The sequence below is a fragment of the Ochotona curzoniae genome, unplaced genomic scaffold (assembly GCF_017591425.1).
Source record: "Ochotona curzoniae isolate NIBS_2020 unplaced genomic scaffold, NIBS_Ocur_1.0 contig_1, whole genome shotgun sequence".
In the NCBI taxonomy this organism is placed as follows: domain Eukaryota; kingdom Metazoa; phylum Chordata; class Mammalia; order Lagomorpha; family Ochotonidae; genus Ochotona; species Ochotona curzoniae.
The window spans coordinates 44,337,323-44,619,753 of NW_024464918.1; the positions used below are offsets into that span (position 1 = coordinate 44,337,323).

Below are 282,431 nucleotides of genomic sequence, written 5' to 3' on the forward strand. Positions count from 1 at the left end.
CCAGCTTAGGTGTCACACTGGGTCAGTGGGACACACTGACCCCTGAAGGCCGGGTTGGGAGGGGCTGTGTCACCCCACATATGCACGAGTGGGTGAGCTCAGGGAGCGCCCTGGGGCAGGCACAGTCAGTACTTGGAGAGTTGAGCTGCTGCCAGGCTGTGGAATTCGGGGCCTCACCCTTTGGAGCACACGTGAGCTCCCAGGTCACCTTGCTGTTTGGCTGGTTCTTGGCCCAGACCTGCACATATGAACTGCCACTCAGCATTGGGAGGCTTCCCCATGCCAGCTCAGCAACTGGTCCTAGCTTTGCCCTGGCTTCTAGGAGGGATGCCTTGGCACCAGGCACTCTCCATCAGTCTTGAGGGATGCTGGAGACATGGCTAACCCCACAGGCAGCGAGCCACCGCACTGGGCTCAGCCGAGGGCATGCCTGCCTGCTGTGGCTGGGCTCACAGGAAGGAAGCAGTCGTGCTGCACCTAGGACCTCCCTCCCTGACCCTGTCCCCTCTCCCCGTCCGTGGTTCAGCTGATTCAGAAAGGCCTGAGTGGGGCTGCAGGAAGCCTGGCTGTCTGCACAGGATCACTTTGTGCCAGGAAGGGACAGGTGTGGGAGGGACCTGTCATCCTCACAGGGTTCCTGGAGCAATGAAAACAAGATGGCAACTTTGTCCTGCCCGGCTTCGCTGAGCTGCCCCCACTGGGCAGTTTGAGTCATAGCTCAGCTTGCCCTGGGCACCTGGCAGGAGCGCACCGGGCCTCCATGGCTTCTAGACCCCTGCAGGTGCAGCCAGAAGTGCAAGCAAGCAGGTGCTGAGTGCAGCACCCACACATACGTGCTCCATGTGCCCTTCATCTCACCCCCAGGCCGTGAGGGTTTTTTCCTTTGCCCACATGAGGGAAGAGTCCGCTTTACTCTGTCTCACTTCTGGGGAAATGCCTCGGGGTCAAAGGCAGAGGCCACGCCCACTGGTGGTCTGTGTCTGAGTCCATCAGACTGTGGGCCTTGGTGCCTGCCCAGGGCTGGACGGTGTCCCCTGTGTCCTGTACAGACAGGACGTTGGGGCAACCAAGGAGTTGGCTCTTCCTGACGGGTATTCTCCCCCAACCCTTCCTGCAGTACTGTCACAGCATTGCCTGAGATACGGGTCAGACAAGATGTGATGGGGTGGAGGTGAGCAGCGGGTGCCTGGCCTCGGGGCTTGTAAGGAGGTGCCCAGGCTCAGGTCCTGGAAGGTGACAGGCACGTGTACCCAGGCATGGGAGGTGAGGGAACCGTGGCCAGGTGAATGGGTACCTGTGTCCAGGCATGGGAGGTGAGGGAACCGTGGCCAGGTGAATGGATACCTGTGTCCAGGCGTGGGAGGTGAGGGAATCGTGGCCAGGTGGACAGGCACGTGTACCCAGGCGTGGGAGGTGAGGGAACCGTGGCCAGATGAATGGGTACCTGTGTCCAGGTGTGGGAGGTGAGGGAGTCATGGCCAGTTGGACAGGCACCTGTGTCCAGGCGTGGGAGGTGAGGGAGCCACAGCTGGGTAGACAAGCACCTGTGGCCAGCAATGGGTGAGGGAGCTGTGGCCAGGTGGATAGGCACCTGTGTCCAGGAGTGAGGGGTATGGGAACCCTGGTCAGGTAGACAAGCACCTGTGGCCAGCAATGGGTGAGGGCGCTGCACTGGCCCGCGGTGCAGACTTAGAGGTCTGAAGTGGCACCTTCGGGGTAAAGAAGATCAGACAGTTTGCCAGCTGCCCCAACCCTTGTGACCCTAGGCTCCTGGGACCGGAGTGGCACAGAGAGGCAGGAAGGCAGTTAGCGGAGGGAGAGCTGAGGCCAAGCTCACCCCTTGGGAAGATGATGCTCCTCCTGGCCGCTCACCTGCCCCTGCAGCAGGGGCTGGACCCAGAGAACTGGGCCTTGCCATGCCTCTGATTCGCTTTTATCATCACTCCTGTCACCAGGTAACCGTTCGCAGGAGCGGGGTTAGGATGGTCAGCGGGAGCCAGCCGGGTCCCTGAGAGCCGCTCGGCTCTTCTCCCATGCTGTGGCCCCTGGGCAGCCTGCTGCGCTCCAGGGACACCTGTCTAGTGCGCCTCTCTCCCTGCCCCCATGGAACGTGTGATGCTCCAGGAGCAGTCAGACTTAGAAGATGTTTTTTTGTGAGACCTGGGGTGCTTCCAACGGGAACAGCATCCTGCCGCCTGCTCATAGCAAACAGGCCCTGACACACCAGGTTGAGCTTCTCACAAGTTCCTGAAGGAAGCACAGTCATGGCTTTAGTCACACATGTGTGATCACAATACTTCGTTCAGAGTTCTCTCTCTGGGGAAAGACTGACAGTGACAGCCGAGGGCTTCCTCGGCACCTGGACGGAATGGCTCTGCCCCCACCCCCCAGCCCATGCCACATCCGTAGGTCGTGATGGGCTTCCTGCTGCGTTGAGGGCCAAGGGCAGGTCCTGCCCCTCAGAGGCTGAGTGTGCAGTATCCAACTAACTGGAGAGTTATCAGGGAACCCCCTCAACTTGACCATGTACCTGCTTTGTAAATAGACTCTCCGTTGAGGCGGGCAGTGCTGAGCTGTCCACAGGGGCACCCATGACAGCACCAGCAGTTTGCTGTCTTCACCTGTGAGTTGCAGCCCCTCGCCTGTGAAAGCTGTTTCCTGAGACTGGAAGTCCAGCCAGCTCCTCGGGCTCCTCTTGCAGCTCCCTTTCCTTTGCTGTTCGGAAGGTGTTGCACTCAGCTTCCTCCCGAGTCCCTCAGAGTCGTTTGTGGGGGCAGAGCTGACTTCTTCCCCGCCTCCATGCATCATGGAACTTCCCAGTGGTGTCCTGAACTGTGTGGCCTCTGCTGACCCTGCCACTTTCTTATGTCCAGATCCAGTACAGTGACCACCATGACAGCTGAAGACTTGCAAGATCTATTTCCTAAGTGACGAGACCTGAGAGTCTAAAGCACTGTTGGGACACAGAATAGACCCTGTATCAACAGGCATCACAATTCTATCAGTTGGGGCAGTGCTGTGGTTCAGCAGGTTAGGACCCTGCGTGCGATACTTCCTCCCAGACAGCACTTCCCATTGAGTGCCTCATAACCTCAGCACACACAGAATCACATACATGAACACAGGCGGGAATAGGCACACAGAATCACATACATGAACACAGGCGGGAACCCTACACAGATGCATGCACATCTTCACACATGTGTACACACATAGAAAACCACACACATACACACGTACGTTATGGGAGGCGAGGGGACATTCCGGAGTGTTCCGTGTGCAGGTGGTGGAGAGGGAGGAGAGGCTCAGGCGGCAGGAGTGGAGAAGAGATCCCACGGGGAGAGGAGTGTCAGGTGAGGATCACCCCACGGCTGAGACACGCGAGAGCCGCTGAGGGGTCCCGCTGGCATGGACCCTGCAGGGAGTTCCCGGCGTGCAGCTCAGTTACATGGCCAGGGACAAGATGCACAGTGAGTGCGGGGACGAGGAGACGGGGAGGGACAGAGCTAGATGTCTGCTGCTCGGAGAACTGTGATCTTGGCAGGAAAGGGCTGAGCGGGGAAGCCGTGGTGGGCGCTGGGGGGATGTGAGTCTGCACTTGCTCTTCTTCAAGCTGCACTTGGCGTCCTGCGCGCCTAGGGCGTGAGAGAGGGGCGAAGGGGGGCTCCCTTTCTCCATTGATTTCACTTGTGCCTCGATGCCTTTGCAGGGGGTGTTTTTAGCAGCCACGTCTTGCTGCGTCTTGCGGAGCGTGTGTGAGCTCCCCAGGCAGAGATGGAAGCAGCGAGCAGCACGGGCGCGCAGCAAGGCGTGGCGTGACAGGGCGCCGTGGGAAGGTGGGGTTTTGTGGCAGGATCCAGGTACACAGAGCACCTGATTCAATGAGGCAGCCAAGCCGTCAGTGAGAGCGAGGCAGGGCCGCTTTGTGTTGTTGAGCATAGGTTCAACTGTTTTTATTTTAACAGCTAATTGTGAGGATGCATTTCCTCTGTTTTTCTATGCATTCTGATGTTAGAATGGATTTGATGACTCATGTAATTGAACAAAAATATGTGTTCTTATGTAAGAGGAGGGGGTGATTACGCTGTCACTCAGGCCTTGTTTTCTGGTGTCCTGATTGTGGAAAAATGCCCTTTGAAAGGTATTGTTCTATGCCAGGCACGTGCCAGTGCTTGGGCCCCATCAACATAAATGGCACGATTTGTTCGGGCTGTGGGCTGGATGTGCAGGTTATATTTACAGCTCACGTGTCTGCCCTCTCTCCCTTCTCTTCTGAAAAACAATCACAGAAGTAGCCGCAGAGCTTCTGTGTCTAATCCATTCCCACATGCCCAGTGAGCCACAGCCAGGACTGGGCCAGGGTGGGAGCCCAGTGAGCCACAGCCAGGACTGGGCCAGGGTGGGAGCCGGGGGCACACCCGAGGTTTCTCATGTGGTGGCAGGAATCCAACGACGTGGGTTCACACCACTGCTTCCAGTGTCTGCATCAGCATGGAGCTGGAGCCGAGACTGACCCCAGGGCGCCGAATGTAGGCAGCTTAACTGCTGGGTTCAGGCCGACCCTCTCATGTTGCTGCTAGCGTGCAGCCAAGGCTGGGAGCTGGTACGCTGTGGGCCATGGAGGAGAGCACAGCCGTGCTTGAGGAGTCCTGCTGCCTGGCCTTGGAGCTGGATGGGTGCTGTGCAGACAGAGCAAGGAGCACTGTTGCCCAGTGCTGTCTAGCCTCCATTCACTGTTTGTATACGGCCACTTAGCGATATTGGCCTGGGTAGCTAGGTGTCCCATTGTACACACCGAGTCATTTTCCCAAGCCATTCACCTCGGCGCTTCCTTGTTTGAACTCAGTAAGCTTTCTGACAGATGGCCCCCCACCCCTGCATGGTCTCTATGGTAACCTTTGCGGATGAGCATTGCCCTCTGGTGTTGTTCTCTGTCTACACCACAGAACATCTGGGCATGGTGTCCACTCTAGGGAAACCACTGAGTTCTGAGTGCTCCTGAGATCCCAGCCAAGAACCTGCAGCAACAGATTGGAATGGGCAGCAGGCCTAGCCCAACAAGGGCAGTGCCACGGCTACCAGGGCTGAGGAGAGGAGGCTCCGGTCTCATGAGGGGGCTCTGGTGCCATGATCGCAGCACCAAGGCTCAGAGGTGGAGTGGAGCAGCCCTGAATCCAGCCTTGTCTCAACTCTCAGGACTCCTCTGGGGACCCTGGCCCGGCCAGGTACGCTGGCCTTTACCCTGGAAGCGCTGTGAGCTGGGTTTCTCCCTGTGTCCAGCCACAAAGCCCAAGGCCTGCATGGTGGTAACTGGTCAGCTGCCTGTCATCTCTGAGTGCCCTGTCCAGCTGAGGACTGGCACGCTGGCAGTGTGGCCAGACTTTCCTGTGGTTCTTGTAGGCTCATTTTGTCTGCAGGAGCAGGTGCAGACACTGCTGGGGACATCGGTTTGGTGGCATGTCCGTTCATTTCATTGTCACTGGTCACAGTAGCCCTTCTGCTGGATCTGGCTGAGAAGCTGTGTGGACACACTGGCCAGACAGCCGAGTTTGAGGAAGCTGCCTGTTCTTTAGTTCTCACACGTCTCCATGCAGTGTGGGATGCGGAGCGTGCGGGCTACATGCCGTGGGACTCCGCTTAGTGCTCCAGCTCCTCCTGTATCCTTCTGCTGGTGAAGGTGATGGGGCTGCAGCCCCGGAGACTCCACTTCACTCAGAATCATGGGAGGACTCCCATGGGGGCTGTGCGGGGGTTGGGCGCAGAGGGCTTGTGCCCTGCGGGCCTGGCATCAGCTCTTGTGCCTTCCATGCAACAGCGCATGCGGTGGCTCGTGGTCGAGCCCGCGTTGGGCAGCAGGGGAACAGTGGCCCCCACCCCGTTGTGCACCTTCCAGGGACAGCTTTTCCATGAGTGCTTTTGTTTGGGTCTGTCCAGCCCTGCAGGCGAGGGCATACAGCACTTCACACGCAGGACACCCACACGGTCAGCCACAGTGGCTATTTTTAGGTGCCTGGGAAACCTACATCTGTGGTGAGAAATTGCATGGCAAGGCTTCAGAAGGAGCATGGCAGATAGGTGAAAGGTCAGTTTATTTTGGGGCCAAAAATTCCTAAGACCTATGTGTAGTTTTTTGTCCGATCTGGGAGGTTTTGGTGACCGCTCGTGTGTATTTACGCCAGCAGGCGAGCAGTTTTCTTGGTGATGTTGTAAGAATGGACTTCTGTGGGGTGTCTGGAGGTAGAACATCCAGGGCACCTCTGGGGTCTTCGGGACACAACGGCAAGAGAAGCACAAGTGGATTAGCAGAGTACCTCTCGGACATAATAAGGGGCCATTAGCATGGTTTTGGAATTTTGAGTGATGCTAGGATATGCTACGTGGTCACTAAATGAAAAAATTGGGCTATGTCAGCAAACTATTTTTCAATGACGAAAAGAAGCAGGAGAACTACGCCAATATGCCCGTGGTGCCAACCTCTGGGGTGGCATGCTGAACCACCCTACAGCCCTTCTGGCTTCGTCTCCCAAATACACTTTATTGAAGATGAACAAGCCTGTTTTTATATGTGGAGATGTTTTGGGTTTCCTCTGAGTGGGCAGTTGAATGGAAAGCTTGCTAGGCCCACAGGTGGCCTGGCGCATGCTGGCCTGGCACGGTGGCACCCCTGGGGTGGCTCAATGCTCTAGAGCTGGGGGAACCAGGGATTTGAATATGGTAGGCTGGCTGTGCCCCAGCCAGATCTGCTGCTCCAGGATCAGCTGTCCATCAAGCAAGGACTCTTTAACCACGCTTCTCACAAGGCAGTTCCCAGGTCAGGGTCTGCCCGGCAGGTGGCACACAGCCTACAGGCATGAAAGGCTGGGGGCCTGAAGAAGGCGTGATCCTGCCAAGGGCAGAGGGTATCACCCGACATGACATGCAGTGAGGCATGTGCCAGGGGCTGGGCGGGCACAGGACAAGCTCTCTGGGGAGGAGGTCTGTAGGCTGGCATGACCGGAAAGGGTCTTTCAGAGGAGGGCAGGCTTGGGATAATGAGTCAAGCACAGAATGACACAACTCGCACTCCAAGCTTGCATGGCATGCACCCCGAGTGCCACTGTGTGAGGTGTGTTCCACAGCCCACAAGATGCCAGGTGCCAACAACCACCTGCCCTGCAGGTGTACTGCGATGAGTCAGTGACAGTCAACACTCTGGGTGAACTCACCAGCCAAGGCTACTGCCCAAGGCTGGCACTGGTGGGCAGCTAAAAGCAGCCAGGCACCTGAGGCAGAAAGCCATTGAGGGTAGAAAGCAAGCCCAGGGCATCCGCCGAGGAGATCCAGGGTGGTCTCCCTCCTGGAGTGGACTGCACGGGGAACTGGGCCTCGCCGTCCTCAGTGTGGCCAGCACTGAACCAGGCAGTTTCTGCACATTAGCCAGGGTGCCATGGGGCAGACAGGTAGATGCTTGGCCATTAGGCTCAGCTGGAACCCTGGCACGTTCCTACCAACGTTTGCCTTCCTCACTAGATCAGCTTGGCGTGTGTTTAAGCACAAGACTCTAATGGACTTGCTTGTTCCGTTCATGAAAAGTGGACTCAATTCAGCCAGGAGGCCGTGCAAGATGGCCAATCAGCAAAACAAGCCGCAGGGTCCTGCACTTTCCTGTGTGTGGGACTCGGCCGGACCACCCACAAGGCCCGCGCTCCTGCCCCTTCCCCGCTGCCCAGGGCGAGATCGGGCGCCCCTGCTGTCAGAGGGCACAGAGGGCAGTCTAGGCTTATGTGGTTGGTTCTGGAGGCCGAGAGGAGCCACGTGGCTATTTTTAAACAGCAGTTCACTGTGTACCAGGCTGAAAATGCCCTGCCACGAGCCCTGGTCCTAAAGCTAGAGGAGGACTGAAAGCAAACAGTCAAAGCCAGACTGTGGGAACACGGTCCGGACATTTGCATTAGCTGATATTTTGTAGCACATGGGCAAATATTGACTCACTGGGTAGGAAGTGGAACAGTGGGCCTGGCCAAAATTCAGGCCTGCTGTGGCACTGGCCGGGGCGCTACCTCTGGCACCTTGGGATCCTGGCTGGAAAGAAGCGTGCCTGAACCTGCACCCTATGTCTTTGGCCAGGCCACTTCTGGCCCCCATCTGTGCTTTTGTGCTGCAATGCTACAGCCTCTGACCGCCCCCTCAGGCCCCGCCCGGGAGCAGACAGCTTGCAAAACTGACCACAGCCCTTCTGTGTCTGTGTGACGTTCTGCACAAGGTCACTTGAGAAAGTTCCTGGAAAACAGAACAAAAGAGAAATTTATTTTGCTACAAAAATTTTTGAAATCCAAATTTCAAAATTTGTCATTCATTCCGTTCCCCAAGTCATGGGCCCCATGGAGGGAGTTGGCATAAGAGAGAAGACTTCCTTTTCCCTACATGGAAGTCTTACCTGAACCTGGGTGCCTGGAAGCCCTAAAGTGGTCTGCTTGCTTGCTTACTTAATTGACTGAACGATTGATTTGAAAGGCCGAGTTCTGGGATGGTAGAGCAAAGAAAAATGGGGAGAGGGAGGTTTTCTCTGCTGATTTCCCCCCAGTGGCTGCAACAAGCTGGGGCTGCGCCAGGTGCAAGCCAGGAGCCAGGAACTTTACCTGACTCTCCTGCGTGGGCGTGTGTGCTAAAGCACTGGGGCCGCCCTCCGCTGCTTTCCCAGGCAGGACACTGGATGGGACAGGAATAGCTGAGACTAGATGCAGTGGCACCTTAGCCCTCTGCGTCACAATATTGGCGCCCGAGTCACTTCCTAAGCTCCCGTGCTCAGAGCTGGCATGGGAGGGTAGACCCGGCAAAGGCCCCCAGGGCTTTGTGTTCTGGAAGCCGGCTGGGGGTGGGTTAGCTGCCCTTCTCTTCCTTGACCCTCCAGCACCAAGTACAACGCGGACAGGAGGAGCCAAGCCCTGAGCTCAGTGGAGTCTGGAGGCCGAGTCCAAGTCCCAGCAGCAGCTCTGCAGTTGTGTGCCCCACCGGGCCAGCCTGAGGGAGAGAAACCAAGAGAATAGCACCATGGGATGCTCACGTCACTTCTGGCCTCGCTGTGAGAGTTTGCTGTGAAGGGCATGTGTGTGTGTCGCTACCCTGGCCTTCCTGCAGGGGAGAGGTACCGATGGCCTTGCGCCCAGGTCCCTTTCTCTGAGGTTAGTGGTAGTAGCCCAGTCACCCTCTCGGGCTGGAGTCCCGTCCAGTGCAAGGCTCTGGGTAAGCAGGCAGCTTGTGCACGGCCCTAAACATGCCTTTCTCTGCAGGCCTGGCTTTCCATCTCAGTCCCCTGGCCTGTCTTCGGCTGCTTGTGTTCCTGGTCTGGATTTAACAGGTGGAGGGATGCCTCTCTTGGGTTCCCCAGGAGAGTTGCAGCTGGGGACTGGTAAAAATAGCCAGGGATTAAGCTGCCCATGGCTCCCAGGGCCCTGCTGCTGCTGGCCCGGCCCTGCCCGTGGCTGGGGTAGGGGAATCTTACAGCACCCGCTCCTCCCTGCCCACCAGCTCCTGGGATGCAGGATTAGCAGGCTAAGCCCGGTGCTATTTCTGGAAGGCACAAAGGTCAGCTGTGGGCTAGCACTGCAAACACGTGTGTGGACTCTGTGGCCCCTGGACTCCCCCGCCCTCAGGAGAACTGTTTGTGCACACCAGTGGACTCACCAGAGATCAGAGAGGAGGAGAGAGTGGATGCGACAGGCCAGGAGGGGGCTCTGTGCTTCCTTCCTACGGTCAGACCTGGGCTCTGGGGTGAGGACAGAAAACCAGCTGTCCTGCACCCTGGGAGGCGTAGGGAGGGACACTGTGGTCACTGAATGGGACTAATTGGGCAAATGGCCCAAATGCAGATAGTTCCTTGTGGGGAGGGTAGTATGCATGCATGTGTATGCCTGTGCCTATGCTGTGTACACGTGTGTGCTGGCAGCGTGAGCGGGCTTAGCCAGAAATGCCCGTTCTTAGACGGAGATGCCTAAAGCTGGGGAGGACTGCCAGCTTGGACTCCCCTGGAAACAAAAGGCACAGGGTAGCCTACAGGGGTGTGAAATCAGAGGTACTAGGGGCAGGGGGAGGGCTGAGGAGAGCCAGGGCTGGTCCAGAAGGCAGGCTCCTTGTTAGGAAAGGGCTGTCCACTGGGACAGGAGAAGCAGGATGTGGACCGGGAGACTGGGCTCTGGCATGACCCACGCTATTCTGGAAGCCCAGTATGAGCACAGAGAATGGAGCCCCAGGCCCAGAGGGACCCTGTATGCATGCGTGGGTTTGTAAAAGTCATGCTTGGAGACTCCCTGCAGGAATCACCCTGAGGTCTTTGCTGGAGGCGTGCTTGGCTTAGTGCTTGCCGGCTGAACATACGGTGGAAGGTCCAGTTGAAGCCAGGTGCAGGGTGGAGTTGGCGCATGGGGTCAGGGCAGGCCTCTGCAGTGGTGTCAGGGGTGGTGGTGGCAGGGGTGGTGGTGGTCCCATACAGGGCTGGGACAGGAAGCTGGGGACGTGCAGAGGATGCAGGCTGGAGAACCAGGTGGACCAGCAAATGGCAAATCCACACGCCCACAGGCTTCTGTCTAGGGGTAGGATTTCCCACAGTAGTTTTTTAGTTGTGAGAAAAGCAGAGCTGCCTGCTGCTCACCATGGACAGATGCCCGTGGGCATCCTTGGACCAAGCACAGCACTCACAACCTGGTCGGGAAGTTGAGCACTGGCCTCTCATGCTGCGGTTAGTGTGTCATTTGTGCCCTTGGCTGTGAGCGGTCTGTTGTAAGACACTCATAGACGAAGTTGAGTGACAGGTTCCCTGCAGGAAGGGTGGAGGAGAGGGAAGGGGCTGGCAGAAACACGGCTGGTTCTTCATTCATTTGTTCAGGCTGATGATGGGCTGGTTTCTGAGCTGGAACCCAGGGCTTGCTTTGTGACACATTCCAGAAGCTTCTGTTCACTCCACTGTGCCCATCTGCACCTGTTATGCCTGCATCTGAATGTCCAAGAAAGTTGGGCATGATCATGAACCCTGAACGCAGCCACAGGGAGATGGGGCCGTGGGGGAGGCCTTCGGCTTGCTTGTTTGGAATGCGTCTGTCCTGTACTGTTCTGCTCAGGATTGCAAAGTGGACACCTTTGGGCGATGATGTTGCAGGAGATGCTGGTTGCGTCTCCCTTGGGAGACAGGCTTAGCTGTCTTCAGGCGCATTTTCCCAGCTCTGCGTGACGAGGCTGTGGCTGCAGACTTGGTGCGGGCCAGTGAATTGCCAGCAGGAAAGCTGTGGAGCGCTGCTTGGCAGGTCTTTGAAGGGAGCTGACTCAGCCAGACGACGCGTGCCCATCGCCATGTCCTGCCGCCTGGGGAGTGGGCGTGAGGTGTGGAGCTCAGGGAGCCATTCTGGGCCAGGAGGTGGCCTTGAGGACAGAAGCCCAGCTCACACTGCAAATTGAGCACTCTTTCTCATGACCCTGAGCTGCCCATCTCAACTTGTTCCCCTAAACAAGAGTAAGCCTTGATGTGGCTGAGCCACGATTTCTGTGGGGTTTTCAATTAGACAAAGTTCACAGAAAGTATACATTATGTGGAAGAATGCATGAATTTCAAAAATTTCTGCACTAAAATTCATGTGCCTCTCACTCTCACTTTTTGTGAACTTTCGGAAACTCCTTCACATGTGAACAGGTGGTCATGCCACCTGTTGGTCTGCGATCAGGAAGCTACTAGTTGGTACCCTGGAGCAAAAATGAAAGTGTGTAGCACCATGGACCCAGTAGTCTCAGGGTCAGCGACACCCCCAGACACGAGAGAAAGGGCAGCATCTACAGCAACAAGCCAGCCAGGGGCCCACTGCTGTACGTGATCTGGCTCCTGGGAGTCACTCAGAGGGTGTGTTGTGACAAGGGAGCCTCAGGTCTTGCTGGTCATTGAACTATAGTTTGTCATGGAGGAGTGCATGCTGCTTGACATGTGTAAGTTGATGTGTGTGAGTGCACTCAGCCCTGGGCTCCCCATCCATGAATGTAACCAACCACAGTCTAAAACACTCAAGAAAAAATAGCATGTGTCTCACCCTCAGAACCCTGAGCTGTCCCTGTCTGCCTGCAGTGCCCGGTGTGTCAGGCCTCCAGGTCACCTAGAGGTGACCGACAGTGTGGGCCGAGCATGTCTGTGTCCCGTGCCAGTTCCATGCCAATTTGCAGAAGAGACTCAAGCAGCTATAAGTTAGGGTACCTGTCGGGGTGCCTGTGGGGCCCAGGAACCAATCCCCCTGTGTGCATGAGGGCACTTCGGACAGTGCATGGGAAAGATGTTTATTTTGAGGGACTGCTGCTGCAGTGTGTCAGGTTAAGCTGCCACCTGCACACCAGCATCCCTTATGGGCATGTCCTGGCAGCTCCACTTCTGATCCAGCTTCCTGCGAATGGCCTGGACAGCCAGCTCAGGTGAAGCTCCTGGCTTTGACCTGGCCCATCTGGGCAGTTGTGGCCGTTTGGGAGGTGAACCAGTGAGTAGAAGATCTCTCTCTGCCTCTCTGAACCTTTGAGATAAATAGAAACACATTGTTTTTTGAAAGAAAAAAGAAAATTATTGTGCAAGGAAGTTTTGAAATCTGTACGGTTTCTTTCAATACACATTTTCCACAACATCTTGAAGACACCTCCCTCCCACCCCAGTAAGCACAGATATCAAGCTTTTTGGCACCAAAACAAACTTATCTCTGCATTTCAAACGCTGTGTGAATTGCTCCCAAGCAGCTTTTTCTGGAAGAACAAAAACAGTGTCATCCAGTGGCACAGAAGTGCTAGAGTTTGGTGCCATGTTTTGTGTTTTTGAATGAGTTAAAATGATCTTCCTCTGTAACCACACACACACTCTCTCACACACACACACACATTATTTTCAGTGCCACACACTGCCTCAAGGTCTAATTTCATGATTTTTAAAAAAGACATATTTATTGTTTTTGGACAGGCAGATTTATAGAAAGAAGAGACAGAAAGATCTTCCATGTGCTGGTTCTCTCCCCAAGTGGCTACACCTGCTGGAGCAGAGCTGATCCGAAGCCAGGAAAGTGTCCAAAGCCTTGTCCAAGTGGACCCAGAGTGGCTGCTGTCCTGGCAGGCTGAGCATGCGGGCCCACAGCACTGCCTGGCTCAGCTCAGTCCTGGTTATTCACCGACAGGCTGTCTGCACGGAGCCAGAGCCAGCGTGGGTCAGCAGGTACCAGCCAGCACACAGGCAGTCAGGTGTACCCTAGGCCGGCTTGCGAGTGAACTGCTTCAGCAGGTGCTCAGCCAAGTGCGTGTGTGCTCTCTCATAGTTCAGGAGGGAGGCCCTTGGACCGTGCGCACACACACACACACACACACACACACACACGCTGATGTCAATAAATCTTCTCTCATGGTGTTCACAGGAACATCTGCCCAAGGGCCCACGCTGACTGTGTGGCCAGTAACCGGATCCCAAGGCTGGGGCGTGGCATGCTCTGCAGGGTGAGTGTGTGGTTTTACATCACCAAAGGGCCCTGGCATGACTTCCAGGAAGTGTAGGTGGACCGAGCTCTGATGTCAAAGCAGGGCAGTGATGAGCAAAGACCCTGAGACCTGCCATTGGATCAGCTCAAGTCTGAAACATGGCAGCCACCTAGCGTAAGAAAGAGGAGGGCTTGTTGGTTGCACAGTGCCGGAACCAGCGCAGTCTAGCAGGCTCCAAGCATGACATGGCAAGTGCTTGCGGTGTCACAGGAAGCTTTAGCAATCTCGAGTGGGCGGGAGGGGCTGACATGTGGCAGCAAGTTACCTCAACCTCCGTCAGGGACAGTTTGCCTGAGCGCCCTCCTCGTCTTCCCCTCCTTGCCTCGCTAGGTCCACGCTGCACGCAGCTGTCACTCTGCCCGAGCCCATCCCTGTGTTTTTCCCTCTCTATCTTTATGTTTTTTTTTTTTTTTTTAAGATTTGTTTAGTTTTGCTTGAAAGGCAGTCAGAGAAGGAAGGAGAGACAGACCGAGAGAGATCCTCCATCCACTGGCTCACTCCCGAAACACTGCCACAGCAGGGGCTGGACCTGTCAGAAGCCAGGCACTCCTTCCGGGTCTCCCACGTGGGTGCAGCGGCCTAAGCATGTGAGCCGTGCTCCACTGCCGTCCAAGACACATCAGCAGGGAGTCGAACTGGAAGTGAAGCATCCAGGACACGAGCTGGAGCCCACATGGGACACATTTGTCGCAGGCGGCGGCACAGCTCACTACACCGGCCCTGTCTTTCCTGCCTTTTAAAACATGGGATCCCCGTGACAGCTGTTTGTGTGCTCTGCTGGGCGGAGCAGTGTCCTGGGCCTATTGACCCTACCGGGAAATCAGGACCCCTTTCTTCCCCCGGCACATGGAGCCAGCCAGCCCCTCTCCAGAGTTTTGTCTGGGTTGATTATCCACTGCCTGTACGATGCCACTGAAGTTTGCTGTTGACTGTGAGTGAAAGACGTGCTCTCCCTCCTATGCTGTCTTCAGAGAGGCGGCCCTGGCCAGCAAAAGGGCTTTGCTAACCCTGGATACCACACGGGATGGTTGCAGGTCAGCTCCAATTAAGAGAAGGGGGAAATTGGGGCAGTACGGTGGCTTAGCGCACTGATCCTCTGCCTGTAGGGATCAGCATCCCTTGCGGACTATAGTTTGAGTCACAGAGGCTCCACTTCCCATCCAGCTCTCTGCTTGTGGCCTGGGAGAGTGGCAGAAGATGGCCCAGGTCCTTGGGACCCTGCACCCACGTGGGAGATCTGGAAGAAGCTCCTGGTTCCTGACTTTGGACTAAGCTGGCCATTTGGAAAGTGAACGAGCAGATCAATTAACTCCCTCGGTGTCTTTCCTTCTTTGCAAATCTACCTTTCAAATAAAAACAAATAAATTTTTTAAAAGATAAAAGGGAAGTTGAGCCAGCAGGCAGGTCCATGAGGCTACTTGTCATCAAACAAGGGCAAGTGTCCCTCAAAGGGGCTCTGGCCATTCCCGTGCATGGCTGCTCTTCTGTTACTGTTGGGGTTGTTGTTCTATTGGGTTTTGATTAATTTATTTTAATTGGTGTGATTGGTTTGAATGGCAGAGAAACACACACACAGATCTTGTATCTTGCCCCTAAAGGCAACAGCCAGCAATGGGCCAGGCCAGAGCTACAAGCTTGGAACTCAGTGCTGGTCACCCACACGCGTGACGGGGACCCAGGACCCAAGCCATTGCCTGCTGCCTCCTGAGGTGCGTACTAGTGGGCAGTTAGGACTGGAGCAGAGCCAGGCCTCGAACCCGGCACTGACAGGGCCTCAGGCTCTCCCGTGCCTCTGACCCCCTGCCTTAACACCTGCTCCCTGTTTTGTTTTATTTTATGTGTCTGTGTTTTTTTTTTTTTTTAAGATTTATTTACTTTTATTGGAAAGACAGATATACAGAGAGGAGAGACAGAGAGGAAGATCTTCCGTCCGATGATTTACTCCCCAAGCGGCCACAACGGCCTGCGCTGTGCTGATCCGAAGCCAGGAGCCGGCAATGTTTTTCCGAGTCTCCCATATGGATGCGGGGTCCCAAGGCTCTGTGCTGTCCTTGACTGCTTTCCCAGGCCACAGGCAGGGAGCTGGATGGGAAGTGGAGCTGGATGGGAAGTGGAGCTGCTGGGATTAGAACCAGCGCCCATATGGGATCCGGGGCATGTTGAAGGCGGGAATTTTAGCCGCTAGGCCACACCGCCAGGCCCTATGTGTCTGTTTTGAGAACTTGCTGTTTCCCCACCCTTGGGCACCTACAAAGGCAGAAACAGCACATACCAGTGCCTGCTTGGTGTCTTGGACACCCAACTGTAACCACAGGTCCTGGTGTGACTTTAGTGCCCGACAGCCCATGCCTGTGCCGTCTTGTGAGGAGGTTTTAGCTGAAGGTATGGTTTGACTGAGAGGTTCAGCTCCCTCAACAGGGATAGAAGCTACACAGAACCTTCCCAGGCAGCCCCTGCCATCGGACCTGCAGCCTCCAGAGCTGTGGGAAATGGCGTGGTCCTGTGGCTGTCGCACCATGCCAACGGGACGCCAGGGCACAACAGCCTAGAAAGACAGCGGTGGGGCGGGGTGCCTGATGGGTTCCCACAGCCTCGTGGCCTGCCTGTGGACTGGGCCTGCCCCATGTGGCCGGCTGTCCCCTTCCTGCAGCACGCCCTGGTGGCCCATGGCCAGGCTTGGTGCCCTGGTGTCCTTCATCAGCCTCAGTTTCCTGACATTGCTGTTCTGGAGGCAGCAGGTCCTGACCGCCAGTCCACTAGGCATTGTCCAGTTCCTTCTCCTCTTGCCACTGCCTGCTCTCCAGCTGCACCCTGTCCTGCAGGAGAACCCCAGCATTTTCCTGCCTCCTCACTGGAGGTTGTCAGTGCCAGCTGCCCACAGCGTGTCTCAGTGTTTGCGTTGCATTCACCATCTCTCAGTAATCGAGATATGGCAGGTGCAGGTTCTAGGCAAGTACCATTCTGCTGTAGATGGGTGCCCTATGAGTTCATGGGCATAGTTGGGATCCAAGGGTGGGGTCCCGGAGGCAGAGCACTGTGGCTGCTGACCATCGGCAGCCCTCTGTGATGTCGTTGCAGGTCGGTTTCACAGCTTGCACATGTGAGCAGCGCGACACTAGCTAAGGTTGGATATAAGGACATCAGGGAATGTTACTGGTGAGGTCAGGCCTGGCCAGTGGGGCAAGCTGCTTATTTAAGGCACGTTCCAGAGGTGTGTTGCCTCGATGGCATTTGGTGAGCCGCAGGGATCTCACAAAAAATGTTAATTGTCTGTGATGATGATGAGTGATAAAACGACTCACTGTTTACATAGCCGTGTGTGGGAGGAGAGCCAGGAGCAGAAGGGTGGAGCGTCTTGTGGTGAACGTGGCAGCTGGTGAGGTGCCGGAGTTCTGAGTCTGTGCTGGACACTGCGGGGGTCCTTTCTGGAGGTGATCGGCCCTGGGGCTTTTAAACAGAGGGGCCTTTAAAACACCCCAGCACCACAGTCGGCACACATCCCCAAGAATGGTGGGAAGACAGAATGTCTTGTGTAAAATGGGGCAGAGAAACATGAAGATGGCTGCACCCCAAGGTGGCAGCAGCAGATGCAAGGACCATTGATTGGACAGGGTGACTGTTGTCCTTCTCCCAGGCCCTTGGGAGCATCAGCTTCCAGGTGGACAGGCAAGAGTCCACATATCTAGAAGCTGGCTGCAGTCAGCGGCCATGCAGCTTGAACACCCCAGGGAGACCCCACCATGTGGCTCCTGCTCCTCCCACCAGGAGCAGCCTGTACAGGCAACGCCGGGGATGGGGCAGGGTGTGGGGGGGAATCTCGGGTATGAGGAGTCAGACCAGCACACGTTTGAGGGTGACCCACCCCCAAAAAGATGCAAAACTCAGTAAACACCCATTCAGAGTCAACAGCAAGCTGAGAGGAAGCCTCCGTGCGTCTCTCTGCCGGGTGTGGGAGCACTTGGCTGCCAAGGCTGCGCCCTCTGCACTAGGGACTGGTTTCATGCGTCACGTCTTAGAATCTGTAGGATGCTAATACTCAAGTAAGACACCATGGAACATGGTTTTGATTTATTTGACAGGCAGACAGAGAGATCCTCTGTCCACTGGTTCGCCCTCCAAATGACCATGACATCCTGAACTGGCCAGGTAGAAGCCAAGAGCCCACCAGTCTGGATCTCCCTCACGGGTCATGGGGGACCCAAGAACTTGAGTCAGCACCTACACCCCCAGGGTGCACATCAGCAGGGAGCTAGAACAGGCAGCAGAGCTGGACTTGAACCCAGAGCATCTGGCAGTGGGTATGGATGTCCTCAGCTATGTCTCAACTATGGCACCTGCTACCCACAGAAAGTATTTTCTTTAAAAAAAAAAATGAAATGCTTTCTGTGATTCTTTTTAGAAGAGTTTGTGTGTGTTTTGGGAAAAAACTCAGCAATGTTAGGAATCGCTTGCAAGCCTTGGCAGTGCCTGGGATGAGCCAGGCTCTCCAAGGCAATGAACAGCAGCTTGTGCAAGGATTGTGTCATTGGATGTAGTGCCCTTTGCAGTACAAATGACTGTGATGTTTAAGGTAAAGATGGCTTTCTCGTCTACCTCCCAAAGTGCCTCACTCTGCCTACCAGGCTGTGGTACATGGCTTGTGTCTTGGTGATTGCATTAAGCAACCTTGAATGATGTGCAGGTGGCTGCCGGAGCTGGGCGGGTGAAGTGCAGCAGCTTAGACACCTCGGGTCAGTGGCATCTCGTGTCAGAGCGCCGAGCTCCAAGTGCCAGTTCTGCCTGGGACTCTAGCTTCCTGCTAATGCCAAGGCCAGGTCCAGCTGAGTTCGGAGCTCGAGAAGGGTTGTGGAGTCGGTGGAAAGAGACACTGACACAATTGCTTGGTGCCCTCTGCTAACAGCTCAAGAAATTGTCCTTTTTTACTCAGACACACCACAAACTTCTGCACACATGTTTGATTGTTCTGTTTTAAACTTCATAACCAAGCCGGCATGCACAGATGTTCAATTAATTTTTTTCTTCATGGTAAACAGGTGCTCTTAAAGATAATTCTGTAAGATACTATAATAATTTTTCTTCAGAGCAAACCATTATTCATTCTTCAGTAGTAGCCACTGGGCGACAGCCAGGACTCTGAGGCCAAGGCTTGGTTACCTACTAGTCAGTAATACACTCCTACCGCATTTCTGCTTTACAACTTACCTGTCACTTACTGGGAGAAATACATCAAAAGGGAAAAAACATAAAGATCTAAGACAAAAGTTTCGAATATTAAATCCCCCTAAAACTATAGGCTCTAGAACCCCATAAACAGTCAAGCAATAATTAATAACGTATCTCTATGATATTAATAAAAGCACTCTGTAATTCCTCTAGCCAAACAATTATCAAAGAAGCTAAAGCAGCTGCATCTTCTATGCTCTAAAGAGTTGCAAGGACAGGCTAACCTTTAGGGTCGCAGTAACTATTTTTTGCTATAGCAGTTTCAGCTCATACTCCCATCACTTCCATTAGTTTGTGGGGTTCTTATCAAGCCATTTTCCAGAAGGCATGCTACATGTCTGGGCCAGATTCTGGGACAATGGGTAGGCACACAATCAGGTGTCCAGAAACGGCATGGGCTTAATTGTACTCCTCTGTGTGTAAATTGTCAAAGGCCCACTCACAGAGACATGATCAGCAACATTAACTCCCAAGTTCACATCCGTGGCAAAAACCATCTCACAGGGGCAAACAACAATGCCTCAATGGATCATAGCATTCTTTGCAGGGTGGTGGAGTGTCCACGCAGAGGGGGTAAGACTGCGTCTAGGTGGTTGGGAAGACATTCACCAGACCCTGCCATACAGCTGGAAGCTCCTCACGGCCTTGCCAACAGGGGAGCTGTTCTCTTCACACCTCATGTTGTCCACACCCACTGCATGGACCCCAGCATGCTATGGGCAGCCCCGGAGGCAGCAGGTGGTCCCTCAAGGACTTGATCCTGCCATGCTTGTGGCAGACCAGGTGCAGTTTCAGACTCTTGGCTCTGACCAGGAAGTGTCTCCCTCTGCCTTTCAAATGAAATGAAACTTTAGCAGTTCTGAATCGCACGCGCTGCTGAGATGTGCGCTGCCAGTTGTTTCCCCACAGATAGCAGTGAAGCCAGCAGGTGTCAATCTCTTTAACCTGGAATAACGAACTGTGTCTTCAGTGGCCCCACTTCTTCCCCAGAGCTTGCTGCTCTCCAAACTGTCACATGCAGATGTTGTGCTCTGGTTACACCTGTTCACTGCTTCTTGATGCTTCTCCACGGACTGAGACTGTAATCTCAGTGCGAATGTACCTCTGTATTCTTTAACACACCTCTATTTCCTGGAGAAAGCAAGTCCTTTCAAAGTGATTTTTTCCGCAATGCTATTTGATACATTGTTGTCATAAGTGGAGAACTATGATCATGAAATCTGAAGGTGAGATTGACAACACAATAAATGGCGGGCTTCAGGAAGTTCATAGAATCAAAAGGTAAGTACATTCCCATAAACTGTTGAGGCTGTTGGAGGGGCTCAGCAGAGCCAGCATAGAAGTTTTTGAGCTTAAAAAGACAGCAAAGGGAACAAAATGATGTTAGCGCCTGGGCCAGTGTTCTGTACTCACAGCTAATTGCTCTGTGGCTGTGTCTGAGAGCAACTAACCACACACACACACACACACACACACACACACACACACACACGCAGGGACCCTGCCAGGGCTAACCTGCCCTCCATGTAGACTTCATGTGTATTCATCTTCTTGTGGAGATTCCCTAATTTGGAGCCCAGAGCTTGATCCTAGAATGGTCTTGATCCACAGAATAGTCTGTGCAGAGTTGGTTGTGGTTGAGCTGCATGTGTTTTGGGGGGCGTGCTCTGGAAAGCTGGCCTGTGAGCATGTTAGGGTCATCGCTGGCTCCTGGGGCTGCCTTGCCCGCTTCCCCTCGTCCAGACCACATGTGCTGGCCAAGACACACGGCCGCCTGGCTGGTTTTTGATGGCGTCTGGTAAGAGATTCTTTGTCCGTGTCTGTGACATTGTGTAACATGCCTAGCAGTCAGAGCAAACCAGGTATGATGTGGCACCTGTCAAACCTGCCAGGTGTGGTCCTCGTGGTGCCGGAAGTCAGGACCCCAGCAGTGACCCCCTCATGGCAGGAGCTGGCCAGAGTGACCTGCTCGGCTGCTCACTGCACTGTGGTGGACGTGACCTGGGTGCTCACTGCCCACTGCCCAAAGGACGGTGAGCAGGGGCCGGGGAGCATCTGGGGAGACTGTGTTCAAGTCACAGCATTTGTTGTCTCAGCACTTGTAGTCACAGCATTCCTTGTCTCAGCATTTGTTTTTGTGGTTGCTTGGTCTGCAGTTTCACGCTGGTATCCGCAGGCCGGGACCCATAGGCACATGGGCTGTCCCACTTCTGGGACTGAAAGGCTCATTCTGTGTGTGCAGTGAGGGTGTGTTGCGTAGGCCAGGTATCCTCTTCTTGGCCCGTGTTTAAAGTGAACTCTCCCTTCCTCCTCCAGGGATCCCCCAGTGTTGTTCTCCATCTGCTCAGTCTCACCAATGTGAACCCCCATTGCCTGGGAACTTAAAACCAGGAACTAGAAGTGGAAAATAGAAAACTTGGTTCAGTATTTTTTTTTTCTTTTTACAGATTCATTTCATTGTTATTGGAAAGTCAGATATACAGAGAGGAACATCTTCCATCCATTGATTCACTCCCCAAGAGGCCACAACGGCCAGAGCTGCGCTGATCCTAAGCCAGGAGCCTGGAGCCTCTTCTGGGTCTCCCAGGTGGGTGCAGGGTTCTAAGGCTTTGGGCCATCCTTGACTGCTTTTTTAGGCCACAGACAGGGAGCTGGATGGGAAGCAGGGTGCCTGGGATTAGAACTGGCACCCGTATCAAATCCCAGCATGCGCAAGGCAAGGACTTAAGCCACTAGGCTTCCGCACCGGGCCCTTGGTTCATTCTTTACTGGTTGACTTATTCAGTTGGTTGTCTTTGTTGTTGAGAGAGCAGAAGTATTCAAGACATCTTTTTGGAACCAGCAGCTTATCACTTCCAGCATGTTCCATCAGCTGCTTGGCACGGAACAGGGAGTCAGGATGTCGTCCTTGTAGTCAGCGTCTACTGACAGCCAAGGGAAGCTGGGTCCACACGGGAGGGAGAGAGAGAGAGAGAGAGAGAGAGAGAGAGAGAGGACACAAGCACTGCCGTCTCCCGGATCTCTTCCCAAACGTTCCCGGTGACAGAGAGTGGACCTAACCAAGACTGGGAACCAAAACTTCAGTCTAGTTCTCCAGCTCTGCAGGCGGAAACCCAACTGCTCCACCATCCGCTGTCCCCTAACGTCTGCGTTAGCGCTGATCGGGTCTTCAGTGCCTTTCTGGGCCAGCACTGAGGCCCAATGGGCTACACTGCTGCTGCTGCAACGCCAGCATCCCATATCAGAACACTCGTTGGATTCCTGGGTGCTCTGCTTCCCACCCAGCTCCCTGTTCATGTCCTGCAGAAAGCCGGGCAGCTGAGGATGACTCAGATGCCTGACCCCTGCAGGCCACCTGGGAGACCTGGACGGAGCTGCTGGGTTCCACCTGACCTAGTCTGGCCATTGTGGCCATTTGAGCAGTGAAACCCAGATGGACAGTCCCTCTCTTCATCACTGTCACTGTCCTTTCCAAATAAACAACTAATATTTTTAAAAATTAAAAGGAGTGGTCAGCGTTGAGGGAAGGCCAGGCTTTGCAGGTGGGCAGGCCTGGACCAGATCCTGAAGCTTGCTTGGACAGGGCAGTTCACCGCCATAGCCTCAGTTTGCTCCACCGTGTCCTGGGACACTGAGGCTGCTCCCCTAGAACTGCTGTAAGGATTCAGGGAAATGGACCTACTGGGGACCTGGCACAGGCCCTGAGGACCAGGAGCTCAGGATGGGGGTTGACAGTTACAAAGAGCTGGCCTAGATCAAAACCAGGAGCCAGGAGCTTCGTCTGGGCCTCCCCATCTGGTGCAGGGTCCTAGCACCTGGGCCAGCTGCTTTCCCAGGCATTGGTAGGAAGCTGGGTCAGCGATGAAGCAGCTAGCACTTGCACCGGCACCCCGTAGGATGTCGGTGCTGCAGGTGGCAGCTTGGCTAGGTACGCCTCAGCACCAGCCCTTGGTTAATTGAGAACTTGAGAATGCTGGTAGCAAGGCCCAGGTTTTAGCTTCAGCGGTATTGTCGAGTTGCCTCTGAAATAGTTCAATTGATGCTTTTTAACAGTTGATGAGGACTTTATTTTATGTCATCTACAGCCTCAAATGTTAACGCTTTTTCTTTTTTTTACCATTTTTGCTTATTTGAAGTATTGAAAAGACTACATAGTCTGGGATAGTGACTGTTGAGTTTCTTGTGTATTTTTCACAGCATTCTGCATAGGATGTATACACATTCGCTTTTAACGTAATTGGCTACACACTATACCAAGTGTCCTTTTCCTCCATTAATAATAACATTCTAGCAAAGTCTGCAGCACACATCCATCTTTACAGCACGGAGGTGTCCCAGCGCTGGATGTGCTCTGTATGTTTAAGTGGCCTGGGTTACCGCTGTGCCCGGTGACCTTGCTCAGCTGTGTGCACATGTGGGTCCAGTCGGTTCCTACAAATGAAATGTCTGCTGGAAACAAATGTGCATTTTTCTATTTCAAATAAGATTTATTTGAAATGCAGAGCTGGAAAGAGAGAGCGGGATTTTCATTGGATATTTCACTCTTTCATGAGCACAAGGGCTAAGGTTAGACTCAAGTCAGGAGCCTAGAACTTTATCAGAGTCTGTCCATGGCCGTGGCAGGGGTGCAGGTACTTGGCTCATTGTCTGCTGCTCTCCCAGGTACAGTAGCAGGGAGCTGGATTGGAAGCAGAGCAGCCGGGACTCGCACCACTGCCCACATGCGTGGGTGGCACTGCAGGCAGCGGCGTGCTCCGCTGATGCTCCGAGCAGCACCGTGCAAACAGAGCTGCTTGCAGCTCCAGTGTGCGCACTCATGGCGTCAGCTCAGACTGTCCGAGGCGCTGCTCGTCGGGGGGTGGAAGATGATACCGTGGTTAATTTTAACATCCACCTGTCAGATTGGGGCTGACAACTGACGGTCTCTTAGGAGTCTTCGGGGCCTATGTTTTTCCCTATGACCTTTCTCTTGACGTTGATTGCTCGTTTTTCTGTAGCGTTTTTGGTAGCTGTGAGATTTTTATTTATGTCGGGCAAGCTGGCCTTGGCCGTGTTCTCTCGATTCTAGTGCTTCCCTGAGGGTTTTTGGTCATGAATAGGCTTTGCTTCTGCTTTTGCATAGAGTGCGTCAACGGCGTGCGTTCGTTTCTGACATGTTGGGCCTCAGGAGGGAATGAGAAGGGATTTCTCACTTCTTCAGGCACCTGACACACCTGCTACCTATTTTGGAGCCAGCTGGAGTCCAGTTTCTTTTCTGTCCAACTGGCAGTCTATCAATGATCAAACCTGCCCTCTTGTCCCCTGCCCGGGACAGCTGCTCAGCAGACCACACGCAGCACAGCAAGAGTTCCCCACGAGGGGCTGCGTGGTGAGCTGCGTGGCCTCAGACCCGAATCCTGATTGTTTAAAAGACCAGCTTGTTATTCCACTGCTCCTTCTTTGAGACGCACAGGAACCAAGAGCGCCAGTGGATATTTGCAAGCTCAGCTTGCATCAGACCCGATTTACACTTAAGATTAGCGGCTAGCATGGTTGCATAGCAAATTTATTCATCCAAGGGGGAGGGTTCCTACAGATTTAGGTAAAATGCCTGGACTTTTAAAAATATTTTTGCACCAGCCATACTTAATTCAGGTTCTCCATGAGCTTTCTGGAGTCCTCTCGTAGAGGCCATTCTACTCAGTAGAACACGATTGCGGAGCAGGCGTGGGCTGCGAGTCTGTAACGGGGGAGAGCAGACCTTCCACGGTCATAAGCTGCTCAATGAGGGTGTGTTTCAACAAGTCTCGCTGCGGTTGGAAGTCATGGCTGTGTGGTCGACAGAGATATGGGAGTGGTCAGCCTAGTCTGTGGGAAGGCTCAGGACTGGATCCCCCTGTATTTGCTGTCTGAGATCTCAACACATTCTGTCCTTCACAAGCACAGAGCCACAAGGAGGCAGCCCACCTTGTGGGCTTCGGGAAGAAACAAGCAGTGGGACCTCCCAAATCGGAAGGTGAAAGACCCCTGCCTGCTTCCCACCGCCTCCCCTTGCCACTGGCAGGGAGGTTCTCAACTCTGTGCCAGCCCAGCATGGCTGTGTGGTCAGCTGCGGCCTCAGGCCCGGCCTGGCCCGGCGGTGTGGTCAGCTGCGGCCTCAGGCCCAGCCTGGCCCGGCGGTGTGGTCAGCTGTGGCCTCAGGCCCGGCCTGGCCTGGCAGCGGCTGCAGAGTCTCCACGTGGCAGGGAGAAGGGACAGCCAGATGGCCGTGGGGATACACCCCCACAGCTCCCACCCACTACCACAGCCACTGCCAGGGAGAGCCGGGAGAACACTGTCTCAGTGTGACAGGAATGGGGCTTTCCTGATGTGGGGGGCACAGAAGCAGGTGACAGAGCGAGCTTGTGGGAGAACAGTGGCCTCCCGCCTGGCCACACTACTGTATCTATCAGCCTATCACTGTCCTCCCATCTCACAGGCCGTTGGCAAAGCGCCTGGCCCATTGATGGCAGCCATTCCAGTTTCCAGCATTGCTGTACTTGATTTATGCAAGCATATGCATCCTGGTCCTTAGAAGGGGTTGGAGGTGGGTGTGTGTGCCCAGCCTGACAGCTTACTCTTTTCTCTTTCTGCTCTAGAAGGGAAGTGGGGCCACCCAGTGTCCTGAGCCAGAGGCTGCCAAGAATTCTACACACAGGAGGTTCCTCTTTGGGGTGCCTGGCTCCTGCCCCCGGGAAGCTTCGTTTGCAGGGGACGTCTCCCGTAGCAGGCTGCAGGGCAGAGCAGAGACGTTTTGATCTCTAACAGCTGCATGCCAAGTCCTGGCAGAGGAGCAAAGACGCACGGGAGGGCAAGGCCAAGGCTGCCCTTCCTGAACACGCAGGCCTCTAGATTCGCTTTTTAAAATGTTGAAGATGATCGTCCTATTCTTGGAATCTGAGAAACAGAAGAAAACCACAGGGTGCCCAAGTAGGAAAGAAAGTCTTCTAGAAGCCCGGGTTGGGCTTAGAAGCAGCAGCTTTGAAAGGCTTGCCTGCTGTCAGAAGCAGCAGGGTTGGCTTCTGGTCCCATATCACCCCCTCAAATCTGAGGATCCCAGCCCAGCGCCAGGGTTCAGTCAGGTGCCGCGTCCAGCTGGCTTGTGCCTCGAGCTACCCTGGCCGTGACGTATGCGTGGTCCCCTGCTTGGAGCTTTAGCTTTCTGTTCCAGCCTGGTTTGGGCAAGCTTTCTCTTCTTTCTTCCAGCTGTTGACATCTTTCAGATTCTTAAACTTTAGGTGCAAATAGTTCACAACAGCTTGAACCTTCCCTCCTTTCAATTTACCGTCAGCAGCCGGAGCTGGAGTCCCGGTGTGGGGAGCTGGGACGCAGCAGGTGAGAGGGCTCTGGTAGCCCCTCTGACCCCACTGTGGGTAATGGTCTTGAGTTTCAAGAAGACTCAAGTGTCTGCAGCGTTCCTTGGGCTGCTGGATCTGAATCCTGCAGGCCTTCATGGGGGAGGGCGGGGAGGGCGGGGAGGCTGATCCTACCTCCAACCTGTGCTTGAATCCAAACAGTTCGTTGTCTCACTTCCACTGTCCTCCCAGCCCCCAGCAGTGCCGAATGTTTGAAAAAGGGGATTCTGTGGCCTGAACAGATGGCCAGCAGGGTAGATGAGATATGGTCGTGGAATGGGAACGATATTGGTTCAAATCTCAGTTCCCACCCACCAGAGGGGAACGGGGACCCCAGGCAAGAGGGATAATGCAAGTGGAGACATTGCTCAGTGGACTTGGTGAATCAGGCTGCTGTAAGGAACATGAAGCCGGTGAGTGGAAGGGGACTGCTGTGTCCCCGGGCTGCTGTGGGGTTAGTGCCTGTGCAAAGCTCTTTGTCCAGCATTTCAGGATTGATGGATTGATTTTCTACTTACTGCTTTGTTGGGAAGGCAGAGTGACGGAAGTGGACCTTCATCCACTGGCTCATGGCTGGCCCCAGCTGACAGGACCAGGAGTCTGACCCTAGTCTCCCAGGTGGACCATCTTCCACTGCATTTGCAGGTGCCTCGGCAGGGAGCTGGATCGGGAGTGGAGCAGATGCATGGTGTCAGGGATGCAGGGAGTGGAGCAGATGCAGGGTGTCAGGGATGCAGGGGTGGCTCGGCCAGCCCCTGACTCCGCCAGATGCAGTGTGGCCGTCCTCCGCAGGCATTTGCTTTCCCTGGGGTCTTCCTGCTCCATGCACTCGCCTCGCAGCTGGACAGGAAGTATGCGTGCGCCATGTCTGTCTCATCCTGAGCTGCTGGACTCTTGTGGGCCCGCAGCAGCCAGCCCAGCACCTGCCCCATGGCGAGGCCCAGCAGGTGCTTGAGGTAGAATCAGGGTGATCACAGATGATGCTGGGCGCTTTGTCCTGCAGTCCCTGGAACTGTGTCACCCGATGTCCCCATTTCTGTGGGCTCTTTAAAGATAGAATGCTGTGCTGACTTCTATGCCTTTGTGATTAAAAAAAAAAAAAAAGCTTCTGGGATTTGATATTTTTATCTACCTACATAAAAATGTAAAGAAAGGGAAGAGACAAAGGTCAGGTTCTTTTGTGGTTTTTAAGTACACTTTTGAACCAACTCAATAACAGCTTATATTATCTGCTGTTAAACTATAGGCTGCAGGAGACTGCTTTGTCCCACGCAGCCTTCCCTCTCTGTGGGAAGGGGAGAGAGTCCAGCTGGGTCCCCGGGAGGCGCAGTGGAGATGGTTACATCCATTAGCAGCAAGCACAGAAAGTTGGTTTATTTTCAAAGACTTCTTTGTTTATTTGAAAACTAGGAAAAGAAAGAGAGAGCAAGAGAGAAATACAGGCAGATCATCTGCTGGTTCAGTCCCCGAATGGCTATATCCAGGACTGGCCCAGGCCAAAGCCGGGGGCCAGGAGTTTCATTGAGGTTGGCAGAGGCCCCAGTGCTAGGGCCACCTCCTGCTGCTTTCCTAGGTGTGGTAGCAGGAAGCTGGATATGCGGTAGCACAGCCAGGACTTGGGATGATGCCCAGATGGCATGCTGGTGTCACATTTATGAAACTAGGAAACACCTCCGCACTGGGCTCCCCTGCTGTAGCGAAGAGGGAATCATTTCAGAATGCGTGCTTCTATGTGTTACGTTTAGGGCAGAGTTCTCTGGCCTGTGAAGAGCAGTCTCACCAGCTAGCTGATGCAACAGACGAAGTGAGAGTGCACATGTAAGAGCCATCTCTTGCTCATGGTGGGTGGGCCAGGCTTGCAGCTTCATCTAGGCGCCCAGGTGGGTGGCAGGCGCCCATGCCCTTGAGCTGTTGTCTCCCAGGTAACACGTGCATTCCTGTGGGTCAGCAGGCAGCTGGGTCAGAAGCAGAGCGGCAGGAAAAGTCAGACTGGAAGTCCTCTGAGACTTTATAACTTTTCTGATTTGGGGGAAAATCAGGCCGAATCAAAGAAAAGTTTCACCATGGTCCTTCGAGTGCGCTAAAGAGACGTGGCATTGCAAGTCTAGCAGCTTGTGATGCTGGTGTGATGCACCTGTGACTAGATTGGAACTAAGTGGACGCTTTGTGGAGCTGTACCTCCCAGGGTGCATGTGGGTCCTGATCTGCATGTCTGCCTTTCCCCACAGTGTGCTCCTCAGCCTCAGCAAAGGGAAATTCACGCCACAGCTCAATGCCAAGCGGCCAGAGGACAGCGTGAGGCCTGGAAATGGTGACCTGGTTTCAACGCACTGGTTTGTAGGTCACACATTTCTGGACTCGCGACATCTGACTGAATTAGGTTGCAGCCTGCAGGCACTTCACCTAGCTCTGCCGTAAATGAAACATCCCAAGGGTGCCTTCCACTCCCTGCGCAGTGACTTGCACAAAGGCATTTTAGCTGCCGTTGGTTACCTTGGTTTTTGGTTTCAGGAGAAACGGGCGCCCTCCAGTGGTTGTTATACGGAAGTATGCTCAAAAGTGAGCGATAAAGTGAACCAGGCTATAGTTTGCTTCCACATCTGAGACTCCAAATTCTGCAGCTCTAACATGCGAGGGTAGAAATACCCTCCGTTCCCCCCCAGAGGGCAGATCTCGGATCAGAAGTGCACCAGAGCTTCGAGGAGGCATGAGCACGCCAGTGCGGGCAGAGAGCTGACCAGGAACGGCCAGTGTCCCTTGGGTATGGACAACTAAGCCTTCAACCTCAGTGCTGGCCACCAGAGTCAGAGCTGTGACCTTCACCTCGCCCTGAAGCTGTTAGTGCGTGTTCTGCCAGGTGTGCCTTGCACTGCTGCTGCGTGGGGGCGCCAGCTCCAGTGGGTGTCAGAGGCAGGACCTGGGCCCAGATGCTCAAACCTAAGGTGTTAAGAGCGATTTCTGACTTTTTCTCTGGAGGACCAACTCTCAGAAATTAGGACGGTCTCGAAATATCAAAGGCGCCATGGTCACAGGTGACCAGCAGACGTAGCAGCTGTCTGCTTCGGTGAAGCTATGTAGCCTCAGCTTGTCCTGGGCACCCGAAGAGGAGAGTTGGTGTCCCAAGAGAGTCCTTACCAGGGGACACAGGGAGGAGGGGCAGCTGGCAGGCAGGTGCTGGTTTCTGCATGGCCCCTCTTGGGCTGTCCCGAGGGGCAGCTGTTTTTCTCCCCGGACTGAACCCACGCATGAGCCACGTCAACCCAAGCCTGGCTCAGGTCTCCTGCCCCTTGCCTCTGCCTCGCCCCGGCTTTCCTGGGATTACACCTTCCTTACAAATGGTGCCCATGAGCTCTTCGCTTCACCTGTGTTTCCAGGGAACCCAAGGTGCCAGCTGCCTCGCCTGCGGGTGGGAGACTCCTCGCCCGGGACCGGCTGCAGCTGGGCTCCCCAGAAAACGGCTCAGAGACACACAGGCTAAGCTGTGGGCACGCACCAGCTGTCGCTGTCACTCACGCTGACGGCTTCTTTGGCTGCTGCCTCTTCGTTTATTTTTGCCTACGTGCAGGAGAGGGCTTGCTCACCGGGGCCTGGGCTGTCAGAGTGAGGGTGGATGGGTGATTCACTGAGAAGCTGCCGGCTTCTGCTTCCAGTGGCTTCGTGCTTTTGGGCTTCTTCTTGCTGCCCCAATCAGCTGCTGTCTCATTCCTCCATGTTCCTCTTCAGGTTGCTTTGTCTTTTGGTCACCTGTAACACAGCTTGTGCTTCAGGATCCTGAAAAACTAAGCTTAGGGTCCCCTTGCAAGGAGGCATCCTGAACAGCCCTCACAGCCTAGCTCATGGAGGGGCTGAGTGTTCCCATAATGCCTCATGTGCCCAATACATATTCCCACAATGCCCTGTGAGTCACGTGCATTCCCACAATGCCCTGTGTGTCACTTGCATTCCCACAATGCCTTGTGCGTCACATGTATTCCCACAATGCCTTGTGTGTCACGTGCATTCCCACAATGCCCTGTGTGTCACGTGCATTCCCACAATGCCCAGTGCATCACGTGCATATTCCCACAATGCCTTGTGTGTCACATGCATTCCCACAATGCCCCGTGCATCACATGCATTCCCACAATGTCCCATGCATCACATGCATTCCCACAATGTCCCATGTGTCATGTGCATTCCCACAATGCCTTGTGCGTCATGTGCATTCCCACAATGCCTTGTGCATCACGTGCATTCCCACAATGCCCCGTGCATCACGTGCATATTCCCATGATGCTCTGTGCATCCTGTTGACATGTGCCACACTGGATCCCAGGTGTGCACGTATGGGTCTTCATCCCTAACCTTCAGATCCTCGAGGACGTGACCAGGCCCTTTCCGGTGAGTGTGGTGACGCGGCACACCATGAGCTGTGAGTGGGTGAGCAGTGTCAGTGCAGTGACTGACAGGCTCGTTGCAGCCGGGCAACCTGTGCCATATGTAGTACTTGGTTTTCCCACGGACCCATCTGACGAGTGGGGCTGAGGCCTGCAGTGGGCGTCTCGGGCAGAGGGGTGTGGTTGCTGGTGTGCACAGGGTGATGAGGGGCAGTCACCCATGTGCAGGAATTGCTTGCCTCAGCAAACACGTATGAAGCAGTGTCATGGATTCGTGTGGACAGTGGAGACCCAAGTGTCCTGTAGCTGATTCTAGAGAGCAAAGGACACTCATTAATTGCCACACAGGCAGGTGATCAGTGGCGACAGCTGCTAAGGAAGGAAACGCACGTTAGGGAGCGCCTCGTCTCCGTGGAGTAGAAGTGAAGGAAGGGGCTGCTGGGAGTTGATGTCGGAACTGTGGAGTAGAGGAGGTGAGGGAAGGGGCTGCTGGGAGTTGATGTTGGAACTGCACCCAGAAGGGTTACGATGAAGGTTAAGGACCATTCGAGACACGTGGAGATGCCCGCGATTCTGGCGGCTGGTCTGGGACCAGTGGTCTCTCAGAGTTGTTGATTGCAGAAGAGTGAAAGAAGCTGTTGGCAAAAATGAGTTGGTGAACTTCAGAGTTGTTGTTTTCCATCTTTCATGTTGTATTTTATGTAGCAGATTCCTGCTTTTCTTGCGTGTTGTATAGAAACCGACCAGGATGAAGAGCTATTGTACCAGTTTTCACCAGAAAGGACTGTTGGGTCAGTGCCAGGGAAACCGACCCCGCCGACTGGTGTCAGCTCTGCCTGTGAGAGACCACGGTGCTGCCCACCTGCCAGGCTTCTGCGGGCCCTGCGCCCCCGCACCTGTGACACCTGTGCCAGAGGAAGTGTAGTCGCAGCTCCAGGCCCCAAGAGGAAACTGCGCATTTGGTTTCCTTTTTCAATGGCCGAGAAGCTGCTTCGCAGGTGGCGTCTGGTGGATAGACTGAGAGGCAGCTTTCTGTCCTTGACGAGTTTGCGGGAGCTCCGGGGAGAGCTGGGCTGCGTGGGTTGGACGCGGTGCTTGATTCTCTGGCTCCATCTTCTTTGTAAAATTTTTAAATTTTAATTATTTCTTTTTATTGGAAAGTCAGATTTACAGAAAGAAGAAGAGACAGAGAGGAAGATCTCCCATGTGCTGGTTCACTCCCCAAGTGGCCACAATGGCCAGAGCTGAGCCAATCTGATGCCAGGAGCTACAGCCTCTTCCGGGCCTCCCACATGGGTGCAGGGTCCCAAGGCTTTGGGCCATCCTCAGCTGCTTTCCCAGGCTACAACCAGGGAGCTGGAAGGGAAGTGGAACAGCTGGGATATGAACTAGTGCCCATATGGGATCCCTGCGCATGCTAGGTGAGGACTTTAGCAATAGGCTACCGCACCAGACCCACTTTGGCTCCATCCCGTCCACAGTGAGCAGCATGGTCCTGGGAGCAGGTGGCATGGAGTTCAGCAGGGACCTCAGGATCTAAAGTGATGAGCTGCAAATGGCGCAAATCATGTCAGACTTCTCAGCAGCAATGTTGGTGGAAAACGGGAGAGGGAGGGCACTGTCCTTGGCTGCGAGTCCTCGCTGGAAGAGCTGCTCTTCAAAGTGCTGCCTTGTGGTGATTGTCGGCACGGTGCCTGGGATGCCACTGGGATGCCTACGTTTCCTTCTGAGTCCTAGTGCTGGCTCCAACCCCGGGAGGAAGTGTGATTCAGGTACTGAGTCCCCCCACCCCTGTGGGGGACCCAGGTCGAGTTCCTGGCTCCTGTCCTAGTCCTGCCATGGGTAAGGCGAGCAGTAAAGCAGTGAGTGGAAGCCCGTGAGCCCCGTCTCTGTGAGACTGTGGGGTGGAACAAGTTGAGGCTGAAGTTGCTGGTGCTAGATTTCCCCTGGGCAGTCAGAAGAGGTGGAGCCATTGTACACGCTGCCGGCTGTAAACTTTCGGAAGAGGGTCGGCGAGCATTAGTTACAAACAGTTGTACCTGGAGAACGGAGAACTTGCACAACTACACTGCAAGTTCCACCTGCCCCGTGTCCCAGGCAGGGAGGCCTGCTGCCCTCGGAGAGTCCCAAGGCCTGCCCCTGTGCCTCGTCCAGGAGCACACCTTCCTCTCTGTCAGCTCTGAATCTAGACAGAGGTACAAGGACCCCACCTGCAGAGCCTCGTCCTGTCTGCTCAAAGCTACCCCGACAGAAAGCAAGCTCGAACGCTGATCGTAATGCTTTCTGACCAACTATCACGCCAGTGTGCATGTCCGAACGGCAAGCCAGGCTCCCATGGGAGAACCCAGCAGCAGGGAGCTGGGAAAACAGCTTTCGAGCCCCCACTGTCCACGTGGGTGTCACGCTGTGTAGCCTGGGATTGCCGCTGATGCGCCTCTGTTTGTACCATTGTTAGCATGGTGGATAATTTTGCATCATTCTTGATATCCTGGGAGAAGGAAATGTTTTTTTCTCTTGATTTTCTTAAGGCCCTGCTGGGAGTCGGTTTGCTCAAACTTTGGCAGATTTCCCCCCCATCAGTATGCAGAAGTGGTTTTTGTCAGTAGCTTTTTTTTTCTGTGTCATTGCTGTAAGTTTTCTGTTAGCAAGTGTATGCTGCTTTTAGCATTAGAATTTGAAAGCTTTCCTCTTTTGTCTCTGCTCCAAAACAAGTTGGAAATCACTGGAGCCTTTTTATTCTGCAAAAATTTCAACCCTTTGGGCCTACACTCTTGGAGAATCAGTCTCTCTTTTTAAACAATATAGACACGATTCAGTTCAAGTTCAAACATGTAATACCGTTATGAAGAAGCAGAATATTTCCTAATTGTATTTATTTGCATATATTTTAAAGACAGGAAGACAGAGAAGAGGCAGACGGAGAGATTTTCCATTCGGTAGTTTATTCTGCAAAGGCCTGCAGTAGCTGAACTGTGCCAGGCCAGAGCCAGGAGCCACAGAGACCATCCGGGGCCTCCCACGAGTAGCGGGGCCCCAAGTCCTTGAGCTGGGAGCTGGGTGGGAAGCAGAACCAGGACTCAAAGCCAGTCTCTGCAGTGCAAGCACAAGCATTGCAAGCTGCATCTCAGCCGAACGCCTCACATCCTGGGAGCCAACCCAATGATTCTTCCTGTTTCTTGGGCTTTTATTGTTTAGTGCTTAGATGTTTAATTTATTGGTTTTAGTAGATTATTTTTTCTTAAAAAAAATCCAGACGTTCAAATTTACTTGTATATATGCAGAGGAAAATAAAATAAACATAGTAAATGTGCTGTATATATATATATATTTTTTTCTTATGTAATTGTTTTAAAAATAAAAAGACTTTGGAGTGAGGGAGAGAGAGAGGGAGAGCAGGAATCCCAGTCCGCTGGTTCACTGCCCACGGTGGTGGGAACCAATCTGGGCCTCCCAGCTGGTGTGGATGAACTGCCCACTTGGGTCAGCACTGTTGCCTTTCAGAGTCTGCCCTGCCTCATCCCTTCGTGCTGGTTGACATTGAGAACTAGCTCTCTTGTGAGGACTGTGTGCAGGTATGTGGTGTGATCGGTTTTTCCTAATTTGGCTGAGGTTGTAGTTGCGCTCTTTGGCTCCAGAGTTTGAAGAATATACGTCCAGATAATAGGATCATTTGGGGCTCCCAATTGATTTGATTGGTGATCACAGAATTTCACCAGAGTAATTTCTGCCTTTTGTTGTTGTTGCTGGATTTTTGAATATTTGCATAAAAATAACCAACATCCAAACTGTTGTGAAGTCTACAACTTGCTGTATGCTAACATGAAATAAAAAAAAAAAGTTTGGATTTTAGACTGTTTGGGTTTTTTGGCTTTTGAGGGATATTTAGCCAGGTGGCATTTCCTTGGCTCCTGCTGGCAGTCTCCGCAGGAAGAGGAGAGCCCTTCCAGCAGAGGCGTCTGACAACTGCACTTCCAAGTCTTGGTGCATCCAACCCGCGCCTCTCCCCAGGATCTGCAGCCCAGACAGCTCTGTAAAGCAGCCAAGTTTATCGAGGAGGCAGGTAAACAGACTAGCTGGCTGGGGTCAGCTCTCCTTTCCTTCAGAGTGACCCCGAGGTGAGAGTTACATGGGTTTTTATGGAAAGAGTGAGTTACACAGCCATGGGAACCAGGTAAGTTGGCTGCTATATGAGGCTGCCATGGGAATAACGTGTGAACAATGGGTGGGCAATACCAACCTCAGGATGCTGCCATGGGACAGTAGGTGGGCTATAGCAGCCACAGGAGGCTGCCATGGGACAGTGGGTGGGCTATACCAACCACAGGAGGCTGCCATGGGACAGTGGGAGGGCTATACCAACCACAGGAGGCTGCCATAGGGACAGTGGGTAGTCAATGGGTGGGCTATAGCAGCCACAGGATGATGCCTTGGGACAGTGGGTGAATAAATCATACAATATTGATTCTTGGAGCTGAGGGTTGCTGGCAGGGCATGGTACCTAGTGATCTGGCCCAAAAAGCAGGAAGCTGGCAAAGCATTTTGCACAGGAGCATAAAGGGCAGGTTAGCAAGCTTGCGCAGGCCTGAACTGAAGTGACTGCATTTTGTGACCGGGTTTTACTGTCTGCCAATGCCGTCTCCATGCACACCTACTTCCCTGTGAAATGAGGAGTTCCAGGACGTTTCCTCCCTCTGTGGTTCTCTGACCTGGACAACTTACTGTGAGCTCTGCAGTGTTTGCTTAGCGATTGCCCTCACATTTCCTGATTTTTCTTCCAGGATGTAGAAGCCATAAAACATTTCTGTGCCCCTGATGTTGCCCATTACTAGACACTTTTTGTTGACTTTTATAGGCACTTGTTTATGTTAAACTGACAGTGTCGGGAGCATGTCATCAATGTGTAACCAAAATTCAAAAGCAGTAGTTTTAAAAAAATGTTGATGAACTTGTTGGCGATGACGAGTGCAGCTGCCCGTAGTCATGTGTGATAATTACTGAACCTTTAAGCAATCACGTTTAGTCATTTTCTTTGGGTACAGTTTCTTTGCTTCCATATTTGTACTGGGGGATCAGGTTTCGATGTAGAATTTTCATACAAGAGCAAAGACTTCAGTGAAAAGTCATTCTGTCCCTCAGAGCTAGAAGTTTCTGAGACATTCCCTGTCTATCCAAGGGAATATACAGATGGCCTATGAGTTCAATTTTCTGCCTCACTGTAAAACAGATGGCCCCAGATAACTTTTGAAAGTGGCTTTAAATGATGGATTAAATGGTAGGTTCGAGTTCCTCATAGGGATTGGCATCTCTGGAGATGCTGTTGAGAATAAGTGGCATGGCCATAAGACCATCATGGCATCAGGTACTGTACATTTCCCCAGGCTGGTCTGAAGGAAGGAAGACCATCGTGCCAGCAAAGGAAGAGCCAGTGTCTGCTCAAATGCAATGGAGTCTATTTGTTTGCTGCTGGCTTTGAGGAAGTAAGTATTTTTAGAAGAAAGACAGGCCAGGAGGTTTTTGTAGTTGAGGAGATTAAGTATTAACTACAAAGACACCTTCGGTCTTGATGCTTGGAGCGGCTGTGTCCTCACTGTGTTCCCTTGAAAAGTTTGTGAATTAAAGCTCTCCTTTGTTTGTGTATGCCAAAGGGGAACTATGAGTGCTGGTGAGAACAGCCGGGGCTGGGCACTTGGTCCAGCAGGCAGAGGCTGGTCGAAGTGTCTGCATCCTGAGGAGCTCCTGGCTTGGAGTCCCAGCTCTGATCCCTCGATTTCCTGCTAAAGCCATAGCAGACAGCTCATTGGTACGGTAGACCCAACTTCCCACCTAGCTCAGCCATCAGGAATCGCCCTCCCAGTTAATGCCCCCGCGGAGGCCCTGCCCCTCACAGAAAAAGCTCTGTCTCTTTTCCTTGGCAATGTAAAAATACCCTTTTATTGTTAGACCCCATCGTGGATGCTTTCCTGTGGGTAGATTTAGAAGAAAAGCAGAAAGCAGTTCTGGCACATCAGACGTGTGTATGTGTAGGTTATGACATGAACAAATGCAAGGAAGACAAGGTAAGACAGTGGGTTTCCGGCCAAGGCGGGGATTGATCTGGCAGAGCCAATATGGGCATCCTGTAAGCTTCTGCAAACTCAGGAACCTGCAGGGCGACGCCCCGCCCCAAAGCCCCGCCCAGCTCCCTCCCAGGTTCCGCCCCACACGATGGCCCCGCCCCGCCGCTGAGCCCCGCCCCGCCCCGAGCCACACCCCCGCCTCCACCCTCGGCCTGGCGCCCCACTCCCACCCCCAGTACCTCCCCTCACGGTCTGATGGTTCCGCCCGCATCCCACCCTCAGCCTCTCCCCTCACTTTCCGCATCGCCACGCCCCGCCCTCTATAGGCCACGCCCTCAGCTTCGCCCCGCCCTCCACAGGCCACGCCTTCACCCGACCCTCAGCCTCTCCCCTCACTTTCAGAGGGCCACGCCCTCGGCTTCGCCCCGCCCTGCACAGGTCACGCCCTCAGCTTCACCCCGACCCACAGGCCACACCTTCCTCCCACCCTCCGCCTCTCACCTCACTTTCAGAAGGCCACGCCCTCGGCCTAGCCCCGCCCTCAACTGACCACGCCCTCATCCCACCCTCTCCCTCGTGTTCGGTTGGCTTCTCCCTCAGCCGCTCTCTCACGTTCAGATGGGATCTCCCTTAGCCTCTCCCTCGAGTTCAGTTGGCCTCTCCCTCAGCCGCTCCCTCACGTTCAGATGGGATCTCCCTCAGCCTCTCCCTCGAGTTCAGTTGGCCTCTCCCTCAGCCGCTCCCTCACGTTGGCGGCCACGCCCGCGGCTCCGCCCCTCACGGCGCCGGGGCGCGAGGACGCCGGGCGCGAGCCCCCAGGGTTCGGGGGCCGCGGCGGGCGCGTCTCGGCGAGGGAACATGGCCGCCCTGACGACAGTGGTGGTAGCGGCCGCGGCCACGGCGGTGGCCGGGGCTGTGGCGGGGGCGGCGGGCGGGAGCGGCGCGAGGGCGGCACCGGCGCCGCAACAGGTAACGGGGAGGTGCGGGAGCGAGGCGGGCCGGGCCCTGGGCGCTGCGGCCTCCGACGAGCCCACTCCGGCCTCTCCCCGGCGCCCCGGGGCGCGTCCCCTGCCTTGGACCGGTCGGGTCCCTTCTCAGATCCCTGCGGGAACGGGCCTGGAGCGGCCGGGCGCAGCTCCCCTTCCGCCTACCCGGAGTGCGCGGAGCCCAGTGCGGCGCCGGGGGTGCCCACTCGGCCCGGCCGGCCCAGGCAGGAAGCAGGGACGTACGGAGCACCGGGTCGTGTGGCTCGAGGTCCCCTGTGCTGGCGAGGGGTGGCTTCCGAAGGCCAGGCGGGCCCGTGCGGAGGTGGTCACTCCCCGACCCTCAGGGCAGTGGGGGTTGGCTGCCCGGGCCACGCCTGGGCACAGGCCGCCTGGCTGCCCCCCCACCCGTGCCCGCCGTGGGCCTGGAGAGCTGCCCTGTAGCCGCCCCCTTGGAGTGGGAGGCAGCTGGTCGGTGGGGAGTGTTTTCACACAGCGGGACTCAGCACAGGAGTCCGTGGGTGGACGTTGCCACGATTCCAGCCAGCCGGTGTGTCCTGACAGGTGGCTGCTGGGGGTGTCCCTGGGACGGCTCGTGGCCTCAGCCTGGATCCCTGCCCTGACCGTCCTGTCTCCACCTTCCGTCACATACTCGTTCTGGTTTTTTTTTTTTTGTTTGTTTGTTTGTTTACAACTAGCGTAAAATATTTGTCCTTAGCGTTTGGAATCTCAAGTTTTGCTATGATGAGAAGTCATAGTGTTTCTGATCTGTGCTTTAAAAATTGTTTGTTCATTTGAGAAGCAAAGAGAAAGCTCACCCCCTAGATGCTGCAGAGCACAGGCGCTGGGGACTCAATCCAGGTCCCTCAGGATGTGGCAGGGACCCCGTTGTTAGATCGCGGTCTTCCAAAGTCCCTGTTGGCAGGAAGCTGGCATCTGGAGGCACAGCTGGGCTTCGAACAGCACACTTCTGACTGCATGCGCTGCCTGCTCCTTTCCTCCTGAAGACTGAAGGTCTCAGCTCCCTGCCTTCTTCACAAAGGCTGGTTCTCCTCTTGGGTGTATGGTGTCTGTAAATGTTGGATTATGCATTGTAAAAACTCTTCTGGGTTCAGCACAATAGCCAAGTGGCTACAGTTCTTGCCTTGCGTGCTCCAGGATCCCATGTGCGTGCCAGTTCTAACCCCGGTGGCCTCGCTTCCCATCCAGCTCTCTGCTTGTGGCCTGGGAAAGCAGTCATGGATGGTCCAAAGCCTGGGGACCCTGCATCAATGTGGGAGACCCAGAAGAAGCTCCTGGCTAGATCAGCTCAGCTCTGGCCATTGTGGCTGCTTGGGGAGTGAACCAGTGGATGGAAGCTCTTTCTCTCTGTCTCCTTTTCTCTGTAAATCTGACTTTCCAATTTAAAAAAAAAATGTTTAACATCAACAGCAACAAAAACCATCTTCAGCAGCATCACACGGTGGAATGCTGAGTGTCTGACGTTCTGAAGGCTATGGACGGAGTACTCCTTCCATAATATCTACATTCCTTCTGACTTTTCAGACATTGTGTTTATTGAAAAGGCAGAGACACATCTGCCTTCTGCAGCTTATCTCAAATGCCTTTGACATCCAGTGTAGGTCAGACCATATTAGGAGCCTGGAACTCAGCTCTGGTCTCCCACACGGGTGGCGAGGACCACAAGTACTTGAGCCAACGCGGCTGCCTCCCAGGGTGTGCGTTAGCAGAGAGCTGGCAGACCAGCTGTGCAGATACCCAGCGCTCCTGCCTGCACTTTGGCTTTTGCTGTAAGGCAGAGTGGACATCCTTGCGTGTGACCTGGCTGTGTGTATATGCAAATGGAGTAGGCTGCACAGTGTCCCTAAGGTATTCGTGTACCGCAGCGCCTGTGCGTGTGGAAGTTTACATAGTGAATGGGACTTTGCAGTTAGCATGGAACTAAGGATCTTAAAATGTGGAGATTTTACTGGATTCTCTGGGTAGACACTTTGTAATCACAAAGGAGCCTGCATCTGGAGATGGGGGAGTCCGAGTTAGTTGTAGATGTGATGACAAAAGCAAGACAGTGGAGTGGGAAGGGGGCCAGGAGCCAAGGGTGGGTATATATGCTCAGTACAGATACAGGGCTTGGGATCAACACAGTGGCTGGGCACCTGCTGTGCTGGCATTCCACAGCAGCAGTGTTTGAGCTCCTGGCTGCTCTACTTCTGATCTGTTTCCTTGCTGATGAGCCTGGGAAAGCAGTGGAAGATGCCCCTACTGCCCGTGTCGGGAGCCTGGTGGAGTTCTGGTCTTTGGCTCCAGCTGTGGCAGTGGGCACTGGGGGATAAACCAGCAGACGGAGGAGCTCTCTTATAGCTCTTTCAAGGAAAGGAATAAATCTTATAAAGAGAAAACACTACTAAGTTTTAGTTGTAAAATTGAAGAGTTGGATCCTTTCTTTTCATTACAAAATTCCTATACTCCATCATTTAATATTTGATCTTTAGCAGTTTTATTGGCAATAGGTAATTTTTATACTTCTGTTAAATTTTTTCACAATTATTTTTCACTTTCCCATCCTTTGTGGTTAATACCTACAAAGGAACACATGTAAGGAAAAGTTGTCTCAACAGAAACAACACAGTTTAAAAATCAGCACATGATCAAATTATTTTGCGTTTTGTAGTGGCCAGTGATGTTGTGAAGTTGCATTCAGCATGCTATTCAGTGTTCTCAGAGTGACGTTTTCGCCTCTGATGAGATCATACTGAAACCAAGCCTTCTCATTGCTCGCGAGCTGTCACTGCAGAGGCCTTGAGCTCTGTCTCCTCAGTGGACCCTGTTAATCATCTGTCAGCTCGAACCACCAGGCTGGCCAGCAGCTTTCAGAGGGTCACTGGGACAGCCTTCTGAGCACAAGTGTGTTTGCAATTTTTCCCTTCCTTTTGTAGCTCTTTCACTGTTGCTTTCAGCAAAGAGGCTGCATGGTCTTGCATAGCCCAAAGTATTTCTGAGGAATCTCCATGTATCTGCCTTCCCAGAAGCACAGGGAAGTGACTTTCGCTAATCTTCTCTGATGCTGTTGGTGTCTACTGGTGAATTGGACTTTTTCATGACAAGTACCTCCCAGGCAACAGCTACCTTATTCGGGAGTTTCTGCGCAAAATTCAGTTGGTCTTTAGTTCTCTCAGCTGAGTGGGAGCTCTTTAATTCTCAGGCAAGGACACAAGGACCCTGACTGAAAGCCCCACAGGACCCCGGTGATGAAGTTCATCGTCTCCCGAGTCGAGGGACACCGTCCGCTCCTGCTTGGGGGATTCTTACCTATGTGCTCCCCAGAGCGCTGGGGCTTGGGAGGGACCCTGGAGCTCAGCTCGTCTTCCTGCCACCCGGCTACTGCCAGCAGGAAGCATTGTCCTTTGCCAGGGCTGGTCCCAACTCCACCGCCCGCTCTGTCTGCCCAGACCTGCAGTAGATGCAGGCCCTCCACAGCCCAAAGCTGCTCTTCAGTTGACCTTTTTTTAAGAGAGATGCTCTTTCAGGCAAGGTGCAGTAGCCTAGTGGCTAAAGTCCTCGCCTTGAATGCACTAGGATCCCATATGGGCGCTGGTTCTAATCCCGGCGGCCCTGCTTCCCATCCAGCTCTCTGCCTGTGGCCTGGGAAAGCAGTGGAGGACGGCCCAAAGCCTTGGGACCCTGCACCCGCATGGGAGACCCGGAAGAAGCTCCTGGCTCCTGGCTTCAGATTGGCTCAGCTCCAGCCATTGTGGACCCTTGGGGAATGAATCATCAGACAGAAGATCTTCCTCTCTGTCTCTCCTCCTCTGTGTATATCTGACCTCCCAATAAAAATAAATAAATCTTAAAAAGAAAAAAAGGAGTTGCTGCATCAGTAACTGATTAAAAAAAAAACGAAATGAAATAAACTTGGCTCTAAACTCATTACAGGAGACGCTGTGGTTGACGCATTCGTCTCTCTCCACTCTGGTTGTCGGCTATAAGCTGTTTTTGTTCTCTGCAGAATGATGGTGGCTGTAGCGCTGCAAGCGGAGTTCGTCCTTTTCAGCTTCAAAGCTGGAAACAGAAAGCTAGTCGCACTAAGAAAGCAGAACTTGTACGTACTGCAGAGAGACTGAACAATCAGTGAGTATGGAAATTTACTAAGTCTATATAACGGTAGTGAGCAATGTAAGGTGAACTGTACTCCACTAAGTTACAGAATTATAGCCAGTAGCCTTCAAATGTAGCCAGAGAAAGGTGGGAGATATGAAATTGGCAAATAATTATAGATAAGTAAGTGTAAAATTTATTTTCAGTAATTTCAATTTTATTTTTACCTTAATGTATTTCAAGAGATGTGTAATAGCTGTTTAGATTTTGTTTATCATAACAGCTGCTTAGATTATGTGTATCAACAAATTGAAGTACACTTTCGTTGTGTAACTGTGGATAAGCATTTAATAGTTTGTGTAAATAGTTAAATAGTTGTTCGGCTCTTAAAGGTCGGTGTGCACGTGCTTTGTAAGTGATGGACGGCATGCTTGTACAGACGGAGGTGCTGAGGGCCAGCTGTGGTGGCCTCAGGCTTCCCGTGCCAGACCGCTCCCTCGTAGCCTGTGACCTCATGGCCAGCTGCCGTCCTAAGCATGCTGTGTGTTGTGGTCACCCAAGTGCAGACGCTTCCATTTCTGTCGGGTGTCTGGCGTGTGTATGAGTTTCCTTGAAACAACTGGTGGCATTCCCTGATTGTTAGTGGTGTCGGCAGCGCCGCGCTCCGTGTCATGAAGAATAATGACAGGAATTAGAAATCCAGGCCCGCCCGCCCCTGCACAGCCTCTGAGAGCTGTGCCGAAGTGCTGCTTTCAACTGTCACTTTGTGAGAAATAAAGGACGCCAAGTGGGAGGTGGTGTCTGCCCAGAGCCAGTGACCCTTCTCTGTGGAGAAGTTCTCTCAGTAAAAAGTTCCAGGTTGAATTTCGAAGTTCACAACTTGGTTCCCTCTGGCACCCGAATTGTTATTGTATTTATGTAATACTTGCAATTTTTCTCCAAACTTTGAGTTGTAATGGGCAAGTATAAATTGTATGTGTTGGAAGGTATATAATGTGATGTTTTGACTCTTGTGTGTGTTGGAAAGTGGTTGCCACTGATGAGCTAATCAGCACATCCTCACCTCTTCTCTTAGTCAAATACTGTTATTCCAAGTGAAATAAGCCAGACACAGAAAGACAGATACTGCATGGTGTCATGTAAATGTGGAATCTAGAAAAGTTGAACTCCTAGAGATAGAGATGAGGAGGGTGACTGCTAAGGGTCTGGAGATTGAGGAGTGGGGATGAAAGTTAGAGGTAGAAGGTTTTACTCCCCAAATGGGTGCAGTGAGCAGGAGTGGACCAGGCCAAAGCCAGGAGCCTGCCTCTCCCTCTGGGTCTCTCGTGGGTGGTGGAGATCCAAGGCAGCAGGTGGGTCAGTACTTGCCGCCTCCCAGGTGCATGAGCAGGAAATTGAATTGCAAGTGGAGCAGCTGGAACTCAAGCCAGCGTTCAGCTGGGATGCTGGTGTGGTAGACAGTGACTTCATTCGTTACAGCCCAGCGTGGTCCCTGAGGTTGTGAGACAGCGATATACAGCGTAGGAAGTGCACTTAATTATGCGTGTGAAATATACCTTATCCAAAATGCTTTAGGAGCTCAGGTTGTTCTGAATTTGGAGAAATTTGCAGATATGTATTGAGGTCTCTTGGAGATAAACACAGAATTCCTTCATGTTTCCTGTGTGCCTTTTCTACATTGCCTAATACTGAGTTCCTACAGTCTGTACTTGGTGCACCTGCTTGCTGCCCATGGCCCGTCACTTGAGGTGGGCTGGGGGAATTTGCACGTGGGACATTATGTCATGGCTCCAAAAATTTCAGACTTTGCAGCGTTCTGGCTATTCATGTTGCAGTGTTCAATCTATAATTGCAGTTTGCTCATATTAATATCTTTAATATCCATAGTTTGAGAATATGTGTATTTTTTTTAAAATTTCCCAAATAGGTCATCCTAAACAGATCTGGGTTTTGGTAAATGTTTTCTCTTCACCAGATGGCTGAAGTTAACAGAGACAGCCCAGCGTTGTTGGACATTGTGGTCAGACTTTCTCCATCTGTTGGCAGTGTGCAGAAAGTCACTGCACGAGTGTTTCTCTTCAGCAGCTGTGATTAAATACAAAGGAGGAACAGTGTGCAAGAAGCCACATTTCCACGATTGGTCGGGGTGCCCCGCTACCCAGGGCCTCCCCTCACACAGTCGCTGGAGTTAGTTTCTTATTTCTCTTGCACAGATGTTTTATATGTTTATGAGAAAACAAACACAAAAATGATGCGTTTTCATTTTTTAGATAAATGCCAGCATCCTATGTATACTTTGTCTTGTCTTTGCTTTTTAAAAATGAAAGTGTCAGATCCTGAGGTGTTGCTGGCTGTAGGCACGGGGATGGTGCTGGAGTTGTGTCCGCAGGTGTTGGTGCCTGTAGGCATGGTGATGGTGTCCCCTGAGTCAGGTGTGTGTATCTACAGGTGCTCCCAGAAGCATGTTGGGGTGAATGTGCAGGGCAGTGCACTTACTTTACCTAAAGAGAAAAGGGGAGGTACACTTGTTGAGTGGTTATGAGATGCTTATCATACTGAAGTCATGTATGAAGTGGGTGAGCTTAGCAGCCTCTATGTTGGGTGTGTCGAATATGTTCTTGTAAAATCATGTGATTCTGGAACTCTTTCCTTATCGATCCATTTATAGTACTACTCACTGTATTTCATTCTATGAACATAATGTTTATTTAGCTTGCCCAGCATTGGGAGGTGCTTAGGTAGGCTTGTGTCTGCATTATTCTGTCTGTGTGTTGGTATCTGATCAGGAGGAATTGCTGGAAGCTGGAGGGAGAGAAGCCTGCAGATGTGACCAACGCTGCGGAGTTGTGCTCCTTCGGCAGTGTTGGACCAGCAGTGCCTGGGAGGGCATCTTCCCCACGCTCTTGGCAGTAGGATGTGTGTTTGAATGCATGTTGCTTTGCCCTCTAATAGGCCTCCTGTGTTAGTGGGGTACTTGTCTCCATTGACACACAGTGAGTGTCTTTGTAGGTTGATGTGTCTAGCCCAGGAAAATCTAACTTCCTGTTAGAATGTGATGTGTCCGTGGCAGACACAGCCATCAGATGACAGTAGTTTTCCCACAGCTAGCAGGGCCCAGGTGGGTTTCCCAGTCTGCCACACAGGATGTAAGCAAGCTTCCCCCACCTCCCTGCTCTGGGCTCTATTAGTGTTGGCTGTTTCCTCTAAAACTCATTTGGTCCCTCACTGCCTCTGTCAACTAGCACAAGCTTCCAGAGGAGACATGCTAAGATAAGTCCCTCGGGCTCCGGGCCATCCCATCTGATTCCACAGGTGCCTTGACACAAAGCACAGGTGCAGGACTCCGCCAGCGGTGCTGTGGCTGAGCCTGTTTGGGATCAAGTCAGGGACCTGAGGTGCTTCACCGTGCCTCAAGCAGCAGCTTCCACCTTGGAGCAGAAAGCAAGTACATGTTGACAAATTGAATTCTTTGCTCAACCAAAAGTTTTCTTGACAGCTATCCTTTTTTGTTTTGGTTTGGTTTTGCTTTGCTTTGCTTTGCTTTATCTGAAAGCTCAAACTAGCAATTAGAACTGCTCAGCAGTAATGGCCTAAATCACATTTTAGTCACCAGGACACCCCCAATGCGGGGGCTCAGTGAAGTCAACATTTTGTACTTTAAATAGCAGTTCAAATTAGAGTTGATTCTAGTGGCACTTCACTGTTTCCTAGCTACTATTTTGATTACTCTTTGGACTCCTTAGCCTTAGTGATCTGAGTAATTGTATTCTTACCCCTTAAATGGATTAACCTAAGTTCTAATTTGTGGATATCTTCATATTTTGAACAATGAGTATGTTTATGTAAATCATATTTATACCATTTTTTCTTTTCCCAAAGAATTATTATCATAGAAAAAGAGAAATACAATCATTTCTACAACCAAAAAGGTGACTTGAGGATGGAGCGTAGTATGCTGGAAGAATTGGAAAATAAATTGATTAACAGCAGGAAAACAGAAAGTAAGTTGGGTTTGCGGTGAGCTACAAACTGCTGAGTGATTTTAAGTTGTAGTTTTGCTATGCACTTTGTCTGTCATTCTTTGTCAAAATACTTGAGTTGGTGCTAGGTTTGTCTATCAGGCCCATGTCATTTCTTCAGGTCACCACTAAGTCATTCCATTCGGGCTGCCTTTTATATGTCTTTGTATTTTTAGTAAGGAGTGGTTTTGTGTTCTTGATTGATCAGCCAGTAAATTCTGTTCAGTTTCTTAGAACAAACGTTACTTGGTCCTTGGGCTTTGTGATTTGAGCTCATCCCTCTGGCATAGCCTGGCCTGCACTTGGTGAGCAGCGACAGATCCAGAACCACCCTTGGGCACGTGGGTGAGATGGCTGGGTCACACGGGGGCTCACACCTGGGTGTCACCGCCACGGTCCAGCCTGCAGCTGCAGTTCCCAGTCACTGGTGACACCCAGGACCACGCCTGCCTCACAAAGCTCTGCGACAACACTGTCTATCCTTGGGAAGTCAGACTGCAGATGCTACAGTCTTCAGTACTGCTCAGCTTTCCTAAAGGAAAAAGCAACTCAACCTTATGAAATGTTAAGGTTTATGATACAGACATTAGACTCCAATGATACTCCCCTATTGCCAAATAAAAGGAATTCCTAATACGAGTTTTTTAAGAATGTAAGGTTACCCCATTTTTAGGAATAACGTTTGTCAGGTGGTAGGAAGGCCATTTTCTTCCCCGAGGTGGAATGATAGGAAGACCTGTTGTGAATGCCGGGTTCCACTTCCCTCTGCTCTTAGTGCAGTGGAGAAATGTGGCCATCCCAGAGTTAGCATTTTTTACTATCCCTCCATTCTTTTGGAGACAACTGCGAAACAGATCTTTCTGTTTTCTGCCATTGGGCAGAATATCCTGCTTGCTATTTTTGGGTTACTTGATATTCCCTTTTATGAGAAACTTTGACTTTCTTACTTCTCTTGGCTTTATGGCAGCCAGGGGAGGAAGGCCATGTCTTAGGGGAGCGCTAGGGAAATGCCCCCTCATGTGTGATGGCTCACAAGTAGCAGACACTCAAAGGGTTCATGTCATCCTAGCCTGCACCTATGTCACATTGCACTTAAATGCTTTGTCTGTGCAAAGTGTGACTTCCAAATGCATATGCAAAAGGATGATTTGTCATACAGCGATTTTTCTGTCGCTAATGAAACTATGGCAAAAACAAGACAAACGATACTTATCTTCACCAGACATGTTTGTTGATTCACTGTCTAACCGTGAGAAAGACTCTCTAAAATAGATTGGACAAAGTTTCTGCTTCTGTGGAGTTAGTAGATTTTAGTAGAAACACAGAATTATCCAAAGTTATACTTTTTATGTACACACACATGTGCGTGCATGTATACGTACGTGGTGAGTGGGAGATAATTTGAATATTAGCATTGGCTTTAATTAATAGGTGAACTTTAAAAATGAAGTTCTTCTTGAGGGCCTTTTGACAGGGCTCTTGGCTTCCTGCTCGCGGTGGAGAAGATGCAGAGCCAGCCGAAGAGCAGGGCCCAGTTCAGTCAGCTCGTGTCACCATTACTGCAACGTGTGTGCGTGAAGGAGTGTCTGTGGCATTAGCCGCATAATTTAAATAGCTGCTAAGGAGTTTTACCGCACAAAGTGTACGTGACAGCTTCCTCTCTCTGCTGCTGCTGGAGACTGTCAGAAAGTGTCCTGGAAACCCATCTATGTCTTGGGTTCTTAAAGTGGGAGCGGCATCGTTTTCTTTCTTGTTCTTGGGTTGAGCCACGAGTCCTGTGGCATGGATACCATCACATGGTACCTAAGGTGCCAGTTGGTATCACTCACCCATTAGCGGCTATTTTTGGATGAAGTCAATTTCCAGTGGAATATACGTCAGTATTCACAGAAGTAGTTACTGGTTAGATAGTTGTAATATTTCTACCATGGAGCTAAGATCAAATTCTGTTTGTATATATCACAACAATCCAAAGAAAAGAAACATGCTGTTAAAAACCAAGCAACCATGGCTGAGTGTGCTAGGTGCTGATCTGTGCAGTCACAGCAGTGAGAACGTGCTGGAGTCGGCCTCCATGCCTGCTGCTCGGGTACAGACTGGCACACTGGCCTGCTCTCTTGAGGGCAGGGGCGCCTCAAGCAGCGGCTGTCTTCTGTGGCTATCTTCTGCTGCGTGGGTGTGACTAGTTTACGTGTGTAGGATTTTGAATTGTAGCAACATTTGTCACAGAATTATTTTAAAATACATTCTTCTTGCTTATAGGAACAAAAATCCAACAACAGTTGGCCAAAATATATAACAATGTAAAGAAACTTCAGCATCAGTTAAAAAATGTGAAACCTACACCTGATTGTGAGTAGTTCAAGTGTTGTAATCTGTTCTGTGTACAAGTGTTTTTAGTGTTCACTGGAGAAGTGTGTACTTCTCTAATACAAAATGTACCTGTTTTTCTAGTTCGTCATTCATGGAACAGAACCTTACCATGCAGGGATTATAAGGATATAGTCTAACATCTGACGTTTGTGTAGATGTTTTTCCTTTAAAGCACAACAAATTTTTAAGACATTTATGAGATAGCTGGGGTAGTTACTGGTGTCATTTATAGGATGGAAAATCTGTGATGGAGAAAAGTTGCCATTTGGCTAACTGGTGGGACAGAGGTAAGGACTGCTTTGCCCAGCACCTGCCTTTGGAAGTCGTTTCAGAGGCATTGCGACTAAAAGTACTTCAGAAGGTTTGTGGAAAGTGAAATTAAGAGACAAGTTTATTTTGATGTGAATTTTGAGATCTATATGATTTCAAAATTTGACAGATTATGTTTTTTTCATGAACTTTTTGAAGATCTGTTTTTTTCTTTTATTTGAAAGGCAGAGTGACAGTGAGAGAGAGAGAATACTCCTCCTTTTGTTGATTCGCTCCTGCAGCTGGCCACAACAGCCAGGAGTGACTGGATCATTTTTGAAAGCCAGGATCCAGGAATTCCATGCTGGTCTCCCATGTGAGTCCAGGGGCCCAAGCTCTCGGCCATCTTGCATTGCCCTTCCAGGCACATTGGCAGGGAGTAGGACGGGAATGGAACAGCTAGGACTCTGGGCCCCGGATTTGGAAGCTGGCTTAAAGATGTTTTGTATGTATGGATTTCAAAAGTGTTTTATATTAAATTACATAGCTTAGAATGATATGTTTGACGAATCTCTGAACCTACTGTCATACATGAGAAAAGATAGCAGCTGTATCAGTACTTCTTGGGTTATACCGACACTCATGTGGGAGATCTAAGCAGTGAAGCAAAGTGCTCAGGCTGGGTGGGCTCAGGAAGCACATGTTGGGTCAAACCTAGGGTCTCTGACTTGCATGAAATTGGTGGCAAGTCACTTGATTTCCCTGAGCTCTGAAGTGGGATGATCATGAGGTTATGTCAGGACGGCTGGGGAGGTGGAACGGATAGGGACACACAGCATGTAAACACATTGATAAGCAGGCATACTTGTCAAATTAATGAAATGATCGAAATAGAGAAGAACATGAATTAATATTTTAATACTAAGATATTTCATAAAAATGATAGAATAAGTGGACAAATGTATTTACATGTTTTAAAGATTTATTTTATTTGTTATTTGAAACGTGAAGTTATACAGAGAAGAGGAGAGCCAGAGATCTTCCATCTGCTGGCTCACTCCGCAAGTGATCGTAGCAGCTGGGGCTGAGCTGATCAGGATCCAGAAGTTTCTTCCAGACCTCCCAGGGGCCAAGTACCTGGAACATCCTCCGCTGTTTTCTCAGGCCATAGGCAGAGAGCTGGATTGGAAATAGAACAGCTAGAACACGATTTGGTGCCCACGTGAGATGCCAGCACTGCCGGTGGAGGCTTAGCTACTTCTCTGTGATTCCAGCCCTATGTATTTATTAAAAACAAACAAACAACAACAGCAAAAAAAAAAAAAAAAACAGAAACAAACTGTAGGTCAAGTTACAAGATGGCTTTAGAAACTATTGATATGTAACTTGAAAAGCTGATACCCCAAAAACGTACCTGCAAATGAGAGCAATCAAGATGACGAGCCTAAAAGAAAAATGGCAAGGATTATAATGTATATGGTGTGACAAATTAAAAAAAAACAGATTGCAGCTAATGAATGATGGTGAAAATGATGATGATTGCAGCTGGCATTGTGGTGCAGTGGGTTAAGTTGCCTCTTTGGGTGTGCCCATACTCTTTATCTGAGTGTCTGATTCCAGTCCAGCAGTCAGACCCAGCTCCTGCCTACTGTCCGTGTGAGGCAGCAGACACCGTCAGGGCCTGAGCCCTCTCCACCTCCATGGCACGCCCCAGGGCAGCTCCTGGCTCTCTGCGCAGGTGTCTGGGGAGTGAACCAGTGGGTGGGAGATCTCTGTCACTCTGCCTTTCAAATAAATGAATGTCTAAAAGGAAGAAAGTCACCAATGACTTTTGCTTCTCCTTTGGAAATGGGTTGTAAGAACATCTGAAGGCTCTCCCAGGATTGGAAGAACGGTAAAACTGTAGCCAGCACATGTGGGATGTGCATGCCTTCTTATTTAACATTTTAGGATTTAATAATTGTCCTCTAAGTTTACCTTGAGCCTTCCAAAATATAGATGCAAGGATATTTATAGCTATTAAAATATTTAATGATGGGCCCGGCGCGGTGGCGCAAGTGGTTAAAGGTCCTCGCCTTACACGCCCGGGATCCCATATGGGCACCAGTTCTAATCCCGGCAGCCCTGCTTCCCTTCCAGCTCCCTGCCCGTGGCCCGGGAAGGCAGTCGAGGATGGCCCAAAGCTTTGGGACCCTGCACCCGCATGGGAGACCCGGAAGAGGCTCCTGGCTTTGGATCGGCATAGTATCGGCCTGTTGCGCTCACTTGAGGGGTGAATCATTGGACGGAAGATCTTCCTCTCTCTCTCTCCTCTCTGTATATCCGCCTTTCAATAAAAAAAAAATAATAAAAATAAATCTTTAAAAAAAAATAAAAAAAATATTTAATGATAGGAAAACTATGTAATGAGAAAGTAATTACAGTCATAGAAGTTAACTTTTGAGCATAGCATTCCTTAGACTAAGACATGTTTCAAATTAGAAAAACATTTCACTTTTTTCCTTAATATACCTGAACTCTTGGTGATACTCAGGATGATAAAATAATTCTTCCATGTGTTTTTGTTTTCACAGTTGTTGAAAAGCTCAGAGAAACGATGGAAGAAATTGAAAATGCAATTAACACTTTTAAAGAAGAGCAGAGGCTGATGTATGTGTTAACTCATTTTAATATAAGTATTATTGATCATGGATTAGGTTGCTGTAAACAGAATTTTGTTTATTTAATGAATATTAGAAGGAATATAAAACCTGTATTTGTTTTAGGCTTTAAATCACTTTTCATGTTTAAAGTTACAATGAATTTTTGCTCATGTTTGGCAACCATAAAATCCTGAATAAGATACCGAGAGTGTTATATTTCTGAGGACTCTCTTTGAAAGCGTGCATCTAGGAATGTTGGTAGTGTTGATAATGTGAGGGGGTAAGGGAAGGGCTAACGTGGGCTACTTTGCATCTTCTCACCCCTCTGACATCTTAGATATGACAAGCTTATTAAAGAAGAGAGGACAGCTAATAATGAGTTGACTGCGATATCAAAAAAAATTGACATGTGGCCTTTGGGCAATTTAGAGAAGGATAAGGCTCCCAGGGCAGCCTCGAGCAGAGTTCCGGGGGACAAGGGACCACCTAGCACCCTTCCAGAAGAAGTCGTGGACTTTGAGAAGTTCCTGCAGCAGACAGGAGGGCGGCTGGGCGGCTGGGATGCGTACGATCATCAGAACTTTGTGAAGGTGAGAAACAGACACCAGGGGAAGCCAGCGTTTGTGGGAGCAGCTCTCGAGCACCTCCCAGGAAGAACACAGGAGGAGGTGCAGCAGCATGAGAAGTGGTACCAGAAGTTCCTAGCTCTGGAGGAAAGAAAAAGAGAGGTAAGGCTAGCCAGAATCGTCCTTGTTCATTGTATGGGTGTGGGGCATGGACTCTTGTCACTAACTCTGCAGCAGAATTGTGGGAAGTGTGCTGACAGGAGGAAGTGGAGGCATTGCAGGTCAGGCAGCAGTGGTTCCGAGCGGTGCTCCCCCAGGACATAAGCAGCAGGTGGATCAGACCATTAGGAGGGGGTTCACTCCCCGGGTAGGAGTTGTCCAGCTCTGTCCTGTCTTTGGAAGGAAGGATATTAGCAGCAGAGGTCACGTGGTTTTCAATAGAAAGTCAAGAGGTTTCTTGACTTTTGACAGTTTCTTTGATTTTTGGACTTTAACTGTGCCTTGCTTATTTTAATGACTCCAAATGTTGGCTACTCCGGAGAAAAAAATGAACCCTTCATTGTAGCAAATACCTAAAGAATTTCATTTTCACAGAAATGTTATTCTGGCTTTCATTAGATCAGCGCTTCTTGGCCTCAGCAGTTGTGTGGGTTGCAGAAGGCTTGCCGCTTCCCTTTCCCTGCAGCCCTGAGGTGTTCCTGACTTGTTAAATGTCTCGCCGTCCCTAGACATTGCCACGTATCAAAGTTGCCCCAGTTGAGAAGAAGTGAGGATCCTAGGTTTAGTCCTCTAAGCCTTTGCCATTTTGAGATAGACGTTTAGTAGATTTCTTAATGAAGGTCTCAGACCTCTTCGGTTTAACAAGGAGGTGACTTTTGTCCAGTGGCTGATGTACCCAAGGGCCGCTGAAGAAATACTGGTCGCATCACTTCATGTAAAGCCCTAGAGGACATGGCTGGGTCGTCTTGTGCTCATTGCTTCTTCCTCTGAAAGAAGTGGGGGGGGGAGGGGGAGGTTCCAGAGCATATGAAACTGTGTTATGAAATAATAATTTTTAAAAAGTTAAGGAGATTAACTTTCAGGGCATTAAGGAACAATTTTGAAAGGTGACCAGCAGGTCATGAGGGACAGAGTTCTTCTGAATTGCATTCCTTGGTAGCCTGGGGTCGGCAGGAAAAGGAAGATCCAGAATTCCACCATCAGAGTTTCTAGAGTTACAGTAATTTTTTATTATTATTTAAAATTTTTTCATTGGAAAGGCAGATTTACACAGGAGAGGCAGGGAGGAAGATCTTCCATTTGCTGTTTAACTCCCCCAAGTGGCCACAGCTGCTGGATACTGAGCTGATGTGAAGCCAGGAGCCAGGAGCTTCTTCTGGGTCTCCCACGTGGATGCAGGGTCCCAAGGCTTTGGACCGTCATCTCCTGCTTTCTCAGGCCACAAGCAGGGAGCTGGGTGGGAAGTGGAGCAGCTGGGACATAAACTGGTGCATGCAAGGCGAGGCTTTAGCTACTGAGCCATCACGTCAGGTCCACATTAGTAATTTTTTTAAAAAGTGAAAGTAGAAAAAGCATTGTTTGTTAAAAAAAAAAACCAAAACGAAAACTTTTAAACACCTGGCCTTCTACAAATAGGGTTCTTTCTAAAAAGATGAAACTGAGGTCACATTTCAGACAATGGTGGTGGTTTAAAAACACTTCACCCATGCCGTCTTTTTTTCCCTTGATTTAGTCTATTCAAAATTGGAAAACTAAAAAACAGCAAAAAAAGGAGGAAATTTTCAAGTTAAAGGACAAGGCAGACAACATGCCTGTGCTTTCTCGTAATGAAAATGAAGACAGTCCAAAACAGAAGGAGGAACAAAGAAAGAAGCAGAAATTGGCAGTTGAAGCTTGGAAGAAACAGAAAAGTCTAGAATTGTCCATGAAACATGCTTCCCAGTTAAAAGAAGAAGAAGAGAAACAGAAGCGGCAGCAGAAAGCACGCCAGCGTCAGTTTAAACTGAAGCTGCTGCTGGAAGGCTACACCCAGCAGAAGAAAGAGCAGGAGGAAATGTTGAGGCTTGAAAAGGAGCTGAGGGAGAAGGCAGAAAGAGCAGAGAAAAGAAAAACAGCTGCTGGTGAAATTTCCAGGTTTCAGGAAAGAGTGAGTAAATGTTTTCCTACATTATTTGTAAATGTTATGCATGGAGGCCGTGGAGGCATTATATCCATGTTCATGTTGGCGAAACCCAGTGCCTCTTCCATATGTTAGACCTGTGCAGGCGGTGGGAACTGAGTGTGCAAGCAGTGTCCCTGGTTCCTAGCAGGTGGCGGGGAGCAGGGAGGACAGGTGCAAGCCTGCATGTGTCACAGTGGAGAGAGCGAGGAGGCCCAGCGCAGGGAGGACAGCGCAGGCCGAGTGCTGGAGGAGTGGACGCTCTGCTGGGTGCTTTGGACAGCCAGGAGCAGGCAGGAACCTGGGAGAGGCCAGGAAGGCAGCCACTGTCCCGTGTCCCTGCAGACCAGCTGGCTTTACCTGCAGGGGACTTGCCCACCATGATGTCAGCTCACTGCTACCAGGGGGTTTGTGTGTTTGCTCTCCCCAGACCAGAGGGTCATGTGCAGTATAGGTATGTGCTGCGTACTTCAAGGCATCATGGTGTGTTTGGGTGGCAGGATTACAGATGCTTAAATATGTACACGAGAAATACCAACAGGGAACCGGAATCCAGACAGTTATAGACACAGGCTGGCTACACATGAGATACGACGGTCAGGAACTGCTCATGCTTATCAGAGCAGACAGCAGCGACATTCATGAAACAGAGAGAAGAGGGGAAAGTATTGAGTGAAAAAAATAAAACAACTCTCAGGGATTTTGATTTATTTCTGTTAGCCCACATGTAACAAAGGGTTGATGCCTCCTTGCCTCTCAGAAAGAGAGCGACTTACTAAAAGAATGAGAGAAAATATAACGTGAGACTCCTTAAACCATGTGTATCCACATTGGTAAGTGGGAGTGAACTGAGTTCACTGGAGACAGGAGCTGTGGACGGACTCCCAGACTCCCACCGCAGGGTGAACAGCTGGGCGTGGGGAAGGACACTGCGCTCTCCTCTGCTGGGAAGGTTACCATGGAAGGTGGATTGATGGTTAAGGTAATTTACTTTAAAACCAATGTGAGACTTCCTGATCAATTTTACTTTTAATATTGGTTTTATCTAGGATTTACAAAAACTTGAATTGAAAATTTTAGACAGACAAGCAAAGGAAGATGAAAAGGCAGAAAAACAAAGAAGACTGGTGAAATTAAAAGAAAAGGTATTTTGTGCTGAGATCCTGACCCTAATTCTACATGTTTTCTTTGTATCTTGCTTAATTTCTGTGTCACCTACTTCAAGTTTTATACTTGTGTACTTGCATATTGGAAAGCGTAACTTTTAAAAGCAGCTGCTGTTTGAATTTGAACATTTCTTTCATCCGGAAGTATTGCTCCCTGTTCACCCTTCTTCCCATTCTTTGAAATGGACCTGTTTTCAGCTGACAGCAGCTGACGACACTGTTGGCTCTCATTGGTGTTCCGAACTGAAGATTTTGTCACCTGAAGGGGTAAAGCCAAGGACTGACGGTGACATATCTGCATTTGTGATTTGGCTGCAGTGTTACTGACACATCTGGATAATAAAACTAGGAAAAATAAACAATAGTAGTTTACTGATAGACTGATGCAGTCTTAATTTTAAGACATATTTTAAAAAGATTCAACAGAGGAAAGACAGTGAGAAAGATCTTCCATGTACTGGTTCACTCTCCATATGGCCGCAATGGCCAGAGCTGGGCTGCTCCGCAGCTGGGAGCCAGGCACTTCTTTCGGGTATCCCACGTGGGTGCGGGACCCCAAGGACTTGACCCATCCTCCATTGCTTTCCCAAGCTAGAGGCAGGGAACTGGATGAGAAGTGGAGCAGCTGAGACATGAACTAGCATCTAGGTGGAGAATAAGCCCACGGAGCCTCAACGCCAGCCCTACAGTCTTAATTATAGCTGTGGGACACAATTAGAAGCTTACTGAAGGGGGTTATGCATAATTTCATTACTGTTAATATTGAGGATGTGTTCTGCAGTTGGTTTGTGACTGAGTCTCTTAGTGCCCTTGAGGTAACTGGTTCTGTCTGACTTTTGAGTTCAGGTTGAAAACCATGTTGGGAGAGATCCCACGAGGCTCCATAGACCCACCAAAGGCTGGGAAGAACGAATGAAAAAGATGGGACCAACTGGCTGTGGGCCACTGCTGCACATCCCACACAGGTGAGAAGATGCGTGTCCCGTTACACAGTGCACATGTCTGTATGGTACCTTATGGTAAAAGGCTGAGGGAAATCAGTATGCAGTTTTTTGTTTTAAAGATGTATTTTTATTAGAAAGTCAGAGTTACGGAGAGAAGGAGAGACAGAGAAAGATCTTCCATCTGCTGGTTCACTCCCCAAGTGACCACAATAGCTAGAGCTGAACCAATCTGAATACAGGAGCCAGGAGCTTCTTCTGGGTCTCCCATGTGGGTGCAGGGTCCCAAGGCTTTGGACTGTCCTTAACTGCTTTCCCAGGCCAAAGCAGGGAGCTGGATGGGAAGTGGGGCCAGGTAGAACACGAGCCGTACCCATATGGGATCCTGGTGCATGCAAAGCGAGGACTTTAGCCACTAGGCTACCACACCAGGCCCAGTATACAGTTTTCAAAGTTAACTATCATGATTTTAATACCTACATATTTCTAATTGTTCTTTGTTTTTTTCCTTAGGGCCGTTCCGACGTGGAGACAGGGATTGTAGGGGATGGTGAAATCGGTGTTGAGCTGAGAGTGCTGTGCTGTGTGGTTATGCCAGCAGAAGGGCACCAGCTGTGCTTGTAACATCACTGTCCTGCTAGACGGTCCGCGTGCCCTGAGAGCTGTAACGGGTACTGTTGTGTTGCACAGCGGGTTCCTGCTGGGGGCGTGCAATATTTAATTTGTATGTTAGCTTGTTAATGAAACGAAAGGTGTTCAAACATGCTCATGTTACAAACATTGTTCCGTTTAATACTCAGAACATTTCAAAGATACTTTGTCATGGCATGAAAAAAATGGAGGCAAAGATTTTTAAGCCAAAATTTTTATAACTTTTGTAACTTGTAGGTAAGTTGGCTTGAGTGAGAAATGTTAAGTGGTTTTCTTGTTTTGAGTTATGAAGCAAGTTATTACTTTTCTAAGTTTAACAAATTGGTAATTTGATTATAAGAATTTTGTGTAATAAACATTTTGTATTTGTTTTACGCATGCTTTGTTTTTTATGGAGAATATTTTAAAAATATGCCTCGGCCCTCATATGTGGTGTGATCGATGGATTCTTTCTAGTTCCTTCAGCTATTGTTTCCCTTCAGCCTTTCTCAGCTTCACACATTTATAAAATCTTGTGTCTTCACATCTTTGTGGCTGATGCAGTTTTCTTTTCTGCTTCTGTTTGCCTTTTTCAAAAACAGGAAAATCCTTTGATCGGAAACAAGCCAGCTTCTGGAGTTCTGTGGTTTCTGTTGGCGTCACCCGAAATGTTTTGAAATTGCTAGGCTCCGTGGTCAGGCGAGAGTCAACTTTAAAATACATCACAGTAGAATTCAGGTTTTCGAATTATCTCAGTTCTTGGCTATAATTCTTATGTTGTGTGGGGAAGGTGCCATATTTGTAAATATACAGCAAACTTGTTTTTTATAGTATCTTTAGTTATAATTTGATAACATTTAGGTTAATTGCTTTACAGATTTACCTTAAGCAGTGGTAAAGCTTTTATTTTCCAGCAAAATCATGAGTTTCAACTTTGGATACAATTAGTGCTGAATGAGAAATGACATGGAAAACCTCTAATCAGGAGTGCCCAATTTATTCATGTTCTTGTTCCCTGTAACTATTAAAAATGCGTCGAAGTGGTTAGCAATAAAACACAAAGGGACCAGTTTTAAAACGAGCAAGTAGCGGCAAGGCACAGAACTCCTTACTGTGCTTGTTGTCCATGTTCACCCAACTGCAGCTTTCAGCTTCCTGCCTCTAAAGATGAGCATGCTGGGGGATAAAATGGAGTTTGTTGTTTCTTTTTTGAAGATTTGTTTATTTGAAAGGCAGAGTGAAAGTGTTCCTGCATTGTCTGGTTGGCTCTCTGAATGGCCACAAGAGCCCGGGGCAGCCCAGCTGGGAGCCACGCACCTCCTCCAGGTCTCCCACCTGGGTGCTGGGTGCACGTCAGGGACCTCAGCAACTTCTACTTTCTGTTCCCTAAGCAGGAAGCTGGATCAGAGGTGCAGCAGCCAGGACTCGAACCAGTGCCCACAAGAAAGGCTGGCAGCAGCCTAACCCACTACGTCACGGTGCCAGCCCCTGTTATTTAAGTATGTAAGTTTCTTTGAAGAAAGCAACCTTTCTAACTGAATCTTACATGACAACTGTATTAGGAGTCCTTCATGTAAAAAACAGCTGATGGTATCCTTCCTTCTGCCTCTTATGGGGCCTGGTGCATGTGCCAGTAAGAGACTGAGGAGGGTTAAGCCCCGGCTCACTGAAAAGGGCTTCCAGGCCTCCGGGGTGTCCTGCACGGCGTCCCCGAAGGGCCAGCTGGGAGGACACGGGGTGGCCTGGGGTGTCCTGCACGGCGTCCCCGAAGGGCCGGCTGAGGGGACACGGGGTGGCCTGGGGTGTCCTGCACAGTGTCCCCAAGGGCCGGCTGGGAGGACACGGGGTGGCCTGGGGTGTCCTGTACGGCATTCCCAAAGGGCCGGCTGGTGCTGGGGGGACACCGGGTGTCCCTCGGGGTTGGGGTGTGTGCGGTGACCCGGGTTGTGGAGGGTGATCCGGGGTGTCCTGCACGGCGTCCTCGAAGGGCCGGCTGAGGGGACACGGGTGACCCGGGGTGTCCCTCGGGGTCGGGGTGTGCAGCTTGACCCGGAGTTTGCAGCGAGACCCGGGGTGTCCTGCACGGCGTCCCCGGAGGGCCGGTGACGCGGGGTGTCCCTCGGGGAGCGGGAAGCTCGCGTGCAGTGGCAGCTCCTGACGAGTCGTGCGTGGGCGGAAGGCTGGGGGCCGCCCACCCCGCGCTGTGCGCCCGCCCCGCCCCGAGCTCCCGCCCGGGCCCCGCCGCGCGGCGACTGCTTCCGGGTCGCGGCGGCCGTCGCTTCCGGAGCAGCATGGCGGCCGTGGAGGACGAGCCGCTGTCCGGGAGCGGAGACGGGGAGCGGCTGGACTTCCTGCGGGACCCGCACGTGCGCTTCTTCCAGCGCTGCCTCCAGGTGCTGCCCGAGCGCTACTCCTCGTTGGAGACCAGCAGGTGGGCGCCCGAATCCGCGGTTCCCGGCGGGCGGGACAAGGTCGGGCGCGCGTGGCCGCCCGGTGGGTGACCGGCGCCCCTCTGCGCCCTCCGCGCCCCCCGGCCTGTCCCCGCGGAGAACGACTTTCCAGGAGCGCTCCCCGGGCGGGAGGCGGTGGAACCGACGGACGCGGGGTGCCCTGTGTGGCCGGGTGCCCCTGGGGTTGGGGTGCTCCTGGAGTCGGGGTGCCCCTCGGGATCGGGGATGTGCTGCAGGACCCGGGGTGTCTCGTCTGGTTGGAATGCCCTTCGGGGTCGGGGGTGTCCGGCGGGACCCGGGGTGCCCTGTGTGGCTGGGGTGCTCTGGAGTCGGGGTGCCCCTCGGGCGGGGGTGTCCCGTGTGGCAGAAGTGCCCCTTGGAGTCGGGATGTCCTGTGTGTGCGGCGGGACCGGGGTGCCCTGTGGCCGGGGTGCTCTCGGGGCCGCGTTGTCAGTTCGCTTCCTTCCCGGGCTGCTGCGTCCGGAGCAGCTCAGGACGGCGTGGTTTTGGGTGGTTCCTGCAGTGGTGGGTTCCGGGGAGGAGCTGAGCTGGACGTGGCTGGAGGGCGGTTCGGGGGACCTTCTCCCTGGCCCAGAGCATCCTGGCAACGCCCCTTTCCTGTCATCAGCCTTGAGGTGCTCCGCAGTTTTTCCTCTGACAGCCAGACCTTGGGAGCCGTCACACGCCGGGGCTGGTGTGCCCGAGTGGCTCGTTCGCCCCATTTCGAAGTTCCTTCGCCTCAGCCGCTGCGGTGGCCGCCGCCCTGGCCACCTGCTGCTGTTCAGTCGGCTGGCCTGGCTGGCCGCACGTGGCCGTCAGCAGAGGTCTGGTCCAACGGAAGGGACACCCTAGAGTTCCAGGACTCAGCCCTTTGCTTGTGGCTGAAAGGTGTGTTTTAAAAAGGCAAGGGAAATCCCCGAGCCTAAGGAACTATTGTAATGAAAAATGGAGAATTTAAAAAAAAAGGTGTGGATGAATTGTGTTTGGGTCATGCAGGGAGGAACGTTGGGTGCGCTCAGAGCATTCTGTAACTCTTCCATCGCTGCACACCACCTCTGGGACCCCCGTAACATTGCAGCGTGTGGACCCGTCTCTTCGGTTGTCAGACTGTGGTTCTGCTTGCAGTCAAGGCCAATGGCAGAACTGGTGCCCCAGCTGAGGACAGCTTGCAGTCTTGGGTCTGCCCTGGGTGGCATGTTCTCTGTATAACCTTGGTGTGCTGAGACAGCCAAGTAAAGCCCTGTGTGTGCCGCTCGTCCCTTGACCAGAACTCTGGGTTAAAATCACTTTTGGTTTTCTGGTGGCTCATTTAATAACTGTAGTCAAAGTTATTAGCTGTGTCAGCTTTGTGGTTTCTTGAGCTGCGTTCTCCTTCCGGGCACAGTTCATAACTTCCCTTCATTTCGAGTCGGGTCCTTCTGTGCTATGTGTGACTGGAGCTTGATGCTAAGATGCTTTGAAGAGCTTCCAGCCTTTGTAGCAAGGATCTCGCTGGCCAGGGGAGCTGCCGTGGGGGAGTGCCTCGTTCTGCCGTGCAGCTCTGGGAAAACCTAGTTAACTTCATGTGTACGTCTCTGAGTGGATTCCTTACGCCCTAGAATTCAGCGGAATTTTCAAGGAATCACACTGTTTATAAATGCATGGGTTCGGAGAAGATAAGTGTGCTCTCATCCGTCAGGAGCTCAGCACAGTAGGGTAACTGCTTTGGGTGCGTGGTGAGAGGCCGTTTGGCTCGTCCGTGCTCTGAGCCTGTTTCTGTGCGGGCGGAGGGAGCTGCTGTCTGTCCTCCCCTGCGGCTTGCCGGTGCGGTCCACTGTGCCTTCACTAAGCACTGCAGCCCTAACCCTAAACGCTCTTTACAAAGATTGAAGCATGCTGTGTGCGCTCTTACATTGCAAGAATGGTAGATATCTTTTTAATTTATTATTTGTTTTTCAAAATATTTACTTATTTTTATTGCAAAGGCAGATATACAGAGAGGAGGAGAGACAGAGAGGAAGATCTTCCGTCCGATGAGTCACTCCCCAAGTGACTGCAACGGCCAGTGCTGGGCCAGTCTGAAGCCAGGAGCTTCCTCCAGGGCTCCCACAGGGGTGCAGGGTCCCAAGACTTTGGGCTGTCCTCCACTGCTTTCCCAGGCCACAAGCACGGAGCTGGATGGGAAGCGGAGCCACCAGTTAGAACAGGTATATGTCTAGGATTCCAGCACCTGCAAGGGGAGGACTTTAGCTGCTAGGCTATGGTGCCAGGCTCAGTGGTGAATATTTTTGACTCTTGTGATGCAGTTTAAATTACTGTAAGAGTAGCTTGTGTTTGTTACTTTTGTGAATGAGGCTGAGTTCCATGGTTTGATGGTTATGACAGAATTTTTCCCTTTTTCTCTTTTTAGGTTGACAATTGCGTTTTTCGCACTCTCTGGGCTGGATATGTTGGATTCCTTGGATGTGGTGAACAAACATGATATAATTGAGTGGATTTACTCCCTGCAAGTCCTTCCCACAGAAGACAGTGAGTGAGTTTTTGCCATCTGATTTTGAGTGTGACTAGTGCCACATGTGTTGAACAAACATCTCCTAGTGTGTGTTATCATGCTGTTGGCGTGTCTTACGCGTGTTTTATGATGAACATTCCCATTTGTTCAGATACAACACGTCAGTCTGATCTTCAGTCTCTTGCGAGAAGGATCTAGAGTCCTTGGGTTGAGCGCAGCTTCACATTGTGTCCGTCTCCCTGGGGCATCCCCAGCTGGATGACTGCTTGTTGGTTACGGGGATTTCAGGTCATGCCTGGCTAATTCTGTAACGTTCGTTTCCTTTTTCACTCCCAACTGTTCTTTTTGCCATGGAGTCTGTCTGTGGTCCTCTGGTCTTGTTCCCTCCAGTGTTTCACCAGCATTTCTTTCATGGTTTCGGAGAGATCTTCTGTCCTTTATTTTTATACTTCTTAAAACTTTCTGAATAATTCTCAGGCTTCTTCAGTTCTGTGAGCAACTAGATATGGAAAGTTTTGTAAGCTTTCTCCTTGCTCCAGTAGGTGTAAAGTTCTAATTTGGATGTAGGAATTCTGACCAGGAGCAGGCATTTGGTGTAGCAGTTAAGCCACCACTGGAGACACCCATGCTCCCTCTCCGTGGGCCTGGCTTCAGGTCCTGGCTCCCTGCTGAGGCACACCCGGGAAGGCAGCTGGTGAAGGTGCCAATCTGGGGGTCCCTGCCTCCCACACGGGAGACCTAGGGGAGTTACTGACTGGCAACTTCAGCCTGGCTCATCCCTGGGTGTTGGGGCATTTAGAGAGTGAGCCAGTGGATGGGAGATCTTGGGCAGTCGCTCCATGTATCTACCTGTCTACTTTTCAGATACATTTTCTTTAAAAAGAAGGATGAAGCAAATAAACTCTTGAAAGAACATCAAGTTTTATTCAGTGATCACCATCTACCTGGGTCCTGTGTTGTAAAAATCCGCTCCTGTGGGTTACCAGTGTGGTTTGTTGAAGTAACATTTATATATCTAACTTTGGAGAACTAAGAAGCCAGAAGGTTATTGAGAAAAACATTATTCAGCAGTCAGCGAGCAGCAGTCTGAGATCCACTGGTGGCCGGGTGGGAAGGGGGGGTTCATCAGCTCAGCAGGTGAACCCAGACAAAGAACTGCTGGTCTCATTCGATCGGCAGCAGAGACAGAGCAGCTGATCCCAAACAGGCGGTGTGGGAACAGGGTGGGTTTTCACAGCCCAGACCCCCACCCAGGCTGCACGGGGGCATCATTTTGTGTAGGGAGGCAAAGGCTGTACTGGAAATGAATTTATTTTGGGCTCAGTGCATTGCAACGACATGGCATCCTACAGGTTCCTCCTGAACTAGATCTGAGTAGCTCCCAGACCTAACGGCCAGCAGATCAAGAACTCCATGAGTGGTGCATCGGGGGCCTTTTGCAGTGTGGCAAAGGCTATGACCTCAGGGACGACAGTGAGCTGCGCATGTGCTGTGCTGGGAGCAAACTCACTTCTGGTTCAGTGCATAACACTGAAATACCACATCAAAAATAATATCGACTCTGGCACCTTACGTTTCAAAATAGATCTGTGTGGCCCTCAGACCAAATAGCCAGCAGGTTCTGGCAAGACCAGTACCACCAACAACCTAGCTGTTAGGACACCTGGTGTCTCCCTAACCCTGGGAACTGATCTAACCAGAAGTGGGAGAAAGGTTGTACAGACAACTGTGCAGCCTCAGCATGGTATCACAGGAAGTGGAGACTGGTGAGCCAGGAGCTGGGGCTAAGGAGATTGTGGTGGAAGCCTAACGTAGGAACCCAGACCTGGAACTTGCTAGAGGAAATAGCACAGGTGATTTCAAACAAAGAGCTGTGTACTGACTACAATAAATAAAATTGAATTGCAGACCTGTCAGTAACACAGCTTAGAAACCTGCCCAAGGAGACGAAGCTTATTATGACCTGCTAATTATGACCAAGAGCAAAAGAAGAGACAAAGACACAGTGAATGTTATTGAAGACTCCCCTGCAAAGGAGCATGAAAAAAGTCAATTGACGTATAGAAGAATGGCAATCAGACTCACAGCTGCCCTCTTACAGGAAACTCAACAAGCCAGAAGAGAATGGTGTGACATATTCCAGATTCTAAAAGTAAAAAATTGTCGACCCAGAACAGCATATCCAGCAAAGCTGTCATTTGTCTTTGAAAATGAAATAAAATTCTTCCAGAGTAAAGAAAAGCTCACAGATTATGCCTCTTCCAGACTTGCCCTACAAATGATTTTTAAAGATGTTCTCTTGGGCCCGGCACAGTGGCCTAGCAGGTGAAGTCCTCGCCTTGAACACGCTGGGATCCCATGTAGGTGCTGGTTCTAATCCCAGCAGCTCTACTTCCCATTCAGCTCCCTGCTTGTGACCTGGGAAAGCAGTCGAGGACGGCCAAGGCCGTGGGACCCTGCCCCCGTGTGGGAGACCTGGAGGAAGCTCCTGGCTCCTGATCGGCTCTGGATCGGCACAGCACCGGCCGTTGCAGTCACTTGGGGAGTGACTCATTGGACGGAAGATCTTCCTCTCTGTCTATCTGCCTTTGCAATAAAAATAAATAAATCTTTCAAAAAAAAAAAAAGACATGTAGTAAGGTTAAGAGAACTTTTTTGGACTAAAATCTTGGGCTTCTGTATTCCCAGTCTGAGTACTGGCTCACCGTTTAAGTTTATAGGTCCCTTCCTAGTGGAAACGGTCACTATGGCACTTGAGGACATTTAACCTGGGCCTCCAGTCACTCCAGGGCTGTGCAGGCCCTCCGTGTGTGGCGTATGAATAAGTGTGATGGCCGTTGGAGGATGGGCCATTCTGCACTTGATCTTAACCAAAAGGCTGAGAAGCATTGGAGGATGGGCCATTCTGAACGTCACGAGGAAATACTCAGGATACAGAGGCTCAGTATAGCATTGTGCCTTCTGTTCTCAGGACTTAAGTGGAGAATTCCAGACTAGAACAGAGCAAGGAGTATTGTGGCTCATTGCTTCTTTCTTTATTTTAATTAAGGGACAGACCATTAGACTCCCCAGATTCCTGCAGCAGCTGAGCTGGTCAGACTGAGGCTGGAAGCCATGGTCTCGGACAAGGTCCCCTGGGTGGGTGACCTCCTCTGCCGTACAGTGGCAGGAAATGGAGCCAGGATTTGGACCCAGGCACTGCATTGCAGGGTGTAAAGGTCCCAAGCAGATGCTTGTTTATTTATTTATTTAAGATTTATTTATTTGAAAAACAAAACAACAGGGACAGAGTGTAAGATTCATTTTCTGGTTTCCTTCCAATTGACCTCAGCTTCTGGGCCACAGGCAGAGGCCGGGAACACAAGGATACCAGGGGCCCTACATGTATATTTGGGCCATCTTCCCCTACTTTCCCAGGCATGGCCAAAGAAAAATGGGTAGGAAGCATTGTAGCCAGCATCCTGCATGGAATGGCAGCATTGGAAGTGACAGATTAACCTGTGGTGCCACCACTACCCTGCTGCCTCCACCTCCCCGCTCCTCCTCCCCTCCCCCTGTGATATCTTTATTGCTACATCATCAGATGACTGACTGTTTCTGTTTAGTTCTGTTGCAAGTGGAGCTTTTAAAGCCAGGGAGCCTGATGGTTCACAGTTGTGCAGCTAGTTGGTGCCAGAGGCAGGATGGGAATGCAGCTCTCTGTCCCTTAGCACTTGGGTATTTTTCTCATATATGGATTCTGGGCACTGAGCCCTTTGTGTATCGTGTGGTTTCTTTGTGAGACACAGATGTGGTTATGAGAATTATTTTTTTTTAATTTTTATTAATTACATTGCATTGTGTGACACAGTTTCATAGGCTCTGGGATTCCCCCAACCCCTCCCCATACCCTCCTCCCATGGTGGATTCCTCCACCTTGCTGCAGTACTACAGTTCAAATTCAGTCAAGATTCTTTCATTGTAAGCATATACCAAGCATAGAGTCCGGTATCTTATTGTCCAGATAAATTCAACAGTTTCTTGGGTAGACCATCTCTAGTCTGAAGGTAGAGCTGGCAGAATATCATCCCTATCCATTAAAAGCCCCAATACAACATCAACAACAATTTACAACGTTATGGAATTAATTGACATGGTATTGAGTAACCAATATGTTAAAAATTGCAAGTTCTTAACCACATCCTGTGACTACTTCATTGACATTTCAATTTGTGGAAAGGGATGCTAGATTTGGTGTCTGTTCCTTAATAGATCTCATAAATTATTAGAATTGTTAGGAAATGTAGATACAAGTGTTGGCTATTAAAGGGAAAAATACTGAGTGATGTCAGCTTCTGGTTGGTTTTTCAGGTGGCCGCTCCTGAGTGGCTTTGTGTGGCACATTCAAGCTCTGTAGCAGAGTTTTAGAATGAAAAAGCAGTGGTTGTGGAGACGTTGTAGAAGTAGACAATTTGTGACGATAGCCTCAGTGTGTGTTTGTGTCCTTCCTGCCCCTTGTCACCTGCTGGGGACCTTTCCAGGCAAGGCATGATTTGAACTCTCGGTTGGCCCTTCTCCTTGGAGGAAACACTATTAAACCACTAGAGGAAAGAACATTTGTTCCTGTCTTGCTTACTTGGGATTTAAGTCAGTTCTAAAACCAGAAATCTAAGAAAAGATGTTGAAAGCAACATTTTTTTTAGCTATAGAATTTTTTTTATCTTGTCTGAATCTTAGTTGACATCTAAGAAGTTGTGTAAGATATGTTTTCCTACTAGGAAACTTGGTTGTTCCTTAAGAACACCTATTCAAAATTCTTTCTGTGTTCGTAAAACATAAATGTCTATTTCTGTGTGCAGCATAATGCTACATTCCTCACTGGAGATCCGTTTGTTAAGTGCAAGCATCTTTTGAAGTGGGGATTAGAAAGTTAAGAACGTGTTTACATCACATTTTGAATACCATTAGTAGGTATGATAACATTTTATCTTAAGGACCATGCCTTTTTAGAAGCATCTCATTGTAATTTCTGATATAATTTTTACTTTAAAGATTTATTTTTTATTATTTTTTCACTGGAAAGGCGGATATACAGAGAGGAGAGACAGAGAGGAAGATCTTCCGTCCAATGATTCACTCCCCAAGTGAGCGCAACGGGCCGATACTATGCCGATCCGAAGCCAGGAGCCTCTTCCGGGTCTCCCACGCGGGTGCAGGGTCCCAAAGCTTTGGGCCGTCCTCGACTGCTTTCCCGGGCCACAGGCAGGGAGCTGGAAGGGAAGCGGGGCTGCCGGGATTAGAACCGGCGCCCATATGGGATCCCGGGCGTGCAAGGTGAGGACCTTTAACCACTTGCGCCACCGCGCCGGGCCCACACATTGTTTTTTGAATGAGGAAATACACTACTTGTCAAAGACACAATCTTTTTGTGTCTTGTTCAACTTTTATATTCTAGAAGATAGTTATGTTAAATATAAATGTACTATTGTATAATACTTGGCATATTCTTAGAAACTTAATAGTAAACCTGAAAGTTCTACGGTGTGATTTCCTCATTAGATAAGAGCTGGGACTCCGGTGTCCCAGATGGGGGCTGATTCCCGTCCTGGGTGTTCTGCTTCCAAACCAGCTCCCACTTAATGTGTCGTTCAGTGCAAGACAGCCCGGGTGCGTGGGGCCCTGCCAACCACATGGGAGACCTGGGGGCGTACCTGACTCCTGGCTTCAGCATGACCCAGTCCTGGCTGTTATTGTCATTTGGGGAGTGAATTAGCAGATGGATGATCTTTCTCTGTCTCTCTTTGTCTTTCGGATAATCTTTTGAAATAAAAGAGCTGAATATCTTTCATGTGCAGATTAGGAAATAGATTAGCTTTCCTTGTAGTTAACAGCCTAACATTCTAGTAGGTTCTAGTAATGTATCTTTCTAAGTAGTTATACATAAACATATGCATATTACATTATATTCAGATTCCCACTTTTGCTGCTCTTCCAGTGTACCCAGTTTCCATTTTTCTTAAGTAACCTGATTTGTTATCTCCATTAACAGCTTGAATGGTTTGACTTTATGGTGCTTACCAACCCAGTGGATTTTGATTCTGTGTTGTTTGTGCATTTGGTTGACCGGTCCCTACCCTTTGTGGTTTTTATGCAGTGCTGGGATAGGAGCGTCTGTACTCTCACAGGTCAGGTACTCTCACACAATGAACTTCTAGTTTGTTTTGTTACTGCTGAGCACAAACACTAGATGGTGCTATTCTTTTAAAGATTTGCTTTATCTGACAGAGTGCATGGACTTTAAAGGAGATGGGCATGCACACACAGAGAAAGTTCTCCTGTGGCTGTAACTTCCAGAGCTGATCTAGGCTGGGATGTTTGGTGCTTCATCCAGGTCTCCCATGTAGGTGGCAGGCACCCACGGAGTGATGCTGTCTTTTGCTGCCTTCCCAGGCACACCAACTTGGAGCTGAATTAGAAGCAGAATGACCTGGATGCAATTCTGCATGCTTAATAGTGGCTCACCTTGTGATGCCACAACACTGGTCCCTGGTGGTGCTGTTTAGTAACATGGGAAGCCATTTGGACGTCACTGCGAGTATGTACTCAATCCTAAGTTTGGAGTGAATTGCATGTTAATACTTTAATGATTATCACAAAGATAGGCTTATTAGAATAATGAAAGAAATCATATCAGATAGATCATGTTAGGAACCCAGAGAGAGCCTAATAAATTAAGAATGTTGAAATGTTATTTATTTATTTCTTTCTTAATTTGAGAGGCTCAAAGGGATAGGCACACAGCTCACATCTGCTCATTCATCTCCAGATGCTGACAGTGACTAGGTCAGGGCTGGGCTGGGCTGAGCTGGGGTTGGGCTGGGGCTGGGCTGGGCGTAGGGTTGGGCTGGGGCTGGGGCTGGGCTGGGGCTGGAGCCAGAGCCAGGAGCCAGGAACTTAATCTGGGTCTCTTTTTCCTATCACCCCACATAATTCTATTTTTTATTCCTTTCCAGTTTTTTTTTAAATATGTACTATTATAAACCATAATGCACATGTATTTTGTGTACTATCTCTTAACCCAGTTGTATTTTTGCATATTAGTATGTAGTTTTACTAATTATTTAATAACAGTATAATGTTCCTTCTAGTGGAACATTATGGTATGATATATGCAACCTGTTGCATTTTTTCCTTGTGGGTGCATTTTCAGCATTGCATTGTATGTATGCCTTAAATTTGAAGGCGTTGAATTAGATTCTCAGATTCACTAGGTCATAGAGTGTTTTTCTTACTCTCCTTATATGTTGGCAAGTCTTCAATAGCTTGGCAGTCTAGCAGAAAGGCACCCAACAGCATGTGTGTTGGCTAGATAGTGGAGCTGGTTAGGTTCAAGTAGGCTTCAGTGCCCTTTGAGATGTGTGAGAGCTGAATGGGAGGTGGGGACAGGTTGGACTAGTCTGCTGCACATACTGGCAAGCCCGGGAACCAGGGCAGGGGCCGGGCCTGGTGGGGGTTATTGGGGGTTGCTCCGACCAGGCTGCAGCTCCCACTGGTTTATGTGAGGGCTGATTGTGTGCTGGGCAGATTCAGGCTGGACTGTAACACCCATCAGTTCCAGCGAAAGACAGGCTGGAAATAACCGACCCAGCAATTGCAACCACCAGCTGATCAGGGCTATGGACTGTGCCAGGCCCTGTATTTGCAAGTACATACAAGAACCTAGTCTGGGAACTCCTCAGACACAGTTTCTTTAGGGATTCGTGCAATCGAGCTTCCAGACTCAGAACCCTAATCATGAAAAGACAGAGGACAGAACAAGTCAATCAACTACCCCAGCCATGTGTTGGCAGTGAGAAACAGGGCAAACGGAGACTCTAAGATGGACTATGTCAATCAGTGGATTCTGCAGTGACCACATCGTGCTTGGAGTGGCAATACTGGCAGCAATTCATACCTGCTGAACTATCCAAACCACCTGATCATGCCCCATGTCAGGGACCTGGGAGGGGTGGGAGACTGGGTGGGGCTTCTCCCTTTACCTCCCCCTTTACCCCAGATACAGGAAAAAAACAATGTGGAAATAATGGTCTTACCACTTTCCTATAGCCCTTGAACCTTTGTGCCATAATTAACTATGTAAGGATTGTCCAAAATTAAAAAAAAAATAACAGTCTAAACATCTTCAGAGAATAAGAGAATTACATGCACTAAAATGATTACCATTAGTATCTTTTTCAAAATAAATGTTCATTCATAAAGTAAAGGTGATTGGTGAAGAATGTTAAATGTAGTAGTCCCTGATTTGTTGACGGCATCATGTCAGCTACTGTGATAAATAGTTCAGGTGCTGAACAAAGCAGCAGGGGCTGAAAAGGTTACTACTAGTCCTGTGGGCCAGCAGAGCTGGGACGGGTCCGTCCCCGCAGCAGAGCCTGCTTGTACATCAGGCTGAGCTGGTCTCAGCTGTGCATTCGCGTCCCACCAGGACTGTGTCCTGTACCTGTGGTGCTGGTTTTGTGCTGGTCCTCAACATTCTCACTGTTATTGATGAGCACGGGTTCTAAGTGCGTCTTGAAGAATGAAAATTTTAGGTGGGAAAAAATTGTGTGAGCAAACAGGCGTTAAGCAAATACAAACTAAGCACCATGTTATAGTCTTCTCAAAACCAAATGTATTACTGGACTAGACTACTGAAATACGGAGTGTGTTTTCCCTGCTGCTGAGGTGCTTGATCTTGACCTTCACCACGTAGAGAGGCGTGGAGGAAGAATAGAAAAGCTCACTGGACCGGAGCTAGCGTTCCCGACCCTGTCTGTTCTGTGGAAAAGGCACTGAAGTAGAGGTGCCTTCTGCCTGCAGTGGTGAGCGGTCCCCAGCAGGCTCGGGGTGGAGCTTGTGAACTGTGGACAGGAAGTGAGACCCCCAGGAGGCTCGTGGGGCAGACCTGGTGTGTCCTGAGCACTCGGCAGCCTGAAAGTGAGACCGTGACAAGGCTTGGGGACAGAAGGCCTTCTCAGAGACTGTGGTGAAGCTCTTAGACTACATGGCAAAATAAGATGTCCTTTAAACACATACTTTTATTTTTTAGGATCAAATTTAAATCGCTGTGGTTTCCGAGGCTCTTCCTACCTGGGTATTCCATTCAATCCATCGAAGGTTAGTTCTTGGGGTCAGGAGGGAGGAGGAGGAGGGGGCTCTGGGGCGAAATAAGGGAGAAAACTGCTCCAATTCCTCAGACCTAACGGCACTGCCTGGACATGTAACCATACAAAACAGCACGGCCTTCACATGTAACCATACAAAACGGCACGGCCTGGACATGTAACCATACAAAACAGCACAGCCTGGACATGTAACCATACAAAACGGCACGGCCTTCACATGTAACCATACAAAACAGCACGGCCTGGACATGTAACCATACAAAACGGCACGGCCTTCACATGTAACCATACAAAACGGCACGGCCTTCACATGTAACCATACAAAACTTCACGGCCTGGACATGTAACCATACAAAACGGCACGGCCTTCACATGTAACCATACAAAACTTCACGGCCTTCACATGTAACCCGTACGTGTTCTTGCATCATCTCTGGATTACTTTCCATACACTCTAAATCAGCTCTCGGATCCAATGCTCATGTTATGCAAACAGTGGCAGTGCCTAGAGAAGTGCATTGGTCAGGGAATGAATACTGCTTAGTGACACTGGGTTGGCGTTCCTTTTGAAAAAGGCCTGTACGTGTCCGGTGCAGATACAAGGGCTGGCGTGGTGGTCCAGGGGAGGTAAGCTGCAGCTGCTGACCCCAGTCCCCCGCTCAGTGCTGGCTGGAGTCTCACGGCTCTGCTTGCAGGCTCACTGCGACGGCAGCGGAAGAGAGCATGACATCCTGCCTGGGGAGCCATGGGGGGCGTGAACCAGCAGAGGGAAGATTTCTCTTCCCCTCTCCCCTCTCTGCTCTTTCCCCACACATCCAGCACTCTTTCAAATAAATACAAAAACTGAAAAACAAACAGATGTAGGGTTTTTTCTGCATATTTTCAGTTTGCAGTTGTTTGAAACTATAGGTAAGGAACTGAAGGGTCCAGAAGCCAATGATGTATAAATCACAGTGAGCTCCCAAGTTGCTAAAACCTCATGTGGAGTTAGTAAATCAGGTCAGTTCCAATTTCAGTTCATAATTAACATTATACTAATTTTGCATATAGAATCCTGGAACAGCTCATCCTTACGATAGCGGTCACATTGCCATGACCTACACGGGCCTCTCGTGCCTGGTCATTCTGGGAGACGACCTGAGCCGAGTAAATAAAGAAGCTTGCCTTGCGGGCTTGCGAGCCCTTCAGCTGGAAGACGGGAGGTATGAGCAGGCTTCTCTTCTTTTGTAACACAGATGTAGACACAAAAATGAATGTTAAATAGTCTCAGGATTGGGAGTCTAAATGAAAAAAGGAGTATTTTGAAGTAATCATACATATAGTTCATCTGAACTTGGTTGATCCTTCAATGATAAGGAAAATGGAGTTATTTGTATACAGTGGAATAGTATTTGCAATATAAAATGACAAAAACCTGTCACTTTTGGCAACACGGATGAACTTATAGGACATTAGAGTAAATGGAATAAGCAAGGCACAAAAAAACAAGTACCATATGGTACTGCCCATACGTGGCATCTTAAACTGCTGTCATAAAGTAGACAGTAGAATGGCAGTGCTGGGGATGGGGGATTGGCTCTGGCTGGGTTTAGAGTTGTGGCAGGACAGAAGTATGGTGGTGCCCTCTGCTACAGAGAGGGCCATGACCAACAGCACTGCCCTGCCCCTTGCAGACAGCTGCGGAAGGGTGCTGGCGTGGACATATAGCTGAACGTCCTGCTTTCACCATTGCAGAGCGTGCTTGTGTCAGATCATGCTCTGCCCCATACGCTTGTACTTACTATGTGTCAATACAAAAAAAAAAAAAAAATGGAGGCAGGAATGAATACTAAATATTAAGTTCCAGTGGAAGATTTTCAGTGACAGTTTTTAAGATAGGATAGGAAGAAGTTGGTTTGTTAACTTGTGTTTTTTTGTGCGGTGTGTCTAAAGAAGAATCTGCCTGGAATTTTAAGATGAAATAAAGTTTTGATTTGAATTAATGAACCAGTAATAATGCCATCTACGGGGCAGAAATCCGGCCCGTTACATCCTCGTGCAGTGTTCTAGTCCCTTGGAGAGGGATTGCTGTAAATGCAGAATAAATGGAGGTTACTTAGACTATACTAGGAACTTGTTTTGAGCTCACTTTGAACCTGGGACATAGCTAAATATTTGTTTATAAATAAAGAGGCAGAAGGAAACACAAGCTGTTACCTCTCTACAGCCAACTCAGTACGTGACATTGAACAGTAGTATGATTTTGAATGTATATTTGGATGGGATTCCAAGCAAAACAGTCTTGGGAATTTCTTACTGCCTGATGGCTGCTAAACTTTGCCTGCTCCCTTCTCTGCGCTACTTGCTCAAGCTGCTGGCCGCTGCTGGCCCTGGCTGTCGGCGTGTCGGCCACGTGCAGCTGCATGAGAGACCATTGGGGACTTTGGGTGTTCATGGTTATGCTCTATAATGCAAGTAGAATGAAGTTGTTAACTCGGTGATAGGTTTTCCTACAGCTGAAGACAGGGTGGGTGTTCTAGCCCTCCGGAGAAAAATGTGGAGTCTGGTGTGAGTCAAGCATCATTTACTGTTGTTACTTTCAGTTTTTGTGCAGTACCTGAAGGCAGTGAAAATGACATGCGGTTTGTCTACTGCGCCTCCTGCATATGCTATATGCTCAACAACTGGTCAGGCATGGATATGAAAAAAGCCATCAACTACATTAGAAGAAGTATGGTGAGTGACACAGGTTCCTGTGCTGGTGTGGATGCCGTGGCCCGAGAGCCTCGCCTCTCCCGGGTCTGGAAGCAGGAGCGATAGCGTTGCTTTGTGGTTACAGTGTGAACACTCCATGGAGGAGTTACAGTGAAGGACAGATCAACCTTTCTGCCGCTAACGTTTAAAAGTAATCTAGTTTTAGGAAGCCATGTCTTTTACAGAAATGTTTGATCAGCCTCAGGAGAAAAAAGTAAAATGTTTGCTGAATAGTTTTATTTATTTGAGAGAGTGTTCCCATCTGCTGATTGGTTCTAGCTGCAGCCAGGGTCAGGAGCCAGGGACCCGGTCCGGGCCCCCGTGGGGTGGGGTGACAGGGACCCGGTCCGGGCCCCCCGCAGGGTGAGGTGACAGGGAGCCAAGGACCGGGGCTGTCACTGCTGCTCCCAGCATCTGCAGGAAACTCGAGTCTGGAGCCAGAGCTGGGACCAGCCAGTTACTGTGGTGAGGGCTGAGTGTCAAGCAGCAGGCCAGACGCGCAGCCCCAAGAAGTAAAACCTTAAAAACAGCAGCAGACTACCCTACAGGAGTCAGTTCAAACACAATAAGCTTATGATCTTCTTGGTGAGAATACTTGCTTTATTATTTTATTTATTTGAAAGACAGGATTACAGAGAAAAGAGAAGGTAAAACAGAGGGGTTCTTGTGCCCAGTGGCCACACAGGGCTGGGCCGGGCTGAAAGCAAGCGCGTAGAATTCCAAAACCTTCCCAGATGGGCCGCAGGAGCCCAGGGACTGAGCCATCCTCTGCTTTCTGAGATACAAAGCAGGGAGCTACCTCAGGTAGAGCGGCCAAGGTTCAAACTGTCAGCCACGGGGCATGCTGGCATCACAGGAAGTGGTGTAATGATGATGTTTTTATATTAAGAAGACCCAAATGAAGGGGTTGCTGTGACTCAGCAAGTTAAACTACTTGCAGTACATTCCATATGGCTGCTGGTTCAAGTCCCAGCTGCTCCGCTTCTGATCCAGGCCGCTGCTAAGGCGTCTGGGAGAGCAGCAGCATGTCCTTGGGCCCCGCAGCCTCATCAGAAACACCGAAGTTCCTCGCTCTCCACTTCAGCCTGGCTCTTGGTAGCCATCCGGAGCAAGCCAGGAGGTAAAGGATCTCTCGTCTGTCTTCCAGATAAATAAATAAATAATTGTTTAAAGAGACCCAAATGTGAAGATTCAAGGAGCTGATAGAGGCAGTAGGGTTTGGTATCACTGCTGTTTCATTGATTTGAGAGGCAGAGCGCTCCCGTCGTCAGCTGGCTCATCCCCCAGAACCTGCAGGGATGGGTCGGGCCAGCTGAAGCCAGGGCTGGGCCTCCCTCCAGGTCTCCCTGTGAGGGCAGGGACCCCACTTTGGGGATCATGACCCACTGCCTGTGGGGGCAGGCTAGGAGGGAGCTGGAAACAGGAGGGACCCGAGGCCAGGCGCCCAGCTCGGAGTGTGTGCAGATGTCCTCTCTGCCAGGCCAGCGGCTGAACCACAGGGATTATCATTATTATTGGAAAGCCAGATACACAGAAAGAAGGAGAGACAGAGCGGAAGTCCTTCCATGCTCTGATTCACTCCCATATGGCACAATGTCAGTGCTGAGCCAATCTGAAGCCAGGAGCCTCCTCCAGGTCTCCCATGCATGTGTGAGGTCCCAAGGCTTTGGGCCGTCCTTTACTGCTTTCCCAGGCTACAGGCAGGAAGCTGGATGGGAATTGGGGCTACCCGGGATTAGAACTGGTGCCCGATGGGATCCCTGCACTTGCAAAGCAAGGACCTCAGCCGCTAGGCTACTGCACTGGACCCTGAACCGCAGATTTTAATTTAAGGAGAATTTCTAGTAGAAATGGTATTTTTCCTCACAGGATTGTTTGATCTTTCACTGACAGCAGTAAGGAAGGCTTTGTGATCAAAATATTCTTTGTGCCACTATTGTCTCTTAAATAAAACTCAAGAAGTAGAATTGTTGCTTTCCAGATTTGTTATTTCCCAAATGTGAAGGATTTTTTATTTTACAGGTAAGACTATCTTACTGCAGGTCAATTTTTATTATATCAGTATTTCAAAATGAGTATAAAGGTTAATGGGATTGTTTTGTGTGTAACTCACTAGGTTCGGTAGAATTGACACGGGCGTGTAGGAAGAGCAGACTCTGACAGAATGCCGAGGGGAAGGAACTTGGGTTGTCCACGTGGCCTTGGGTTTTGCCCTGAGCCGTGGGGCACGGGTCCTGCTTCCTCAGCGCGTGGTGCTGGGGTGGGGCAGGCGCATCCGCTCGCCGAATGGCCCTGCTCTAACTGGTCACTGCAGCCCCTCACTGTTGTGTTTGCTGCTTTCCCATGTCGGTGTCCCGGTGCCCCCCCTGGACTTCCCTCCCTGCTTCACCCGGCGCGTGTTTCTGTGTGAGCGTGTCCTTGCCCTGTCCTGCCGTCTCGATCCTCTCGCTTTTGTTCCTTAGATTGGTTTATCTTTCGTGAAATCATTTTTCGTTCTCTTCTCCCCTCTTCCTGTTGTTGGTCATTTCTGTGTCTGAGGCTGTGGGTCGGGAGAGCTGCTGCGCTCCCCTCCGACGGCTCCTCTGGCGCGGGCCGACTTACACACTCGTGTTTCCTCCTGGAGTGCTTTACTGTCGGTGAGCTTTGGTTTAGAACGTCATGCTTTGCTTTTCCTGGTAAGAATTCCTACATTAAAGATGCTGCTTTCTTTTCATTGGGACAAGGTGTTTTTATGGGGACTGCTGTCTGCAGGAGGGAAGGGATTCATGGTTTTCCAGGATTTTCTCGTTTGTTTCTCAAGTGTTGAAACAGGCCTCCTCAGAGCTTCACTAGTTGCTGTAGTTTCATTTTCTTTTCTTTTCTTTTACAAAATATGCAACTCGCTAATTGTCACTTATAAAAGTCTGCAGGGTTTATGAAAATGGTAACATCACTGTTGCTTTAGCTCAGTGGAATGTGAGGCAGTGAAAACAGTGACCAAGTCGCCCAGGACCTGTTCTCCTTAGGTGAAGCAGGTGCACCTGCTTCTCTTTAGGTGCATTGTTATGAGATGGTCCCCTCCCTCACCCTCCCTGTGTCCCCTGCTTGTCTTCTGGAACCACACCCACTGTGGTGTCTGTTTCTTGTACTGTCACTGCATCCGCTTCTTTACTGCATTTTCCTTTTGGCCAGTTCCCTTGCCAGTTCTTTGTGTGAAAGGTGATGTGGGCGTATCGCTGAGAGGCGGGCTGCACCCTTTGCCGTGTGTGAACGGAGGAGCCTGCTCAGTGAGAGTTGCTAAAGGGGCGCGGCTGGCCACTGCCTGTGACTGAGAGCTGTCAGGTGTGAGACGATCTGTGTGGACCGAAGTCCGAGCAGCAGATTGTACACCTCGTTCAGTCACTCTTGCTTTCATTGCTGAACTGCGAAGAGTGTTGGTTAACTAAACTGTGTCCCTGGCACTTGCGTGTGCCAGAGCTGCGCCCCACGAGTGCTCCTGCATTGTGGTTCATGAGTGAGCTTTGTGTTGAGGCCGGACCCACTGCTGCCATCCCACCCTTGCTTCCCACAGCCCTTCCCAGCCAGGGCTGTCCCAGAGCGTGAGTGATGGCTTGTGCACCTTGCCTCTTGTCTGTCTCACTCAGCCCAGCCTCGGGTGTGCCTTCTTGGCTAAGTGTGACTTTCATGCATTTTATTCTTTTTATTCTTTTCCTGTTTTGAGTTGGGAGATTGAAATGTAGGCAGTATCCCAGGTGACCTAAAATGGCATCAGAATGTTTATAATGTTTCAGGAGTATTTTCTTTGAATGTATGTATGAGTCAAGTGGTCAAAGAATAGACCAGAGGAGCGCAGGACGGAGCAGTGTGTGCTGAGTAGCTTAGGGACGCGGCTTGGCAGCAGGCCAGATCGGGAGCTGACAGTGCCTGCTTCTCCTGCATGGGTCAACGTGCCTGTGTTGTGACAGACAGAAGAGTTAGCACCATGGCAGCTTGCTTATTCCTGGTACCATTGCTTCCCTTCTAAATTGAACAATGTTTTTCTTTTGCAGTCCTATGACAATGGGCTGGCCCAGGGAGCTGGACTTGAGTCTCATGGTAAGACATCCTGAACCGTGTCAGTGTATAGTGTTTTGTTCTGTTGATCTTCCACCCTCGGAAGTGGTGTCAGCTGTAAGCGAGGCCGATGACCTCCCGGCCATCTGCCCGTTTCCGTCTGACTCTGCTGGGCCTGTGACCATCTAGGATTGTTCAGTCCATGCTGCGTTTCTAGTCACCCATCCCATTGTTAGCTGCATGAACACACCTTGTGATTATTTCTTAATTTGTCGTGAGAAGAGAGTAACAGCTTTTCCTCCGTGACGGGACCCTGAAGGCCTAAGCCGGAGCTGCCGCCTGTTGCACAGGAATCTGTACGATTGTGAAGAGTGAGAGTTCTTGGTTCACCTTCTCAGTACAATTATCCTAAGTGGGTGTCACAGTTCATCTTGGCACTCAGCATATGTGCAGTGCGCACCCTGGCCCTGTGTCGTCTGTCACAAGCTCCCTCTCCAGGACCTGGCAGTCCCTGTATCAGCTCAGCGACAGCCAGGGCTTGTTGAATTGGAATTCCCATCAGGAGGTCAGTTTCTGTTCTCTGTGCCGCGTGAGCCCAGCCCCTGTGTGCCGTGCCTCCCTGCCCTTGCTAGCACAGCCGTCCCTCCTCTGCTCATGTGAGCACATACTGGGCCTCAGCCCAACACTGGCCGTGGTGCTAGGCCTCTTACTGCACCTGCACGGGCTTCCTCACCAGTGGACAGTTAGAAGAGCGAAGGGGAAAGCAGGCTTTGAACTAAGAATGTCTAATAAAAGATATTTTCAACATGTGTTCCTGGACTTCTGCCTCCTTGCTCTTCATTGCTGTCATTTAGATGTTTGCTGAGTATGTGTGACGAAGGGATCTAGAAGACTGGCCCGGATTTTCCTGTGAAGTTGTCTAATAGTTTGAACCCTGTATTCCCTGGACTCTGTCTGAGGTGGGGGCAGGGCTGGCAGCTGCTAGCTGTGTGGCTCAGCAGAAGCGACACAGCTAGCAGCCTGCAGAGGAAGTGCGGCGGCTCCAAGACCCCTTGGCAGCTGGGTCTGGTGCCCACTGTCGGGTGTGGAGCCACGTTGGGCGGGCACTGCAGTCCTCTTCCTGGGCATCACGTGCTCTGCGATGTGAAGAGGAGCCTGGCTGCCCAGTCGTGGTCTCCCTGACAGGGCCTGAGTCAGACAGGCCATGACTTTGAGTGGCAGGACCCAGGACTGTCTGTGAAGGGGTGCTTCATGCTGAGATCTCACGTGCAGGAGGGCTGGGCCAGGCCGAAGCAGCAGTGGGGGTGGGGGGGCAGGAAACTCAACCTGGGTGCTCCACATGGCTGGCTGACCAAGCGTACATTACGGTGCATGAACAGAGAGTGGGAGTCGAGCAGAGCCGGGTCTCTAAGCCGCGCTCTGACCAGGGTGTGGGCCTCCCACCTGGCCTCTCGGCTGCAAGGCCAGAGCCCACCCCTTGTTCCCACTGTGAGGTAACGTTCTCCGAAATGAACAGGTGTGTTTGGGAGCAGCATGAGAAAGTGCACACCTCAGTTAACCACATTCAGAGGGATTGAGGCAGATGGGGCTTTAAAAGCAGAATGAGGAAGCTGACACGTGTTCTGCTGATGCTGGAATCTCGTGTTGCAAGGATCGTAGCAGGTGCTCGGGGCTCGGTTCTATGGGTGACAGGTGACCAGGATGGCCAGGTCCCTGTTGGGCAGATACGGGGTGTTTTCCATACAGGCTGTGCGGTGGCAGCTTCTTGTGCCAGAAATCAGATCAACTTTAATGATCATGCTTTTAGTTATCTTTAGGGTTTGACAGAAGTGATTCCATTTTGATTGACAACTTTTTCATTGCCAAAATAGCTTACATCTTTATAAATTCAGTGTGGTAATCCTTTGAATTCAAGTGCTTTTCTTCAGCTACTGCTTAGCCTGGAGTCCGTTTGCTGTGGAAACTGTGTGGTGTGCAGTGGTCTTCTGGGCCATGGCCTTGCACAGTAGTCATCTGTAGCTGTGACAGCCCACCAGCTCCCCAGTGATTGAAGAGTTTACCAGAAGGCATCCCTGTATTTTGGAAGAAATGGACTTTCCTGCTTTGTGTAGTAGAAAATTATTTTCTTTCTCAGGATTCATAATATAACACTCAGAGTGCAGATTGCTTTGATGGTATGATTCTTATGACGTACATCTGGCCTTATTGAAGCATTCCGCTGCCTTGAGCTCTCTTCACGTTACGTTTCCATGTGGTGTTTAAGCATAAAGCACAGCACTTATGGGGCTGACGCATTGCAAAGGGCTGAGTCGGGCATCCCCTCTAACGCCAGCATCCCATGCTGTATTAGTTCAGTCCCAGCTGCTCTGCTCTGGATCTGGCTCCGTGCTGACACACCTGGGAAAGCAGTGAAGGATGGCCCAAGCACCATGCCCCTGGTGCTTGCAGGGCAGGCACAGACGGAGCCGGTGCCCCTGGCTTTGGTCTAGACCAGCCGGTGTGTGTGACCAGGGGGTGACTTAGCAGGTGGAAGCTGTCTCTCCTAGGGCTGCTGTTAATGATGTTTCTGCAGTTAATATTGTCAAACCCTGGTGATTTGGGCAAAGAGCATCTTTACTTTGAGCAGTGCCAGTTTGCTTTAAAGAACCCCAGCAAGTGTTTGAAACTAACGAGTCAATGAAGAGAAATTAAGGTTGGTAATTGTTTTGCAAAAATTATTCCAAGAGATTGGAGAAAATCAGCTTATTTTTCTGTTTTGATTCCCTTAAGACTTACTTAGATATCCAAGCTAATTATAAAGATTGAGAGGATGAACTGGTATGTGCTGCTCTCCGTGCTTCTCGCGATCCCGCCACCTGGCTCCTGCGGGCCACGGGATGCCGCAGTCAGCAGTGAGGTTGGCAGTGTCCACTCTAGTCTGGAATTAACAAAAAGCACTGTGACACACAAGGGTTTTCATGTTGTTTTGAATTGACAACAGATTGTGCCAGTGACTGTTGTATTTTCTTCTATGGAAAATACTAATTATTTTTTCATTTCCTGGGAAAAATAATTCCCTGGCGAGTATGTTAAATTCTTAACTGAAGCTTTTGGAGCAAACAGCATGTGTGTGTTGTCGCCCCTGGGGGCCTGGCTGCACTCTGCCTTGGCTCCCACAGCTGCTCATGGCGGCCCTGCCGTTAGCTCACTGCATGACCCTGCAGGCTTCTGTCCTCTTGCCCAGGGCACATGCAGGACCCTCCCAGGCAGGCTCTGTCTGCATGCTGTCCATTTGATGCCATCACGTTTGCAGAGCCCGTTGGGCCATGTGCAGCAGCAGTCTGACCTTGAGGACCAAGCGGCATGTTTTAGGCAGTTCTGCCTAGCCTTCCACAGGGAGTGGAAGAACTCCAGGAGGCTGTGCATGGTGCAATGAAAGATGAGGGTATTGTGTTGCAAAAGATATTGAAATCTACCCATTCCAGGGATCTCAAAAAGTTCATGCAAATACACATTGCATTTTTTCCCCCATGTTTCTGCAACAAAATAAGTTTCTCATCGTTTTTCAGACTTTGGAGGGCACGCTTACCTTTGATTTCTGTGTATTCCTCCCTCCCCTTACACTTCCGTAAAATTCTTTATCTGACCAGGTGTTGTAACCACAAATCTGATTCTAACTTGTGTGTAAAAATTCTTCTGTATTTCTGGGCAGGAGACACCAGTCGAGAGAGCCAGGCTTTGGGCTCCAGACTCCCATGCTGAAGGTCTCCAAGGCCCCAGCGGGCTCCAGGCCGTGGGGCTGCAGGGCTCCTGGACTCCAGGCTCGACAGCTCCAGGGCGTCAGACTCCAGGCTCCAGGGCTCTAGGTTGCATGGCTCCAGGCTCTGGGGCTTCAGTTCCAGGCTCCAGGCCTCCAGAGCTCTAGGCTCCAGATTTCAGGGATTCAGGTCTCCAGGCTCTGGGGCTCTAGCTGTGAGGCTCCATGCTTCAGACTCTGGGTTCCGGGCTGCAGGGCTCCAGGCTCCAGGCCCCAGGCTCCGGACTCTGGGTTCCGGGCTTCGGGGACTGCCTTGGGCAGGGATCTGGGAGTCCTAGGGTTAGTTCCCAGTCTACCGTGAATCATACAATTTTGAAAAAATTATTTAATTCTGTTGTCTTATTGTTTTTATAAGAAATATTTCTTATAGCTTTATTTTAAAATCCTCTCATGTCATCAAGTTTACATTGAAGATTTCAGTACTTAGTAGTTACTGTAAAATTCTAGTTGTCTTTTAAATTGTGAATTTGTTTCATGTTTTCTGAGATTATTCAGCTGCTTTTCCTCTCGCTATGTGAACAGTTGTCCCGGCCTCCTGATGTGCGGTGTGAAGCTTTGTGTGCTTCTCATTGGCAGGAGGGTCTACCTTCTGCGGCATTGCGTCGCTGTGTCTCATGGGCAAGCTGGAGGAGGTGTTCTCCGAGAAAGAACTGAACAGGATAAAGCGATGGTGTATAATGAGGCAGCAGAACGGTTATCACGGAAGGCCTAACAAGCCAGTCGACACCTGCTACTCTTTCTGGGTAGGAGCAACTCTGAAGGTAAGAGATTACCCTGCGGGCTGTGCCCCGTCCTGAGGGCTGTGCCCCGTCCCGCGGGCTGTGCCCCGTCCTGAGGGCTGTGCCCCGTCCCGAGGGCTGTGCCCCGTCCCGCGGGCTGTGCCCCGTCCCGCTGGTTGTGCCCCGTCCCGCGGGCTGTGCCCCGTCCCGAGGGCTGTGCCCCGTCCCGCTGGTTGTGCCCCGTCCCGCGGGCTGTGCCCCGTCCCGAGGGCTGTGCCCCGTCCCGCTGGTTGTGCCCCGTCCCGAGGGCTGTGCCCCGTCCCGCGGGCTGTGCCCCGTCCCGAGGGCTGTGCCCCGTCCCGTGGGCTGTGCCCCGTCCTGCGGGTTGTGCCCCGTCCCGCGGGCTGTGCCCCGTCCCGAGGGCTGTGCCCCATCCTGCGGGCTGTGCCCCGTCCCGAGGGCTGTGCCCCGTCCCGCTGGTTGTGCCCCGTCCCACGGGCTGTGCCCTGTCCTGCGGGCTGTGCCAGATGGCTGTTTCCGCAAGGGCAGGAAATGCTGTCAAAACTCACAATTTGCCTTTTTAAAACATAGTTATAATTTACTTACAGCTTGTTAGTCTATTGTAGACAGAAGGTTATAAAAACAAGTTACTGAAATAGACCAGTGATCAATTTGGAACTGATGCTGTGTGAAAGTGATCCTTGTAACATTTTTACGTGAGGATTTTGGCCTGGAAAGACAGACGCGAGGCTGCTGCTTTTGAAGCCACTTAATGCTTCCTGATTATTGATTTCTTTGTCTAAACCTCCTAAAACTCTGACTGGCCTCCCCCACGTTCTCCATCTCTACTACCTCTTACTATGCCTGAGTGCACAGTGTTTAGCCACTAAGTGCCCACCCACACGTTTGCCTTAGTTAAAACTTCCTTTTCTCCATTAGAATATCTCATTCAGATGCTATGAAATGTGTGTTTGTCTTCCTGAATGTATACTGGGTTCACTAGTCTCACACAAAACTGTTTCTTTGCATCGGGTTAATGAAGATTCTTGCTGTTTTTTGAAGTCTTTTTAGTAACAGTTACTATTGGTTTGTGAGTAATAACTCAGAAGCCTGTCTTCAGAGGCAAAAGAAGGTAAATTAAAATTGCACTTTTTTCAAGGACTGGTGTTACAGTAGGATTGGAGAAGTTGTTGTTTGGAATCTGGCTTTACAGAAGCCTGGGTGGGCCTTGCTCAGATGGAGGCAATAGCAGATGGGGCAAGAAAAGGACGGTAGTTTTGAGAAAGACAATGAACATGATGTGGGTGGCAAATTGAAGTACCCAGCTCCCCGCGACTCTGTGTGAGCCTTGCCCAGGCAAAGATGTGTCTGGCTGGTGCCTGGGTGCCAGAAAGCAACATCACTGTTTCCTGTCAGCCCAGTGTCCTTTTGTTTCAGCTCCTGAAGATTTTCCAGTACACTAACTTTGAGAAAAACAGAAATTATATCTTATCTACTCAAGATCGCCTTGTTGGTGGATTTGCCAAATGGCCGGACAGTCATCCAGGTAATTATTTTCTGTGTGAATACACAACTTTGATTTCTTAACATCTTTTTAAGAAAGAGTATATGATAGAAAATGTGTGCCCGATTGTAAGTTGCTTCCTTACATTTGAAGAGGTGTGTTCAGGCTGGGTTTACAGCTGGGGATATTTGTGAAGGGGTTGATTATCAAGGGGGACTGAGTGATACCTTGTGCCTTTGCCCCACATAATTTACAGAGCCTGTGTTTTACTTCATTTGTAGCAGTAGCCCCATGGATCTTACTAAATCCTTGCCAAAGCAGAGTGGTTCAGCTTATTTGAAATCATCAACTGTATTAGCTGTACTTGAGCCAAGCACAGAATGAGCTACTCTCTTCCCTGAAGCGTGTCAGTTCTTACTCTTCAGAAATCCTTAAACACAAAATTTCAAAATCTGAGTATTGGTGTCTTTAGCAGCTCAAACTCGTGTTCTAAATTTTGGCAGATTCACCAGCATTTTCTGGGTGAATACTGGCAGCTGGGACACTGTTCGTTGTAGGAGGCCCTGGCATTCAAGGGCCCAACACTGGGCTCCTCCCACGGGCAGCTTCATTTTTTTAGCCCTGTGCACCCTGCATATTTTCATCCATAAGTCAAGCGGAGAGTTTGTTAAAATAATTAAGATCACTGACATTTCTGATGAGCAGCTGTTCACAGAATTAACTATAAATACAAAGCAGACACAGGAGTGTGCGTTTCACATTGCAGTAGAATCGTGATTTTTTTTTAATCATTCTAAAAAATACCTCTACCTCGTCTCCTGTAACATGACTGCTGAGCTGCGATGTATTCCTGGATCAGTGTATAAATAGGAGGCTCACTCAATCTTGTTTTTATATCTCACCCACACAGCTACCTGTATTTTGGCGTAAAACATGTTTTCTTAGGTGTAATACTTTCAGAGTCAAAAGGCAAAGTAGATTTTCATTAGTTAACTTATAAAGCAACATAATATTTTTGAAGTTCTGATCTCATAACAGCTGTAAGTTAGAAAAGTACCTCCATGCAACGGTTATTTCAGTCTTGAGGCCATTTTTGGGCGTCTGTGTCCGGCGTGATCAGACAGTGACGCCAGGGAAATGGAACCGTCTGGAGTGTCTCTTCGTAACCTTATTTGACAGGTGAGGAGAACATTCTACGGAGATGGGCTCCTCGTGCTTGACAGAACGTGGCCACCTGGTGTGTGCGGGGAACAGAAGTGTTGGTGTGATGGGTTCAATTTACGCCAAAGGACCTGTTCCCAGATTGCAGGGCAAGTCCCTTTAGTAAGAGCCTTGAAGTTGGCTTCTTCCTGGTCCTCACGAGTGGAGCAGCAGCTCTGACCCAGGAATTGCATAGACATTTATGGCAGAGACTCTCAAGAGAACGGTTTATTCTGAAGTGAATGCTCGCGCGTCTCGAGGACTGCAGGGCCTCGCTGCCGCAGATGGGGGACTTGCTCACAAACGGGCAGGCCCTGGAGCTGGGGCCTGGCCAGCATTTGAGGAAGAAGCGCTTTATTCATACTGTACCTGGAGAGATTCTTTTACATTGTTCTGGGTTTATGGTTTATGTTGTATCCTTTTCTGTTGTATCCCACCCCCTGCCCTCCCCAGTTTCTACAAGATTAGGCATCCGTTCTCTGCCTTAGTTACTGTACAGTAGCCATCTGGACAGTGGTACAGTAGCCATCTGGACAGTGTTACCGTATAGAGGAAAACACTTATTTTTATTGGAAAGGCAGATTTTTACAGAGAAATTTCCCATCCGCTGATTCGCTCCCCAGATGGTTGCAGTGGCCAGAATGAAACTGATCTGAAGCCAGGAACTTCTTCTGGGTCTCTCACGTGGGTACCTGGGCCCAAGGATTTGGCCTTCCTCTGCTGCTTTTCCAGGCCATAAGCAGGGCGCTGGATGGGAAGTGGAGCAGCCAGGGCTAGAACTGGTGCCTGAGATGCCAGCACTTGCAGTCAGAATATTAACCAGTTGAGCCCTTGTGCTGGCCGAGGTTGTTACTTTTTGTAGCCAAAAAGTCAGAGGAAAATGAGACAGAAGAAATGAGCGTTTTCCATGAAGGTCTTGGTAATTAACACAGACTCTGTTAATGAAGTCACAGTATCATTGATATGTCAGGCACAGCTGTCAGTCACTCCTTTTTGTAAATTGCATTCCTAGGTGTAAAACGCTTTCAGCACAGAGTTGGACTTGGTAAAATGTCTTGGACTCTGATGTCCCTGGAAGGCCAACTGGAGGATGTAACATTCTCCCTGGTCTTGGGGTCTAATGCTGCGGGAGCTGGCAGCGCTGGTTGCCTGGGTGGCAGCTGAGCGGGGGGCAGTGTTCCTGAGGGAGGCGTATTCCGTCAGGCTGCTGGGCAGTGTTGTTGGACTAGGATGTGGAGTTGAGGGGATTGTTGCTTAGAGGTTTCTTCTGATGTTTAAAGAAAACACCATCTTGTTGGTACGGTGTGGCTGCCCTGGTTTCTGTAATCCCTGGGACGCCTGTGGGGCCAGCTGCTGCACTGACCTGCATCGCAGAACAGGCGGGCAGTGGCAGTGACGTGTTTGTCAATGAGTTTAACATCGCATTTTTAAAAAGCAGTGATTGAGACTTTGGGAAAGCAGATGGGAAGCCCTGAGTGGTATTTCCTAACTTACAGTTGGATGTGGCGGTGGGCCTGTGGGTGAACTCTCCCTCTCCCTGTTGCAGATGCCTTGCACGCCTACTTCGGGATCTGCGGCCTGTCGCTCATGGACGAGAGCGGGATCTGTAAGGTGCACCCTGCTCTGAATGTCAGCACGCGGACTTCGCAGCGCCTGCAGGCTCTCCATCAGCGCTGGGAAAGCCAGGAGGCCGCCCGCTGCCCAGAGAACACGGCCCTCTCCACGTGACTGGCTCTGCCTGGGCGGGCGCGGGTCCCCAGCCTAGTTGTAGCTCACCATTAAAGCCATGTAACCTCGTGCTCTGCTGTCTGAGAGGCAGAGTCCTACAGTCACGGGACGCTGCGGCACGCTGCGATGCGGTCCTGAGCCAGGACACGAAGTGTGACCCGCAGTGGATGGCACCGTGCTTCTTTAATGTTTATACCATATTTCTAAGAAGTTCTTTGAACAACTTGACTGTGTGTATGTAGATTATCTTCATAAGAACTCTTGAGTACACATTTTCTCTTCAGAACGAGTTTACGCTTCACACAGCGTTGATAATCCGTCTGTGGGCCGACAGTTAGCATTGGGCAAGCTTGACCCGATGGTGGGAGTCTTCCCGCAATGATTGTCTGGGATTTGTCTGTGGAAACAGATGAGCCCATCATTTTTTGGGTAAAAAAAATGTTTTATTCTGACATGTGCCAGTGAACTAGTGTGGCCTACGTAAATGAAGTGAATAACTGCATAGTAAAATAAACAGGCTTGACAGAGTAGTTTTGCAAAGGAAGCTGTTTAAGAATATTATGTAACCAGGGAAGAAGTAACCTGCTCATGTGCTCATGAGCGAGAAGGCTTTGTGCTGCGTGGCTCCTGGGGAGGTTGCTGAGATAAGTACCAGCTACGTTTGAGTTTCCTCTCGAACCATTGATTGTTTTTTCCCTCCAGGAAAAAAAAAGAATCTGTCTGGAAGGAAAGCCACTGATTGTGTGGCCTATGTTTCTGGCATACCTGTTGTTGAGGATTGTGCTTCGATAATGAAACTATTTTTGGCCCTGTGGATTTTTGTATTGCCCTCAGTATTTTAGCTGCTGAAATTATACAGTAATCTTTTTCAAATTGAAAAACAAATAGCATAAAAATAGAAGCACACAAGTAAATTCAGTAGGCTAAGTCCATATGTCATCCATAATCCTTGGTGTGTTTGTATTTGGGGGTAAGTGGGAGGCAAATGTAATCATTCGAAAGGGAAAAATTAGGGCTTTGTTTCTGTGAACTTCCTAAGCTCCCCATCTGCCAGGAAATGGCCGCCGTGGCCCTGCCCGAGACGCTCCGCGCAGCCGCGTCAGCAGGCGTGCTGGGAGCTGCGCTCTGCAGGAAGATATCCTGAAATAATGATCCTTCCCGAGAGGAACCTAATGGCTACTTGGAGGAAGGGCTCATTTATTATGGGCACTCTTTGCTTTACCAAATTTAGTAGTCTTTTTTTTTTAAATTGGAAATAGTCTTATGGTGAAGGAAAAAATAAGCTTAGCACCAGATGGGATCTTACCATGTTTCTCCATGTCCTTCTATTTAAATCCTAGGAAATTAAGATATCCATATCTCAAATCCTCTCTTGGACACTGGGGATTAAATTAGGAAACGGTGTTTGCAGTGGCTTCAGGGCAGCCGCCCTGCCTGCTGCCCTGCGTCCCCGCTGGTACTTAGAAGGTAAGAAAGCTGCAAGGCAGTGCTTTCCTGTGGGCGTCCAGGGCGTGTGTCTCATAAAACTGACATTTTCTAATTGTTTGAATAATTAATGGTATAAGACTATGGATTATGAGAGTACCTAATGTACCTGAGAGACCCCATAGAGATTTGTGGACTAGTAAATGTTCCATTTTCCGTACCTACCAGAAATTTCTGGATTGATGTGAGTTAGCAATTATTTGCCAGAAAAATGCTTATTGATAAGTGATAAGCAATTTTTCCCCAAGTACACTTTGTTCATCAGTGGAAGTGACCTAAGCAGGAAAACCTGCAACCCAACGTTTCAAGTGGCTACTCCGACACCGTGCTGTCCTGTCAGCCCAGAGTCACTGAGCCCTGCAGCAGAGTCTGACCCACTTGTCATCGTCAGTGGCATCGGCCGTGTCTGTAGATGTTTTGCCTAAGCAGAAATCCTTCTGGCAGTGGCGCATGCGCCCTGCGTAAGTGGTCAGAGGGCCATCACAGTGTGCATTCACCGGTGCCTGCAGGGTCACTCACCGGGCTGCGGATTACCGCAGGGCTCTGCTGTAGCAGCACAAGGGGTCGCTCGCAGCCCAGACGTCTTGGTGTGGTTGTTTGAACACTTGAAGCTGCGGTGATAGAGGCAGACAGTGGCAGCGGTGAGTGGGGGCTACTCTGCACTCAGGTGACTTGTGTCCAAATCCTAGACCTGCCTGTCAGAAGCATGATCTGGAGCTCCAGTTTCCCCATTCAGAAAATGAGGAAAACAGAAACGTGTGTCCGTGTGGAGGATGAAGTGCTTCCTGTCGTGTCTGTCGTCACGCTCCCACAGCATCTCTAACATGGAAGCCTCCTGTGATGACCCAGAGAGGCCCACCAGAGTCCAAGCCCCAGGAGGATGCTGCAGCCAGAGACAGAGTTGCAAAGCTAGATAGGTACTGTCCCCACGGGCAGACACACCTCAGCTAAGGAGCGTCCACAAAGGAGGAAGCTGAAGGTGCCCTCCCAGTGTCTGGTTCCAGCCAGTGAGAGAAAGGAGCGATGCCCACAGCATGTTACTGCAGGGTGCACTGGGCCGCGTTCAAGGGCTGAGCCAAAGAAGGCGTCCCCAGAACCACCCGTAGATGAGGGTCTGGGCAGCAGGACAGGTCTGGTGATTGTGCCAGAGGGGTCTGAGCTCACGGAGCCTGACCATCGAGATCCTGCTGGAGGTGCACTCTGTCAGGGTAGGACCAATGTGATGAGAAAAGAAGGGAAAGTCCCAGCAGACAGGAAGGAAAGCCAGTGTGTCCAGAAAGTACGGGCAAAGTAGCCGTCAAGGTGAGATTTACGTCGGCCTCAGATATGCTGAGATCCACACATGTGAGGCAACTTTCACCAAATTCATAGAGAAAAGTACACATGGATTTCACATAATTTTGGCAGAAAAGTTACTCTTTTCATTCCACTGTAAGATTGTATCAGTTAAAATTTCCTGGCAGCACCTGAGGCAGGTCCTTCTGCATCACACAGTCCTGGCCACAGCAATTGGTGCCGCCAGCTCTGGCATCATTCAGGCTTGCCAGTAGGATGAGGGGGCAGCCAACCTTGTCTCGCTCAGCACCAAGAACCAGGCCCTTTCTGCCACATTCACCAGGGAGACTGACACCAAACTGTGTGGACCAAGGCCACACAGCCAAGGAAACCCTCATTCATCTCAAAGCTGCACTTCTATCCGTGGAAGCAGAAGACTAGGGCACAGTGTCAGACACAGGTAACATTAATTTGAAAAAATTCATGGCTTGGAACAGTAGTCTAGTGGCTAAAATCCTCATCTGGTATGCGTTGGCATCCCATATGAGCGCCAATTCATGTCCTGGATATTCCACTTCCCATCCAGCTCCCTGCTTGTGGTCTGGGAAGGCAATGGAGGATAGCCTGCAGCCTTAGGGAGACCCTGCAGAAGCTTCTGGCTCCTGGCTTCAGATCAGCTCAGCTCCAGCTGTTGTTGCTATTTGGGGAGTGAACCAGCGGATGGAAGATCTGTCTCTCCTCTCTGTAAATCTGACTTTCTAATAAAAAAAAAAACTTTGAAAAGAGAAAACAACTTCAATCTTAAAAATGTTGAGAACCTGTTAAATGAAATAATAGTTGAAAATTTACCAGGTCTTGAAAAAGACATGGACATCCAGCTATAAAAATCCAAAAACCCCTAAAAGACCACCAATCAAGATCTTCTGTAAGGCACACTCTAGTCAGATTGTCCAGAGTTACAGACGGAGAGAATCCTAACGCCAGAGAACAGTGCCATCTGGCTCCTCAGCAGGAACTCTTACAGGGCGGAGGAGAGTAGAATGACATAATCAAAGTCTTCAAACTCCAGACTAAGAATTACATCCAAGAAAGTTATCCTCTAAAGGAGAAGGAAAAGTATTTTTTTATCAAATCAACAAAAATAATCAAGCATAGTTCTTGCCTGTAAATACTGACCTTGAATCTAAATGGATTGAATTAAGTGTTAGGTTGACTGAATGGACTAAAGCAAAAAGCACTACCAGGAATTCTATATGCTGCCTACGTGAAGGTACACATAATGCAGGATGGGAGACATGCACCCAGCAGGTGGAAAAAACACAAACAGAAATAGCTATGCTGATATCAGAACCAACTGTAAGCAGAGGTAAAGGGCCAGTCCAATCACGATCACCAGATACATACAGCAGATACTGTCAGACTTAAGGGAGAGACAGACTGATGCAGTACCACTCCGCCCATCAGTGGATGAATCATCTGGACAGAAAGATGCATTGGACGTGTTATGTGCTTGAGCCCTGCGCTGGGAAGGCACCAGCTGCCCTCCAGCGAGGGGGCCAAGGCCCACTGTGCCTGCATCTGGCCAAGGCCATGTGAGACCAGAGCCAGTCTCCTTGACACCCAGATAATCAGAGCTTTGGCCAGACTTGTGAGTGCGTGCTGAGGGAGAGGCGCTGACTAAAAGGACAGACTGTCGTGCTGAAATGGACTGATAAGGACTTAGTCATCTGACCTGTGGCCTTCCAGCACCCTGCCCTGCAGCTCTGGTGGGATGTTGTGTTTCACTGGCAAGCCACAACTCTGGACCTTCAGTATATTCTTTTTGACAAATCATTTTCTAGAGACTGCCCCTTCAAATCACATAAGGTTGCATTTACGGCAATAACTTATCATCCAAATATTCACAGTAATGGAAGCATCTCGACAACCTGAGACCACAGAGATCTCGTGTTTAACCATCTCTAAAGTCCTTGTGTTGGTTTGCTCACTGCTCTATCATCCAAACTCAAAGATCACACAAGTCTATAAAAAAGATGTCTCCAGGATGAACTCTAGCTTGGTTGTGAGACAAAAACCATTCCTCGCTGCTCTGACACGCCTGGGAAGGCATCTGAGAGGGAGATGGGTGCTTAGCTGTCGTGTTTGCTTAGGCCTTCCTGGTAGGGGTGGGAGGCTTCCCTGGATGTTCTGTGGTCCTACCTGCTGTGGCTAGGGGACGGTGTGGCATCGACAGCATCAGCTGGACAGACAGCAGGATGTGTTTTACGCATGTCAGGAAAGGAAAAGACCATTCCTGTTGCTAAAGAATGCAAATTCCAAGTCCAAAACCCTTTGTATTCCAGAATAAGGTCTCAAATATTTTGTAATTTTTCTTTAAATTGTTAGGAAGCTTAGAGCTATATATCTTCCAATACACTGTTTAAAATTAGCCTTAAATAAATGATGGAAGTCATCAGTGATAAGCCATCAGCTAATATTTTTGCTAACACTTTATTTATTTTTCTTTAATAAAGTTGCATAACAACAACAAAAAATAACACAACAACAAAAATAAATAAAAACCCACATTGGAATTGAAACATCTTATCAAGCAAATGGACCTACCAGACAGGCTATTTCACTCACCAGCTATAGAATATGCCTTTTTTTTAAGATTTATTTTATTTTTATTGGAAAGGCGGATATACAGAGAGGAGAGACAGAGAGGAAGATCTTCCATCCAATGATTCACTCCCCAAGTGAGCACAACGGCCGATGCTATGCCGGTCCAAAGCCAGGAGCCTCTTCCGGGTCTCCCACGCGGGTGCAGGGTCCCAAAGCTTTGGGCCGTCCTCAACTGCTTTCCCGGGCCACAGGCAGGGAGCTGGAAGGGAAGCGGGGCTGCCGGGATTAGAACCGGCGGCCATATGGGATCCCGGGCGTGCAAGGTGAGGACCTTAACTACTTGCGCCACCATGCCGGGCCCCAGAATATGCCTTCTTGCCATAAACACACGGACCATGTTCTAGGATAGAACACTTACTAGGTCACAAAAGAAGTCTGAGAAAATTTTAAACAATTGAAGCCGTACCATGTATCTTGTTAGATCATAGAGGAAATCGAATAAAATAAACACTTGGAAATTATGATACTGAATCATCAATGGGTCACTGAGTAAAAGCGTTCTTGAAATAAGTGAAAATGAAAGCCTAGGAGATAACCTAAGTTAGCAGAATGCAAGAAATAACTATCAGAATCAAAATAAATAAAATTGAAACAAAAAATATACATGGGGCCTGGTGCGATAGCGTAGTGGTTGAAGACCTCATCTTGCACGTGCAGGGATCCCTTACGTGTGCCGGTTCTAATCCCAGCAGACCCACTTCCCATCCAGCTCTCTGCTTGTGGCCTGGGAAAGCAATCGTGGATGACCCAAAGCCTTGGGACCCTGCACCTGCATGGGAGACTTGCAGAAGGTTCCTGGTTCCTGGCTTAGGATTGGTGCTACACCGGCTGTTGTGGTCACTTGGGAAGTGAATCATTGGACGAAAGATCTTCTCTGTTTCTCCTCCTCTCTGTATATCTGCCTTTCCAATAAAAATAAGTAAATGTTTTATATATATATATATATATATATATAAATGATATATAAAGACCTGGCACAGTAGCCTAGTGGCTAAAATCCTTGCCTTGCACGTGCCAGGGTCCTAAATTGGTGTCCGTTAATGTCCTGATTGCTCAACTTCCCATCCAGCTCCCTGCCTGTGACCTGGGAAAGCAGTCGAGGACGGCCCAAGGCCTTGGGACCCTGCACCCTGTGGGAGACCTGGAAGAAACTTGAAGCTCAGCTTCAGATCGGCTCAGCTCTGGCATTTGTGACCCCTTGGGGAATGAACCAGCAGACAAAAGACCTTTCTCTGTCTCTCCTCCTTTCTGTAAAGCTGACTTTCCAATAAAGATAAATATTTTTTTTAAAGATTAAAGGTTTTTCTTAAGAATATAAAACAGATAAACTCCTTTTCTGACTAATCTCCCCCCGCAAAACCCTCAAAATTAAAAATGAAAAAGTAGGGATAACAACTAACATCGGTGAAACGCAAAGGATTCTAAGAAATTGCTGTGAAGAATGATACACTAACTGTAAAGCCACGGGAAGTGGATGCGTTCCTGGATTCCTACCACCTGCCAAGACTGAATCAAGAAGATACAACCTGAACAAGCCCATTGCAAGCTATGACATTGAAGCAATAATCAGAAGTCTCATGTCAAAGGAAACTGCACTACCTGATGGCTTTACTGCTGAATTCTACAAAACATTCAAAGGGGGTGCTGTTCCTCTGCGGACGATTCCAGGATATTGAGCAGGTTGGAACCCCACTGAACTGTGAGGTCAGCATTACCTTGATACCAGACACAACATAACACGAAAACTAAGACCTGTGGCTTGGGTGGACACAGATTCTCAACAAAGCACTAGCGAGTTCCACCCACAACCACGTCAAAACAATCAGACCTCACAGTCAAGTGTGATTGGCCCCAGCAGCACATGGGGCTTCAACCATGCAAATGAATACAAATCACATCAGCAGAATAAAGAACAGATACATGGTCACCTCAAAAATGCAGAGAAAGCATTCGATAAGACATTAAGTATGTTGAGAATAGTACTGAAAATGATAGAGGCTATATGTGAGAAACCAAGAGCCAATATACTTAATAAGGGAAAACTGAAGGCATCTCCTCTCAGATCTGGAGCAACACAAGGGATGCCCACTTCTGTCATTCAATGTAGTACTGGAAGTTTCAGCAAGAGTAATTAGGAGAAAGAAATAAAGGGGTGAAATTATCCGTGTTTGTGGATGACTTGAGGTACATGTAAAAACCTAAGCACTTCACCAAAAAACTGCACAAGTTGATAAGCCAACTCAGTAACGTTGCAGGTTGGTTACAAAACAAACATACCCAAAAAAGCAGTTTTTCTGTGCTGATGGGGAACTCACATAGAAATCAAGAAGGAAATTCCATTCACAAAAACCATCAAAAAATTTTTTTAGGAATAAATTTAACCAAAGAATTGAAAGCACTCTGATAAAAATTCTCAAATATTGATGAAAGAAATCACCAACTACACAAAAAATGGAAATTATTCATTGCTAATGGATTGAAAGAAAAAATACAATTAAAATGTCTATATTACCTAAAGCAATGTAGATCCAGTGCAATCCATGTCAAAATACCAATGACATTCTTTACAGAATTAGAAAAAACAATCTTAAAATTCACAAGGAATCATGAAAGATCCAGAATAACCAAAGTGGTCTAAAATAAGAAAAATCAGGCCAGAAGGCATCAGAATACCTGACTTCAAAGCATACTGCAAAGCTGTAAAATCTAGAACGGCACAGAATAAGAACTGATACACAGACCAAACAGAACCAAAGCTTAATCCACTTACTTACAGCCAACTGATTGTTGACCGAAGTACTCAGATGGTGGAATGGAGTAAGGATAATCTCTTCAAATGATGCTGGATATGTATATATATTAGATTTCATAGCTGCTCGCCATATATAAAAATCAACTCAAGATGGATCAAAGACCTAGCTTCAAGACCTGAGACTATGAAGCTCCTTCAAGAAACATAGTGGGGTAATACCTCAAGACATTGATGTAGACAACTTCTTGGACAAGACCCCCCCAAAGCATAGGCAACAAGAGCAAAACTCAAGTGGGACTATATCAATCTCTGACCCCCTTGGCTGCCAAGGGGAACCAGGATGTCAGTCTCCAGGTACTGGGTGCTGAGAAGGCTGTGGGCGAAGCAGCTGCCTTGGGTGAGCACTAAGCAGATACCCAGGCCTAGACTGCAGCTTTCTAGTGCAGACTGTCAGCTGCTTGGGGACTGTTCTCCCAGTCATCACCGAGCAGGTGGAGAGCGCTTCTTGTAAGGCATAAGCAGCCAGAGGCATAGGTGCTTCACCTGGAGGCTGTAGTTGGTGCATGGACCTGTGCCAACTGGCACACAGGTGCTCCACAGCAGGTGCTGCCAGGCACAGCCTGTGGCCATTTGCTTCCTGGAGCCTGGTCCGTGGACCACACTGGATCCCAGCAGCTGAGGCTGCTGCCCTAAGGTGTTAGTGTCCCAGACTCCCCTACCCCATGCTCCTCAAACATTAGCTAAAGAGGCCCTGCTCTCACAGGCTCATGCCCACCTCCTGTGCGTGCAGGGCCTCCCTACCCTGCCAGCCTGTGTGCTGGCCACTCCCTCTTCACAACACGATCCAAATGATGAGTCCCCAGCCTGCCCTTTTCTTTCGGCAGCTGGTTTTCACCAACTGATCCCCTTAATTAGCCCTTGCCAGCCCCTTGCCTTCTTCATTCCATGGTCAGGCTCCGCCTGTTGCAGCAGCTGTAGGCAGCAGTCTGACCTTGGCCTTGTGACAGGGACTCCATGTACTGCCCGCAGTGCTGTTTACTGCCTGTTTTCCTCAAGCACTCAGCTCTATGTCTGAGCCTCTTGATTTACTCATTTCCCATTTGCCTGGTGATAAACAGGACCTGGTGGTGGATATGCAATTCCACTTGGCACAAAAACCAGTCGGGATCCTAATGGACTTCCCTGTCCAACAAGTGTGTCATCTTGAACACAGTGGCTTCACTCTCAGGATTCATGTCAGAGGAATTCTGGCATTTTTGATTTGCAGCCAGCTCCATACATGCAGGATAGCGGTGTTATCTAGGATGCTATCCCTCAGGCCACATGCAGGATTACCACCCAGGTTTTCAAGATGTAACATGATTCCACTGCAAAGAGGTTCTTGTCATGAAGTTATAGAAGGGAGAACAGGTTCTGATATGGCCACCAGCTGCCAAATGGCTCTCCTTCCTGTGCCCTGGAAACAACAGCCTGAACGGCCTCGGAAGATCCCGAACAATCCTTCCCACCTGCTGGCTGCTGTGTCCACTGGGAAAGGCTGGGTCTCACATTTCCTCCTTTCCTCTCTTCACCTCCTAGCAGGTGCAGGGGCGGTCCCCTGGGCCAGAAGGCTCCAGTGCAAAGGAGGATGTGAGAACAGCTCTCCCAACCCCCACTGCTGACACCTGGGCTGCCCCGCCCTGGGCATCATCCACCTGAGACCTCAACGGGTGTGGCACAGAGCCAGGCAGACAGAGTTTCCTTGTGGCGCTGCACTGGGGGAAGGGAGGGTGCAGTTCAGGGAAGGATGGCCACCTTCCTGGGGAGTGGACGCTTCCAGGACAACGACGGGGGGTTGGGAGCCATTGCTGCAGCTGCTGGCCTTGGGGCTCCAGATAGTAGCAGGGAACAGAGGGGATGGAAGGGGCACAGAACACAGCAAGGGTTTCTGCCTCCAGCCCTGGGGATGAAGGAGCAGCAGCCTACAAAGGAACAGGTGGCAAAAATAGCACGGCAGCAAAGCCTGCTGGGAATGGACCACCTAGGCTCCAGCGTCAAGCCAGGCCACAGTAGAAAGCAAAGGCTGGCAGTGGCAACATCGTGACCCTGCCTGTGCCTGTGACTGCACTGTTGGTGTCTCCAGGGAGCCTGTAGGGGGGAAGCTGGGGGAACCTGCGGGTTGTCCAGTGCACTTGAGTCTTGAGTTGTGATGGTTGTGCTAAGGCTGGAGTAGAACCGAGCTGGCAGGCTCAGAGGCTGCTAGTAGCCCAGGTCGGGGTGAGAAATTCGACCTTTGAAACAATCTAAGAAACTGCGATTTAAAGGACAATAATTGCGGCCACACCTGCTGACAGGCGGAGTCACTCAGGAGCCAGGTGCAGCAGTCTAGTCCACAGTTGGCCAAGTCCACAGTCTGGGGTCACAGATGAGGACCAGGGCAGTGTGTCCCTTGCTGAAACTGAGTATGAATTTAGACTACTGAGCCAGCTGGTGAAGGGGCTGCCAATGCACACTGGCTGCTGCCCCGTCTAGGAGCTCTGCTGAGATGTGACTCCTGCAGCTAAGCCTGTTTTGCTTTGAACCCTGCAGCTCTGCCCTAGGCGGTGTGCCTAAAGAGACAAAGGCAGTGGCTTCTGCTACCCACACAGGCTGGCACCCATACCACAGGTGCTCTAGCCTGAACATCATCTGTGTGTAATACTGCAGAAACCCTCGCTGAGCCCAGGTAACACTCAAGCCCCTGGCAGCTCCGAGTCAGCACTATTGCACCCATTTCTACAGGTGAGTAAGTTGAGTTACTGAGAAATTCAGGGACTGATTGTAGCTCTTCCAATAGCTATGCAACAGCTGCCAAATAGCTACAGTGTGGCTCTATGAGGGGGGACTGGGTTTGGCTGTATGTAACAGCTCACCTATGATAAACAAGCTACAGTTTGATTTTCCCTTGGAGAGAGCAAGGCAGGAGCTGCACCCACCCCACTGAACACAGCTGAGGCTGCGCATGTTGTTATCCAAAGCCAGGCTTCCCACCCCCTACCAGGCTCCTGTTGTCACTGCCTTGCAGCCAGGTCCCATGTGTTTAAGCTGCTTATAGGTAAGGTGCATGGTAACTCTCTGTGCCTGACTCATTCCCTTCCACAGCGTCCTCTAGTGCCATCTGTGTGGCTGTCACTCTGGTTATGGCTCCGTGAAGTTCCACAGGACAGGGTGTTGACCCACACTTCCTTTGTCCATCCCTTCCTGACAGGTGTCTCAGCTGAGTCTCTGACTTGTGGGCAGTACAGCAGTGAACACGTTCATGCAGGCGTCCCTTTCATGGGCCCATCCGTTGCCTTGGGTATGTCCCCACAAGTGGGGTACCCTGGTCGTGTGGTGGCAAGCATTGGGTTTTCAGAAGTACTTCCTGTCCCTGAGATTGGCTGGCTGATGGGCATGCCCACATACGTTTTGCCTGAGGTCACTTCCTAGACAGGATGTGGGTGGTTGGGCTGGCATTGCTGGAGTGACTGCCATGTTGTCTCATGACCCAGGTCCACTCGTGCCACTCCTGGCCCCTCTCTAGGACATGGCATCACCCTCAGGGTTCCTTGAGGCACTGTGGAGTTAGAATGCCATGCACCCGGCATAGATGTTTGAGGAAACAGAGCAATGATGAGAATTCTGAGAACTATGCCAGGATTTACAGGTTTCTCTTTTTGTCAGTTTATGTATAATTGATGACAGTCTCTAACCTCGTGGGGTTAGTGGTTATTTTAGCCTCTTATAGTCAGGAGTGAATGCCAGAGTGGCTTTAAAAAACTATGTATTTAATTATTTACAAAGAAAATTTAGAGGGAGAGACAGAAATATGCACACATGCACACACAGGCAAAATCTTCCATTTACCAAGTTACTTCCCAAATGGTCTAACAACCAAAGCTGAGCTGGACTGAAACCAGGAGCCTGGAGCTCCATCCTGGTCTTCCACAAGGGAGCAGGGATCCAAGCACTTGGGCCATCTTTCCGTGCTTTCCCAGGAGCATCAGCAGGCAGCTGGCTAGGAAATGGACTAGCACAGACAGGACCTCATGGCCTTCTGGGATGCCAGCATTGCAGGTGGCAGCGTTACCTGCCGTACCTCAACACAAGCTCCAAGAAATGGCGTTTAAACGAAGTACATTTTTTTATTTCTCTTTTGAAATTTTAATCTGACGTTTTTGAATATGCACCCAATGTTAGGACTCCCATTGGTCTTTTAAGTAAATAAAGAAAATGGTTAATTAGGTGTTTTAGAGTTCTTGTGGGCTTTTTAATACTTATTTTCCACTGAAACTTTTCTTTGCAAAGGAAATTGTTGACGTTTGTCTTCCAACATCCTTTCTTGCGAAGATTCATTATGTAAAATACATTTTGCTCTGGGTACCTGTGCTTAGTTGAAGCATCTGTATTGACTGTACAAAAATGTCATTCCAGGATGACTTGTGAACAGCTGCACTGGTTCGCGTATTCATTGGACGAGTGCTTGTGCTGGAGTTGCTAGCTTGGCTCAGTGTCCTGCAGCAGCATAGGGGCGGGGACAGGGTGACACACGAGGTCGGAGGGCAGGCGGTCCGAGCCTGGCATGGGTGTGGCACAGGGCCTCCTCGCAGCTTCACCACTCCGTCAGGGTGCAGTCAGGCAGCCTGAGCAAGCTGGTGGCATGGCGCTCCCTGACAAGGTTGCTTTCCTGTGGATGACAGCTGCATCCTTGTGATCCCACTTACCTCCCGTGCCAAGGTGGGATTCCTCGCCCCTGCATCCTGTTCTCACTGAGCTTAAGTGAAATTCAGAGGGGACAAACCATCAAGTCTCAGGATGGTGTTGGAAACATTGTAGCTGACCATTGTGTTTCCCTGTTAGACTGAAGGGCTCCATGTAACAAATTGCATAAAGCCTATGAGTTCTTTTATAGTTTAATAGAACATATTTTCATAATGTAAACCAAATTTGCCTTAGTAGTATATCAAAATAAGACACTGAAAATTCCACTTGGGATTATGTGAAACACAGCTATTTTGAGCAAACATGTATTACACAGAGAGATATATATTTTATATTGGGACTCTTCACACAGAAGATACTGGAAGACAAATAGTAACAATTTCCCTTTGATGATATAAGCCTCGCGCTGTGAAAGGCTTTTGTGCAAGGCCAGGCTCTCCCCTCCAGGGCTGATGCAGCACTGGCAGGAAACCTGCTCATGCATATTTATGTGGCTGTATGGCTTGTCCAAGGAAATGTTTATAAATATTGCTTCTGTGTTTCAGAAACATGTTAGTGGTGGAAGAGTGTACAGTGGAGACTCAGCAACACCGTTCCCTGGTGGATGTTGAAATGGGTGTGTCACAGGATGAGTAGGGTCAGTGCTGGGAACCGCCTCTGTTCGCTGATGGATGTTGAAATGGGTGTGTCACAGGATGAGCAGGGTCAGTGCTGGGCACTGCCTCTGTGCCCCTGGGTTGCCTGCGCATGCTCACCTTAGCCCGAGTGAGGGCTTAGCCGTGGGGATGGGTAGGGGGCAGAAAGGGCCTCTGAGTGGCTGGGACCTACAGCTAAGTTCAGAAAACAGCACATTCACTGCCAATCTCTGAAAGCCACTGAAATCCCCATTGCACAGACTGGAGCAGGTGTGGAGGGGCAGTCCCAGAAGGTGGGCATCAGCACAGCAGGCTGGGAAGGGTCTCGGGCAGTTTTCAGCATGCCGTGCAGGAGCAGGTTCCTCTCAGGCCCAGCCCTGCAAAGCCTCACTCTCGCCCCAGCAGGCTGGAGAGGGGACAGGTGAACATGCTGTCCTTGGGCCACAGGTCTCTTGCTCCTGCTCCCGTGCTGTTTCCCTGCGGGGTGCACAGTGTGCTTTCTGCTCTGGATCTCTTCGCAGCACTTTGGCCCTTGGTGGGGCTCTGTGTCCTGCGTGGGTAGCACAAGTCGGTGATGTGAGCACTCTACACTGGTGCTGTGGCGGGTTGCATCTCTGCCTTGACCCCTGGCCTCAGGAAGATTGCTTAAACAGGTGCTGGGTGGCAGAGTAACAGCTGGACTGTGCCACTTTGTCCAGAGCTGGGGTGTCCCTGTTTGATCGCTGGCCAGCAACCTGCCCTGTGGAGTCACTACCACCTAGCACATCCTGCCGTTACCCTCTCCGTCACTTCACGCACTGCCTGGAAGCAGCAGCAGATCTGAACGGGTCTGTCCTCTCTGCTCCTTTCATGACTAAAGAACAGGAAGATGCTCCCAGAGCCACACCATGTCTGAGCCCAGCACCAAGAGGGCTGCTCCTCAGAACAGCAGCTAAGGGTCCACACTGAGGCCCGAGGCCCTGAAGCCTGGGAAGTGAGCGAGACCATGTCGGGAGAATACATATAGCCAGATCCGATGAGGAAGCAGATCAAAGAAGCAAAGACAGAGTGTGGAGTTAAATTATTTACGACAATGCCACAGCTGTATCTGCCAGGGACAATTTTCTTGATTAACCCTGCCTTCTCTCGTACCAACAGAAGCTGGCACTGCCCAGAGAATTATGCCCCAGAGTGGGGTCAGCTGGGAGCTGGGCAGGACCTTGGTATGAAGCCAATGAGTCATCCAATATCTTTCACCGTCTCTGGTGACAAACAAACTGGCCAGCTCGCCATAGATCTTATTTCCCAGGAGAGAAAAGCAATGGATCATGTCACTGTGCACCCAGTGGACAGGAAAAAAAGGTCCTGCCCCTTGCTGCCCACTTGCTGCCCAGATCCCCTTTCCTGAGTGCCCAGAGCCAGGACAGAGTGATGGCCACGTTGGGTGCTGTGAGTGTGGGGGACTGCACTGTGTGGCCAGGGTTCCCTTCCCCGAGGGGCAATGCAGGATTGGAGCTTTGGTGCTCAGGCCACAAAGGCTTGTGGCTCAGCTCCAGTAGGAGCAGCTTCTGGCAGCGGGGCTTCCCGGGTGCCATGCAGCTTGCTAGAGAAACAGCTGCATCTAAGCCTGTGTGCTTGGTTTTGTGAGCATCACTGATGCCTGGAGCATGGGCTGCAGCTGAGCAGGCTGCTGCTTCTTCGAGGCAGCTCCAAGCAGCTGTCCTGGAGGTGTACCGTGACACTGCTCCTCTCATCATAGCTTGGCCAGCTACCTGCCTCTCTGCCTAACTATAAACTGGTGTGGGCTTCGATAGAACACACTGAGAGAGGAGGAATGAGAGTTAGGGAGGAGCATCCGCCTCTGGTCACGGCAGATGGAACAGAGAAGCAGGCAACCTCTGTTTAGACTCCGAGAGGTCACCCTGCCCCACTTCCTCAATTTCTTTAAAAAATTTTTTTTGTTTGTTTGGAAAGTCAGATTTACAGAGAAGAGAGACAGAGAGGAAGATCTTCCGTCCATTGATTCACTCCCCAAGCAGCTGCAATGGCTGGAACTGCTCCAATCCAAAGCCAAGAGCCCTGAGACTCCTCCAGGTCTTCCATGCGGCTTTGGGCCATCCTGTTTTCCCAGGCCACAGCCAGGGAGCTGGATGGGAAGCAGGGCTGCCAGGATTAGAACTGGGGCCCAATGGGATCCCTGCACTTGCAAGGTAGCCGCTAGACTACCTCACCGGGCCCTACTTCCCCATTCCTAGAAATGGTGATAAATATTATATCCACAGCTGTACTGGAACACAGCAACAGAGGCACTGATTGGTCCAGAAATGCTGGCAGGCCTTCCTGAAATGCAGCGGGCAGACGGATGCTGTTAGTAGACATGGAGCAGCTCCAAGTGTGCTCCCGGAGACAGGGCCAGGAAGCATTTGCTGCACTTTAGAGATGGGTGGCTGCTTCTGTTATCCAACGCATTAGCAGACTGCAGTCGTAAGCCAGCAGGGTGGGTGCCGTGAGTGGGTCCGCACTGGAGAGCAGAGCCTGCCTTTCACTGTGTGCTGGGCTCGGAAAAACCAGAAACATCAAGACCATGAAGGGTGTGTGGTGCAGTTCATCACAGCACCCACTGTGGCTTTTTCCTAACCCAATCAAGGGTACTTAAAAGCTCCTCAGCTACAGAGGGGGCACTATCAGAACTGCTTCCATTCAAGGCAGAAATGGGAATGGCTGCTACCCAACCTGCCAGTAGAAATTCTAGCACACACAAGAAAGAATGATCTGCAAATATTGGCCAAAGGGAAATGACGGCCTGCATGTGTATTTGGATACGGCATCTGTCTTCTAAACCATTTCCTGTAGCATCAAGTAACTCTTAAAATTAATGAAAGCCCAACAAGCTGACCAGACACAAGGTCAACAAAATCCCCAGCCCTCCTCACCGGGAATAGTCATGTAAGGGGTACATATGGGAAAACATTCCAGCAGGTCTGTAAGAGTTGTACTCTTCCCTGGAGGATTTAAAACCAAATGACGTAAAAAGCTGTGATGCTTGGAGCTAGCACTGTGGCACGGTGGCTTAAGACTCTCCTTGCAATGTTGGCATTCCGTATGGGCACTACTCCCAGTGCAGGCTGCTCTGCTCCTCACCCAGCTTTCTGCATTCTGCCTGGGAAGGCAGCAGAACACGGCCCAAGGCTTGCTTCCCTACTGCCGCCGTGTAGACCAGCAGGGAGTGCCTGGCTGGTGGCCTTGGCTTGGTCAGCCCTTGCTGTTGCATCTCTCTCTCTCTTTCCCCCTACCCCCACCGTCTCTCTGCCTTTTAAACAGAGAAATACATTTGTAAGAAGCCTTAACTCTCGTTTGGTTCCAGTGATTTCAGCAGCTGATAATGGAACGCTTAGACTGAAGACTCAGCTCGGTTTGGCAGAAGCTGCCGGTCAGCAGGCTTTACAGGACAGGGTGAGAAATCCACCTCACGCAGCGCCTCCCGTCCGACAGCGCCTCTCGTCCCACACTGCCTCTCGTCCGACACCGCCTCTCAGGTGGGATGGTTCTTTACAGGTGTTTCTGCAGAAACCCGAATTCCTTTGGGGGAATGGTCTGACACGAATGCCTCATTTTAATTTTATTATTTTAAAAAACCTTATTTTTATTTAGAAGGCAGACTTACAGAGATTGATTTTCCTTCTGCTGGTTTACTCCCCAGATGGCCACAATGACTGCAGCTGGGCTGATCCAAAGTGAGAAGCCAGGAGCTTCATTCGGGTCTCCTACAAGGTGCAGGGTCCCGAGGCCCTGGGCCACACTCCACTGTTTTCCCACGAGCAGGGAGCTGGATGGGAAGAGGGGCAGCTGGGACTACAGCCGGGGTCCATATGGAATACTGATGCTGCAGGTGGAGGCTTAGCCCTGATTTTAATCTTATTTTGTTCCTAGAAGAGAAATTACATGGCCACATCTGCCTGCCCCCTGTTGGCCATGTAGCCCTTCCTACCCCACGTGGGTCTCCCAGACAAGTCCCCAGTGCCTTTCATCTCTGACATCGGCACAGGGTCCTGGGTGATTGTCAGGGTCCTTCCATGTGGATGCCAAGGAACTGGCACATAGCCCAGCACACACCCCGTTGCTCAGGGCCAGAGCCACATTCTGACTCGCGGATGTAGACAGAAGAGTTCAAAGGCACTGCCCGGCACCGCAGCAGCTGTTCCCTGGCTTGGTCTTGACCAGCATGTTTTTTTCTTGGAGGGCATTCTCGCAGTCAAGGAAAGGTAGACACCTTTGATAAAGCAGCTTTTCCAGGAGAAGAGTGGCAGCCAGAGTTAGGGCTCTCCCCAGATCAGATCTTGGCACGAGGAAGCGGGAAGGGGCTGGAGGCCTTTCAGTTCCGGAAAGCGAGAAAAGTTGCCCTGCATTAGAGAAAGCTGAGACTCCCAGAGCCGAGTGGACCTGCCCTGTGGCACAGCCCAGCAGCTTCCTGCCCACTGTCAGTCATGCTGTCTTCCTCACCAACAGGCCCTCAGGCTAATTTGGAGCGACAGTCTTGCCAGAGCCCAGCCTTCCCAGCAGCTCAGGCTGGGGCCAGGAACCTGTTCTCAGCATGAGGTGTGAGCTGAGCTGGGGTCCTGGGGAAGGCACCTGCCAGCCAGGGTCTCTGCCGCTCTGCCTGCCAGTGTGCTGTGCACATTGATCATTCACTCGTTGGTGGCTAAGATGCCTGCCTAATGCACTGGACACAAGCCAGGTGCCAGCCCTGGTTCTGCTCCCGATTCTGAGTTCCTGCTAAGAGACAGTGGAGAGTGGCTCAAGTGCTTGGGTCCTTGCCAAGAACCATGTGGGAGAGACCCAGACAGGCTTCCAGGCTCCTGACTTTGGCTCGGCCCTGGCTGCTGTGGCTACTGGGCAAATAAGCAGGCACATGGAAGATCTCTCTGGCTGATTCTCCCTCTCCCTGCCTGGGTGTGGCTAGTTCTCGCTGCAAAAGTGTTTCTCTTTCTGGCATCTCATCCACTCTGGCTGCGGTCATGAAGTGTCAGAGCCCGGGACCAGAAGCCACGCCCTCAGCCTGAATTCCGCATTTTCCCTGTGGACGCACAGAGCAGAATGGGACACCATGCGGCAGGGGAGATGCATACAGGGACCTGGACCAGGTCTCACCTGGTACCCAGCCCTGGCCTGCGGACACCCAGCCCGGGGACGCCTGCTGTGCGCTCAGAGAGGGGAACAGCCAGGAAGAAGCAAAGTTCTAGGGAACAGTTAAGGACCACCTGGTACAGTTTTAGAAGTGTGTGTGTGTGTTGGGGGGGCGGGGACAGCATTCTTTTATGATTTGTGGGCCAGAGAGAAAAGATTAGAGAAAGACGGAAAGAACAAGCAAGGCAGAACCCTCTCACCAGCCCGGTCTCCCATGTAATGAGCTCTAAGGGACCCCCACAACAGGAGGGGGAGGGGGAGAGTCCCTGGGTGCTGTGGCAGCGCACTTGGGGTTCACCAAGTGGTTTTGCACCTGTGGAAAGTCTCACTTCTTGGGCAGATTTTTTTTTTTTCTTAAAGAACTCGAAAGTTTATCTGTTTTCTCCTTTTCAAGAAAGAGGAGCCTGCCCAGAGCGGGGGGGGGGGGGGTAGGGGACGGGTGCCAACAGATCATGGCAGGCTTTTGTTCAACCCAGAGTGGTCAGGTGGGACCCGCAGGTCAGGTCCTGCCTCGCGGAGGCGCCCCCCCACCCCCAAGCGCGTGTGGCTACTCACCGAGGACGGGGTGCGGTGGGGAGGGAAACGAGATAGCGTCGCCCTGCACCCCTGAAAGAGCATCCTGCCGCTCACTCTTTGTCACCTATTGGATTTCAGGAAGGCTGACTCAAGTTGCGCCCTGGCCGCTTCCTGGGCCTTCGCTGCTTCGTTTATTTATTTATTTTCCGGCGCTGGCAGTCACATCCTTTGTTGCGCCTCCTCTGCCTTCATTTCCGCACTGGCACCTCCAGCCAGTGCCTCGGGGTTGGGGGCTTGTCTGTTTTTCCTTTACAGGGGTCGCTGTGCTTAGAGCCGGGCACGCGCCCTGCCCGGCGTCCGACAAAGGATCGCCCTGGGGGGCACTGGATGTCAGCTCCCGCGCCTCTCCCGGAGCCGGCGCTTTGTGCGCGCTGGTCTGTCACAGCGGCGCGGGGGACCCCCGGGAGGAGGCGGGGCTGTGCGGTTGCTGCTGCGCGGGTCCCGTTAGGTCGCGCTCCTTCAGCGCCCCTGGCCCCTATGCCCCGTGCTGCCCGGCGCGGCGCCGGCTTGCCCATTTGGCCACGCTCGACGCCTCCGTGAGAGCGCTTGGCAGAACTCTGAGGAGGAGCGAAGGGAGAGGGAAGAAGGCGCTTCGATGCCCCGGGCCCGGCGCTCTCTAGTTCGCGCAGCGCCGTGACCATGTCCGAGCCAGGGGACGGGAGCGAATTTGGCTACATCATGGACCTGCTGGCCAAGGGCAAGGTGAGCGCAAGGCCTTCCCGCGGGGCACTCGGAAGTGAGACCCGCGGTTCCTGGGTGCATGCGGGGCTTCCACGGCGTGGTGGGGGCGCAGCGCCCGGTGCCCCGCACGCCATGACCGGAAGAGCCGGGCGCAGGGGCTGCGGGCGCTGTCCAGCGTGACCTGAGCGGCCCACGCGCGGTGACTTAGAGGTGGCGATCATGTCTGGGTCCTGGGTCTGCTGTCCATCTGGCCACGCCAGGGAGTGCAGCCGGTCCCCGAAGCCCTATGCAACCCGCGGCCCTGGGCCAGATGCTCCAAGCGCCCAGCTGCTTCTGCCGGCGAGGGCAACTGAGTCTCATATCTGTCCCTCCTGTCCTGCCGCTGGGGCCCTTTGGAAGCCGGGCGAGTTCTGGGAGTGCTATGACTAACCGGGCTGAGCTGGAGCCTGCATGGAGAACCAGCCCCCAGTGGTGCCCAAGAGGTTGCCAAGAGGTAGCGAGGAGGGTTGAGCAGTTGGCAAAATGGAGGGCAAACTCCCTGGGTGCTGATATCGCCTTGGGCGAGCCCAAACCCAAGCCCCACAGCCGGCCAAGACCAAAAGCAAAAACCCAGCGTTGAATGTTACTGTTTGGGGCAGGAGTCCCCACGAACCCGGCTCTGCAGCCCTGAACAATCTGGGGTGATGCCCACGGGGCCACAAGCGTGTTGATTCCAGGACTGGGTGTGTGGGAGAGGGGAGCCGTTTGTCATTACAAAATAAACAGCCCCTTCTTGATGGGATGCCAGTAGCAAGTGTGGCCAGTGGTGCCTGAGCTGCATACCTCACTTCCCCAGTAGGCCCAGCAGGAACTTCTGCGAGGATGTTTTCTGGCTGGGCCCCTGCGGTTAGAAGCAGACAGGTGAGCCTGTGTCAGCATCAGCCTGGGAGCGGGCCTGAAGGCACTTGGGAGAAAGGAGGTCGCATGCCCAACTCAGGACTGCTCTACTGCGGCCCTGGATGCACCTGGCGCTGTCCTTGACCTGTCCTTGGCCTCCTGGACCTCAGGCCCCTCAGCTGCATGGGCAGCCGCCTGGTATCTTTCTGTAAAAACCCAGGTCTGTTGTTCCTCCTGCCTGTAGGTCAGGAAACCATGGTCACCAGCAGCCTCCCATCTTTCAGCTCCCTCTTTCCCCTGTGGATGCCCTGGTGCCCAGCTCTGTCTGACAGCCCTGTGTTTGGGTTAGCTCACAGTGTCTGCATGTTGGGTGTCAGCCACAGGAGGGCAAACCTCGTGCCTTGACTTGCCATAGTTTCCTTGGAGGCGTTAGCTTGCATTTTGCGTCCAGGTTTGTGATGTCCTGGTGGAGGGGAGCAGGAGCTGAACAAGGGCCTCTTTTCTGCCAGTCCCTCCTGTCCTTTCTGGAAGCTGGGCCCATGTGTTGGCCACTGTGGTGTTTTCTTTGGTGGTGAACTTTTCCAATCACGTGTTCGCTGATGGCAGTTGTGTAGAATGAATACACAGATATGGGCTTGTTGCATGGCATGTAAACTTTTTCCTCCTCCTTTTTTTTTTTTAAAGATTTATATTTATGGAAAGGCAGATTTACAGAGAGGAGGAGAGACAGAAAGATCTTCTGTCTGCTGGTTCATTCCCCAAGTGGCTGCAGTGGCTGGAACTGAGCTGATCTGAAGCCAGGAGCAGGAACTTCTTCTGGGTCTCTCACATAAGTGCAGGGTCCCAAGGTTTTGGGCCACTTTCCCAGGCCACAAGCAGGAAGCTGGATGGGAAATGGAGCATCCAGGATACAAACTGGCACCCATATGGAATCCTGGCACATACAAGTGAGGAATTAGTCACTAGGCTATTGTGCCAGGCTCCCTGCATCTTCTACACAGTAAAAAGCACTTTGAGTGTGGCTGTTTAGGCTGAGGATGAGGACACGCATGTCCCCATTGTGGTGCCAGGCAGTGCCAGTGTCCCACACACAGACCCTGGGAGGCAGCTGCAGCGGTGCCAGGAGGAGGGTTCCTGGGTTCCTGCCCTCCCCGGGCAAGACCGGGCTTGGGTTTCCAGCTCCTGATCCCTGGCCCGGCCCTGACCCTGAGGGAACCAGCAGGTGGGAGCTCTCTGTCTCTTTTGCTTTCAAAGGTGCGACTTCTCAGTCACCTCTCCCGTGGCCAGGGCAGCCAGAGCGCACTGTGCTGGGCCGTGGGCGGGGCCTTTCATCTCCAGGTAACGCAAAGCCCACCTGCCAGCCTGAACAGCTCACTGCACTCTGCTGTGATGGCTGCTTTAATGTGGAAAGGACACCTGAGCAGTGCCGTTGTAATCTTTCTGCTCATCCAGAGATCTCCTGGAAGGGCAGTTAGTACTTGTGGTCAGTCTCACAAGCTTCCTAAATCAATGTAGTGCCCTACTCCTCATGCTCAAGCTTTTACCGTTTCTAAAAGTTGCCCTTTCTCTTTGCTGACTCCTCTTTGGCCGTCTGGGGTCGATAGCTAGGACTGCTCACAGCAGATTTTCAAAGCGCTTTTGTCTTCTGAGGGCTTGGCCTCATTAATTGTTTATCATCTTTGTACACCTTTTCCCCTTGCACTGTCTTAATGGAATCACATAATGAAGATTTGATAACATGGAACAGGTCAAAACTGGAGTACGGCATACCTCTTTGTTTTTGAGTATTTAGTGTCTTTACTTCCTGTTCTGTAGCTTGGAGTGGGCCGAACCCCGCTTGTGAGCTAGCCCCTCGGTAATGGACGTGGAATGCAGGGATAATGGCCATGTCCTTGGGGCTCTGGCTGCCCTGCACAGGCCCGGGTATAGTTCCTGGATCCTGCACCTGGCTGTTGGGATTTGGGAAATGAACCAATGGACGGAAGAGTTCCTGCCTCCCTCTCGCTCTCTTTCTTCCCCTCACCTTCTTTTTGTCTCTTCCTCTCTCTCCTCTTTTCAAATAAACAAATCTTTAAGAAAAATAACAGTGATGGTTCCGGTATAGTCAACAAACACAGCAGATTGGGCAAAATGCAAAAGGCTTTGAAAAGCTCCTAGCCAATTTTGGTCAAGAAACACATATTTCCCATTACTTGGTGAATTATTATTTTAACTTTAAACATTTCTGAGACACAAACATTTTTAAGAATTTTCACAAACAAGCTTTTTTAAAATAAAAGGACACTTATATTCTGAAAGAACTAGGTTTAGAAAATTCCCAAATCTAGATTAATGTCAAGTCTTAAACCACTACCTAGGACCAAAACAAAAAACCACCAAATGACCTGTTTGTGAAGACTGAATAGACATTTGCTCCAACAACTGAAATCTGAGCTGAGTGATAATGGCAAGGTTGTGCCCACTACGAAGTCTTCTCGGAATAGTTTATGTGTGTTGGGATTGGTATGTGTTTGTGCTGAGGGCGCTTGGGGGAAAGAGGCAATCAGGGGATTCCTACTTTGCAATATCATTTGGAAGCAGGTAAAATTTCATAAAGATCACAATTTCCCTCTATTTGTTACTCCTACTGAAAGTGACTTGGGACAAGTGTCTCCTAAGCTGCTCTGTGAAGCAATGTCTCCATCGGCTGTGAAGCCCTGAATTGGGCTTGGGTACTTGAGGTGGCAGTGCAGGAGTGGTGCTGCTAGGACACCCCGGTTCTATCCCAGCTCCCTTCTGGCTCGGTCCCAGCTCCGTTTCGGGTCTCAGCTCCATCCTGGCTCCGTCCCAGCTCCATCCCAGTTCCGGTTCCATCCGGGCTCCATCCCAGCTCCTCAGCCTCAGCAGGTCACCTGAGGGATATCATTGGACCTCGGGGTGGAGCTGAAGGAGCCGTGCTTGGGCCTTCTCTCCTGGGCAGGAAGTGTACCTACTTCACGGGCATGCTGCAAAGATTACATGAACACGGCAGGCAAGGTTTCTAATCCTGCTGTTGACACGCAGTAGGCCCGCAGTGCGGGAAAGCTGTTACCTGCCGTCTCTGACAGCAGGCTAGTCCTGAGACACCTGACACGCTCACTGTGGCCGCTAACAGCTGGCACTAGTGTTGCCACAAACAGTGTACAGGCTGTAGAGGTCAACCTGAGTCTCCATGTACTTTTTCCTTTTCAGTACATGTACATCCTGGGCAGTTGCTTATTCTTAAAAAAATGTCGTTGTTTGAAGTTTAGACTTCTCTTGGTTATGTGGTGTTCTTGTATGCACAATCTAGCAGCGCTAAGGGGAGGAACAGTATGGGCTGAAGAAGGATCTGCTGGACCCCCTCAAAATACAGCCAGAGTTGTTCCCCTCCAGTTGGCTTTGGCTGCACCCAGGGAAAGCGTTTGTGACACTGCCCTGCACCCCACGCCTTGGCCTACGCCACAGTGGACGTCGGTGAGACTCGGGAAGCCAAGCCTCGGGCGAGGAGTACACAGCCAGCCTCAGTGCGCAGGGGAGGGGAGGTCGTGCAGTGTGGGTGCGCTGCGGCTTGGCAGGTGCTGGCCGCCTCCACTTCCTGCTTCTCCGGACTTCCACCCCTCTGCGTTCCCTTACGGACCTTTTATGACAGATAAGCAGAGGCGTGGGTCAATAATTGACAGAGCCATTCACTGTCCTGCCTCCTATGACCAGGCGATGCCCCTGCATGCCAACCTTCAGTCACTCCCCGTGATTCACTGCAGGCCCGTCTCCTCTGTCCCCCTTGTCCACGGGCTCCTCCACCTTCTCCCCAGGGTTGCTCAGTGCCTCGGGACTTTCTCACCACCAGGGGCAAGCCTTAGAGGAAAGTGGCTGCCTTTCCAGGACCTCTCCTTTGCTTCAGCACGTGCTGCCAGGCCCATGCCCTTCCTGCCAGGGCTCAAAGCATGGCTCCTTAAACCGATGTGACCCATCCAGGAATTTAAGCTCTTGTTGGGTCTCACCAGTAACATGGGAAGAAATTAAGTCAGTTTGGCCGGCAGGATAATAGGTTTGTATCTTCAGTGGCAAGTGTGTGTGTGTGTGTGTGTAGGGGCTGTTGGCTTTCCTAAAGCAGGTGGCTGTGCAACAGCCTGGGATGAAAGAGGAATGAAGTTGTTACCCCCCTTACTACAACATAGGATAGTGGGGGGACTGCTGGGGGTCTTTGGACTTGGAATTATAGCAGGAATGAAATCATCTTGGTATTGAATTTTGGCCAAGATTTTAAAGTCAACTAGCATGTTGGAAAAGGAGCTGTTAGGCTGCTTGCAACAGGGGAGGTGCCAGGAATAGCATCCGCCATCGATGCAAAAGGGCAGAATACCAATATAAACAGTACAACCACCTAGACGGTTCAGCTGTCCCAGTTTCAAAGCTTGGTCAGGCTTCCAGCCTGCACGGCCCACGCCGGATTCCCCCGCCCTCTGCGTCCACAGCCCACGGCAGATTCCCGTGCCCTCTGCATCCACGGCCCACGGCAGATTCCCCCGCCCTCTGCATCCACAGCCCATGGCGGATTCCCCCGCCCTCTGCGTCCACGACCCACGGTGGATTCCCCCGCCCTCTGCTCTCAGCGGCTCCATGTTACTGCATGTGTCCGCTGCAGCTGTCTGCCTGTCTCCTGGCACGCATGCAAACACCCCGACCTGCACAGCCGCTCTGCCCACCTCCGCTCCCATGTTCCACAGCTCGCTCTGCGCCTCCTGCAAACCACGGTGCTCACGGTGGCCCACGTGCGGGCCGTGGCCTGCTGGACACGGGCAGCGGGATGAGCAGGGACGGTGCGCCCGCACAGGAGGCGTTAAGACGTGCGTCCCCAGCTGTGGGAGCTGGGGAGGAGCTGAGCCGAAGCCATGGCCAGGCCACTGGCAGAGCCCTGGGTCCCACAGCAGTTAGGTCCTGTTGGCTGTCTTTGCAGCCACTGCAAACCCCTTCCCAACGTTTTTGTTTGCAGTTAGCTATTTTAAAGGGATTTTTGTCCACAGAAATAGAAGCAAAAAAAAAAAAAAAGTGAAGGCAAGCCACCAGGGTGCAGGGTGCCTGGGTGCTATCTCCCTCTTCCTCCTCACGGGAGTGGGGTGTGTGCCCGCGTCAGGCTGGTGTGTGGGAACCCCATGTGCTGGAAGCCCCGCGTGCCCCGCTCACCTCTTCGCCGTCTGCCAGGTGGCCGCCCCACACCGATGGACTGCACACGCGTTCCAGAAGCGACCGGCAGCGGCCCCCCGCGTCTTATGCTGGGTTGTGGTCAGGTCACGCATGGCCTTAACATGGTGGGGAGTGAGTGCTCAGTGCGGTGGCCCTTGCGCCGGGCAAGGCTGCTCGCCTTTATTTTCGCCAACAGCCGTCTATACAAGGCTGATCCTTGAAGCCTGCGGGGCTCCTCAGCTCCACGGGCGCCCAAGGGAGTCACCGCCGCTCCGGCTCGGGTCGCTGGACGCACGTGGCCAGGAAACCCTCGGGGTGGACAGAGCTGGGGTCGAGCCGGTTTCGCCAAAGCCAGGGCACAGCATCCACGAGGCGAGCGCGACGGCCTCCGCTCAGCTCGGGGTCGCGTTCCGGAGTGACCGCCGGAGCGAGGGGCTCCAGGTCCGGCCAGGGCCACGCCCCCTCCGTGCGGCTCGCTGTTGCCCGGGCGACGCCGCCGCCCCGCCCTTGGGCCCCGCCCCTCGCGGCCTTCGCAGCCCCGGCCCTCTGTGCGGCCACGTGGTTGCCCGGGCGACGGCGGCCCCGCCCTCGGGCCCCGCCCCTCGGGCCCCGCCCCGGCCCGCCCCGCCGCAGTCCGCAGGAGCCACGGCTGCAGCCGGCCGTGGGGCGGGGATCGCGGGGCGCGGCGGGGAGCGAAGCTCGACTGTCCGCGCCTGGGCTTCGCCCGCGGGATCCGGCTGACCAGCTCGCCCTCCGGCTCTGGCCCGAGGTGCACGGCCGCCGCAGGGGCCCGCCCACCGGAGCCGCCGTGGGGACCCTGCCGTTGATGACACCTGGCCGGAGGCTGCGATGGAGGGGGACGGTTCAGAGCCGCCGGTGCGTGGGGCGCGGCGGCCAGGCGCCGGCCGGGTCCCCGGGGCTTTCCCGTTCCCGCCCGGGGCTGGGAGGCGGCGGGCGCGGGGTCGCTCCGGGGGCGGGTGCTGGGGGCGCGTGCCCCGCGCCCGCCGCCGCCCTTTGTCTGGCTCCGGGCCCGGCGCGGTCGGGGCGCAGAGGGTGCCCGGGCGCCGCGGTCAGAACCGCCCCAGGTCCGTTGTGAGGGAGAAGCCGCACGGTGGGACCGCGGCGTGACGTGCGGGAAAGGGGGAACGCGTGTGCGTGTGACCCTTGGCCGCTGGCACGCAGGGGGTTTTGGCCCCAAAGCGAGTGCGGCGAACGCCCAGGCACCGCGTTCTCCTTTGTGCGGCGAGGGAGGCCGCGCGTGTGCGTGTCCCTGGGCGTGGACTGCGGGGTGTGGTGCTTTTGCTCTCCAGTTTGCTTATCCTGCCGCGAGATGGGCGCGAGGGATGCGGCGGCCGACGTGCGGCCTCAGTGGTCAGGCCCGGATCAGGTGTGGCATGAGTTAGCACATACAGGTTTATTGCCTTAAGATGCAGTAATTGCTTCAAAAGTTGAGATTTTCTGTGCGTTTGCAGCGGTTGGCTAACGCAGCCCTTAAAAAGCACGGATTCCTGGATTCCTGGCTAGTTGGGATCGGTGGAGAGGGGGTGAAGTGGGGGGCCTTGGCGAGAGGCTGTCTTCAACCAGGTTTCCGCACTGGCAGCCAGGGGCTCAGGGCTGAGGGACGCCTCTCCCGGCCCCTTCCACACCTCCAGGGCCCTACAAGCGCTGGGGAGCCTCAGGTGGAAACCAGGGCGCGTGGGAAGCCCGCTGCTGCTGCAGCTCCCGCCTGGCTCGCCCCAGGATTCCTCCCAGGAGCTTCGAGGTTTTCCTCCTGTTCCTCCCGCTCACCAGCCACTCCCCAAGGGAGTGCAAGTCGCAGGCTCTCAACATCCAAGTCCTCTCTTGGGATTTCACCCAAGTTCCAACTCGATGAATTATTCAGGACTGTTTGAATGACGTTGCATTCAGATGGAGCATTAAGTTCTTGATACCAAATGCTAATGTTGGCACTGTCTTCCCCCCTCCCACCTCTCATCCCTTCCCGTCTAAGCTGTGGCTGTGGGGCGGGGCGGGGGGGGGCGGACCTGAAGATACAGAATTTAATAATTCAAAGGGACCCTCGAGTGGGAAGTGGCCTGTTCCTGGATTCTTTGCAGTGGGCGAGGAGAGCAGGTGCTGACACAGGAGGCACACACGTGTTCCTGCAGCCCCCCTAAGGTCCTTTGATGCTTTCCTCTTCCTGATTCAAGGTCACCATTCGGAATATCGAAAGGGAGCTCATTTGCCCGGCGTGCAAGGAGCTGTTCACGCACCCGCTGATCCTGCCTTGCCAGCACAGCATCTGTCACAAGTGCGTGAAGGAGCTCTTCCTGACGCTGGATGACGGGCTCAACGATGTGGCGTCCGACACCTCCAACCAGGGCAGCCCCCGCTTCCGGCTCGCCTCCCCCAGCATGGACAAGATTGACAGAATCAGCCGGCCAGGTATGTGCCAGGGAGTGGACGTGGCCCGGCCCCGGGGTAAATGTGCAAGGGAAAAGCTGTGTGTGTGTATTTGGGTGCACATATGTGTGTCATTTTCATCACTGGTCTTCTGGGAGAATGTCTTAGACTGTAGTGGTTCCCAGCTTGGTACCATGTCAGCATGAGCTTCTGTCCTTCCTGGGCTTGGCATGGAAAGTCTTTGTTCGAGGTATAGTAACCATCTTGGTGCTGAACTCCTTCTTGGTAACTGTGTTTGAGGAGTGTTCTGGCTCTGATATTCCTGGTGGGATGAAATAATGGGCCACTACTGGCCTACCGTGGGAACATCCGCTGATGTCATAAACTGCAGAGGGAGGAGGCGGGGCCACCTAATGGCTCCTCCCAGAAAGCTTCGTGGGGGAAGTATTTGATAATATTTCATCTGAAGACTTGATTTTCTTCAGTCATTTTTAAAAGAGATTTTGAAAATCATATGGTGTGGACTTACAAACATGTGGAAGTTGATTTCACTTGGTGTCTTGTAGGTAAATTACATCTCTGTCTCACACACAGCCATTGTTGAAATAGTTTCCTGTTGGGTTCTAGTCCTTCTTGACAGTAGCCACTGCAGAGTTAAAATGCATTAAGTTGGAAGTCACTGGGTGGTGAGTTCAGCGTGAAGGCCAGGGTGGGAGGACGGACCCCAGCATCGAGGTGAGCAATGAGCCTGTCGTCAGCTGGGTGGAGAGCCCATGGTGGCTGCCAGGCCTGGCTCAGGGCTTGAGTCTGCCTGGCCTGGGGCTGCGGGCTCGCCGCCTCTGTCACTCTTGACTTTTTCTCCTTGATGGGCCGGAGTGACTTTTCTTTGAGTGATGTGTCCTTGTGCTCCGTCAGCGAGTGGCAGTCTTTGTTTAAGGGTGATACCCTGCTTTTTAAAGGGTTATCTTTATTTGAAAGGCAGAGTTAGAGAGATCTCTCCCATCTGCTGGTTCCCTCCCCAAATGTCTGCATGGCAGAGCTGAGCTGGTCTGAAGCCAGGAACCAGAAATTTCTTCTTCCTGGTCTCCCATGACTATGGACCGTCTCCCACTGTTTTCCCAGGACATAAGCAGGGAGCTGGATAGAAAGTAGAGCAGCCGGGACTGGAACTCATGTCCATGTGGGGTGCCAGTGCCGCAGGTAGATGATTAGGCTCCTGCACTGTGATGGCACTCCCTCTCCCAGTGCTGCTTTTAAGCATGTATTCTTGTTGAAATGCCCATTGCTGCTCACTTGGAAGATACTCTGTGTACGAATAGGCGTGCTGGGCAGTATGTGAGGGCCAGGAGTGTGAAAACAAAGGCCTTGTTCCCTCCTCTGGCACTGTGGGTGTGTGTGGGGTACAGAGTGCTTATAGCCCACCTTAACCTGGGCTGCTGTGAGCATCCTTGACTCACTGGGGACCCTTGCTGGACGGACCAGGGAAAGCTTACCTTCTAGACGTAACCCACCAATTAGAAGGAGATCTAAGTACTAGTATTTCTGCATGAAATCAGATTGTGCACATGTATGTTTTTGTGAATCTTGTGTCCCATGTGTGGGCAGCGGATCTGAAGATGTGGTCTGTTTTCATTTATTAACTGTGCTGTCTGGAACTTAGCCTTCCATGGTCTACTCTGTAGGTGCTTAATAAATGCCTGTTGAACCTGCTTCAGGATTGATACAGAGGCTCAGCACACCAACATTCACAACTGGCCTTTATTTATTTCTCCAGAGTAGGAGCCGCATCCCCCCATCTTCTCCTCTGTGGAGGTTAGACAGGGCTGGCGAGATTCCCTTCCTGCTCCCTGGGAAGAGCACTGTGGCTCTGGGCAAGTGGGAGCTGTCCGCCGGCTGCTGCAGGGTGTGCTGGTGAGCAGGAGTCTGTACCACAGCTTGCAGGTCAGGGCTCTAGGGAGGGGATGGTGGCGGACCTCAGCATGAAAGGAGGCAGGTGCACACCCACTCCTGAAGTTGGGAGAGAGATGGAATTGGAGATGCCTCTGCGGCTTCACTCTCCAGAGGGCTGCAGTGGCCAGGGCGGGGCCAGGCCAAAGCTGGGACCTTCATCTGCGTCTCCCATGTGGGTGCAGGGGTGCAAACACTTGTCCATCTTCTGCTTCCCCATGCTATTAGCAGGGGATTGGACTGGAAGTGGAGCAAGCCTGCATATGAACTAGTACCCATGTGGGATGCCAGCATCAGGAGGGGCAGTTTCCTTGTTATGCCACAACACCTGCTTCATGTGTGTGTGCGTGTGTGTGTGTGTGTGTGTGTGTTGTAAAAGGAAAGCAAGGCTTGGGAGCATAACAGGATGCCTCATGCAACTGTGTAGCAGTTAAGTTGCTTTATACTTTTAATGATTTATATGCAAACCCTCCCCTCATTTTCTACTTTCTTGTCCGAATGACATTAGCTTTATTAATGTTTATTTGTAGTTTTTAAATCAGTAAGAAGACAAAGATGCTTAATTTTACTTTTATTCCTGGCACTTTCCAGAAGTATGATGGTTAGGACGAACACGTAGGGACCCAGTGCTGTGCCACCAGTGGCGACTGTGACAAGGGAAGCGGGCTCTGCGTGGCTGGCTCCACGCGATCACGTGGCCCAGGAAGAACATGTGTTACTGTTCATTCAGTCCTTGTGTAATGTGGTGGACAGCCACTGCTCGAGCTTCTGTTCCCAAGTGTGAATACTCTGTTTGAAGTGCTTCTAAACCCGACTTTCTGTTCATTGTTCGCAGCGTCCCAGCGGAGACCCTTGGGGTGGAGAGGTAGCTGTGTACTTTTGTGCTGTGGCAGCTGCAGGCGGCGTAGCCCTGCCTCACTTGGCTAGCCTGGCGGGTGTGAGAGCTTCCTGAACCTCGGTGGTCAAGTGTTCACAGTCACACCCAAGCTTGTGCTTGTGCACGCACACACACACAGCGTGCTTGTGTGCATGGATGTGTGCACACGCGCGCGCGCACACACACACACACACACACACACACACACACACACACACACGACTGCAGTGACTTAAAGGCCAACTTGAGAGTTTCCATACACGTTCCGAAGTGTTTAAGGGAGAACGTGGATTAGTCATGTTTTCCTTTTTGTCGATATGTGTGATAATTTTTTTTTTTTAAGAAAATGACATATACTCTTGTTGATTTCCTGAAAATCTTTTTATTTGCTTGGAGGAACAAAGCTTGATATTGCTACATCGTTCTGTTGAAAACCTTGCTGAAAGGTGTTGGGAGTTTTGTAGCTAGTAACACAATCTTTGCCTGTTTCATGCACACTAGGTCTTTGTTGCAACTTTGTGTGTGAAAATTTATTTACTCAAAAGGTAGAGTTAAGAGAGAGAGATCTTCACCTGCTAGTTCACTCCGCAGAGGCTGCAGTGGCTGAAGATGGGTCAGTCTAAAGCCAGGAGTTTCTTCCAGGTCTTCATGTGGGTGAAGAGGCCCAGGAATCAGGGCCATCCTCCACTGCCTTCCCTGGTACATTAGCTGGGAGCTGGATCAGAACTGCAGCAGCTGGGACTTGAACTGGCGCTCATGTGGGATGCCAGCACCACAGGCAGCAGCTTTACCTGCTGTGCCCAAGCACTGGCCTGCAAGTGTTTGAGAGTACTGGGCACTGAAGACAAGGATTTTAGCTCCGAGGTCTTAGCTACTTGGGGGGTAGCTGGGGCACTTCCTTTTCCTAACTGTCCAAGTGTTTGACTCCACGTAAAGGAAGTTTGCCTGTTGGACTTCTTTTTCACTGTACTTGACATTTCAAGGAGAATTGGTGACCTTTGGTGACTTCTGGTGACAGCGTGCATCTCGTGGTAAAAGTGCCAGCATGCACGTGTCATCCCTTCTCTGGCTTCCTTGCCGCCTTCTGCCTCTTGAGCCATCGCAGAGCCCTGTAGAAGGCACTCCAGCCCGGCGGGGAGACTTCAAGATTGGTCAAGTGTTGGTAGATTGTAAACTTATTAGCAGGAGAGCCAGGAGCAGTGTGTTTTACAAAAGGTAACTGCATATACCCAGTTTTGGGTTGGGGAGTGGAGAGTTGCATAAAGGTAAAAGGACCTTGCAGGTGTCAATTGGTCAGAAAGAGTCCACAGAGCCGTTTGCGTGGCGCCTCACTGCTGCCTCCTGCCCGACATGCGGGTGGCCCCCTGAGGTGGCTGGCACTGGGGAGTGTTGTGGTGGGTGTCTGCAGCCAGACTTGAGGCTGAGGCGTGGAACCTGGTGGTAATGAGTGGCTCATCTGTCCATATTGGAAATGCTTTGTTTCCCGTTTTGTATTTAATCTGAAGACATAGCCCTGGACGCTGACTTTTTGGAGGAAATTTGCTTTGACCCACTTTGAAAGGATTGGGAGTCTTCATTTTAGAATTGTGCTGTGACTTTGCTTGTAAGGCACGTCGTGGGAAGAATTGATTCCAGGAGGTCAGAGAGCTCACACTGTTCCGAGATGTTGTTGGCCCCACACATTCTGCTTATTCATCATCATGGTCCTTCCTCTCCATGTCATGGCAAGAGCAGAATCAACCGATAGGAATCTGTAAGCACCACACCTGGCACTGGGCAGTATGCGCTCATTAACCTGAAGCTTTGAAATAGGGCTGATCTAACTGAAGAGCTGAATTTTTCTTCTAAGATTTATTTATTGAATTTTATTGGAAAGGCAGATTTTACAGAGAGAGAAGGAAAGAAGTCTTCCATCCTTTGGTACACTTTCTAAATGATCCAAAGCCAGGAGCCAGGAGCTACTTCCAGGTCTCCCAAGAGGGTGCCAGGACCCAAGGCTTTAGGCCATCCTCTGCTGCTTGCCCAGGCCACAGGCAACTGAAGCAGCTGGGACACATACCAGTGCCCAAATGGTGCCACCAGGTAGAGGATTAGCCTGATGCCCCGTCATGCCAGCCCGGAAGACCTGAAATTTTATTGCTTTAATTTTGGCCACACTGACTAATGGCTGCTGTATTACTCGGCTTAGCCAGAGCAAATAGCAAGTTGCCTCTGTTATATTTTTGTCCTTCATTCCTGTCTTTGTTTTTTTATTAGATTTGTTTCCCAGAGTATCCTTACATCTGTTTTCTTGGAATACAGATTCTGTCATTTGTTTTTGTGAATACAATGGTGGAAATATGACAGAGGAAATAAAATGGGTATAGCATTCAGAAGAAAATCTTCAGAGCTTTTGAGATCTGTTTAGAAAAGCAACCAAGACAACTCTTTGAAAAAGCTACATGAAAATTCATAAAAATCTTGATTTAAGTTTATGTGGTTTGAGAAGTTTGATGTGAGGCTTTCTACCTTCTATTTTGATGCGAAGCTGACTAAGGTGTGCAGAAAAGGGATGAAGTAGTAAAAAAAATTTTTTTGAAATAAAATTCGAAATCTGAGTGTCACTAGTGTGCATGTTACAGCATGATTTTGTTACCATGATGTAATGTTATTTGATCATGTCACTGATTGGATCACAACCTTCATACAATCATAACCTATTTTATTTATTCTTGGCTTTTGGGATGAGTTATTCATTCATGTCAATTTCCATCACCTGGTTCATTTGTGGAAGCATCTATTGTGACATTCCATTTGTTGAAACTTGACCACTGCACTGTGTACTCTCAGAATTGCTGGGCCTGTTTGCCGTGCGGTTTCCCTTGGCGTGTGTTTTGCAGCGGCCTTGCTGCTTGTTTCCTTGCATGCCTGTCATGGTGTGAAGCATCCTGGGCTGCCCTGCATGCTTGGGGGATGGCAAGGATTTACCTTACGACAGCTGTTCTGGGTGCATTAATGGTACAACATGTGAAGATTCAAATTTCTTTACATGGAGCTACTGGCAGCCGTCCGCATGCTTGTGGCATAAGTAGCCTGTGGGATTGAGGCCGTCCATTTTGCATGCTGTGAAGTCCCATAAGACGCACGCTCCGTGGACTGACATGTTTCAGCAGCTGCATGCCATGCTGCACGCGTGAAGTCACCCCAGAGCAGCACTGCTCCCCTGCCAAGGCCACGTCCATGTGGCTGTGAGAGATCCTGTCTGCAAGTGCATGTGGAGGGTGGCCGTTCTTTCTCTGCACTGGATTGTGGCAGCCTGCTCGGGGCCAGAGGATAAGGAGCTGGGGTTGTGGTTGAGGGAGTCATGTTGTGGGGTGGCCAAGGACACCTGCTGGCAGAGTTAAGTGAGCAGGCCTAAATTCCTGGGGCCAGTGAGGCAGGCCCGCAGGTGTTGACCCTGCAGGAAAACAGACGGTGCAGGTTCATTTGTTGCACTATGTATGTTGTGAAAAGTTACTTGTAGTGCTTTGAGCAACTTTTGATGCACTGAATTAAGTAATCTTAATGATTCTTTGTTTCAGGTCAAAAGAAGATACTCTATGGTTGGTCCCCCCTTCAAGTTACTAAACTCTTCTAGGTCTACGAATGCATTTTTCACTCTTCTGTAGATTGTGCTTGGCTACCCATGAACCCTCCCTTCTGCATTTTCCAGATAAGACAGTAATACTACACTGGGGACGCCCTCGTGGTTCTTTAAAAAAGTTTGTTCTCACATGCTTCCTTGTGAGTCTGGCATTTTAACCAGGAAATGTGTCACATGTGCGATACATGATGGAGAATTTTGCACACAGTTTAAACTCTCTCACGGACCTGCCCTAAGTCCCCTGCTCTCCGCGCCAGCCCAGCTCCTCTCCATCAGCTGCGGCTGGGGCCTTGCAGAGTGGTGCACCCCGCCACCATGAGCGCTCGCTGCATTTGGAAGCATCCTGGCCCCATGTAGTGTTATGTTCTATCTTCATAACCTGGGATGGTATACGGGTTTCCTCTTTCTCTTGGAGTTGGCGCCTCTTTAGCAGCTTGAGCTTGCCTTTTCGGTTCCAAAGAGAACCCGTTATTAGAATGCAGTGTTGCCGCATGGAGCCAACTTGGGGATCCCTCTTTGGGGACCTGCGTGTAGATGCGTGTCCTCCCTCTTGCCTAGCCCGCTGGTGGGATTTAACGAGGGCTTACTGATCACACAGGCTGGAAGCGCAACTCCTTGACTCCTAGGACGACTTCTTTCCCTTGTCCTGGCTGTGAGCACGACGTGGACCTTGGAGAACGAGGGATCAGTGGCTTGTTCCGTAACTTCACCTTGGAGACGATCGTGGAGAGGTACCGGCAGGCGGCTCGGGCGGCCACGGCCATCATGTGTGACCTCTGCAAGCCGCCCCCCCAGGAGTCCACCAAGAGCTGCATGGACTGCAGTGCCAGCTACTGCAATGAATGCTTCAAGATCTACCACCCATGGGGCACCGTGAAGGCGCAGCACGAATACGTGGGCCCCACCACCAACTTCAGGCCCAAGGTGAGTGCAAATGTGGGGCACCCAGCCATGAAGGACTGTGAAAAAGGCAGGTGGAAGGGTGGAAGCTTCGGGGCTGAATACCCCAGTAGACAGAGCCAAGATTGCAGCTCAGCGAGTCCCTAGCCATGGCGTTGAGTACCAGGTGAAGAGCAGACTGTCCGAACATCCTCCAGAGTGGGAATGGTCGCCACCATCTGTGGCTGTCGTGACGAGCCCCACGGTGGCCCGGAAGAGTTGGGTAGGAAGTAGCTTTTCATATGGTGTCAGAGAATGAGTCAGAACCATGACTGGTTGTTATTTGAAAGACTTGATAGTAATAGTTTCCTTGTAAAGCAAGGTGAGGCCATAGTTTCTCTTAGGCTGTTATGATGCCTCAGAAAATATTGATCATTAAGAACTACCACATCACTAGGGTCAGAGGGCCCTTCTGGCTTGGGTAGGTGTGCCACTTGGGTCTGATAGGGAGTTTGTCATTTTCTTATCACCAAATGAGAAGAGATAACATCTCCAGGTGTAGAATTGTTGAACTTCTGTGTTGACTCCCAGGCAGTTCTTGGGGCGTTGCAGCATCTGCACCTGCAGGCTGTTCTCACGCGGTGATGAGGGACCTTTCCCAGGTCACATGACTGTTTCTGACCATTAGATTCTCATGTGCCCGGAGCACGAGACGGAGAGGATCAACATGTACTGTGAGCTGTGCAGGAGGCCCGTGTGCCACCTCTGCAAGCTGGGGGGCAACCACTCCAATCACCGCGTCACCACCATGAGCAGTGCCTACAAGACGCTGAAGGTGAGTTGGCTCGACTGGGGAACCGAGGTTTGATTTAAAACAAACAAAACTCATGTCTCCCAAGTTTTTAATTGACAAGATCATGGTTAATTTTGTGGTACACACTTACCATAAATACTTCACAATGTCAAGTATTTCTGATCGGCTGCACTTTGGGGGCCTGCTGCCAGCTGAAGCCTACACTAGGGGTGCAAGAGGTGACGCCCTGCTGTGGTTCCCAAGTGAGCCCAGTGTCTGTGTTGTTGAGTGTGGGGGGATGACATGCTGTTGAGGGACTGAAGCTATTTTAAGACCTAGCCTATGGAATTGTTACAGACTTTGTTCGCCTGCTGAGCTGGCATTCCTTCCTGTCTGTCAACTTTAGTTCTTGTGTGTTTGAGACACAGAGGGAGTGAGGAGGGCCAGAGACACACATGTGGGGTCGTTGCATCTGCTGGTCCATTCCCCAGGTACTAGTGATGACTTGGGGGGAGCTGGGGGCCAGGGACCCGGTGCCTTCAACCATCACCCTTGCCTGGCAGTCTGCATCGGCAGAGGCTGGGATCAGCAGCCAGAGGCAGTTACCAAGCCAGGCGTCCTGATGGGACTGGCGTCTGCTTTGTTAGCCTGATGCACGACCCGTCAGCCTGTGGGAAGTGCACCTGCTCACTGGGAGATGGAACACCCACTCCAGTCTCAGCTTTGTAAGGTGACCTCTTCAAACTTTAAAATTTGGTCATGAACATGAAGTGGACAGTGGAATAATTAGTTCATCTACAAGCCAGCCACTCATACTAATCGTTTTCTTCCATTTTAACCATGTTTGCATGCATGTGTGTCCCCGTTGATGTCATGCACATAGCTGTATGTCTGTGTTGAGCTCCATCTTGGTTCTGCCTGCGAGCGCTGGAATGCAGGTGCACTCCTGTTGTTTTGTGTCACCCTCTGTCTCCCTCATTGCCAGGTCAATCTGATCAGTTGCCTAAGTTTACTTGTCCCTGCTCCTTTCCCTGCCAGGTCAGCGTTGACTGGCAGCCAGGTGCTGTGATTTTCACCTTGTTGTGGGGACCTTTGTTTCTTTGGGGTGTTGCTCTAAAGCTTCGTTAACAGGTGAGAGTGGTTTTTAGTAGTGAGCTGATTTGACCTGAGTGAGATCAGACCCCTTGGACATCAGCTCCTGGTAGCCAGTGAGCTGGGGCGCTCCCCACCTATGGGAGAGCCCCTGGAATTGCTCCTGAGCCTCCCGGGCAACCCTGTTCCTGGCCCCTGCACTTGGCTCCCATGTAGGTTGATTTGCAAGGTGTGTGGTGGGGTGTCTGCTCCTTTCTTCCTGGTAAGGTCTCAAACCTTACTGGTGTGACCCTCGGCCCTGGCAGCTTCATCTGCTGGCTCCTGGGAGGCCCCGGGCTCCCCTCGAGTTCCCAGTCCCAGGACCGGACGCCTTGTCCCGACAGTGAGCTGGCCGGGGCCACCAGGGGTCCTTTTCGCAGGTGTCCTTCAAGAAGACCTCTGCTTTATTGGGTGGAGTCTGGCGGTTTCGGGTTTTCATGCATTTTGTGCAGTAGTTTGCGTGGGAGAGTAAATCCAGACTTTGCCCCCACAATGGGGCCCTTTCTACCACTGTCTATAATTACATTTTTGAATCCGTTTCTTGCTGGTTTGTCTTCCATAGACTTGTAAGATTAGTTTCATAGAGAAATCTTTGTTGTAACATACACTTGAGCTTTCTTGTAGCTGCTGTGTTAATTTGTTGCATGTGTGTCTCAGGTTTTTAAATCATAGGCTCTGAGATGGGCCTTTCATTTTACGTAGTCTTCAGGACATGCTGTTTTCCAGATTTGGACTTGGGAAGGAGCAAAGTCCTGCCTTTGTCAGGGTTTTAGGCCTTAGCCCCCGAAGGTGGTTTCTGTGGTCATTCCTTCCACCTTTGGTCCCTATATAGACAGAGGAGGTGTCACAGGAGGCTGTGCTGTGTGCTGGGCCTACACGGGCAGGGAAGGCTCTGCTTTCCACCTCCTGAGGGCTGGCTTCCGGTGAGGGTGTGCTGTAATGGTGTGTGTGCTGTGGTTATGTGGGTGTGTAGTGATGGTCTGTGTGCTCCAGTGAGGGTGTGTGTGTTGTGGTGTGAGTGTGTGTGCTGTGGTTATGTGGGTGTGTAGTGATGGTCTGTGTGCTCCAGTGAGGGTGTGTGTGCTGTGGTGTGAGTGTGTGTGCTGTGGTTATGTGGGTGTGTAGTGATGGTCTGTGTGCTCCAGTGAGGGTGTGTGTGCTGTGGTGTGAGTGTGTGTGCTGTGGTTATGTGGGTGTGTAGTGATGGTCTGTGTGCTCCAGTGAGGGTGTGTGTGCTGTGGTGTGAGTGTGTGTGCTATGGTTATGTGGGTGTGTAGTGATGGTCTGTGTGCTCCAGTGAGGGTGTGTGTGCTGTGGTGTGAGTGTGTGTGCTGTGGTTATGTGGGTGTGTAGTGATGGTCTGTGTGCTCCAGTGAGGGTGTGTGTGTTGTGGTGTGAGTGTGTGTGCTGTGGTTATGTGGGTGTGTAGTGATGGTCTGTGTGCTCCAGTGAGGGTGTGTGTGCTGTGGTGTGAGTGTGTGTGCTGTGGTTATGTGGGTGTGTAGTGATGGTCTGTGTGCTCCAGTGAGGGTGTGTGTGCTGTGGTGTGAGTGTGTGTGCTGTGGTTATGTGGGTGTGTAGTGATGGTCTGTGTGCTCCAGTGAGGGTGTGTGTGCTGTGGTGTGAGTGTGTGTGCTGTGGCTGTTGGCTATGCCACTTGGTTAGTCCTCCCGTACAGCGTGCTCTCTGTAAGGCTGCTTGATGCTTTACTAGGGAATATTGCCTGGTTGCCTGGGGAGATGTGTGTGTTCTCTTGCTAGCTTTGTTTTCTGCTTGTACATGATGCGCTGTGATGTGATTTCTGCTTTGTGTAGGTTGGAATTGAAGAGTGTGGCTGTGTTTGCTGTAGTAATCTGGCACTGCGTACCTCTCCTTCCCACAAGTGAACTCTGACTTCCCGCAGCAGGGGGCAGTGCTGACACCATTGTGGGGTTCCTCCAGACCAAGAGACTCATGGAGCAGATACTCAGGGCAAATATGGGTGGATGACACTCTGTATCCCTCCTTTTTTGCTTGGTTGATTCGCATCAGACACACATCTCAAATGCCCACAATGGTTAGGGCCAGGCTGAAGCCAAGGCCCCGGAACTGCACCTGGGCCCCTGCGTGGCTGGCCGAGACCCAGCTCCTTGAACTGTCACCAGCAGGCAGCTGGCATTGGGAGCTGGAACGTAAACTCAGGCACTGCTCTGTGGGATGTGGGCATCTGGCTGCTAGGTGCAGCACCTACCCGCTGAGCTGGATTGTAATGGCCCACGTCCGTCTCTGCTGCTGTCTACACAGAAGGTCGCAGGGCCAGAGGTGGCTCTGCTCATCTGCTGCTGGCCGCATGGCACTCCTTCCCCTTGCCGGTGTGTTCAGTGCTGGCTTATGTGTCCCTATACTCGACATCCTTCAGGGCCCCGAAGCTGTGTCCGTGTGGGAGGCCTTCGTCTGTCGCTGGGCTCGTGAAGGAGAGGAGAGTTGTGTGGGCAGGCGCACATGTGCTGCTGACTGCTGCCCGTCCTTTCCTTGTCCTCTCTTTGTTCCTCATGTCCTGTGAGGGCTGTCATCGGGGAAGCTTCCGGGCTGTCCTCAGCCTCTGTGCTCTGAGGGTCTTTCCTGGGACATGCCCTCTGAATCTGCGGCTAGTCCCGTGTGACTGCTCAGCATCTGGCCCTGGCAGGGAAGGTCCTGCTGCTGTCCCTGCTGAGTGTGTGCAGGAGGTGGTGGTGATGGACTCAGAGGGGAAGTCCTATTCTCTGCCCCTCCGTGTGTCTCGGGGGAGGGTGGGGAGTGAGTGCGATGGTGGCAGCAGCCCGCATCTCAGCATCGCCACCCTTTCCTGCTGTCCAACCTGTGTCCCACCGTCCATGTGTCCCTGGGCCTGTGTCCCCAAGGCCCACACTTGGCACGCCAATGCCAGTGGTCAGTGGTCACCATTGGTGACGTACCAGTGTGGTCACAGGCGGTGGATGGGCTGGTGCTGTGTGTTCACCATCGTGCCCACATAGCTCCGTCCTTCTGTGTCCACAGGAAAAGCTGTCGAAGGACATTGACTACCTCATTGGCAAGGAGAGCCAGGTGAAGAGTCAGATTTCCGAACTCAACTTGCTAATGAAAGAGACGGAGGTGAGTGACAGAGTGGCCTGAGTGCTGCCGTGGTTTTCCTTCTTTGCTCGTGGAGCCCCGAGGGTGTCATACACACTGCGCCGGGCATCCTGCTGCCCTGGCCACTCTGGGGCTGGGATAGTGGCACAGACAGTGAGCTGGAGGGTCAGATGGAGGGCAGGGCGGGGACAGCCAGCTGCTCTGGAATCACAAGGAGAACCTTCAGGGACATCCATGATTACTTTGAAACTTTATAGTTTTAAATCATTTGTTCACTGGAGAGAGATGCTGACAGGGAAAGAGAGGCTAGGCCAGTTGGGAATCCAGGAGCCAGGAATCATTTTGGGTCTTCCACGTGAGTGGCAGAGACCCAACTCAAGCCCTCACCTTCTGTATCCCAGGATGTCCAGGACGCCGGAATTAGGAGCCAGCAGTGGGAACTAAACCCATGCACTGTAGTATGGACCTAACACACATCTTAGCCACTAGGTTAAGGTCTCACCGGATTACCAAATTGCTTTTGGAAAATGTGCCACCATGGGTCGATAAGGGCAGGTTAGCCTGTCTCCAGGTGTTCCTGATATGCATGCCACATGTCTTAGATAGAGGCTCGTGTGAGAGTGTGCCAGGCCGAGTGGAAGCTGCTCACACACCCACAGTCCTGGAGCCAGCAGAAGGAGCCATCTGCAACTGTGGAGAGCCATGCATTGCAGCCTTCAAGGGTGTTGGCAGCGAGACGCCAGACCCAGTGAAGGACACCTCTGTACGGATGCTGGCTGAGCATCACGGGGCATGGCACTGTGCTGTTAGGATGCTGGTGGCCCCTGCAGGCTCGCTGAGTTCTAGGGTGCCCTGTGGGCTGCATGGGTGTGCACCTGCAGAGGGTCGCTGCTCCCTACACGTGCATGCACACACCTCTGCCTCACAAAGTTAGAAAAAATAATGGCCCTTAAAAAGAAAAGAGATACTCAAACAGTGTATACTTCTCATGGCTTTGTTTCTCTGACCTGTTTGTAACAAAATTCAGGACCCTTGCTCTGGCTCGGAAAGCTTTGATTTGAGGGGCAAGTGTGCCGGCGGGTGTGGGAACACCACTTCCCCGCGTAGGTTTTGCTGCTGTTCCGGGCTTGGGCAGCTGTGACACAGCTCGCAGGTCTGTGGAGTGAGTGCCCTGCGAAGCTGAGGCCAAAGTGGCTTGTTCTGTCACAGTGCAATGGCGAGCGGGCTAAGGAGGAAGCGCTCACGCATTTTGAGAAGCTCTTTGAAGTTCTGGAAGAGAAGAAGTCTTCTGTTCTGAAAGCCATCGATGCCTCCAAGAAACTCCGCCTGGACAAGTTTCAGACCCAAGTGGAAGAGTACCAGGGCCTTCTGGAGAACAGTGGGCTGGTGGGCTACGCCCAGGAAGTGCTCAAGGAGACGGACCAGTCCTGCTTCGTGCAGACGGCCAAACAGCTGCATCTCAGGTACCCGCGTGGCCCGCCTCTTGCTTCTGGCTTCTGGGCTTCACGGGCAGGGGCCTCTGGCCTCGCCAGGGTGTTGCGTTTGTTCACGGCACTGCAGGTGCTTGGTGTGGTTTGCCCTTGTAAAGATCCGCTCTCAGGGAACGTGTGTGTCTGCAGGATACAGAAGGCTACCGAGTCCCTGAAGAGCTTCCGGCCTGCTGCCCAGACTTCTTTCGAAGACTATGTGGTTAACACCACGAAGCAGACGGAACTCCTGGGGGAGCTGTCCTTCTTCTCCAGCGGTGAGTCTCAGCAGGAACCGCGGGCTCTGCAGGTGGGCACTGTGCTTGCCCAGCCTGTTGTGTCCCTCTGAATCGGGGGACACTGAGCAGGGCACTTGAGAGCGCTCCCAGCCATGGTTCTCTCCCTAGATGCTCTTGGTTGCTCTGAGCTTGGTGATGGTGAAACCAAGAGCCAGGAACCCAATTCAGGACTCCCACTGGGTGCCAGGACCAAAGTCCTTGAGGCAGCCTGCTGCGTCCCACGTGTGCATGAGCAGGGAGCTGGGGTCAGTGGGAAGCGGGACTCGAAGCCCAGTACCCTGATGGCTGACGCGCTGCCCCAAGCGGCTCCGGCCACTCTGCCAAAGGGACGCCTCCATGACTGTGCTTCCCAGCATGGCACTGTGGTGTTGCAGTGCAGCTTGCTGAGCATTTCAAGGTGGGGCTCTGTGAACACCCCGGCTTCTGCTTCAAGCTGTCCTTTAGCTGTCCCCGGTGTTTCTTGAGTAAGACCTTTCCCTGTCGAGAGGCAGTTGCTCCTGGTTTTTCTCTGCCATCAGCACAGTCACACTGGGCATCGTGCCTGGGGCTTCTCTGGGCAGCGGGGCGTGTCTTTGGGGCAGAGCTGGAAACTGCTGGCCAGAGCTGCCCAGGAGTGTCCTCACGAGTGTCCTGTGCTCATCTGCCAGGAAGTCTCTCCAGGAGTTTTGAAGCCCCCAGGCCTGGTCCGCCCACCCAGTGCCCTATAGACCTGTAGACCTTTCCCCAACACCAGGTCAGTGCCCAGACTCTGGAAAGGGCCGGGAGTCTTGCAGAGAGAGGCGGAGACTGACAGGCTCGTGGTTAGCTTACAGACAGGCCGCTGCTTGGCCTGCAGTGCTCCCATCTCTGCATGGATCAGTCCCCTTGGGCTGTGCCCCCTCTTCCTGGAGTGGAGTCCAGTTCCACGCAGAGGTGTGGGGAGGTAGGGGGTGAGACTTCATGGGACGGCACTGGCCTCCCGCACTTCAGCTTCCGGTGATGGGGGACAGTGGCTGACCTGGCGGTTATGGCTTTGGGACTTGGCCGGGTGGGTGTGGGGAATTGCACATTGGAGGAAACCCAGCTCATTAAAAATAAAAGCTCTGATCACTGTGGCCTTTCTTTGAAAATCTGTCCCTCAGCCGGTTATGTATTGATCGGACGACATTTGTTTGTTTATCTTTTAAAAATACAGACTTATTCATCAGGATGAGACAGAGAGAGAGGCTTTCCATTGCTAGAATTCTCACAAACAGCCAGAATGCCTATTTTTGATCAGTGACTGGAAAAAAAAATGTGCAAATAGCACAAACCACCAACTATTCGACTTAATGTTTACACATTCACACTAAAGCTCTCAATTGGGTTCTACTGAAATTCAGTAAAAAAAAACTTTAGCCAACCCTGTATGCTTTTCTTCTGATGTTCCCAACAGAACTGAATACCCAACAGGTATAACTCTGCCTTTCAAATAAATACAAATAAATCCTTTAAAAAGCCACTTCTGGAGCCATTTGCATCCATCTCAGAGCCCCTATGTTGAGTCCTGAGCCAGCTTCCTGCTAACGCGCACCCGGGAGGCAGCAGGGCTAAGGGCCTGGGAGCTGTGGCCCACAGGCCAGACCCGGGCTAAGTGCTTTGTCCCTGTGTGCGGCTCAGCATTGTGGAATGAACCAGTGGATGGAAGATTTCTCCCTGTCCCTCTGCTTTTCAAGTAAGATGAAAATGAGTAAGCTAACAGTTTAAAGCCTGTGTCTGGAGTGGCTTTCTAGGTCTGCCTGTGGCTCCGTGGTCATCACTGTGCAGACACGCTATGCCCTTCTCCTGGTCTGTGACTGCACCTCACAGCCCAGTTTGTGATGGGATGTAAGTGTGCCTGCGTGTGTGTGCACACAGTGTAAATGCCACAGCTTATTGTCCCAACCCTGTGACCCAAGCTTAGGAACTCGGTGGGAAGGATTCTGCATATGCCCGAAGACTTAGCTATGATGTTATAGTCACTAGAAACCTGTAGAATACTGCTTCCCCCACCCTGTGGAGTGTCGCTGGGGGAGAGGCCGGCTCAGCTCCTCCCAGGTCGGTACAGGGAGGACCTCTGTGTTATTTAACATTTTTGTACATGCAAGCTCTTTGTTTTCTTAGCAGTGTAACCTGTTACCTGCTCTGTGACTGTGCAGGAGCTAGGGAAGGAAGTGACGCAGAGTTCACGGTATTTGCTTTCCTCACAAAGTTTAGATATTAAAATACTAAAGTAGTTATTTATCGACAGGAGATCATATAACGATTTCACATCCATAGCTATTAATTAGTAGGTGGAAGGTGTGTGATTAAAAACTTCAATTGTTAACAACTATTAGATTTATTTGGGTCTTTAAAAATTTTTTAACTTTGTTCATTTTAAAGATTTATTTATTTTTATCGGAAAGGCAGATCAGATCAGATTTACAGAGAGGAGAGAGAGAAATATCTCCCATTTGCTAGTTCACTCCCTACATGGCCACAATGACCAGAGCTGAGTTGATCCGAAGCCAGGAGTCAGGGGCTTCTTCTGGGTCTCCCTCATGTATGCAGGGTCCCAAGGTTTTGGTCCATCCTCTACTGCTTTCCCAGGCCTAAGCAGGGAGCGGGTTGGGAAGTGGAGCAGCCTGGATTAGAACCAGCACCCATATGGGATGCAGGTGCTTGGAGACAGAGGGTTAGCCAATAGAGCCAACACGCCAGCCCCAAATGGGTCTTTATCCTCCTGTGTGTTACTATTCTTTTCCCTTTCTGTTATAAATCCAAGAGTTAAGTTGCAATTAAATAGTATAATTGCTACCTTGGAAGTTTTATACAGTGTAATTCTGTGTTTTTGGCTCATGTATAGAGCTCTCTAAGGCATAGAGTCTAGGTCGATCTTTCTTAAATGTGTTGCTTTAATATCTATTCCTGTGCTTTTTCTTACACGTAGGATTATAGATTGAGGCAGTTCTTGGGCAATGTGGAAGTCGTAAAGTACGGTTCACACCACATGTGCCCTGGGAAAACCTGGACCCTGAAGGTCCCAAGTTGTGACCTTGTCCCCTCCCTGCAGGCCTGGACGTGCCTGAGATATGCGAGGAGCAGAGCAAGATTTACAACAGCGCCCTGATCACGTGGCAGCACCCCGAAAAGGGGAAAGCCGACAGCTACGTCCTGGAGTACCGCAAGGTGGACAGAGAGGAAGAGATGGTGCCGTGGAACCAAGTGGAGGTGTGCGGCACCAGCAAGGTCGTGTCTGGCCTGGACGACAACTGCAGCTACGCCTTCCGAGTGCGCGCCTACCGGGGCTCCATCTGCAGCCCCTGCAGCAGGGAGCTGCTTCTGCACACACCGCCCGCCCCAGGTACCGGGGCCCCAAGGTGCAGGACACCTCGCTGACATGCACCGCTCAGGGTCTCCGTGCAGACCGCAGCGTTTGCTGGACTCCATCAAGGGGAGGCCACACCGAGCAGGCCTGCATGAGAGGAAACCGAGGCAGGCAGGCATTTGGGGAGGGGTAGTACAGGGCTGAGGACTCAGCATTTAAAGGGTGTGACTGTGTCTTGGAGTTTTCCACTGGAGTCATGCTGTGGTCCTTGCTGTGTTTGTGGGAGTCGCTCCCACATGGCATCCAGCTAGGTGTTTTTAGGTTGTGTCACTGCACTGTCCCTGCTGTGCAGGTTCCACTGAGCTCCAGGCTGGCTGCTCCAACTCTGCACTCTCAGCACATGAGGGGGCCCTGGGCATAATGAACTCGTCATCAGGAATTCCATAGATCTGTGTGTGCGCACACTTTCCCTGAGCTGGGAGGGCGGGCCGCTCAGCTCGGAGGCTTGGAGACTTGCTCTGCTTTCGACCTCGTCTCCCACCCACGCTTCGTGGTCGTGTGCTCATGCTCTCTGCCCCTGCCCTTCCTTCCCTTTTTGTCCAAAATAGAACGAGACTGGTGCATTTGTTCTCCGTTGTTGGGTATTCAGTTCTGCTGGGAACATCAGAGCGGAAGCATACAGGGTTGGCTAAAAGTTTTCTTTACTGAATTTCAGTAGAACCCAATTGAGAGCTTTGGTGTCAATGTATAAATATTAAGTCGAATAGTTGGTGGTTTGTGCTATTTGCACATTCTTTTCCAGTCGCTGACCAAAAATAGAAGCAGGAAGAGTCCCAGGCGCCTCGCTGGTTTCAGTGCTCTTGTTGGGGGTGGGGGGTGGAGCCTGGGGCCAGACGATCCTCCTGTCCTCTGGCTGCACCCACCTGGGGGGACGCAGGAGTCTGCCCCTCGGTGGGCATCACCTGCTGGGGAATGGCGGCCCCTGGGCTGCAGGGCTCTGCGGAAGCTGTGCTGCAACAGACCGTGCCGTCCCCCGCCTTGCGGCCCAGTGGCTTTAAGTTCAGGGCGCGCACACCCCTGTGCTGCCCTCGCCACTCAGCCCCCAGAACTTTTGCATCATCCCTGAGGGAAACTTTGAACCCCCTGCACCCCAACACTGTCACTGTTCTGCCTGTGCCTCTCTGAATTTGCCCTTTTGGGGACCATCATGCATCTGACTTTTTGGGGTGCACCCCTGTGGTCACCCAGATTGCAGGTTCCTTTCTAAAGTTAACTGTCCACTGCGGGCATGCCCCTATGACTGGCAGCTGGGCTGACGCTCAGTGGCCTTCTGTCAGTAGGGACCTAGGTAAGTTGTGTCCACTCCACAGAAGAGGATACTGAAGGCTGGGTCAGGCTTTGGGCAGTTTGCAAGGTCTCTCAGAGCCCCAAGCCTGTGTTTTTCTTTAAAACAATGTGGGCCCAGCACAATGGCGTACTGGTTAAAGTCCTTGCCTTGCCTGTGCTGGGATCCCATATGGGCGCCAGTTCTAATCCCGGCAGCCCCACTTCCCATCCAGCTCCCTGCTTGAGGCCTGGGAAAGCAGTCGAGGATGGCCCAAAGCTTTGGGACCCTGCGCCCCTGTGGGAGACCCAGAGGAGGCTTCTGGCTTCAGATTGGCTCAGCTCCGGCCATTGCGGCCGCTTGGGGAGTAAATCATCGGACGGAAGATCTTCGTCTCTGTCTCTCCTCTCTATATATCCGCCTTTCCAATAAAAATAAATAAGTCTTAAAAAAACACACAATGCACCAGGTTTCTCCTATTTGCTGTCTGACTGAGAAGGTAAAGTTCTTATTTGCTTAAATAAGGACATCTATATTGGAAAGGCAGATTTACAGAAAGATCTTCCATCTGCTGGTTCACTCCCTAAATGGTCACAGCAAATGAAGCTGAACTGATGCAAAGCTAGGAGCCAGGAGCTTCCTTGGGGTCTCCCATGTGGGTGCAGGGTCTCCACTGCTTTCCTAGCCCATAAACAGGGAGCTGGGTGGGAGTTGGAGCAGCTAGGACATGAACCAGCACCCACCCATATGAGAAAGACATGAACCAGCACCCACCTTATGAGAAGGACATGAACCAGCACCCACACATATGAGATACTGGCACTTGTAGGCAGAGGACTCACCAATTGCACCATTGCACTGACTGTCAAGTCGTTATCAGACAAGTTTCCAGGCCTGGCACGTTTGCTTTCCTTTGTCATGTGGCGAGGCCAGTGACGCCTTGCTCTCCCTGTCTCTTCTAAGAAATTCCTATCTGGAAAAGCTTCTGTGACAGATCTTCAGACTAACAGGCGGGTTGATTTCTGCTCAGTTTTCAGTTTCCTCTTTGACGAGAAATGCGGCTACAACAATGAACACCTCTTGCTGAGCCTGAAGCGGGACCGGGTGGAGAGCAGAGCCGGGTTCAACATCCTGCTCGCTGCCGAGCGTATTCAGGTGGGCTACTACACGACGCTGGACTACATCATCGGCGACGTTGGCATCACCAAGGGCAAGCACTTCTGGGCCTTGCGCGTGGAGCCGTACTCTTACCTGGTGAAAGTGGGCGTGGCCTCCAGCGATAAACTGCAAGAGTGGCTCCGCTCGCCTCGGGACACGGCCAGCCCACGGTACGTGCTGGCGCGCTGCTTGCCGATGGCGTCCGCGCTGAGTTCTTTGCGTGTTTATTTTAAAGGACGTGAAAAGCAGTTACAGAGATGGAGGGAGAGCTTTTCCCTCAGCTGGTTGGCCCTCGGATGAACACGGCAGCCCTGGCTGGGCCGGGACGTGGGAGCTTCTTCCAGGTCGTCCACATGGGTGGCAGGAGCCCATGGACTTGGGCCGTCTGCTGTCTTCGCTGGCGCACTAGCAGGGAGCCGGTTTGGAAGTGGAGTAACAGGGACGTGAACTGGTGCCCGTGCACAATGCCAGCACCACTGGTGGCAGCTTAACCCACTATAGCACAATGCCAGCCCCTTACCTTTTTTTTTTTTTTTTTTTGATCACTTCTGTTTTTCTCGCTTTATCTCAAAGGTAAGCAGAGGCAGGATGGGATATGGCTATCCTAAGTGGCTCAGCTACCGTGCCAAACGCCCACCCTGAGCTCTTTATTGATTTAAAGTTTGCTGATGCCTTTAAAGGTAAACTTGTTGAACAGGATAACCCCAAAGTGTGCTGGGGCATGCTTGTTATTTCTGAAGTAGATGTGGGTGCTCTGGCTGTGCCGCGTGGCCGGCCCGTGTGAGAACACGCAGGATAATGAGATGCACACGGGTGCACACCTGAGCGGGCTTGGTTATGATGGAGCTGCGCAGTGTTTAAGTTTAGGGCTGTTTTTACGCATGATGGAAATGACCCGTACACACTGTGAAATGCGCTTGGCTGCCATACTTTCCGGTTGATGGGATGCTGGACCTTTGCGCTGGGACCCAGTTTCTTCAACTTTAGCATATGTTCTTTACAAAGTTGGTCATGGTGGGTGTGTTTCCACAGCAAAGGAGTTCCGTTTCCCGAGAGATGGAGTGTAGGTGAAAGGTCAGTTAGCCTGGACAGCAGCTTCGACTTCTGTGGATACTATCCCAGTTCTGAAGGAGAGGACAAATCTGGGGGGGCTGCTCTTGCAGCACGCAGTTAAGCCACCTGGCACTCCTGCCTCCCATGTGGGTGCCAGCTTGAATCTCAGCTGTTCTTGGAAAGCATCTGCAGATGAATGAAGTGCTGGCGTTCTTGCACCCCTGGGGAGACCCGGCTGCAGCTGACGCCCCTGGGGAGACCCTGCTGCAGCTGACACCCCTGGGGAGACCCGGCTGCAGCTGACGCCCTGGGGAGACCCTGCTGCAGCTGACGCCCCTGGGGAGACCCTGCTGCAGCTGACACTCCTGGCTTGGTCTGACCTGGCTGCAGCTGACACCCCTGGGGAGACCCTGCTGCAGCTGACGCCCTGGGGAGGCCCTGCTGCAGCTGACGCCCCTGGGGAGACCCGGCTGCAGCTGACACCCCTGGGGAGACCCTGCTGCAGCTGACGCCCTGGGGAGACCCGGCTGCAGCTGACGCCCTGGGGAGACCCTGCTGCAGCTGACACTCCTGGCTTGGTCTGACCTGGCTGCAGCTGACACCCCTGGGGAGACCCGGCTGCAGCTGACGCCCCTGGGGAGACCCTGCTGCAGCTGACACCCCTGGGGAGACCCTGCTGCAGCTGACGCCCTGGGGAGACCCGGCTGCAGCTGACGCCCTGGGGAGACCCGGCTGCAGCTGATGCCCTGGGGAGACCCTGCTGCAGCTGACGCCCTGGGGAGACCCGGCTGCAGCTGATGCCCCTGGGGAGACCCTGCTGCAGCTGACGCCCCTGGGGAGACCCTGCTGCAGCTGATGCCCCTGGGGAGACCCGGCTGCAGCTGACACTCCTGGCTTGGTCTGACCTGGCTGCAGCTGACACCCCTGGGGAGACCCGGCTGCAGCTGACGCCCCTGGGGAGACCCTGCTGCAGCTGACGCCCCTGGGGAGACCCGGCTGCAGCTGACGCCCCTGGGGAGACCCTGCTGCAGCTGACACCCCTGGGGAGACCCTGCTGCAGCTGATACCCCTGGGGAGACCCGGCTGCAGCTGACACTCCTGGGGAGACCCGGCTGCAGCTGACACTCCTGGGGAGACCCGGCTGCAGCTGACGCCCCGGGGAGACCCGGCTGCAGCTGACACTCCTGGGGAGACCCGGCTGCAGCTGACGCCCCTGGGGAGACCCTGCTGCAGCTGACGCCCCTGGGGAGACCCGGCTGCAGCTGACACTCCTGGGGAGACCCGGCTGCAGCTGACGCCCCGGGGAGACCCGGCTGCAGCTGACACTCCTGGGGAGACCCGGCTGCAGCTGACGCCCCGGGGAGACCCGGCTGCAGCTGACACTCCTGGGGAGACCCGGCTGCAGCTGACACTCTTGGCTCGGTCTGACCCGGCCCCGGCTGTGGCTGTCATCCACAGACTGAGTAAACGCATACAAGAGATCTCTTTCTCTGTCATGTGCTGCTCAATACATTTTAAAAGTTAATAAAAAGTTTGTGCAGTGGTGACAATTTTACATCACTATGAATATTAGAAACAATTAAATCATAGCGGCATGTACACATGATTGAATGGTATTGTTAATTTTTTCGAAGTTTGTAGTGTGAGAAGTAGCAGAAAGCTCTAATGTCTAAGATGTGGGCTGTGCCCGGGCGCGAGGGGAGCAGTGTGCATCCGTGTCCTCAGGGCTGTGGGGCATCACAGGTGCCGCCTCGGCCTCTGATGCTGGCATCTCATTCCACTGCGCAGGAGTGAACCAGCAGACAGGCCTCCCTCCGTCTCCCTCTGCATCGTGCTGCCTTTCAAACAGCTGAATTAAGAACACTTTGTAAGAGACACGGAAACCACTGATGGCCCTCAGACATCCTGCTGAGGTGTGGGGTTCCCAGGGCCAGCCGAGAGCTCCTGGCAATGCACACACCTTGTCTCTTCCTGCTCGGGGTGTGACTGTGTGCCCTCTGTGCCAGCGGGCTGCCTCCTGGCAGTGCACACACCTTGTCTCTTACTGCTCGGGGAGTGGCTGTGTGCCCTGGTGTCTGACCCGTCCCCTGCGTCCCAGCTACCTGTGCTTACTGTCAGTGAATGTTAGGATCCTGACCTGGGTGGAGGTCGAGGGGAAAGGCCCTTGAGGCCACGTCCAGCAGAGTTCTAAATTGTAATAGTCTCTGTTTTTCAATTGACTACATTTTAGTAGCAGTTTTTGATGTAAACATTGTTTTAACAACTCTGAATCAGTGTATTTTGTCATGTGAAGAGGTTTTGAGGATACTGGAAGACATGTGGGTGAAGTTAGTTTGTTTTTGTCTTGTGTTTTAGATATGAGCAAGACAGCGGCCATGACAGCGGAAGTGAAGATGCAAGCTTTGATTCTTCACAACCTTTTACCTTGGTCACCGTCGGCATGAAGAAGTTCTTTATACCCAAGTCACCGACGTCCTCTAATGAGCCTGAAGACAGAGTTCTGCCCATGCCCACAAGCATAGGGATCTGCCTGGACTGTGACAAAGGCCAGGTGAGCTTCTATGACATGGAGCACATGAGGTGCCTGTACGAACGGCCCGTGGACTGCTCGCACACCATGTACCCAGCCTTCGCACTGATGGGCAGTGGGGGGATCCAGCTGGAAGAGCCGGTCACAGCCAAGTACTTGGAATACCAAGAGGTCATGTAGCTTGAACCCCTGCGGTGACTGGGATGAGAACCGCAAGCAAAGCCATGCCTTGTGTCGCCTGGTAACCAATTACAGATCCTCTCCACGCTCTGTGTCGTGTACGATTCTTACACCGTGGAAGACCCGCCCAGCCTTGTCTCCCGCGTTCCATTCTGTGTTTCCCATGGCAGGAATGAGGACACGCATCCGTCAGCCTGGGTGGAGGCGGTGCCTCTGTGAGCACGGGCTCCACCTCAGTGTCATGTCGGCTGGTCCTGCTGACCTGTCCTCCTGGGAGGGAGGGGCACAAAAGTATTTATTATGCTTCTTTTGTGTTTGAGTTTTCATTTTCTTAATATCATGTGTATGTCCTAAGAAGATATTTTTAAGATGCCTTATGGTTAGAAATTAGAACTAAGTCTGTCTCACATTTGTTTAATACAAAAGCAAAGTTATAGATAGGTGAAAAGTAACAGGCCATAAAAATGGTAGTGTATTTAAGTGGAGAATTCCATATTCTAAAGTCTATAAGTAGCTACTAAGAGTATATCGCGTGGAAAACGAGTGCCGCTGTGCTTTCCGACCACACACTGTGTTGTTCAGGACAGTGGAAGAGCTCTGCTGGCCGGGCGGGGTGGCCACCTGCCAGCTTCCAGGGCAAACACGATTTCCCGTGGGAAACCGTCCTTGCTAGCAGTCTTTCTCTAAAGAACTTCGTTTTCTCTGCAGAAAAGTTTATCTTCAGTTTTGTTTTCCTTGCTCTGTGAAAACGTGTCCCTATGCCAATGGGTTGCTTCCATGAATATTAGTAGCGATGGGCTGGTGTTCAAGGCTCGTCTCCTTGGCCCTCCTACTGCGACCCAGCATTGCCATTGTTTTGGCCTAAGTACTTGTGTCACACATGAGGCTTTCCTGGCATACGTTCGCATGTTGGGAAAGTTCATAGTTGCTAGGTTGTTCAGTTACACGGGCTGTTCTACGGATCACTGTTGGCAATAAACATTTGGAACCAGAAGCAAGTAAAAATACAAGTTTAATTGACATACATCCTTTTAAAGCTGACTTTTTTTTAATTCAAAGAATCCCATTTTGCTTGAGCTGTATGTTCGTGTCAGTCGATGGTTGCTGTTGGGACACCTGCTTGCCTGGGTTGCTGTGATGAGGAGGTGTCCTGTAGGATGGCAGTGGTCTTGGTGGCCTGCAGTGTGAGTAGGTGACACAGGCTCAGCTGAGCACAGGTGCAGGGACCCTGCTGAGGACAGGCATGGCCTGGGTGACCCTCCAAAGCCGTGTGGGAACACCTCAGGCAGACGGTTTTCACTACAGAGCTTTAATGGGAACTAGAAAGCCATTTTGTTTGTCCAGCTGCACATTCGCTGCTCACCTGATTTTTCTTCCATTTTCAATAAACATTGAAAGGAAGTCAAGTGTGATGAGTCTAGTGTGTGCTCTGGGAATTACGGCCGTGAAGCTTAGCTGTCACAGCCGAGGTGCTGCGCGAATACTCTTACACCTCTGTCAGCCTTCGTTCTCGCTGGAGCAACTGACCCGAGCGTTGCCATCTTTCTGACCGTAATGAATTGGATTTTAATCAGATCTGTGGTTGTTCTATTTACTTTCAGATTCCTTCAGCTGTTGGGAGGGGCACAGGCTTGGTGGGTTGCAGAGTTTTCTCTTAGAGTCCCAGCCAGGCCGCGGTCCTGCGCAGCTACTCAGCGCCGTGTTCACACCTGCTCCTTGGAGGGTCAGAGGAGGTGGGGTGTTCTGCCGTCATGGCCTATAGCCCAAGCAGGCCCTGGGTGGCGCCGTGAGGGTCCCAGGGCCAGCAAGGGGCATCTCGGGCAGGTGTTCCCCGGGGAGAACCCCCCCCAAAGCTGGCATCCTCAGAGGCGGATTTGCATTCATGTTAAGTGAGGTTTATCCATTTGTTTGTGAGAATGTCCTGGGAGTTACATGTTTTTCTTGGACTCTGCTTTCAAAAATAAACCTGAAAGACCTTAGTATGTTTGAGTTTGATTAGGAACAATTTCACTCATTTTCCAAAAGCCAGAGCCATGCTATTGCTGCGTGGGAAGCGAACCCGCCAGCCTCTGGTGGTGCCTGCTCCCCTGGAAGGGGAGCTGAGTCAGATCTGGTTGTTGGGGCTCCCCTCTGAGGAGACGGAGACAGCCACACGGAAACCTGGGGTACAGGGAAGCTTCAGGACAGCACGCAGTGCAGGGCTGTGCCGGAAGTAGAGTTGCCTGGTTCCCAGGACTATTGCTTGACTGACCACAGGGAACACACAGTGCTGAGGCATGGGGACAAGGACAGGCAGCAGGGAATGGGCCTGCATCTGTTCCTCAGGTTTGGGGCTATTGCCCAGCAGTAAGAGCTGGAGGTGTCCTCAGATGCCACAGCCAAGGCCTGATCACCAGGGCTGTGTGCTGGGCATGCCTGCTGGACGGCAGTGGCCAGGGCTGGCAGAGGCAGGGGGTGGAGTGACAAGTGAGTGGCATGGGAAGAGGTACAAGGGCTGGGGCACAGGATGGTGCTGACTCTGTGGCGGGGGTGTGGTCCTCTGCATTCCGGAACACAGCCTGCTGAGGGGCGCAGCCCTGGGCCAGAGAAAGCCTGCCGCGTCTGACTTTGGGCATCTCCCGAGTCTCAGCTGCGCCCTGTTGAGGCTGTCTCTTGGCTGCAGCCTTCTCCTTCAAGCAAGGACGAAGTACGGAGGTTAGAAGGGAGTTCTTTAAACTCACTTGCCTGCATGTGAGACGTGGAACATGCTAACCAAATGTGCCATACACCAAGTACAGATTCCAGTCTGACTTAAAAACCACATTCAGTAAAATGTACAAAAGTGTTTAAATAAAATGTTCTTCTCCTGCACCTATTTCTGTTCCCACCCCTGGAGTCTATGTGACCTCTGTGTTTAGAAGCACCATCTGCATGCTTTCAGAGCCCTGCAATGCTCCTTGGTGGTCTGTGTGGGCCTGGGGCGAGCAGCTGGGGGACGTGCGTGTGAGGGCAGCGCGAGCTGCTGGCTCCGTCTTGGGCAGAGCCTTCTGGGTGCGCAGCCCGTGGCCCCTGGGCACCTGTCGTGTGCTCCAGGGACAGCCTCGCCTCGCTCTGGTCCTGAGGTGCAGGGGAGGGCACTGTCATCACTGTACTGGCTTCTCGTCCCCTCCAAATAATAACACGTGGCTGTTACAGCTGTACCTCTGTGTCAGAATGAGAAACGCTGGGTCAAGAAGCCCACGTGCGGAGGAAGAGCCACAAAGCATAGGCCTCCCCGACCCCTCAGCGCACGCCCGCCCCTCAGGCCTGCCTTCAGAGGTGTGAGCCCTCCTCAAGCAGATCAGGTCATGAAAATGGAAGATTTGAACACTCCAGCTACTGCTCGAGACACCGAGTAGGTATGGAGTTCCTTATATGATTGTCTATTTCCTTAGTGTTTCTGTGTGTTGCCCTATACCTTCTAGAAGCTTCTATAGAATACTTCCACTAAGGCATTTCCACAGGGTCAGACACATTGCTGTCCGTATTTCCTGGGGAGTCTAGGTGGAGCTCCTTGGCACCCTGCTTGGGTCAGGACCAGAGAATGGCATGTTTCTTTGTTTTGGGACTAGGAATAACTTTTCATTTTATGGATTTATTTTCATCTTCAAAAGCAAAGGACCTCCGTTCATCCAAACACTTGGGTCACTCCCTTTGCCCCCATACACTAGGTGCATTAGCAGGTAGCTGGATTAGAAGAGGAGTGTGCCCGGTGTGGTAGCCTAGTGGCTAAAGTCCTCACCTTGTATGCACTGGGATCCCATATAGGTTCCGATTCTGATCCTGGTGACCCCACTTCTCATCCTGCTCCCTGCTTATGACCTGGGAAAGCAGGAGAGGATGCCCCAAAATCTTGAGACCTTGCACTTGTGTGGAAGATCTGGAAGAAGCTCCTGGCTCCTGGCTTTGGATTGGCTCAGCTCCGGCTGTTGTGGCCACTTGGGGAGTGAACCAGTGGATGGAAGATCTTCCTCTCCTTCTCTCCTTCACTCTGTAAATCTGCCTTTCCACAAACAAAATAAACCTTCAGAACAAAAAAAACAGGGCCTGGCGTAGTAGTATTTACCTACTAGGTCATCATGCCGGACCCAATACCTCTGTTTTTGAAAGCAAAGCACACCAGTACTATATGCAAGCATTTGTAGTTCAGGAACTATTGCTCTGTTAAGATTTGTAGGTTACCTGTTCTGCCCGTAGCTTTGAGGTATGAGAGTTGCTCCTTGCCGTATAACCAATATGCCCTAGCATTGTGGGGAGGGAGATGGGATGTGGTGTGCGTATGGTAACATTCCACCTGCGTTGCTGGTACCCATGTGGGCACTGGTTCGTGTCCCAGCTGCTCTTCGTCCGGTCCAGCTCCTTTTTCACAGCCTGGAGAAGCAGCAGAGGGTGGCCAAGCAGTCCTTGGGGTCCTGCACGCTCACATGAGACTCGGAAGAAGCTTCCGTCTGCAAGCTTTAGACCAGCACAATTCTGTCCATGGCAGTCACTGGGGAGTGAACCAGTGGATGGAGCTCTCTGCCTGTCTGTCTCTCTCTCCCTCTTATTTTCAAGTAAAAATAGATCTTTAAAAAGGCTTGTCTCCGTGGTTTTATAGGTTTGGGACCAGGGGGGAGACTAACAGTTTGGATGACAATGCATTGAGCAAAGTTAGGTGCTGGCTTTATTTTTGCCGGCAGAAATTCTCTTAGCATTTAGCTTAGAGCTTAATGGATTCTTCTGTGCATGTGTTGGTTAGGACACCTGTTTGGAACCTGAGTGGTTTGGACTCCTGACTGAAGCTTGTCACGTAGCTGTCGCCATCAGACAAGCTCTCAGGCAGCAGGCTCCATCTTATCTGGAAGACATGCAGGCAAATTCGATAACACATCAAAGCATTTCACACGGCATCTGGTGCATAGTGGGGCTTCCACGTTCTGCTTTGCAATTCTTATCTGAGGCAGGGGTGTGGTGCAGTGGAAGTGACGGCGCCCTCCATCTGCTGGCTCACTCATCCCACGCCTGGGTGCTGGGCTGGGCAGGGGCCAGCGCCAGGAGTCAAGATCTCAGTGCATTTCTCCTGCCGGGGCGAGGGTGGGATTCAGTGGGGCGGGCCTCCCAGGAGCTGCGCTGGCAGGAAGGGCACCAGATGCTTCCAACAGCATTCAGGACAGAAACGTGTTTACCTGCTCTATTGTGCCCCGAACAAAAGTGGAGTTACAAAAACTACATCTGGCTCATCAGGCCTTGCAGAAAAGCACCTCAGTGCCTGGGGGGCTTGCTGGCCTCGGGTGGGGCTCTGGGAGGGTGGGGCCCACGGAGGGGGGTCCTAGGCGGCTGGACCCACCTCCTGCCAGCTGCAGGTAAGGCTGGCAGGGTGACAGGCTTGGGGAAGCTCGTTTGTTGGAGCACTTTTCGGAGACAGTTCTCCACTGGCTGCACTGGGGGTTCGCTACTTGGGGGCTCGATTTTGTGGTCTGTTTTTTACCAGATGGCCCCTGCCAGGGGAGGGCCTCGCCCTGCTGTAACTTTTGTGTCCGCGTCCATGAGACGGAAAGCTCCCAGCCCTTGCGGACAGAGCCGGACTTTGGTTCTGCCCAGGTGCGCTCCACGCCTGTCTGCGCTCATGGCTGCCGCACCTGTGACCCTGCAGGAAGAATGTGAAAAGGTGAGAAGTCTCAGCTGTGTTCCCTCTCGCTCCTTTGCTCTCAATTGGAGCCCCGGGCCACACTAACTCCCCGCCCCTGCGCGCTGACCCCGCGCGCCGACCCCGTACCGACCCCACGCGCCGACCGCGCGCCGCTGTCCCATGATGCTGCAGGGCTGCGCGGGGAACGCGCGAGGTGAGTCAACTGCGTGGAAATGCCGCGGGGCTCCCAGGAAACCCCTGCTCAAACGCCCCACGCGTGCGTACTCAGGGCCTGCCTCCCCGCGGGGGCTGCCGGCCTGTGTCCCCAGGCTTTCCCGTCGTGGGCAGCGCCCCGCGCCTCTGTAGGCGGCTCTTCCCCACGGGGGGTGCCCACGCCCGGTGTGGGTGTGCCTCCCTCCTTCATGCCATCACACCCGCATTTTCGCTTTGAATCCTCATCTGGGGGCGCCAGGACCTGGAAGCCCACGCCGCCCACGGCCAGGCCCGTGGCTTTGCGAAGCCGGCCCTCCCACAGCGGCTCCCCGCGTGGCCTCAAACCACAGGTGTTTGCTGCCTCCGTGGCTGTCGTGGCACGCAGCTCCCCGGGCGTGTTTTGCCTTCTCTCCGTACGTCAGCGTCTCGTCCGGGACGGTGTGAGTTTAGGGGCTTCAGCGTGAGGGAAGTCGGGCCTACAGGACAGAGTGGCGTCGCGTGGCCCCGGTGCTTGACTGAGTTGAAGCGCAGTCACTGGAATCCATGATGTCCGTCCCCGAGTCCGGAAGTGAGACGGCCGCAGCTCGCCTCCATTTTGTGGCTTTGTTAACTGTTTTCAGGTGCTGGTGGCCCATGCGTGGCAGCCTCCGCTGGCCATTTTCTAGACCTTTCCAGTCTGGGTGCCCTCTGGCGTTTGGCCAACCTCCGATGAACGATCGTTGAGCCTCCGTGGGGGCTGGCAGAAGGCACAGGTGCAGCCCAGCAGGGCCGCTCAGCTGCAGGACTGGGCGCTGGCACCCCTTGGGCTGGTCCCCGAGCCTGTCCTGACCTGCGTTTAGGCCCCCGGCAGAGGAGGCGGCTGTAGGTAACAGCCGAGTCTCTGAGGGAGATGAGCTGCGTCTTCAGAGGAAGGTGAGTCCAGGGCATGGCTTTTTTCGTGTTGACATAGTGCGAGAGAGTCTGGGGTCATTTTAGACCATTTGTGTTTCTCTGGGGGATTTTAGGATTTTGAAATTCTGGTTTTACATGGATGCGTGTCCACCTAGAGCTCCTTGGGTCTTCTCGTCCCTCGTTTGTCCCTGCTTGCCACTGGTTCCAGAGTTGATCACTGCGGCGTCGCCCTCGTCTCTGCCCCCGACAGCCTACACGCGGCCTGCCAGCCCCGAGGGGCATCTGTGCCCTGTCTGCTGGAGTTCCTGGCTGTGCTGCCCACACTGTTCTAAGGCAAGGGCTGTGAAAATCTATGAGCCGGAGCAGCTGGTCTCGGAGGTGGTTTTCGTAGCGTCCCTTGGGTGTCGTCTGTGGCTCGTCGGGGTGCTCAGGAAAGCTGTGGCTGCTGGGCTGTGAGCACACAGGGAGAAGTGGATCCTCTCCTCCCCACGCCCATTGCCTCCTGGGAGGCCTGCAGCAACTTTGAGCTCCGCTCACTTCCTGGACACCCTGCCTGCAGGTTGCTTGCAGTGAAAGGGCCCCGGAGGAAGAGGTGGTTGGCGTGGAGTCGCCTCTGCTGTCCTTTGTCCCAGCTGTGACCTCAGCAGAACGAGAGCCTCTCCTGGTCTCAGTTTACTCATGTGCAAAATGGGAACACACTCCCTTGGAGGTTTTGGAGGATGAGACCGAGCCCAGCCCCCCAGGGTGGACGTCTGGGGGTCTCTTTGGACCCTCTCGCCACAGGGGTTTACCTGGCAGCTCCTGCTGCTTTGATCCTGGTAGGTGGGGAGGGGGCTTTGTTCCCTTCCCTCTTCTTTGACGGAGACTGTTTCTGGGAGAGGTTGGCCTCGTGTCTCCTAGCTCTTTGCAGAAGCTAGGGCTTCTCCAAGTTGACGGAAGTGGGCATGCCGGCCAGCGGCGGAGACACCTGGCTAGGAAGCCCTGCCGGTGCAGTAACTGGCTCTGAGTCCTGCCTGCAGCCTCCTGCTGATGCAGGCCAAGGGGCTGAGCTTCCTGCTCCCTGGGCCGGTTGTGGTTTAACGGGCGTTTGCTGAGTGAGTGAGAGGAGGGGACTGCCCTAGTTCACCCTCTCCTCCAACCACTGCCAAAAAACGATGACTGACTATACGTGGATTTCAGGTTTTTTTAAATTGTACCAATAAATTTCCCTTTCATTTCTGTTTTCCCACCCAGGGTTAGGTTGTGCAGTGCACGGCTGTCAAGGTCGCCCCACAGTCTGGGCGCTGCAGTGTAGAGTGCATTCTTCCTTTGGTTTGTGTCGTCTGGCCTGCCTCCATGCCTCGCCCCTCTCTGCTCCGGGCCACTGGTGGCCACTCTCCCTGCTCATGGCCTTCTGCTCCCTGCTCATGGTGCAGCCAGCATGGCAGCCGCAGCTGGACTCACGGCTGTCAAGTCCTCCATGGAGGCGATACTTAGAGGTCTCCCCAAGTTCTTTGTTCCCGGTAGCATCTGTTCCGGAATGGCCAGGGTTCCTGTGGCAACAGAATGGTCTCAATGACCTGGCGGTGTTCACAGTGCTTTTCAGCTCGCTGCTTCCCAGGCACTAGGCCGGGAGGAATTATGCCATGAGTGTGGATGTTGTTTTTTAATATATAGCTAAAAAAAAATATTTATTTGAAAAGAGAGACAGAGGAGAGCTCTTCCATCCACTGGATCTACTGGTTCACTTCCCAACTGGCCTCGAAGTCCAGGACTGTGCCAGGCTGAAGCCAGGAGCCAGGAGTTTCCTCTGGGTCTCACAGATGGGTGTGGGGCCCAAGCATAATAGGATGCTGAATTGGAAGTGGAGCAGCCGGCATTCAAGCCGGTGCTGGCATTGCAGGTGGAGGCTTAAGTTGTGGCTGTGGTAAACGTTTGGCGAGTGAACCCAAAGCATGGTCAGTTGGTCTGTCTTTTCTGCTTCATTTCAAATGGATGAAAATGGGTGTAAATGAGAGATGGGATCCATAGACCAGACCACATGGAGATTCACTGATGTACCGGCCTGCTAACCTTTAAGGCAGGAAGTTGGCATGCATTGCTAAGTAGAGACCAACAGGAACCATGCCTTACTTTCTCAATTTTCTTGCACCAAAATAAACATAATTTGTTTTCCACAAATACTTGAAGAATCGATTTTACATTGCTGGTGGAAGGGTATGTGTTGCTATAACCATTTTTGGAAAATAGTTTATGCTGGGGCAGAACTGAACCCGTGCATACCCGGTGACCCAGCCACTCCCGGGTGTAATTGCCCCACATGTCGTGTCCATGTGCATCCGAGCACTGGAGAGCCCAGGTCCCCAATCTGGCAAACCCGGGGTTCATCAACAGCAGGATGAAGACATTGCTGCCGTGGGGAGCACCTGAGAGAGCTCAGAAAGTGAACTACAGTTGCGTGTGACCGAATCAAGGAGCCCCACAGCGACAGAAGAACTCAGGTGCTGCAGGACAGTGTGACTTTTATGTCAAGTTCAGACACAGATAGCGCTTTGATGTGGCAGAACACAGACCTCAAAGGGAAGTCCTTGGCTTCCTATTTTCACACGCCTGGAGCAAAGCCAAGTGAGTCTTCGCCAAGTGGCCTTTGATACATTGTTCAGGGGTGACAGTGGGGATCAAATAACTGGAGCCTCCATTCGGTGAATGAGTGGTGCTTCCCGGGAGTGGAGGAGGAGGTCGGGCTGCTCCGTACTTGTTTGGCGAGCTGGCACTGCTCGTGTGATTCATTCTTTGCACGTTGTGTGTGAGTGTGAGACCTGGTTGTAGCTGTTTGCAGTGTAACGATTAATGTAGTTGATTTGGTTTTGTTTTAATATGCTTATTTTGGAGTGTGCGTGGGAAGAAGACAAGTTGTGGCCCTCCGTGGGGCCGCCTGTGCGTCTGAGGTGCCTGTGTGTGTGCATCAGGGGCTTGGAGAGTGGTGTAGGTAAGTCGGGAGGCCCTCGGCTCTCAGGCTGTTCTGTGCTGGACGTGTGGAGGGAGGTTGTTTCCTCCACTCTGATAGCAGCCTTGGGAGCACAAGGATGCAGTGCCTGGGCCTTTGTGGCGAGCCGAGGCCCCTCCTCCAGCCGGACGGCAGATGCCCTCTTTGTGTGGTGACAAAGGCGTCCTTCTGGGCTGAGAAAGCCTTCTTACCTCCGGGTTGTGCAGCTCCAGTCGGCCCCACACCCAGCCAGCAGCTGTGCTGTTTGCAAATAGTAAATGCATTGAGGCGCCTGCCCCGTTGGTGGAGGATGGACTGTCCACGGAGGTGGGAAGGCAGGCACGCGGAGCCTCGGCTCTTCCTGTTGCAGTGCGGTGTCCTGGAGCGAGCTGGGCAGTCTTCCTCGCTCCCATGGGTTTAAAGGCAGCCTGCCTGGCACCTGCAAAGCAGTGAGCTGCCGGCCAAGCAGAGCTCTCGGCTCCCTTTTCCTGTCCTGGAGCTGGGGCTGGACCTGGAACTAGTGTTTACTGCCCGGTGGGTGGAGGCCACAGGTGCTGCAGGGCCAACGGGTGACAGTGGCATTCACCGGGGGAGTTGGGGTGCCTTCTTTCACCCCCTCTACTAAAAACACACTCATCTTTCAATGTTTCATGATTTGAGAATTCATTCGAAGACAGGGTTTTACTGTTTTCATTTTTTTGATTATTCTTTTTATTTTTTAAAAAGGGAGAGTTTAGGCGAGCAGGAGTGCAGGCTGATCTGAGACGCCACCCGGATGCGTCTGGTCACCTGTCAAGTCCTGACCCCACAGCCAAGCCCCTCCCGTCACATGCCTGCTTCCGCCCCATGTGCTGAAGCCCCGCCCCCACCTGTGTGGCTCCTGGCCATAGGCCCCAGCTCCTGCTGGCCCCCACTGTGCAGCCCTGCCCATCACATGCATAGCCCACCCCCCCCCCCCCCCCCCGTGCACCAAACCCTGCCCACCTGCTCAGGCGAGGAAGAGAGAGGTGTCCACCTTCCATCATACTGTCCACTTCCCAAATGCCCACAGCGGCCAGGGCTGAGCAGGGTCAGAGCCAGCAGCCTGAATTCCCCTCTCTGCCCTCGGGCTTGCACTGCTGTGGTTGGCAGTCTTGTCTGGAGCCCGCTGGGCGAGTCTGCAGTGACTCCAGCAGGCTCTTCTGGGCGTGTGACTAATATGCTGAGCTGAAAAGTAAGTGGTCAAAGCCATTACTACTGGGAATTGTGTAGATTCCTGTATCGCACCTGGTTGACTTTGTGTGACCCTGGTCCTCTCCCAAGACAGTTTTCCCTGCGAGCTTGTCCAGGGGTTTGCTGGGCCTGCTGCACGGGGGAGGAGAGGCCACGACCGTGGGGGACATGAGAGCAGGTCCCCTGGGCTGTGGGAAGCAGACGCCATCTGCCTCCGGCTCTGCCCGGCAAGCTTGGTGCACAGCCCTGCTTGTGTAGGATTCTGCTGTAAGCACGTCTGGAAAGGTCGGGGAGATGACCTGCACCCCTCGGACTGCGGTGTCCGGATGAAGTTCACCCATGGGAATCCTGTGTCCATGCTGGGTGACAGGCAGATAGATGATGGCAGAGGCTCAGGACAGGGGTCTGCCATGCGATCGCACACCGGGCATGACCAGCGCTGAGGGGCTGAGGGCAGGGCCAAAGCCACGTGTCTAGGATTCCTGCACTGGCTGAGAAGCACGTCCTCCCTGTCCCCGCTCCACTCTGGTGGGCCAGCTTGTTTTCTTTGAATTCTTCCTGGTTCCAGCAGAGGATGCCGCCCCCTAGTGCTGACAGCTGGTCCTGCTGCGGGCACCCCCAGTACAGCCAGATGTGTGAGGCGTCCTGTGTGCCCCAGGGACCGGCACTCCTGCACGTGGGGGTGGGCGCCAGGAACGGGCATCTTACCTGCATGCAGCAGTAATGGCCCTTTGGGCGGTGGTGGGACGACTCGCTTGTGTCCGTGCGAGTGGGCCCGTGCCTGTCCCTGCCCTCCGGCTCCTCTGCTCTGTCTCCTGGGGTTTTTCCTTCTTTCCTTCCAGGCCCTGAGCGGCCAACACAGGTGCTTGTATTATAAGATTTATTTTTTATTTGTGGGTTTGAAATCAGACAGTGTGTGTGTGTGGGGATCCGTCTCCCATCCTGTGCTTCACTCCCTGGATGCCCACAGCCATCTGAGCCAGGACCTGCATGTGCGTGGCCAGGACTGGAGCGGGATGACAAGTGGAGGAGCTGGGACTTGAACCAGGTGCCCCGCTGTGGCTGCCTGTGTCACAAGTAGTGGCCCTACCTTCTGCACCATGGCCTTGCCCCCCTCCCCAGCCTGGCTATTTGCCACAGCCCAGCAGTTCCTGACGGTCCTTCCTCAGGCTAATCTCCACTCTGTGCTGCAGGGGAGGCGCACGAGCCGTGGGTACAGTCGGCCTTAACGCTCTGCCCATGACCCTGCCCTCCTCCTTTCTTCCGGCATCTGCTGGTCTTAGGGTGAGTTCAAGGAGAGCTGGGCATGCAGGAGTTTGCAAGTTAAGCCCCGCACTGCGCCCTGGGCGAGTCTCGGCATGCAGTTGAGAGCACTCCCACTCGGGGCCCAGGTGACCACTGACCTGGGTTGGATGTTTGTGCTGCCTGACCTTGGGACTTAGTGTCCAGGCCATTCTCAGGGCTTTCACAATTAAAAAATTATTGTCTTATTTGAAAGGGAGAGAGAAAGAGATTTTCTACCCTCTGGCTTATTCCCCAAATGCCCACAGTGGCTGGGACTGAGCCAGGATAAAGCCAGGAGCCCAGAACCCAGTCAGGTCTCCCACGGAGGAGGCTGGGTGTCAGCAGGAAGCCACAGTCAGCAGGAGAGGGGGGCCTTGATCCCAAGTACTCTGACACGGGATGTGGGTGTCCCAACTGGCGCCCCCAGTGCTGCTCCAAACCCCCATTCCTCAGAGCCAGCATTGACACAGGAGGGCCTGGTCTCCGGGCTCAGTGACTGGTCAGGCCTCTGCCAGCCGCTAGGCCCTCTGAGGTGAGCACGGCCAGGCCTCTGCCAGCTGTGAGGGCCCTTCTGAGGTGAGCACAGCCAGGCGTCTTTCAGCTGTGAGGGGCTTTCTGAGGTGAGCACGGCCAGGCCTCTGCCAGCTGTGAGGGCCCTTCTGAGGTGAGCACGGCCAGGCCTCTGCCAGCTGTGAGGGCCCTTCTGAGGTGAGCACGGCCAGGCGTCTCTCAGCTGTGAGGGGCTTTCTGAGGTGAGCATGGCCAGGCCTCTGCCAGCTGTGAGGGGCCTTCTGAGGTGAGCACGGCCAGGCCTCTGCCAGCTGTGAGGGCCCTTCTGAGGTGAGCACGGCCAGGCGTCTCTCAGCTGTGAGGGGCTTTCTGAGGTGAGCATGGCCAGGCCTCTGCCAGCTGTGAGGGGCCTTCTGAGGTGAGCACGGCCAGGCGTCTCTCAGCTGTGAGGGGCTTTCTGAGGTGAACAGCTGTTTGTTTTGCTCTCCTCCACCCATTCTGGCTTTTCCAGAGATTGCATGTGACAGGTGGCTTTTTGGAGATGGCGCAGGCAGTACTGTGGAGACAGTGGGGAGGTAGGCTGAGGGAGATGACCATGAGCCTCCGACGGCCTAGGAAGCAGGCTGCTGGAGTGGGCGATGTGGGGAGGGTGCCCAAGCTGAGGTTTGCTGCTCCGTGGCGCAGGCCTGAGTGAGAGGGCACCCAGAAGGCAGCAGGAGAAAGGGGAGATGCTGGCATCCCGCCTTGGTGCCCGGTGCCGCTGCTGGGTGATGTGGAAGCTGGGCCACTTTAGGCAGGAGTTTGGGTTGGTTTAAGCTGGGAAAGGTGAGTCAAGTTCAAGGCTACTTGCTCCTGGATAGTAGGAGAATTATGAACTAACAGGCTTCCAGTCAGCCCCCGTGTGCCCCCTCCCACCCCGTTCTGCTGCCAAGCCCCACACAGCGTCTCCCTGAGGGGCAGCACACTGTCAGGGCAAGCCTGGCCCTGCACGTCCACCTGTCTCAGACTTGAGCTGCCTGTGTGAACAGTCGCCCCACCAGTACCAGTGTCTGAGGCTAGCTAATTCACTGTCACATTCTAACACAGTTAGAGCACGCTGCCAATGCCGGTTCGTTCCGTGAGTGTCCCCTACAGCTGATGCTGAGCCGGGACCAGAGCTGGGAGCTGGATGCAGGCCTGTCCTGTGGGCACTGGGACCCCAGTGACCACAGCTGGCTGGCTGTCTCCTGAGACTGTGCCAGCAGGAAGCTGGGGCCGGGCGCTGAGCTGAGGTGTTCTGACGGGGGCTGTGTGTGCCAACCAGCTTTGTAGCTGCTGGGCCAAGTGCTAGTTCCCAGAGTGACGTTTGATATGTGGAGCTATGTGAAGATGACCTCAACGGAGGCAGTTCACACAGGCTTCGCCTCACCCAGCCTCGTGTGTGTGTCCTCCTCTGGTGGATTCCACTGTCCAGCAGTGCTGTTAGCCCAGTGCGTCAGTGCTAACATACACAGCGCTGCTCATGTACAATGCAGTGCTAGTGATAAATGAGGAAGCTGGGGACACTCAGCTCAGCTCTATTAATACACAGCACAGAGCTGGTGAGACACCACGCAGCCCTGTTAGCTCACGGACCCTGCCCTTCCTGATGGAGAGGGGATTTTGTGTCAGTGCAGGGCATGGAGACCGTCAGGCGTGGGTTGCTCTGTGCGGCAGGAAGCCCCTCTGGCTACCCGCCCTTCCCAGCCGGGAGATCCCGCTCCTGCTGGCTCCTGGAGTCCTGTTCCAGCTTCCCGCCAGAAGGGGGCGAGCTAGGCTTGGGAAAGCAGCGAGAATCCGGTGAGCAAGGGCTTTCCTTTGGGAACGCCTCGGGAGGGAGGATCTGTTTGGAGCAGTCCTGGATGTGCTGGGAAGGGTGCAGCACAGAGAAGACCGACCCGGGAGCAGGGCCGCGGGGCTCCTCCTGGGGTGAACACCTCCGAGCAGGCCACACGCCGCAGTCTGTGAGTTTCTTCACTGTCCACCGTGGTCAGCTTTTAAAGTTCTGACTTGGCTTACACACATCCTGATTTCTAATTATCATCTGTATTGTTTATAAAAGCTGTTACTTGAGTCCGAGACAGTGAGCCCCCAGCTGCTGGCTCACCCGCTGCCCAGCTGCCCACGGTGGCGAGGACTGAAGCTGGAAGGTGGAAGACCCATCCATGCTGTGCACGCGGCGTCTACGCTGCCGGCCGACGCCCACCGGCGCAGGCACGTGGTGCTGCTCTTGGTGTGGTCTGAGAGCAGACAGTGGGGGTCCCCGCAGCCCCTCCTGTACACAGCAGGCGCGGGTCAGTGGGACCCAGATGGGGGCTTCTGCCCTGGGGCCAGCCAGTCTGCATGGCACCATAGTGGTCACGGTACCCAAAGAGCCAGCACTGCCGGTTAAATAATACATCAGCATCGCCTGTTCGCTTTCACCTGCCTGTGTTTGTTGGTTCTGTGAGAACGGCCTTTCACGTCTATTTGAGAAAGAGGCAATTGCTGATTTGATGTAAGGGGAGCTTGGGAAGGTTTGAGAGTGACAGTTCCTTTGTTCTTCGGATCAAAAACGCACGAACTAGACGTTCTGAGGTGACTGCCTGCCAGCCTCTGGCACGTGACCTCCAGAAACTACAGCAGAACTGCGTCTGAAACCTGCGCCCCGCTTCCTGTCCCCGAAGCCCGTCCGGCTTCTCTCGCCAGCAGGACCCAAGACCAAGCCTCAGTTGTGAAAGAATTTCTCACCTCCTTTTCATTCACTCAGCTGCCTCTTACTTTATATGCTGTAAAATAGTAAAATTATTAAATTACTTGTATGTTTTGCTGATTAGGCAAGGTTATGTGGTTAGTAGAATGCTAAGATGTATGTATATCTGTGTGTGTGTGTGTGTGTGTGTATTATATGACGTGTTCCACAGAGAGACAAAGATGTCATTCGTGTGCTGGTTCGTTCTGTTAGACCCACCGACCACCACGAGGGAACGAATCAGCCGAGTATAGAGAGAATACAGATAACCTTTATTCAAAGTAACCCCAGTTCACGGTTGCCCTGGCAGCCGAAGACAGAGTGAAGGGCTGCAGAGGCACGGGCCACGAAGTTTTAAACTCCCCTTGACTTGCAAGCGGAAGCTGGGGTCGCTTCGGCCCTCAGTTGGGGGTGTTGCTTGTGTCCATCATTGGAACAGCAGTGATGTCACTGCCGCAGGGGCCTGCCGGAACGCTGTGGTCCCTTCCGGGTTGTTACCTGGGACTGGGTTCAAAGCAAGCTCCGCCCTCCTCTGGTTACCACGGCAACCATCACATTCTGCAAATGGGCGATGGCTGGGGCTGTGCCCGGCTGAAGCTGGGAGCATGAGGCTCCAGCCAGGTGTCCCACGCGGGTGTTATGAGTCCAAGTGCTCGGGCTGTCTCCTTCCCAGGGCTACTAGGGTTACTAGCGGGGAGTTGGGATGGCAGTGGATCAGCCAGGACTCAGGTTAGCAGCCTGACGGGGGATGCCAGTGTGTAAGTTCATATAGGATGTTACAGTTGTGGCAGCTTAATCCACTGCACCACAGTGTTGGCCTGATTTTTTGGTAAAAGTTTGGTCCTGCTGACTACTTAGGGTTCAGGGAAGTAGGATTCAGTTTGGCCACTAGCATTGTTCAGTGGGTCCTGAATTCTCTCCCTTCCGTTGTCTCCCTTGCAGATAACCTGCAGCGTCTGGCAGTGACTGCCATCACTCCTGAAACGGCGCATGACCAGACGTCGACATCGTTGAGGCTGCAATTGACAGAAGACCCGTGAACATGTGATGCCATTGACAAAAGGCATAGTTGTCATGACGATATCAAGGTGTGTAGAACTTAACCTTATCATCATTTCGTTAATGAAAATAACAGAGATTGTCGCCGCTGTGACTGTTTGCTCCACGCTGGGTCCTGGGCCCAGTCCTTCACGCGCAGTAATCTTACCGTGTTGCAGCAAAGCTGCGAGGTAGGTGACTGGTGTAAAGGCGAAGTGGAGCCCGCTCCCTGGCTTGGGTGGAGTGGTGGTGGTGCTGCTCTGAGCGCATGCTGGATCGCAGGACACAAGGGGAGGTAGGTCAGTCCTGTGCAGCCTGGAAAATGCTGCTGCAAAGGAGTGCTCTTGGGAACCTCAGGGTCTGCTTCTCGGCACACTCCAGGGTGGTGCGGGCCTGGGTGGCTGCTCAAGAGCTTCATGCACCCGCAGTCTGGGGGTGCAGTGCGACTGTGGGGCTGCCATCTGTTTGCTTTGTTTTTAATTGAAGTTTTATTTGAAAGAGATACAGAGAGAAGGAGAGACACACAGAGACAGAGATCTCTCCACTGCCTCTCTCCCCATGACTGCAATGACTGGAGTTGAGCCAATCTCAAGCCAGGAGCCAGGAGCTTCTTTTGGGTCTCCCATGTGAATGAGGTTGCTCATGGATTTGGGCCTTCCTCTGCTCTTTCCCAGGCCACAAGCAGGGAGCTGGACTGGGAAGTAGGACAGCAAGGCTCAAACCTGCAGGCGGAAGCCTGGTGTGCTATGCCATGGTGCCAGCCCGCCTCTGTCAGTCCTGAGAAGAGCAGTCCTTTCGTGCCGGCCGGATGTGGCAGCTGTGCGCCCCTTGGCTTCCCGAGTTATCTGCACGCACACTTGCAGTCCTGGCTGTGTCAGCCTAGGGGCTTCCTATCATGGGGGCAAGGGCTTCTCCCTGGGGACTGGCCCGGTCTCATCGGGCTGCACAAAATGTTTGCTACGCAGAGAGAAAGGACAGGTCAGCAGTTCTAAACCCTGGATGGTTTGGAACACTCGTGAACCAGGACCCCACGTGGATGAAACGGCCTCTTCCATGCCTGCTCATCTTGCGCCTGTCCCTGGTGGCGGGGGAGAGCTGTGCAGCTGGGATCATGTCCCCTCCTGGGGAACCGAGCTGTGTTCTTTCACAGAGCCACATCTCGCCTCCTCTTCACGAGCCTCTGTCCAGTTCTGAGTGACCCCTGGACCTTCCGTGCGAGCAGAGAGGAGGCTGTGCATAGGAGCAGTGGAGAATGAACTCTTACCTCCTATCCTGTCACCTCCTCACCTCCCATCTTGTCACCCTCTCACCTCCTCACCTTCCGTCCTGTCACCTCCTCACCTCCTCACCTCCCATCCTGTCACCTTCTTACCTCCTCACCTTCCATCCCGTCACCTTCTTACCGCCTGAGCTGGTAGGGCTTAGTCTTAGAGTGGGAGTGGCTGGTTTTCAAATGACCTTGACCCTCCAAGAGTGGCTTGTCCTCTTCTGCCAGCAAATGCAGCAGTTCTCAATTAGGGTCCTGCGGAAGGAAGGGCACCAGAAAGATGTGTCTGACCAGCCTGGTTCCCAATCAGGCAGAACCTGGCAAAGTCCAGAGCCCAGCTAGAGGACGGCATCCTTGCTGGGTTTTTGTTCCTGGTTCATGGTTTTAAAATCATGACAGGTGAGACAGGAGTTCAGAGCTGTGCTCGGAGTGGGGCGGAGCCTTGCTTTGCCCCCAGTGTTGGGTCCTTGCCCTTCTCTCGGCCTCTGCACATTGCTTCTATCAAGCAGGGTCTGGGTCTCCACTTCGCCTGCCCCTCACATGAGACTTTGCACCAGGGAAAGCAGGACGAGGCTTGTAGGGCTCTGGATGCAGAATTGGAGACCGCAGTGGCGGAGCAGAAGCTGGGGGTCCTCCTGTGTGGACGCCGGGGAGTGGGCAGACCTGCCCCTGCTGGGGCCTAGTGCCTTTGCATCTTCATTGCCATCTTGGGCAGGCTGGGGAGGAATCCTGTGCCTGCCTGTCACCTGAGGACCTCCTGCTGGCATCTTAGGAGAGCAGAGTGGGCTGCACTTGAAGCCACCTGCAGCGCGAGCCGGCTTTGCTTCCGTCTCCCCTTCGGGTCCCACTCACACCTGTCTCTGCACCTGGGGAGCCACACCTCCCAAGGGCAGGGCTGTGAGCCAGGTTGGGGACTCTGCCCCACAAAGCAGCAGGAATACCAGGGGCCCTGACCACACTGGGCTGTGGCCTTGGGTTCCTGATAATCTGTGGAATTCAGACAATGTTGTAACTGACACCTCAGCTTACAACCTCCCTGGAGAATGTCTGTGAGTGACAAAGAGACCTTGGAGGCACTTCTGCATTTCAGAAGCCTCGGAAAGCTGTTGGCAGAATTGAAATGTCAGACACAAATAGAATTTATGACGCCAAATTGAGGTAACAAATACGTCTTAATGAAGCTGCCATCACCCAGCACAGCTCTACATCTTTTTATTGGATCTTTCAGGAATTGCTTTGGAAGGCAGAGCCTGGAAGCAGAGTGCAAGGCTGCGTATCGTGATGCCGTCATTAGGATGAAAAGTCAGAGCAGGTGCATGGGAGGTTTTGTTTTGTTCCGCATAGCCAGTGTCCGGCTGACTGCCGAGCTTACAGTCCCTCGGGGGACGCTGTAAGGGGTACAGCCGGGGTCCCCTCAGCCTCTGCATCTCATGGTCTGTTGCTGGGGGGGGGGAGAATAAAGGGTGGGTTTATTAGTACAGTGTTTGGTTTTTGTAATGAAAAATAGAATGAGTCTATGAGCTCCCTGAAGAATGCCGGAAGCTTGCTGTGAGGGTGCTCAGGCGCATCCTGTGTGTCGGACACAGGGACAGGGCAGCTCACAGGGGGCCCACTGGGTCGTTGGACTTAAGGGCTGCAGTTGTAGTGATTCCTGGAGGGATATCACAGACAAAAGTGATGCAGCAAGGTCAGGAAACTTACCAGAAAGCTCAAGGAAGGTGGTGCGTCTCCACGTCTGGATCAGACCACACTGAGTTCAACAACACAGTTTCCTGTGAGTCCACTGTGCCGAAAGCACCTGCTGGGCCCAGGGGTGTCAGGAAGTCTGACATCTGGGGACTTACATCCCTCCAGTGGTGATGCAAAATAATCATTGGGAAAGTGCCGCCTGTGGAAGAGTCAGACACGTGTGGCATTCGGCAGGAAGGAAGTCTTTGTAGAAGTGAATGGATGCTGGATTCGGGCGTTAGTGACAGGGCCTCCCTGCAGGCTGGGGCTGTGGGGAGGAGCCTGACAGAGCGAGGACTGGGCTAAAGGAAGAACAGGAGACAGGGGGCTCTTTTGGAAAATGGCTAAAAGATCAGTTTGTTTTGGTACAGGAAGTGCTGAAATCCAAGTCTATGGGGAGCCTTTCAAAGGCCACAGAAAATGTATATAATGAAAAAAGACTGTGTGCGGATTAAGAAAAAAACGTCTCCAGGAGGTTTCTGAAGCCCCCAGCTGCACAGTCTGTGCGGGCCGAGCCCTCAGCACGGTTCAGTTGCAGGAAAGCCCTGGCGACTGCCTGAGGCAAATGTGCTGGTCATGGCGAGTATAGAGGGACGCTCTAGAAGTGGGCTTTTGGAAAGCGACGTGAAAGTGGGTGGTGAATACTGCCCTGGGTGGGGATTCAACAGGCAAGTCTGGAAACCAGAAAAAGGCAGTGTTCCAGGAGCCCGTGCTAATGAAGAAGCGGGCACTGCCAAGCCAGCCCGATTCCGATGGTGAGGAAAGGGGCTGACCGTAGGGGCGCATGCAGGCTGTGGTCATTTATACGGCAGACAGGATCCCGTTGGGCAGGTGACAAAGGCAAGGCCCCGTGTGTTTGAAATGCCTGTCGTAGGCCTTGCGGTGTGCATGCCGGCTTGAACCCACGTGGGTCTTTTCCATTTCCACAGCTGATGTCCTCAGCACCTCCAGCTCCAGCTCTGTGAGGCCGGACATAGGACGGGAGCTGAGCCGGCCCCTCTCTGAGCCGAGCACTCAGCCCACACGGTTGCCTCTCCTATTTCAGGTCTGAGTTCTAAGGAAGCCTGTCTCTGAGTTCTCTCTCTCTGCTTCATCTGCATTCTGAATCCGTCTTCTCCATTAGCAGGACTGCGGCGAGCGTGCGTCCTCCGCGCCTGCTGCGCTGGCGGTTTCATTCAGACTCATCTGGCTCCTGAAATAATTGCTAAGTGCTCCGTTTCAATCTAATTCCTCTTCTCTCAATAACCATCTTCCCGTGGTGTTGCAGTTGGTGAAAGCCTGAAGGCACTAACCCTTCACTTGAGCCTGGAAACAGCTTCCAGAACTGTCTAGCATTGTATGTGACTCTGGGGTTGACAAGACCCTAACACGAAGGGCTTGGACAGTCGCAGCGTCACCTGGCTCGTCTGTGCTTGGCATGGCCAGCAGACCCCACTTGCAGCAGGAAGCAAGGCCCAGGGGTCCCAGAGCAAGGTGGTGCAGTGGTTATGAGGTGTCACAGTGTCACAGCTCCCCTTTGCCCCTCAGGAGAGCTGTCTCCACGTGGATGTGACAGCTGGACCCATCCTAAGCCCACTGGAGGTGAGGACTCTTTCTTTGGAGTCTGGGGTGCTGGGGTTCATACCTGCTCAGTATTCCAATGGGAAAGGCCCGGGTCCTTTCTTGCCGGGGACCAGCAGTGAGCTGGAGCTAGCTGTGGTGGGTGTACCTGACCTTGTGCTGTGTATTCTGTTGTCTGACTGTGAGCTGTGTGCTGTTCTCGTCCTGCAGCAGCAGAGGGGCACAGGTCAAAGGTGTGGACTTGAGGGGCCACTGGGCTAAGTTGGGGTGTCTGTTCTCCCTCCCTCCCTCTGAGCTCTGGTTTCCTCACTGGTGAGGTGTGGGTACCTTGTGGTGTGCCCGTGGACCTGCAGAGAGCCTGCTGTTTAGACAGCGCCCATGCCTGGGAGTCGGGGAGGGGCGTGGCCGGGGTGCTGCCCACACAGTGCATGCCGGCCCCAGCTCCCTGTGAGCGCACAGGGTCAGCCTGGGGCTCAGAAGCTGCCCAGGCCAAGCGCGGTTCGAGTGTCGTACTTTGAGCCATTGATCTACTGAATGTGGCTAACATCTTTCACCTACCGTTCCTTTACCAAATATTTTTTAAAACTTGTCTCCTCATTGTCGACTCAAGGAAACATAAGATTCTTCCCAAATTTCTCCCCGCTGGGAGCACAGACTCCCAGTGGCGTGCTAAGACTGTGGAAGACAATGCCTAGATGTTATTTTTCGACCATGTTTAGGTTTCCCTTTCTCCCGAGACAGGCAGTAGCAGGTGTATTTTCACGGCGGTCTCTGAAGCCCACTGTCCACCGTGAACGTGGCTGTCCAGGGAGGCGTCACTGTGGGCAGGGTGTCCAGGCAGAGCCTGTGGAGGAGACCCGGGAGACTCCTGGCATGGCGTTCCCGTCACTGTGCAGTGAGGAGAGCCTACAGTGTGGCTTGCCAAGGGGCCTGGAAAATCCGCGAACGCAGGCAGAGCTGTGTTACGGACAGGGCGAGCTGCAGTGAGCGCTGCCTTGGCTGTGCCTCGTGGAGCACTCTGTGGAGAGGATCGTGCTGAGGTTTTCCTCCTCTCTGGAGTTGCTCCTAGTTACTGACTGATTCATTGGCAGGGAGTCAGAGAGCGCCAATTGCTGCTTCACTTCTCCATGCCCACAATAGCCAGGGCTGGGTCGGATCAGAGTCAGGCGTCAGGAGCGCCCTGCTCGTCTCCTGTACAGCTAGCAGGGACCGAGTATTCGAGCCGTCTTCTACTGCCTGCCCAGGTGCATGGTCAGGAAGCTGGGTCGGACGCAGAGGAACGGGGCCTTGAAGCAGCGCTGAGAGGGGGTGCAGGCAACCCCAGCAGGGGCTTAGCATGCTGCACAGGGCACCCCACTCTGGGAACTGCTGCTTCTTAGCAGGCAGAAAGGAGCGAGTTTGGCTGCCTGAAGAACTCCGTTGTAGGAGCCTGAGGGTTCTCTACATTTTTCTTCTGGGAATGGAGAAAGCCACAGTCTTCTTTGTGGTATTTCCTTGTTGATGTTGGTGTTTTCTGGAGCTGTGCCTTCAGCCAGGTTTGGCCACACTCCATGACTGCTCAGAGGCTTCTGTGAAATACGAGACACAGCAGACTGTGCGGCAGCTAAAGTCCTTGCCCTGTGCTGCAATCCCATATGGACACCAGTTCTAATCCCGGTAGCCCCGCTTCCCATCCAGCTCCCTGCCTGTGCACGGAGAAACTGGGGCCTGTTGGGTGAGCCACTGGGGTGCTGAGAAAGGCTGAGGAGTCAGTTCTCCATGTGGCTGGGTGCTTGTGACTCTAGGGCCTGCAGGATACGACCTCCTGCCTCAGGGCCTCGCTGTGGTAGTCACCTGATACGCTGACCCTGGGACCCCACAGGCAGGGTCCAAAGTGTCCCGGTGTCTGGGCAGACATCCCTGGCTGTGGAAGGTGAGGGCCTATGTTTCCGTGTCAGTCACCTGCTGGACTGACCCCACTCTGCGGTGACTGAGCTGCCCTAGAGCTTGGAGGTGTGGATGAGTGGGTGGGGCCCAGATTGCCTGCACCCCGGGAGCCCTGGGTTCTCTCACCAAGGTTCTGTGCTGGTCCTGGGACTTGGTCCTGGTGGAAGAGCTGTGAAGGGCAGGCTTTCCGAGCCTGGGTCCCCGGGGAGCCATGGTGTGCGGGGTGGGTAGACTGCAAATCTGCTCTCTGCAGGCCCTCCTTGCGAGCAGTAGTGGCTCTGCCAGGGTTGGACGAGATGATGGAGCCAGGGGCTGGCTATAGACAGGCAGGGGCTTTGTGGGGGCTGTTGTACCTACTGGGTGTGGTTCGGGGAGTCTGTTCGCTCCATCCACTGTGACACCTGAGACAGGTGACCCCACAGGAGGAATGGATCTTCTCAGGTGCCCCACCAAGGGGTCAGCAGGCCTGGGGCCCGGGGTCTCTCTCCTCGTCCCGTGGGTGGCACCTTCTCTCTGGGCCTTTGTATCCTCTTCCATCTGCCGTGTCCCAGACTCCTCGCTTTACAAGGGCATTGTGGGCTCAGGCTAGCCCTCATGGCCTCATGAACTCTGGAAAGAGCCTGCCTGCAGTTGAGCTGGTGTCTGTGGTCCCGGGGGCGAGGGCTCACCATGGGTTTTGTGGGATCCCAGTTCAGCTATGACAGCTGTCCATGAAGGCGTGGATCTCAACATACTTGCTTCTGGCTGTTGAGAAAAGCATCCTGGGGCCCTGGGATCCCATCCTCCTTCCTGTGCTCCTTGGTCTTGGCCCCCAGGGGTCCTGATGAGGCAATACTCTGCCCTGGGGAGCTGGGCAGTGACTTTTAGTGTCTGTCATGCTTAGGTGCTTGGAGGTACACTGAGCAAGGGGGTGGAGGGAAGAGGCCACTTCTTTTCCAGTAACCTTTGTGTTGTTTAAAGAAATGGGTGTGAACATCCTGGGAGGGTGAGGTGCTCCTTCTGCTGGTGGCTGGGCAGCAGGGCAAGCGTGTCCTCCTTCGGGCAGAGCCAGAGAGCCGAGGAGCCGGTCGCAGATGCAAAGTATGTGCCCTGGCATCCGGATGTTGAGGTCCTGACCCCCAAAGTGATGCTAGCAGGAGGCTGGAGTTCTGGGGCGTGAGCAGGTCCTGGTTCCTGCTAACGTGCACCCTGGAAGGCTCCAGCAGCTTGTCCTGTGTGTCTGCGGGAGCCCAGGGCCGGGTCCAGGTTCCTGGTGGTGACCTGGTCCGACTCTAACTGTTGCACATGTTTTGGTAATAAGCCAGGGGGTGGATTCTGTGCTTGTTCTTTCTGCTTTCCAAAGAAGACATTTCAAACAACAACAATAAAACATCCCAGAGTTTGCTTACATTTTTTAGAAAACACCCTGAGCTGCTTTTTGGTTGTAAACTAAAAAATTTCCCAATTTAGGAGAAAATAAATCCTCCTGTTTTGTAAAATAAGGAAGGAATGAAGATGGTAGACTTTATTTTTTGCTAAAAATGGAATTTTTCATGGAGATAAAACGTGTGATTGAAGATTAACTTGTGATGTCTTTCAATAACTGGTATCCTTGAGAGGAATTTTCTGAAAATTAGATGGGCTTGCGTTGTCCTAGCCGTATTGCCTTCTGGATCTGTCTTATAAGGATTTATTTATTTACTTGAAAGTCAGACTTGCGGGGAAAGGGGTAGTTCACTCTTCGAATGGCTGTGGTAGCCAGGCCTGCGTCAGGCGGAAGCCGGCTCTTCCTCCGGCCTGGTCTCCCATGTGAGTGGCACTTGGGACCAACACTTGGGCCATCTTCTGGTCCTTCCCTGGCCTGTTAGCAGGGGCTGGATCAGAAGTGGAGCAGCCAGGACGTGAAGCAGTTGCCCATAGGTTACATTGTGTGGCTCTTCTGGATCTGTCTTGAGCAATAGTTTATCTAGCTGGGGTTAGTGCTGGGCTGGTCATGGCAGGCTAGACGCTGAGTGTCCATCATCACCAAACGTCAGAGTTTGTTTCTCAGAGGCAGCCTGTGCTCACCATGGGAGGTGTGTACGTGTGGACTCACTTCCCAGGCTGCTCAGAACAGCACTGCTGGGGCTGTCGAAGTACCTGGGGGATTGGGAAAATCAGACAGGATGTGTGAAAGAGCCACGGTCTGAGGATCTGCGGGACTTTGGCAAGATTTGCCAGAAGCCAGTCTTATTGCCAACCACCTGCCGGGGCGTGTGGACGAGTGGTTATGCTGTGCATCTTGGAAAGGGAAGGGAAGTGAGATGGCCTGTTTTTCCAGGGACCGCTTGTGGCTAGAACATACTCCTGTCCCCAGAGGGAGAGAATCCAGGAGCAGCTCATCGCAGGTGCCAGCTCACAGCCCCAGGTCTCCAGGGATTTCACTGTGGTCCTCTCCATTCAGATGGATTGCTTCATGTACCAGGCCCTTTTGCTTCCTTCCATGCTTCCTTCCTTTTTTTAAAATCATGCTTCAGTGCCATTGTTTGGAAAATACCAAGAAATCAGCACAGAGTGTGTTTCCTGTTAATTATTTTACATGTTTGTGTACTAAACTCTGATTTATAATTTTTGTGCAAAAGATGACATTTTTCTTAAACTTTGGAGTCTCGACACCCATCAGGAGTTAGATTTTGAGTATTTTTGGGTAATCCTGTGTGTTAATGGGCTTCTTGCCCTGATAAACACTTCTTACTCCAGGGATTCCTGCCGTGGGCCCGTCTCAGTGCTCCTTGGCCTGGAGGGGCTGCTCGAGGACTCCTTTCTGAAACATCTGAGGAAAATGATTTCGCATCTTCCTTGGTTTCCGATAGATGACAGATCCTACCATGCCTCCTTCATAGCAAGCGCTCTTGTTCTTTGCTGTAATATTATGTTATCACAGAAACCACCACATTCATGACCCTCTTAGATTCGCTCTTTATAAGGAACGTTACTAAGTCTCCCCCAAGTCTTTTCTTTTTCTAGGTTAAATAAGCACTGTTTTTTTTTTTTTTTTTTTCATTTTCCTCATGGGGGCTGTTTCCTAATCATTTTTATTGTCCTTTTCTGGACCCCCTCCAACTATTCAGTTTTGGGGATCAATTGCTGTGGCAAAAAAAAAATATTGGCAATTACTAAAAGCTTGGCCAGTGTGAGCAGGCTGGGAGGGTGACCCAAAGGCCCTTACATAGCTAATTATAGATGCTGCACTGTCACGTAGGGCCAGGCCCCCTGAGAAATCACCTCATTCTAAGCAGCCAAAAATGTTCTTTTTTAGTTTTTCCTTCAGAGCCTCAATGATACCCCCACTGGATCTGCTCCATAATTCAAACAGTGCCTGCCAGGGCTGTGGCACGTCTGGGCCAGAGGTTGTTTGGTGTTTGGGCCAAGGCAACTTCAGGCAGAGTCAGGACTCAGCAAATCTGCAGCAGGCATGTTAGGTCGATAGTTTCCCATAAGCCATAGTGGTGTTACCAATATCCAGATGGCCCTTGGTGGGAAAGGGGCTCCCCACCCCTGAACTAGGAAGTGAAGCTGATCAAAGGGACCTCGAGCTTGGGGTTCAGTTCGCTGGCTGCCCTGGGAGCACCTTGCTGTGCCTGTGCTTTCCAAGTGTCTGTCTTTGCTCATCCGTTTCTGCTCTTGCTTTCCTGTTCTGTGTTGTCCAAGGTCAAGAAAGAAGGCGTGCAGAAGGCGTGCTCGTGTCTGTGCCTTTTGGCTGGGATTCACGTGACTTGCCCCTCAAGGCTCCACAGTGCACCTGACCACGGGGAGATGTGCAGAATGGCTGTTGGTTTCACTTCCTGCCATCCGGAGCAGGTCTGGGGACTTCAGGGTTCTCTCTGCACCCTTTCCTTGGCAGACAGCTGTGATGGGGCTGGTCAGTTCAGTGCCCTTCATATTGAATGGGCTGTGCACAGAATGCCGGTCACTTTGGATCCCAAGAGCGCTAGGATTCTGGCAGTTTCTTTAGCTCTGACTGCCCACTTACCTTCCAGGTAATGACGACTTTGAAAAATAAGACCATGTTATCATTTATAAAATAGCACACAGTGCTCCACGCTGGGTTAAAACACAAGCAGACATGTAGACTCTGGGAGCTCAAATTGATAACTCAGTGCCTGCGTGGCCAGCATGGGGCCAGCTGCTCCTGCCCTGCCACGAGTGACTGCCACTGGAGCATCTGTGTCTCCTGGGAGCTCCTTGTGGAGCCCGCTGGCCACCGTGGGGAGGATGTCTGCCCCACCGTTTGAGCTGCTTGCCTTTTGGACGAGCTCGAGTCCCTTCTTTGGGCTGAAGGCATTATCACTGATCTTTGCAAGAATCCCTCTGCTAGCCAGGCTGCTTGGTCTTGGGCAGGACATGGAGGTGAGTGAGTGTCTGCCTCAGGCTGAAACTGACTTTCTCCATGGCTCCTTTTTGAAAAATAGATTTTATGCTGGAAGGTGTTTTTTCATTTCTGGAAAAGGAAATACTGAAGGTTCCTTTGTGCCCCTTGGGCCCCCTCATGCAATGTAAGCAGCACTACCTACCCGACGGGCACAGGTGTTATAGGGGTGACACTGCATTGGCACATCACTAGCACCCGAGGTGGTTTACCCTAAGGTTCACTGCCTGTGGGTGTGGCAGTGCACAGTGACATGGACGTGGTGGGCAGCATCATGCAGAAGGCGTGCTCTGCCTGCTGATCGGCGTCCTCAGCCCTATTCCCCACCCAAGCCATCAGCAACCACTGGTTTTTCTACTACGTCTTTGGCTGTGCCTCTTCTAGAATGTGGCCATGCAGTTAGAATCCTGCAGCCGGTAGCCTTTCAGTTGAGCTGGCTAAATGTGCTTCACTCTTGTCTTTATTTTGGATGGGGCAGAGAATGACAGAGATGGACATCTGCTTACCGGCTCACTCCTCAGACAGCCACAGTACCCAGTGCCAGCCAGGAGCCCAGAACACAGCCCGAACCTCCCAAGTAGGAGGCAGGGGCTCGAGTACTGGGGCCGTCACTGATGCCTCCCAGGGGGCACGTAGGAAGCTGTGGCAGCACTCAGCCATGGGCACTAGGATACGGGACGCAGGCACCCTGCGTGGCAGCTGCACCAAATGCGTGGACTGCTGTCCATGTCTGGTCGCTCACCTCCCTGGCTGTTTTCAGGTTCAAGCAGTTCTGGATTGGGCTGTGCTGGACGTCCCTGCACAGGTGTTTTTCACAGTGAACACTGAGGAGCATCACTGAAGGCTGCCACCCTCCCTGGGCCCTCAGCTCCTGCTGGGTTACCCCCAAGTGTCAGAAATGCCAGTGGTTCGTGTCACCCCCTCCGGGCACATTCAAGGTGTTCTATCTTCTTGTCCATGAGGAAGCTGAGACTTAGAACAGGTGGCCAAGTAGGAGTTTTATCAAGCAGAAGATTGACATGGAGAGAACTCTAGCCATTTGTTTTCTCTAAGGTTAGAGCTGGGAGGCCCGCAGAGAGGGCACGTAGCTGGACACTGTGTGTCTGAGTATTTGGCCGAGGTTAGTCTGTGCTGCTTTGTGCTCCCACCTGGGCAAGAACGCCTGCGAAACAACACAAGAGGCCAGGTTTGAGCCTTGGATTCTCTGCCTGCTCCATGTTCAGTGCCAGAACGCAGTGGCACAGGAGAGCCACGTGCAGCCTCTGCCCCTTCCTCAGTCCTGCACCACAAGGAGCATCTAGCGATGGATGTGGGCTCACCCACCTGCTGTGTGGACTCTGCCCACAGTCTGCAAGCACTGCCCTGGAGCATTGTGTTATCCTGGGGTGCACAGAGTGAGCTGTGGGCTTCGTTAGAAGAGGGGCCTGGGACAGAGGTCCATGCTGGCCCTGAAGTCAGGTTGGGGCCATTTGGATGGGGCATCTGTGGGCGTCAGGGCATGATTGCAAAGTACAGGGTGTAGGTGTCAGATGGGCAGTTTGGTGTCCCTATGTGTAGCATCCTTAGTTTGTGTGGAGGGGGAGGTGGACAGTGTGGCTGAGAACACAGGGATGGGCAGTGCGAGGTGCCTCTTGTCCAGGCTTAAAGGTAGAAGTGAGTTCACAGGCCTCAAGGAGCAGGGAGGCCAGAGAGGCGGCACCCTGGCCCTTTTCTCAGGCTTGGCTAGCTGAAGCTGCGTTGTCCCCTCTGTGCACTTAAAAAGCCCGTGCCAGGTTGGTCAGTACCCCACGACGTTCTCAGTGAATTCAAGACTTCTGGGGTATCAGTGATGGAACAGTCGGCAGCCATTGATTTCCTGCAAGGACCAGTTCATGGAGGTGCCCCTCTGAGTCAGCCGGCTCGCCACGAAGCCACAATTAGACATGCGATCCACATGATCCGAGATGCAACAGCCAGCAGATGTTCCCAGCGATTTGCATATGAATTAGTCACAGTTTTAGAAATGCAGCTTATTAAGGGTTGGGATTATTTCGTACATTTTTCGTTCTGTGGGAATGTGCTGAAGGAAGCCTTCTGTTTATTAAAAGGTCATGTTGCAAATGTCTTCCAGCATTCAGGTTTTCGCTCTGCATAGGTAATTCCTGACACTAAAGTTCTTACACTTTCATAACAGAGTCCTTCATAAAATCCGTGGAAAAGTAGAATTAAAGGAATGTGTTTTGATGCAGTAAGTTTTGAAATTCGTTCTTTTTTTAAAAAATACCAATTTCCATGGAGTTTTAGACTCCTGGACTCCTGTGTCTGTACAGATATTGTAACTTTTAGCAGCATTTTGCGACCGTGTCTGTCTGTGTGCTGCCCACTCTCGGTTCGCACCGTGCCCTTTGAGCTGTTTTTCTGCTGAGGTTCTAAGCCATGGCTCACACAGCTGGTGGGCAAGGAGCTGCAGTCTGACGTGGGTCCTCCCTGCTTTGTGCCCCAGAGCTGCTTACCCCCAGGACCCTCGGCCTCTCCCACACCCACATTCTGGTAGTATCACGTTGTGAGCGTTCTCGGGTTTGGGGTGAACCAAGATCAGAGCACGGAGTCAGTGTGTGGCCCTGGGTAGCACCTAAGTCCCCTGCCTGTCTCCCCATCTCTATGAAAAACACAAGTGGATTCTGGGGCCTTTTATTTTACAATTGGAAATCAGTTACTGATAAAATACAAGACATGATACAAACTAGTAAGATTCTTTATTTCTCTAATGATGAATGTTTATAATTAGGCATTATGTCCCTTGGTACATAATTAATCAATTTCTTTACATGCTGCTTTTTTTTTTTCAAAGTTACAGAGAAAAACTCACTGGATTTAGTCATGTCTGCTGAGGTTGACACAGAGGCTGAGAGCAAGAGGCAAGGGGCTGCTGGGGAGACCAGGGCAGCCAGGAGTGCCCACGACCACCTCATTTCAGCTCTCCTCTTGAAATGCGTGCATCTGTTAGTGTGGGGAGCTGTCGGTCTCCTGTGACCATAGCAGTAAGGAGAGAGATGCTTAATTTAAAGCAAGAGACCACCAATCTAAACACAAGGATTTTTGACCAGCACTTAGGAAAGTACCGTGTTAGAAATTCGATCGTTTATATTGAGGACCAGAAAACAGTTTTCTTCGTAGAGCGAGGCCGTGTTTTGAGCTTGCAGTCTCTGTCATGCCTCACATTTGTTGAGCTTTAGAGCAGGATTTTCAAATGAGTGAGGCGGAGTTACAGTGAAACTTTGTTTCTAGGGTGTAGCACGAGCCGAGCCGTTGGCACTATGGTTAGGACACTGTGAGTGTGTGGTGTGAGTCCCAGCGGCTCTGCTTCTGATCCAGCTGCCTGCTGAGGGGAGGCAGCAGTGAGGTCTCAGGTTCCTGGGTCCCTGCCACCCACTTGGGAAGCCTGGATGGAGTTCCTGGTTCCTTGATGCGGCTTTGTCCATCCCTGGATGCTGTGGGCATTTGGGCTAGGACGTAGCAAGTGGAAGGTCTCCTGTGTTTCTGTCTTCCAAATAAGATAAAAAGTAAGTCATTCTTAGAACCATTTTATTTTTAATTGGAACAGATAGCAGGCTGGCTTTGTGTGTTAGACAACTATAATGAGATACCCAAAGTGGGCTTGCTTTATGAAGAAAAGAGGTTTAGTTTGGCTCACAGATCTGGAGGCACGGTGTCCAAGTGCCTCAGGTGACAGGTCTTTCCACTGGCCAGTCCTGGGATGGCTTCAACCATCACAGCCAAGGACCAGGCCGTGTGTGTGTGTGTGTGTGTGTGTGTGTGTGTGTGTGTAGACCCTGTGTACCTCTTTGTATAAAGCCCAGGGTTCAGTGGCCAGGGCCCCACTATGATGACCTCACTGAATCTTGATCATACTCTGTGGGTCCCACCCCTAAACACTATGAGTAGATTGGAGTTCTGGCTTGCGGGTGCCGTGAACTTATGACTTTGAGGGTTAAAATTTGTGCATAAGTATGGGGTTAAATCACTTTGAGGATAAAAAGCAATTTCCCACATATGCGTTAACATGCCTGAGCCTTATTTTTTAAACTATTTATTTGTTTTCACGTTACACGTTAACATGCCTGAACCTGCCTTTTAAGCTGTTTACTTGTTTTCACGTTACATATTAACATGCCCGAGCATATTTTAAGCTGTCGTTGTGTTTGTTTCACTTTATTTGAAAGGCAAAGAGGCAGGGAGAGGGGCAGTCTTCTCTCGGCATTGACCCTGCCTCTGGAATCTGCTTGTCAGCAGTCTAATGTGATGCTGGGGTTTGTTTGGGGTTCACACGGGCCTTCAGGGGTCACCTGCTCACCATCCTGCAAGTTTCCCCAAGCCACAGCCTCCTTCCTTTTCCCTTACTGTTCCTAGAGTCAGTTGGTGACTTGTATGTGCTAATTCCTGTCCAGCGTCTTAGTGTAGGGCCGGCCAGTGCTGGCCAGATGCCTCACCCACCACGGGGCCAGTGGGATGGGCTGGGTAGCTGCAGGTGCAGTGTCCCTTGGTCTGGTGTGCCCTGTTTCTGCCTGTTCTGCAGGCTGAGCCACAGGCTGAGGCGTGTGAGCAGCTCTGGAACAGTGCGGGCAGGGGCTGTGAATCTAGGGAGTAGGAGGGATGGAGAGTGCTCACAGCTTGGGCTGGGGTCCTGCTTCTCTGTCCTCAGCCTGCTGCCCCCTGACTAGTTGCGCTTCTTGGCTATGCCTCTTCCTGCCCCAAGGATGTGGCACAGTGGCTCCCCCAGGCCCCACACTGCCCTTCTGACAGCTGAGCTCTGACGAGTCCATCCCATGGTAAGACCCACAGCCGTCTTGCCCATCCCCTTCTCCTGGAGCCTGCCTTGAACCCATTCCACACCTGCATCTCAGTGCCATCCCTTTCTGCACTTGTTGCCTGATGACTTTCAAACCCAACTTCCCTTTTCTCATCCCAGCCTTGTGTGAGGTCTGTCCCTGTCACGGTACTCCTCTAGAAGGCCCAAACCACACCCCCTTTCTCTCTCTGCCACTGTCTTGCTCTGTCACATTCTGCCCTAGGTGGGGTGGAGGCATCCACATGGACAGTGAGTATTCCTGGTGGAATAAGGTTCCTTCAGGAAGACTTTTCCATCTGGCCTGGGACATGGAAATTGTACCCCACCCTGAGGCAGGCGCGGCTTGGGGACTCAGGACACGACTTGCACCTGTTTGGGTTCCGTTTCCCTCCATTCTAAAGGTCTGAGTCAGCAAGTCTAGGAGGCCAGCCTGTGCTTCTCCAGCAAGCTCATTCTTTTGTAGCCTGGCCGCTGTCCTTGGTGCTGAAAGAATGCATGGGTCTGATGCGTGTGATCCTGCGTGGACGCAGGAGTGTGACTCTAACTAAGGTCACCTCCACACTGACCAGGGACGTCCACCCCAGGCCTCTCGACTCCGGTGGCACTCACCATCTCTCACTGCACTTTTGAAAGTGTTCAAGAGTTCCTGTGCATTTCAGCCAATGAATGGATCTTAAATGGTGACCCAGAATTGTGGAATGAAGATTAGATTTGCTTCTTGGCTCATTTCTCTTATTCAGTGTATATATAGGAAGATGAGGCATTTCTTATCCCAAGTATTCTCTTTCCTCCGTTCACCCAAAGTGTGAGGTAGTGTCCTGTAGAGCTTGGAATATTGGAGCTTGAGTCAGGTCCTTGCTTCAAATCCCAATACAAACATTTATTGTGTGGAATCTTGATCAATACTCTTAAGCCTGGAAATCAGGTTTCCATTTGCTAAAGTAAGAGACGGTGTGTGACTGGTCATCTGCTTTGGACTCTGGGCATGGCTCACGAACATTGTAAAGACATACTAATGCTGTTGTTCTCACTATTAACTTCATCCTTCAGTTTTTTTTTAAGATTTATTTTATTTTCATTGGAAAGGCGGATATACAGAGAGGAGAGACAGAGAGGAAGATCTTCCGTCCAATGATTCACTCCCCAAGTGAGCGCAACGGCCGATGCTATGCCGATCCGAAGCCAGGAGCCTCTTCCGGGTCTCCCACGTGGGTGCAGGGTCCCAAAGCTTTGGGCCGTCCTCGACTGCTTTCCCGGGCCGCAGTCAGGGAGCTGGAAGGGAAGCGGGGCTGCCAGGATTAGAACCGGCGGCCATATGGGATCCCGGGCGTGCAAGGTGAGGACCTTAACCACTGCGCCATCGCGCCAGGCCCCCATCCTTCAGTTTTGTTCAGATTCTCACATGTGCAAAATTATAATTAGAGTTTTGGTCTTATCTTGGCAACTCTGTAGTGAAGAGAGTAAATGCTCTCAGTACAACTGGGTGGAATTCCTTCTACATGAAATTAGCCATCTAGTTGGACAACACTGTGACGGCTGTAATTTTTTCCCTGTTGTGTTTATGGTTTTATTCACAAAACTGTGAACAGGGCGTGGTCCTTGACCACTGCCGGGAAGCAGGTGTGGTGGGAGGCTGGATGTCTCTCATGGGGGCTTCCTGTCTTAGGAACATTGATCATGTATGTGGTGAGTTTAGGTGAAAGAATCTTTATTTTTCTGCACGATTTACTAAGGAACACTAAGTTGATAGTTTTTAACCTTAAAGTACAGAGCAAAAGTTTAAACATTGTGTGATCAAGAGTCTTATAAATAGTCCTTGGACATTTATAGTTTTGAAATATCTTTAAGGAAACTTTGAACACACGATTTTCTTTGTGTTTATAATTTTCTATTTTATGGTGAAGGCGTGGTTTTTCTACATATCACTGCTGTCCCAGACAGGTGCTGTGCTCCGACTCAAGGCCCTCCTGCTCAGTGGACAGTGGCGGGGCAGGTCACCCGTCAGTGATGGCTCTGCTTGTTCTGTTGGTGGTTTGAACCCAAGAGACTTCCCCCTGTGTCCTTCTCCTCCTGAGAGGAAGAAGGAAGAGTGAAAAACATTTCATGGGATTGGGTCAGAATTCCAGTGCTTGGGGAGTATAGTAGAGAAAGCTGACCCCTGTGGTCAGAATGGACCTGTCGGCCTGAGACCCCAATCCTTTCCTTCCCAGTTAGAGTGTGTTACTGAGCCTTACCTGCCCCAAATGCTGCCCCAAATGTGAAACTGATCAGGTGGAACTGCCATCGGATTTGGTTTTCATCTCCAGAGGAGCGTGGGTGTCCTAAAAATAATTGCTGGCTGCATGATGTCACCTTTTACTGACAAGCACTGAAGTGGGTTTTTAACCTCCTCTCGTCTCTATCTTTGGTTGAGAATTCAGGGAAGGGACAAACGTAAGCACAGCGTGGGAAGTCTTGGATTGTTTAGGACTGTGGGGGTGTCTGGAATTGGATTCGGAAGCCGATAATTCTTTCTTTAAGGATTTACGTCTGTAAAAACACAGTTTCTCTTTGGGATTCTCTAAAGCATTCGTCTGCCATCCTGGCCATTACGCACCACCTGCTTTACAGCTTCCAGCAAAGCTTGCGCCATCTGCAGTATCTCAGATTCTCTTCGCTAAGCCCTCACATCATCTGAAGCTTGTAGAGAGTAATTAGACAACAAGCCCAAAGATCAGATGCTTATGGGACCTTGACACTACCATCAGCTCTGGGCAAGAGCCACAGGTGGGGTATGCTATGGAGCTTGTGCAGGTGTGCCATGGCGGCTTCCAGAGCAGGTGCATGATGCTGTTTCCCCCACCTCCCTCGCAAGTAGGGTTGTTCATGGCATAGAGCCCCCTTCCAGTGGCACAAACACGGAAGTGATGTGAGCTGCCTCCAGCCTGGCCCACAAGGCCCTCCATAAGGCACTTATTAGAGCAGTTGTTTTTCTCCTAGCACAGGTGTCCGTCTTGGTTTATTTCTCTAAACTGAATAAAACAAACCTATTTCTTCTTTCTTGTGCCTCTATGGTAACTCTTAAAAAGCTGAGTTCAGAATCTCCACTTTAAAAATCATTTTTATTTTATTTGAGGAAAAGAGATTCCTCCCCTCCCTTCCCCTCACGTACACTGATTCACTCCATGAATGCCTAGGCAGCCTGAAACCTAATCCATGTCTCTTGCGTGGGTGGCAGGACCCCAACTACCCAAGCCATGGCTTGTTGCCTCCTGGGATTCGTGTGAACAGGGAGCAGGAGCAAAGCCCAGGGACTCTGAAAGGGATGCAGGTCACTGTCAAACACCTGAACTTCAGAAGGAATCAGTGATTGGAAGTTAGGGCATCCAGACTAATAGTGACAGGTGTCTGAGATGTGGTGGTTGCGCAGTGGGAGCCATCCTCAGTGGGTGCAATTCTGCCATCATGGGTTTCTGCCTGTGTGAACTTGGGCGAGTGTTTTAACTCTCAGAGTCTGTTTCGGTGTCAGTTGTCTCTGGTTGGGTTGTTGTGTGGCTTGAACAGCTCAGTACCTGAAGGGCGCTTGAGAGACTCCCTCAGATGAAGTGCACTCACCAGGGATTCCCTGTTACTATTAAAGCGGGCCAGCAGAGTGGGACATCAGCTGTTGCCCCAACTGTGTCTCTCCATCTCGTCCTCACCCTGCTGTGTGTGCTGGTCAGGCACCTTCCTTCCAGGTTGAGGGCTTGCCGTGGTCATGTTGTTGCTGATGGGTCACTCCTACAAAGAGAGATGCAGGCATGTGTGTGGGTCACAGTCCTGTGGGGACCCACCTTCTGGCTGGGATCACTGGGAGTGCCTGCGAGTCTGTGGGCTTCCTCCCTGAGAGCTCAGCTCAGGGCGAGAGGCACCGTGCAGAGACTGCTGCTGCTCCCTGCCAGGTGCTGTCTGCATGGAGAAGGGGTGCTCTGAAGAGAGACCCATTCATTGTGTACAATTCTGGGCTGCAGGAATGCAGGTGTCCTTAGCCCAGTGGAAGGAGTAACCCTAAAGACCCCAAGCTTGCTGCAGTGCTGTGCAGTGGGAGGTATGAACCTGCATGGAGTCCCTTTACTGGAGGACTCCCTTTTGGCCACGGACAGGACAACTGCACGATGTGAGGCTGGGACAAAGGCCTGTGTGTGGCTTTGGTGTCCTTGTTTCCTCTGCAGCGAGACGAGCCCTGTGGTCTCTCCCCTCCTGTATCCTCACTTTGTCGTTGCACGCCCAGCTCTGAGGGTGGCTCTGCTTCTTACCTGCCATGTGAACCCCATCTTGCTAGTCAAGTCCCCAAACCTTGGCTTCCTCATGTCCAGAATGAGAGAGCTCAGGGAAGGCTCGGGCACAGTGCCCGCCGCTCAAGGAGGAGTCAGGAAGGGTCTCCTTTTAGGCTGTGCTCTCAGAAGACCCAGGTCTGCCTCCCTGTGTTGTCTGTCTTTTGTATCCAGAAAATGTCACTATGGACAGATAGCTGCACAGCCCAAAGATGTACAAAGCCTCTTCTGCCAAGGGGACACCAAGCAGCCTTGTGGGTCCCAGGGCTATTAGGCCGCTGCCACCAGGGGTTTTCATGGCATTGAAGTGGGACATGCATCTTTATTTATGAACGTTATTTACTCCTTCAGTCTGTTGGTCACCTTGCAAGCCTTCACTTCTCGTCAGTGTGAGACACTGGGACAAATGTTGGAGACATTGTCCAAGTAGATGGGCCTTTCTTCCCATGGGAGAGACAAACGTGAAAAATACACAGCATTCCTTAAGGAAACAGTCAGATGGTCAAAAATAAATATTGGCAATATGAGAAGTACTATGAAAGCAACCTATAGGTATCTAATGGGTAGGAGGTGCAGACTCTGATGTGAACACCTGCCTTATACTTGACAAAGAATGGCAGGAACCAGCTGCAAGCGGTGGAGCAGGACTCCAAGGGAACCTGTGGGAATGTGCAAAGACCCCGACATCGGGGAGCCCCTGGAGGAATGGGAGGGGCCCCACTGGGTCAGGGCTTGCAGCCGTGATGGGAGCTGAGATTGTGTTCCACAGAAGAACCTGTTCAGCGACACAGAGGGTCACTCCACTGCTCTCCATGCGGACCAGATGGGGCAGTCAGCAGTAGCGGCACGGGGAGGGTTGTGGCAGGTGGTTCAGGTGGCATGGCCTGGATGGCAGGGCGGGAACGGAGAGAAGCGCACTGAGCAGGCCTGTGGGCGGGGCAGAACTTGCTCAGGGATTGCGTGCTCAGCGGGCAGCCGGTGAAGTGATTCTGGAGCTTGAAGGAGAGTCTCAACTGGGACGCAAATTTGGGAGTTGTTGAATTATGTGTCGGGATGTTTACATCCACATTCAGGGAGGTCATCCAGGACGTTGTGGAGAGAAAAGAGAGGAAGGGGGAGGAGCTGGGGGAGGGGAGGCTGGAGAAGCTGTGCAGCCTAGAATCAGGCAAAGAGTAGCACAACAGGCAGAGAAGCAAGGACACGCAAGGCAAGAGGAGATCTTGGGGATGCAGAAACCAGAGGTAACGGAGCTGTTCCAAGGAGGGAGTGAGCAAGCCAGCTGGCCACTGGCAAGAGGTGGAGTGCAGACAGTGAAGCTGCAGACTGTACCACCTGGGGGTCGTGATGACCCTAAGGGCCCTTTCAGGGTCGGTGGCATTGGCTGAGGCAGCACTGTGTTGAGATCATATTAGGAGAGTTAGCAGAATAAAGGGACCAAGTGTACTGACCCCGTGGACACGTTTCTGCTGTAGAGTCCGTGAGGTCAGAGAAAGGGGGTCTCACAACAGGGACTCTAGGAGAGCTCATCTGCAAGGGATGGGGGGTCTTTCCAAAAGATCGCTGAAGGTGCAGCACTCCCAGAAGGTGAATTAGATCCTCAGAAAAGTGAAGACATTGACTTTGTGATAAGCAGGATGGCAGACGTGCTTAAATCTATGGAGAGGCATACAGCTTGTCTGCTTTTTGGAATGCAGTGAAGAATGAGGTAAGACCCTTTGTTGAGGATCTGGCTAGAGGAGGGAGCATGGGGATTTTGCACATGAGCAAATCAGAGAAGAAACCTATCAAAGAAACGGTGCACGGCTGCCGGCCTTTCTTGCATACACGTTAGTCCAGAAACCTCAAGGGACACATCCTCTAGAACATGGGCCCCGGAGCAGAGCTCTGGGCAGTCTCCTGCAACACTGTTTTTCTGGTATCTGAAGAGGCTCTGATAAAGAATACGCTCAAGAGATGTGAAAGAATGGTTTTAGTTCCTAATTAGTCCAGTAGTTTCAGTAGCTCAAATCAAGGTCCTGAGCAGGGGAGGGTTTTCCCAGGCAAAGGAAACGAGTGGCAGCCAGGGAGCCGAGGGTCTTAGCAAGGGAGTAGCTCTCACTTTAAGGATCAGCACAAGGAAGGAAGGCTTTCCATGGGAGGACAAGGGATGGTTAGTTAATTCATGGGTAGAGTGACTTACATCATGAAGAAGTGAGAAAGTTGGGCAGCAGAGATTCTAAGGCAATCTGCAAGAAGAGATGAAACCGTGGCAGAGTGGCCGGAGGGATTGGGCTTTGGGCAGGAGCGGCACTGGGGTGACACAGCCCAAGCGTGACCAAGGCCGGGCAGCAGAGAAGGCTGTGGGCTGGTGTCACAGACGTGTGGGGGAAGGGCAAGACTGGCCCGTCCCTTCCACCTTCTTATTAGTCTCATGTGCATCCCGTCGGTGGCAACAGCCCATGTGTAAGCGCTGATGGACTTTCTGATGGCTTCGTGGAAACGCACGTGGAAAGTTACACACAACCAACATAACTGTCAGATGTAAGGGTATTAACATGACCCTTTAGAGACCCCAGGTAGATTCTGCTGGTATTGGGTCAACATAACTTCCTTGTTTGTAATAGAGAATGCCTGGAAGGCGGGCCTCACTAGATGTAAATATGTGCAGGATCCCACTGAATGGTGGCTGGTAAACTGTGTTGAAATCTGAACAGGCTGTCACTTTTCCACATAAGTGGTAAGAGGCCGCCATTCTCAAGGGGATTATCTCGGCAGACATTACACGCTTGGCTTTTGCGCTGCAAATGTTCAGGTGTGGAGGGAGAGATGAAGCAGTGGGGTGTGTGGGCTCAGGTAGACACTGCCTTGCTTGCTTTGCTCTACCCTGCAAGGAAGGGTACGGTGGGCAATCAGGAATCAGGCAGGCACACAGGGGCCTGCGCCTGGACTCTGGTGACCAAGGCCACAGCTCCGCCTCATGCCTGGACGCCAAGCCGACTTTCAGGAGACCAGGGCAAGAGGAAGTGACAAAATTAGGGGAGATAATCCAGATAGTCTTGACTGGTTGAGAAGACTGTGGCTTCACTTATTTTTTTCACTGAAGTTGAATGAGAGCTTGAAATACAGATTATAGTGGACTAACGAAAAGTTAATTTGCATTTCTTACACATTTGAATATGCAGATGGAAATTCCCACCTACTACACAAGAGATACCGCCTCCTATTTTAGTTTGCTATTGGCATGGGTGCTCACAAAGATCCAGATAACTGGCTCAGAGAGATCAGAGTCCACTTTGCTTACATGTAGCAGTCTACACTAGAACTGATGCAGTGTCTTCACAGTATCGGGGACCCAGTTTACGCCTGCCTTATTTCTTTGCCATCCTCAATCCAGTTTTCAAACCCCAAATCTGGTTTCCCTGTGGCATCCGCTGAGAGGTCCCACCAAACCTTTTGGTCTTGGTCAAGCTGCCTGGAGGCTTTCCCAATGCAAGCCGAGTTCTGGGTCATACAGAGAACTGGACCGAGTTCGCCTCTGGAAGTTGGAGCGTCTTCCTTCCTGGGCTCTCCCCCTCACTCGCCATGCGCGTGGTCGCCCCTCAAGCTCTTCCTTCTGGCTTTTCTAGCCCACAAGTGTGCAGGTTTCCATTTGCATTTTAGCCACCTTCATTTAAACTGTAAAAGGAGCAGCTCCCAGCGGCATTGCCTTCCCACTGCTGACGGTGTCGCCCTGGGAGTGTTTGCCCAGCCTCTCTGCGTGGCTGCTCCTCAGAGTTGATGATGTTTCTGTGGTCAGGACTGTCCCCTTCCCAGCTTCTCAAACTGGATCCAACCTCACTGCAAGGAAGAGAACCAGGCAGAAGGGAGCAAGGAGGACCGGCTGTGGCAGTGGGAGCCTCTGGGAAGGGATTTGCATCCTGGTTTTGGTGGGGAGAAAGAACACACACGTTGAGGTGGGGAACCCCGGCTTCTTGCAGAGGGAGGGGCAGGCAAGCATCGGCCACAGAGTCCCCACCTTTCCTGTCCTTTTCCTAGTGAGCAGTGCCACAGCCGGGGGCTACCAGGCTGCTGCTCCGGAGGGCTTGGCTCACCTTCAGAGGAAAACAAGCCTTGCTTTTGTGTGCGTAGCCCCAGGTCTTGAGCTCCTCCTGGGAGGGTGGGCTTTTGGATGAATGCCGCCTTTGTTCACAAGCTCTTTTTGGGCATCTTGGGAGGGAGAGACTCAGGAATCTCAATGCTAGAGAGGGTGCTTTACCTGAAACTTCCTAACTGGGACCCCAAGGAGGGGTTTTGGAATTCCCCAGCTGTGATGCTTCAGGCGTTAGTTCGCATCACTCCCCCAGCTGGTGATGTCTTAACTTCCAGTTCCTTTCTCCTCATTTGTAAATAAATGTCTGGACGGCTAGATCCTTATGCGCAGAGAGCCTTGTCACCATGCTGAATCCTGCGGTCACACCTCGCAGTAGCTCGGCTCTGCTGTCTGTGGGCCCCAGCAAAGGAGAGACAGCAAGCAGCTTAGGTTCCTCAGTTCTTACCCTCTGAGAGGTCCCCAGAATCAGGTGCTCTGTGTGTGAGGAAACTTCGCCCAGGGTTGAGGGAGGCAGCAGCTGCTGGCCAGCAGGCAGAACTGGCCAGGGACCTAATGGGCCACACCTTGCTCTGCAGCCATCGATGGAGGAGCGGGGTACTGCGAGTGTGCCAGTGCAGAGAACTCATTGCCAAAGACCAAGTCTTGGGTTTTGATTCTACAGAACGTAGATTTGCACACGATGCCTCACACATGGGCAGAGGGAGCTCAATCCAGGTGGGACCCTAGAAGGTGGCCAGGAGTGGCTGTGAATCTTGGTGGCAGGTTTCCAAGTATGGGTTTCCGGTTTCATTTCAGGATTCCATGAGTGTGCCCTGTAGCCAACCAGTGCCCAGGGTTTTTATTTTCTTCCTTGTTCTCATTTATAATGATCATATTTGCATATATTTGCACATATTTGCATCTTAATTTTCCTAGCAAAAAGAATGGGATAAACTCCATCTCCCGCCTCCACAGGAGCGATGGGCACCGAACCCCAGAGGCCTGAATGGAGGTCACGTGGCTGCTTCCTTCTGGCAGATCAATGCCAGTGTTGAAGCTATGGGTGTGCTTTGCTTAAATCACATAACTCAAATTTCCTTATGTTGTTGACAAGTCCTAGCCAGGCAGCCATGACCAAGCCCTTCACTTTACTGAAGAAATGGGGTCATTAAAGTGACCAAGACCATGTGGTTGGTCAGAGAAAGAAACCCTCGGGTTCCAGGGCTTTTCCCTTCAACATCTTTACTCCCTGTCCTCCAGAAGCTGACATTTAGGGTCTGTAGGACATGGGCTGGTGTTGTATAGCAGGTAAAGCTGCCACATGCAATGCAGACACACTGCAGGGCACCTGTTCAAGTCTAGGCTGCTCCACTTCCGATTGAACCTCTTGCTAGTGGCCTGGGGAGAGGATAGCCCAAGTGCTTGGACCTTGGCCTCCCACGTGGGAGACCCAGGAGAAACACCTGGCTTTGAGCTGGGCCATCCTCGGCCGGTTCAGCCATCTGGGCAGTAAGCCAATGGATGGAGAATCTTTTGCTCTGTCCCTCTATTTTTTTTCCCTCCCTCTCTTTCTCTATAACTCTAACTTCCAAGTAAACAAATACATGTTTTAAAGAAAAGAGTCTGAGAAAAGTAGCAAGAGTTTTGTAGTTAAAATACTTTTCAGTTCAGGCTGTTTTCATAGAAGGTGCAAGTGCAGTTGGCAGAGGTGGGGGAGTCGTGGGCAAGGCAGAGCAGGGAAGGGCAGCGGCTCCCTCCCTCTCCATCCGCGTGAGCATCAGGCAGCAGCAAGCCAAGTGGAAGCAAAACAGCAAAGTCTCTAGCTTTGGGTAACTGCTAGGAGAATATTTGACTTATGTTTACACAAATGTGTTTGGCTAAATTATTAACTGTATCGTCCATGTATAATAGCCTTTCCTAGTAGGAATAGGATTGAATAAGAGTTCTTGGCTGCCAGGTTTGGGGTGATCCAGCCTTGGCTGTTCTAGGCACTTGGGTGATGCTGTTTCTGTTTCTGCCTTTAGGGTACCCACTGTGACCATTTGGGGAGTGAACCAGTTGGCAAAAGATCTTTCTCTCCCCCTCTCTTTGAGTTAACTCTGCCATTCAAATAGGCAAGTTGGTTTTTAATCCTGTTTGCCTTTCCAGACCCACCTGCCTGCTTTTGGACCAGAAGCAGAGCAGGGAAATGGCGTTCTCTGAGTGAGAGTGGTCAGGAGCCAAGACTGGTACGGATCCAGCCAGGTTGCAGTTGACCTCGGGGTGTGTCACCAAGTTTGCCCAGGTGCCCTTTGAAGCAGGTGGTGAGAGGGGTATGCAATGGCACAGAACTGAGGTTCTGCTGTCAGTGAAGGAAGAGGGAATGGACACTGCATTGACCAACTGCTGTGGTCAGGAAGGAAGGACGCCGTGCCTTCCCACGGATCAGGTGGAGGGGCCGATGTGGTCTGGTTCCCAAGGCCATGCTTTCAACACGTGCCGTATGCTTTGATAGCTCCCTTGGCAGCCTGAATTGGGCAAGCCATCCTCATCTGTAGTCCAGGAAAGTGTAATGCTGACTGTTCTTTGCTTGTTAGTGAATATCCCATGCTTCCCATCTTAACGTGGGAGCTGGAGCGGCTTTCCCAGCAGCTACAGAGGGTATCACATGAAGGACCAGGTTTTAGTCAATCTTTGAGCAACAGCGGGTGCAGTGGGCAGACATTCTGGCTGACTAGGCCTGGAAAGGAGTGCTGTAGCTTTAGAGTATCTGACAGCTGTGTGGCAGCTACTGCGACAGCTGCTCTATGAACTGCACGAGTGGAGAAGTTCATCTGAAAAGGAGGTGCCGCCTTAGTAGGTACCTGAACCGCCATGTGCTGGTGGTGGCGGGCATCCCTCCCCCAAAATTCGTGAACGTGTTAGACTCGTAATGAGTCTGCAGCAGCTGCTCCACCAAGCTGTCTTCCAAATGGGCTTGCACCAGCATTGTTGTTGCTCGACACAGAGGGAAGTGATTTTGGTGTGAATGTGAAAATGAATTCCTGTTGCTTGTCAGGAAACAAGGCCAGTGCCAGCGGATCAGCTCCTGCACAGCTGAAGTCTGAAAGAGAAAATGCTGGGTAGCCAGAGAGCTGCCAAGACGATGATCCCAAACATGAGTGGTGTTGGAGCCCGAAGGACTGTGTCCTCTCAGGTGACAGGACCAGCGTCAGCTGAGGCACCCATGGTCCCTGTAGTTAGACAGGCTTGGGGGGGTCAACGCAACACTGGTACCTTCATCCTCTGCCACAACTCCAGGCCAGAAGATGGATTTCCTGCCCGTCCGAGCCAAGCTGGGACAGCACTGCCATGTTTAACAAATCAAAATGCAGGATACTCAGATGCATTTGCATTTTTCAATAAACAATGAATAATTTGTATGTTCCAAATATTACATGGGATATAGCTATACTAAAAAATTATTCATTGTTTATCTGAAGTTCAAATTTAACTGAATGTCTGCATTTCATGTGGCAACTCTAATTTGAGATAATTAATACTCTTACCCTGAATCCTGGAACATTGCGGTGCGGTTGCTAATGTTGGACTCCCACTGACGCTGCTTGGCAAAGTCTGTTAGCTAATCCACCCTGCAAAGTCCCCTGACAGCACAGTGAGTACTTCATGGAGGGGCCGGCTCCGGGTCCGCGGGCCTGCTGCAGAAAGGACCCTGTCCTCGCTGTGGCACTGCAGGTGGTGTGAGGTCCACTGGGCACCTGCTGGGAGTGCCCCATGGGAGCCCTGAGTGGACGGTTCGTGGTGGTTGTTGAGGCTGGACGCAGAGCCCTTGTTGGGAGGCAACATGTACAGGAGTTGGTGCTTCTAAAGCCCAGATGGTCACATCCTCTCTGTGCACACGAGCCCAGCTTTGTGACAACCCACCTCGGTCACTGGCTGTCCCCTGTGGGAGACTGAGCTGACCCCCGCCCGGCCGAGCCCTCGGAAGCATGTTGGCAGGTGTTTACTGTCTCACCGCTAGGTTTGAATTGGTTAATTTTAGCCACATTTAACTTACACATCTTGGTTTAGGGAGAGAAGAATACTACCACAGCTTAGGTCGTGACTTTAAAAAATTCTGTGTTTTGGTGATAATATATTTTTAACCTGCATCACAGACACAGACTAACTGACACTACTAATGGAAGAGTTCAACCAATCCGTCAAAACACCGGAAGTGTTGCGGGGAAAATAGGCAAGATTGTTACCAAGGGTCAGGTGGAAAGGTGTTCAGTCATAAAATACCTTTTGAAATAGTTACAATGTCACAAAAGCTATAATAGTATGTTATTGTATTAGGTTAACTTTTTTAAAGAACAGGTTTTCAAAATAAGTGACTGTTTTGGGGGGGATTTCGGCCAATAGTATGCCCACGTTTTTGGTTAAGCCAGATTTTGAAGGTTCTGGTTCCACAGACTCTTCAGCTTTCTTCTCTGTGTCTCTCCTTACCTGTGAGTTATGTCAAAGTAACAGGCATACAAAGACTCATTTCCAGTTGCAGCAGCTGTTCTGGAGGTGGGAACATCTGTCTTTGCCTTGGGGGGTCCACTAGGCAATCAGGCAGATGTGGAATTGGGGTGCAGACACCGGAGTCAAGAAGGGAGCAGGAGCTAGGTGTGCCGTTGGAGAGGCAGGAGAGAGAACGTTTTCTCTGTGCAGGGTGTGAGTGGGAGAGAGGGCACCCGCAGGGCCTTGGCATATGTAGAATACTTCAGCAGTTACAGGCCAGTCCTCTTTCACTTGCTCGTCTTGGGGGCGTAGCTGGCGGACTTGCGCAGGTCTCTCTGGTACTTAGTCTTTGTTCTATTTTTGCAAATTCAGGCTTGCAAAGGATGGCTCCCTGTCTGTGTCTCTGGTCTCTGCTGTGGAGAGAGATGGGACATAAGCAGAGACTCGAAGTGGTGGGGAGTCACTGTGCATTCACCTGGCCATTTTGACAGTTCAGAATTGCTTCTGCTCCCACCGTAGACGTTCAAATAGTCGGTCTTTCAAGCTTACACCCACGCAAAAATGTACAAGCGAGGCATCGCAGGCGTCTGGAGGGAAGCAGCCGATCCTTTGCGAAGCCGTCTTTCTTCCTTTACTCACTTGCTTATCGGGTGTCAGGAAAAGGCATGGATCTCAATATTGGCTACGGATCCATGTGTGACCTAGAATATCTTTCACTTTTAGGAGCAGAGTGCCTGAGAACCCCAAGTTAAGCACGATTCCTCAGTGCACACTGACCCCAGCAGCACAGATTGACAGCTGAAGAGAGCCAGCAGGCTACAGGAGTAGAAGCAATGCAGGCAAGAAATTAGGAGAGCAGAGCAAGTTGCTATGCTGCACCCAACATTGTCTCAGTCCTCGGGTGTCAGAGAGAGGCGTTTTAATCAGTGTGTTAGGTGGATGGCCCTTGTTGCTGCGACACACAACCCTGCACCCTGACCGGTCACCTACAGCAGACACTCACTCGTTTTTCAAAATGAGTGTTTGTGATGGACTGGTAGCTTTCCTCCAAGAGGGATTTAGAAATTCCATCTCCTTCCCTCCATGGCTTTGGGTCCTCAGCATCTGGCTTCCCGCTTGCCATGTTCTTCAGCTTCAGTCTTAGGAGGAAAGACGTCAGTAGGTTCACAGTGGGAAATGTTTGTGGTCCAACTCTGGAAGCGGGCATTGCTGTGGTTGGAGTGTGTTTCCCCAGCTGTGGATGCTGGAGACTGAATCGCCGAGGAGGCTGCCTTCGGAGGCCGAGGCGAGGTGATAAGGTGCTGTGGGCTTGGCCCTTAGCCCATGCGTCACTGCTGTGGCGGCAGAAGCGCTTCTGTCTTGTGCTTCTGCCTTGTGCCGTGGTTGACGCAGCCCCAAGGCTGTCACTGCATGTGGCTTCTCCATCTTGGCCTTACCAGCTCAGGAACTGTAAGAAACACACCTGTTCTCTATAACCTCCCCACTCCGAGGTGTTGTTGGAGACGCACGGGGTGGGACTGACATTTCCTTGGAGGGACGCTGGAAGCAGTGCCCATGGGTCCAGAGGAGGACACGTGTGTGCACACGGGCATTCTCACACCGCCTGGCAACACTGTGTCCTGAGTGTACAGCAGTGTTCTGCTGCATTGTCGCAGAGCTGTTTCTAAGTGACGTGGCGGCCATGACAAGGTCTGGCGATGCTGATGGAAGCAAGCCGTCTGTCAGTTGTGCAGCCCCTGTGGTCATGCACATGCGTGGCACATGACTGCGGGGCCGGCCCACGCGTTAACCATACAGTGATTTTCTAGCATCATTTCAAGGGTGCTCCTGATTTCGCAGAGGCTCTTACTCTGCAGCTTCGTGCTGCAGCCCGCTGGCAGCGTGTGTGTGGCGTTGATCACATCTCCTGACTGCCTTGCTTGTGTTCCTGGTTCATTACTCTCAGGAGCAGTGGACTGTGCCATACACTCTTAAATACCATGTGGATGTGTAGCAGGCCATACCTCCTCCCTGGGGTGTTTGCACAGGAATGAAATTCTGCGCTGAATGTTGCTTTTCTCAGAACCTATCCCAGGGGCCGGCATTGTGGCATAGTGAGTAAAGCTGCTGCCTGCAACAGGCATCCCAGCTGAGCACTGGTTTATATCCCAACTGTGCCATTTGGAATGCACTCCTCTGCTAGTGGCCTGGGAAAAGTAGAAGAGGGTCCAGGTGAACCTCCCATGGTCCCAGGTGGCCATCCACATGGGAGCCCAGGAAGAGGCTCCTGGCTGCAGCCTGGCCCAGCCATGGCCATTGTGGCCATGTGGGAAGTGAACTAGCCAATGGAAGATCTCTGTCTCTCTCCTCTCTGCAACTCTGACTTTAAATAAATAAAGTTTAAAAAAAGAACATATTTGCATTGGTCAAGTTTTGTATGACTATACATACACACACATTCACTCTTGTGGGAAATGTTGTCCAGTAGACTATGTGTTAGGGCACAAAGCCCTGGCCACTGGAAGAAAGGGACCTTTCATAAGCCCTCTGTCTGTTCCTCAACTGAAAAAGGAATTCTCAACAAAAGCTAGTTCCTACACTCCAAAATCCATGCACAGGTGCATTTCTTCTTTGCTTTTTAAAATTACAAAATGAAAGGGATCAATTGTCTTAAAAATGAACAGTACTGAGAAAATTATTCCTCAGAATCCTTGCTTTAAGATGGAGCCCAAGTGGTATACAGATAATTTATATCTGGTTTTACTTGTACCCATTAACACATGAGAAAATGGAAGTTAATTGAATTGAGTGCTCAGTGTAAGAAATCAACAAGAGGAAAAAAGTGAGTAGGAGTTGAGTGTACCCTGTAGCTCAGTGGAGAGGTGGTGTCCCGCATTGGAGGCCCTGTAGCTCAGTGGAGAGGTGGTGTCCCGCACTGGAGGCCCTGTAGCTCAGTGGAGAGATGGTGTCCCGCACTGGAGGCCCGGAGCCTTTTCCCAGCTGTGACTTTCGAGTAGCTTCGTGCTGCTGCAGACACAGGAGGCAGGGATGATGGGCCTTGTGACTGGGGCTCTGCCATCCTGGTAGGGTGTCTGCGTTGAGTTTTAGGGTCCAAGTTTTGGCCTTGGCCTGTTCCTGGCTCTTCTGGCCATTTGGGGAGTGAAACAGCAGGTGGGAACTTTGTCTCTGTCAGAACATTTTTAAATTTTTTTTTGTTGTTGTTGTTAATATGGAAGAAAGGACTAATTAAATTTAAAAATAGAAGGTAAACAAATTTATGGGTGTAGGACAGTAATAATAAAACAAAACCAGGAACCCAAGAATACCCCCATCCAAAATAAACTGGCAAGCTCATCTGGAAAATAGAGAAGACGCAAACACCGGAATCCAAAGGAGAACGTCATTGTGGAGATGCTGGCAGTGTAGACAAAGTGTGCTGTGTGTAAAGTTAGCGGTGAGTGTCGGCAGTAGATGAGCTAAAGTGTCTGTTAGAAGATACAGACTAAAATTAGACAGGTAAGAAGCAGAAGACCTGAGGAAGTCTAAAACCATGAGAAAGAATGGGAGTGTGCAGTTGTTCTCTGGACCTGGCTGTGTCCGCAGTCCAGGGAGGGTGTTCCCATGTGCTAGGCTCAGGTTGGATATGGAGGTGGATGGCATGAAAGTTGATTCATTTCAGGGGCCCAACGCTTACCTGATCCGCAAAAATGGGTGTACGTTTGTTCATTAGCAAGGCTGCAAAATACAAAATGAAGCATTTGTAAATGTAATTTAGCCATGAATCAAAAAATTATTCTAATCAACTGGGGCTATTATATATGGATGAAGGACCAACATTAAAAAAAAATCCACTAATTACCACGTGAAAGCATTGATGAGGAAAAGAATTTAATAAAAATAAATACTTTAAAGAAAATATTTAAGAAACTGGGAACCAATGAGACGTCTTTAAGTTGGTGCAGTTTTCAGCATCAAGGTGTGCCTGGGATGGAAGGGCACTCAGGGCAGTTGCTCTAATCCATGTCTGTCCGCTCTAGGGAATGGTCCAGAACAACTGAACAATGCACACTTCTGCCCTCACCTCCAGTCTCCTTCTCCCGGGAAACAGAGCTCTGAGTCCCACAAGTCTGTTTTCCTGCCTTCAGTGCTAGCATTTGTAGCAAAGCCGGGCTGTGCAAGGGACAGCTGGGGGAGCGAAGGGCAGAATGGGCATGGAACCAGAGATGCCCAGAAGACCACCAGAAAGAGCATGTTTGCTCGACTAACAGTTCGGGTGAGTGTCCTGTTGGACGGCTGCAGGGAAGGGCCAGTTGTGTGCATGGTACATGGGGTCAGGCGATGGAAAGCAAAGCTTCTGGGCTGAGGAAGGAAAACGGAAACACTCCCTCTGCCACTTAGTTACTGGGTAGCAAAAAGAGAAGGCTTGAAAATAGAAAGGAAAAAAATTAGGTCACAATTCCTCCTGCAGCAAAGACCAAACCAACTAGGCAACCAAACAGCCCTGCCCCCCGCCCCCCGAAGGGACATGCGGTAGCGGGAAGGAAGAGGCTCTGCCAAGAATGACAAGAATGACAGCATGGTAGAGCGACACAGGAGCCAGCGGGGAAGAATTCCCAGGGACCACAGTGGAATTTTTTGAGCAATGAAACAGACAATGTAGTGTTGGAGCCTCAGCCTGGGTAGCAGAGAGGAGTCGGTACTTGCTGCTTTAAATGAAGTGTCAAAGCACACATAAGTGCAGGAGAAGAGAGAGCTCTCCCATGTCGAGGAGTCGCCAAATCCTTAAGTTGATACTTTCAGAGGTAGGGCTTGTCCCCGTCCCCTCCTGCCTGCCGGGGGTTGCTGGGCTATAGGATTTTCTTCCAAAGAATCAATATGGAAAATGCGAAACATTGCTTTCCAGTGGGAAGTACAGTCAGTCCAGGTTCCTTAGTGGTGTGGCGGTTGCTCTGTGCTCCTGATGCAACGGGATGTGAAGTGATGAGAAAGAGGTCTTGTCTCTGTGCTGGTCTTCCCAAGTTGTCTTGATTTTCTCCAAGATCCTTGACCAGTACACCTCAAAGTAAAAAACTACCCAAACCACGCAGAAACGACCACGGTACCCCAGACTGGACCTTGGAACAGTAAAGGACATTTGCAGAAAAACTTTGGAAACTCAAAGTCCATAGTTGAGTTGGTGGTAAGATACTGCTGCTGGTTTCTTACCATTGCAGTTAACACTAGGGCAAGCTGAAACGGGCTGGGTGTATACAGAAGCTCTTGTGCTAATTGCAGCTTTTCTATAAATGCCAGACTATTGCAAAATAGACTATAGAAGTAAACAAACAAAAATACCAAAAGCCCACCCACTAAAGGAGCTGGATTTCCTCAGAGATAATCAATGGTGCCATTGAATTAGGAATATAGAAAACCATTCCAGATTCATAGAAAGAATAGAGGAAGATAGAAAATGACTTTACTGGGTCAAAAATGAGTTAGTGGATCTCCAAACTACTGCCCTCCCACCCAGGAGGCAAACAACAGAGCAACCAGGAAGCACGGAGGGGATGGGCAAGCAGCACTCCAAACTGATGGAATACACTCACATGAATCAACATGCAAAAAGTTAAAACAGAAATTCAACCACAGAAAGAAATGAGAGTTGATTGTAATCAGGAGTGTGGGGAAAAAAAAACACAGGAAATGGTCTCAAAATGAAGACTAAATGGCATTGCCTAGGGGAGGCGAGCTGTGGGCCCTGGGATGGCCACCATCAGCTGTGGCATCTCACTGCTGACAGCGCTGGGGTGTGCCATCTCACTGCTGACAGTGCCAGGGTGTGCCCTGGGGTCTCACTGCCTCACTGTGTCATCTCATTGCTGACAGTGCCGGGGTGTGCCATCTCACTGCTGACAGCGCTGGGGTGTGCCATCTCACTGCTGACAGCGCTGGGGTGTGCCATCTCACTGCTGACAGCACTGGGGTGTGCCATCTCAATGCTGACAGTGCCGGGGTATGCCATCTCACTCATGACAGCGCTGGGGTGTGCCATCTCACTGCTGACAGTGCCAGGGTGTGCCATCTCACTGCTGACAGCGCTGGGGTGTGTCCTGGGATCTCACTGCCTCACTTTTCCATCTCACTGCTGACAGCACTGGGGTGTGCCATCTCAATGCTGACAGTGCCGGGGTATGCCATCTCACTGCTGACAGTGCCGGGGTGTGCCATCTCACTCATGACAGCGCTGGGGTGTGTCATCTCACTGCTGACAGTGCCGGGGTGTGCCATCTCACTCATGACAGCGCTGGGGTGTGTCATCTCACTGCTGACAGCGCTGGGGAGCGTGTCCTGGGGTCTCACTGCATCATCTCAGTGACACCCTAGGACTAAACCTCCAGTACTTGGACCCCTGGAGCACCACCCACACCCAGGTCTCAGGGGTCCCTGGCCTCACCATATGGGGACATATTCCCCTTGGCTCTGTAGTTTTTGGAAGAGTTCCGATGAGTTCAGCTCTGGGGGTATCTCGTCCTGAACATCTCTGCTCTGGGCTGTCCAGTCTTACTGTTTCTTCTCCTTCTGCTCCTGGTAGGTCATAGTTTTGGGAATTTCTGGGTTTCTCCTGAAATGTCGGGTTTGTTGGCACATCCTGGTTCATAAGAGTCTCTTATGATCTTTTTAAATTCTGAGGAAGCTGTTGTAGTTTTCCACTTTATTTCTTTTTGAGTTTTTTTTTTTAAGACAAACTAAAGGTCTATCAGTTTTGCTTTTTAAGTAAACAACACTTACTGTTGTGTTTTTATTTCTCTGACTTATGTTTGTTTTGATTTTTATCATTTTCTTCCTTCTGTTAAATTGTCGTTGAGTGCTTTGTGATATGCAGTTCCTTGAGGTTCTGCTGGGAGTCTGGGATCTTCTTTCTAATTGTGCACATTTTGGATGTCATGTTCCCTCTTAGAACTGCTTTTGCTGTATCCTATAGGGCTTAATGTGTTGTGGTTTTAATATCATTTGTCTCAAGATGGTTATTAATTTCTTTTTTTATGTGTAAATTTAAAAAATTTAAAAAATGTATTTATAAAGCAAAGAGAGGGAGAGGGAATCTTAAATATTCTTTCCATTCTCTCCAGATTCCCACAATAACCAGAGCTAAGCCAGGGCAAAACCAGGACCCTGGAACTCAGAAGCCCAAACTTGAGCACTGCCTGCTGCCCCGGGATTGCACGTTGGCAGAAGTCAGGTTGGAAGTAGGAGGTTTTGGGAGGCTCTAGAAAAGCTGTCTCCTCACCTTTCCAGTTTACTCACATCTCAGGGCCTGTGGCCTCTAAGGCAGCCTCATGGCCCCTCCCTGGCCCTTTCCTACCCGGTGCTGCAGCTGGGAAGGCGCCCTGCTCCAGAGGGCTCCGCTGATCACCCCACCTAAATGCCAGTGCATGAGCAGGACGAGTCACTTCCAAGCTCTGCTGCCACTGCTGTGCATAGCACACGCACAGGCACTCGGCTGTGGACGGTCTCAGAGGGCGTTGGTATGCCTGCTACAGCTGCCCTCGGACAAATCAGACTCCTTCCTCCTCTGGAGGGTGGAAACGTCTCGCCGTGCGGGCAACGATCTGTGTGTAAGGCATGTGGATCAGGGACCTTGCGGCTCTGTAAGCACGCACTGCTCCTCTCCGGAGGGCTTGCTTCTCCCAGCCAAAAGCCCATGTGTGTTTTTAAAGGTGGGTCTGGAAGTTTGGCCCGCTTGAGCCAGGGCAGATACGAGTTCGGTCCTGTCTGGAGGCGCTCTTAGAAGTTGGGACTGAGTCTTTGTTCTTGCTATTGCTACTGTTTCTCTTGGTGTCTGGTAAATCTGATGCCTGACGGTGGGGCTTAGGGTGAATCGCTTGGATGTATGGCTCTGCAGGAAACCTGACTTCCCATACAACCGCAGTGCCGAAAGACAGCTTGTAAGTTTCAGAGCTACAGAGCGGAAGGAAAGGAGGAGGTTGCTCGCTCTCCACCTGCCCACGCAGCCAAAGCGACAGCAGGGAGAGTCCAGAGTCTCGCAAGCTGGGTGAGAAGCAGGGCGCTCTGTTTCTGACTAAAGTGTTCCCCTGCGTGGGGAAGGTGCCAGGGGAATCTGTGGGTGAGGAGCTCCCCTTCTGTTCTCCAGCTTTTGTGACACCCGGCGAGCATGCTGCCGCGAACGCGCACGAGTGCCTTAGCTGAGCAGGAAGGACAAACACCTCCTGCGCGGGGCCTCCCTGGCATCTGAGATGGGCTCCAGGAGGGAACACGAGCCCCTCCTCAGTGGGCTCTCGGAGGACATCCGTGGGAGGTGCTTTCCGTAGCAAATCTGTGCCCGTTCTTCCCCATGCTAAGCTGGGAGCATGCATGCGCAGCCAGCACGGGCGAGGACACTCCAGACCCTGTCCCTTGGAGGACGCTGTGTGAAACTGCGTGGTCTCAAGCACCCGTGGAGAGCACCTGCCGCGGAAGGAAAGTCAGGAGGAAAACAAAGAATCCCACTCGCGAACGTGCCAGAAGCAGCTTCTTGGGGTTGTCCTTCTGAAGACTCTGCCAGGGTTAGCTAGCTCAAGGAGAAAGGGCAGCCCAGAGTGCAGCAGTGCCCCTGGGGCACCTCGAGGCTGGCTTTGCGGAGCGTCCCCGAGCCCGCAGCCACTGCTGCCTTCCAGCAAGGGGCCGGGTGCTTATCTGCTTGGCCGATAAATTTAGATTTTGTTCGCACATTCTCAGCAAAGAAATGCTTGCCAAACCAATTCAAATTGGCTCCAATTAAAGCTTATTCATGTGGATCTTGAACTGGAGGAAATGAATTAATAATAAATGTCAGGATTTTAAAATAATGAGTGCAGCGCCAGGAATGTAGATGAGAAGGCAGCTTTTGGAAACCATTTCTTTCCTTTGAGCGCTGCCTGCTCACTCCACCCTTGCCAAGGGAGGTGGGGACTGGGAGACAGGGCTTGTTTTTTGCCTGGGGAACAAGCTTGCCCTTGGTGTGAGCACCAGGTGCCTCAAGCTGTGTGAGCTCTGGTACTGCTTTTGTTTGGCAGTTTTGCAATGTTGAATATCTAGAGAGTAATCCTGTCAACCTTCTATAGCTCCAGAACTTCCTGAAGGCCTGCAGCATGCTCTGGAATTGGTCCCCTCCTCAGGGCTGGGAGAAAGCCACAGTCGGAACGGCCGTGAATAGCTCTCTCCTCAGTGGTGAACACTGCTCGGTTCTTCCTTTGTGCCCCTTGGATGTTGGCCGTGTGTGTTGTGTGTGCATCTCCTGAGCCTGTTGCTACAAGCACAGGAGTTTCACTGTTGAGCTAATGAATGAATTCAGCGAAAGTCTTTGTGACAGAAGTGGACATGTAGGACAGTAAGGTAAGAGGACCAAGGATGAAGGGCCAAGGAGCACAGATACCACCCGGGGCACATGCTACGCTCCAGGCGTGTGCAGGGCGCTGTGGGAGCACAGCCAACTGGGTTGACCCCAGCCAGGCCCAGGGAGGCTGCTGGGGTGGACAGTGCATAGACTTATGCACTGCAATGGGTCTGCAATGGGTCATTCCTCCATACCTATTCAGATCTCATTAGGCACCTGGCACATGGCTTGTTGTTGGAGAAATAGCAATAACAACAGATGTAGTAGCCCCCTCCTCCAACTTGTTCACTCCTAGGGAGAGCAATAGAGCAAGGCCAGATCCTTCAAATTCTAAACAGAACCTAGTCCTGGCTCTGAAATGGCTTGCTCTCCACCGGCAGGCCGTTGAAAGTCCCCAGACACAGTTTCTTGGGGTTCTGGGTCAGCCGTTCAGAGCGTTGCCCTCTTTTACGGTCACTCTTTCCTTTGCTGCCGTGGGGCCACTGGGTTACTAGGGTTGAGGGGAGGTGAGTCGGGGTACAAACAGTGCCCTTCAGGGTTGTTTCCGACCTCAGCTCGTCCCCGCTCTCCCCTCCCTGGTTCCTGAGCCTTGGCCGCTCATCTGCATCTACTGTGGTTGCTGTGGGCTCTGGCCTGGAGTGAGGATGAGTGATGGTCACGGTCTGGGGGCTTGAGTGTCCCCCGCTCTGGGCTGGGTGTCGTCTAAGTCCAAGTAGACGGTCTTAGCCATTTCTCTGTCTTCACCCTCAATTCTTCTGTCTTCCTCATCCTTGCCCCTTGGAATATTCTGGAACTTCTGTGTCCTTGATCTTAACATGGAAGCCAAGGAAGGCTTGGGGATGCCATTTGCCTTATGCTCCGCTGTGCTGTCTAACCACAGTGCCAGGGTTTTGGCTTTGGCGTCTCCCCCTCTCAGATTTCCCTCTCCTTGTCACACCCCCTGACGGAGGGCGCAGGTGTCACCTGCACCCTGGATGGCTCCTCACCGGCCCCCTCCTTTTTCAGGAGGGACTCTCTGTCTTGCCCACCGTGAGTGGGGGCTGTCTTTGGCTGAGCACTCTGCATGGCTTGAGGTAACACCGTGCATTAAAATCCCCTAGCTTTGGTTTTTTTTTTTTAATAAGAGTTATTTGTTTTTATTACAAAATCAGATATACAGAGAGGAGGAGAAACAGAGAGGAAGATCTTCTATCTGATGATTCATTTCCCCCCCCAAGTGACCGAAATGGCCAGTGCTGTGCTGATCCGAAGCCAGGAGCCAGGAACTTCTTCCAGGTCTTCCACATGGGTGCAGGATCCCAAAGCATTGGGCCGTCCTCGACTGCTTTCCCAGGTCACAAGCAGGGAGCTGGATGGGAAGTGGAGCTGCCGGGATTAGAACCGGCACCCATATGGGATCCCGGCGTGTTCCAGGTGAGGACTTCAGCCGCTATGCCACGCAGCTGGGCCCGCTTTGTTCTTGAAATTTAGAAATCCTTTCATGTTGAACAAAGCCAATCTTTTTTATTGTGTCTCTCTGTCCTCAGAAATGACTGCAGGGGAACCTAGGAGCATTAGTTCCCTTGGTTGAATTTCTGCCATTTCAATCTAATCATTTCCCAAGTGTGCAGGCTTGACGGAGGGTTAATGCATGGGAAAAATAACTAGAGAGAGTCCACCTGCGCTCAGGGTAAACTTTTCCCCAAGCTTTGCTTGCTCTCCTTGCATTTCTGCTTGGTCCACAGAGATTTAACTTGTAACATGGTTACCACGTTTGTAGAAATAATTCAGAAAGCACAAGAAGGAATGGTTGTTTGACCCAGTTCCTGACGTTCAGTGGCCTTGGTTCATGTCCCAGGCCTGCTCCGATCAACAGGTGCTGCTCCTGTGTGTGGGTGCCTGCCACCCACAGAGAAGAGTTCCTGTGCTGGCTTTGGCCTGGCACAGCCCTGGCTGCCGTGGGCATTTGGGGAGTGAGCCAGAAGATAGAAGCTCTACCTGTTCCTCTCCCTCAAGGACAGAAAAACATTAAAGAGAAAGCAATACACAAGAAATAACATGAAGGAGGAGGCCCTAGGGTGAAGCTGGGGTGCAGATTCCCTTCAGATTGTGTTTTGGGGTGCTGCTCATGAAATATGCTCTGCATATTTAGCACCCCACACTTACGTTGTTATGAAGCTGTTGTCACTTTTCCCCACACAGTTGCTTTCTGTGTCATTAATTCTGCCCAGGAGTGTCTAGTGTGGCATTACTTTTCTTATGCCCAAGGAATTCCTCTTAGCACTTATTTTAGAGTATTATGATAATGATTTTTTTTCTGAAAAGTTTGAATGCCATCTGGCTGTATGCGTTGAGTCCCTCTTGGTACCATGTTCTAGATTGGTAGTCATTTTTTTTTTAATATTTCTACTATGGTGTTGTATGTTCTTCTGACTTGGGTAATTTCTACTAAGCATTAAACTGTGTTTTTCTCAAGGATGTCTCCATGCGCAAGTCTTAGTTAATGAGCTGTGCTGTGGCTTAGCGTGGGAGCTGACTCCTTTCGGAGTGGACTCTTGAAGAGCTGAGCTTCAGCCATCCCAGGTGGCAGGCAGCACAGCCTGAGCCTGCACCCATCTGGCTGTACCCATGCCTCAGTGCCTTTTCTGTCCTTCAGTGCTGTCTGCCCACGTAGAGGCCAGGGTGGCATGGAGCCTGCTCTCCCTCTGAGGGCTGCCCGCTTCCTGAGTTGTTCTCTGCTCAACTAAAATTGGTTCAATTGATTTGCCCAAAGTTTTTTGATAATATCCATGTAAGTCTCCTATGCTAGCTGTATTTTAGGGAGGGTTTTATTTTGCTCTTTCAAAAATGTCCTCTCCAGTGTTGTGAAGTTTCATGGACTCTTGGGTTGTTTCCACTTGGTAGCTTCTGTGAGTCACTCTTCCCATGGTGAACGGCATTGGCACCAACTCATGATCGAATATGGATTAGGCATGTTTGGCTTTTGTGTAAGGAACTTCTTTTTTAAATTCTGAATCATTTTCCCTTTGTTTTTATAGTGGTAGAAGAAAATAACATAATTAGCATAACATTTGCCATCCTGACCTTTACCTCTCTTAGGTGTGTGGTGCACGTGTTGCCAGCCCTGGCTCTCTCTAGCACCTTCCCGTTTTCTGCAGCTGACGCCCTGACCTGTTCAACACTGAGTTCCCATCCCAGCCGCTCTCGCAGCCCTGCAGAATCCACCGTTCTGTGTCCGTGTCAGTCCTGCTAGTGCAGGTGCATGATGCAGGTGCGAGCAAACAGTGCTTTGGCTGTTTTTGTCTTCCTGGCTAATCTCCTGCAGCACGATGTCCTCACATCCCACGGGTGAGCAAGACTCCACCCTGTGTGTGCACCACATCCCACGGCCAAGCGAGACTCCACCCCACGCGTGTGGACCACGTCCCACGGGACGAGCGAGACTCCACCCCCCGTGTTGGACCACGTCCCACGGGCGAGCAAGACTCTGCCCCGTGTGTGGACCACATCCCACGGGTGAGCAAGACTCCACCCTGTGTGTGGACCACGTCCCACGGGCCGAGTGAGACTCCGCCCCACGCATGTGGACCATGTTCCATGGTTGAGCGAGACTCTGCCCCGCGTGTGGACCACGTCCCACGGGCGAGCGAGACTCTGGTCACCGTGTGGACCACGTGGTGTTTTTTGCTCACCAGTCAGACACGTGGGTCGCTTCTCCTCTGGCTGTTGCATGAAGTGTGTCAATGGTCAGGACAAGTCTCTTTGAGACACTGCTTTGAATTCTTCTGTGTATAAACCTAGAGTAAGGTTGTTGGGTCATATGGTAGTTCTGTTTTTAATTTTTTCAAGAGCTTAATTTTTTTCCCATAATACTTGCAGCATCTTCAATTTCTACCAATGCACAAAGTTTCCAATTTCTTCCCAACTTCGCCGACACTTGTTGCTTTCTCCTTTCCTCCCTTTTCTCTCCCCTCCCACATGGGATGTGGTTCCAGAATGCCTGATTATCAAAGGCATTTGAGTGGTGATCCCTAATTCAGCCAGCGCCGTGGGCTGAAGGCAGTTAGTCCGGTTACAGGCTCGGTGAATGCACTCAGAGGTGATTCTTACACCAGGGTTGGTTATGGAAGTTGAGCGGGGCCCTGCCTCTCTCTCCCTTGGCTCACCTTGTGGTTCTGCCCTGTAGGAGCTTGGCTGACTGCGTGCCCCTTCTGTGGCCTCACCAGAGATGAAGGAACGGGACCCCTGAGCCTGGACGATGAGCCTCCCAACGTGAGCTGAGACATGTAAGGAGCTTCTCTCAGCTTTTCCTTGCGGAACACAAAACTGGTGAGTCAGACTTGCACTTCTGTGGGCTGTCGGGGAAGAGCCTGAGGCTGTTCTGCTCAGTTTGGTGGGGGCATGCCACCTGCTCCCTCTCAGCAGAAGTGGGTGCATTCGCGGTGGGCTGTGAGGTTGGAACCTGACTTAGGGACACAGGCCACTGGACTTGCCAAGGGGAGAAACTTGCTGAGAGGTCAGGAGGCTTCCCTCAACAGCTGTGAAGCTGGACTGAAACAGCACTGGACACTGAACTTGATGGATGTTAAAGGGAAAGAGGAACGAAAGCAGAAATAGACATTGATTGGCATGAGCAGTGTTGAACAATTAGGGGAAGCTTGGGAGGAAATGTGAGAAATACTGTAAGAGTAGGAGCTGAAGTGCTGGGTCTGTTTAGTCTTAATGAATCAGGGCCTGGGTAGCACGTAGCATCCACCCTCCACAGTCCACGGGGCAGACAGAGCAAAGAAAGGCGAGTGAGCATGTGTGCAGAGCTCAGCATGACAGAAGAGGGTTCCTGTGTGCCTGGCTCATCAATGGGGTGGTCCCATAGTTCCCTGGACATGGACACGGCAGCCATTGACCAGGGACAAAGGTAGTGACCCCCTGGAGATGGCCCGCTTAAAGCAGGGACAAAGGCAGGTGATAATGTGGGCCCAGTCCCCTGGCTCCTTCGTGTTTTGGAACCACTGGTTTTCACACCAAAGAATTGCTTTGAAATGTGTCAGGTTGAAGGGTGATAAGTCTACATTAGTGAAGGACATCTGGGAGACACATTACAGGATGTGGTATGGGTTCTAGGCTGATGTGCACAGGTCTAGCCGAATACCTCTCCGCCAGGAGAGGCCTTAGCTGGGGCTGGCTGCTGTGCTGTGCGGTGCTCTGCGAGAGAGACCTTAGCTGGGGCTCGTTGCTGTGCTGTGTGGTGCTCCATGGGAGAGGCCTTAGCTGGGGCTGGCTGCTGTGCTGTGCGGTGCTCCGCGGGAGAGGCCTTAGCTGGGGCTGGCTGCTGTGCTGTGGGGTGCTCCGCGGGAGAGACCTTAGCTGGGGCTGGCTGCTGTGCTGTGCGGTGCTCTGCGGGAGAGACCTTAGCTGGGGCTGGCTGCTGTCCTGTGCAGTGTTGCTCTGTTGCTTCCCGTCCCAGTGCCTCGGACCTCTGCTCCTTTCTACCCCCTTGAGAGCAGGCAGTGACCCCTCCTCCCGCCCCTTCTCTCACCTCTGCAGGCACAACTGTATAAAGCTTGGCATGGGTTGGCCGACCCTGCGTCCCCACTGATCCTCGACCCACTGGATCCTCACCCTCATTACCCTTTCTGCTCTAAAGGGTTTCCTTACCAGCAACGCCCACGGCATTCTCTGGAGTGTCTGTGAAAATAGACTTCAGCGCCTTCTATGAACTTTTCTATGGGTATCTACTTATCGATATCTATCTATATCTATCTATCTATCTAGATATAAAAGAGTTATTTGTTTTAAAGTTAGCACTTCAGAGTGAGATGGAAAGACAGAAAGGGAGGGAGGGACTGAGAGAGACAGAGAGAGCATCTTCCATCTGTTGGTTCGGCACTCTGCAATGGCTAGCCCTGGGTCAGGCTGAAGCCAGGAGTGAGGAGCTTCATCTGGGCTTCCATGTGGATGTTTGGGTGCCAAGCGTTTGGGCCATTTTCAGCTGCCTTTCCCAGGCCATTGTCAGAGAGCTGGATCAGAAGAGGAGCAAGCAGAGACACACCTGCTGTGCCACAGCGTTGGCCCACTAATCTGAATTGTTAAGAGCAAACATTTGACCCTGCCTTCCTTCCCAAAGCTTTCTCTCCTTGCTTTTTTGGGTATATTTCTCTTATTGTTGTAAAATGTATAACATGACATGTGCCATATTACCCATCTTTAAGCGTGCAGGTCCATGGTGTTAGCTACGCTGGCTGTATTGTTTGACCTTTTCCAGCACTGATTTCCAGAATTTTGTAGCATCACTCAGACAGCATGCTCATGCAGGCTCACCATTCCACTTTCCCTGAGTCTGTGGCCCCATCGTTTTGAGCTATCTCCCCTGCTTCTCAGGCCTGTGTCAGGCTCTGCTTCTGGCGTGAAGCCCGCCCTCCACAGGTTGTGTCCTAGGCCCCTATGTCTTCTTACCGTGTGCGTTTCCTTTGGCAAATCTCAGCCCTTCCTGCAGTGTTGGTGAGCATCCGAAGCCCCCCTCCTCTCAGACCCTGGGATGTAACCCCTGGCTTCTCTGTTGCCTCCAACCCAGGCTGTGGTCCTTCCCGTCCCTCTAGAGCTTCAAGCGGTTTCTTACAGATTCAGAGTCACATTTCCCTGTCCTTGGAATTTTCCCTTTAAGTTCTTCATGTTCTTAAGATCCCAGCTCAGAAGAACTTCCAGGAGGCCTGCTCGTGTACCAGTGTCCCCGTCGCTCTCCCCAGCCCCCTGAGTCCTGGGATGGGTAGAGAGAAGAGCTTGTGTTTGTCTTGGATGCTTCCAGCCCAGCCACACGGCAGGCGGTTGTTCAGTACTTCCGGACTGTTACTGACTGACGTTGTGAGGAGTGGGGACACCTGACCATGTTTGTGCTAACAGATGGAGAGGCTGCAGATAAGTGGCTCTGTGTTTTTGTATTCAGTGTCAGAGTCCTTTATATTTTGTTCTGGAACTGTAAAAATAATGACAGGGCTTTTTGTACTTTTAACTTTAGGTCCTTATTTGAGACTTATATTTGATGGGCATATTAATTTAATTGAAACTTCTGTGTTAAGAGAAAGCACTCTCCAGCATTATGTGTAGTGAAGTTCTGCTTATTTTTTATTTTCTATTAGAGAGAGAGAGAGAGAACACTGTTGTCTGCTGGCTCACTCCTAAAATGTCTACAGTGGTCACAAGCTGCAAAAGTGTAGAGAAGAAATAGCCGAAAGCTGCGGAGAGATAAGGACTGTAGCATGGGGGACTCAATCCAGGTGTCCCATGTAGGCAGCAGGAACTCGGCCACTGGAGCCACCACACTGCCTCGCAGGAAGCTGCAGTAAGGGGCGACAGCCAGCGCCGGCACCACTGAGTGAATGCTGGTCCTTGCCCTTCTTGCTTTTAACTTGAGACACAAGTGGAGCCGCCTTGGCTCTCATTGTGAAGGGGGCAGCCTTTGCGGTGCTCTGGCTCCATGGGTGCAGAGAAGGGCTTGTGGGCCAGCAGCTGCACTGAGCAGTGTTGCAAGGGGCAGTGTGACCCAGTATACTGCTGACCTCCCCTAGTGGGGACACAGCGCCATCTCCGTGTTTCCAGAAAAGGAGAGGGAACTTTTAAAAATAAGGCAGTGCGGCATTAGTATACCCACTCATTTATTCGTCCTTCTTGCATCTTGGATCTCACTTTATGGCCATAAGATTTCAATTCTCAGTTTCTTCATATTTAAAATGACTTCAAGATTTTTAAACTTCATGGAGTTCTTGTATTTGCAAAATGCACTGTCTAAACTTTTAAAAAGAAGATTCTACTTTAAAGCAATCACAAAATTCTTAACAGCCAGATAGCATTCTCAGGAAAATATCCATACGTTAGCAAGAAAAAGGCCCATAGGAGGAGATGGAGAAGGGAGAGGAACCACCTTCTATATAAAGCTAATGAATGGCTAATGCATCGTGGGAAGTGCTCATCTGCACATAAAGAGATCCATGAAAATTAAGGTAACAGAGTGAAATTGGGAACATGGGGGATATGTAAAGACAGGCAAATTAAAGCAGTTTCCAGGATTGTCAGAGAGGTTCCCTGAACTCAGGGCTTACTGCTGCTGGCTTGGGCACGCCCGAGACACATGCGTGGTGCTAAGTGCCAGTTCTCGTGGTTCACAGTGGGAGCTTGGAAAGTGATTGGGTTGCACTGGGCCATTCGTAGGAGCCCCAGGATTAACTCCTGGTCACTAAGAGACCACGCAGGCCTTGACGTGTGATGCTCTGAGTGGCTCTGGGACTCAGCCAGCAGGGGCAGGTGGAGGCTGAGCCAAGGGGCCTGTGTTTGGCACTGTTGGTAAGATGCTAGTTGGGATCCCGGCATGTCGTCTCATAGTGCGTGGGTTCTAATGCTGGCTGCACTTCTGGCTCTAGCTCCTTGATGTTGTGCGCCACTGGAAGTAGCGGGTGATATCTGAAGGAGTTGGGGCCTTCCAGTTAAGTGGGAAGACTGCTACGACGGTGTAAAAGTGTCGCCTAGTTCACGGCCACCTTGGGGGTGGAACAAAGAGGAGGGGCACTGAATCACCACCAGTGTCAGCCGGAAGACATTTGTTCACATTGTGGGGTTGCACAGGGACTCCCATAGGTGCGTGGGTGTTTGCTTACATGGAAGGGGGCCCAGGTGCCCCTACAGGTGCATTTTGGAATAACTTGGGCCATGGTGGTTTCTTTACTTTTTAACCTTAATTTCTAAGCTTTGTTTATGAACATTGTTCATTAAAAAGTTTGAGCAAGTTAAAAATATATTTCACTTAACCAGTATTCAGAATTTTGAAGAGTTTTAAAAAAGATTTATTTATTATACTTGAAATAGTTAGAGAAAAAGAGAGACAAAGAGATTTTGCATCCACTAGATCACTCCCCAGAGAGCTGGTCCAGTTCAAAGTCAGGAACCAGGAGCTTCTTCCAGGCCTCCTGCATGGGTACAAGGGCCCGAGGACTTGGCTGTCCTGTGCTGTTTTCCCAAGTCATAAGTAGAGAACTGAATGGGAGGTGGCGCAGCCGGGACTCAAACCACTGCTCGTACGGGATGCCGGATCCTACAGGTTTTTAAACCATTGCATAAGATTACACATTTAAAAAGAATAGTCTCTTTCCACCCTTACTTTTGAAAAATCTGTTTTTTAAGGTGTCTGTTTTGTTTCCTGTCTTCTAATAAAATCTGAATGTGTAGCAATACCCTAGTTCATTGTGTGTTTTAAAAGAAGCATCAGCAACACCACACAGATCTCAGTAGCTTCAGCCTTGACATGAGCAAACCCAGCTGGCCGACACTGACACGCTTGCTCAGTTTGCACATGGAAAAGGGAGAAGGTGGCAGCAGATATGCCTGGCTCACAGCCCTGCTCACTGCCTGCTCCTGTGCGGTCTGCAGCACACCCAACGCAGATACTCACACCTGCTTCTTGAAAGGAAGCTTCTGACCTCTTAGCTGGCGGGATTCAGCATCCTTCTCTCGGTCCCGGCCAAAGGCTGAGTGAGGAGTGATGAAGACGCAGCACTCTTAGGTCCCCACACAGTGCACATTAGTGCTGACCTGCTGCTCACTGGGGCATTTTCTGCAAGAATTAACTTGTCAACTCAAAACAGACCGGTATCTTGATTCCATGTTTTCGCTTAGATTTGTTTGACCCAGTTCACCAAAGTTGTGTTGGAAAACTATCATGGAGCAATTCTGTTTCTAAAAAAGATGTCTTTCACAATTCTCTAGAAAAGATACTTTTAAAATAAAAACTATAAACCTCTTATAGAAGTTACTAGAGACTTCAAGATAATGCTTCACAGCAGATGGCAGCAATCGTGTGTGTTCTAACCGTGCCTGCTTGTGGGCAACACCTGGTGCTGAGACACAACGTGGAGGTGTCAGCTGTGTCACCAAAAGTCCCGGTGACAGCTCTGAGCTGGAGCTGCTTCTGGGTCTACCCCATGTATTTCAGTGCAAACAATGGGTTGGTGTATACTTTCCAACAAGAAAACTGCTGCTGTTTACCTTTAAGAAAGTTGGTCAAGCCTGGCACATGGGCTCAATGGCTTGTGTCCTGGCTGCCCCACTTCTCATGCAGTACCCTGCTTGTGGCCTAGGAGAGCAGCAGAGGATGGCCCAACTCCATAGGACCCTACACCTATGTGGGATACCTGGAGGTGGCTCTTGGTTCCTGGGTTCAGATCAGCTTAGCTCTGGCCATTGCAGCTACGTGGGGAGTGGACCAGCGGAGTGAATCTCTCTGTCTTTCCTCCTTTCTGTAAATCTTTCTGTAAAAATAAATAAATATTTTTTTAAAAAAAGTTAGTCTTCATCAGAATATAGCAGTACTATCAACATCAGGGACCATACTAACAGGAAACACATTCAAAGTCAGTCTGAATTCCTACAGAATAACACATGTTGGGTAATAAAACACTGACAGTATATTAAGATCTAGGAAAAATTTGTAAACGGGGTGGTGCTATGCTGTAGTAAGTTAAGCCTCTGCCTGTGAAGCCATCATCCCTACGTTGGTGTCAATTTGAGTCCAGGCTGCTCCCCTGCAGTCTGTGGTATCAGCAGACTACAGGGGCTGGCCTGGCTCTTGCACATCCCAGCCTGTTTCCCAGACGGCAGCTGCAGAACTGGGTCCCTTGCCTGCTGACAAACTGGAGCTCCAGTTCCTCCTTACTGCACCCACACCCTTGAGTGTCAGCTGGCAATTTGCTGCTGTTAACAGCTGCTGAGACTGGGCAGGTGTCAGCCTGTCTCCTTGGGTGAGTCACTCACACATGCTCAGTGCACACTCACAGATGCTTTTTCAGGCACGTGTTAAAATTTTTGACATGTGCCTGTCCTTTTCTGTCAGGATGTAGATGTGGCATTCTGCTTAATGGCTCTGTATGATTTCTTGTTGAGAATTGCATGGCTGGCTTAGCCATTCTCAGACTCACCGGCTCTTGGGTTGTCTTCAGGATTCTTGCCTTTGCTGAAGATGGGGCAGAGAACATGACTTGCACACTTCCTGTTGTGACACAGCAGTTTTCAGGAGTCACTGGATCTCTGAGGTTGAGGCACTTTGAGTTTTGACCAATGGACGATGCAGTCCCCGCCGATGCAGGATGGCAAGCATCTTTCATGAGCTCCTTCGCCACCTGTGTGCCGGTTTGGGGAGATGCGTGGTCGAAGGTTTTGCTCCTGCTTGATTCTTTTTCTCCTTGTTGAGTCGAGTTCCTGGTCCATTTTGTGTAACGGTTCTTTACCAACTGCATCTCCTGTAAATTCTTTCTCTTCATCCATGACTGATTTTCTCATCAGTTTTGCATGGATTTTCTTAGTAGAAATTTTGAATTTTAACAGATCTTGCCTATTTATCAGTTATGTATTTTATCAGTTGATTTTGTTAGGGGTTGAGCCTCTGATGTGTGTAGAAAGCATTCAGCCCCCAAATGAATTGTCATGAAACTGAAGGTCATCTAGATTTTTCTCTTGTATTATTTCCGACACGTTTTATGATTGCGTGTCTTACATCGAACTGTGCTCACGTTGGGTTCCTTTTGTGAAGGGTGTCTGGGTCTTTTGTCGTTTTGCATGCAAGTGTCCAGTTGTTCAAAGGTGTTTGCTGAAGAAACTCTCTCCTGCCTTGTGCTTGGGCTGGTCTGTCCAAGGTCAGCTGGGTACGTGTGTGCCGGCCTGTTTCTGGGTGCTCTGGTCTGTTCCATCTGTGACTTGAGCTCTTCTGTAGCTGGCCACGGCCGCCCTGTCTTGATGACTGTGGCTTTACAGTAACTGCAGTTTTGATGTTTCTGTTCCTCCGAGGCCAGCCTGGGTCCTCTACAGACTTGAGAAGCCATTTGCAGACATTTAGAAAGCAAGTGGATGAGATTTTGGTTTGAGTTACATTGAACCTATAGATTATGTTGGAAGAAAATGACAATCCTGTGCTCTCCTATATGATCACAGAATATACCTCCATTTCTGTAAGTGACATCTTTTACCACAGTTTTGTAGTTTTCCTCAGAGATTTCACACATATTCTGTTTGATTTGTACTGAAGTATTTCGTTTTGTTGGGGGGTTGTAGGAAAGCAACTTATTTTTGCATATTGGCCTGTGTTTTATAGTCTTGCTATAATTATCCACTGGTTCCAAGACGTGGCCTTTTTTTTTTTTTTGATTCTCCATATAAATGATCATGTTATCTGTGAACAAAGTTTTCTTTCTTTTTCTGTGTGCAAGTACTGTGTTACAACATTTGCCACGAATGTTAGAAGTAGTGATGACATAAAGGACTTGTGGCTGTCCATGAAGGACATCCATTGTAAAACTAGAGGGAAATCAGTGTGGGGGCTGAGGGGGCACTTTGGGGAAGGGCACAGGCAGCCCCAGAACCTGTGGAACTATATCATAAGACAAAAGAAAATATGTTAAAATAGAACAAACAAGCAGTGATGAGGACAGACTGGCTTTATTTCTGATCTCAGTTTTGAACTTTTTGCGCTCTCACCTTTAGGTCTGATTTTAGTTGAACACTTTTTGGGGCTGGAGGGGGTTGTTCACCAAGTTGAAGGCTTTTCCTTTACTTTCTGATTCTTTTTTTTAATTGGAAAGGCAGATTTACAGAGAAGGAGAGACAGAGAAAAAGATCTTCCATCTGCTGGTTCATTCCCCAAGTGGCTGCAATGGCCAGAGCTGAGCCAATCTGAAGCCAGGAGCCAGGAGATTCTTCTGGGTCTCCCATGCGGGCACAGGGTCCCAAGGCCCCAGGCCAGACCGTTCTTCACTGCTTCCCTAGGCCACAAAGAAGGAGTTAGATGGGAAGTGGAGCAGCTGGGACATGAACTGGCATCCATATGGAATCCCAGGTGCTTGCAAGGCAAGGGTTTAACCACCAGGTCTGACTTCCTAATTTTTTTAAAGCTTTTTTTTTTTTTTTAAATTATGAGGGATTGTTGGATTTTGTCAAATGTTTACTGTGCCTTTTGATATTATGACTTCTTCAGGCTATTGACATGATGGCCTAGGTTAATTGACATTCTTAAGTATGAAGTAGTTTCCTAACTAGGGGTAAAGCCCAGCTCTAGCCTCAATGAGTAACAGCATCTTACACTGGGTGGTTTGGGAACCGCAGCAGTTTCTCATGGCTCTGTAGGGAGGGGACCAGCTGAGCTGGAGTCCAGTGAGGGTCCCAAGGCTTTGGGCCGTCCTCGACTGCTTTCCCAGGCCACAAGCAGGGAGCTGGATGGGAAGCGGGCTGCCGGGATTAGAAGTTGTGCCCACATGGGATCCTGGCACCTGCAAGGTGAGAACTTAGCTATTTTTCCTTCACGCCAGGCCCGGACGAATGCTTTTTCTTTCTCCGTCTCCCCTTCTCTCTGTAAGTCTGCCTTTGAAACCAGTAAATTAATCTGCAGAAATCCAACTTTGTGTTTGAAGTTTCCAGGTTTCTTTTGGTTACTGATTTCTATAATTCCACTGTGGTCTGAGAGCAAATGTTTTATGATTTCGGTTATTTTAGATTTACTGAAGTGTGTTGGTGCTCCAGAGTGTGGTCTGTCTGCGCGGATGTTCCGTGCGAGCTTGAGAAGAATGGCTAATCTGCTGTTTTTAGATGTGGTAGCCTGCAGCCAGCAGTGGCGTTTGGCTGATTATTCTATTCAGTTATGCCTTCACTGGGTTTCCTGCCTGCTGGTCCTGCTTCTGCTAGCTCAGTCTAGTCGCTGCATGTGGCAGTGCAATCTTGATTTCTCCTGGGGTTTTCTCGGCTCTGGTCTCACGTGTTGGACTTTTAGAGTTCATAGGTGGGCATTCTGCCCCACTGTGCTGACCACTTCATACTGTGATAGCTTCTTACGCCTCGTACATGCCCTGCTCTACAGTCAACTGTCTAAAAGAACCCCTCCTGTTCCATTTGGACTTGTATTACCATTGTATATTTTCCTCTATGTCTCACTTAAAATGTTTTATTTATTTTTATTGGAAAGTCAGATACACAGAGAGGAAAAACCTCCATCTATTGATTCACTCCCCAAGTGACCACATCGGCTGCGGCTGAGCTGGTCTGAAGCCAGGAGCCAGGAGCTTCTTCTGTGTCTCCCACGCAGGTGTGGGGTCCCAAAGCTTTGGACCATCCTTGAATCCTTTCGCAGGCCACAAGCAGGAAGCCGGCTGGGAAGTAGAGCAGACAGGACATGAACTGGTGCTAATATGGGATCCCAGCACGTGCAGGAAGAGAACTTTAGCCACTAGGCTACTGTGCTAGGTCCTATGCCTTCACTTTTAATCTAAATGTTTTCTTATTTTAAACTGCCTTCTATAGCAATATAGAGTTGGTCCTTTTAAAAATCAACTTCTAATTGATACACTTTGTGGATGGTGAAGCCAGTATTGATCTCGGCATAGTAAGTGCTGTTTTTGTTATTGCTTTCGGCTTGCCCCCCGTGTTCTCCAGTCCCATTTCTGTCCACAATTTTCTACCTTTTGAAGCTTATTTGAGCCTTTTATGTGATTTTCTCTCCATGTAAGCATCCCTTCCTTCCTTCCCCTCCCCTGCCCTTCCTTTTTTCTTTTTCTTTTTTTTTCTGTAACGCTTGTCCTAGAGTTTGCGAGATACGTTTCCACTTTCACATAGTACTGCCCTACCACGTGACTGGGGCAAGTGCCTTACAGAGTATTCCTGCTCCTCCACTGTCCCTTGTGTCGTTGCTGCCGTTAATCTCACTTGTATGTGGGCACACGTATGTTACATACGCACACACATGTGGAGTGCATTGTTGCTGTACTTGTTTAAAACAAACTCATAGGAATCAGCCCAATTGAAAGTAGGAGTGATAACGACCTTGGCCGTGATTGGTGGTGTTCTGGTGTCTTCGTCTCCTTGTGCCGACCGAGTTTCTGCTCTTTCATCTGAAGAACTGCCTTGGGTGTTCGTCCGGACTCCTCCTGGACAGCGGATCTCCTCGGTTTTGTCAGGGAGCGTCTGTACGCTTTCCGTATGAGGGCTAGTCCCGTAGACGCACAGGCCAGCGTTCTGTTCTCTTCTTGTTTGCATAATTCCCGGGGAGACGGCCCCTCCTCGCCACCCCGGCTGCTGCCATACTGTGTGCTGGGGCGTCTGGGACAGGACGCAGAGTGGCTTTTCTTTCCTTTGCCTGCCTAGTCTGACACACGCCCCTCCAGGTTTTGCTTCTGTTCCTCTCTCTCTGGCTTCTCTTCTCTGCCTTCTCTCAGTTGGGGGATATTCTATCTTTTTTTTTTTCCCTTATTCAGTGAGCTAGGAGGTCAGGGGGAAAGCTAGCCATGGTGTGTGTATGTATGTATATGCAAGTAAGGTATATGCATGCATGTGTGTGTGTGTGTGTGAGGGCACCTGTGTGTGTGTGAGGGCACCTGTGTGGGTGTGAGGGCACCTGTGTGTCAGGGCACCTGTGTGTGTGTCAGGGCACCTGTGTGGGTGTGAGGGCACCTGTGTGTGTGTGTGTGTGAGGGCACCTGTGTGTGTGTGAGGGCACCTGTGTGTGTGTGAGGGCCCCTGTGTGTGTGTGTGTGAGGGCACCTGTGTGTGTGTGTCAGGGCACCTGTGTGTCAGGGCACTGTGTGTGTGTCAGGGCACTGTGTGTGTGTCAGGGCACCTGTGTGTGTGTGTGAGGGCACCTGTGTGTGTGTGTGAGGGCACCTGTGTGCACACGCATGTACATGTGTGCCCACACATGTGTGCACACTAGCATTGCACATGCATGTGCAGTGTATTCATGATTGGTTAGTGTGCATGCATGCGTTAGTGTGTGCATCTGTGTGTGTGCATGTGCGCTGCCCTCTGCCTCCTCTACCTCGGACCCAGCAGTGCACAGGCAGCTGCACCCCCTTGGGGATGGTGACGGGGTTTGAGGTTCTGGCTCCAGCAGCGGAGTGGCGCACAGCCGGTGCTGACCTTGCATCTAGCAGCTGAGATCCCAACTGTGGTCACCGGGCCCCGCGACTCTGTGATGGGTGCCTGGTGCATGAGGGTGCCGAGGCCCAGCTGTGGCCTGTCACTTGCCAGAGACACATCCCCAGGAGCCCACCATGGCCTGTCTGCAGCTGCTCAGTGCTGGGGTAGCCTCTTGGGGTGGGCCAGGGGTGAGGGGTATGTGAGGGCAGAGGGTGATTTGGCAAGGTTTTGTTTTACCTTTAAAAAAGAAAAAGTAAAACCAAATTATGTATTTTAAGGGAGGAATTACACACACATAGAGAGGGACAGAGACAGAGAAATCAGTAGCTTTTCTAAGCACTGGTTGCTTCCCAAATGGCTGCAATGGCCAGAGCTGGACAAGGCTGAACCAGGAGCTTCTTAGAGGTCTCCCGCATAGATGCAGAGGCCCGAGGACTTGGACATCTTCCACTACCTTCCCAGGCACATGAGCAGGGAGCTGGATTAGAAGTGGAGCGGCCAGGACTCTACGGGAGGCTGGCGCACAGGTGGCAGTGTAACACACTGCACCACAGTGCCATCTTACTGTTTGATGTGTTCCCTAGGAAAGTTTGCTGTGACTCTACTTTGGTACCACGGGAGCTCTTTGAGAGGACGAAGGGGGAAGCCAGGTAGTGTGGGTCTGAGTAAACCTGTGAGAGGTGACCTGGCACTGGTCGAACAAGGGCTTCCCCAACTCTGAAGGGCCAGAGAGTCCGCTGGGGTCACTTAAACACTGGGGTCCTCTTTCTGCCTCCAGATTCTGATGCAGCCTGAAAGAGGGCATGGTTCAATCCACTGTCCCCCTCCCACGTGCCTCTGCCCCCTTTCCCACACTGTCCCCTCCCCATCCCACTGCCCCCTCCCCCACACTGTCCCTCCCCTGTCCCACTGCCCCCTTTCCCACACTGTCCCCCTCCCCCGTCCCACCGCCCCCTCCCCCACACTGTCCCTCCCCTGTCCCACTGCCCCCTCCCCACAGTCCCCCTCCTCCCACCCTGGGAAGATTCTGGTGCGTTAGGCCCGAGGGCAGCATCCTCTGATTGCAAGCCAGAGGACGTGGCCTCCTGAGGGCTGGCTGGCCACCCGACCTCCAAGTGGGCAGTGATGTTTCCGTGATGGACTCATGCCCAGTGTGGACTCATTGCATCTCCTCTGACCTCAGCATTCTCCACTTGCTAGAGTGACTTAGGTTTATTTATTTCTTCCTTGGGTTTAAAAAAATGCAAGTGCTCAATGATTAATAGACTTCCCATTCATTCTCAGCCAAAACAATGATACAAATCAAATTCCTTCTAACTGTCTGGAGTTGCTTGGCCTGGTGTGTTGAGCCCTGGCATGTGCTCAGATGCTGTGACTCCAGCTGACTTCCGCTCCGGTGAACCCAGGAAACCTCCAGTTGGCCAAGAGGTGCTGTGCCTCTTAAACTTAGGGAACATCCTTGAGGCCACCACTGTGGCATAGCAAGCTAGGCCTCTGCCTGTGGTGCTGGCATCCCATATGGGCTCCAATTTGTGTCCTGACTGCTCTACCTCTGATCCAGCTCCTTGCTTATGGCATGAAAAGGCAGTGGAAGATGGTCCAAATCCTTGGGCCTCTTAACTCATGTGGGAGACCCAGAAGAATCCCGGGGCTCCTGGCTTCAGATTGGCTCAGCTCAGCCATTGCTGCCATTTGGGGAGTGAACCAGTGGTTGGAAGATCTCACTTTCTCTCCTTCTCTTGGTAACTCCGTGGAGAGTTAAAACAAAACAAAACAAACTAGAGGATCCTTCTGCAGAAGGAATCCTGGCTGGAGATGACATTCTGGTTTTTGTTTTTGAATTTTGCACCGCGACCCAAGCCTCCCTCCCAGGTGGGGACAGGCCAGCTTGCCCGTGACGGGCCTGGTGGTTTACCTGCAGCCAGGGTGACCGTGGCTCAGCGGAGCAGTCCCAGGGCAAGAAGCTGGGCCCAAGGGAGCTGCTACTCGAAGCCAGCCCCATGTCCCACCTCGTATTCTAACATGAGCACCGGATCACCCAGGGCCTTGGCGCTGTGTCAAGCCCTCAGGAGAGGGGCCTCTGCCTCAGGGAGCCCACTGCAGCATGGCTGTCGGCCATGGGGTGTTACTAGGACAGCAGGCACTGCTCTAGCGTCTGCAGTTAATTCCCAGCAGAGAACCGAGGACTTCCTGGGTAGTAGGGGAGACACAGAGCAAAGCTCCGTGCTCCAGCCGTGGTGGGGGAGCCGATGCCAGTGAACAGGCCGGCTGAAGTGGACTCTGTACAGGAAGGAACAAAAACCGCTCCTACAACACAAAGCTGCTTTCCACCTTTCCGCCTGAACCATCTACACTTCGACTGCTATGCCCAAAGCAGTCGATCCAGAGTGTTTTTCACATCTTCAGACTCTTGGCAGAGAGCTAGAGAGAGGGTGTTGCATAGAGATGGAGTAGGGGGCGGTGAGGGCCAACTTGCACCATGCCACTCGGCAGCTTTCCAGTGGCATCCCCATTTCAGAACCCAGAGGCAGCAGTTCAGACAGTGGCTCGGGACAGCTCCCCGACAGTCGTCCATGATCAGTGCCTGTGTGGAGACGCCCACCCCGCTGGCCTGGGGTGAAGGTTCTCTCTACTTGCACCTGCTCCCCACACTGATTGCACATGAAATGCAAGCCGGACCTGGAACGTGTCATTTGTTCAGTACTTGCCTTAGCGTTTTGTGGATTCAGTAACTCTGCTTTGAGGGGCGATGGATTCTCATTTCTCTACATCCAGGGAGTTGAGAGTGCTTGTATCTTTATTCCACCCACTCGCACTGAATTCACAGCCATTTCCTGTTCTTCTGTTTGTGCAAAGGAATCCCAGCTTCCTGTGAGTGTGTCTCTCAGGGATTGTGTAAGGAACAGCAGAGACAAAACCCGCTGCCCACAAACCCCCGACAGGGAGCGCTCGCTCTGGAAGGTCCAAGTAACTTTTTCAAAATGATTTATTCCTTTATTTGAAATGTAGAACAAGAGACAGAGATCCTGAGACTCTTTATCCATCCACTGGTTCCCTCCGCAAATGGCAGTAAGAGCCGAAGCAGGAGCCAGGAGGTGCGCCAGCTCTCCCACGTGGGTGGCAGGGGCCTGAAGGCTTGGGCCTCCTACTGGTTCCCAGGTGCATCAGCAGGGAGCTGAGCTGCCGAGACCCAACTCAGAGCCCTGACACGGGGTGCCAGTGTGGAAGTACATGGCTTGTCCGTCTGTGTCGCAGTGCCAGTCCCCCGGGCAGACAGGGCTTCGTGTGCTACCTGCTACCATTTCTGTCTCAGTCGCTGTATGCCATCCTCCTGCATCGTTAGAAAGTTGTCTTTGAATGAAACCAATCTCGGGCATCGAGTCCACTCTCTGTCTCTTAAACTCTCTGCTTGATGAGTTGTCTGGCTCTTGTCTGTGGCTCCGAGCACAAGTGACATGAGAGATCATGGGAAACGGACCCGTGGGCTTGCGTGAACGACAGCATCACACGGCGTGTCCCAGTGCAGGTGGAACGGTCACTTCAGAACTGGGGTCTGGGCTCCAGCTCCCCTTCCACCCGTCGTTCTTGCTTTTGTTTTGATTTTAAAGATTTGTTTGAAAGGCTGAACGTCAAAGAGAAAGGGAGATAGAGAGGCAGCAAGGGAGGGAGCTGACGCCAGGAGCCAGGAACTCTGTCCTGGTCTCCCCCGGGGTGCCAGGGTTCCAAACACGTTTACCACCTGCTGCTGCCCCGCGGGAGCATCGGCAGGGATCTGCAGAGGAAGCAAAGAAGCCTGGACCTGTACGAAATGTTGATGTCCCAGCGGTGGCTTAGCCTGTGGTGCCACGACGCCCTCCCCGCTCGTTCTTAAGACCCTGTGCCTTGGCCGAGATGGAAGTATGTGGTCTTCCTGATTTCCAAGCCTTTTTCCTTCTCTCTCTTTGCTCTGCCTCCACCCTCCCCTCTTTTTCTTCTTTCCTATAAGCATCCATCTTTACCTTTGCCTTCTCTACTTCTGAGGGTCCCCCTTTTTTAGGGTGGACTGGTGACATGGGGTCGGAAGGGCTGAGCTTGCAGGCTGGGGGTTTGTGAGAGCGTGGTGGCAGCATGCCTCTGCTGAGCTGCTCTATTCTGTCCTGTGTTCCTCGGCTGTTCCCACGCTCCAGGGCCTGTGTTGGCCCAGGTATCTGGAGCCTCTCTGCTCGCTTGTCCGTGCGTTACCATGTGGCCATGGCCTCTAGTGTCTGACGTGCTCGCAGCGTCTTGCACGTATTCCTAGTAGGTCTCACGGGCTCGTGGTCTCGCCCCTGTGTCCTGGTCCCTCTTGTGCTTTGTCCTGGCACTCCTTGTGGGCAGTTTGGAGTGCACAGCAGTGGCCTGCAGTCTGTGTTTTGATTCCAGTGCCCAGGCAGGGCGAGGGAGGGGCTGGCACGAGACCCCTGCTGCGGCTCTTCCACCCGGGTGGCCCAGACGCATTGCAGTCTCTGCTGCTCAGCCTGGGCAGGGTGACCTCCCCAGCGTCCCAGAGCTTGAGCTGCTCAGAACATAATTATTTGTTTAATATCAATAATGATCATAACGGTCTTATAACTGACTCTGTCTTAAGGCAAGGAGACGGGGTCCTTGTGACTCCTCTGGGCTCCACATTCTCAGCTTTGATTTTGTGACCAAAGGTGACCTTGCACAGAAGTTGTCAAAATTGCAGAAGCCTGAGGCCTTGCGCATGTGACAGATAGCAGCACAGCCAGCTGCAGCCCGGTCTCGTGGCTCTCAAGAAACAAAGACAACACAGCCTTGACCTCAACAGACATGCTCTTGGAACATGCCCACTGTGAGACAACTCTGTGTGTGTGTGTGTGTGTGTGTGTGTGTGTGTGTGTGTGTTTCAAAAGATTTTAACAAAAATTCTCCTTTAGCTCCATTTCCATGGGATTTTTAAAGTACTCTTGAAATTAGAAGTGCATTAAAATGAATTTTGGAAAGCAGTGCTTTCCTGGCTCTTGTGTGGACATGTTGAAGCAGAGCCCAAACCCTGGTCTTCCTTGAGCCCGGCTCTGGCCTCCTCCTGTTTATCCTTTTTTCCTTCTTTAACACAGATTTCTTTTTCACTTGTTCTCTAACTTGGGCTGATTCCTTGCAGTGCCAGTGTCACTGGGGGGGGGGAGGAGAGGAAGGGAGGGTATCCGTGCCCTTCCCAAATGCCCCAGCCCTGCCCCCCACATGCCCCAGCCCCGCCCACATGCCCCAGCCCTGCCCTCACCATGTCCCAGCCCTACCCACACACCCCAGCCCCACACCCCCACATGCCCCAGCCCCGCACCCCCACATGCCCCAGCCCCACCCACCACCCCAACCCTGCCCTCACCATGTCCCAGCCCCACCCCCACATGCCCCAGCCCCACCCACCACCCCAGCCCTGCACCCCCACATGCCCCAGCCCCACCCACACACCCAGCCCTGCACCCCCACACACCCCAGCCCTGCACCCCCACACACCCCAGCCCCACCCACCACCCCAGCCCTGCCCTCCACATGCCCCAGCCCCACCCACCACCCCAGCCCTTCCCTCACCATGTCCCAGCCCCATCCCCATCCCCACATGCCCCAGCCCTGCCCACACACCCCAGCCCTGTCCCTCCCCCACATGCCCCAGTCCCACCCACACACCCAGGAGCCTGGGTTTTCCATCTGCTGACTGCACCTGCTGTGGTTCCTGCTCGACACTGGTGACCCTGTGAGAACTCTTTCACACTGGCTACTCCCTGGGAATGGATGCACCCTCACGCTCTCCAGCACTATGGCAAGTACCGTGTTGTCCAGGTCAGGTGTGTCACACCCACCCTGCCCTGTGTGTGTGTTATTTCATCAGGAAGTGTCCCCAGTGGGTGACATTTTTTATAGTTGCCAAGAAAGCTTGTGCAGCCTGTGGCAGTGCCTGGTCCGTTTTGCTGTGTCACGTTGCCACCATTTGCTGATACCATTTGCTGATTTGATTGCAACCTCAGTGGACACACAAGGTGCCTCTTTCTTTCACTGTCTTTCATAACTGGTGAGGTGATACATTTTCTCACACATGTACTTATTTTTTTGTATCTGTCGTTTAACAAAATGCCACGTGTATGCAGGTGCTTCCAAAGAGTCCGTGAGAAATGGCATGGCAAGCAGGAGTTTGGGTGCCAAGATGATCTTCATTGCAGAACTTTGGTTTTCATACTCTGTGCATTAGGAATAAAAGAGCTATTCATGGAGTTCATACTTACTTTTGCAGCAGCGTGATTTACTCTGTTTTAATTTTTTTTTTTGCATGAGCCTCTCAAGGTGCCCTGGTATGAATAAATGTTAGCTCAGAAAATATTGGACTTTTTGAGTACGTCTTGGCCTGGGGTGGGATGGGAGGAAAAGGGGGAAAAGGGAGGGCTGGGACAGAAGAGGTGCTGGGAGCAGTTGTGTGACCTTGTTTGAGGAAGAGCCCATCCTACAAAACCTGTCCTGATTTAAAATTAGACCTCGGAGGGGACAGTCCAGGTAGACAGGCATGGGAAGCACTGCCTTCTGTCGCCCCACTCTTGGTTATGAATGTGTTTGGTGTCACCATATGCTCCTCTCCCTGGGAGATGGGCGTTTGGCCACGTGGGTCCTGTTCTGTGGCTATTAATTACTCCGTATGAGATCCCATGTAATGGGGGAATTCTCTTCTTGGGGGATTCCGGATGGCCACCCGGGCCGAGTTGCAGCGTTGCTGCTCTGTGAGTGGGCTGCTGCTGCTGGGTGCGACGGTGGCTCCTGCCGCGGTGGCTGTGGGCGCGACTCTGCCTTCCTGAGTCTGCAGTGTTTGGGGCCAGACGTTTGTCACCGCTGACACTGCTGGGGACGCTGAGTGGGAACGCCCAGCATCTCTGACACATGTTTACTCATCATCCTGCAACAGCCCTGAGCCGTGAGCCCATCTTGGTGTGCCCCGAGAAGGACAGCTGCAGGTGGCTCTCCGGGTATTTGTTCACTCATTCATTAGTTCTCATACAAACCCGGCTCATGTTTATGGAAAGACCCAGCTAAGATTCATATTGAGGATGGTGTGGGGAAGCAAACGCCACCACCCGGTGCCTGCCGCTCCCCATGCTGCCAGCCTGATGCCCGTCAGTCAGTCCTACAGAAAGCGACCTTTCTCAGCAAGCTCACTTCGGCCAAGCCGCCGCACTCCCCCTCCCCACCAGCTCACACCAGCAAACAGGGAGCTGGGAAAGACCTCAGAAGGCATTGGCTCAGGAAGGGCAAGGGCAGCCCAGGGACACCTGCCAAGTACCAGGCACCTGCTACTCCTGTGAGCACTCCAGACGAGGGCAGTCCAGCCTGCGGTGATCTGACCTGCTTTTGCTGTGGGCTGGTAGCTCCTCTGTGCATTGCAGAACAAGGGGAAGCCAAGGGGTGTCCAGGAGGATGACGGATGGCAGCAGCTGAGCCAGGCTGCAGGAAGGGGTCGGTGCAGAGCCTGCTGCATCCTGGGAGCTGGCGGGACAGCAGTTGCTCAGTGGGTGTGTAGAGGAGGAGGAACGGGGTTGATTTGGGCTGGGTTCTGGATCCTGGCTGATAGCACACAGGTGTTGCCACCTGCAGGACCAGGTGTGGGTAGGAAGAGGGTGTGCCTGCGGTGCACCCAGGGTGGTCAGGCTTGTGAGGCACTGGAGGAAGGGGTTGTCTGCAGGAGGAAGCACACTGGTTACGTGCCCGCCTTCCTCAGACCCCTCCTGGTTGGAGGAGTGGTGGCTGCGGACGCTGTTTGCTTAGGTGCTGTCGCAGGTCCTGCCATGATGCATAAAGTCCTCCCCAGCATCCTGTCAGCACTACTGCTGTTACCCCTAGGTGGTGCTGTTTCCCCGTCCACACTGGCGACTCACCTAGAGCCAGGGGAGCACCTGAAGCAGATGGTGTTCTAGGCACTGGGTTCTAAGGCTGAGTCATTACCCTGGTTGGCTGTCTGCTGTGCTCAATCCATCGACACCGGTTCTTGTCCAGGTGCCCCATGACAAAGGGCTCTGGGGCCCGGGAGCTGCTGACCTGGAGCCTTTGAGAAGCTGAGGAGGGGTGGAGGAGTTGGGTGTGGGGGTGAAGCACCCAGGCCAGTCAGGCTTAGAGCAGGAGGCCCATGCAGTGCAAACCTGTTATGTCCTGCGCTTTACGGAAGGGCTGGCCCCAGTGACCAAAGAGAGGGCAGAGCCAAGGACAGGCGTGGCCATGGAGTGGGGAGGATGTTCGGTGTGCATTCTGTGTGTAGAGAACAGGAGATGGGTGGGGAGAGGTCCCACCATCCTGGCAGGGCGCTTGCTGGCCTGGGGGGCTCGAAGGAGGGGCCGATGTATGGCTGGAAGCGGAGGCCTGTAGGGATGGGGTTGTGACTGCCAGAGTTAGTGGAGCAAGGGGAAGCCAAGGCCAGACCTCACCCCCATGGGAGGATATTCCTACAGAAGGCTGGTGACCGCTGGCATGGGGGCAGAGAGAAAGGCAACAGTGGGGCGGTGCCCTTAGCTCACGGCAGGCCTGCAGGGGGCAGTGGTTCTGAGAAGGGGTTGAGTAGAGGCCTCAGCAATGACCCGATGGCCCCACTGCCCGAGTGGCTGCCCAGTGTGGCCCACCCAGACGCTGCCCTATCTTATCTGTTTCATTATCTGTTTCTCCTGCCTACAGTCAGGCTCCGAGCTGTCTCCTAATTGTCATGCTTATTTGATTTATTTTTAAGATGTTTTTTTAAAGATGTATTTATTTTTGCTGAAAAGGCAGATATACGGAGAGGAGGAGAGACAGAGAAAAAGGTATTCCACCTATTGGTTCACTCTCCGAGTGACTGTAAGGCCTGGAGCTGAGCTGATTCAAAGCCAGGAGCCAGGAGCTTCTTCCCAGTCTCCCATGTGGGTACAGGGTCCCAAGGCTTTGGGCCACAGGCAGGGAGCTGGAAGGGAAGTGGAGCAGCCGGGATACAAACCAGCATCCATATGGTTCCCCTTCGTGGCTGGCCCATGGTTCCTTTGGAGCCAGCTTTCATGTTCTCATCCCCGTGTAGAGTTGGGGGAGGAGCCTTAAACTTGCTGGAGCCTCAGGGCAAGGAGCCCTGTCTCTCTGGCAGGAGCGAGGCACCTTTTGCCCAGCACAGAGGTAGCAGGCTTAGCAGGCGACATCAGTGGGCGTTGCCATAGCAGGTGAGGTTTTATGGGGTAGTGGTTCTTTACCTCAGCTGTGTGTTGCAAATGCTGAGGGGCTGTGGGATCAGACTCAAGCCCGGGCTCTGACCTGGGCCTGTGAGCCTTCAACTCCTTGGGGAGCTGGTGACAGGGCCAGCCCTGGACTCTGGAGTAGGGGCTGGGCTGCGACCGCTGCCTTTGGAGGGTGTCTGGTCTCACCTTGAGGAGCCCTCCTGTGTGCTTTCAGTTCTTGTCCAGGCAGAAGGCAGGAGCACAGAGGCTGATCATGGGTGGAGCTCCGGAGGGGGGCCCAGGAGTGCTGGGTCTTCCAATGAGGGGGAGAAAGCCAGGAGTGCTGGGCCATGCTCTGGATGAAGGGCACAGGTACCAGTTCTGTTAGAGCTTCATGCTCCCGCCCAGGGCTTCTCGCTGCTCTGCTGTGCCCTGACTGCGACTCTTGCCTCACGAGATGGAGCTGCTGTGAGTGGAACCTGCCACTTGAGCCAAGGCCTGTGTGATGGGTGAACTGCAGTTATGCCGACTGGGGCCGCCGGGGCCTTGTCTGCCAAGGAGGAGGATGAGCCGAGCAGCTCCGGGGAAATGCCTGCCAGCCCTGGGCCCCAGTTCTGAGTTGCCAGCCTCCAAATGCATACCAGAATTGTGAAGATGAGAGGGGGTGGGGGAAACACAGGGTCTGGGTACACACTCATTTGGTGCTGCTGATGGTGAAGGACAGGTGTATGTGTGTGGCAGTGGGTCCTGCCTGTGGGGTGGGGTCTTGTAAATGTGAGCGGAGATGGCACATGGCAAGGGCTGTTTGCCTGTTGGCTAGAGACAGCTGGCCCTGTTGGAAACGAATGAGTTCTGTGAGGTGGAGACAGGGCTCTTGGGGGCTGAGTCACCGTCCCTGACTGGGGACCATGTCCATGCCATCACTAGGACAAGCCAGGAGCTGGGGCACCTTCTGCCCCACCGTGGATGGAGCCCCACAGGCCTGTGCTCTGTGCAGAAGGCGGTCGGCAGCCCAGCGTGGCGTCTGTGTCCTGTCCCTTTCTGGTCCCTGTAAGCAGCTCCCTGTGCAGCGTGCTGGTTGGGAGAAAGGTGGTCACTCCAGCTCCCTGTTGCCTGGACTCTGGGAAGAGGAGCCCTCCCTGACTGGTGGCTCTCAGCGCTCTGAGCCCACTGACACAATGGCTCAGGCGTGGGGCCCGGTCCTGCCTGGCCCTCCACCTAGCCACTTGAGCCAGGAGGCCGAGCTGGGGAGTTGCTGAGGCCTCTTCTCGTTGGCCCATGTGGAGAGCAAAATGGGGCAGCTGGGCCAGCTTGCCTTCCTGCCTCTGTGTATGCGCAAGGGGGTACATTGGTGTTGGCCCCCTGGACGGGGGCCCCGGTGGGCTTTTGCCTCTGTGTGTTCAGAGAGCGGGCAGCCTGGACCGGAAGCCTTTGCAAAGCCTGCCCTCCCCCAGCTGGCGGGGCTCACGCAGGGGCTGGAGCATATGTTTGCCCTGATCTGCATTTGCTCACTTTCCTGCATCCATTATCTCACCTCATTAGGGCTTGGAAGGGGAAGTGGAGCCAAGGGTGGCAGCAGCCTCTTCCTGAGCCCTGTGGAGAATTGTCCCACGCGGTAAATGAAATAGTTGCAAGAGCTGGCCAGGAGCCTGCAGTGGGCTGGCATCTCCCGGCCCTGGGCCCAGCAGTGCCTGGCCAGCTCTGAGGGGTCTGGCTGCAATCCAAGTCATGTGGCCCAGGCCGGAGCATGCCAGGCCAGGCAGCTCGGTAATGGATAATCCTGCCTGAGCTCAGAGCAGGCACCAGCAGGAAGGCCAGTGGTCAAGCAAGGCCACCGTGTCCCTTCTTTCTAAGGGGAAGGGCTCACCTTGACCCCTCTGAAGTGGGTGTGGATGGAGGACTTGTTGCTACACAAAGAGAGCCCCAAAGTTACAGCTGATCACTGGGTGGCGTGGTGGCAGAGCAGAGGTCCAAGTGGCCTGGGTCCCTGTGAGTGCATGTGTGCTGTGTGTATGTATGAAAGCGTGCTTGTAGTGTGCACACACGTATGCATGTGAGTACATGAGTGTGTTGGGGTGTTCGTGTGTGTGTGGCCCTGGCACCTGATACCCTCTGACGCCCTGTCCCGCCCCCTCAGCTGGAGACCTGCTTCCACAGCCGGCCCTGTCCCTCTCCAGGTCACCTGACCTCCTGCTGCTGTCCTCAGCTGTCAGGTAGGGGACTGCCCCAGATGGAGCCAGCCTTGTCACAGTTTGGTGACAGATGACACCATGGTCACTTGCATGGGGACTCCATGCCATGCAGATGAAGAGCCGGCTCTGGGCTGCATGAAGCGGTTGCTGACTGCAGCTGCATATGCGGCTGCTGTGTGGGCTTGCCTGGGGGCTGCTGCAGCCGGAGCCTGGCCAGGCAGAACTCTGCTTGTTGGAGCCCAGAGCGGGCTCACTGCAGAGGACGTGGGGCCACGAGGGGCTGGGGGCTGGTCTTGTCCCATCCAGAATGGCAACTGGGCACCTTTTGCTGACCAGCCTGGCATTCCCGAAGAGAGCTAAGGGAAGACTCCGGGCTGTAGGAATACAAAGCAGGTGTGTGAGGAACCTGTGACGAGCTGAGGCCTGGCTGGTCGTGGGGCTGCAGCATCACAGCCGGGGCCCAGCGTGGGAGACCTTTGCTTTGTTGACTCTGATTTCTGCTCCACAGGCCTGGAGCTATGGGGATGGCTTTGCACTCCAGTTTCCTTGAAAAATGTTTCTCGGGGTTTGCAGCTTCTCAGCTCCCAGTTGCACGAGTCACAGTGTGCTTGGCTTTAATGTGGCTTGACAGCACGCAGTAGGGAGCAGGGGGCTGCCACGAGGTCAGGCATGGGGATGAAGCAGTTGACTCACGGGGAGGACACACTGCTGGCCATTGCCCAAGCCTTCTCCTTCAAGTGTCTGTTACCAGCTCAAACCTGGATGCGTCCAGCTGCCCTCAGACGCTGCAGCAGGCCAGGTGTGGTTGGGGCTGCTTGTCTTGGGGGGCAGGAATGCTGGGTTGTTAACAACTCAGGAGGTAGGCAGCAGGTGTGGGGAAGCAGGAAGGAGGGAATAGGTCCCTTGCAGGATCCGTGAGCCCAGCTTCTCATCCATGAATGTCCGGGGCCTGGGGGAGGCAGGGAGTCAGCGGATCATGTGTGCTGAAGTTGCTGTTCCTGGGGGCAGGATCTGCTGGCCTTTTGCTTGGCAGAGGATCCTGGGGGACCCCAGGGCAGAGTTGGTACCCTAGTCACACACACTGCATCCTGGCTTGGGCTTAGGGATTGACCAGAGCAGTAGGCTGGAGTGCGGAGGCAACCAGTACCTGTGTCTGCCAGGGGCACAGGAGATAGAACTTGGACCCAAGGGATGGTGCACCCACCCTAGGGTGTCCTTTGCTGTTGTGTGGGCATGGATACCAGGCAAAGGGAGTGGCCAGCACATCTGCAAAGCTTGCTGTTTTAGAAGAGGGAGGCTTGTGTGCCTCCAGAAGCAGTTTGCCTTCCTACTCCGTCCGCCTCGGTCCTTGTCCTGAGTGGCTGCCTGGCATCACATACAGCCAGTCAAATGGCTTCCCACGGTGTGGGCCCCACTAGCCCAAAGCTTTGCTGGTTTGACCTAATGTGTCTTTGCCTCCCCCTTGGGGAGATGGTGATGTCACAGCTGAGAAAGGCACAGGAATCCCTGTGGGATGGACGCTGACACAGTTGTAAGCATTGCTACAAAGTGCCGGTGGCCACTCTCTGCCCTCAAAGATGTTTGGTGAAATAACAGCTTTTCCATAGGCAGCAGTCGAGAGGTGGGTCACAGCCTCCTTCTAAGATAAACTTGGAGGCGTGTCAGAGGGCAGACTGTGGTGTTAGGGTGGCACCGGGCTGGCCTTGCTGCGGTTTCATTCTCAGGAGATGGTAGGGGCATTCTTCTCTCTTTATGGCAGGTGCCTTTGAGGGCAGACCTCCAGGTCATGCACGGAGCAGTTTGTCCAAGGCCAAGGCTGTGATGGCAAGGTTCAGTGGTTCCAGCTGTCTGCAGCCTTTCCTGTAGGGAAGTTAGGAAGCAAACTTAGGCAAAAAAAGTTAGGAAGCAATTTAGGCAAAATTCTCTCCTGGGAGCATGCTTGCGTGGCAGTGTGCACGTCTGATGGCGTGTGTGCTTGCGTGTCTGTGCACGTCTGATGGCGTGTGTGCTTGCGTGTCTGTGCAAGTCTGATGGCGTGTGTGCTTGCGTGTCAGCATGCACATCTGATGGCGTGTGTGCTTGCGTGTCAGCATGCACGTCTGATGGCGTGTGTGCTTGTGTGGCCATTGGCCAGGAGCATCTAGAGCAGGCCACCTCACAGTTGCACCTTGACTCTGCCTCCTGGGTAGGGCTCTGAGGCCACGTGGAGCCAGCTTGTCCTCGCAGGGGCCCCCACAGCTGGGCAGGATGAGTATCAGAGCTGCTCTTGGTCCTTGCCATGTAGTTCCTGGCTTTCTCAGGATGAGCGCTCCCTGGGTCTGCTACCCATAACCTTTTGCTTTGGAGAGTTTCATCTGCCAAATGGGTTTGTGTAACGTTGTCTTTGTCATGTGTTCAGACTGCTTGTTGTCTGCCTGGTTTGATATTTTGGCCCAAAGCAACAAGGAGGAGGAAATGAGTATCTTTACCATAATGTTGTCGTTCCCACTGGGCTTTCCAAATCCTTGAAAACAACTCGAGGAGTTGATCCAGTCTCCTTGGTCACCCAGAGCCTGCTGGGAGCCATGATCCTGGGTGGGCTCGTCTCCCTGACGGCTTCAGGGAGATCACAGGGCTTTGTTTTCATGCAGAGGATCATAAGAAACTAGTATAAACAATGTCCAGGGGCCCAGCGCAGTAGCCTGCCACAAAAAGACCTTACCTTGCACACACTGGAATCCCATATGGGTGCTGGTTCATGTCCCAGTGTCCCCGCTTCCCATCCAGCTCCCTGCTTGTGGCCTGGGAAAGCAGTTGAGCATGACCCAAAGCCTTGGGAACCTGCACCTGCGTGGCTGACCTGGAAGAAGTTCTGGGCTCCAGACTTCAGATTGGCTCAGCACTAGTTGTTGTGGTCACCTGGGGAGAGAATCAGCGGATGGAAGATCTTCCTGTCTGTCTCTCCTCCTTTCTGTGTATCTGGCTCTCCAACAAAAATAAAATAAATCTTAAAAAAAAACCCAGTGTCCACCAGCAAGCTGAATAACCTAAAAACCACAGAAGCAGCCCTGGGAGTGCACTAGTCACCAAGGCTGACTTACGAAGAGACCAAGAAGCTGAACAGATGAACAGCAAGTGGGGGAGTGACTCACAATAATAATATAAAAATGTTACGAACAAGGAAAAGCCCGGGACCAGATGGCTTCACTGACAAATCCCAGTCAACATGGAAGGATTAACCCGATCCTTCTCAGACTCTTCTAAAAGCACAGCCAACAGAACACTCGCAAACTCATTCACAGCATCAACGTTACTCTGATACCAAAGCTAGGCAAGGGTGTCACAAGAAGGGAAACCATTGGTGGGTACCCCTGGTGGGTAGAGATGCTAAGGCCCCCAAGAAAATACTAGAAAGCTGGATCCAGTAACACATGAAAGGGATTGTCTACCATGGCAAGTCGTTGTCATGGGAAGCAGGGATAGTTTAACATGTGCTAACAGCCAAGGGGATACCCCACAATAAAAGAATGAAACCATCTCACTAAATGCAGAAAAAAAAAATTTGACCAGATTTAACTATTTTTTTTGTTATTTTTAAAAACAAACACACCCTGAAATTAGAGATAGCAAGCCTTAGACCACGAAGGCCATCCTGTACGCGAGCCCACAGCCTACCCTGTGCTCCATGGGGAAGCGCTGAGAGCTTTTCCTCCAAGAGCAGAAATAAAACGCTTGTCTCCACCTGGGGCCGGAGTCCTAGCAGGAGCAATTAGGTACCAAGCAGCTGACAGGCGCCCAAGCCAGAGAGCACGAAGGGGGGTGCCTGTCTGTGCAGGGGTGTGAGTTTAGGCGTGGAACACACTGAACATCCACCACAAAGACCTGCTAGGACTGATGAGCTCAGTATAGTTGGGGGGTACAAAATCAACATACCAACTTCAGTTATGTTTCTGAATGTTGAAATAAGCTTTTTGAAAGATAAGAAGTATTCCCATTTACTCAGCAACAAAAACAATAACTATATAGGGATAAATTTAACCAGGCAGGTAAAAGTTATACACTGAAAGCTAAATATTGGTGAAAGAAACGGAAGAAAACACAAGTTAGCAGAAAGATGTCCCGTGTTCATGGATTGGAAGGATTAATAATGCTTGCTTGTCCATAATATCCAATCTGACCTTTATCAAGATCCCCATGGCAGCTTTAAAAACAATTCTAGGGCCCAGCATGGTAGCCTAGTGGCTAAAGTCCTCACCTTGAACCCTCCAGGATCCCATATGGGCACTGGTTCTGATCCCAGTGGTCCCACTTCCCATCCAGCTCCCTGCTTGTGGCCTGAGAAAGCAGTTGAGGACAGCCCAAAGCCTTGGGACCCTGTACCCAAGTGTGGGAGACCCAGGAGAGGCTCCTGGATCCTGGCTTTGACTCCAGCTGTTGCGGCCACTTAGAGAGTGAATCAATGGGCACAAGATCTTCTTCTCTGTCTCTTCTCCTCTCTGTATACTGACTTTACAATAAAAATAAAATAAATAAATAAAGAAACATTCTAAAACTTACATGTGAACCCAAGAGATCCTCAATAGCTGAGGCAGTCCTGAGCGAGAACAAAGCTCGGAGTGTTACACCTGGATTTCAAAGTACGTGACAGAAGTGCAGTAACCAGTGGCCCTAGAACAGTCACACAGAGCAGCAGAGCAGAATGGAAACCTCAGTCAAAAATAGGCGAGTTGAGCTTTCACAGTTATTTAGAACATGCATGCCAAGGACAGTGTGCTCAATAAATGGTGGGGGTGTCACAGAATATCTGCAGGCGGAGTGGAATGTGACCCCTTGTCAGTGTGTTTACAAAAATCACCTCAGGTAGCTTCCAGACTTACAGGAAAGTATGCAAGTATAAAAGTGTGAAGATAAAGCGCAGGGGAAATACTCTGACGTTGCTTGGGCAACTGGATCCGGGATGTGACATCAGAGGTACCAAGAGCAGCAGCAGAGAGAGGCATGTTGGCTTTGCATCCCAGTGAAGCGCTCCTGCTGAGCAAGGCGGGAGAGGATGATGGGTTTGCAGATGCTGCATTTGGTAAGGGATTAGTGTCCAACACACATAAAGAACTCACGCTGTGAACCACAAAAACATGTGGATGAAGAAAACTGGGCCGTGTGTCTGTGTTTCTCTCTGTGTGTGAAATGCCATGTATATATCTACATCCCACGTAGCACGCACTGTCATTCAGCCTGCAGCAGGTGGAAGCCTGCCATTTGTAAGTCCACAGATGAGGGTTGGGGACATTATGCTGCGTGATGTGAGCCAGGCAGGGGGAGGGATGGTGCTCCCCTCCGTTCTGGGGGGTCCCAGAGTGCAGAGTCCAGTTCAGGGAAGCGGAGAGAGTAGCAGTGGCTGCTGGTGGTCAGAGGAAAGGGGGACATGTCACACATGGGGACACCATCGCAGCTGTGTGAGAGTAAGTTCTGGAGATGCACCGTGTTGGGTGGTGACTGCGTTAATCAGGGAGCACAGTATGCGTGGCGTTTACTAGGAGACCCTGAGCTGTGGCAGAGTGTGACTGACGCCTGTGCTAACTGGCCCCCTAGCAGAACGTATTTCACAGTGTGCATGTGTGTTACGATGAGCCTGTGGGTGTTGGTCCCATTCGCGTTCGTGGAAAGGGTGGGGGATCCAGCCTGCAGCACGGTGGCGTGCCACCCTGGGTCTCCAGGTTCTCCGAGGAGCTGCCTCAGGGGTCGCTCCTTCACGCTGTGTGTGGTGTTTCCCTTGGTTCGACTCCAGCGTGCTAGGAAAGGCACTTAGGTCAAACGTGACATTGCTTTCCCTTGGAACACGCGCTTGGCGAGGATTTCCCTAGCTAGACAGGCGTATATGTCACTGCCAAGTCCTGATTGCCCTTTCTCTTTGTTTCTACTTCTGGGAATAACCCAACGTTAATCAGCAGGACTAACTTCCGCTGACCTGTCCTGGGCTTAGTCGGTCACAGAGAGATAGCAGGTACATTTCAAGGATAGCAGGCCGTCCTGTCTTGTTCTCGCTGCAGACTTTAAAGGTCTGAGCCCATGGGTAACCAGTGGTACATTTGTTGAAGATAATCGCTGAAAACTCTTTGTTGAGAGTGAAAAAAAAAAAAGTCAGTGCCAGAGGCAATTAGAGGCTCCTCCTGAGGAGGAAGAATATCAGATAACGCATGGAGGAGGTGATAGTCGCTTTGAATTATATATGGTTTGGAAGGGGGAAGGTAAGATGGCCAAATTAGCAAGAAAACTGGAGAAGCTGCTGCACAATTTCTGAAACAAAGGAGCGGGGAGATTCTGCCAATCAGCAGTTGTTGGTCTCCTTAGGCTGGTTATGATGCTGAAACAAAAACCCAAAAAATCAGACGTGTCTCTAGGTCCAAGCCAACAGGAAATGCCAGCAACTATGGGAAGACAAGAAAGTCAGCAAAGAAATCTTACTAACTTTGAATGGTGGTGAGACAGTGGAGGGGAAAGCCGGGACAGGAGGAGCTGGAAGCTTCTGGATCTTTCTCACTGCTCATCCCAGTGGTAAGGTGTCTGGAGCTGTACTCTGACAGTGTACGTAGGGAGCAGGGCCAGGGTGTTGCTACTTTACAGGCAGCTGCATGTGGGCCAGGGCATTGTTGCTTTATAAACAGGTGCATGTGAGTGCCAAGGCCTGGCTCCTTTATAAGCAGGTGCATGCAGAAGGAGGATTCAGTGCAAAGGATGCTGGGAAGACCATGGCCCAAGCTCCCGAGCAGGTGGATTGCACAGTGCTGGTGGTTCTTGGGGCTCTCCAGCTGCAGGTGGAGCCCAGGGGTTGGGAGCACAGGTTCTGGGGCTGTTGCTGAGCATGCTCTGGGAACTTGTAGCATACCTCAGAGTGTGTCGCCTCCTGGTAGAGGACCGGAGCTGGGTAATGTGTCACAGTATTGCCCCAGGTGCATCAGCTGCCCACGTCACAATGAGCTGGGAGGCCTTGGAGACTCCCCTGGAGCTCCCAAGTGAGATCAGAGTAGTCTCTGGCTCATGGGTTAGTCTGTGAGCTTGTTTAAGCTAAGGTCAGCTGTTGGAAGGTCTCTCAGGGGAAAACCCTCTCCCATGAGCTGTGGCTGAGCAGAGCCTCCAAGTGTGCTTAGCAGCTCCCAGCCAGCTTGCCCGGACTGGACCGCCTCTTGACTAGAGGGTCAGCTGGGACTGGCTTCTAGGCACACGGAACTGCTGGAGCTGGTTACGTAGGCTTGTTGAGACAGCTTTAGAGGTAGCCCACTTGGTGTGTGCATGTGATCTTGGGTGAGTGTTAGCTTTGCATCATCTGAATCAGCTGCTTCATCTGTGAAATGGACGTGGTGAGAAGGCAGGTGCTGGACCTCTCAAGGGCTCTGTGCTGGTTGGAGAGGCCAAGCCTCATGCTGGTGGGGACGTGTCTGTCTGACTCTCTCGGCTAGAGCTGGCATGGGTTGGTGTGCTGCCATGCTCCTGAGCTGATGCAGAGGCAGCAGCTGGGCACTAAGCTTTGGCTCCTCAGCTCTGCCAAGGACAGAGGGTAGGGCAGCAAGCCCTCAGGCGTCTATCTTGGCCACCATCTGGACCCTCAGAGGACAGGTGCTGGGTATTAGAGTCCAGCTGGGTGACGCTCCCAGCAGAAGCACTGCCTCCCGCCCTGTTCCCTGCCTGCCCTGCGAGGCTCCCTGGGTATGGGCTTGTGTGGACAGCTCTGACCCCTCACCTCGCTCTGGCCAATTCTGTCCTCATGAACAGCTGCTCCTCAGCCACCAAATGGGGCAGGTGGGTGACAGTAGGGTGGGTGCTGGTCACCTGAGTGGGGTGCCTGAGGTTTCCCTGGGCAGCAGGATCCATGCTCAGATTTCCATCAAGCATTTATTATTATTATTATCATTTTATAATACACAGGCTCTGAGATTTCCCCTATCTCCTCCCCAATTCTCTCACTCCTGCCCATACACACACTGAGTTCTCCTATTTCGTTACAACAACATAGTTTTTCATAAACAGTCATAAGTCCATCATCGTGGGCATGGACAATGGCAGAGTCTGGCATCCCATTGTCAAGTCACATCCAACAGTTTCATTGGGAGTCTGTCCTTGATCTGGAAGTAAAGATGCACACAGCACCTTATTCTCACAGCTGGACATGTCAGTCTCCACTACACAGTCACTATAAATCCCTGCAAGTGAAAAGCCATAGAACAACCAACAACAGGAAGAAATACAGAAATTTGCAACGCCATGAAATTAAACAACATGCCACTGGATATGATAGTCTCTATTACACAGTTAACTGTACATCCCTTTAAATGATAAGCCACAAAACAAAATCAACAGCAGTAAGAAAAATAGAAATTTACAATGCCATAAAGTTAAATAATATGCTACTGAAAGACAAATGTGTTGCTAAAGAAATGAAAAAGAGAATCAAGAACCTTCTTAAAGAAAATGATGCTACTGTATTATCTATGAGTCATTGAAGAATTTAATGAGAAAAAAAGTGTTTTGAAGAGATGAAACTAAAAAACATCAAAATCCATGAGCTATGGTTTCTGTGGATCTTTGTTGGTGAGATATGTCTTCTGCAGGCAACAAACAGCTGTGTTATCTGTTTTTAATCCAGTCAACTAATCTAGCATCTTCGTGAAATTTTTGACAGCTTTTTGTTGGCATGGATTTCAGTTCTGTGTTTTATTTTGTCTTGTTTTCTTGCAACAAGATAAAGTTATCTTTTAATTCCATTTCCATGAACACCTTGTAATACCCTGGTGGAATTCCATGCAAGGAGAGGGGGGAAGGGAGAGCCTGCTGAGTGTGAGAGCCTCTCATCCTTGCGTGCGTGCTCAGAGCCAGCTGTTCCTGCTGGGCCAGGGGGAGCCAGGCCCCACTTCCAGCTCCGCGCACTGAGCCTTCCCCAGAAGGGACTGGGGAGGATGGAGCCATGGTTACAGGAGACGTAGTTCTGGGCCTCAGAGCCCTTAGAGGAGGACTGGCAGCCATTGGTTATGAGAGGTTATGAAGCTGCCAACCACAGGATTCATTGTTACTTGTCGCTGGTCACCCAGAGTGTGGCATCTCAAGCTGTCTTGTGTGCCATGGGTGTTCCTCGGGCAGGGTCAGTGGTCTCCTTTGCCATCCTCTGCTGGGTCACACTGGTGACAAGCAGCTGGTTGGCATCTGGAGAGGAGATGCTTCAGAGCTGGCAGAAAGTAGAGCTTCTTGAGGGTGCCACCCGCACAGCCGGCTGCGCGCTCCTCGTGCCCTCCGTGTGGCTCGCAGTGTCCGGTGCACAGTGGACATTGGCTGCCTGCTTGGCCAAGGCCACAGACAGTAATGGGGTGGATTGGCACCTCTGAAGGTGCTCCTGCTCTTTGGTGCTTTTGGGCTCAGGGAAGTGTCTCCTCCACATCTTGCCTCTTTGCCCTGGAGCTGTGCAAAGGCTCTAGATGAATGTACTCTCTTCCATGGTCCTTGTGCGATGCAACGTGAGCGAGTGGAAGGAGCCAGTAAAGGGTCCTGATAGTGGAAACAAGTGACAGGCCTGCCTCCAGGATGACAGCCTTGCCTCCCTCGGGCGCCTGACATCAAAGCTTTCCAGCAGCAGCCACAGCACAAATAATAAATTACAAGGGAAAAGATCAAGCCTGGCTGTGCCTCGCGGAGATGCTGGATCATGAAGCTGAAGGAGAAAGAAGGCTGTTTTTACACCTGCCTTTTCATTGCTTCCTCCCTCGGTTAAGGAACTCAGCTCCACTGTTGCTGCAAAGGCATTCTCTTAGAGCTGAGTGTGTTCAGGCTGTGGAAATGTGTGGGTGCACCTGCTGGGACATGACTCATTTCCTGAAGCATGTAGCTGCTAGGAGCTGGGGGTGGTGGCACGGCACTGCAGCTAGCTGCAGCCTTGGGCCCCCTGTGTGCCACAGGTCGACAGCTGGCATGTTCACGGGCTCCCGGGGTGTGATCCTGCTGAGTCCCGAGGCACACAGGAAGAGCAGTTGTCAACTTTCCAGTGGTTTTATTGCTGGGGTGAATTCTAGGAAAGAAAACCGTAGGGTCGACAAGTAGCAAGGGTTTCTTAGACTGAGGATGGGATCTCTGGAGGACTATATTTTTAAATAAATTTCAAGCGCATTAAAGATGTGAGTCTGCCTGCAGGCCCCTTTACCCTCAACACAAGCACACGAGTAGCAGGGTATGGTTGGGTTCCAGGGCATTCCGTGGTCTCTGGGCTCAGATGGTCTGGCTTTATGACCTCAGTCAAGTTTAGGAATGCCCCAGCCTCTCTGGTGCCGACTTTCCGTGGTTGTCAAGGTGAAAGATGAGGCTCCTGCATGATGTTTACCATGGTGGTCCCTGGCTGCCAAGGAAGGGGTGCCAGGAGAGGTTGGCGAGCTGCAGCAGCGCTCTGGCTGTTGGCTCCCTCAGGCTCCTGTTCTGCTCCACACACCTTCCTGGAGATGCGGGCTTCTCCATGCCAGAGGAACACCTGCAGGCTCTTTCCCTGGGAAGCCTGACTCGGAAGGCCAATAGAGTCCACTCCAGATCATTCTAGCTGAGCCCCTCTGTGGTAGGTGTGTGAAGCTGTTTGCTTTTCCATTTTCCCTTCTCAGAGTGAGGCAGCTCAGGGACAGTGTATTCCTCAGGCTGGTTATATCCCAGTGTAAATATATATGGGTTTTCTCAGATAGTAAGAGAAAGCAGGAGTGCGCGTGGGGGCCGTGTTAGGGACACAGCATTACTGTGAAGTGTTGTGTGAAGGGTGGGACCCCATGAAGCCGATCGACACTCATGCTCTCCCCAGGGACTGGATTTCCAGATACCTGCTGGAGCCGCACTGCTTAGCACAAGTGCTTCGAGCTCCCTGAACGCCAGCAGGGTGCTCCGTTCACTATCCCCGTGTTAGGTCTGGGTCCACTGCAGCATGGTTTTCCACCTAAGGTTTCTGTCCTCACAGCTCCTTGAGTTCATGTAGCTGCAGCTTGGAGCAACCCAGGTGGGTCCTCCTGACCCCCCGCCTGTGGAGGCCCGGGTGGTCAGGATGGCATCTTCGCGTGTCCCTGCAGCTGCCACAACGCCCGCATTGGAGCACCTGGTCAATCCCATGGTTCATGGCTTACAGTCCCTAAGGTGCCCGAGAGAGAGGTCATGTCTGGGCTTGCAGCCAAGCTTGGCTGCTGGTCCTCTCTTGTGGCGGAGATGGGAGGACCAGAAGGGGCGAGCGTGTACCCTCACCTGCTTGGAAGAGCACCGCTCACAACCACGGGGTGGAGGGCTCAGGCTCCAGCACTTCCTGAAGGCCCACCACGTCTCTGTCCCCAGTGGCACGGCTCCCTGTGCGTACGACCCCGGGGGCGGTACACGTGTTCTGGTCGTGCTCTTGTCCTTCCTCGGGTCTGGTGGCGGAGGAGGTGAGCGAGGTGCCTGGGGTCCACAGGCGTACTCTGCATCGCCCTCCACACGTCCTCCTGCTTCCTGTCCTTCCCCCTTTGCAATGCCTGGCTCAAGACACAAGTGTGGACCTCTCTGAGCTCAAAATGGCTTCCTCTGGAGCAGACTGGGTCATTGGTCAGGAGACAGGCAGAGAGGAGAGTCCAGGATACAGCCCCAGCCCCTGGAGGCTGATGGCCTATTCATGAGATAGGATATGTGCTTGCTTCCTCTGCAACATTAAGAGTTCCTGCATCTGGGCAGTGGTTTGCTGAGGGGTCCCAGGGAAGCTGCTTATGGGGATTGGCCCAGCTCCAAGGCACTTTGCAGCATGGTGGACTTGACTTCATGGAGACCCCATGCCTGCTTCCCCCAGGGAGGGCTCCACTCTGTAGGGACCCCAGTACCTCCTCACAGCAAGACAAGCTGCTCCCCACAGGGGACCCCTGCCCCCAGGACTGCAGCCTCTGGGAATCTGCTTGGTTCATGAGGAGTTCCACTGGCTCACATGTGCTCTGTGCCCTGTCCTTCCTGGGCTCCTGAGGGCAGGGCTGCGGGAGGAGCTCCACATGACCCATTTGCACATCCACTTTATTCTTGCTGAAGCACTGGTGTTTGTGTGGTCTACAGGAAATTGCAAAAGGACCCCGAGTCCATGGTCATCTGCCTCTTACTAATGCAGACATGTGGGGTTCATTTCCTGGGCAGAGTGGGGAGGATGATGGATGCCTCCTGGGGCTGTTGAGTTTGCTGCCTCCTTTCCTGCTGGCTCTCCCTCCAGTTGGTTGCCTTCTCCCCATCTTCCCTGCCCCTGGGCTTCATCAGGTTCCGGATGTAAGAAAAGTGCCCATCCACAGATGCACTTACCCACCCCTGTTAGTCCATAGCGCTCCTTTCCCACCAGGAGGCCCAGAGGCTGTCCTTGGTGCTGAACCTGTTATCACGCACTGACAGTAGCAATGCCAGTGTAGACTGTCTTCTGTAGGATTCCAAATCTGGAAAGATGATGGTCAGATGGGCCAGGCACTTCCCCTGGGTTGCGTGCTCCACTGTGTTGCGTGCTCCACTGTGTTGCCGTGGGAGGCAGGACAGCAGATCTTCTGGGGTTTTCACCATGAGTCAGGTGCTGGTTCTGTGCCCAGTGGGTGTGTGAACTTCCTCGAGTCCTAATGGTGCCCTGTGGGCAGATACAGTTTTATGTGTTTTTAGCAATTGAGCAGTGAATTAGTCCCAAAGCGTTCCAGATGAATACTCAGGGTTACAGGGACATTTTTCTTTGTGTTTAAGGGAGGAGAAGCCGAAGGAAGTGAGGCTGTCAGCTGGTGTGCCCAGCCATTCCCACTAGATCTCTCCCATGGCTGGTGCTTTGGGTTCCAGGCTGCCCTTTTAGGGCAGTAGATGTCTGTGCTGGCACCCATTTGGGGCAGAGTTGCTGTTGCCTTCCCACTGGCCTGACCCTTTGGGGCTTGACCCTCCAGTGAGTTGGGTCCATGGCATTCCCTTCTCTTGCAGTAGAAGGCAGCTGGAGCTGGGGATGATGTTGGCAGTAGTGGTTATGGCTGAGATCTCCAAAGCACTTCTCTTAGCAGGCTGCATGCTCTGAGCATGTGCATGCCAGTCTGCTGACAGCACAGTGAGGTGTGTGTACTATTTGGACTTTATGCATGAGGATGCTGAGGTAGGTCATGCACTTTGTTAGCAATTGCAGGTGTGGCCCTGAGAAGTGAAGCCAGTGGCTTTGGCTGTGCTGGGCCCTTTTGACAACCATGACCATGACCAGCTCAGAATGGGCCTCATGAGCATCAGGGTGGGCTGTGGTAGCACAGGCAGGAGCAATGAAAAAGCACTGGTACAGAACAGGGGACGTGGTCACTGTGGCAATGATAGATGATATCCATTTCCTCCTGGGACAATCGGAGAGAGGAAGAGGACATCTCATGCTGCCGGTGGGGGTCCTAGAAGAACACAGATGAGAATGACAAGCCGACGGAGTCTACACATGCATCCGTGTTTTTCCAGCTTAGCACATAACTATGAAGCACCTGCTGTGTGCCAGGTATTGTCCTAGGAGCTGGGGTTGAACCCTGAAATAGAGCAGACAAGACCCCCTGCCTTTTCAGAGAAAAGGGAAGAAAATGAAGCAAAACGTCCAGTAAAACAGATTCTGTAGCATGGTGAGCGATGAATGCTGTAGATGAAGTAGGGGAGGCACCAGGAATGTATATGAGTGTAAACACCACACATCTGTTTCCACAAAGAATGAGACATTCAGTAAAATTTTCAGGTGAAGTAGGCGAGAGGAGGGACAGCAGGTCAAGAGGCTCAGGGGCCAGAGTTCCCTGATCATTAAAGATTGGAACAGGGGCCATTTTGGAGGTCAGAATACAGTGAACTTGGGGAAGGGTGGTGAGGAGTGATGTGAGAGAAATTGGCGCTGGAGACATGTCCCAAGGAGCCATGCCCTTGTTGTGCTCATCAGAATAATGGAAGGCCCCAAATTCTCATCCTGTGGCCTCCACTTGAGCAGGATCCCCTTATTGTTGTACTAAAAACAGAGGGTCAGGGAAGGAGCAGGTGCACTAGCCAGGGGTCCAGGAAGAGGTGGTGGTGGCCTGGCCCCTGGTGGTGCCAGGAGTCCAATACCCTCATCTGAAGGAAGAGCAAAGGTTTGCCATGTAGCCATGAAGGGCAGAGAGAAGTTGGGTGATTTCTGTGTTTGGGGCCTGAGCATCCACGAGAGTGAAATTGCCATGCTCTGGGCTAGGGAACGCTGGGAAAGAGCAGGCTCCTGGAGCGTGGCAGCAAAGCTCAGACATGAGTATGTTAGTGTGTAACATGTGTAAGGCATCCCAGTGCTGATGGGTGCTCACTTGTGCCCGAGACCGGAGAATATGTTTGAATTGGAGCAAAGCATGAAGTGTAAAAGGTGACAGTCGAAGCTGACTCAGGCCGCTGACGTGGCCTGCATGCTCTGGTTAGGTAGCTGCATGGCAGGGAAGGCCTTCAGAACAGTAGGGGTCTGGGCAGAGCAGCGGGCATGACATCCTTCAGAAAAGGCTCTGGGGAGTTGGTGCTAGGGCTTCCGGCCCCAGAAGAGAAACTTGGGTAAATTTCTTGCTTCCTGCATTGGCCAGCTCTTGAGGCTGCAGTGAAATGGCAGAGACAGTCAACTTCACAAGAGAAATGAGTTCCTTAGGTCTTGACTTTGGAAGGTCTCAAGTCCAAGATGGAGTGTCTTATTGGGTGTGTGTGTACGTGAGTGTGCACGTGTGTGTGTCGGTGCCTCTGTATGTGTGTATAAGTGTGCGTGCATGAGCCTCATCTGCTTCCATCGGCTTGGATTTACAGCCTGTGTGTGTGCACCTCTGTGAGTGTGTGCAGGGAAGGGGCTCCCAGGTGGAGAGTCGGGGTGTCCCAGGACACCGAGGCATGAGCCAGAAAGGGAGTGGGGACTGCTGCTCCCCACAGCTTGGAAAGCTAAGTCTTCTCACTGCAGAACACATTGGTGTTTGGGTAGGGTTGGGGCCTCCTTGGTGGAGTGGATTTGAATTCTTGGAAAACAGCTTGTTAAGTAGTAGGAGGGTGGGAGGTTCTTAGCAGAGGACTAAGCGCAAACTTGAGTCTGGTTGACGTCTTCACGGTAGAGATGTGGTAGGTATGCTAGCTGGAATCTGGGTCTGCTCGTCTGGTTTATCTGCATCTCATGAACGAACACTCCAGTGTGTTGGTGACACCCAGCGGATGGAGCTAAGTGGCTGTGGCACTGGGCAGCGCAGGCATGAGCGTCCCATCCTTGCACACTGTGAGGCTGCTCCGAGCTGATCTGGCCGTGACCTCTGCTCCCACGAAGGACACAGGGAGTGCCCATTAGAGCGGAGGGCACACTGGAGGACCTGGCCTGACGCTGAGTTGTACCAGCAGGTGAGTGTGTGGGTGTAGCTTGTTTGTGGTGTGTTTCTACATGGATTTGTAGAACTTTGCCAACACTCTGGGACGCAGGCTTTTCTCAGCCTTGCTTGCTGCCCTTTAGACTGTAAGATGGTTGAGTGGGTTTTTTTTGCTGGCATTTAAACAGAAGCCGTAGCCTGAAACATCAGCTTTCTGTAGGCAGGACTGGTTTTGTCTCATAAGGTTTCTGTCTCAGAACTGTGTGTGTTTGGGTGCCGGTGAGCTATCAGGGGTTCAAAGGCAGGTGTGACATTGGAAAACTCTGTCTTCACAATCTGCCCTGAAGCCAAGAGCAAGCAGCAAGAGTGCATGTGGCAAGTCTTGCTTAGAAGCTGCGTGGGGCGTTTTGCTTGCCCAGGAGGTGGTCTTCACAGTAATCATGGAGAGGAAGGAGGCCTGAGTGGGAGGATGGGCCGTCCTTTTCCATCTGACAAGAAGACATCAGTGTAAATTGGAAATGAGTGAGTGCTGTCCCATCACACCTGAGTTTCACTTCCTGCGTTGTTGAGGCAGCCAGCTTAGCCGGAGTCACTGGTCGCGTGGTTTGAGTGCACGATTCGTACTTGCCTCTGTGTTTCGTGGCTCAGCCTGCCCTCAGCAATCCCCGGCCTGAGTATGGGAGCCGGTGAGAGCTGCTTTCTGTTAACGCTGGCTCCCAGTTCCTGCTGGCTCTGCAGAGTAGAGCGATGGGATTTTCTGAGCTGTAAGTGAGAGACTCCTGTGCCTTTTGGCTGCTGGACTTCCTGCTTCCGGTTGACCTCTTGGCCTCCCTTGGGAAGCGGTAGCCTACATTGAACCTTGCCGGTAGTTTGCTCCATGTGGCTGGCTCCAGCCCCATCCTGGCCAGAGGACAAGCATGGGGGTGCACCGTGTGTATCAGGACTCTGCATTGCCTATGCCACACACTTAAGGATGCAGTACTCAGCGCTCCCCGAAAATCCTGCTTATGGGCTGACCGGAGGACTGTGTGATTGATGGGCATCAGGGCTGTGGAGGCCAGTGACCTGCTGTGCTTCCGGACATCTTGGGAAGTTGAGACACACTGGGACCTACTGGGTGTCCACGGTAACTGTTGGGTACCATGCTCCTTGGAGGGTGGGCCTGAGCGGCAGCACACCTTGTCTGTGCCACGAATTCTAACCCCAGCCACTGGATGGCGAAGCACAGGTGAGGCTGGGCTGGGAGCTAGCCTCCCCGCCCCCGGCCCTGCTGATTCTGATTCTCATCAGTGCTTGAGGCAGCACAGATGCAATGAATCCTTAATTGGCAGAGCCTAGGGGGTGTGTGTGTGTGGGGATGTTTGTGGGCTGTTTTCAGTAACTTTTCACGGGTCCATCCTGTGAGTTAAAAAAGATGAGAGTAACATTTTTGGAAGGAAGCTGGCAAATCCGTCTATGGAGACGTCCCCTCTCCCCTTGGAAGGCGCAGTGAGAGTGAGCTAGGCTGTGGAAATCCTCAACTGTACCTGGTTAATCGCAGAAGGTAAAAACCACTGAAATAATAAATATTCAGATACAAAAATGCTTTTATTTGATGTGGTAATTCCACTCGCAAAATGTCTAAGTCGGCAGTCAGAAATGGTATTAGTGAGTTTTACAGTCTTAAATCTACCGTTCTGTGTGCAGCTGGAGAGAAGGAAAGGCACTTAGGAGATCAGAGTTGGGAGTATGACTTAGCCTTTGTGCTTTTCAGGAATTTGAAGTGACATGGGATGCTTCAAAACTGAAGCTAAAAGCAAAGTGCGGTTTACGAGTTAAGACAGGTCGGGGAATTTGTGCAGACAAACATTGGGGCGGAGAGATGGTGTAACAGATTCCAACTTCCTCAACATTCTTTGACTTTTGTTTACAGTAAGTCATTTTCAAATCAGCACATATCGTTTATTTTGGCTATACAATGCTAGCAGGGAAAATCTTGATCTTTGTTCTGCTTCGCTATTGTGATGGTGTGTCCAGGTCTCCTTCCAGCCTTGGTCTACCTATGCGTAGGTGGTGCGGGCGTGAGGAAATGCATTTTATGAAAACCCAAACTAGAGAATTGATAGCTTTGTATCATGTTTTAGCGTTTAGGATCCCGAGTTTCCTGATGTAGTTAGAAGAGCTACAGAACACTCAGTGCCCTGACACACAGTTGTACAAATCAGGACTACCCTGTTTCGACAGTTTACATTAAAGAGGGTCTGGCTGCAGGTGTGTTGGGAGAAGACCAGAAGGCAGACCCTGAGGCCACTGGAGAGCGGGACGGGGAAGAGGCAAGCGGAAGGGAGGAGGGGCCCTAGGTGGGTCTGCAAGGGCCCTGAACCCCAAGACCCTACGGCAGCCCTGGCGGACACTGCCAATGTCTTACCAAAGCTGCTGCTGTTCATACGAGGCCCTCTTTGTTTTGAGTAAACATGAACTCAAAAGAGTTGGCACTTACCTGTAACCAGTGCAAAGCACCAGGACCAACATGCCACATGGAAGGCACCAAGGCCTTGGTGCAGTGCCTCCGAGGAACATACTGTTCTGCTCTTCATGGCCTCCACAGGCCTGATATGTTGGAATTTTTCTCCATTGTTAGAATAAAAACACAGCCTGGCAGCTTTGATTCTTGCAGAATTTCTTTTGGGGGTATGGCAGAGAGTGAAGTGATTTCGCGCCCCCGGGCTGCCAGGAGGCAGTGGCATCATCAATGGGCTTGCCATGTCAGGATTGGTGTAGACTCGGCTGCTTAGGGATGTAGGTGGCGTCTCACGGGAACCCCTGGATGCAGGCCAAGTGCTGAGTCTCCTCTCTGTGACGCATCAGAAAGCACTCTGAGCGCCTCTTGAGTCTCCTTCCATGTGTGAAAGAAAGAGACGGATAGATATAGATCTTTCATCTGCTGGTTCATTCCCTAGATGGCTGCAACAGCCAAGGCTGGACCAGGCCAAACCCGGAGCTGCCTCTGGGTCTCCCACCCAGGGGTGGGGGCTGGGGGTCCTGGGCCATCGTCTGCTGCTTCGCCAGGCCATCGGGGAATGGGAAGAGGAGCAGCTGAGACAGGAAATGGTGCCCATTTGGGATGACTGCCATTCCACGACACCAGCTCCTCTGCTGCTTGTTCAGGCAGCTGGTGATCATCTCACATACAATGCTAAGAGTCAAATTAATTCTTCTGGTGAAGAAGCTGAGCTTGTTTTGCTTTTCACAACTTCCACTCTTCCCTTCCCATCCCCTCAAGAGTCTCTTTTGCTGTTTTAAAATGTCTCTATCTAGAATCAGGACATCTGCCAATCTCACGTCCAGGAGTTTATCATTCTGCAGTTGCTGCTGTGTTTTCTTGCCAATTGTCTGCTGTTTTTCTATGAGAAACCCATTGACTTGACCTGTCCATGCATTGCCCAGATCCGGCAGGGGGTTCTGCTCCCTGGGTGGAGGTCTGTGGATGTGAAACCGTATTCCAAGAGGCTCGGCAGTTTGCTCCATTCCAAGCTTTAGGTCTCTCTCCTTTCTCTCGGCTGGTCGGTGAGTAATGTGAGAAGTGGATTAAAGACAGGGTGATTGACAGGTGCTTCCGGAGTAACCAGTATTCTCGAAATGTTTCTAATCGTGATGACGATGATGATGACAATAGGCATCACCAAACTTCGGCAGGGTGCTGACCTCGTGCCGGGAACTCCTCGAAGCACCTTGGACCCATCCCCACCTCACAACGGCGGCGTTTCTTTCAGTCCTCATCATTTCCAGTCGATGTTGAAGGTGAGATAGCGCTTCAGCCTCTGTGCAGCTGATTGCATGGGAGGCTCTTCCTTGTAGGCATGTTTGTCATTTTATGGGATGCTCTCCTTGGTGTAGAATGTTCCACCTTTGACCTTTGGTTGATGGAGTTCTGGGACTTAATGTCTTCGTAGAGGGTAACCCTGGTGCAGTGAGATGTGTCCTCTTGCTGGTTTGCTGGCTCCTCTTGGCTTGTGTTTCCACATGAGTTCCCATGAGACTGTAGCTTCCTTTGTTGCTCTGCTGGCCTAATGTCCACGTCACCACCTTGCAGGCTTTTGAATCGGGTGACAGCCGTGTTCTTCCTCTGCTGGGAAACTCAGAATGGTTGGGTTTGCTCCCGGAACGCGGTGTGGAAGTTGCCAGTAACATCAGCTGCACATGCACTCTGGGGAGGTGGCTTTGCTTTTCATTTCTAGGGTCAGTTTTGGGAATGTATTTTCAGAGTTATTTTGTTTGAGAGAGAAGAGGAGGAGACAGGACAGGAGAGAGAGGTTTGCTGTCTGCTGACTTACTCTCCAAATGACTGTAACAGCCAGGGCTGTGCCGATCCAAAGGCAGGAACTTCTTCCGGGTCTTTATGTGGGTGCACAAGGATGGTTTGAGCCATCCTTGGCTGGTTTCTCAGGCTGTAAACAGAGACTGCACTGGCAGTGGAGCAGCTGAGACTAGAACCAGCGCCCATATGGGATGCTCACGCACAAGTGGAAGACCTGCTCTCTGTACCATCACCCCAGCCCCAGGATGTACTTCTCCTGTCTGTGTCTTCCTGCTTCCGGCTGATAACCTCATCTCTTGTACGTCTCTCTCTGCCTCCCGTTTGTGCCTCCCTCCCTCTGTCCCCCTGCCAGGCTTCTCAGTTTGGTTTCTTGGTCTTTTGTTTATTCTGTTGCCTCCCCAAACCTCAAACACATTTTACCTTCGGATTCAGTCCCTGAGTTCTGCCTATTCGTAAAACACCATTATGTGTCTTTTGTTCACATTGCTATGATATCTTTATTCTGAAATGGTGACTTTTCCAAAACAGTATGCTTCTCAGAACACTGGTGTTCATGTCAGAGAGACAGCGTCTGGAGCATAAGCTTGCCGTCTGGGTGAGAGGAAGAATGGGCAGGCGGAAGAGGTCACTGGCCTTGCACTGTGCCGTGGTGCTAGGAAGTCTGCCATGAGCCCAGCAGTGGCCGTGGCCTGGCCTCAGGGGCCAGTGAGGTCCACAGAAGTTTGTGGGCATCAGGTGGGTTAGTCGCACTAAGATGGGCAGGACGGACAGAAGGGACCAGGAGGAGTCTTAATTCTTCGTAGTCCTTGGGTCCCGAGCTCTGTGCGGCTGCTGTGCGCCATGGACCTCCTCATTGTTGGCCCTGAGATGACGTCACTACTTTTTGTACCCCTTTAAAGAATATTCTTGTAAATGTTTGGAGACACACATGGTCATATAGCAGTTCGTGTGTGTGCACGTAAGTGCATGTATTCAAAATGCTTCCTAGCCTATGATAATAATATAAAAATAAAAGATAAATTCATTTTGCTGCAAAAAAATTTAAAATCTTGGCTCAGTTTTTTTTCACAATAGGTATTTTCATGAACTTTGTGATAACGCAGGTAAATGATGTGAAATGATCAAAGCTGGGCAATAACCCTTTCCTTTGGAATCTTTGAACTCCTCTGTTCTAGTTATTTGTAAAATATATGATAAATTGTGGTAACTGAAAAAAAATACTTCCTAATGAGAGGAAAAGATGGAAGATCAGCTCAGCAGATTAGCTTCCTGTAGGCAACTGGTTAGCAAGGAAGAGGCAAAGAAAAACCAAGGCTAAATCACACCGACCACACAGCTTGTAGAGGTTATATTCTAGTAGGAATCCTATGCCATTAAGTGTGTGTGATTGTTTCCGGCAAGGAAATAAGGTGGGAATGTGATGGAGACAAGATGAGCGAGGACCAGGGCGTGCAGACCGAGAGCCAGAGGGCCTGGGAGACACAGGTTGTGGCCTGGCTTTGACTGGGTCAGGCCAGTGTGGCTGGAGTGTGGGAACATAGGGGGCAGGAGCAAGGCAGCACCTGGCGAATCGGGTGAGACAGGATGCGGTAGCCCCTGGTCCAGGCTGTGTCTCCCTTTCCCTGGGTCCTGCCTGCCCTGTAGCAGTGCAGCCTATGAGGAATGGAAATGCCAAGACTCCTCTTCTCTCCAGCCTCCATGTCCTGGTGATCCCCAAGTCCTGCTGCTTTTTGCCTTGTCAAGTCTGTGCTGTACCTACCATCCCTTGCCTCCTACCCGTGACCCAGCCTCGTCTCTGGCTGTGTGGCTCTGTGTAATTGCTGCAGCTGCTGGGGTCTGCTGCATTTGAGTCCTGTGCTGGTTCCAGTCCTCCACAATCCTTGGCAGGCTGGCTGTGTTCTCCGTGGCTTCCTCCCACTCCTGCCTTCTCTCGGGCCCAGCTTTCACAGCGTTGACCCTTCATCCCTGTACTCGTGTTGCATTCAGGGCTGCGTTCTCTGAGCGCTTGATCTCCTAATTGGAAGGAGTGGCCCACATCTGTTGCTGTGAATCCCCTCTCTGCTGGGAGTACCCATGTCCCTCCTCCAGCACTCCTTTGTCACCAGCTTGAATGCTGCTGTCGCCGTGGTGTGGCCTAAGCCATCCCTTGTGGAGCTCACCGTTCTTTTTGTCCTTTTCCCATCATCATGTGTTCACAGGTAACCCAAAGTCCTCTGTGAGCCTCGAACTGGACCCACGCAGCCCCATCTCAGCCTCACGTCCTGGGTGTGCTGTATACTCTGAAGTGTCAGCAGAACAAGAGGGGGACTTCCTGTCCCTCCCTGTATGCCTCTGAAGCCAGGATGTTTTAAGTTTAAAAAAAAAGGATGACACTTAGAATTTTTGGCTGAGTAATCAGTGGAGGTAAAATTTGGCACAAGAAGTGGAGGTATTTAGGAGGTAATGTGCCCCCTCCACTCTGGATCCTAGGCAAGAGCCATGCATGTCCATGTGGCGGCCCAGAGCCAGGCTTTAAGCACTGACAGGGCCTCAGGGGGGTATCCTTTCGCTTGTCCCTATAGCTCTTCATCACTTTTGCCACACTGAATTTGAATTTAGTTTCTTAGGTTGTGGAGGGATCGTAATCTGACCTCCTGTAACCTCATTTCCTGATTGGTGCTGCTGGAGACCTCGCGTCCCTAATTCACCCTTGATTTCTTCCAGTCTCTGACAGGACTCTGACAACCCCAAAGAACCCACCTGCCCAGTCTGAGCTAATGTGAGGTGGAAATGGACATGAACAATGTATTGTTATCTCAAATCTGCATCGCATGGTAATTGGCTAGAGACAACACCCAACACAGGGTGAGGGAGTATTTGCTGTTTGAGGGCATCTTACAAAAAAATTACTTTTATTCATTAGGGCTGATGGTGATCTGTCATTGGCAGCTGGTGTGGTTCTAGAAGGTTCTGAGACAATGGTGATCACCTGGGAAACAGCCATCGCTGTTTGTGTTCTTGGGAACTCTGCAGAGCACTCTGAGGACGGGGCTGGGCAACGACCGGCTGCTGGGGGATGAGTCTCAGGAGGCATTGGGGCTCGCCTGGTGTTTGCGAGTGTAAGTCATGCTAACAGCCACGTCCACTGTGACTCTACAGGGAAACCAGGGGCCCCTGTGCAGGGCAAGGGGACAGCTTGACGCAGCTCAGCACCTGTCACAAGGGAGGGAGCGTGTGTGTAATGACCACAGAGAGCTCTGTGTGCGGAGGGCAGGACGTGGCTTTTGAGTTGGTTTTGTTGTGTATGCTTGCCTTTTGTGCTTCTCGCTTTGATTTTTGCCACAAAGGACAGTCATTCGGGGAAGTAGTTACCTTAGCACTGTTGAGAATTGCTCTCCCACTGACAGGGCCGTTGGAGGCAGTGTTATTCTCTCCAGCTGAGGCTAAGAGAGGCTTAGTGATGTGTGTGAGTCCCACAGCCAAGTAGGTAGTGGAAGCCAGGGAGCCGGTGCAAGCCTGGCGTCAGAGCCTGGATTGAGTGTGTGAGCACAGCCCCTGGTGTGAGGGGAAGTGAACAAGGCCTTTGGCTGGGCTGCCACCAGAACAGGGACGTGGAGAGGTAATGGCAGTCCGGATCTGGGCTGCCTGGAATGAGTCAAAGCTGGATGCCTGGGGACAGCTGCCAGGCTATTGCCACGTAGCCTGCAGAGAAGGTGTGACGGGCCATGGCCTGCTCTGATCCGCATGCGTAGTGTGCGTGTATCAGCTCTCCTCTGTAGCGCTTAGCAGCCGCAGCAGCACTGTTGTGAAAAGGCCTTGGTGGAGAAAGTGAGGGCGGATGTGGGTGGATGGGAGACTGGAATGGGCCTGCACCCTGCACAGGGACCCTGGGGCAACCCCTCTCCTGAGTCCGTACATCGGGGGGAGCCCTGCAAGGCTTGGGTGTAGGCTATGATAGGGTGGAGGGAAGGACGGGAAAGCCAGAGTGCAGGGAGGACCCCGAGGGGCACAGTGCAGGGGGCTCAGGGCAGGTTGCTCAGCTGAGCGTTGAGAGCAAGGACGGGCCATGCTGAGCGTGGGAAGTGGGCGCTCTGAGCTGACTAGCCTGGGAGGAGCCCTGGGGTGACCGCTGTGGGTGGGACACACAGGAGAGAGCCGCCAGGACAGGAGCTGGGACACTGGAGGGAAGCCGATCCCAGGAGCGATTTCTGGTTCTCGGGCTCTTCTGCCATTTCTTTGGCTTCTAAGGTCAATCCAGTGTGGGAGGTGGAGTTGCAGCCCCGGGCTCTGGTGGCTCCAGAACTTTCCAGAACACTTACTCCGGGACTGTAATTTGCTCTGATGTTGGGATCCTGTGGTTTTAAACCCAGAGATTGGCGTTTGAGATATGGGGATTTATCTAGGTCATGTTTCATGATTAATGGATTCTACCCTCAGGAAATTAGTAGTTGCTTTTCGCTTATAATCAGATTTTAAAAAGAAATAATGACCTTTTTAACCTATTTTTGCATAAAAGTAAGACTTCTCCTGTGGGAATGCAGATTCCTTAACAGACTTTGGCATTAAAGCTCGTTATGGAAAACAGTATTTTTAGTGGGGACTTTGGGGCCATCTCCAACAAAATTTCTTTGGAAAAAACGTGAGATTTGGCCCATTTTCAAATAATGAGATCTCTAAATAGAAGCATAATTTTTTTTTTTAAAGAATCTTGCTGGTCAAAAAAAGAAAATTAGAAAGCTTGCTCAGATCCAAAAAAAGTTAAGTGGAAATGGAGAGAGAAATGAAACGAATCCCAGATATAGCCCAGGCAACAGCCCTGGTGTACATGACTGCCTGTCCTCTGCCACCTGCCATAAGCTCCGTTAGCACGCAGCTCCAGCACAGCTGTGAGTCACCTCGGCGTGGCTCGGCTGCCAGAGCCATCTGCGTACCAGAGGAAGCCATGCTGTTCTTCCTCCAACACACGTGCCTCATGGGCCACACTGCCCCTGCCCCAGGTGGCGTGGCCACAGGCACACCGTTCCTCACTTCCTGTGACTGTTTGCAGCTGGGCTGCCGGCCTGCGGACAGTGGCTGCTTCAGGACCTTCCTTTCCAAGGCTGTCCTCTTTGCTAGCGAGGACCTTGATTGCAGGGGGCCAGGCAGTGCTGGGTAGCAGTCTTGGGTGTTTAACCAGGGCAGGAAGGGGCCACTGATGGAGGTTCTGGCAAGTTCTAGAAAGAGGCGGTGACAGGGAGGCTGTGAGGTGATTACATCTGATTCCTTGGGAAAGCTGGTATCATGGAGCCCGCCAGCCAAGGGGCTTCCCTGGAACCCATTTTCCTGGGTGTGGGCCCCTGTGCCAATGCCTTCCTAGAGTTTGCTAGCTTTGAGTTTTCAGGTTATGGCTCACGTCAACAAGTGTCAGAACATTTCAAAATTCAAAAAGAGATCATATTTACACATATGTACAAGTTTTAGAAAAATTTTAACACAGGAGCAAATACAGTTTACAACATTTGACTAGAGAACCTGCTGTTGTACTGGGGTTTTGCGCTCCACCAGAAAATCATCAGGAGTCTGAGGTCAGTGCAAACGCATACAGGCGGTGTATTCACACTAACCTCGGCTCCCAGGCCGGCAGCACGGGGGCAGCTGCCCTGGCGGCCACAGCAGGAAGAACTGCAGAAGGGGCGGAAGAAGGGGCAGAGGACAAGGGCCTGAGGCTGAACAGCTCAGGGTTCTTATCCGTTTCAGGCCAGTTCCATATAATTATACGGTTATGATCGGTCAGTTTAACTGTTAACCTTTAGAAAGAGCAAGTTGGCAGGCTTTTCTTGGTGGGTTTGAAGCAAGCAACTTTCAAAAAGTACGAACTGATGGGCTGTCGGGCAGTGGGTCTAACTCCAGGGACCTCGTTCCCGAGGAGTGCTCTGCCTGTGTGGCCTGCCACGTGTCCTGCGGTGTCAGGCAGACGGTCAGGCCTGGAGCTCACACAGCCCCCAGCCAAGCAAGGAAGGCAGGAATCACAAAAGCAGAAAACATTTAGGTTCTTTGCTACAAAGAAGGGATGAATTTCTGAATAATAGTAAAACAAAGTCACTGGAACTGATCCAAAAAGCAAAATAAACTGCGCAGTAGCAGTCGAGGTGAAGGTGGGTGTGTTTGTCAGTCTGCGACGCGGCTCTGGAGGACACGGCTGTGTCATCTTTTACAGTCTCAGGCATGGAAGATACAGGGGGAGAATAAGTCATAAACATCATCAATGTCTTAAAAGAAGATATAAATGTGCTGTTTTTGGCGTGTGGTCTTGCTAAAAATTCTTGAGGAAAAAATGAAACAGACTCATTTATTTTCAGCTATTTAAAGAAAACTCGAGTAGTTGTTCCAGAAATTGGACAATGAAGTCATTCTCTCCTGGTTATTCCTAGATACTTGATTTGCCAAAGAAGGCAACCAAATCTGCAGAAAACAATTAACAGGAAGAAATAGTTTCCTTTCTTTCATAATTATTGATGCCTGAAGGAAGGACCAAATAGCAAGGAAGCCGTGGTCATGTGGAAGCAATGTCTTGTTCCCTGCTTTCTGACCGACTTGTTCACATCCTCCCAGAGTGGCCATCAAACAGGACATTTGAGGAGTGAATCAGTTTTCGCAGAGCTGTGTTGGTGGCCCTGGGGCACGGAGCTGTGCCGGGGTCAGGGGACAGTGCTGTCAGCTGAGGTGCCGAAGGGTCAGGGGGAGTTGTGTGAGGAGTGGCAGTGTGTGATAGCAGCAGGTGTCCAGTTACGCACACCAAGGAGCTGTTGGGGATCTCCTGCTGTAGCGTAGGGACAGTGCGATCGCCTTGGGAGTGAGTGAAGCGGTCCGTCCTGGAGGGGCAGCTGGGAGCTGTTTGCACAGGTTGTGGAGGACTGTAGGCCTCCTGTGTGTTGGGGAACAAGATTGTTCTGAACGCCTCTCTGGTATTTGCTGTTGCCAGAATTAGGCTGGCCCAGCTTTAGGAGAGAGGGCTTCAGACATCTCGTGCTTGCCGCCCTGGGACCCTGGCAGGTGGCGGCTGCTGGGGTTTCACATTGCCCCTTCGAGTGCATCCTTTATCTGCCAACCGCTGAAGTCTTAGTCATGAAGGTGGGGTGAGTGTCCCTCAAGTGGGGTGCGTGCCCTGAGGCTCTGCGGTTTGAAGGCTGTCTTGGAGCTCATCCTGTTGGGGCTGTGGCCTCAGTGGTCTTGGCTGGTGGCCATCATCTCAGGGTTTCAAAACTGGAAAGGAAACAGGGCAGGGATGGACATATGTGCGTCTCTGCCACATTCTCAAGGAAAAGTGAAGACCCAGATGACACACACTCTGTTACCTGGGCATCGCTAGGAGTCAGGAGTTTCCCGAAACCTGGAGTTAGCAGTGAGTGTCCAGCAGTTGTCAATCCCAACTGGAAGCCTTTGGGAGCTGCATGGAAGAGAGCAATAGCATAAGGGAGAAAAATGGAAAGTCTGTGTGAGAAAACAGTGTAGCAGTGGCCAGAGTGTGGGCTGCAGGGAGTGGGGCCTACATGGATGGATAGAAGTGACCAGTCGTGGGGAGTCACTCCCAGGCGGGGAAGAGTGGTGGTGCCGAGGGCTGGCCTGGGAGGGGCCGTGGAGAAGGAAAGCCTACAGTAGGTGCTGGTGTGGGCAGAAGAGAGTAGAGTCGGCAAAGGACACGTGGAAAACCCAGAGTTAACCCTTCCAAAACTGATAGAAGAGGATGCTCATTAATTGCAAATCTCACCCTAACCCACACAAGTACAGAAACATAATTTCTATATGATATCTTAAAAAAACAGTTACTTGGAAGATGAAAGTGGCCCAAGCACTGAGCTAATGAGGACCCACCATCCCCCAAAGCTGAGGCTGCAGACCGGAGCGCGTCTCCTGGGACACACGCCCAGCTAGCGGAGGATGCTCGGGATCCAAAGCCCAGAGACTAGAACAGAGTGGACAAAACTGCAAGAAACGAAGCATGTTGACTGAACTCAGGGAAGAGAAGTTAAAATACCAGAAATATAGGCTTCCTACAAGCTAACTGAAGGAGGATGGGTTTAAAACAGAGTAAGACACGTGGTGGGGATGTGGGAGAACATGGTCTCAGCTGGAGAGGGACAGTACCCCCCGAAAATGGCTTATGAATGCTGCTGCCAGTTCTGAAGAAGACACAGCCCAGAGCATCTGGCACCAGCGACCTGGGAGATTGTTCAGGAAGGTGAGGTTGGCTTAGTGCTTGCAAGTCCGTGAACATGAACCAGCTAAACACGTCTAAACAAAGCCAAGAACGGTGAGATTTTTCTTGATAGAAACTGAAAAAGCTTTCAACGAAACACAGTTGCTCCTGGTGCAGCACATTTGGACACACACAGGTTGAGGGTGCTTCTGTGCATGGTGGGGTGCCTGTGGCCTGCCCCCTTCCTGGGGAGGTGCTGGAGACGGCGCCCCTGGAAGCAGAGTGGCAGCTCCTGGGAAAGGATCGGGAAATCGTCTGCAAGTTTAAAATAAGATCAGAGTAATGAGGTTCCCTGGACCCGTTTCTTCTAAGACCTGGACTTGGTTTTCATCAGAAGGTCCCAGCCAGCAGTACGCTGTCTGCCCGCCTTCTGTCCCTCTCCAGAGTTCTCTGATTTTCCTAGGTAGACCAACTTTCTTGTAACCCAGTTCTGTTGTCGAAGATGGAGTGGAAGTTGCTGGGAATGAATTCCAGGGGAAAATTTCATGGAGCGCTGAGAAGGAAGCCCGAGGCTGAAGCTGGGGTGAGGGATGCAGAACGCGCTAGGGCACCCAGGAAAGTCACCGAGCCATTATTTCAGGCCCCGAGGCCAATTTCTGGACACACTGCATGATTAAAAATAATGCCCCTATCTAGGCCGTAGTTGGTTGGGTTTGCATGTTCAGAGCAGTCAGAAAATTAGAACAGTGGAGAACCACAACTCTGGACACAGAGATGTGGGGTTAGGTGCTGAGAAAGCAAGCATGAGGCAGGAGGCCTGGATAAGGTTGGCATCCACCGTGGTACCAGTTGCACGGACTGCTGGGTAAGAGTCGGCGCAGAGGGGGATTCTCTCACAGTGGAGTTGACCTGGCCCTGTGTCCAAGCGTACGCAGAGTACTGCGTGAGTGCTCCGGAAGTCCAGCGCACCCACAGCAATACGCGCCAGGTGTGGGCGGACAACCCTCCCAGGTCAGGGCCAACGTCATCTTACCCAGTTAGTTTAGATAAAGGGAGATTCTGAGCCAGGTAGCTAGCAAAGCATCTCTTTGGAACTGCATACATATTGTTTTTGTATGATTGTTACAGAGTGAGGAATTACATTTCGGAGTTCACACTGCAGTTAAAAATATGTGAAGTTGGCTTTTGTAACTGAGTCAGTGCTCTCTGCACGGTGTGTATGTAGTTCCTGCGTGCAAAGTGCTGGATGGGCTGCTTTGCTGTTGGATCCAGGGCGTTAATCCTGACCCAAGGAGCAAGTGATAAACTAAGCTTCGGTAGGTCAGTGCTGCCGGTTGACACCCATCCCTGCGTGTTTTAGGTCATTGTCACTGCAGTGAACGGGCCGACTGTTGTTTAAAGCATTTGCTGAAATATACTTCTCTTTCTGTATTCCAAGTTCCCAAGCTGTCCTGGAGTCCGTCCAGCCATAGAGATACTGTTAATAAAACGTGAGATCAGACTTCCTTATGACACCATCTGTGTTTGCTGCTGGGCTGCGGTGTCCACTGGAGTCCGTTGCTCCAAGAGCTTGGGCGGGGGCGGGGATTCAACCAGAAGGCAAACACCATAGAAAGGCAGACCTGAGCTCACGTGCTGATCACACGTGGCATTGAAAAATACACATCACATCGCGAAGCCTCCAGCAGCACTTTGGTCAGAACCGCCTCACTGCAGAAAAACGTTGACTGTCTGCGAGTCAGTCGGCAGAGATGGAACACACAGGAGGTCATCCGGAGAAATGAGTATTTGATTTTGTTTTTTATTTGGCGTGTGAAGAACTGTACATCAGTAATTTTGCTGTAATTTCTATAGCGTTAGTTCTAGCACACTGAAGGGAAGTTGTATTAGTTATGGAGTCTGAGTTATAGGCAAATCTTAGTAGCTGAAGGCTTGAGAAAAAAATGTAGTTTGCAAAAATCACTCAGTGGTGGAGACTGGGGAGCCGTGTGGTCTGGGGCTCTCCAGCCATCCGTGTGGGGGAGGGGCAGGCTCGTGGGCCCCCCCAAATTCCTCAGGTTTCTGCGTGAGTTTTTGCCATGTGATGTCAGGGAAAGAAACATTGCTAGACTTGAATTTTCTTCAAATGGGGCAGAGTTTTTTCTTTTTCACTGCATCTGTTAACTCTGTTGGCCTGGATTCTGATCAAGTTGTGTCTTTAGGGGCCATTTGTTTCTTGAGGACCTCATGACTTGTTTAGTCCCATACTGAGAATTTTCCCAGCCCCGAGATGTACATCAATAATCCTGCTTTTCTGCATTAAAAACATTCCTTGATTTAAAAAGCTCCCCAGTTTCTTTGTCCCACATAGGTCTTCAATAATAAGGAAGTAAATCAAGGTTATGAATTTGCTTTAAAAAGCAGCTTTGGTCTTTCTTCATTCTTTTTTTTTTTTTTTAATCCTAGTATTAGAAGAACAATTGTTTAAGAGGCAGAGTGACAGATAAGAAGGGTGGGGTGAAAAGAGAGGGTCTGGAAAGTAGCAGCCAGCGCTGGGCCAAGAATTGAGGAGCCGTGAATCCCATCCTGGCCTCCCACATGCGCAGCAGGGACCACAGAACTTCGCTCCTCCTCTACCTGGCCAGGTGTACTAGCAGGGAACTGGATCAGAAGCAGGTCAGTGGGAAGCAGATGTTGCAAGCAGTGGCTTAACTGGCAGACCATAGCCCCTGGCCCATCATTAATCTTTTCTGCATGGTGGATTCTCATCTTTATATCATCTTTATCGCAGATGTTCTGTAGGCATGCTTCGTTTTATGACTGGTGCTGTGACGTAGCAGGTTAAGCCGCCTGTTGCCTACAATGCTGGCATCCTGTATTGATTGCTGCTTTGAGTCCCAGATGCTCCATTTCTGATCCAACTCCCTGCTGATGCACATGGGAAAACAGCAGAAGGTGATCCGACTCCCTGGAGTCCTGAACCTTGTTGGAGACCTCAGTGGGGCTCCTGGTTCCTGGTGTCGGCCTCGGCCAGGCCTGGTGACTGTGGGCATTTGGAAGGTAAACCAGCAGCTAAGAGATCTCTGTCCCTCTCCCGTTTCTCTGCTTTTCAAATGATGTGCTTTCCTTTTTTTCAGGAAAAAAAATTGAATTCATGCTTTTTAATTTATTTAAAACTATATGTTCGGCCAGTGAGGAAATGAACACTGGTACTTCCTGTGACTGTTTCTGTCAATGTCTTCTTACAGTTTTAATTAAATTGAAGTAAAAGAGGCGCACAGCAAACTGATGTGTACACACAGTCGAGCAGACACCGCGTGACCAGCTGTGGTTGCACGTGAGAAAGCAGCCACAAGGCGGGGCGTGGCGGCACCCAGCACTGCGTGGTTCCTGTCTGCGGTCTGTGCGCCCTTGGGCCTGGCGCCCGCTGTCCTCCATGTGGTCACTGTAGACGAGTGACAGTGCACACGGTGTTTGTGCTCTCCAGTGGGACTCAGTTGTAGATTCAGCCGTCATTGTACTTTCATCCTGAATAAACCGTTTTACTGTTGAGACTTAGTGCTTGTTGGACAGGTAGCCGTGCTTTCCTCCGGTCGCCAGTGAGTTTCCCCATTGGAAAAGGCAGTATGGGAACAAGATTGTTTCTGTTGTTTGAGTGACACTATTGCTGACTTATGTTTTATAAACTCAGGCTGAAGTTCATTTTTATGTATTATGAAAATATCTCTGATGCTACTTTAAATTGCTACACTCATTTTCAAGAATAACTGTCTTATTGATGTGATCCTTTGGAAGTTTTTGGTTCGGTGTTCTTTCCTTTCTATGGCAGTTTGAGAGTTAGGATCCTATTCTAACCATCTTAACCATTGTTTGAAAATAGCACTGAAGCTTGATGTTTCAATTTTTCAATGCCAAGAATGGAATACTAGCCCTCCAAATTCTGAAAATATTTTTTATTGTTGTAGGCTTAAAAAAACCTCTGCATTCTTAAGTAACCTCCTTTTTTTTTCTTGTTATAATCTGTATTTTTAGACTTCTTTCCAGACGGTCTTATTCTAAGTATCTTTGAATAATTATTTTTTTTATTAACTGTTGTTTGAAAGGCAGAGTTACAGAGAGGAAGAGATCCTCCATATGCTGGTCCGCTGCCCAGGTGGTTGCAATGAGCAGGGCTGGGCCAGGCTGAAGCTAGAAACTTGGGGTTCTGTTGAAATTTGCCATGTGAGTACAGGGGCCTGGGCCCTTGGCCATCCCTTACTGTCTTCCCAATTACATTAGCAGGGAGCTAGATTGGAAGAGAAGCAGTGGGGACTCATATCAGCACTTATCTGGGATGCTGGCGTCACGGGCAGCAGCTTAACTGATGTTTCACAGTGCTAGCCCCCAGTAATTATTTTCTGTATATACATTACTAATTAACCTAGAGCGATGGCTGTGTTCAATGTGGCTTATAACACAGGACAATAACATTTCTTCATCACTTACTTATTTGAGAGCCAGAGAGACAAATCCGCCTCATACTGCTTCCTTCCCCCAAGTCCTACAGTGGCCTAGGGCTGGGCCACGCTGAAGCCGGGAGCTCAGAACACGATCTGCTTCTCCCACCCACGCACGTGGCAGGGACCCATCCCCTTGAGCCATCACTTGTGCCTCCTTGGAGCTGGAGTCGGGGGCAAAACCAAGACTTCAACTCAGCCACCTTGCTACAGGTGTGGATGCTCCACTTGTGGTAAACACTGGCCAAGTGCTTACCCGTGTGGTGTATTTTTTAAATTCTCAATTGGATTTGCTACATTATCTATCTGTCTATCTATCTATCTATCTATCTATCGATCTATCTATCTATCATCTGTCTACTTAAAGAAGTAAGTATTAACAGAATATCTGATTATATGAAATATAATTATATGAATATCTGATTATACTTCATTATTTCCATGCAGTAAATGTAGCTTGAGTATTCATGGAATCACTAGCTTTCAGACTTAACCTCTAAATGTCTGATTCATTCTACTTAAGGAAATGCTGGGAAACTTCTACTGCTTTTTTCCCCCCATGTTTTGATGCATTTTAGAATGTGATGTTTAATATATATGTCAATATGTTTGCATATTAATTTCAAGGACTTTTCCTGGATGGTATTTATCCAGTGCTTTGCAATGCCAAGATGAATGCTCACTCCGGGCTAAGTGCAGCAAGTGCTGGCCAGCTGCCTTCTCGCCTCTCCCTGCTGTTTCTCCTCCTCCTCCGCCCCCATTGCATCTACTCTTGGAAACAGAAGACCCCAGTCGCTGAAGCCATCCACTGCAGCACTGGTGCGGAGCTACTGTGGCCTTCTGTGTAGTCTCTTCCTGTCTTGTTTGAGAGCACAGCGATGCTGGCCATTGTCCCTCTCTTAATGTCTTTCCTCCCCCTGTGTCATGTGGTCATTTTGTGCACACAGAGTTGGGAAGTGTGTCCTCTGTAACTATCCTGATTGTAGTCACAGTGCTGCGAGATGTGTCATTTCATCTCTAATGTGGCATTTCATCTTACAAGCATTTTTAAATTTTACCAGCTTCCTTTTTGTGTCCATTTCTATCTTGTTTCCAGTTGCCTTTTCGGTAGTATACGTTCTCTTGAAATTCCATATTTCATATTATGTCATTTCAGATGCAAAGTTTATTATCTACAGTTTTCCATAATGTATGTTTTCAGATCAACACTTCTGTTGCATGCCGTGGTGTTGTTTTCATATTCTGGAATCTCAACACAGCCCATGTTGGTTCTTTCTGGAAGTGGACAGGCCTGTAGATAGGGGCTGGTTAAACGGGAGCTGCCTGGTGTCACTCCGTCCAAGCTGCCTTTTCATCTACAGATTGGTGCAGCCCTTTGTTCTGCAGGGCGGGGAGGTGCTAACATTCCCGGACCTTCCCTACCAAGTTGCCTCCACTTGGAGCGTCTCATTCCCAGGCTAGGCAGGCGGGTGCAGTAGGAGCCCTCACAGTGGATTCATTAGAGCTGCTCTGCGCAGGCATGGGGTGGCTTCTTCCAGAGAGGAATCTGTGGTCTTGGGGGTCAGCTCCTCAGGTCCTCTGGCTCTGATTTTCTGGTCTAGAGACTTTTCTCCTCTTTCCTACTCGATGAGCCACTGCCTGATATTACCCAAGCTCCACCACTCTGCATTTTCAGACTTTTCAGACTGTTTTAGTAAGTGGAAAAAAAGCAGGAAAACCAGGTTCCTTTTGCTATCCGTATCTTCAATCAAAAAGTCTGACAATGCATCGAAGTTACTGGTTCACCGTTGTCTGACTTTGACAGCATGACTCAAGTCTGTGCTCTTGTCCTGGGTCGAGGGAAGCCCTTGGGAATATACAAAAGCCACAGGCATTCGGGGCTTTGTCCCTGAAGTATTATGACACGTGGCGCCTTCCACAATGCTTGTGTCTTTTGAGTCAATGGGTGTTCACAGCAATGACATGTAGAGAGAATGGGGTCATTAGATGGAGACCTGTTTTCTCGCTGTCTGGAACAATGAATGCAAAAATTGTCTTCAAGGCTCAAAAGTGAACCTTAATGGCATACGATCTGTGTACAAAACTAAGACTAGTGTAGTCCTAAGAAATAAATGCCAAACCGCAGAAGTATACTGTACAGGTCACAAGCGAGAGGCTGCGCAGCTGGAGGGCTAACCGTTACAGGTTCCCTGTGGTATCTCTCTACATGTGATGCAGAGACAGATGTTACGAAAAACGCTTAGATGAGTATTGCTGTACTTTGTCCCACCACACTTGCTGATAATTCGTGACCAGCTGATCACCCATGTGCTTACCTCAGAAAGACTGTTTCTCCTTTTCTGCAGATCAGGTCCACTCAGTATAGAATACTTGGTTGGCATTTTTTTTTTTTTCTGTTAGGACTGTGAGTACAGGCTCAGTGTTCTGGCCTAGGAAGTTCTTGTTCTGTTCGTTCGTTTGTGGTTTGATGCTTTCCTCCTGTGATTGAGATTTCTTTGAGTTTGGACAGGTTGGACTGTCGTATGTATTGGAGAAAGTCTTTCTGGTTGAGTCTCATTGTACTCCTTTCAGTTTTGGGATCTGAATGTCCATATTTCTTTCTAGACTTAGTGTAGTAGTATTCAGTATTTGGTAGATGGTTTTTCATTGTTGTTGTCCTTCTCATTTGAAATTTCCATGGCACAAACACTCACGTTACTTTGCTTAGCTCTTTTCCATGAGTGTCATAAGCTGCTGCTTCATTCTCTTTTTAAAAAGAATTTATTTATTTCAAAGTAGAATGACAGGGGTGGGGGAGGGAGACAGGATAAGTAGAAAGTGATCTCCCAGCAGCTGGTTCACTCCCCGGATTTCCTGGACCAGACCTGGGATCCAGGAGCTCTGTCCAGAGCCTACCAATGGGAGGATGGGGAGTCAAGTCCTCTGGGCCATTCCCCACTATCCCCCAAGACGTTAGCAAGAAGTAGAATCAGAAGTGGAGAAAGGACTGGATTCCAGGCAGGACTCAGTCCCAAGCCACGAGTTACTGGCATCCAAAAGCTGTGACTTCACTGTGCCACCAGGAAAGCCCCTAACCACCTTGCCCGCTTTGCATCTAACTGGATTATTTTTGAAAAATCTGCACTGAAGTTTTAAAGTTTTTTTTTCTACTGTTCCATGTAGTCTGTTGTCAAAGCTCTCGGTTGTATTTTTTATTTTGCAGAGTACAGTTTATAGCTCTAGGATTTCTATTTGCTTGTGTTTAAAAATTTCTCTGTTGATGACCCGATTTCCTCGTTTCACTGCATTGTCCATCTGTATTCTCTTGCATGTGACTTTATTTCCTTCCCAGGCCTGTCACAGTGGTTGTGCACACTGGGGCTGCTTCTGGAGCAAGTATTGTGGTGGTTGGCAGTTATTATGGCTCCTTGGCTTCTCGTGTTTCTTGTCTCTTGAGCTTATGACTGCACGTGCGGTGTAGCAGTTGCCCCTTCCACTTTGGTGTGAGACGACTTTCTCACAGATGTGAAATGAAGGATGTGCATTGCGTGCATGCTTTTGGCTGGCCCTGGAAGTGCGCCCTCTGTGCTTCATTGGCTGTAGGCAGTAGCAGCAGTACAATAAGGCGTCCCTAGTTGTAAACTATAGCAGTTCATGGTGATACTGTGAGTTTGCAGTGGTTGTGATCTTGAAAAGGTGTGTCTACAATTCTGTGAGGTTGAGCACTGCAGTCCTGGGGGTTACAGTGCTGGGAGCCCCTCTTCTTGAGCCCCAGGATGTGGAGGGGATAATTGTGAGGGTTCTGTGGGGTGAGTGAGTGAGTGATGCTGGAGCTTGGAATGGTGCAAGCTGTGGTCTTCGAGTCACAGGACACACAAGGAACAAACAGCGCCAGGCGCAACAGGGCTCCCTGATCTGCTGTCAGACCAGTCTCATTCCTCCCGACACTGTCAGAGCTGGATACCAGAGTCCCTTGGGGCTCTGTGTCCTTGCCACTGGAGGCTGGCTCTGTGTCTGGAGCGAAGAAACACTTAGCCCAAACTGCCTGCAGCACCAGGGGCAGGGAGTGCAGGCCACTGGCTGGCTCCCAGCACTGAAGGCAGAGCATGGAGCGTTCAGCCACGGCGCTCTCAGCTGGGCCTAAGTGCCGTGGGTGCTGTCTGTCTCTCGCTTCCTCACTCCTGGTGACAGTCTAGCTCCCTCCAACACTACCAGGCAGCGGTGGCCATGGCAAGAGCAGATCCGGAACTCTGTTTGCACGCTGAGGCCTGGCCTGAGACACGTGCACATCGCCAGTCACTGTCCCCCAGGGAGTGGCTTCTGTGGTGGCCTGCGGGGGCAGGGGTCCTTTCCTGTGAATTCACAGTGGGAGAGCCGTGATGGCCCCACCAAGGCAGAGAATTGCGGGGGAGTGTCCAGTTACCTGTGCAAACCTGGGCTACTCTTACTGCAGGAAGAGAAGGTTTCGGCTGCACGGGCGTGATCATAGGGTCTGCTGTCCACTTCCAGTCCAGCCAGCGAGTACGTTCACTTACAGCACACGCTGAATGCAGCTTTGTGGGTAAATGCACAAATGCCACTTCATTTCCCGCCATGCACTTGGTTTATAGAAATAAGACTCTATGGTTACACTGACGTTTATTTGCTGCAGAAGCCATTCCCAGTCCTGGAAATGTTTTAGTTAAAATTGCTATGCTTTTTTTTTGTTCTTTAAAGGACATTCCCAGGCTGCTTTGCCTTCACAAACTGTCCAAGGGGGTGGTCAAGGGTCTGGTGTGCTGGGAGAGGCGGCTCTGGGGGCCGCACCCCTCGGCCCTGCTGCAGTGGGTACAGGGGTGAGGCTTCTCTGAGCTGCTGTGGCAGACAGTGTCTTGGTGAAGACTCAGCCCAGCCCAGCCCCCTTCTGGCTGGTGAAGTGATTTGTCACCTGTAGACACGGATGCTGCTCCCTGGAGGTGTACAGGGGCCGCCATCGCTGTTCCCTGATGGCGTATGGTACTCGGCACGCACTGGGGAGCAGTACTCCTTGCTGACGGAAACTTCTGGCTTGACCTAAGTTTGAATCAGCAGAAATCCTGGTCCCTGGCCCACTGCCCTGTGCGGGTTGTGCAGCTGAATGTGCTGTGGGACCTGCAGGAGGAGTGAACTTCCATCAGAGGCGGAAATGCCTGCTGCTTCGGTCTCACTGCCCAGGCTCAATCATTGCTTTCCCAGGCCAAGCGAGTGCTTGGGCATGTTTTAATGTTCCATGGCCTTAACTACGTGGGATGTGTGTCATGCAAGGGGGTTTTGACTTTGAAAGTTGCTGAGGTGTGGCAGGTACTGCCTGCATCTTTGACCGAGTAGCTGGTGAGATCTGCAGCCACGTCACGTCGTTTGCACGGCATGAGACCCGGGTGATTTTGGAAGCCAGCGTGTAGTTCATTTAGCTGGTGCCCAGGCCATCTGCTTCCTTCTCCTCCAGTCTACAAAGATGATTAACCTGGCTAACTTCCTGGCAGCCTCAATCCACTTCCTGAGCCTGCTCCACCGTCCAGGAGCCCCGGCGGAGCCTGGTGGGACATTTGGAAAGGCGGGCAGGCTGTTATGGCAGCTGCTGAACTGCCGCTGGGAAGGACATCAATTGTGTGTCACCAGCTGATGGTCAGAGCAGCCAAGGAGAAGGTGTTGTCTTGGGTGTCTCCTTGCTTTGTCCAAAGCAACAGGAAAATGGCTCGGTTCACTTCAGTTGCCATTAAGTTCTTTTTAAGATGTTTAATTTTTATTAATAGGAAAATAGCATTTCATGTATTTAATAGGCACAGTTCTGCTAAAATAACTACTTCCGTTCCTTCACCGTCCTTTCCCCTTCCCTTCTCATTGATTTTTGCAGAAGTACTTTTAACACATTCTATAACCACAGGATGAATTCACCACTAACCATGACACCTAACAAGCCCCCAGTGGGAAGACAGGAAGACCAGTTTGCACAGGAATATAATCAAAAGCGAAAGGCAGCAGTCCTACTAGGAGCTGTGGTCATCCCTGTCACCGAGCTGGGGGCAAGGGTGTTCCGTGAGATATGCCCTGGCACCCAGGGCATCTTCTGCAGGAAGGTAGAACAGAGACATTGCGGTGGAAAGCCAGGATGTGTGACCAGCTGAGACAGCAGAGGCGCTTTGGCCTGAGGGACATGGCGTCTTCCTCAGGATGCGTGGCCTACAGGCTGTACCACGCATTGCTTCTGGTCATGGCACCAGGAACTGTGCCAGTTGGCTGAGTCAGAAGCAGGACGCAGTATGCCAGCTGCTGGTGGTGAGTGGTGAGGGCAGCCCCTTGCTCACTGTCTGTGGCAGCAGCCAGGAGAGGAAACCCTCTGTCTTTGTGAGGCCGTTCAGAGCACTCGTGAGCGGTGTGTCAGTACTCCCCCGGGAGGCTGGAGGGAAGCAGTCTGTCACTGTTCCGTGATAGGAAGTGTCTTGCGGCTAGGGCATGCCCTGCATCGAGTGTTTTTGCATCCAGTGTCACCCCGTGGGATTTCTAGCAAATTCTGCCCTCAGTACTCAGTGCTCCGATGAACCGGCAACAATCCTGCCTTCACAGGTGAGGTGTTATTGCTTGGGGATGAGCATACTCACTGTGTTTGGCGGTGTGCAAGGCTGCATCTGGGTCCCTGGGATGCTTCGGCCACGTGACTGCCTGCAGGGGTCAGGCCTTGGGCATGGGGTGGGGACGCCTGTCTTCGGTGTCGCGGCTCATGCATGTTTGAGAACCCTCTTCTCAGTAGTCTGAAATGTTACCAGGCTCCGGCTAAGCAGATATCTGTAAGAGAAAGGTGAGCTGGAGGGTTGGGTTGAACCTTGCGGAGCTAGGGGAGAGCAGCGTGGGCAGTGTTAGGATGCTGAAGGTGAGAGTGGGCTGGAGGAGGGCAGGGTTGGCAGTGTTAGGGGGCTGAAGGTGAGAATGGGGCTGGAGGAGGGCCGGGTGGGCAGTGGGCAGTGTTAGGGGGCCGAAGGTGAGAGTGGGGCCGGAGGAGGGCAGGGTTGGCAGTGTTAGGGGGCCAAAGGTGAGAGTGGGGCCAAAGGAGGGCTGGGTGGGCAGTGTTAGGGGGCCGAAGGTGAGAGAGGGGCCGAAGGAGGGCCGGGTGGGCAGTGTTAGGGGGCCGAAGGTGAGAGAGGGGCCGAAGGAGGGCCGGGTGGGCAGTGTTAGGGGGCCGAAGGCGAGAGTGGGCCGGAGCCCTGGGCCTGACACAGGCTCACAGCTGCAGGGGTGCCTTCCCCCAGGGTGTCCCCAGAGCCCAGCCTAGGGTTTGTACCCTGAATCCTGCCTTCCTTTCTCCCTGCTCTCCATGTCCTTGCAGATGTGTAGGGAATTTCTCTCCGTGGCTTTCAAAGAAGGCTTTTTTATTTTAAAGAAATTTATTTTATTGTTTTGTGGCACAATCCATAGCCTCAGGGGTTTCCCTTCTCCAAGTCCCCTGCTCTTGCTTCCCCCTCCCAATTTCCCCTTCGTAATTACAATAGTACAGACTTCCTAAACAGTCATAAGTCCATCATTCTGCCATTTAAGTGTATTCTGACACTGCCGATACAGACAACGGCAGAGAGTTCAGTATCCTATTTCAAGATATATTTAACAGTTTCATTGGGAGTCCATCTTTGATCTGGAAGTAGAGATGCATACTGCATTGTGTCTTCACATCTGGATATGACAGCCTCCATTACACAGTTACTATGTGAAAAGCCATAAATAAATAAAACAAAATCAACAACAGGAAGAAAAATAGAAATTTGCAACACCATAAAGTTAAATAAAACACTACTGAATGAACAATGTGTTGGTGAAGAGATAGAAAAGAAAAAACCTTTTGAGGAAAATGATGCTACTGTATGATCTATGTGTCGCTGAAGAAATTAATAAGAAAAAAAAACTTTTGAAGAAATGAAAAGAAAAACAAAAAACATTAAAACCCATGAGATTTAGCAAAAACAGTAATGAGAAGGGACATTTATTACATCAAGTGCTTGCAAAAAATAAAGACATGTCAAATGAATGATCTAGTAATATATCTCAAGAATGTATTAAAAAATACACAAGAAGCAAGACATAATAAAAAGCACAGTAAAATGAATGAAATTAAACTACAAATTGCAACAATAAAGAAAAGAGTCATTTTTAAAGAAGACGAACATAACAAACTTGGCCAGATGAACAAAGAAAGAAAAACCAAGTAAAATTAGAAATGAAAAAGGAAGCATTGTTAAGCTGGTGAGGTGATCTGTTCTTGCTGAATGGATCCTTCAGTCATTATGCAGTTCCCTCATGCCTTTTAGTGTTTTTCACCTCAAAATCTATATGACCTGATAAAGAATGGCTACACCGGCTCGTCTCCCTTTCCGTTGGCCTGGAACGTCTTTTTCCATCTTTCAGTTTCCGCATATCTTTGTTGGTGAGATGCGTCTCCTGGTGGCGACGGATAGCTGGGTTTTGTGTTTTGATACAGCCCACTAATGTATGACCCTTGATTGATGAGTTTAAGTCATTTACATTCAGGGTTAATATTGATAGGTACTAATTTGGTCCTGTCGTTTTAGCAATGGTTTTTTTTTTTTTTTTTTTTTTTTTAACAATCTTTACATGGTTAATTTGTGCATAAAGGGTCAAGGGCTACAGGAAAGTGGGTAAGACTATTATTTCCATATGGTTTCCTTCATATATCTGAGGTAGAGGGGGATATTGAGGGAGAAGCCCCACCCCCCGATTTCCCACCCACCCCAAGTCCCGCATGTGGGGCATGCTCCGAGATACTTGTTGAATTGTTTCAATCTTTTGTCGTTTTGTTGGGACTCTCCGTGTTTGGCTTTGGCTTTGGTAGGTGTTATTCCTTTTCTCTGTCAACAGAACATCTTTAAGCATAATTTGTAGGGCAAGGTGAATGGAAGAGGTGAATTCTTTGAGCTTTCCTTTGCTATAAATAATATGAAATTTTATTTCATTTTCAAAGACAAAGGAAAGCTTTGCTGGGCAAGTTATTCTGGACTGACAATTTTTGATTTTAGAATCTGGAATATGTCACTCCATTCTCTTCTGGCCTATAGAGTTTCCTCTGAAAGGTCAGCAATGAGTCTGATTAGGGTTCTTCTATATGTTAATTGAAACTTGGCAGCATGTACAATATAGTAATAAGATGGTATAGTAAAACATAAGATGGTCAACGTACAGGATAATGTGGAAGAGGAAGGTGAAATCTGACCCCAGCTCTGAGGACGTGCTGTTCACATCTACCTGGTTTTCTTTGGGATTCTTCTTCTTGCTTCACCTTACGTAGCCTGTTGAGGTTATGGGACGCAGTGAAGCTGTGAAGTGGGAGTTGGTGCCGCAGCCGTGTCTCTTCTTGACTCTGCAGTCTGTCATCAGGTGGGTCGCCCATGATGGAAGCCTACGTTTTGTTTTAAATGCATGATCTATTCAATTTAAAGCATTTGAAACATGGCCAGACTTTATTGTTCTGTTTAATCCTCGTCGTGTGTTGATGGAGCTTTTACGCAGTGAGGGTAGAATCAAGCTGGTGGTCCCACCCCCTGCCTTCGGATGAAAAGTGCTTTGTTGGCAGAGTTGGGAGGCGGTGGGCAGGTGACAGGTGTCAGAGCAAGGGCTGACCTCCACAGACCCACAGTCCACGCTCCTGGGAGCCCCTGTCTGACTCACTCAAGCCAGCAGCTCTCTCATACTTCCATCTGCAGCAGCTGTTTTTAGCAAAGTGTATCTCTCCCCAGCATACCCTCCATTCTTGGCCACTGACCCACAGGCCTCCACAGCCCCCGCCTGCCCTCCCACTGACCCACAGGCCTCCACAGCCCCCGCCTACCCTCCCACTGACCCACAGGCCTCCACAGCCCCCGCCTGCCCTCCCACTGACCCACAGGCCTCCACAGCCCCCGCCTGCCCTCCCACTGACCCACAGGCCTCCACAGTCCCTGCCTGCCCTCTGCCCTTCCTGGTACTGCCCCTGAGGCCCAGTTGTCTCTTCTGCGCCCTGCGTTCCTTACCTGCATGGCGGGCTCATGTTTCTCCTGGTTTTGACTGCTACCTTGCTGTGGATGTGTGTCGGGGCCTCAGCTCCTGGGCCCAGCCAGACTGCTTACACATCCCTGCACAAGTCTCTAAGTAGGTGCCTCTGCCTGTCCCAAGCCCTGGGAGTGGAGGGATGAGCAGAATAGCCGAGTCCCAGCCCTGACGGAGCCCACCTGCTAGAAGGATTCATGCACCAAGGGACCCAGCCCGTCACAGCATTGAGGTGGTGGTCAGCGGTGGTCTGTGGTGGTGAGCTGAGGTCAAGTGGGTATGAAGAGGAAGAGGATGGGACCAGCACACACATAATCAATGCAGTAGTCAGTGGTGATCTCCACACAGAGGTGACCCTGAGCCAGGCTCCCCAGTCTCTAAAAAATCAGTTCTATAGAATCATTCTTTTCATTATGGAAATTGCTCGTGTCTGAAAGTGACAAGCAGGCAGGCAAGCGGCAGTAAGGGAAGAGCACCCAAAGCTGGCGTGCACCCAGGTGGGAGGGAGTCCCCAGGTGGAGTCTGGGGAGCTCGGTGGGGACCCCCCTGTGCTGTATTTCTGGGACTCCGAATCTCAGCTGAGCTTTGGATTTTGCAGTAAGTTTACATGTGAGGAAATGCACAGAGATTGGGCTCAAGGCAATGGCTCAGTCGGCTAATCCATCTGTTGCAAGTGCTGGAGTCCTGTACGGGCACTGATTACATGTCCCAGCTGTTCTACTTCCCATCCAACTCCCTGCCTGTCGCCTGGGAAAGCAGCAGAATGGCCTAAAGCCTTGAGCCCCTGCACCCTCATCAAAGACCCAGGAGAAGCTCCTGTCTTCAAGTCGGCTTAGCTCTGGCCATTGTGGCCATTTGGGGGAGTGAACCACAGGATGAAAGATCTTTTTTTTTTTTTTCTATGTAAATCTGCCTTTCCAGGAAAAATAAATGAATGCTTAAAAACACACAGCTGTTGAGTGTGCTGCAGTGTGGGTAATGCTTTCAAAGCCACAGTAGCCTGTCTGTGACAACCAGCGGCTTGCAATGGTCTGTTACCGGACATGAGTCATGACATTCCTTTGACTTTCCTGTCCTGCCAGTGGTATTCCTGATCTGTCGTGGTGTGTTCTGCCATCTGCTTGGATCTTACTCCTTGGTTTTCATGACCGTGACAGTGTTGGGGAGCACCAGGCAGCTCTGTCAAATTCTCTCAAGTGGATTCTTGCACCTGCTGAAAAGAGTGGGATGTCCTTCCTCTGTAAAATAGGGAGCGCCTTATATTGTCATGCCTTGTCATTGGCCACGTCCTCCGTGGGGACAGGGTTTGGGATGCTCGTGTCTGGGGCAAGTGTGTGTGGCTTCTGTCTGCACGAATCGTTTGGAATTCTCCATGAGGCAGAGCTCCCAAGGCTTCTCCCTTCTTTCCTTATCCAGGCATGTTTTTATCAGTGTGGACCGACGTGGACTTACTGCATACAATGGGCTATAATCCATGAAGCCATTTTTACTTGTATTCGTCAATTAGCCCACACTGGTGGGTTCTCTTGTTTTCCCACATGCTTTTGTTTGCTCCAGGCTCCTCTGAGATGTCTCCCTGCCCTGAGAGGCAGCGATTTGTTGAAGCGGGCAGAGTTGCTTTACTTCAAGGTCTGGTTTAGAAGCCAGGATCTCCGAGGCAGCAGTCTTCTCAGCTGTTTACATAATCCCCAGCCTTAGTTCTCATGTTGTTGCTCTAAACATCTTCTGAGCCCACTGTTTCTCACACAGATCTGGGATTACTTAGTGTTACAAATTCCTGGGTATTTTGTTGGGTAAAGGGAATACAGCATCTTAAGACTTTCCATGCTTCTCTGTCTGGTATTCCAGGAGCATGGTGAGCAATTATAGGGCTATGAGTGGCATAGCAATTTGTAGCATTGGGTTTTGGGCCCAGTAGACCCCACTTCCTGGTTAAATAATTGCCTGGGAGTACTAGCCACAAGTGCTAGCCACGTGAGTTATGGCAGTGGACTTGTGACATCTCCCCCTCCTCCCCTGTTTAGAAAATCAAGAGCAAATTGATTTGGGAAGTAAAGTGGATTGATCCATGGGCTGAATATGATGTTATAGGGAAGCAGTTTGCAAACAAAGGTTAAAGGCATCTGAGGCCTGTGCTGGTGTGTAGGAGTGGTGTCTGGAGGACGCTCATGTCCAGCAGGCTGGTCAGCACGGGCATCCATTTCTCTAGAGGCATTCCCTGTGGCAGACTGTATCCCAAAGGAGGATGCCTCAGCATCTTGTATTTCATATGGTGACTTGGACCCTCCTGCTGTCAGGAGACGGATCTGTCCTGGATTTGATGTGATGTCACCCCCAAGGATAGGGTGTCCGCCTGCTTCCCCGGGGACTATGCTCTTTGGGAGTCTGCTTGGCTGCTGTCATCTCTGATGAGGAAGACACAGGTGGGAGGACCACCTGCTGGATGCCCGAGTGAGCATGCTGCCTTGGAGTCCTGCCCACGGAGGACTGCAGCATGCTGTTCCTCTGCGCTCGTCGGCGTCGCCGACCGGTACTGTCCATGGGCACCATCAGTGGTGGATCTCAGGCTTCCCGGTTTGGGGGTGATTTGTCATGCAGCATTAGGAATGGAAGAAAAGCATCAGCATTGTGATTGCCCCAGTTTTCATGAGATTGAAAACCTGTCTCGTTAAGTCGCGTTTTGTTGCTTGCCGATAAGGTTGAGCAGCACTTGGGAGGGTGTGCACCAGCTATGTCTTCTGGCCTCGTCAGTTCCTTTGTCAGCTTCTCGGAGATTGTTTTCTTTTTGATTTGGTGGGAAGTTTTTATGGCTCCAGGACTGCATGCTTTGTGTGCTGTGCTGCTTCTCCACAGTCAGAGCCCAGGGGTTTGACTGGTGGGTTTTCCGTGGTGCTCATGACCGCCAAATCACCGTCTGTCATCCCAAGGCAATGACCTTGATCCTCTGCCTGAGAGCTTGGTATTCCTTCAGCTGAGTGAATGTCCCAACAACTTCCAACTGTTAACACTTTATTCCACTTTGGCTTAATATATTTTTCTAAAAATATTATTTTAATAATTTTTTACATAGTTGATTAGGGTACAAAGGGTCAAGGGCTATAGGAAAGTGGGTAAGACCATTATTCCCACATCCTCTCTCTTTTTTTCTGTTTCTGGGGTATGGGGGGGGAGATAAAGGGAGAAGCCCCACCCAGCCTCCCACCCATCCCAGGTCCCCAATGTGGGGTATGCTCCAAGGGCACTGCTCAAGTGGTTTCGATATTTCAACAGTTCTGAATTGCTGCCAATCTCGTCATTCCAAACATGATGAAATCTTTCCATAATCCACTGGCTGACATAGTCCATCTTAGAGTTTCCATTTGCCCAGATTTTCACTGCCAACACTTGGCTGGGGTAGTTGATTGATTTGTTCTGTCTTCTGTTGTGGTACCAACTGAACTGCTGATCTCAGAATCCCAACCATGAAGAGAAGTGCAGGTTCCATGGTTTGACCACGGAGTGCATGTGTCAAAGCTGAGCCTCAGTGGTCCACACAGAGCAGTGGACAGCATGTCCAGGTGCACATGGAGGATATGGCAGTCCATCGGAACCTGCAGAGGGCACCTGGTTTAATGTGTTTTTAAAGTAACTTTTTGTGAGGTTTGTGTTTATTGTTAACAGAATGCCTCTTAGCGGAAAATCAAGATGAGTCTAACGCGAAGACGTGTAGTTCAGTGAGGAAGAGTCAGTTAAGGGCAGACAGAAACTCCCGGACAATAGAAATGAAGAGGGTGGACGCTTATGAGGGACTCCTTGTTAAGAACAATAGTCATGAAAATACAATCCCTTTTTTAAAAAAAGAATATTTATTTGAAAAGCACAGCTACAGAGAGTAGGACACACACACACAGTGAGAGAGAGAGAGAGGTCTTCCATCTGATTGTTCACTCCCAAAGTGACTGCAGTGGCAGTGCTAGGCCAGGCTGGAGCAGTAGCCCCTGCTTGCAGGTCTCTCATGTGGCGGGGGCGGGGCCCGAGCGCTTGTGCTCTCACCCATTGCTTCCCCAGGCACATTAGCAGGGAGCCAGTCAGAAGCGTAGCAACTAGGACACAAACTGGCACTCCCATATGGGACATTTACATCAAAAATGGCAACTTCAACTGGGACACTATAACACCCACCCTTATTAATTGCATGTTTTTTACACTAGCAGTTAATAACCCAGGAGTGAGATTAACAAAATAATTCTACTAACAGCAGTGTCAATAAGTACAGAGAAGTAATTCAATAAAAGAAAGCAAACAAAGTATCGCTGATAAGAATCAAAGAAAATCTTTCTGTGTGGAAGCTACCTTGTTCGTGGCTTAGCAGATGTGATGTTGAGATGTGGTGTGTCCTCTGGGAAGACTTAGCGTGGACTCAGACACAGTCGTTCCAAAGTCCTACTTGGGTTTTATTCAGAAACCTGAAATCCAGACCTAAAATTGAAACAGAAGTTCAAGGGCCCAGAATAGCTAAAACTTGAAAATGATGAATGGAGAGCGTGGTGCTTGCAGAGGCAAGGCACCCTTGCTCAGGTCGTAAAGACAGGCATCTGGACGCTGGGCGGGACTGAGAGGGGACAGTGCTCAGGGCAGGACTGCCATCAAGACAGGTGTCAGAATGTTGGGCTGGAAGTGAGAGTCCAGAAACTCATGGCAGTGTGGCTTACCAAGACCCCAAGACAAGTCAGTGGGCGAAAAGGTATTTTCAACCATTGGAGCTGGGGCAGCTGGTATCATCCCTGAGGTACTGGTGACATACACGGAACTCTGTTTCTCTTGTAGTTGATATGCGCAAAGCTTTTTGTAAACATTAAATGATTTGGCATTAGATTTTAATTACTGTGTGTTCCTAAGGACACAGGCTACAGAAGTTGCCAATTTCTTAGCTTAAGGCAGGCAGATGTCTCTAAGCTGCATAGCCGGTCCAGGAGGCTGAATCACCATTCCTTTCACCATAGAAGTGAAATCTGGGGATTGGTGTGCTAACCGGGAAAATCCCTGGGGGAGACTCTGCTGTGGATGGAGATTTCCTTGGTTTGTCATCTGGTGGCGTGTGGCCCCAGAGATGAAACTTGAGTGTGCGTCCTTTGTAGCCATAATTCTCATGATCTGATGCCACCTTTAAAAGTGTATTACAGGTAATGGAGCTGTGTGGTTGGGGAGTTGTGATAGATTGAAAACGTGCTCTTCCTTTCACAGCTTTCGAGGTGGGAGAAATGTTCCGAGTTCCCATCTGCCAGATGCTGAGATTCCGCTGGGCCCTGGCCCTAAGGAGGTGCCTACCGTCAGGAGGATGGCATCTTTTTCTGCCTGGCTGGAGGCCACCCTGCTCAGGGTTAAGGAGGCCGGTTGCACCTGAGTTTTCAAATGGATTTCCTGAAAAGAACATTTCACAGAGAAAACCCACGATGACTGGGACTTGGAGATTTGTAGGCCGTGGTCTGTGGCTCCTCTGCCCAGGCTCGGCGTCCACCTGCACGCTACACTTCCCTACATGTCCTGGGCAGCCCCGCCAGTTGCCTAACCTGCACTTCCAGGCCCACTCAGCTCCTGGGGAATTTTGTGTCTTTGGTAACATTATCTCTCTCCTCTTCCTGTGTTGCCTCAAGTGGTATGACCTTGAACCCCTGCCTTCCCAGGGCGGTAGCTCAGAGGCTGATCAGGTGTCTCTCTCTCTCCCCCCCGACTTGCTGCAGGCAGCAAGCCCTGGCAAAGTTGGACCACACCAGCCGTGAGCTCCGGAACAAAGATTCTCATCTCATCCCGCAGCATGCAGGATCCAGCCAAGAAAGAGGTAGGGAAGCCTGTGGACTGTCTCTTAGGCTCACTGTGATGTCTCGGCTGCTTGGACACGACGTGCTCTGAAGCCAGCCAGCGGCGAGTGCGGGCACCTGCACTTTGCTTCCTGCCTTCTGGCTGGGGAATCCTGCTGGTGGCCTGGGGACATGCAGATTCAGGTTTTGCTTGAGGACTTTCCCCGGCTCCCTTATACTTAGTTCTGTTATCTGACACTGTTGCCACTCCACCGTTTTAAGTGCAACTTTTGTGGAAGTGAAGGAGACCAAGAGTCACCGTGTAAGGGGGGCAGTTGTTATAAATACAGTTCATGAGCTAGCTTTGTTTTTGACCTTGTTACTTTACTGTTGTCGGTAAGCAACCATTCGCCAAGCTATGATGAGTTTGTCCCCAGTGACCCCAATACAGTGTCCTTTTGTCCTGATGCAATTTGGTGTGTACATCCAGAGGAAGGACAGGTTATGGGTCTAAGGCCACGGAGCTGCCTGGTAGGAAGGAGCTGGGGTGCTCCGGCCCTGGGATGTGGGGCCTGCTCTGAAAGGTTTACCCTCCCGGAGCCAGGGCAAAGGCTGGGTCGTCAGCAAAGGCTGTTGCTGGAGGGCTGCAGAAGGATGCTGGAGTCTCCTGGTGTGGGATGACTGATATTAGGAAGCGTGTGCAGGGTGGGCAGTCAGCTGCCCGGGGGAGGAAGGCCGAGGGGAGGACAGGAACTGAGCAGGGAGCAGGCTCTGCGTCACCCTGAGAAACAGACCTGGCCCTGGGCGACGACGGAGCCTCCTCTGCAGGTGGGGGTGTCCTTTGGCTTTCTCACGGGGTGAACGCTGGGCACACCCAGGGAGGTGGTGGGCTCCAGCCAGGGCACCCGAGTTCTGTTCTGTCTGGAGGCGAGACTAGAAGACCTCTCTCTTTAGAGCACAGTGTCTAGGATTGGTGCCACTAGAGCTGGTGACAGGCTGCCTGCTGAGCTGGTTGACACACCGTCCAGAGAGAGGTTTTCCAAGTGTCCAAGCTTGTGCTGGACCGTGGTCCCATCCCAGGAGCCGAGTGAGGCTCCACAGTGTTTGTGGTTCAGACACTGCTCCTTGGGAGTTGGGGGACAGGCCCGTCTGTGCCATTCTGCGTGGTCACTGGAGTGCAAGGCAGGAAGTGCCCGTGGTTATCAGCTGGGCACGAGGAGTCGTGTGTACACTGTGGAGACTGCCCTCCGAGCACCTGCTCTGTGTGAAGCAAGGGACACCCCCAGCTCCCTCCGTGCTGTGGGTCACAGAGCCCGCACTGTGCTTGCGTCTGCGCTTACAGTCTCCTGCAGTCCCGGAGTCTCTTAGCAGTCACTGCTTTGTTCTGAAAGTAAATATTGTGTAGAGCTGCGTTCAACCCCATTTTTCTTTCTTTCTTCTCTCTCTCTCTTTAAGGATGGATGTGCCTGGAATAGGAAAGTTTCTTTTTTAGTAGGATTCTTAATTTCCAGGAGAGGAAATCTTGGTGCTTGCCTTACCGAGACAGCCCCAGGTTTGCTCTGTCTGCTGGTTTCCCCTCCTCTGTGCTGGACCCCAGGCCTGGCTGCTCGTAGTGCTGGACGGCAGCTCTGAGCTTCCGCCCGAGGCAGGCGTCCCAGGGCCCAGCGCACAGCAGTCACCGGGCCCTGGCCGCATGCAGGCGGGGGTCCTCAGCACCCCTGGCAGCTCGTTGCGTGTTTGTGGGAGTCTCGGCAAGGAAGTGTGAACTCACCAGCTCTGTGACTTCCCGGGGTGCTGGCATCCATGTGGTTAGGAGCTGCGGGGAAGCACTGCCTACGCTCCTGGCTCTGGCGCTCTGTCCGGGGCTCCTGGAGTCCGCCTGTTGGCGTTTCCCTCATGTGTCCCAGTCACTGTGGAAACCAGAGAATAATGAATCAGGAAACAGGACAGTAGTATTGCAGGTTCCTCCTGGGCTCTTGGTCCTCTCAACCTGTAAACCATTGATTATGTTTCTTGGTGTGATGGTGTTACAGTAAAGTCATTTTTAAGTCAGCAGTTCATCATTTCTGAGATGTAAATATTTTATATTCTTTTTCTTAAAGACTTATTTATTTTTATTGGAAAGTCAGAGAGGAGGAGAGACAGAGAGGAAGATCCTCCATCTATTGATTCACTCCCCAAGTGGCTGTAACGGCTGGAGCTGCTCCGATCCAAATTCAGGAGCCAGAAGCTTCTTCTGGGTCTCCCACGTGGGTGCAGGGTCCCAAGGCTTTGGGCTGTCCTTGACTACTTTCCCAGGCCACAAACAGGGAGCTGGATGAGAAGTGAGGCAGCCAGGATCAGAACCAGTGCCCATATGGGACCCTGGCTGTGCAAGGCAAGGACTTTAGCCACTAGGCTACTGTGCTAGGCTGTCTAACTCAGCCTGGCCCTGGATTGGCAAGTGGGGCAACGGAAGGTGTTATGTTAAAGAAGCCTGAAGAATAAAATGAGTAAGGATGACACACAATCTGAGCCCTACCTTTTGCGTGATTTAAGGTGGGAAGTCTGAGAGCCTGTGGATGTTGCTGGCATGGTGATGCCACTGCTGTTGAGGGCAGTCTCTAGTGTCTAGAGGCCAAGCGTGGGGACCAGCTGACTGTCCCAGCACAAATGCAGTGCCTGTCCCATGCCACCGTCTCCCGTTGTGTTGCAGCTCTTCTGTGATGTTCTAAGTCCTTTCTCCCTATTGTGGATCCCCCTGTGCCTCCCCCATGCTTAGATTTGTGACCTTGGCTTCCCCCAGGGCACCTGTGATGGCAGCAGCCAGGTTTCTGGTTCTGCTGCACCACCTGGCATTCTCAGCCTCGAGTACAGTGCTGGGGCTCAGGGACGCTCAGGGATGCTTGCTCATTAAGAACACAGGTGTACACCACGAGTTAAGCGAACCCATGGCCCATTCATAATTCTGATGGAAGATTGTGGGCAAGATGACATTTGAGGATTTAGGGAGACAAAGTAGAGAAGCTGTTAGGGCTTCCGTAAGCTGACTCCCTGTGTGGGCGGTGAGGATGGAGACAGGGAGACAGGTAGTGAGGCTGGTCAAGGTCACTGTGCGTCCTGAGAGGGAGGTGAGGTTGTGGCAGTGCTGTGCAGTCACTGCCTCCATCTGGTGATAGCAGCTCATTAAACAGGATGACAGGATGGCACCTGGTTTGTTACGGACTCGTGATGGCACTGGTGGCATGGAGGTGAGAGCCACGTGTTCTGTCTGAGATGCCCAGCCACCAGCGCTCATGAGCCTGGGAGTTGCCGTGGGAAGCAGGGGCTGGCGAGAGCTCTCTGGGAGGCAGTAGCTCCAGGCTGAGGCTCCTGTGTGTCATGAGCTGTCATGCCTTTTTGCTGTAACCTTCTGGCTGTGGCTGTTCTCACCGGAGGATGAAGCTGCGTTCCCAGACTGTGGCTTTTGGAAGCTCTCAAGCCATGGCAAAGGTGCAGTGAACTGTGTGTCCTGCTGGCCAGGATGGCTGGAGTACAGGGACCTGTGACGTCTGTATCTGAGATCACTGCTTCCTGACAACAGCAGGCAGCAACGGGTCTGCTGCGTGTGCCCGAGTCAGGATCAGGCAGTTTGTGATGCCTGTGTCTGCTTGGGTGCCAGCAGCAGACTTGGTGCTGCCTCCTAGGCTGGCAGGAAGCTCTCCTCCGTCTCCCTAGCCCACACTTTTGCTTGCTGAGTCTCTGTGTGCAGCCGGGGGAGCTGCAGGTGCCAACAGAGCTCCTGACCTTGGTGACGAGACAGGAGCCACATGGAGGGGCAGAGTGGGCACCGTGGACACGCAAGGCCGTGTTCCTGGATTCATGCATGGGGCTTGTAGCACCTAGCACTCACCTGACTTTGCAAGCTGAATCATGAGTGTCTCCGAGCCTTGGTCTCAGCTCTTAGTCCGTGCATGCATGCAATTTATTAAAAACTGTGTCATACTCTGTTCAGAAATTGGTGGGTGCATTTCATACTTAAAGATCTTTAGCACTGTAACCTTCAGGGGTATTATGTGAAAGTCAGCCCTCCAGCCTGGCCCACTGGGATGGCGCTTTAAGGAAAGAACAAGCTATTCTAGCTCCCACATTTGACATCCTCCATGCTAGTTCAAAGGATTGAGCTGAGAGCCAGGGGCACCTGCAACCTCAGAGGAAGTCGTTGTGGTAAGATTTGGAGGAAACCGACAAGCCCTTTCCCTATGGTGGACGGGGCTGTGCCTTCCCTGCGCATGCCTGCTTCTACCCTGGGGCAGCTGGCTCTCCCAGAGGAGCCAAGCCTGAGAGTATTTCCCTACACAGGAAGCTTCCGGGTCTTGAAAGAGTGGCTGAAGGTGGCAGTAAAAGCACGGAGCCCAGGAATCACAGGGAAAGGGGTGAGCCCCTTCCTGTTTAGTTTTGCCATGTGGGTATCTCTTGGGGGAAGGGAATTCAGTTTTTGAGGTTCCTCCTGTTCTTGCTATGTTTCACCCCTCAGTTCTTCGAATTTCCTTTGTAGGCCAAGTTAAGTCTTTGCTTACACTAGATACTGCTTGCTACACAAAGTAACTTCTGTAGCCCTGGGATCGGTGTCCCCATGACTGCTTGGAGGAGCAGCGTGGTCCATCAGCAGGTGGAGGCTCTGTGGACACACAGCACCCCTGCTTCCCCTCAGCATTGACTTTGGAAAGCTACCGGTTCCCCTCCCGGTTGTCTGTGTCCAACCACAGCCATGACCCGCCCACCCTCAGCAGTGGTCCAGGGTGGAAGAATGCGTGCAGGGAGTTTGTATTTTGGTGAGAGGCAGAGACTTGGGAAGAGAGCTGCCAGAAGCACCAGGCCTTTCCGCCTTGCTAGAGGTTTCTCTTCACACCGAGAAGGTGAAAGGAGGGCGGAGCTGTGGAGCCTGCAGGTGTGTCTCACAGCTGGCCTCCTGCGTGCAAAGGCACCGTCATGTGACCTTCCTCCCGCATGTAAAGGCGCCGTCATGTGACCTTCCGCGTGTAAAGACACCGTCATGTGACCTTCCTCCCGCGTGTAAAGGCGCCGTCATGGTGACCTCCCCTGCGAGGGCGTGTCATGGAGAGGGCCAGCATGTGCCTGGGCACCTGAGCAGGAAGCTGGATGAGAAGCAGCACACAGTATCCCAGACTTGCTGAACCTGCTGGGCCCCACTGCCCATCTCCGCTTCCCTGCAGTGCTTTAAATGAGGCACCTCAAGCACCCTTCACCTTGGCCTTCCTGTTCTCAACCTACTAGCAGCCAGAATTTGATGTTCTTTCAATACTTCTTTTCTTCCTCTCTCTCTCTCTTTCTCTCCCTCCCTCTCTCTCTCTGTTTTGGTAAACTTGATAGTCAAATCACACACACAGTAGTGAGAGAACTGACGCAATGTCTGTGCCATACATGCAGGGATTGTATGTCTGGGTGGCTTTTCCCAAAGTGTGCATAACTGTGCAATTGTCACTCTGGTTAGACTTAGGGAATCCAGGAACTTCCCCGGGGACCCCTCCTGGTCAGTGTCCCTCCAGAACAGATGACAGGTCTCTCAGCTGTCACCACTGCTCGGTTAGTAGTTCCAGATTCTGAACCTAGCTCAGCACTGGGAGACTGACGCGTGTTCCGTGTTGCCTGTTAGTCTGGAGTCTGCAGACATAACGAGACAAGATACTGGGGGTCTGTCCTGAAGGTCTGAACACACAGACCTTATCTTGTCATTCTCTAAGCAGTGCAGGGGAGCGGCTGTTCACGCAGAAGTCAGCAAGCTAGGAATGATCAGTCTCAGTCAGTTTGAGGCGTGTGGGAGGATGTGGCTAGTTTATGCAAATATTGGCCAGCTTTCGTGAGGGTCCTGAGTGTCTCCAGACTGTCACGTCCATGGGACAGTCCTGCAGTAATCCTCAGGGAGAGTGAAGGACAAATGTCCCCCTGCCTGGAATACGTGGAAACCAGGGCGACTGGAAGGGTGCCCGTGGTGTGGGCAGAAGGCCGCTCTTGCTTGCAGTGGGACGCGCGCACACCTGAGGTGTCTGTGGAAGGGCTGGGCCCTGCGTCCTTTCCTGCAGCCTCATCCTGTGAGCTGGCCAGGAGCACTTGTCTGCTTTCTGTGTTTCTGCTGTGGTACCCTGCTGTGGAATGGACAGGTCACTGTTCTCAGTGGGCGTGTGACTGTGAAAAGTCCCATGGGACAGCTTTCCAAAGTGACCAAGCCCTTTGGGGAACGAGCCCGTGAAGTCCTAGGCTCTGCCTACTGCAGCATGAGTTGGGGACTTGGTTGTTGGTCATTTGAGCATTGCTGTTTGAAGTGCCTGCTTACCGTTGTTGCTTCTTGTTGGCTTGTAGGAATTATTTGCTGCTGCGCTCCGTGTAAAGCTTGGCTTCATTTTGAAGGCCTTAGTTTGATGAACATAAATTATGTATCTTCAGTGATTCCCATTTGTCACTCTCCCAGTTGTTTTTAGTTTCCTTTCTTCCTGTTTCAGAAGTCCGTGCCTAACTCAAGCTCATGAGGACGCTGTGCTGTTACCTTCGAAGTGCTTCCTACTTTGATCTGCAGTGTTTATATTTACAATCCCTGTGAACTTGACTTTTATGTACAATTTGAGGAAGTGATCAAAGATTTAAGCCTTCTTTATTGTCAAAATATCCTAAATCCTTTCTTCTGTATGTATTTTGTGGTTAGTGTCATCTTTCCAAAAGTGTGTGTGTGTGTGTGTGTGAGAAAGAGAGAGAGGGAGAGAGAGAGAATCTTTCATCTTCTGGTTCACTTCCCATAGCTGTCCGAGTGAAGCCAGAGTCCTGGAGCTCCAGCCTGGCCTCCTACACAGGTGGCAGGAACTCGGACGGAGTACTTGAGCCGGCTTCCGCAGCCTTCCAGGCACCACGGCAGGGAGCTGCATCAGAAGCGGGGGACTTGAGACCCGATCCAGTGCTGCAGGCGGCATTTTTTTTTTTTAAGTGGGAAGGCAGATATAGCAAGAGAAGGAGACACAGAAAGATCCTCCATCCACTGTTTCATTCTCCAAATAGCTGCAGCAGCCGGAGCTGAGCCGACCCAAAGTCAGGAGCCAGGAGCCAGAAGCCTCCTTTGGGTCTCCCATGTGGATACAGGGTCCCAATACCTTGAACCATCCTCCACTGTAGAAGCCATCCTTCCTTCACAAATGGAGGTGGGCAGGAAGCGGAGCAGCCGGAAAAATGAACTGGCTCCCTTATAGGATCCTGGTGTTTGTAAGATGGGGCTTAGCCAACTAAGCCATCGTGCCAGGCCCTGCAATTGGCATCTTAATGTACAATGCCACCTCACACGTGCAGAGAAGTGAATTTCCACACCCCTCCCTCGTCTCCCCAGGCTCGGGTAACCACTCTGCTCTCTGCATTTTACAGATCATTGAGCGAATCCCTTTAGCAGATTTCCTTAACTGCTTGTGCGGCAGCCATCTTGGCACGGATCGCGCAGGAGTTTGTGTTTGGAGCGTGTTGATGCCTTCGCTGGCGTCCATTTGTTGAGAGAACTTTGTTCCTTTGATGTCTGTGGCTCCTGTAGTTCTTTCCCTTCTTACTCCTGACCCAAATTGGCCTTTTCTGTTTTTGTCTCTTTCCATCAGTCTTGACAGGAGTCTTTCAACTTTGTCTTTTTCAACTAAAGAAAAGCTTTTTTTTTTTGCTCCTTGGGGTTTTTTCCTTCTGTTTGTTTTTCATTTCACTGGCTGCAGCGGAAGTTGGCTCAAGTGCTTGGAGTTCTTGCCACCCGTTTTTGTTATTGTTACCTTTCTAAAGTTCCTTCAAATGGAAGCACACATCATCCATTATGCCCTGTCTGAGTCCCTAAAATAGCCTTTTTAGTTGAAAATTTGTTTCGAAGTACTGCCTTAGTTGCCAGTTTTGACATTTTAAAATACAATTTAATTTTAAAAATCTTTCAAAGCTTTTCCTGGAATATTCCCTTTAGCTCTTTAGTTTCTCACCCACTTTTAAATTTCCAAATATTTGAGATACTTTCTAGACACCTTAGAGTTATTGGTTTCTGGTTGAATAGCCACAAGCAGATAACATGCTCCTGGGGCTGCTGCCATGGCTCAGCAAGCCAAGGCTCCACCTGCAACCACCAACTTCCCACATGGGCACTGGTCTGTGTCCGGCTGCTCTGTTTCCCACCCAGCTCCCTGCTTATACAGGGAAAGCAGCAGAAGATGGCTCAACACCTTCGAACTCCGTGCCGCGTGGGATACCTGGGAGAGGCTCCTGGCTTCAGATTGGCTCAGCTCCAGCCGATGTGGCCACTTGGGGAGTGAATTATCTTTTTCTTTCCTGTCTCTTCTCTCTGTAAACCTACCTTTTCAATAAAAATAAATCTTTTAAAGACAAAAGCAGCTAACATCCTGTGCAGCTGTGATGTTTTTCAGTTTGAGCCTTGTTTTATGACCCAGGTTGGGGACTGTTTGATCAATGTCCCCCCCACAAGCACTGGAGAAGGATGTTTGAGGCAGCAAACGTGGACAGCAGTCGGTACAAATACTGAACAGATGGACTTTTCACTTGATGTTCCATTTCTAATTTTTAATTTTTTAGTTAGCGTTGAGAAAAGAATCTTGTTAACCAACTCTGGTGGTTGGAATGCTCCTTTGTCAGTTGTTTTCACCATACGTTTGGTGTTTCGTTGTCACATGCATGTCTATTACATGCTCGTGCTCCTTGAATCTTGTGATCTTTATTACTGTGACATTTTAAAAATATTTATTTGATAGTCAGAATTACAAAAGGATGAAGGAAGACAGAATCGAGGAGATGTTTCTGTCTGCTGCTTCACTCCACAGATAGCCACAACAGCTGCTGCTTTGCCAAGCTGAAGTCAGTCTACTAATCTGTGTGCAATGAATTTAAGCCATTTACATTCAGGGTTAATACAAATCGGTGGTAATTTGGTTCTGTCATTTTAGCAATGTGTTGTTCATTGATTTAGTCTTCTGCTGTTATTTTGCTGGAATGTTCTTTGCATTTGCCTTTGGTTTTGATGGGTGCTATTCCTCTTCTCTGTCAACAGAACATCTTCAGTATAATTTGTAGGGCAAGGTGAATGGAAGAGGTGAATTCTTTGAGCTTTCCTTTGCTATGAAAGAATTTTATTTCATTTTCAAAGACAAAGGAAAGCTTTGCTGGGTCCGTTATCCTGGGCTAACAAGTTTTTGCTTTTAGAATCTGGAATATGTTACTCCATTCTCTTCTGGCCTATAGAGTTTCCTGTGCGAGATCTCCTGTGAGTCTGATTGGCATGCCTTTATATATGAATTTATTTTTTTTTCACATGCACATTTAAGGATCTTTTCCTTATGTTTGATTGAAGAGAGCTTGATTATCATGTGTCTTGGTGAAGATCACTTTTGGTCAACTCTGTTGGGAGTTCTGTGCCCCTCCTGGATCTTTTTTCCCAATTGTTTCTCTAGATTAGGGAAATTTTCCCTTATTAATTCGTTGTATACATTTTTGAACCCAGCTTCTCTTTCTGCACCTTCTGAGACTCCCATGACTCTTATATTTGGCCTTTTAATTGTGTCTTTCAGTACTTGAATATTTTTTAGCTTGAACCAGCTCTGCTTCCCGCTTTTTGTTTGTTTCCTCCTGGTGACAGGAAATATTTTCTAATTCTGACATTCTTTCTTCTGCCTCCTTCATTCTATTTTGGAGACTCTCCACTGTACTTTTAATTTGTTCCATTGTATTCATTTCTGATATCAGCTTTCATTTGATTCGTTTCCAGTGTGGCATATTCCTTGAATTCCTTGAATGCCTGCTTTGCATGCTTCTCATTACTGATAAGAAGTTTTATAACAACTGTTTTGAATTCTGTGTTCCCCATTTTCTTGATGTTTTCCTCAGAGAGCTCTGATGTTAGCAGGGAGTCTTCAGTAATATTCATTGTGCATTTGTCTCTTCTTTTGTTCTTGGTCATTGTACTTCTGGTTACCAGGTTCTTCTCCTTGGGGCAGGTTCCTAAGCTGTCTCACGCACAGGTCTACAGTTTGATTTTACTTATTGCAGTTGGTACACGGCTCTTTGATGGCAGTCACTTGTGCCACTCCCTCCAGCGAGTTCCAGGTCTGGGTTCCTACGTTCGACTTCCACCATGGTCTCCATAGCCCCGGCTCCTCGCTCACCATCTCCACCTCCTGTGACACCATGCTGTACGTGTCTGTACAACCTTTCTCCCACTTCTGGTTAGAGCAGGTCCCAGGATCAGGGAGACACCAGGTGTCTTATATTGCTAGGTTGTTGGTGGTGCTGATCTTGCCAGAACCTGTTGGCCGTTAAGTCTGAGGCCACATGGACCTATTTTGATCCATATGATGCCATAGTCAGTGTTATTTTCCTGTGGGACCAGTGCAGTGTACTGAGCTCAGTGAGTTCTTGCCGAGCTCAGCACATGTGCAGCTCACTGTTGTCCCCTGCAGTCTTAAATTCTATGCCACACTGTAAGAAATGGCACCTGATGTGCCACTACTAGAGTTCTTGATCCACTGGCAGTCAGGTCTGAGGGCTACCTGGACCTGTCTTGGGTGGAACCTTGCTGCTGATGGAGTTCTGGCTTCTGGTTGAGTTCAGATCGCTGTTCGCTGAATGCTGCTGGGTCATCAGTCACTACAACACCACACCATAGTGTCAGCTGCTTTCCTGTGTCTGTCAGTCTCCAGGTACCCCTCTGCTGTTGTTCTGTCTTCATCTATTTCCTGGAATGTGCCCTCTCTGCTTCACACTGACTGATAATTCTCTGTCTGTTTAAATGTGTCCTTACCCAATTCTGCCACCTTGATTCCTCAGATTTCATTTTATGTTCTTTTTATAGCTTCTGGTGGTAATATATTTTCAGTCCTTTTTTTCCTGATTTATGCAATAACACTGTACATTTTTTGTAAGCAGATGGACAAATTCTGATATTTTGATTATCAAATACTTTCTAATTTTACCTTCATGTTTGATCTGTTGGTTAAGATTGCAAAGGGTAATTTATAAGTGATTGGGAATTGTCTAGTTGCCTTTGTACTACTGGTAAGTAGCATACTTGGCCCACAGCATTCAAGGGATGCCAGTGTTTTGTCGCCTGCCATGCGATCTGTTTACTGAATCTTCCGCATTGGAATTTAGGTCTTATGTTGCAATTAGGCAGGGAATTCTGTCTCATGCAGTGAGGTCAGGCTTGGAGTCAGACTTCTGTGTCCTCCCTGTGTCTACAGAGGTTATCTTGTGCTAAATGTTCCCGGAAAAGGGTGTTAAAATATCAAACCGTGTTGGAATTTTATCTCTTCCTTTCAGATTGACTCTATGATTCAGGAATCTGTTCCCTATCTTGCTGTTAAGTCACCGGGTTTGGGGGCCCTGGAAGCTATTTAAGGGGTGGGAAGTATCGATGCTTGGCTCTACTGAACACGATAAATTAAGGGTTTTCCTGTGCTTGTCTAATTCCTGCTCTCCGTTGGCGTTGTTGGCTTTCAGATGGCTCTCTGGGGCTGAGTAGGCCGTGGTCTTGGGACGCCCGTGGTCAGTGTGCCCGGCTGCATGTTGACTTCCAGTGAGTGTCCCGATACATTTCTGACTTGCTTGCAGGGGTGGTGAAGAGCTCAGCCTCCTGAACGGACCGTGCTGGAGCTCACACCTCCTCGTGTCAGTGGTTTACACATAGGGATGTGTTTGTTTGGAAACAGCAGGTTGAAAGCTTCTCCTGAAGAATTCACTTTTATTTTTGGAATATGAAATGGGCTAATATTTAGCAGTAGAGTGGAGACTGTTGTTCTAACCCCGTCTATTTGCTCAGGGCTGACTCCTGTGTCAAGAGTGACCCACGAACTTGGAGTTGACCGATTCAAAGTTAACTTCCGTTAGATACTGACTTCTTTGGAATATTTGAAATTGTGGCTAAATATTGAAGAATGAGTTCCCACCAACCGGAGGGAAGTTGACTCATTTTTGTAGTTAGTAAGACTGAATTTTACAAGTCTGTGTTTTGCTAAGCTGTCGGACACAGACCTTAAGTCAAGAGGGTGTTGCACATTCCGGGGTGGTGCCTGTGACTTTTGGTGCAGATACTCTCGGAGCAGGTTGGGGACACACGTCTCTGAACTGGATGTGACTCACTGGCCGTAAATCACTACACACAATGGACTCTGAAGGAACCAGATGTTCAATGCACTTTTTATTCTGGTCATTCTAAAAATGAGTTTCTGGAAAAAGCAGTTGCTAAGAACAGCATGAAAGACTGAATGTCCCACCTTCATCATTAATTTATTTTTCAATTTTGTCCGTTAAACTCTTGGAAATATCAGATGTTCTGTCTAAGTCACTGATGCGTTTTGGCTTCTAAGTTCCATGTGTATTTACTCTGAAAGTATTTCCTGCTGCTTGCTCTCCTCTGTTATCTGTACTGATGACTTGGTTTCCTGCATTTTAACACAATTTCCATGAAGAATTGATTGTAACTTTTCATCTAACAGCTAATGTGCAAATGTGGTTATTTTTCTGTGCCCTTGCTTCATAGCTTCCATTTCCCTGTGGAAGGGAAGGAGAATCTCCTTGGAAATGTGAGGGTTCTTCTCATTTGGGGACCTGGGACACGTGATGGGTCCGAGAATCCCAGGTCCCAGAATGTGGGGGTTCTGTAGCCAATCTCACACTCCCAGTCCTGGAGCACGTCTGTGGCAGGAAGAACTCCAGGGCGGCTCTGGAGGTGTCTGTGTCGTTTTGGTCCATCGTGTTGTCAGCAGGACCATGAATATGATGAGGCTGTTTGTAGGACTGGGTGGAAGAGGTTTTGTGGGTGCGTAAGAATTCCGTATCAGGAGTCACCCACATGGGTAGGCATCTAACTCCTGTGAAGGAAAATCACTGGTAGAAACAATGTCTTTAATTTTTAAACTAAGAAAGATCCTTCTGGAATTTTCCATGGGACTTCCAGGAGCTGTATTTGATAACACATTTCCTGACTCACAATGGAGGGTCTCAAACAGTTGACTTCTGAGTAAATCCAGAAGGAGCTAGGGCTGGGAACAGGAGGACCTTAACCTGTCCTGATGAGCCTTTTAAAGCACTATTCGATTTGGGAAGGAGTGTGAGGGGAGAGAAGAGGAGTAGAACTGGTCTGAAACATGGAGGACAGCCTTGGGACTTCTCTGCAAAGGTCACCTGGCAAAGAACCACAGGTGGGAGCCCCAGGAGGGGCCAGCAGCTCCCGGCCGGCAGCCGCCAAGTGCTGCACCCCTTGGTGTCCTGGGCCACCTGCAAGGACCCGAGCAGCGCCAGCTGCCCCAGTGGACGTGGAAGAGTCCCTGAGCCTCAGGAAGAGTTACAGTTTGGGTGACACAGCAGAGCCAGCCAAGCTGTGGTGACCTGACCTGCAGCGCCTGGGAATCGATAAACAGGTCTCGTTCTAGGCCTGTGTTCCTTCTGCAGCCACAGAAAGCCAACATAGCAGCTGAACCCCAAGTGTCTGCTGCCGTGTTTCTGTTATGTCAGGATGGAACGGGGCCCCAGGAACTTTTGTATGATGCAGCAGAATCCTCAGGGGAGAGAAGGAATGTTAACCAGGAACAGGGAGTACTTTGTCATGCAGCTTAGAGTACACAAGGGTTCAAGAAGAAATGGGATGTCGCAGAAGGGAGACAGATGTTGAGTGGGTACCTGTGCTTCTATGCTACAAGCATGTGAGTGTTCAGAGAAGCCATTTTACTCCTGCAGGCTCACTCCCTAAACTCAGTGTTCCAGCGAAAGGAAGTAGTCACTCTGAGACTGTGTGCGCTCCATGGTGTTTAGCTGCTCAGGAAGCTCTTGTTAGCTTGATACGGATGTGGGTCTTTAGAGCAGCCACTCCTCCCTCCACCCCAGTGCTCCCACCAGCTCCCCCCAGTGCTCCCACCAGCGCCAGTGCTCCCTCCACCCCAGTGCTCCCTCCACCCCAGTGCTCCCACCAGCTCCAGTGCTGCTGTGCCTTGCAGTCCCATGGCTGGAAGGCAGAAATGTCTTCAGATGCAGGCCCTCTTCCTGCCCTGTCCCCTTAGCTTCACTCTCTGTAGCAAGAGCCTGAATGGATCACATTTTGTCCAGGACAAAACATTCCTTTCCAGCCAGAATTATTGAGGAGTTTTTTGGATAATATATTTAATCACGACAGTAGTTTGACCAACCCTAAACTTGGCAGTGTTATCTTGTACTGTAAAATTGACATCATCCCGTGGGATCCATCCTGTATTGCTGTCCAACCCGTGTTGATGCCGCTGTCTTCTCCCTCCTCCTCCTCTCTCCTCCTCCCTTCTGCTAATTCAGTGTATCACGTAGTTCCCAAGGATCTCTATGAGAATAAATGAGAACTCTTGCTCAGTTTCAAGTTTTGTTAAAATGAATGTTTTAACTGCTTCCCTCAGGTAAAGTTACATGCTTCCGTCTGGATGTCTGGCGCTGCAGTGCCCACTCCTGGGAGTACAGGCTTCCATCCAGATTGCAGTGCCCACTCTGGGGAGTACAGACTTCTGTCTCGATGACTGACTTAGCAGTGCCCACTCCTGGGAGTACACGCTTCCATCTGGATGTCTGGGGCT

The 282,431-nt window shown here is 51.5% G+C and overlaps 3 protein-coding genes across 6 annotated transcripts; all 3 read left to right on the forward strand.

The window, feature by feature from the left end:
- Positions 1–37,276: 37,276 nt before the first annotated feature.
- Positions 37,277–56,896, forward strand: CCDC112 (coiled-coil domain containing 112). 3 transcript variants are annotated; one of them, XM_040973218.1, is made up of 10 exons: positions 37,277–37,512; positions 41,533–41,654; positions 45,501–45,622; positions 47,903–47,992; positions 50,836–50,911; positions 51,242–51,632; positions 53,203–53,616; positions 54,678–54,773; positions 55,641–55,759; positions 56,249–56,893. In XM_040973218.1, the coding sequence occupies exons 1-10, from the start codon at positions 37,402–37,404 to the stop codon at positions 56,277–56,279; spliced, it is 1,572 nt and encodes a 523-aa protein (XP_040829152.1). In that variant the 5' UTR covers positions 37,277–37,401; the 3' UTR covers positions 56,280–56,893. The 3 variants fall into 3 exon arrangements, with proteins under 3 accessions (XP_040829152.1, XP_040829135.1, XP_040829143.1); XM_040973201.1 differs by lacking the exon at positions 54,678–54,773 and having other exon boundaries at positions 37,382–37,512; positions 56,249–56,896; XM_040973209.1 differs by lacking the exon at positions 37,277–37,512 and having other exon boundaries at positions 41,401–41,654; positions 56,249–56,890.
- A 1,735-nt stretch (positions 56,897–58,631) lies between these two features.
- Positions 58,632–86,975, forward strand: PGGT1B (protein geranylgeranyltransferase type I subunit beta). Its single transcript, XM_040973231.1, has 9 exons — positions 58,632–58,796; positions 61,205–61,323; positions 70,374–70,441; positions 71,500–71,651; positions 73,032–73,164; positions 77,211–77,256; positions 81,587–81,771; positions 83,167–83,275; positions 85,980–86,975. The coding sequence occupies exons 1-9, from the start codon at positions 58,657–58,659 to the stop codon at positions 86,159–86,161; spliced, it is 1,134 nt and encodes a 377-aa protein (XP_040829165.1). The 5' UTR covers positions 58,632–58,656; the 3' UTR covers positions 86,162–86,975.
- A 19,094-nt stretch (positions 86,976–106,069) lies between these two features.
- On the forward strand, positions 106,070–138,333 carry TRIM36 (tripartite motif containing 36). Of its 2 annotated transcripts, none has more exons than XM_040977122.1 (10): positions 106,070–106,132; positions 114,361–114,595; positions 121,598–121,923; positions 122,567–122,713; positions 126,818–126,913; positions 128,102–128,355; positions 128,512–128,636; positions 131,710–132,000; positions 134,319–134,616; positions 137,855–138,333. In XM_040977122.1, exons 1-10 carry the CDS (start codon positions 106,070–106,072, stop codon positions 138,207–138,209), a joined length of 2,190 nt encoding a protein of 729 aa, XP_040833056.1. In that variant the 3' UTR covers positions 138,210–138,333. The 2 variants fall into 2 exon arrangements, with proteins under 2 accessions (XP_040833056.1, XP_040833064.1); XM_040977130.1 differs by lacking the exon at positions 106,070–106,132 and adding an exon at positions 112,977–113,047.
- Positions 138,334–282,431: the final 144,098 nt, after the last annotated feature.

Bases quoted from the DNA above. Each gene is read 5' to 3' on its own strand.
- CCDC112 (XM_040973218.1), top strand. From the start codon at position 37,402: ATGGCCGCCCTGACGACAGTGGTGGTAGCGGCCGCGGCCACGGCGGTG. The intron at 37,513-41,532 runs GTAACGGGGAGG...TGTTCTCTGCAG, and splicing joins CGGCACCGGCGCCGCAACAG to AATGATGGTGGCTGTAGCGC. The intron at 47,993-50,835 runs GTGAGTAGTTCA...TTGTTTTCACAG, and splicing joins TGTGAAACCTACACCTGATT to TTGTTGAAAAGCTCAGAGAA.
- PGGT1B (XM_040973231.1), top strand. From the start codon at position 58,657: ATGGCGGCCGTGGAGGACGAGCCGCTGTCCGGGAGCGGAGACGGGGAG. The intron at 71,652-73,031 runs GTATGAGCAGGC...TGTTACTTTCAG, and splicing joins CTTCAGCTGGAAGACGGGAG to TTTTTGTGCAGTACCTGAAG. The intron at 73,165-77,210 runs GTGAGTGACACA...TTTCTTTTGCAG, and splicing joins ACTACATTAGAAGAAGTATG to TCCTATGACAATGGGCTGGC.
- TRIM36 (XM_040977122.1), top strand. From the start codon at position 106,070: ATGTCCGAGCCAGGGGACGGGAGCGAATTTGGCTACATCATGGACCTG. The intron at 122,714-126,817 runs GTGAGTTGGCTC...CTGTGTCCACAG, and splicing joins GTGCCTACAAGACGCTGAAG to GAAAAGCTGTCGAAGGACAT. The intron at 128,637-131,709 runs GTGAGTCTCAGC...CCCTCCCTGCAG, and splicing joins GCTGTCCTTCTTCTCCAGCG to GCCTGGACGTGCCTGAGATA.